General features: G+C 63.4%; 6 protein-coding genes and 1 long non-coding RNA gene across 14 annotated transcripts; 4 read left to right on the forward strand and 3 right to left on the reverse strand.

The window, feature by feature from the left end:
- Nucleotides 1-8,862: 8,862 nt before the first annotated feature.
- Nucleotides 8,863-10,367, forward strand: LOC121486446. The gene is made up of 3 exons (XR_005986632.1): nt 8,863-9,058; nt 9,625-9,778; nt 9,918-10,367. It is a non-coding gene; the product is annotated as an uncharacterized LOC121486446 (long non-coding RNA).
- A 19,317-nt stretch (nt 10,368-29,684) lies between these two features.
- TEKT4 (tektin 4) lies at nt 29,685-35,352 on the forward strand. Its single transcript, XM_041746878.1, has 6 exons — nt 29,685-30,218; nt 31,930-32,000; nt 32,377-32,520; nt 32,965-33,187; nt 34,176-34,330; nt 35,136-35,352. The coding sequence occupies exons 1-6, from the start codon at nt 29,685-29,687 to the stop codon at nt 35,350-35,352; spliced, it is 1,344 nt and encodes a 447-aa protein (XP_041602812.1).
- Nucleotides 35,353-46,653: 11,301 nt separating this feature from the next.
- SSTR5 (somatostatin receptor 5) lies at nt 46,654-53,429 on the reverse strand. 4 transcript variants are annotated; one of them, XM_041747255.1, is made up of 3 exons: nt 53,385-53,423; nt 51,226-51,594; nt 46,654-49,124 (listed from the first exon to the last, which is right to left on the reverse strand). In XM_041747255.1, exon 3 carries the CDS (start codon nt 49,072-49,074, stop codon nt 47,980-47,982), a length of 1,095 nt encoding a protein of 364 aa, XP_041603189.1. In that variant the 5' UTR covers nt 49,075-49,124; nt 51,226-51,594; nt 53,385-53,423; the 3' UTR covers nt 46,654-47,979. The 4 variants fall into 4 exon arrangements, with proteins under 4 accessions (XP_041603189.1, XP_041603192.1, XP_041603190.1 ...); XM_041747258.1 differs by lacking the exon at nt 53,385-53,423 and having other exon boundaries at nt 46,654-48,184; nt 48,340-49,124; nt 51,226-51,741; XM_041747256.1 differs by lacking the exon at nt 51,226-51,594 and having other exon boundaries at nt 53,385-53,429.
- A 33,735-nt stretch (nt 53,430-87,164) lies between these two features.
- LOC121487108 lies at nt 87,165-102,995 on the reverse strand. Its single transcript, XM_041748551.1, has 10 exons — nt 102,902-102,995; nt 98,223-98,346; nt 97,851-97,938; nt 97,316-97,519; nt 92,356-92,441; nt 90,076-90,300; nt 89,600-89,711; nt 89,143-89,384; nt 87,998-88,130; nt 87,165-87,842 (listed from the first exon to the last, which is right to left on the reverse strand). Exons 1-10 carry the CDS (start codon nt 102,993-102,995, stop codon nt 87,165-87,167), a joined length of 1,986 nt encoding a protein of 661 aa, XP_041604485.1.
- Nucleotides 102,996-106,738: 3,743 nt separating this feature from the next.
- On the reverse strand, nt 106,739-111,612 carry SOX8 (SRY-box transcription factor 8). Its single transcript, XM_041748555.1, has 3 exons — nt 111,545-111,612; nt 109,580-109,632; nt 106,739-108,821 (listed from the first exon to the last, which is right to left on the reverse strand). Exons 1-3 carry the CDS (start codon nt 111,610-111,612, stop codon nt 108,085-108,087), a joined length of 858 nt encoding a protein of 285 aa, XP_041604489.1. The 3' UTR covers nt 106,739-108,084.
- Nucleotides 111,611-114,699, forward strand: LOC121487113 (translation initiation factor IF-2-like). Its single transcript, XM_041748556.1, has 3 exons — nt 111,611-111,692; nt 111,751-113,833; nt 114,079-114,699. Exons 1-2 carry the CDS (start codon nt 111,611-111,613, stop codon nt 112,749-112,751), a joined length of 1,083 nt encoding a protein of 360 aa, XP_041604490.1. The 3' UTR covers nt 112,752-113,833; nt 114,079-114,699.
- A 6,493-nt stretch (nt 114,700-121,192) lies between these two features.
- On the forward strand, nt 121,193-201,799 carry LMF1 (lipase maturation factor 1). Of its 5 annotated transcripts, XM_041750537.1 has the most exons (12): nt 121,193-121,409; nt 135,966-136,275; nt 143,378-143,388; nt 167,794-167,942; nt 180,637-180,702; nt 187,163-187,330; nt 196,256-196,439; nt 196,643-196,796; nt 196,981-197,075; nt 197,992-198,104; nt 198,516-198,736; nt 199,885-201,799. In XM_041750537.1, the coding sequence occupies exons 1-12, from the start codon at nt 121,208-121,210 to the stop codon at nt 200,111-200,113; spliced, it is 1,902 nt and encodes a 633-aa protein (XP_041606471.1). In that variant the 5' UTR covers nt 121,193-121,207; the 3' UTR covers nt 200,114-201,799. The 5 variants fall into 5 exon arrangements, with proteins under 5 accessions (XP_041606471.1, XP_041606472.1, XP_041606474.1 ...); XM_041750538.1 differs by lacking the exon at nt 199,885-201,799 and having other exon boundaries at nt 196,981-197,164; nt 198,516-198,740; XM_041750541.1 differs by lacking the exons at nt 121,193-121,409; nt 135,966-136,275; nt 143,378-143,388 and adding exons at nt 145,146-145,513; nt 145,694-145,937.
- Nucleotides 201,800-204,821: the final 3,022 nt, after the last annotated feature.

The raw sequence follows: 204,821 nt of genomic DNA on the forward strand, positions 1-204,821 counted from the left end.
GGTGCCCGCGCCTCGGCCCCAGGGGAGGCTCCTAGTGTCCCCAGGACCACCAGGCACTGCGGGACAGCTGCTCTGTGCCACCTTCCCCACGCCCCTGGCGGCCCTGGAGGGGCAGCTCCCTGGCTCCCTCCAAGCCCATCCTCAGCGCAGACAGAGCCACCTGCTCCGGCGAAGGGCGGCAGCCGATTCTCACCTGCAGGTCCAGGAGCCGTGGTTGAGCCTAAGCAGCTGCGGGGTGGGCATGGAGTGAGGCCTCCCTGGACCCCCCCTGCACCTGGAGAGGCTCTGAGCTCCGGCACCTGCAGGGCGGCAGACTGTGGCCTGAAGCAGAAGGAGGTGCTGTGTGGGCAGGGGGAGGCCCCCGGAGGCAGCTGTGGCCTGGGGAGGGCGGCCACTCTGTGGGGTGGACCAAGGTGTGGCCACCGCGGCCTGGGTGCCGGTCCCAGGGCACCGGCTGCGTGCCACTCAGGAGCACCTCCTCTTGTATATGTGAACTTTTCAAGAAAATGAAAACATTTACGCTATTTAATGCTACTACTTAGCGTTGGAGGGCCGCGGCCAGTAATTAAGGTCCTGCTCAAGCGGCAATTAGGGCTCTGCCAACCGACCGAGGAGCGCGGGGGCCTGCCGCTCAGCCCTGCAGGGAGCCAGGTCCCCAGACTGGAGCCCCTGGCCTCCCTGATCTTCTACACACTGGTTAAAATTTGGGGTGAACTTGAAGATTTGGTTTTAGGTGGAGGCTCTTGGGGATTTGCTGGACAGAAATCGGTGGGAGGTCAACAGCATGCCAGGTCCTGGGCAGAACCCGGGATGCAGTGACAGGGACCAGCACAGGCCCTGTCCCTGTGCCCTGGAGCATCATTCCGGGAAGCCAGTAGTGCATCCCTGGGTGCGGCATGAAAACATTTACAAACAGTGCTAAGTGCCACGGAGAGCTGAGAAAGGGAGCCGCAGACCTACTGAGCACGAGAAAGCAGCCAGAAGATGAGCAGGGGGTTATGGCCAGCAGTGAAAGCAGCCTGTGCAAAGGCCCGGTGGCACCCGGGAGAGAGCCAAGGAACAGGAAGACCCAGAGAGAGCCTGGGGGCCCCTGTGTGGTGAGCCAACCGTGAGGTGGGGTGCCGGGGGAATGGGAAGGCAGGACAGGGTTTCTGCAGGATCTCATGGCCCCCGGAGCCATGTGTCATTGTAATTGAGACAGGCTGTCATCCCCTTGTGTCACGCTCCGTCTTCCTTGTCTTGTTTGCAGGACAGACAAGGCCATGGGCTTTTTTAAATAGACATTATTTTTTAAAGACTGTGAACGGCCTGACAAAGCCTCCGGCCTGCAGAAATCCCATGGCCCATTTACAGACAGGGGGGCAGGCGGAGGGGGCTGTGCAGACACCCAGGGGTCACCGCGCACCTCCTGCCATCTTCTGCTCCGTCTCCCCAGCCGAGGACCCGCCTGGCATGCCCCGGGGGCCCGTGTCCCCTGCACCAGTGCCCCTGATACAGCATCCACGGGGTCAGGTGGGAGTGACTCGACAATCCCCGGGCATGCACGGGGCCCCCCTCGGGCCCTCAGGGGCCCAGCCAGCCAGCAGCAGGAGGTGGGGAGTCTGCTGCACGTGCCGACAGCCTCGGCCCAGACGGAAAATGAAAAGCAGACTGTAAGTTGATACGAGAAAAAGACACGGAAAACAAGGAAACAGTAATACATCCACATGCTTGGAAGGAATGTTCGAGCGAGATGAGGCATAGGACAATTTGGAAATTGGCATTAAAATTGTTTAATTAAACTGTACAGAGTGTTCAGATGCATTGTCTTTTAAATCCTCCAGGCCTCTGGAAAATTTGGTTCTGCTTTTTGCTATTTACTCTTTTTTTTTTCTTTAAGGGCAAAGCTTTTCCTTGACAAAGATCTGGTGTGTGCATGGGGAGGGGGGGCAACTTCAGGCAGCAGAAGGTGGGAAGGAGACCCCGCCCCCCGGAGAAGGATCCAGGCCCTGGAGGTGCGCGGCAGTGGGGGCAGCGGGGACCACTCAGGCCCTTGGGGCCCCTCCACCTCAGCAGGCCCCACTGTGGGGGGACGGGGGGCAGCGTGGCCGCCTCCAGGACCCGTCCCCACCAGCCACGGCGCACTCGGTCCTGGGCACCCCGGCTCCGTGTGGGGCACCCTGTCCCCTGGGGGGCTGGCCAGAGCCCCCAAGGCCATTCACCCGCGTCGATCCCTCACCTGTCCTCTCCGGGCATCCTCTTGCCTCCACACATCCCTCTTCTCTCCGGGAGCCCTCACAGTCCCGGGCTCTGGATCGAGGCTCCTCAAGCCAGTAGGACCCCCTTCTGGGCACTGTCCCTTCAGACTGCAGACCCGCCAGCCCAGCAGCCCCTCCGGGCGGCCAGCCTCGGCCCTGCGGTGCCCGCCGCCAGGATGCCCCTGCTCGCCCTGTGTCGTGCCAGCCACGCCCAGCCTTGGATCTCGGAAGCCAGCCCTGCAGCCCTCGCCTTGCTGTCTGCTGGTCCCTGTCTGCTTTCTGGCCACACCGTGGTGTCCCGTGATGCTTGGCACATGCTTGTCCCCGGGGGAGATCATTAGAAGCAGTGACCTGAGCCACGGCCGGGGCAGGAGAGACCAGGGTCACCCGGCAGGTGAGCGTGCCAGGCCGTGGTCCTAACGGGGCAGCCACGCAGCACGTGGGGCAGGAGTGGACGTCGAGCGGCGCTGCGCCCTCGGGGTACTGAAGGGTCAGGCCTCCAGGCAGGGGCCTGGGTCGCAGGTGGTCAAACCGCCAGGGCTCCCCCCAGCCCCTTCAAGCCCACGTCGCCTCTGGACCAGGCCAGTGTCACCGAGAAGCTGGGCCCAGCCCCATGCTGCCTGTTCACCGTGGGTGGGGCAGGCAGCCTGGACCCCTGCCCGGCCGGGTTGCCCCCAACGACAGGTGCCTTCCAGTCACACATCTGCCTGGTGTCACCAGGGCCGCCCTACCCTAGAGTTCCCTGTGCCCGGCCTGGACAGCAGTGCCCGACAGGGGTGCCCCTTCTGTGCCATTCCACCCCAGGACAAAGCAGCAGCTAAAGGAGGGGCTTCTGCGAGCGCACGTTAAACTGGCCGTCCCGTCAGGACGGTGTTGGTGCTCGCGGCTCCCTCAGGGTGCCGGTGGCTCCGGTTGCCTTCTGTGCCCACCCCGCCCCCTCCCAGACAGGCCACTCTGCTCCACGGCCCCCACCCCAGGTTGGTCCCGACTTTGCCCACTGGGCCCCCCGAGGGCAGTGTGGGCTCAGGGACAAGCCGGGGACAGTCCCCTGGCTGTGGAACGGACCCTCCACCCTGCGCACGGAAGCCTCAGGCTGGGCCTCACGAAGCAGGTCAGAAGACAGGCTGCCCAGTTCACTTTGGGTTTGTTCTGAGAAAGAGTGAGGGGCAGGGGCAGGGGCGGGGGCCGGCACAGAGAGTCCCAAGCAGGCCCCACGCCCCGCACGGATCCCACGACCCCGATGAGCTTGTGACCTGAGCAGGAACCAAGAGTCTCGACGCTCCCCGATTGCACCCCCAGGCGCCCCTGCCGTTAACGCTAAGCTGCAAACGATGATTAATTGGGGGGCAAATAAATCTTACGTAGCATTTGGGACACGCTTTTACATCTGAGATCCTGATTTAACTGGACTCTCTCTGTTCCCCAGCGACCTTCCTCCTGGCAGCACGGGGAGATGCGTGGCAGGTCTGGGAGCGACGCGAGGGGAGCAGGGCCCAGGCCCCACCTGCGTGCCAGGTACCTTCTGCAGGGCCCTGCAGTGCTCACCCCGGCCTGGACTCAGCGGAAGCTGAAATAGCACCCCAGGGAGGGGCACCCTGAGCGCGTATCCTGAGCGCCTGCACCGGGCAGGCCGGCCCCTGCCCATCTGCTCACCCACAGCAGACTCAGAGCCCCCGGCCTGCCAGCGCAGGTCACCTGGGGTCACTGCGGGGGCAATGGAGGCCTTGGGGGTGGCTTCAGCACTGACCCTCTGAGCCCCCCGGGGTCCAAAAGCAGGTAGCTCTGAGGTGTGAGTGGAAGCCTCTAGACGTTTTTCTGCAGCTGCACAAGTCCACGGGGCTGGAGACCACAGGCCGGGGAGCAGGGGGCGGGGGCTCCACTGCAGGGTGCCTGGCGTGCAGCCAGAGCAAGGGGATGTGTGCTGTCTGCGTGGCCGGGGGCGGGGGGGGGGGCCCGGGGAGCCTGGAGGGGACCCGGGCCGGGGATCCCACCACCCGGGGCGGGCGTCCCGGCGGCTGGCTGACTGCCGAGCACCCCGCCCTGCACTTGCAGGGAGGCTCAGGGGGCCCTGGGGTTTCAGATGTTCTCTGGAGTCTCAACCCGGCAACAGGGATTTTTTAAAGTTTTGGTATTAGATGATCAATCGGGAACAGGGCTGAGTGCGGAACCGTTCTGTTTGACGACCGCTGGGTGGCAAGGCACAGGCTGTGGGCGCCCAGAGCTTCCTGCCATCACTGCACGTGGGGCTTGTCCTGTCCTGCCCGCGCCGCCGCACACGGAGCCTGGGAAGGGTGGAGAGATGGTGGGGAGCACGGCTCCGAGGCCGAGGACGTGGTACGGGAGGGGACGAGGCCGGGTGGGGTCAGCTCGTGGAGGGGGGGGCGGTCCCCTGGCCGCCTGTGCTGGAGGTGGGGGGGCAGTTCAGGCCTCAGGCCCCCCCGGGGAAACCACGTGGGGGGAAGGGCTGCGTGGGAGGGGGCCCCTGACTGTTCCTGGGTTCCCCACACTTGAAACAACCGGAGCGACCCGCGGGCACACGGCGACGCGGACGTGGGCCACCCCGCAATGGAGCGTTACTCAGCCGTGAACGGGAGCGGTCGCCGCGCTGCGGGGACGAGGCGGCGCGGGAACCTGAGGCTCCGAGGTGGGAGCGGATACAGGGGCCGCATGCAGGCGGTTCTGCCTCCGGAAGCATCTGGAACAGGCACGGCCACGAGTCAGGGGGGATGGATCGCTGGGGCCCGGGGAGGGGGCGGAGGTGAGCGTCCTCCCGGGTGACGGAAATGTTCTAAAAATGGGCAGAGGTGACGGTGGCGCGGCTCTGTGATGTGCTGGAAGCTGTACGTTCCCCGTGGTGTGAGGATCACGCTCAGTGACGCCGAGGGGCCCCGGAGGGGAGAGCTGTGCGGCCGCAGGGGTGCCCGCCGTGGGGCCGGCCCGGGTCGGGGAACGGAGCCCCTGGCCTCCCAGCGCCTGGCGTCCCTTGGGATCCTCACGGCTCTGGGGCCACATCTGGGCGAGCCGGGGCAGCAGTAGACTCATGGGAAGCTAGCATCTGGGCCGCCTCCTGGCTGGCGTGGGGGCCTCCTCTGAGGGGGTGCTCAGCCGGGGGTGCGGGGGAGCCGGGTACGGGGCCGGGGGTGCGGGGGAGCCGGGTACGGGGCCCCCCAGGATCACAGCCCGGGGGAGGGGCGAGGGCCGACCTGGGTGAGCAGATGGGGGTGAGCCCTGGCCGGGGTGCTTCCAGGACTTGGATGGGGCCGTGGGAAAGCGAGCGGCCGGAGGCAGATGTCAGGCCTCTCTCCTGCCCCAAGTCCTCCCGGGCCACCAGCTCCACCAGCCCCTCTGCCTGCAGGAAGGCCCGGCCCAGAGAGATCCCCAGGTTGCTGCCGGCCCCACGCCCCAGCCTCGGCAGCCTGACCCTCCCCAGGAACCCTGGGGCAACTCACACCCTCGGGGCACCGAGAACCCAGAGATGCGTCCCCGGATTCCTCGCTGCGCCCACCCCCAGGGGCCAAGTGCTGGAGCTCACAGCCCCGCCAGGAGGGGACCCTCAGACCCAGGGGACTCGGGGCCACCCCAGGACCTGGCGACACCTGCAGGACGAGCCGGGCAGCCCCGGACGTGCAGACAGGTGATGCGCTGAGCCCCCCCCCCCCCCCCCCCCCCCCCCCCCCGCGCTCTGTAGCCCTGTGGGCCGTGCACCTGCGCTCAGCCACGGGGTGGGTGGGGGCGGGACGCGGGGCTGCAGAGGTGGGGGGGCCCTGCCCGGAGGCCAGCAGCTGATTCCCGCTCCCCTTCCGCATGCGCCCCAGGGCACGTGTTCTATCTTTACGGATCAGGGGCCATTTGCACCGCCCCCAGCTGTGGCAGAGGTAGGGAGCCCGCCCGCCCCTGCACCCTCAGGAGGGGCCTGGGGCAGCGGGTGAGGTGCCCACACACCCCAGCCACCACCCGGCAGGCAGAGCCGGGACCCCAACAGTGTTTCCATGATTTACTGTGAGGCGGGCCCACTTGCTTACCATTCCCTTCGGTCCACCTAATGCCGGCTTCCCTGCCCTGCTGCTTGGCGGTTCCGGGGCGGGGGGCTGCCACACCAAGCCCACCAGCCCGCCCAGCCGGGGGATGCCTGCTGCCCTGGCAGGAATTTCCCGTGATCGCCGACTCGGCCTCGGAGGGCTAACCCTGGCAAGCGGGCGGCCCTTGAAGGAGATGCTGTGGGACGCGGGACCTGGCCCCGAGGAGAGCTGGGCCCTGGAAGCTGCGGCCCGTGCATGGGCAGCGGGGGGACTCCAGCCTAAAGTGGGGGCTTCCAGAACCCTCCTGCATCTTCAGTGGGCAAGCACCAGTCCTGGCTAAGTCCCGGGTGGAGTCTATGGGCTCCCATCCCCTCCACGCGCTGCCCCCGCCTGGGGACGGCCCCGTGGGACCAGCCAGGGGCGCGGAGTTGGGAGGTGGGATGGAGGCTGGCCAGGCGAGGCCTCATAGCAGGTGTGGTAGGGAGAGGGGGGTGTTGGACTAGCGCCCCCGGGGTTCCCGGCTGCTGGATTGACCCTGCGTTCAGTCAGTGGACCAGCTCCTCCGGGACCATCCCTCAAAAGCCGTACTGTGGCCACCGTGCAGCATGAAGGGGCAGCCCTGCTTCCCCAGCCTCAGGAAGGGAGCCCACGGGAGCCACAGCCAGGTCTTGAAAATGCAAGCGGCCCAGAGCCAAGGCCCCAGAGAGTGACCACTGGTCCACTCGGGCAGATTGGTGCCCAGGGAGCAGGGCCTGTCGGCAGAGCGCAGCCCGGGCCCACGGGAGGGACGGAAACGCCCCCAGCCCCGGGGAAGACCTGCCTTAGCTTAGAGGCAGAGTCAGCTACAGGGGCGCAGATCCCACGCCAGGCTGGACCCGGGGAACCGAGGACGTGGGGCATGGGCCAGGACACACGCTGCGTCCAACTAGGGGCGTGAGCAAGGTGCTCTGGATGTGGGGGTCCTAGGGGACCTCACGAAGTAATGTGGGGGCTCCCTGGCTCCCAGCGCAGTCCACAGCCTGGGCACCCACACACCTGGGCTCGTAGGCCGGCGCCACGTCCCCACTGAGTCAGGGGCTGGCGCCGGGAGCTCAGCCCCTCAGGGTCCCTCTTTGGTCCTGGGGGTCCCCGGGCAAGGCCTCCCCGCTGTGCAACCCCGACCAGGACAGGGCCCTGGACACACGCAGGCCCGCGGGTAGCCGAGGAGCAGGGGAGCACGTCCTCTCCGGGAGCCTCTCCCAGCTCCGGCCCCCTCCCCCAGCCGAGAGCAGCTGTAGGACGTGCTGATTCTGATCAGCAGATGCCCATGCTTTAATTTTCCTGGATTTATGGCCTTTTCTGTGGTTTCATTACTGAGATAAGGAGGGAGCCCGTCACTGTCAGGCGGCGCTGGGGACGTGCAGCTGATAAACACCGATGTGGCTCGGTCCCGTGGGGGGCAGAAGAGCAGGGAAGCCCCCCACCTCGCTCAAGGCGCCTATGAAAACCCCACAGTGAGCATCCCGCTCGATGGGAGAGACTGAAGCTTGGCCCCTAAGATCAGAAACAAGGCAAGGGGACGCCTGGGGGGCTCAGTGGTTGAACATCTGCCTTGGGCTCAGGTCGTGTCCCTGAGGTCCTGGAATCGAGTCCTGCGTCGGGCTCCTCGCTCAGTGGGATGTCTGCTTGGGATTCTCTCTCCACCCCCCCCCCAAATAAATAAAGTCTTAAGACATGTAAAAAATCAGGGATTCCTGGGTGGCGCAGCAGTTTGGCGCCTGCCTTTGGCCCAGGGCGCGATCCTGGAGACCCGGGATCGAATCCCACATCGGGCTCCCGGTGTATGGAGCCTGCTTCTCCCTCTGCCTGTGTCTCTGCCTCTCTCTCTCTCTCTCTGTGACTATCATAAGTAAATAAAAATTTTAAAAGAATTAAAAAAAAAAAGACATGTAAAAAATCAGGGGCACCCGAGGAACCCAGTCACTTGAGCACCTGCCTCTGGCTCAGGTCAAGGTCCTGGGGTCGAGCCCCGCATCAGGCTCCTTGCCCCATGGGGAGTCTGCTTCTCCCTCTCCCTCTGCCCCTCCCCCTGCTTGTGCGCGCGCTCTCTCTCTCTCCGTCTCTTTCTCTCAAATAAATAGAAAAGTCCTTTAAAAATATAAGACCACTTCTAAAAAAAAATAAAATATGTAAAAATCCATTTAACGAGAGACATGCAAGGCCTCAGGAATGAACCAAATCGCTGAAGCCCTGAGGGTAGTCGGAGCTCCGGGACCAAGTGCGCGGTGTCCGTTAGGTCGGCAGGTGCGGCAGTGAGGCCACTGCGGCCCCCCAGGTTGCTCCATGACCTCGTGAAATACCCCCCAGGGGCTGCTCATAGGATGGAAGCAGCCAAATGAAAGGGACACACAGATGTGCTGAGAGCCTGAGGGAGCCAGCCTCGCCTCGAGGGGGAGGCAGGGCCAGCACAGCTGCTCCACAGGGCCAGTGCCACAGGGTCAGCGCCACAGGGTCAGGCCCAGGGCCATCCGAGGGCCCTGCCCTGAAGGCTCAGCTGGGAAACTCCCGGCGGAAGGGGTGTGTCCTCAGCAAATGGGGTGGGAGGCGTGGCCCAGGCGGGTGGGCAGTGACCCTGCACCCCTACCTCACACCGCAGGCAAGGTCATCTGCAGAGAATCCGGGAGCTGAGGGGGTTATGAGAGGAGCCCCCCCCCCAAGACTTCGATGTGGACAGACATTTCCCAGGGAAAACGCAGAAAGCGGAAAGGAAACAGGTCCTCGGCCTTCATCAAAGTAGAACCTTCTGCACCAATAGACCCAAGAGTAAGTGGCGGGCTGGTCTGGGGGCGGAGGTGGGGTGGGGGCTGGTCTGGGGAGGGCGGTCTGGGTGCCCGGAGGGGGCGGGGCCGTTGTGGGCACAGAGGGGCCTTGGGTCCCGGAAGGTGAGGAGCAACCCCATTTCAGAAAGATCCAAACACTGGAAGCAACGTGTCCACTGAGATGTGCAGCCGGCAAGCCCAGGAGCCTTGTCGGGGAGGCCCCCTCCCTGTGCCCCCTCCCTCCGGGACCCTGGTGGCTGGAGAGCAGCGGCCATGGGGGACGGGGAGGGGGGGGAAGAATTAGGGCCTACACTTTGGGGGACCAAGAACTGCCTTTCTTGCTGGGGGGTCCCTCCCGGGTGGATGGAGGGACGGACAGAAGCGTGTGTCTGACAGAATGAAGGTCGGGGCCACGTCCCTGGGGAGAGTGCTCCCAGGTGCAGGCTGCTGCAAGAATCCTGGGTCCTGGGTACTTGTCACGGCCTATGACGCCTGACCACGGGGGGCAGAGTGGGCGGGCGGGGTCCCCAGGGAGGCCCACCCCATGGCCAGGGCTCCTCTGCCTCTCAGGGTCTGGGAAGGTGGAAGTGTGGTGCCTCCAGGAAGACCCGGCCCCGCCCCGCCCCGCCCCGCGGCCCCTCTGCCCCCCTGGCCCAGCAGAGCCCTGCGTGTCCTCCCAGCACGCTGACCGGCCTCCAGCAGCCACACGCTCTGGCCACCTAAAGTGAGATGAGCAGCACCCCCAGGGGCTGCGGGGACCTGGGAGGACCTGGGGGGACCTGGGGGCAGGGGGCACTGGCGGGGGCTGAGCCCTGCATGTGGAGGGAGCTGGGACAGCAGGCTCACGTCTCTGCTCCCGCCAGTCCCCAGGGCCGCAGGACCAGGGCAAGGCGTTGACCACTGGGAGCCCTGGTTGCCCCTCTGCACGAGGGGGTGCCAGCCCCTCCGTCCCTGCCGACCCCACGGCGCCACTCAGATGTTGCGAGATCTCCAGCCCGCCCCCTGGGCAGGTGACCCCAAGCAGCAGCGTTAGGTCTGCAGCGACCCCCTGGGGCCACCAGCCCGTCAGGACCCCGGAGCTGCGACCAACAGCAACACTCCTCCGGGGTGTGGAGGCTGAAGTGCGGAGGGGCCAGCAGGGCGGCGACCCCCTGCCGCCCCCGGGGCAGCCGCCTCCTGCTCCTGCTGTCTCCGTGGCCGCAGCACCGCACACGCCCTCCACCCGGTGTGTCCCCTTCTCTCCTGAGGACCCTGTGGTCGGGTCTCGGGACCACCTGGTTAGTCCAAGACGATTGCATCGCATGGTCATCCACTCGTTACGTCTGCAGCCCTGTTCCCCAACGAGGACCTGGTTGGGGGTCACAGACATTAGCACGAGGACATGTTTTTTGGGGGGCTTCCGTCTGACCCATCTCAGCCCCAGGACTCCTCCCGGGGTCCCAGCCTCCCGGCCCCTGCCCGTCCAGCCCCCCCGCCCCTGCACCCAGACCCCAGCCTGGGGACCCCATGGTGGAGCCGGGCGGGCGGCCTGGGAGAGGGCCGGGCAGCTGGGGGGCCCCGGCAGATGCCACCTGCTGCCGGGCGGATCTTTCAGCAGCCTTCTTGTGGCATATGGGGCAGCTGCCCGGCCAGGGATCCCCCTGCGTTGCCGGGGCTGGTGCCTCCTTGCTCACTTCTCAGTGGGAGCGTAGACGCTTTATGTTTGATGCACTCATCGGGTGGGAAACAAACGTGCCCTGGGTCCCCAGGGTCCCCATCTGCGGGGGCGTCCAGATGCGGCCGAGGGGCCCAGACCAGGGCGGGGGGGGGACACTTGGGGTGCACGTGGGACGACCTAGGGCAGTGGCCCCTGAAAATCCCAACCAGTGACATCCAGAAATGCCGGTGACCAGACATAAGGGCCAGCCCGCGGCGAACTCAGGGTGCGGACCCCCTTTCCCGCTCACACGACAGGCAAGTAGGCGGCCCCCAAGCCCAGGATATTTCTGATTGCGGTCCCGCGAGGAGCCTGGGAGGACAGCGCGTGGTTGCAACGGGCGGCAGTGGCTGCGCAGTTGGCGAAGCGCGGGGAGCCCAATGCTCAGGAGCGCAGTAAATCCCGAACACACGTTTTGTAAATCCCCCTGGGCTCGGCCTGGGGACCCCAAGCAACAAGAGGTTGCAGGGTGACAGATAGAGAGTCTGAGGGTTCTGAGGGCTGGCAGGTGCCAGGGCGCAGACTCAGCCCCGGGTGGGCAGATGCCGGGGAGACAGGAAGCCGCCCAGAGGAGCCCCTGGGGTAGGGGGGGACACGGGGATGGGACAAAAAAATAAAAATGTCGTTATTCAGGGCACAAAGGAAGATCTGAGGAGTTGGGAGCTCTGATCTGCGGGCGGAGGACTCAGAGGGCCATGAGGGAAACCCGCCGAGATGAACTGCAGGACCCCAACGCCGTTTCCATTGGGAGCCCCGCGGACCAGTGGGTCTTGACCAGTGGACCCCCAGGCTGGGTGCCCGGATGGGGGCCGGGAGTGGCCACACCCTGTGCAGAGGGGGCGACGGAGGACCCCTCACTTGGATGCGGGGCCTCCCCGCCGCCTGCTGTCCTTGGGGCACCTGTGGTGGGCAAGCGGGAGTGGGCACCATGCCCCGGGGGTCTGGCTGGAGCCGCCTCGTGCGGCCCCATGGACCAGGGTGACATGGGCTGGGGGTCAGGTCAGACCCGGCCCCGGTGGGAAATGAACCGGTGTGGACTCTGTCAAGGGCAAGCGCGTCGTCTGTGCTGATTGAACGGCGGCACCCCTGGGGGGTCCAGCTCGGCGGCCTCGGGTGGGCCCTGGTGCGTGAGCAGGGGCGCCCCGGGACCCGCCCGGCCATGCAGGAGGTACAGCGGGGTGTGTCGTGTGTTTTATCGCTCTTTGCAAACCGTGTGCTGCGTGTGTCTCCATTACATTGACGGTGAAGTGGCTGTGCGTCCGTACCCGCGGACCGTTGTGAGTTGCGGGGTGACCCTAGCACGGAGGGGGAAACGGGGACTTGCAGGGGATGCACGGTGCAGGCCGCGGACACACAGCGCCGACCGCCGGGCACTCACGGGGCTCCCAGCTCCCAGGAGGCCCCGGTGGCCGCAGCCACTCTCCGTGCCTCTCCAATGCCTGGAACGTCGTGTGATTTGAAAGTGGCGTCAGACCGAGGCGCCCCCTCCCCCGTGTGGCAGGACCTGCCTTCCCCCCCCTCCGTGGGAAGGCCCCAGGGCGGTGCCCAGATGCGTGCACTGTGTCCCCAGCCCGCAGCCCCTGCCAGCCTCCCACAGGGCCCTGAGCGCAGTGGGGGGGGGGGGGCAGGTCAGCACCCAGGGCAAGAGCAGCCTCCCCACCCCCTCCCCCATGCTCCAGCCCCGCCGCTAAAGCCACAGCCCAGAATCAATCCCATTGTAATTGGGACTTGGAAGAGGTTTAATATTTAACTGGATTAAATATTTAAACAGGACGAGATGACATGACTGGGTGCACAGCAGCCCTGGGAGACAGCAGCCGCCAGGTTCTACAGTTGAGGGGCAGCCCCCGGCCCCCCGCCCCGGGGAGGGCACACCTCCGACACCTGCCTTCCGGAGATCAGGGCGGGCCAGGGGTTTCCTGCTCTCCGCCGGCTGGGCGGACCGAGGGCCTCTCTGGTGCCCTATTTATTGAATGCCAACTGTATGCCCTGCAGGGCCGGGGGGGATGAGCCTGCCGTGCAAACACCCCCCAGGAGGCCTGGAGGGGCTGCCTCCTTCGGGAAGCCTGCCTGGACTGGGCCAGCTCCCCATTACGCGTGCCATCCCCCACAGCACGTCCCCTGCACCAGCGTCATTTGTAAGGATGTCCATTAGGCCCAGTTTGGCTCCAGAGGACAGGACGCCGTAGGGACAACTGTACGGCTGTCTTCATGGGGCATGCAGTCAGCTGGACACCTGACCTTGACCCTGGGGCTCCCAACGCAGCACAGGTGGCCTGGCTGGGGGCGCGAGGCTGCGGGGGAGGCCCTGCTCCCCACTCTCCAGGGGCAGTCAGGGCGCCGGGCCCTGGGAGGGCACAGGTCCGTGTCACCCCAGTCGGGAAGGCTGCCTGGGGGTCGCTCCCCATCCAGCTCCCCGTGGGGCTGTCCCTTGTCCTGAGGCCCCATCCCCTCGTCTGTGCCCCACAGTCATGGGGCTGCCTCCCCGCTGGTGCGAATCTAAATCCCCTCTTCCTATGAGGACACCGGCCAGGCCGTGGGTGACAGCCAACCCCAACGACCTCATCCTAACCCCACTGTCTACAAAGACCCTGCTTCCAAGTAAGGTCCCACTCGCAGGCACCGGGGAGTGAAGACGAGGACTATCTGTTGGGGGGACACATCCACATCCACCCCATTGCCAGGGGTCACCTCCGCGAGGATGGGGGGCTCGGACAGGTGGGCAGCAGGCAGCCCCAGCCCCTCAAGGGCCCCCACTCGCCAGTCCCTGACTCCAAGCAGACAGACGACGCCGAGGTGGGGGGCAGGGGGGACATGGGAGCGCACTGGGCAGCAGAGGCCCCCCAGGTGGTCAGAGACGGTGGCCTGGGCCCCACCTGTCCCCAGGAGCCAAGAACAGGGACGTCCTTGCTGACTCTCATCGTTCTTCCTTCCACACTTTGGAACATTTGCCCCGCTCCTGCCCCCGAAAGCACCGGCGAAGCGGGTGGAGCTGTTCTAGAACGCCCAGGTGCTGACACCACCCCGACTCAGGCTCCCTGCGCGGGCGTCCTGGGCTGGGCTCTGGGAGGGACAGGACAGCCAGGCAGGGTGCAGCCCCCGGCCCCCCGGCCACCCGCAGGGCTCATGGGGCCTCTGGTGGGGTCGGGAAAGCCAGCGCAGGGCCCGGGGACCTCAGGCTGTGTCCTGGCAGGCGGTGGGGCGCAGGGAGGCCGGGCCAGGCTATTTCCCACCCAGCACCCGCCCCCCCCCCCCCGGGGCCTCGCTGCACCCATCTGTGCAATGTCAGCTCCGTGCGGGAGGAAGTGAGCAGGGCGGCCAGGCCCTCGTGATGTCTTGCAGACCCCAGGAACCCAGAGAGACAGAGCCCAGGGTGACGACGGTGTTCCAGGTGGCCCCAGGCTTCCTGACAGAGCCTCATCCTCGCGGGGGCGCTCCGGAGCAGGCACGCGCTCCCACCCGAGCCTCAGTTTCCCAGACTGTGACGCCAGCCGGGGGGACGCCACCTGCTGCAGGTGTGGCCGCGGGGGGAGCAGAGGAGGTGAGCGCTGGCCGCGGGAGTCTCCACGGCCCCCCGCACCCGGCCCTGGATGCCCGGGAAACCGTGACCCCGATTGCCCGAAGCTGCTGGTGCCAGAGCAGGGCAGCAGTTTGCTCCCTTCTGCCCCGGGCGCCCGGCCACCCCGGGGTGCAAGCCTTTCCCGGATCCTCGATCCTCATTCTGGGCTCTGACCAGCTCTGCGGGCCACTGGCCCTGGGGTCGTGGGGGGCTCCGCGGAGGTGCAGGGGGGCGGGAGGCTGCTTGCCCCCCGCCCCCCGCCGCGAGCCCTGCCCCACCTGTCCTGGGGTGAGCACAGCCGCCACAACCTGGCCAGGCCTACGGATGGGTCCTCTCCCAGCAGGAGCCCACCGGCCAGCCACCAGGAAGGGGCAAGTCCAAGGCAGCCTTGGGGTTCCACAGGTAGCCAGGGACCCTCTGAGGGAAGCTGAGGCACAGTGCATAGAGCCAACCCGGAGGGCAGCGCGGGGGGATTGTGGCCCACACGGGGAGCAGGTGTTTGTGGGGCGGAATCCCAACCCTCTCCCCCCGGAGGACGTGGCCCGGCTCCCTGCTCTGGTCTGCTGGGCTCGAGGGGGCCCCCAGCCACTGCTGCACAGGTGACCAGATGGATGGACAGATCCTGGCTCACTCGGGAAACCCTAGAACCGGTGCGCTCATGTATAAGGTCCCGTGGGACCCTCTGGCTGGGTTAAAGCCCAAACCCGGGGGCTTCCCCGGGGACCCTGGTGGGCCTAGTGTCCCCTCAGGGGGCAGCTGCCTGCAGGGCCACGGGGGTCCCATGGGAGAGGCACGTGGGGGTGTTGTATGGGGGCCCCTGCTCTCCCGGGGGGGCTGGCCCCCTTCTTCTCCCTGGTGGACAGATGGAGGACACCAGGACAGCATCCGGAGCAAGCTGCTGGCTGGGCATCTGTCACCAGGGCGCAAGCTCCAGCTCGCCTATGTCAGAGTGTCCACCGGTCCCTGACCACCCAGCCCTGGTCTGGCTCTGTCCCCGGGGCCAGTGGACCACTGGCTGCACCCCGCCCTGAGCCATCAGACCTCAGGGCACCCAGTGGGGGTGGTCCCCGCTGGGGAGGGGCTGGGTCTGGGTCTAGAGCACAGGGCTCGGGATGGGCCCATCCTGGCCGGGCCCAGGCAAGAGCTGCAGGTCCCCAGGGAGCAGTCCCTCGAAGCAGGGCTCAAATCAATCCAAAACATGGCTCTGGTCGCCGTCCAGGGACTCGGCCTGCGTTCCAGGGAGTTGGATCGATGCTGAGGTCCCTGGAGCCGGGGAGGAGCGTGGCCAGGAGCGGCGGGTGGCGGGGGGCTCCCCTTGCCCTCACCACCATCTACCCACCCCACGGGGATGTTGCAGGTGCTCACGGCTAGAGAGGGGCCCGGCTGGGGCAGAGGTGTGTGGGGCGCAGGGCCCGTCTGGACCAGTTGACCCCTGTCCCCTCCTCCACAGGACGCTTGTCCTGAGCCCCTCTGCCCCCCAGGCCCCTCGCCCTCTCTGGGACCCCGGCCTGTCTCCTTGCTCACGCTGGGGGAGTCCCCTCCATGCCCCAGGGGCCTGGATCCCCGCAGAAGCACAGGCCCGGGCGCGACAGGGAACCCACCAGAGGTGCTGACCAGGTGGTGCGCTCACCAGCTCGGGAACATGCAGATGGCCCCGGGGGGGCCCCCGGCACGAGGGGGCGGTGGGGACGGCGGGCCCAGACACCAGCCCCTCGCTGGCGAGCCTTCTGCCTCTGGACGGTCCCACCTGGCCACCTGGATGTGGATGTGGACAGAGAGGCCCAGGGGGGACGCAGAGCTCCAGACTCTGCCCGGGACCCCAGGGGCAGCCCGCCAGCAGGGAAGCAGGACCCCTGTCAGCTCTCGTTCATGGGGACCACCGGGCATCGATAGCCCTCCAAAGATCAGAGGGCTGCCATGAAGCTCAGGGTGGGTGCCCTCTGGCTCGGTCCTCACCCACCTCCTCCCCCAGATGGGTCCTGGGCATCTGTGAGTCATGGCACACGTGGCCCGATTCCAAAATAAAATATTTGGATTCCAGGGCTGATGGCCTTGAAATGCAAATATTGCTTCTCTGTTTCCAACAGTTGCATTTGGGCCTCCTGGAGCCCGGACGGCTCCTGGCCGAGATGCCCAGTGCCCACGGCCCCTGAGAGGAGCCAGGCAGGGCGGCTCTTTGCACCCCTGGGTCCATCCAGGGAGTGGGTGCGGGAGACGGAGGCTGGTCAGGAGGCGCCCCGAAGTCTGTACCCTAGGCTCTCGGGGGATGCCCACCACGGCCGGGTCCACGGGCATACTGACCCACCTCTGCGAGGCCTGTTGGCCGGGCGGTCCTGCACCCCGAGGCCCTTCCCCACGGCTGTACAGGGGTGGTGGACGCAGTGGGCGGGCGGCGGGGACCCCAGGGCCTGGACTCGAGGGAGAGGTGGGAGGCAGGGACCCGAGGGCCCAGCAGCCCTCTTGAGGCTGCCAGGTGGTCTCCCGTTGCCGATTCTCTAAGGCCTTCCTGGGGAGATGTGTGTTCTGCGGCCCGGTCCCCCGACCCTGGGGAGCAGGGGCTCAGTCGGTGAGGGCAGCCGTTGTCACAGGAGGGCCGCCCAGAGCTGGGGTGCAACTGGGACAGCCCTGGGCTGCGGGCTGCAGGGCCCTGAGGACACCCGGGCATGTGTCCCTGACACGGAGGGTGGGGGGGCTCTCCAGGCCCACCTTCTCCCGAGGCGAGGGCGGGTGGGACGCTCGGGCTGGGGGGCACGCAGGGCTCTGTAGCCAGCGTGCTTCCAGACAGGACCCCTGCGAAGAGCCCCCAGGCCCCGCCAGAGTAGGGGGTGGCAGGGAGGGAGGGCCAGACCCCAGGCTGGAGGGGGCCGGAGGGGGCAAGGCGCCCGGGCTGGGGGCACAGTGCAGGGGTGAACCGGGGCACGGGCAGCCCCCGTGGGCAGGCTGAGCTCTGCTGGGGCAGGGAGGGGGCTCCGGAGCTGCGACTGCAGGGCCACCCTCGGCTCCGGCGGCTCCAACGCAGTCTCTCACGGGGACATGCACCCACCAGGTGAGCCCCAGGTCCCACGTCACACATGGGGGGCACACCACCTGCTGGCCTACACTTGGGTTTCCGACTCTCAGGGAGCAGATGCAGCCCCAGATCTGGGCCAGGCCGCTTGTGACCGTGGCCGCTCCGCCGTGGATTCCGGCCTGAGGACGCCGGCGCCTGAGCCCCAGGGCCGGGGGTCTGGGGGCGCGTTCCCCTCCTCCTTCCGGCCCAGACACGGAGGGTGAGCGGGCTGAGGCCTCCAGCGGCCCCCCACCTGGCCGGGGCATAGGACACGCGGCGGGTCCTCGGCCGGGTGGGGCCCCAGGTGCGGAGGGAGGTGGCCGGCCCGTGGGCGCGGGGCTCGGGCACAGGCACGGGGTTGCCAGGCAACTGCCAGTGAGGCTGAGTCCGGGCTCATGGTGCGAGGAGCTCAGCCTCCCTGCTCACCCCCGGCCACTTGCTAAGGTGTGGTCACTGGACGGAGCAGGGACGGTGTCCCTCGGGCTGAGGTGGCCGGGGCCCCGGGGGGAGGATGCTGGTCCTGTACCCCAAGTCCCGCCCTTGGACACGGGCTGGTGAAGCTTGGGGCCCTGCCCAGCACCACACCAGGCGAGCCGGATGCCCGCTCCTGCGCACTCAGGACCTGCTGGGTGCCCAGCCCTCGGCCTGAGTCTTGTAGGTTAGGGCCTCCCACGCCAGGCCTGGGCTGCAGCCGGGGGTCCCTGCGTCTCGGGACCCTCAGGTCTTGGCACTGGGGGGGCTCCCCAGTAGGGGTCAGGGCACTAGCTCACTCCGGGGTCCTGGAAGCACCGCCCCTGCCCCATAAGGAGCGTGGCGCCCAGACATCCAGGCCCTGACCCCCCTTGAGGCCGCACCGAGCCCCCCCTTGTAGAGCCGGGGGTTCCCAACACCCCCAAGCCGTGGGGTCGGAGCCCCGCAGGAGCAGATAGCCCTGGTGCTCCCCCTGATGGGAGGCAGAGCAGCCCAGGTGCGCCCGAAGCCCAGGGGCTTCCCCTGCATGGAGCTCAAGGCGCTGGTGGAGGAGGACGAGCTCCTGTCTGGTCCAGGCGTGTGGCTGACGGGACCCTTCCCACCTGGGGGTGTCTGTGCGCGGGAGGCCCCCCAGCCCGGATGCCCCCCTAGCCCCCCAAGCCGCCTGCGAGGAGCACTGTGCACTGACGGAGAGCCCTCCCCGCTGCCTCGGTGGGGAGGCTCCAGCCTCGGCACCAGCCTTCTGTGTCAACTGCGGGTTCCGTGGGGTTTACTCCCCCCATGACATTCTGTGGGCATGTCCCGGGGCACAGTCTGAGCGCCAGAGACCATGCTGAGGGGCCGGGCCTTGTCAGGGCCTGGAAAGAGCTGGTAAGGGCGCCCAGGGGCTGAGAGGTGGGGAGCCCGGGCTCCTTCAGATCCACCTGCTGGATGCTTGGCCCTTTGACCCGCAGCACCCCGGTGTCCTCCCGGGGGCGGCCTCGGGGGTCCGCAACCCCTTTCCCCTGGCCCTGGGGTCTCTGCTCACACTGGCCTCTCCGGAAGCCCCCGAAGAAACCCCCCTGCAGAGCCTCCTAGCACCCAACTGCGCCTGACGGCCGGGACAGGGCCACTGCCACCGAGGGCAGAGGATTCAGGGTCTGGGCCTGTGGGCTGAGGACCGGCCCTGCCCAGCCCGGGAATTGTGGGCATCGTGCTGCCCATAAGCCTGTGCTTCTGGACCCGAATGGAGGGATCGAGGAGCATCTCACCCTGGCTCTGGGGGTAAGCCAGGCAGTGCCAAACTCGGGGCCACCACCCCCCCAGCGGGAGCTGGCCTGTGGAAGCCCCAGGGCCCTGGCTGCACAGGTGCCTGCACGCTGCCCTCTATGCCTGGTACCGAGCCAGGGACCCCGGGACCCCTCCTCCCGGGCTCCCCAATTGCCGCAGGCCCCTTGTGGGGAGGGCAGCCTTTCATGGGGGCTCTGAGGCCTTTGGTGCCTCCAGGGGAATCGGAGCGGGTGTGCAGACAGCCGGGCAGAGGCCGCAGGCTGGTGACGTCCAGCTTCCCCATCCTTGTGGGGCTCTGTGGTGCAGCCGCGCCCCCCCCCCACCCCCAACTCTGTGCTTCCAGAAATGGTTTCCTGGGTCACTGGGTCTCCAGAACCTTCCAGAGCTAAACCTGACTCTCCCTATTGATCTGAGGACAATTACCCGACGGCAAACCCCATTAGGCCCTCACGCACCATTAAAGGGTTTAAAAATTACAATCGATCATCCATGCCACTGGAGGGCCAAAGTTCAGGGCGGGCGGCCTGTGCCTGGGCGCAGAAAGGCACCTGCCACCTTTGATGCGGGGCAGGCAGGGGTGCTGCAGAGCAGGCTCCCCAAGGTCGGGGAGGGGCAGACCCCGAAGCTGCGCCCAGGCCCATCCTGGCCCCACCGGGCGTCCAGCACGCCGGGAAGCGGGGCGGGCCCAGGGCTAAGCCCCTGCCTCTTGCTCGGAGGTGAGGGCCTGCGTGGCCTCCAGCCCCTCACCCCCCAGTCCCCAGGCCTGGTGAGCAATTCTCCAGCAAGACCCGGAGACCGGTCGTCATAGAAACAGACCGCATTCCCAGAGTAAACCAGGGCCATCTGTGTCCCTCTCTGGCCGGGGCTGGGAGTGGGAGGCCAGACGCGTGGCCTCCCCGCCCCAGATCTGCTGGCGGGACACGTAGGGTGAGGCCCCCGCTTGCACGGGCACCGGTGCATCCCCTCGAGCAGGAGTCACATCCCACAGGCCCCCTGCACCACCTGGACCCCAGACCTATTGTCCTCTGGCCCCCTAACGAAGCACCGGGGCCCCCACTCGCTGGCAGGGACTCCGGGCCGGGCCCACGCCAGCATCAGGACCAGTGCTAGCCACCAGCCGAGGGACAGCAGGAGCCACGGGGAGCTGGACCAGGCAGGAAGGATCCCTCCCCGGAGCCTCCAGGGGGACCACGGCCCCGTGACACCTTGATTTAGAGCTCGTAGCCTCCAGACTAGGAAAATATAAATTTCAGTGTGAAGCCATCCCGTGTCTGCTCCTTTGTTATGACAGCCCTGCAAGCTCGCGCATTTCCTTAAATAAAGGTTATCATGGCGATCCCAAACGCGGACGCTTAATGCTTTATGTGGCGGGAACAAGCGTGTCTCTAAGTCTTTTGCCGCTTTTATTAATCTGTGATACACAAAGGGGACTCTGTGAGCTCAGGACAGCCCCGCCCTCCGGCTGCCTGCTTCCGCCAGCAGGCCCTCCTGGCCGTCCCCCAGCCCCCAGCCTCAGTGCCAGCCCTCGGGGCGCCAGGCGACACTTGAGGGCCTGTGGCCGGGGCTCCCTCTGTGCCCGTGAGCGGGCAGGTCCGCCGGGCCTGGGGTGGCCGGGCTCTGCTAGCGCTGACGCGCCCACACCTGCTGGCACCCCGGCCACTCCCTGACGGCGCGCGGTGGCCCCTCTGGGGCTCTGGCAACCGTCACCGTGTGCACGAAGGACACTGGCTCAGTGCAGTGGGGGCCCAGCCCCCACCCCCGTGAGTCTTGTAGGGCTCCCTGCTGCTCCCTGGGGGCCTTCGTGCTCGCGGGGCCACTTGCTGTGGGGGACGGAGGTGCAGGCAGCCCTGGAGGCCCAGCTGGAGGGTGCAGGAGGATCTGAGGACAGCCCAGAGGGCTTCCTGGAGGAAGGGACCCCAGGGCTGAGCCCTGAGGATGGAGAGACACGGGAGGGAGAACATCCTGCGAAGTGGCCTGGGCTGTCGGGCGCCACGAGGCCAGCCTGCCCAGAGGAGGGTCCCAGGGGCTGTGGCAGGTGGCGAAGCAGGAGCCGGGGCGGAGCTCATTGGGCAGGAGCTTCCAGTAACTGTGGAGCACGTGACGTGTGTCGAGGATGTGGCGCCCGCTCCCTCAAGGAGGCAGGGTCCCCAGGGCGCCTCTCGCTCTCCTCCAGGAAAGCAGGACTCGCAGTAATGCACAGTGCATTAGCTGGGCGGAGGGCTGAGCCACCCCGGGGGCGGCCCTGACCGCCGGGGGCAGTGGGGGAGGCTGCGAGGGCGGAGCTGCCCCCGTGCCCCCCCCGGGCCCTGCCCGGGGCACAGACCCTTCCTCCTCGGCCAGACCACATCTGCATCTTGCCCCTACCCACAAAGACCCCGATCTTAGTGACCTGCCGGCCCTACAGGGTCCTGGGGGCAGATGTGAGCGGGTCCACGGCCCACCCGAGGAGCCCTGGCGGGCAGAAAGCAGAGCTGCAGTAGGCCTGGGGGGCCAGAGCCCGTCTCGGTCCCACCACCTGGACTCTGGGGCCCAGGGAAGGGCTGGGGACACACTGGGGGCTCCGTGTCCTTCTAGAAACCGGGCCTGATGGCCGTCGTTGGCGTGCGGGAGCTGCTCACCCGGTCATCGGTGGGGCAGGCATAGGACGGGGCCTCCCCCCTGCCCAGCGACACCCCCGGGCCCCCCCGGCCCCTCCTCGGCCTCAGGGACGGTCCTGGCATCCAGAGGGCAGCAACTGAGCCCCTGCCTCTTGGTCCTTGTCCCTCTGGGGACCACGCTCGTGGCCCCACAGCTCCACGTGCCCACGTGGCCAGGCAGACAGGGTGACCGCTGACCCCAAGACCCAACCATTGGGGGCCCGCCTCACTGGGGGCCACCTGCCTGCCAAGGGTGGGAGCGGCATCCACGCCCAGGAGCTAAGTTGGCACCCGAGGCCACTTCAAGCTGCGACAGGCAGTTGGGGGGAGGATGGGAACTCCTTGGGGGCTGCGTCCCCCCCACCTCTAGGCTCCGACCCCAGGAGGGCCCTTGGCTGCCCCCCCCCCGCTGCCCCCGCCCCTGCTGTGTCTCCTGCTGGAGGCACCAAGACTCCTGATACGGGTTCCATCTGCTAAGTGGCTCCGTCCTGCGCTCCCCGAGGACCGTGGAGCTCGGTTTCCCGGTCCCGCCGACCTCCTCGGCATCTGTTTCCAGGGCCTCCTGGGGCTAAGTGCTGGGCAGAGCTGGCCCTGCAGAGGGGCTGGAGCGCGGGTCTGTGGGCGTCCCCTCCCGGGCCGCCTATGCCCTTGGGATGCCCTTGGGCTGCAATTCTAGGGAGCTCTGGCTCCGCTTTGCTGCCGGCCCAGTGTTGTCTCAGAGGGAACGTCTGCAAACAGAACACCCCCGTCCCGGACCTCGGGCAGGACAGAGCGGGGCGCCCCTTCCCAGGAGGGGCTCCCCAGGGACTCTGGCTGGGTGACCCTTTGTAGTGGGGCATTGGGCGCTGCAGACGGCTGGCAGCACCCAGCTCCCCGCACCCCTATGCGCCCCTGCCCCTGCCCCTGCAGCCGTGACAACCGAAACGCAGCTAAACATCCCGGCGGGGGGGGTGGGGGGGAGTCCCCTCCAGTGGCGGCGGGCAGCCCTGCTGCAGGGGACAGTGAGGCCCCGAACCCAGCCCTGCCCAAGGACGACCCTGCCACTGCACCCCCACAGGCCCAACCCCCACAGGCTGCGGGAGGGACGTGGGACTCCTCCATCCGTCTCCGTCACGGGCCCCTGGGTACCCAGAACGGGCCATCAGTGGTGGGACGACAGGAAGCAGCAGGCCTGCTGTGGCCCTGCCGCTGCCAGGCTGAGTGGACACCCCTCCGTGGACACCTCATTAGGGGAGGGGACCGCGGCCCCCGATTTGTAGACAAGGCACAGAGAGGAGATTCCCAGAAGTCACATAGCACATGGGCGGGAGGTGGGGCCTCCGGGCAGCCTGGCCTCACGGCGGCAGCGACATGCCCTTGACTAGGCAGCTCCGCGGGGTAGGACAAGGGGGGGGGCGCTGGGCGCAGGGAGCGGGGACAGCCCACCCTCCGCTGTCCTCCGAGGCCGCCCTCCAAGTGACCCTCCAGCCTCTTATCTGGTGCTCACACGCCCCTAATCGGCTCGATTACCCACAAAAGCATCTGCAGATGATGTTTCTGGAGCCTCTTAGCATAGAAGCGGCTCAGAGCTCAGAGCGGGGCTGCTCCCTCCTGACGCCTGCGCGGGGCGTCCACATCCAGCAGGGGCGGGGTGCACAGCTCCCCTGCCGGCTCCCCACGTGGGTGTCTGAGGACACGGTCAGTGTCAACCCGGGAGGCTCGCCAAGCCCTGGGTCCCGGGGTCCACCTGCACCTCCCTGGCTGCCCTTACCTGCCTGCCCGCTCCTCGGGCCAGGTCCCTGGGGTCGGAGCGCGCTCGGCCCCCTCCCCTCCTGCGGTCTGAGGGCCAGGACCTGGGTGCCCTCGGCTGCAAACCATTTGGGTGCTGGGGGCCAAGTGAAATCCTGCACTGCATGTGACGGGGTCAGGTGTGCATGCACCCCAGCCAGGGCACGGGGGCCCCGGGGACACCGCCCCACCAGGCCCTGCCTACCTAGCATCCTCACTCAGGTCGCTGAGCCCCCGGAGACCCGGCAGCTAGGACTGGGTGCCCCCCTGCCTCCCTGCAGCCCTGGGCACCGGCCCCCCTACATCAACGAGCTCCTGGCCCCGCTTGGGCAGATGCAAAATCTCTCCTAAATCCTGTATTTAATTTTGTTCTCTGGGAAATTGTAGGAGATTTTGGAGATAAAGCTGAGCTGATAAATCAGGGATTTGGCTGTTCTTGCAGAAATGCTGGGACCCGGGGCAGGCAGCAGGGCCCCCTGTAGGTCCCCCTGCCAGCAGGCTAGGGCGGCGGGCTCCCCAGGGCGGCAGGCGTGGGGCACACCGGGTGGCCATGACACGCGCGGGCCAGGCCACCCGGACAGCCCTGGTGCTGCTGGAAGCCGGGTCCGTGCCCTGCAAGAGCCTGGGGGCTGTGGACGCTCTCGGCCACCCCAAACCCGCGGAGACCCTCCCCCAGGGGCGATCGGTGTCCGTCCCACCCTCCCTGACTGTCTGCCTTGGGCATACGCCCTGCTTAGCCAACACCCACCTTCTGGAACATTCTCCTTCAGTCTCCCAAGCACATTCTGGCCGGTGTGTGTGAGGTTATCACCTCCCTCCTCTGGGACACCGTCCCTCTTCTAATGGGACCCAGGTGGCGTCTGGTTGGTCAGCCCTGAAACCCACTGGCTGATATCTCCCGGGGCGGGGGGTGTCTGGTTCCCTCGTGACCGTTGGGCTTGTCATATTCATACGAGACGGTGACGACGATCACGGGCAGGTGCGCAAACCCGAGACTGCGCTGCATCTGAGCACCTGACCAGCACAGCTTGGGGCCAGCTCTCTGTCATCTGTTCACACTCTGCAGGCTGCCCTCTTTCCTTAGCTGCTCCAAGTTCCTTTTATTTGCGTCAAAGCCTTGTCACTGCCAGGACTTGCCGTAGCGCCAGGCCCCTGAAGCCAGAGGAGGAGCCAGCCCAGGGACTGTGAGAAGCAAACAGGGCAGACTGCCTGGAGGAGAGGTGTACTCGCAGGAGGTGGGGCCGCGGGCATTCCGGGAGGGGGCAGGGAGCGTGTGACTCTGAGGGGCAGGGGGTGAGGGAGCCGGGATGTCCTGGGTCCTGGTTGGGCCTCATCCATCGGGATGGGCCGGGCTTCCTCATGGTGATGGGGCTCTGGTCCTTGATGGCGTGTCCCATGGCAAAGGTTTCCTTCTTGTCTTTCTCCTTGTCTGCCCCGTGACACCCTGGTGCAGGGGGTGGAGGTCACAGGTTACTGGGCAGGGGCGGGGCAGATGGAGCAAGGACCTGAGTCACCCGTCCCATCCCTTTGACCCGAGCGGAAAAACAGCCTCACGCAGCTTCAGAGGGACAGAGGATGCGGAGCATCTTGGGGTCTGGCCCTCGGCTCCCTTCGCCCTCAGCTTGAGCAGCTGCAGCCCTGGAAAAGGTTCTGGAGTCTTCTAGTGCTCTGGTCCCTGCCGTGCAACACGGCAGTGACTGTTTCCTCATCTGTACTTGGGGACCCAGAAGCACCCCCAGAGCGAGCGTCCAACAGATGCCGGTAGGGGCCAGAGGAGCGGGGGCGGGGGTCAGTGGGCAAAGGCCGGTGGAGGCCACCGGCTCGACGACGAGCACCCCCCTCCACCGCCGCCAACACGCTGGGGCCCGAGGATGGGAGCCCTGGGTCCCGGGCCCCGTGTGCCCCGCAGAGGCCGTGGTGGAGTCGGGGACTCAGCCCGCCGCCCCGAGGCCCAGCACGGACCAGGCCGGGCCCAGAGCGCGGACAGCCCGCGGGCCCCGGGCCGCTCCCTTCTGCAACGCCCGCGCAGGTCTCTAAGCACAACAGGGCCGGTGTGCTACCCCGGGGGCTGGGCTCCTCCCACCAGCTGCAGGCACGAGCTTCACGGAATGGGGAACACGTGTGCGCAGGGCGGGTGCAAGGACCCAAGTCCTGGGGGCCTGGGCGGGGAGACACCTGGCAGGGAGGGCGGCTGCCCGGTGAGGCCCCCCTGACGGAGACGGGGACCTGAGACCTGAGACCCGAGCCCAGAGTGGGCCCTTCTTCCTCCGCCGGCCGTGCTGGGGATGGGGAGCTCGGAGCTCGAGTGCTGGGAACATCGCGGACGGATGGCCTGTCCTGCTCCAGGTGTCCACCGCGTCCTCACCAGTGGCTGCCTGGACCCCTCCGAGGACGAGGAGCTCAGTCCCTGCGGGAAGCAGAGTCTTGTACCTGCCACCTGTAGTTAGGGCGCCAGGCGCTCTGCACTCCGGGTCTTAGGGACGTGGTTTCCTGTTCCCAGTCTCAGGCGTCGTCCATCTGAGTCCAGTCCCCAGGTGCCCAGGGTCCGCGGAGCTGAGCCTTCCTGGCGGCTCCTCACCCAAACCATGGTTACGCGGCGTCTTATAAACCCCACTGCTGCGTAGCTTGGTCACTAACATTTCCGTCTCCTTTGAGAAATGCCCCGTATTCACCATCCTGTCATGGGGTGGGCGTGACGGGCCTGGGGTGGCCAGGCCGGGTGCAGGGCACCTTAGGTCTCTCACTGCCCCCCGACGAAACCGCTTCTAGGGAGCTCACCCGATGCGCCAGGCCTCAGGACACACACGTGTGACCTGTTCCGCAGCCCCGCCATCCTGGGCACGCGGTGCTGCTGTCCCCTGGTGGATGGGGCCAGGAGAGTCTCCAAGTGGTGTCTGGGCGGTGAAAACATGAATTGAAAACGATCCTTCAGATAAAAACGGAGTGGGCGCCCAGGACGAGGGGCCTGTTCCCCCCCAGATGACCACAGGCTGTGCCCGCGAATGACCTCTTGGGACCTGATGCTGAGAGCCTCCGGGTGGGAACGGGGTCAGAAGTCAGGCCGCCTCCTGCACGGGGGATGGCATGGGAACGGCCACCCCAGGACCTGCACGCACACCGTGTGGCTCCATCCTCAAACACCCACGAGGGAGGGACCACTCTAACCCCCAGCCCACAGATGGGGAAACTGAGGCACAGCTCATGCAGCCTCGGGGGCTGCGGTCTAGACCTGATGCCCACCCCGCAGACCTGAGAGCCTCATGTGGCAGAGTGGGGCCACAGTGGTGGGGACGTCCTGGGCGACGAGGCTGGGCTCTGCGGGGGGACACGGCTGCCCAGAGTGGGAGGCAAACGCAGGGTCCCCGATGGGTGTCCTCCCTGTGTGCAGGGTGGACAGGGATGCATCTGTGGCCCCAAATCCCCACCTTCTGCCCAGGGCCAGGTGGGAGGACAGGCCCGAGGGCTGAGCCGGGGTGGCCCCATCCTGCCAAGCACAGGTAGGTGGCACCGAGCCCCCAGACCACTGTGCTCCCTCTGGCACGTGTGCCCCCATGCACATCCTGTCCCTTCCTGCGGCAGCACCGGCCCCGGCGGCCTTGGAGGGGCCCCAGCAAGGCCTGGATGGTGCCCTCCAAGCCCCCAGGGGCGTCTCCCTCCCCTCTGAGCCCACGTCTGGTGCTGCTGGTGCGCTGGACAGGGAGCGGCCTGTCCTCTTCCTCCCTGTCCCCTGGTGGCACCCGCTGGCACTGGAGCCAGCCAGGCTCAGGGCTATCGGAGCAGCTTCAGCTCCTCCCCTCACTAAAATGTGGGCAGGCAGGGGGCACGAGGGGCGAGGGGGATGAAGACTTCTTGAGCTGGGACTGCGGGTGGAGAGCAGAGGGTGCACTGGGGCCTGAGGGTGGGCGGGCAGCTGAGTCTGGAACCCCCCATCCTCCCAGCTGTGTGACCCCAGCCCCTTGGGGTGGCCGCAGCCCATGAAGCTGCACACAGCAGCAGGCTCCTGTCTCCCCATCTGGCCACTTCTGCCGCCCAGAGCAGGTGGGGGACACGGGGCGGGAGGCGGGTGGGCTGGACCCAGCATCCAGGGTGCCCTTCCGCAGAGTGGGGCTCAGGGGCTCTGCAGCCACCACCAGGCTGGTGGGGGCGGGGGGGCCAGGTGCCTGCAGGAGCCTGCTGAGCTCTAGGTGAGGGGCCAGGGTGGTTTCTGGCATCCTCTGTCCCACCGGTGCCCCCTGCCCCGTGGGGGGCTTCCCAGAGATGCCAGGGCCCGCAGCCTTTCCGTGTCCATCCTCCTGCTGGGGTCCTGGTGCTGAGGCTGAGCCGGCCCGTGACGCAGTGTCAGCGGGGTACAGGCCGCAGGGAATCGTTACCGTTACCATGGCTCCTCCTGCCTCGGTTCCCTCCAGGCATCAGGGTCCCGGCTACAGGGGGCTACTCATGAGCGGGACCAACCCCAGAGGCAGGGGCATGACAGGCGGCGTCCTCCAGGGCCGCCCTGGGGGAGGAAGGAGCCCCGGCCCCGGGGTGTGCAAGCAGAGTCTGGAGGGGAGTGTCGGGGGGCCTCGGGGCCTCCCTGACCCCGGGGCAGGTCCCAAGCCACTGTCTGTCTGAACACGGCAGGGGGAGGGTGGCAGGCACGTACCTCGCCCCGGGAACCTCAGTGTGCCCGAGACTCAATTTTCTCGTCCCCAATGCAATTTGGACACAAATCCAATCAGCCTGCATAGGTCTCAGCCGCCGCTTCGAACCCCAACGCTGGCTCTCTGCCTGACTCAGGATTCAAGCCCAGCGACCCTGCTGGGGGGTTGGGGGGCTGGGGGGCTGGGGGGCCAGGGGGCGGGAGGGGGCCAGGTGGGGGTGCCAATCAGACTCCAGCCCAGCCATCTTCACCTGTGCCCTGGACAGGGGCGGGGAGCAGGGGGCCTGCCACCATGGGGTGGGGGCCTAGCCCCAACGGGCACCCAGTTGGGTCCTGTGCAGCAGCCTTGCCGCGGGGTCAGATCATCCGGGAGCGCCTGCCCTGGGGCCCACGTCCTATCACACCCCCAGAGGCTCCTGAGCTTGGCCCCAGCCCCATGTGCAGCAAGCCCCCCGGGTCAGTGGGTCCTTGGGAGGCACGCCCCAGACAGCTCCCCCGTGCTCTGGCCTTGGGGGAAGGATGCTAAGGGAAACTGGGGCCACTGGTCCCCACGTCGGTCCCATCCTGACTGGGCCCCATGTGTCCAACGCCGTTGGGAGAAGCAAACCACAGAGAGGCCCCCCTGCCCTCCTGCCCTCCAGGACGGGCTCGGGTTCAGTCTTGGTTGGGGGAAGTCTGGGGCAACTGTCCCCAGGGCCCACATTTATGAAGCACCTACTGTGTGCCGGTGGTGGAGATGCTGGGCCCTGCAGAGGGAGGCTGGTGCCACAGGTCAGGGCTGGGCCAGGCCAGGGCTGCCGTATCCGAGTTGTGAGGCTGGCGAGGGCCAGGCAGGGAGGGACGGGGAGGGAGTGGGGGGCCAGGGCCACGGATGCGTTGGGGAGGGGCGCGCATGTCCTGCAGGTGGGCTGTTGAGGGTTCCCACGGGGCTGGGGGGGCTCAGGGGGAAAGGCCAGGTGGCCGGCCACCCAGGGTCCAGGTCCTCCACCCACCCACCCACCGCTGCTGGCCACCACTCCAGGCGACATTTCGCGGCCAATGGTGCCCTCTGCTGGGCACACTGGACAGGGCCCCGGCTCACCAGGATGGAGCAGGGCTGAGGCGGGCCTGGGGACCAGGTGGCCTCAGCCATGAGCCTGGCCCGGGGTGGCCTGGGGGACACCTGTGTGGGGAAGACTTGCGTGTCCAGCTCCCAGGTTTCCACGGGAGGCTGAAATCGACTCCATATCAAAGACAAATCCCTGCCCCCCACCCCATGTCCAGGGGTCTCCCCACTGGGACAAGTGAGACAAGCAGGGGACAACTGGGCCTGGCTGCAGCCCAGTCGCAAGTGCAGTGCTGGGCAGTTGTGGGGCCTGGGCCAGGATGGGTGGGGCTGGGCCTGCCCGGCCCTTTAAGAGAGCCGCGAGGGGATGGGACCTGTTGCCCAGCAACAGGAGGGCTTGTGTGTACCTGTCGCTGGGAGACCAGAAGTGTCCTGCTGGGGACCGAGTGGCCCCAGCTGCCCTCACACAGGAGACGGGGGGTGGGGTGGGGGGGGCACCATGGCACAGACGGACGTGCTCCTGACCAAGGAGCCCACGCCCCAGGCGGTACCGGCATGCGAGCTGCCCCGGAAAGTGTACGACGTGGCCCGGAACGCGGGCGCCTGCTTGTCCTCAGGCCTGGCCACCGCTGGCTTCCGCTCGGCCAAGTACCTGGCAGACGAGTGGTCCCAGAACTGCTATGCCCGCTACCAACAAGCCTTCGTGGACCGCGACCAGTCGGAGCGGTGGCGCCATGAGAGCCAGCAGCTGGTGGCCAAGACCCAGGCGCTGGCCCGGCGCTCGCAGGACGACGCCACCCGGAAGGCGGGCGCGCGGCTGCAGGACACGCACGGCTGGAAGTCGGAGCTGCAGCGCGAGGTCAGAGAACTGGGCGCGGAGAGCGACCTGCTGCTGGCCCAGAAGCAGCGGCTGGCGCGCGCCCTGGACGCCACCTCCGTGCCCTTCTCCATCGCCACCGACAACCTACAGTGCCGTGAGCGCCGCCAGCACCCCGACCTTGTGCGTGACTGCGTGGAGACGGAGCTGCTGAAGGTTCGCGGCCCCTTCCACTCCCAGACACGGCACGCCCGCCGCCCGCCCCCTTCTCCGGGGAGCGTGACCTGCACGGGGCCGGGGTGGGCGGGCTCCCGGGGGGCCTCAGTGCTCGTGCTCCAGGTGGATGCACGCAGGCACGTGGGCAGCACACCCAGGTCCACACGCGGGCACCAAGACGCTGTGTCTGTCTGTAGGCTGGGGACCTGGGGCAGGGGCAGGGCTCAGGCCATCCAGGAAGGAGGCACCATCCCCTACCCAAGAGGGTCCTGTCTCCCCTTCAGAGCCTGGGTCCCACAGTGGACACTGGGTGAGGCTTGGCATCTTGGAAGGTGGGCCCCAGCTTGAATGTGCCGGGCTCAGGGCCCTGTGGCCTGGGTCAGGTCCCAGTGTGGGGGTTTGAGCACATATGGTGGCTGGAGCTGCACCCTACGCTGGCCCACCCCAATCCTATGTCCAGGGTCCCTGCAATGTCCCCTCCATATTATGGCTCATACAAGGGTGAAGGCAATAGAATTCACACCTGGATGTGTGTTGGGGACATTTGCCTGAGGATGGGACATTCAGAGGCCACTGAGGCAGGGAGGGCTCTGGCCGGGTCCATCCACAAGCCTGGATGCCCCTCTGCACACACGCCAAGAATGGGCAGCTGCCTGAGGTCTGGGCTGCACGCAGGGCCAGCAAGTGAGGTCCTATTGGCACCTGCACCTGGGGGGGGGCATTGGTCACCCTTGAGTCCTGCACCCGCTGGTCAGACCCTCAGGTCACCCTGGGTCATATGAGTTAAGCCTGACTCTGAGCTCTGAAGGCCCGGTGCCCCATGGCTCCCCTACCCTGGTTCAGGTGTGGACGGGTGAGGGGGGTTGGAGGCCACCTTCATGCCCCAAGAGCCTTCCCTGCTTCACCCTCAGCGGGACCTGTCCTAGGGGCAGCCCCAAAGGATCAGGGAACTGCCCAGGCTGGTCCCCTGCTCCAGGCAGGGCAGCACTCCCACCTTGCAGAGCCTGGGGGCCTTCCTGGGGGATGGTGCAAGGCCAGCTGCTCAACAACCTCTCGGGGCTCTGGGTGCAGCCTCTGCCCTGAGCGCAGAAACCTCCCCCTGCTGCCATCCCCAGGCCTTGTCATCCCCCCACCCATATGAAAACAACAGCAGTGGTCCAGGGACAGGGAGACAGGCCCAGGGGACTGCCCCTCGACACGTGGGTTTAGATGGAGGTGAAAACTCAAATGGAGGGAACAGAGCCACGATAGCAGCAGAAAGACACTCTGGGTGGCCCTCCCCCCCCCCGCCCCCCGCCGTGAGCTCAGTGGAGGAGACAGGGCGGCTCTGAGCCCAGGCCCTGAGGGGCAGCCCAGGGAATGGGGGGCAGGAGGTTGTTGGCCTCTAGTGCCCCATGCAGGCTGCAGGGATGGCCTCTAGAGCCCAGAGGGTGCTGGGTGGATGCCAGGCGAGTGGCAGCAGCTGGTAGAGGCCCCCAGGGGGGAAACCCTGCACTCAGCTACACCAAACAGAACATTCAAGAGTCCAGGACAAAGCCAATGAGAAAGAGCTGGACTCACCCCTCGTTTTCCAGGAAAGAGTCTGGGGGTTAACAAGCTGGCCATCTGGCCCCATGTTACGCAGCCAGGCCATTTCAGGGGCTGACCAGGAGCCCACACCAGCCTGGCCATCCTCAGATCCTCACCAGGGAGCGGGGTCTTTCTCCCCCAGGAGGCGGAGCTCATCCGGAACATTCAGGAGCTCCTGAAAAGGACCATCATGGAGGCCGTGAACCAGATCCGGTGGGTGTCAGTGTTCCCTCACCCCTTAGGCTGGCTCTGGGCAGGAAGCTGGGGTGAGCAGGCCCCGAGTCTCAGAAGGTGGGGGCTCGTCCCAGGTCTCAGGCAGGGGGACAGGCCAGAGAGGGGCACCCGGCGCGGGTGGCAGGCTCCTGCATGGCCTGGGGCCTGGGCGTCCAGAGGCCAGGCTGGCTTTGCAGGGCAGAGAGCTGCTGCTCCTGGACATGTTGGCCGGGCAGAGCCTGGGTGGCCCGAGGACCCTGATACTGAGCAGATGAGGTAGCCTGGTTCTCGGTTGAGAACTGCAGGTGTGCTTGCTCCTGGGAGCAGCCCCCGGAGCCCCCACGTCGCACACAAACGCAGACCCTGCCCGCCCCAGGCTGAACCGGGAGCAGAAGGAAACATGCGAGATGGACTGGTCTGACAAGGTGGAGGCGTACAACATCGACCAGGCCTGCGCCCACTACCACAACCAGAGCACCGACGTGCAGTTCCACCCGCACTCCGCCAAGTTCGAGGAGAGGTGGGCCACCTCAGCCCCAGCCCTCCCCGGGACAGTCGTCTGAACACCTGCTCCCGTGGCTGGGGACCCTCACACCACCCCCGGACCCTGGGGCCCACACGGAGGGTCCTCTGTGCAGCTCTTCTGCACCCGGGGGGCATGGGCGCAGGACCCCTGCCCGAGGACCCAGCACCACACAGCCCATCAGGGGGTTGGGGGCTGCGGCGAGGGCAGGACCTGGGGGGCTCACCCGCAGCTCCGCGGGTGGCTGGCGGGGGGCGCGCAGCCACCACCCAATGCAGCGCCACCTGGGAGGCGTGGGGCCCGGGGCGCGGGGGGCGCGGGGGGCCTTAGGACACAGGGGGCCTGGGGACGCAGGGTCGGACGTGCAGGGCTCTCAGGGTGCGCGCCGGACCATTGGCAGGGGCCCCACTAACCGCGGCGTCGCCCGCTGCCCGCCTGCAGCGCCTCCACGCCGGAGACCTGGGCCCGGTTCACCCAGGAAAACCTGTGCCGCGCAGAGCGTGAGCGCCGGGCCTCCGCCAACCTGCGGGTGCTCATCGACTGCATCCTGCGGGACGTGGCCGAGGACCTGCGGCTGCAGTGCGACGCCGTGAATCTGGCCTTCGGGCGCCGCTGTGAGGAGCTGGAGGACACGCGCCACAAGCTGCAGAACCACCTGCACAAGGTGCGGCCCCGCCCCGCCCACCGCCGGGCCCTGCCCCCACACAGACCACGCCCCAGACCACGCCCGCTCGCGTCCTGACCACGCCCACACACAGGCCACGCCCAGACCCGCCCGCTCGCGTCCAGGCCCCGCCTACCGCACAGACCACGCCCCAGACCACGCCCCAGACCACGCCCGCTCGCGTCCTGGCCACGCCCCCGAACAGACCACGCCCCCAGACCGTGCCTGCTCGCGTCCGGGCCCCGCCCACCCTGTCCCGCCCGCCTCCCGTCTAGGCCCCGCCCCAGGCCCCCTCCCACTTGCGTCCAGACCCCGCCCCCGTCTGGCCCAGCTCCGCCCCAGCCCACACTGGCCCCGCCCTGCCCGGGACCCGCCCCCTTTAGACCACGCCCCCACCAGCTGGCTTCCAGGCCCCGCCCAGTCCCTGCCCAGGCCAGCCCCGAACCTGGGCACCTGTAACTACAGAGCGACAAGCTCCCTGTGGCCTGGCCCCGCCTCTGGCTTGGTCACAGCCTGGCCTGGCCCCTGCCCCTCCTCTGTCCTGTTCCTCCTGAGGGACCCCAAGCTCAGGGCACCCACTCCTCCCTGGGCCCTCACTAAGCCAATCAGAAACCAGGTGACACTGGGCATGGCTGTCAGGCATGAGCAGGAGGGACGGTGGCAGGAGGTGGCCAGGCCTAGTAGGGCTCTGACCCCAGGCTTCAGGGTGCCCTTTGCTGCCACCAAGTCTCTCCAGTTCTTCACCAGGGTTGGGGGCCTGGTGACCACCAGGGCGGGGGGTGCTCAGGGCACGGCTGCTGGATGACAGGCTTTGGGGTCCTGCCCCAGCCCTCTGGGTGCCCTTGGCAGAGCCGAGGAGGCCACACACGTCTTCCTGCCTGCATCGGTCCCCCAGAGCCAGTGGGCGGGGCTGCTCTGTGGAGCCAGCCACAGGGCTGGGGAGGAGGCTGGGGTGGCTGGGTCACGCTGGCACCCATCCTGTGTGCAGACGCTGCGGGAGATCACTGAGCAGGAGCACAACGTTGCGGCGCTGAGGCAGGCCATCAAAGACAAGGAGGCGCCTCTGAAGGTGGCTCAGACCCGTCTGTACCAGCGCTCACACAGGCCCAACGTGGAGCTGTGCCGGGACGCCGCCCAGTTCAGGTGCCCGCCTCGGCTGTGCCCCAGGCAGCCCCGAGCGGGCCCGCTCACCACCCGCCATCCATGCCCGTCCCCTCCGGCTGGGCCTCCCCTGGCCTCTGGGCCCCCCACAGCCTGCAGGCCTGCAGTGGAGACACAGGCTCGCCCGCACAGGTGTCCCCGTGCCCCACCCCCACCCAGCGTGGCTAGACATGGGGGTGCCTTTCGGGGCACTAGGTGTCGGGGCTCCTTACCCCGTGGTGCACAGTCTTCCTGGCAAGGAGTGTCGGGGTCTGAGGTGCTGAGCCTCAGGACAGACACCGTCCATACCCCCGAAGGAATGTGCAGCCCCCAGCCCTGGCTCCAAGCCGAGGTGGAATCGTGTGTCTTGCGTTCACTTCTCGGGTATCAGTTGCTTTAGTCAGCAGAACATCCCTGCCCCACACTCCTGCTTCCCTGCCCTGCACACACCCAGGTCATGCGGCCTTGCCAGCGCCAGGGGCCCATGCGGCCTGCCCCCAGGCCCCAGGAATAAGGGGGTCGGGAGCCTCAGGGCACCCCTGCCACATGCACAGTCACTGAACACAGCCCTGCCCGCCTGGGCTTTCCTCTCCAGACGGCGGCGGGGGCCGGGACGGCTGGGAGGAGTCCCAGCTCAGGCCCACGTGGTGGCCTTGGGGGGCTGCGGTCTGAGGGCTGCATGTTTCCCTGTGGGATTTCTGGGTCACTGCGTGGACCAGCAGCATGGTCTGGACCCCACGCCAGCGCTCCTGGCCTTGCCCAGCCCGGCCTGGAGGCCCCACTCACACCTCCCTCCCCGGGCCCGCAGGCTGATGAGCGAAGTGGAGGAGCTGAACATGTCCCTCAAGGCCCTGAAGGAGAAGCTTCTAGAAGCAGAGCAATCGCTGCGCAAACTGGAGGACACGCGCATGGATCTGGAGAAGGACCTGGCCGTCAAGGCCAACAGCCTCTTCATTGACCGCCAGAAGTGCATGACCCACCGCGCCCGCTACCCCACCATCCTCCAGCTGGCCGGCTACCAGTGACCGGGGCTGGCACCACGGCGGGTGCCTCTGTGGCCTGGCCGGACATGCGGCGGGGACTGTCCCCCGGCCCTTCGGATAAAGAGCATGTTAGCTTTTGACGTGTCACTTGTCCATGTGGTTCAGGACAGCGTCCAGACAGGGGCCCTCTGCCCACCTGCACCGCCTGCAGGTCCTGAGGAGGCAGCGTCGCCTCCTGCCGCCATGGAAGCCACAACACTCACTGTCACCCCAGTGATGACCAAAGCCCCACGCTTTTCCCTCCGTGTGTCCTGGACGCTGTCCCCGTGAGGCTGGCAGGCTGGCTCTGCCCTGAGAGACTGGGCCCAGGGTGGCAAGCATCCCCGCAGTCCCAAAGCTCCTGCAGGGGGGCAGGCAGGGCCTGGGACAGGGCTGTCTCCCTGCCACCTCCACCTGGCACCGGGTGGGCACCCAGGGGCACAGATGCCTGGGGACCCTGAGCTGGGGGCCGGCCCTCCCAGCCACCTCGGTCACCTTGAGTAGTCAGTTTCCTGGCCCGGCCTCTCCTCAACCAGGGAGTGAGGCGGGCTGGGCTTTGGTGGGTAGTGGGCTCCCACCGCCCCCTGGCCACGTGCCATCCCTCATCCTGTGTTGGGGCTCCGTGTCAGGGCTTCGTACCAGGAGGCCCCTCTCCCCATGCCCACCCCGCTCCGGTGACCATCCAGCTGCTGGGAGGTGTCAAGTCCCTGTGTGCCACGGGCCACTCAGCCCCATCATCGCCAGCACGGGAGACGGTGTCCCCTGTGCCCAGCGCCTCTCGTCCACCCCCCCGGGCCCTGTGGCGGAGTGCGGAGGAGGGCGCTGCGCATGGCTCACTCTCTGTCCGTGGGCCAGTGGCCCCAGGCTGGGGGGCATGGCTACGTCCTCCGGGGCTGCGGTGGGGCACTCGCTGTCGGACTGCGAGCTGGAAATTTTGTGCAGACAGACGCCCAGGCCCTGGAGTGAGGGACAGCTCCCCAGAGGCTCGACCCCCACCCCTGAGGCCTGACCCCCACCGCCTGGCTGGGCTCGTGGGAAAGGTGAGGCCCCGAGGCAGCTCACCCACTCTGGGCACGTCCACCTGTGTCCGGCTGGGGAGGGGATGCCAGGGAGCCCTGCGGCTCTCAGCCTGAGGGGGTGCTGGGGCGGGGCCGGCGTAGCAGGGGGATCACCCTGCCTGCAGGGTCACCCCGCGCCGCAACCCGGCCAGCCCCCTGAGGCCACAGGGCTGCCCCGGTGCAGCTGGCTTGGCCCTGGCTTCCTCCCAGATGCCTTGGGTGTCCCTGCCTGGGGAGCCTTCCAGCCTCCTGGGGGAGCGACCCCAGCGTGCCCGGTTCGGGACCCCCTGCGTGGCCCCCTGCGTGTGAAGTCTGCGGTGACGGGCACTCGGCCTGCCCCCTGGACCCCCTCACTAGGGCCTGCTGCTGCGCCGGGGGCCATGGGGCCGTCTGGTCCAGGCTCCGAGGTGGCCTTCCTGGCTGCAGCGGGGGGAGGTGGGGAGGGAGCCCAGCCCCCTCCGTGGGCCGCTGACCCATGGGCCGTGACGCTCAGACCCGCTCCCGTCGTCACGGAGATGTCAGGCGGCGTGTCTAAGGGAGGCTATTTCTGTCCAGGTCCTCCCGCCACCTGCTGAGTCACCCTCCGCCCTCGGGTGGGTGCACTGCACTCAATCCGACGCTCTGCAGCTGGGGGCCCACCCAGACCCCAGGGACCCCCGGGTCCCATCCCTGCCCCCTTGGGGAGGTGCCCCCCATGTACACTCGCTATGCCCCTCGCTCGGAAGTGCGTGACTGTCCACCTCTGGGTAGGGGGAAGCTGGTGTCAGGGGCGGTGCGGGGAGGGACCCTGGGGCCCTGCAGCGTCGCCAGAGCCTGACCCCCAGTGCCTGTGGGGGTCCTACGTCCACCGCAGGGGACGCCCCAGCCCCTTTTCGGCCCACGGATGTCCACGATACAGGTGGACACTGAGGCCCAGATGCAGGGAGCCGCAGAGCCCGGGGTTGGCCCAGGGGCCAGGCTGGTTCTGCCAGGGGGTGCCCCGAGGCACCCTGGCCTGCCGGCTCCTGCCAAGCTGCCCGGCGTCAGAGCCCAGCCCGCACGCAGCACGCGCTGAGTCAGGGCGCCTGTGTGGGCCACCTGCACACTGTCCGTCCCCAAGGAGGCCGCCGTGCCCGCTCGGGGTGAGCCGTGGGCTCCAGTGGGTGCGGCCCCGCCCACGGCCCTCAGGCCTCAGGGCCTCTGCCTGGCAGAAACCCCCATGGGCGGGCCGCTCCTGCCTCCGCCTCCCCCTCCTTGACCCTCCCTGGTCCTCCGTCGCCCTGCCCCCCCCCCCCCCCCCCCCCCCGACCAGGGAAGCACTTGTCCCTGCTCCGGAGGCCAAGGCTCCGGCCCCGCCACTGGGCCCAGGGTCCATCTGTCCAGACCCAGAGTGGGGGAGCGGCCAGGTCCCAGTGCGGGCCCAGGCTCCAGCCTGCGGCGGGCGCAGCCCCTTCCTGCATGGCCTGGAGGCCTCACAGGGTCCCTCTTCTGAAAGGCTGGGCGAGGGCCAAGAAACCCCCCCGGAGTCACAGCACATCTGCTCTGCTGGACTCCGTAACCGGGGACGGCACAGCGAGAGGTGGGCAGACACCGGGCACCTGGCCAGAGACAGGAGCGTGTCCCCGTCACGGGTGGGTCTGGCGCAGGCACGGTGGCCCCAGTCTGTGCCCCCCGCACCCCCAGCTTGGCCTCCGGCCCCTCACAGGCTCCACCCAGTCTCAGCTCTGCCTGTGTCCCCACACCCCCCCCGCCGCGTCTCTGCACCCCAGAGGGGGACGACAGCCAGCCCACGGAGCCGTCCCCCAACCCAGTGGTCCCAGGCCCCCTGACCCAGGCCGTGGATGGGGCGGCAGGAGGACCCGGGAGCCCACCCTGCAGACCCGAGGCCGGTGGTGGGTGGCGAGGCTGTGCACGGTGCCGCCCAGGAGCTCTGCGGTTGGCCCGAGGCATGTGGGTCTTGGATGGTGCAGGGGAAGCCTGGGCGCGGCGGGGGGGGGGGCATGAAGGGCTCCTCCATGGTGACGCCAGAGGCAGCGCACCCGACTGCGGGATGGCCACGGGGAGCAGGGGGCAGGGGGTCCTCACAGATACCAGGTTGCTACCCTCCAGGCCCCAGACTGTCTGTTGGTGAGGCCCGGGGGCGCCACGGTGCCTGAGACCCCAGGCCCGGGCCTGCCTGTGGAGGGGGATCCCCGGAGGGGCCTGTCGCGAGGAACCAGGGTCAGGGCGGCGAGGAGGGCGGGTCAGGCTCTGCGGCTGAGTGGCCCTCAGTCCGGGCACAGGTCACAGGCCCGCTGTGCGACAGCAACACACTGGTTCTGGGCTGCAGGCCCCAGGGGCTTCCTGGAGGAAGGTCCGGGTCCTCTCTCCACAGGGCTGCACTTCAGGGGAGACTGAGGACCTGACCACACACGCCTGCCCTCCCCTCTGCCCTGGCTGAGCCTCCCAGGTGCCTGGTGCATGGACGGCCTGGGGTCAGCCAGGTCTCCTGGGACAGGGGACAGGGGAGGCCAAGGCAGGAGGCCCAGGCGGGGGGGCCTTGGCGACCATGGTCTCCACCCTCGGCCCGCAGCTCCCGCCTGGGCTTTCCCCGAAGCAGCACAGCTGCCGCTCCCCAGCGGCTGGCGGGGGGGGGGGGGGGGGCGCTGAGAGCTGAAGCGGAGCCCGCCCCCCGAGCTGCAGGGTCCCCAGGGTCAGGGGACCTGCTACGGCCCAGGGAGCCCCTGAAAGGTGGGGCTCCACGGGGGCCTGTGCCGGCTGACCCTGCATCTGCGTTGGGAGGATTCAGAGTCGCATCCGGGTCAGGTGGACGTGCGCAGGGGGCTGAGCATCCAGGAGGCCACCCCGCCCCCCGTCGGTGCCTACCGAGGCCCTGGAGGTCCCCCGACTAACCCTCCCACACAGGCAGGGCCCTGGCCTTACCTGCCACCTCCCCCGGGCACAGGGGCACAGCCCTGCCAGTGGTGGGGCTCAGGGTACAGTAGGGGCCCCCCCATCGCAGACACTGGCACCTCCTGCCCCCACCAGCCTCTGGCACGGATAGCAGCCTCCGGCCCCCTGCTCCCCCTGGGGCCACCTGTGGGGCCTGATCTGGCCTGGGGCCGCCAGACGGCCAGGCGTGCGGTGCTGTCTACCCCCTTACCCCCTGGCCCCCCCTTGGCCCTCAGCGCCTATGCACAGGAGCAGTGGGGAGCAGTGGGCGCCCCTGCCCTGAATGCGGCCCCCCATTGACATCTCAATCCTCAAAGGTGTCTGTGGAGAGGCGGCCCCCCTGCTCCCACAATGACACCCTGCACGGAGGGGGCAGGGACAGGGCAGGAGAGCCCTGACACAGGCCCGGGGGGCACAGCACCTGCCTCTGGCTCCTGACAGCAGCGTAAAGGGGAAGCAAGGTGTCCTGGGGAGGGGGCTGCGGCGGAGGAGGGCCCAGGCCCCTCGATCCTGCCCACCCGCCCCCAGCGGCCCCTGGGCCCAACCTCTGGGGGGGCAGGACGGAGGAGCTGGGTCCCTGGGTCCCCGAGCAGCGTGGCCCCTGGAAGGCCAGCTGCAGGAGTACTGGCCTAGGGGCCAGGCAGTGTCCACACTTAGTCAGACCCACCTACCCAGCCCCACCCTGTCTCTGCAAGCCCCTCCAGCAGCGCCCCCACCCCCGCGGGCCAGGCTGCTGGGCCCCGGAACACACACCATGGAGTGCAGTGTCTAGCCCCTGTGACCCCAAGCCTTGACGGGTGGCTTCCGCTTGCCCCCCTGCAGGCGAGAAGGGCAAAACGGGGGTCAGAGGACCCCAGGGCAGGAGCGGGAATGAGGGCCCGCCGGGCTCTGGGTGCGGGCGCATCTATACACGGTGCCCACGGTCTCCAGGCCTCACCCTTTGGCACGGAACTGAACGGCTCGGGGCCCTCCACCTGGCCTCCAGCCGCTTCCCGTGTGCAGTGCCTGGCGTCTAGGCCCTGAGCCTCAGCGTGCACACCTGGAGTTACCAGCCCAGCGAGCGCAGTGTCGTGCAGTCCCAAGGCCTGTGGCTGCCGCCGGTGACGCCGTCTGGGTGCACGTTGCAGTGTGACCGGGACACCACCGTCTACGCGAGCATGGCGACCTCTCCATTGCCTGCAGAGGCCAGCTGGTCTAAGGGCTCAGGCAGGGTCCCCCACAAAGCCCAGCCTTCGATGGTGCTCCTGGCCGGCACAGCCTCACCTTGCAAGCTGACGAGCCACACCAGCAGCGTTTGAGCACCGACTGTGTGCAGCAAGCGACCACATCGGGTGCCGAGTGGAGCGCCAAGGACAGGGCTAGGGCAAGACAGACCCGGGCCTCCCCTGGAGGGGATGGACACACACCAGACGTCCACACCGAGAAGTTCGGGGGGAGGCCTGTGGCATCGGCACGCGGAGGGCGGGTGGGGCGGGGGTGGCCATCGAGGTGGAGTGACCCTTGTGGTATAAACAACTGGGCTGGGTGCAGCGCCAAGGGGACATTTGCGAAGCACCTGCTGGCCGGACGCTGGGGGTCAGGGCCGGGGTGCATGTGGTGCCCGGGCATAGGCGATTCCAGCCCGAGGCGTGCTGGACCCCAGGGGGGCAGGAGGGCGGCCACGGTCCCGAGACAACGTGGCACCGGACGCAGGGAGATAGTCTCGTCCTTGCGGTGAACACGGGCTGTGGAGCCTCCCAGCGTCCCCTCGTCTGTCTGGCTGGCAGGGGAGACAGCACCTCGATGGGCCCCTGTGCCTGGGGAGCCCACACGTCCCAGGGTCGCCACATACTTAGATGTGGCTGAAGTTGGGGCTGGCGGGGAGGGACAGCTGCACAGGTCGGGGTGCATGGGGCCAGGGTGGCCTCCCCGCGGGGCTCCCTCCACCTCACACCTGGAGCCACCAGGCTGCCCCCCTTCCCCGGGGCCACTCCGGGGCTGCTCCTTCTTCTGTGCAGCTCCTTGTTGGGCCCCATCCTGGCCGCCCCCTCCCCGGGCCTCCCCACATCTCCCCTGCAGCGGCTCCCTCCTGAGCGACGGAGCCGTGAGGCCCGGGCCGTGTTCAGAGCCGTGTGCAGTGTCAGCAGGGCTCGGGAGCTGGCTGAGGCCCAGAGACGGGCAGGAGAGGTGGGGCCCTGGCCAGGGCACGGCAGGTGCACAGGTGGGGGCTGTGAGGCCAGGTGCGGGGTGTGAGGCCAGGTGCAGGGTGTGAGGCCAGGTGCAGGGTGTGAGGCCAAGTGGGGGGTTCCCTCAGTCCTCATTCACCCTGGGACCCCAACAGAGCACCCAACGTGGCAGGAGATAAATTCCCCATCCCCACCAGGTCCTCGCAAACCCCCGAGAAGGTGGTGCTGTGGCTGCGGAAGGAGGGGTGAGGAATCAGCAGGGACCATTGTCCCAGACACACAGACAGGGGCTGTCCCTGGATTGAGGGCCATGCCTTTGACAGGTGGAGAAACTGAGGCCCAGCAAAGGGGATAGTAGCCCCAGGTGTGCAAGGCGCAGGGAGCTGGCTGCCCCCAGCAGGTAGGGCCCGCACAGAGGAGGGGAGCCTCCCTGGGAGGGGTGCTGGGACCCCCTTCGGTGTCCACACGGGGCCTGTCCGGAGGCAGAGAGGCTCCCCGCCAGCAGCCTGCCCTGTGGCCACGTCCTGAAGCCTCTACAGCAGCAGGGGACCCCGTGGTGTCCCACAGTCCACGTGCAGGTCCTACAGCCTGTCACGGCCAGTGGGCTGCCCCGTGAGGAAGCTGAGACCCACAGGTGAGGGTGAGGGCTCCTGTCACTGCAAAGGCCAGCCCGGGCCCAGGCCAGGTCTCGGGTTCAAACCACGCAGGGCCCTGACCTGGAGGTCCGTAGACCAGGAGGCCGGCACCGGCAGGGACCTGTACACTGAGACACATCTGGGAGTCGGGGGGGGGGTCCGGCCCCCCCAGGCCCTGCCGGCATACCCACGAGGTGGCAGCAAGACTCGAGGGGCTCGTGACAGCCTCGGACACGGGGAGGGGGCCAGATGGGAGTCCCAGGCTGCTGAAGCCGTGGCCCCTCTCAGGCCGGGAGGGGGCCGGGAGGGCTGTGGGAAGCCAGAGGCCCTATGCCCTGAGGCCCCGACACCACCCTGGGGACCCTTGGGCTGCGTCCTGGGTGACAGCGGCAACAGCTGGACACGCCCAGTGTGGCGGGAACGGGCGGGCGCAGCTGGGGCAGCCTCGGAGCGCAGGGGGTAGGGGTGGGGGGCGCCGGGAGCCCAGGGCCATGGAGCCTGTGTGGGGAGGCCTGGGGCGGGGCGCCAGGGCCGGGGGGGGGGGGGGGGGGGGGGTGGCGGGGGCATGCCTAAGGGCCCTCGGGGACAGCAGCCAGAGGGCGCTGCCGGTGGATCCAGGCAAGAGGGCAGGGCCGGCACCCCCCCAACACACCCTCCAGGTCCACTTATTAAAAAAAAAAAAAAACACAGAACAACTCAGAGCCATGGAACAGTCGCCGTGTCCACAGTGACAAAGTGAGAGGTGCAGCCGAGGGCTGGGCAGAGCCACAGGGCGCCCCAGTGGGGGGACACTCGGGAAGTCGACAGGACATGAGCCCAGGGGGAACAGCAAGCATGAGGCACTGGCCACGGCGTGTGCACGCGGTGTGCCCGGGAGTGTTCGCAACATGAGGTATATCTGTTGGTTTCATGGATTCCCATAAAAATAACCCTTTAAACAATTTAGGTAAAATGCATATAACATGAAATTCATCATTTTAAAGTGAATAACTCAGTGGCATTTTGCACATTCACAGTGCAGGGCAACCACCCCCTCTATCTCGTTCCAGAACCTTCTCGTCCCCCCCAGAGAGACCCCGACCCTGCCCTGGCCCCGGTGACCCCAGGTCTGCCCTCTGAGCCTGGGTCTGCCTCGGCTGGGCGTTTCATAGAAACAGAATCACACGGTGTCGTGTAGCTCCTGTCTCCCAGCGGCACATGCCCTGGGCAGGTCCACGCGGTGGGGCATGTCTGGGCGTCACTCCCGTCATGTGGCAGGACCTCAGCGTGTCCGTGCAAGGGTCTGTAGGCTGTCACGGATAGTGCTGCTGTTTGTGCGCCAAAACCACTGTTTCAGTTTGTAGAAGAAAAGTGTGAATGAACAGGGTTCTAGAGCATTCTGACCCCGCCTGTGAGACATCACAGCAGAGCCTACAGACACGGTGGTGAGCCCGGGGTGCCCGGGTGGGGGGAGGGGGGACACGACACCCACGTGCCAGCGAGACGGGAGGCTGCAACGCCTCCACGGTCCACGCACCCCCAGCTACGCACACTTCAGGAGGAAGAGAGCCGCAGCCGCACGGCCATCAAACATCCGTGGGATGCGCCCCGACGTGGCGGCCAAGACGGGGAAGCCGCTGAGGTCATCCGTCCATGACGGAGCGATGAACAAAACGTGGTCCATCCACATGATGCAGGGTCATCGAGACCCTCCAGCGTGGGCTCCTGCAGGTGGAGCGTGAGAGAGGATGTCGCGTTCAGGGAGATGAGACGTCACAGGAAGACAACTGCGGCAGGTCTCCTTCTCCAGGCCCCCAGAGCTCTCAGGTCCCTGGAGACAGGAGGGCCTCGAAGGGGCCGGGGGATGGGGCGGGGTGCAGAGCTCCAGGTCGGGATGGTGGGGGAGCCCTGTAGACCACGGCAGTCCCACTCCCACCCCAGTGGGATGGCGCTGATGCCCCTGAGCTGCACACCCACACACGGGAAGGGGCAGACGTCCCCCTACGTGCCTTTCAGCACAATTAAAATACGTCGGGACACCCGGGGAGGCTTCATGGGCTCAGGGCGTGATCCCAGGGTTCCGGGATCCAGTCCCACATTAGGCTCCTTGCGTGGAGCCTGCCTCTCTCTCTCTCCCTCATGAATAAATAAATAAAATCTTTAAAAGCCTATGTAAAAATATTTAGTGAACCTGTGGCTGGGGACCCCAGGGTGGAAGCATGTCCCAAGCAGCCGGGGGACAGGCTGGCCCTGGGAAAACAGCGGCGAAGCCCAGACGCGAGACAGAAGGACACGTGGTCGGCTGGCTGACTCCTTGGAGCCGGCAGGTGTGAGCAGGGCCTGAGCCGGGGCTGCCTCCCACCGCAGCATCTGCGCCCCAGGGGATCCAGGCGGCCCCAGAGGACACGGCGACAGGCCCTGTGTGCAGTGGCTGCAGAGGCCCCAGGGGTCAGTAGGCTGTCCCGTGACCCTGCCCCGGCCTCCTGCACCTCCAGTCCCCGGACCACCCGGCCTGGCTGCAGGGACCCCGGGGACGCCTGCTGGGCGCTGAGTGGGCACGGAGGGAGACCTCACAGCACCGAGGGTGCCCAGGGACGGGGCTCCGGAGGCTAACAGGCCCCTCCCCGCGGCACCCCCAACCCAGGCCAGTAGGTCCTGTCGTGCACGTGGGCAGGGGCTGGGCGTCTCCCCCTGCCCCGCACCCCGCATCCAGGCCCAGCTTCACCCTGACCCCTGCCCGGCCGGGGGAGCCCAGCGGCGTACAGGAAGCCCCGGAGGGAGGCTCAGCTCGGCTCTCCTGGCCGTTGGCCCCAGCTGGAGCCCATGGCCCCTGTGTCAGGTGGTAACGCCCCTCCAGCACTCTCACCTCCCGCCACCGGCCACTTCCGGTCACTGAGCCTTCTCGACAACCCAGTGTGGGGGGCACCTGTTGCTCATGGACAGGGTAGACCTTCCCGGGGACGTGGGGGCACAGTGGGGTGTCGAGCAGGGACCTCGTGCCCGTTCCCCCTGCTCCATCAGTTTCCTCTAACCTGAGGAGCAGCCTGTGGAGCCCTGGCCAGGAAGACCCGGGGCCCCAGGCCGGCCAGCGGGCACAGCACAGGTATGGGTGTGGGGGAGACGGGCCGACAGGGCCACGACCTGCACCCCGTGCTGGGACTGAGCGGGGCCCACGATGCCCAGGGACCACGCACAGTGGTCAGGGCCACGGGGGGCACAGGGTGCGCCGGGGGAGCCAGGGCCCCAGGAGGGAGGGGCACAAGCATCGCCCCGCTGCCCACCCGGCTGGGGGGGGGGCAGCCTGGTTTCCCTGGAGGGCTGCCTCTCCCGGCTGCCCCGCCCTGCCAGGCAAACAGAGCCGGTGCCTCCCCCTCCCCGGAGGCAGCCTCACCCTGCCCCTGCAGGCCGGATTTCCTGAGCAAGGTCACTCTGGGAGCCATTGGAGCCCGGCAGCCAATAAAAGGCATCGATGCGGACAGAGAGCCCATAAAGCAGGTCACTCCGCCACAGCGTGTTTGCTCTGTGCCACCCCACCCCCACCCAGGCCCGGAGACACGGCCTGCAAGCCTCGTGGTGCCCGCAGCCGTCCCCCGCCTGTGCTGCCCAAGGGAGGCCAGTGGCTCATCCAGGCTGTGCCCCCAGGCACCCCCCCAGGCTGTGGGAGCCCACCCACAGCTCCTGTTCCCCCCCCCGACAGGCGTTCGGGGGTGTCTGGGTCCTCCTGCCTCCTGCTCAGGGCCCCACCCACACCCAAGGTGTCAGGGACTGTCCACACTGGCCAAGCCCAGTTCCCAGCGAGTGGCCAGACCCGGGGTCCGCAGGGACCCCCCATCAGGCCCCAGAAACACACACAAGACGCTCACCCCCGTGCTCGCCCACAGCCCACGGCAGCTGGCGCTCAGGGCGCTGCTGGCGCCTGTAGCACACGCGTGGGTGACGCGCTCGCACACACACGCGCCCGGCACTCTTGGCCGGCACGGCCCTGGGGAGGAGCTCACGGTGTCAAATCAATTGGGAGAAATTGATTGGGGCCGAGATTTCCGAGCCATCTGCTCGCTCCCCAAAGTCACTCTGAGTGGATGCAGTTCGCATCCCAATCTCGGGGGAGGTGTACCCGGTAGCAGGTGAAGGAGCCTCAGTTTCCCCCTCCCCGGGCACCCTCCCTCACTGGGAGGGGGGCAGGAGGGCTTGATCACCAGCTCCAGCCGCCCTGCCCCAGGAACTGAGCCAGGGGCAGTAGGGATAGCCCGTCCCCACGCCAGAGCCAGGGGCCCCAGCGGGCCTCCCCCCCCCCCCCCCCATGACCCTGGAAGGACCAGACGCCCCCCTGCAGCCTTCGAGGCCACATGTGACACCAACTCCCAGAAAGCCCACCGGGTGGCCCACACCGGCCCCCCAGGCAATGCCTGGCTGCCCCTCAGACCCCCGCTGTCGCCTACGTGCCCTGGTTCCCAGGGTGGGCGGCTTGGCCATCCCAGCCCAGCCTCACCTGACTCACCAGCTCTGATCTGCAGCAGCTTCAATCGGCTCCAGGGACAATATTTGCTTTGGGAAAGAGTCAAACATTTATTCTCTAATTTATTCAGGAGATCGGGTTGTCAAACACAAGCGCCCTTGTTACACCATCGTGTTTCCAGGCCTTGGCCTCTGTCCAGGGCCGTGCGATGCCTGGGCCATGCTGACCGTGGAGGCCCCTGGCGCCCCCTGCCCCCTCTGGCCTCCTGCGGGCCGGAGGTCCTGCTCTGGGCAGATGCGGGGGCGTGAGCTGGGGTGACAGCAGGCACGCCGTCCAAACCGGCAGTGGGGTGGGTGCACGTGGGCCGAGCGAGCCCCCACATCCGGGTCCTCCTCCTTCCAGACCTGGAGAGAGCCCAAGGCACAGGGGACCCCAGCAGGTGGGGCGGTGGGAGGCGCTGGCGCTCCCGGGGCGGGAGGCCGGGCCTGGCATTCGCTGGCGTTGGGTGCCCTGGACGGCGCTGCCTTCCCAGGACTGTTACTGTGTTGGGAGCCGTTCCCTCTGTTCTGTCTCCCGCCCTCGCCAGGCCAGAGCCCCCAGCAGAAGCAGAAGAGGGGGCTGTAGGGGCCCGGCCCTCCCCAGGGTGGCCTCTCCGAGGCCCTAGGACCCCCTGCCAGGGCCCCCTGGACACCTGTGTCCCCCGGACCCCAAGGCCTGGGGAGCTGACTCTCCACCCCTGATTCAGCCACTTTGCCGGTGGCCCCCCCCAACCCACGCTCACCAGGGAGCCCTCGGCGTCCAGCCCACCCCTCGTTGCCCCCTCAGCCCTGACTGTGGCAGCGGTGGGGGTGAGCAGCGGGCGGCCAGGGGTCTCCATGGTAACGGAGCTCTGCAGCCCCAGACGTCCGCCCTGGGATCCCTGCCCGCCCACAGCCTTGCCCTTTCACACCGGCCAGCTCCCGCCATCGGCTCCAGGTCCCAGGAGCACTGGGGGCAAGGCCGGAGCCCCCTGCAGTCAGCTGTCATCACGGACTCACACTGGACTGGGCCACGCAGGGAGGATGTGAGGAGGCACTGGGACCGGAGGGCAGAGTCAGGGCAGGCGGCACTAGCTCACACCAGTGGTCACTCCCCGGCCTGGCCAGCTGGCACAGGCTGGGGGCAGGGCAGCAGGCTGCCAATGCCCTGAGCCCCGCCCGGGACACCCATCCTCTCCCTCCCACTCCCTCCATCCCTGAAGCCGGCCTCCGCAGCGAGAACAGGCAGGTGGCAGAGACAGCCTGTCACTGCAGGGCCACCCACAGCCTCGGCCCAGACAACTGGTCCTCACACCCCACGGAGTAGCCAGGCCGCGGCAGGGGGGCACCTCGGTGGTCGATCCGGACCGAGCCGGGCAGGGGCCACCCGGGGCCAGGCGCCCGCGGCCCTCACAGCCGGCTAGTCTGCATGAGCCCGTTGGCCTCAGAGCCGTGTGTGGGCAGCATGGCCTCCTGCAGCCGGCTGCTCTTGTCGGGCTGCGGCTCTGTGGCCTCTGCATCCTCGGCACCATAGCCCTTGCGGAGGCACAGAACCTTCCGGAAGCTCTGGCGGAAGTTGTCGGAGAGGAAGCCATAGAGCACAGGGTTGGCGCAGCTGTTGGCGTAGGACAGGATGACCACGAAGAAGTAGGCGCCGGCAGAGGCGGGCTCCTCGGGCAGGACGAAGGCCAGGTTGACAATGTTGACGATGAAGAAGGGCAGCCAGCAGCCCACAAACACCACCACCACCACCACCACCATGCGGGTCACCTTGCGCTCCGAGCGCCGCCGCGTGGCACCCACACGCACGCCAGACGCCTTCACCTTGACCACGATGAGCAGGTAACAGAGGCAGATGACCAGCAGTGGCCCGAAGAAGCCCAGCACGGACGTGTAGATGATGAACACGGCGCCCCACAGGCCCACGGGCTCAGGCCAGCTGAGGTTGCAGGTGTTCCAGCCCTCCTGGATGTCCGCAAAGACCACCAGTGGCAGGGACATGAGCAGCGAGAAGGCCCAGACGGCGGCGCTGGCCAGCTTGGCCACCCTGGGGCGGCGCCAGCGGGTGGAGCGGATGGGGTGGACCACGGCCAGGTAGCGGTCCACGCTCATGACCGTCAGGCAGAAGATGCTGGTGAACTGGTTGATGCCGTCCAGCGTCATGACCAGGCGGCACAGGACGGGGCCGAAGGGCCAGTAGGAGACAGCGTTCTGTGTGGCCAGGAAGGGCAGCCCCAGCATGAGCAGCACGTCGGCCACGGCCAAGTTGAGGATGTAGATGTTGGTGACCGTCTTCATCTTGGCGTGCCGCAGCACCACATAGATGACCAGCGCGTTGCCGCCCAGCCCCGCCGCACACACCAGCAGGTACAGCACGGGCACCACCACCGCTCGGGCCCCTGGCGAGGGCGCCAGCCCCTCCTGTGTCCCGTTGTCGCCACCGCCGGGGGCCGCCGAGGAGGCGTTCCAGCCGGCCAGCGTGGGCGCCGGGAACAGGGGCTCCATCACGGCCGCTGCGGGCCTGGCAGGGCAGGCGCAGGCGCGGCGCGTCCTCTCTGCAGAGAAAAGGGAGGACGGGAGCGGTTAACGGGCCAGGGTGCTTCCTCCCCGCGGCCCCGCCCGCCCCAAGAAGGCACGGGATCGCCCCACAGCGGGTAAACACGATTACTCATGTCCAGCTCGGCCGGGAGTCACATTAAGCAAATTGTTTGGAAAACAAGTGCAGAGAGGAAGGAGCGGAGGGACAGCGCCGTATCCTCCGTGGGTCCCCCGACAGCGTCCCTACGGCCCCGGCTGCTCCAGCACAGCCCCCGCCCGGCCTCCACCTGCCTCGGCCACCAGGGCCTCCTCTGGGGGCTCGGGGTGTCATCACCAGGACGGGTGGGGAAGGAGGGGGTGGTGATAGGAAGTCAGGACGGCGGCCCACCCGCCAAGCCCCCCCCACCCCCCGGACGCGCAGGTACACCTGCCAAGCCCCACTGTCCCGGGGGCCTCCTGGAGCCCAGGTAGCGCGCCAGGCCTTCGGCACGGCTGAGGAGCCACACTCAGGCTGCCCGGGCCCTGCCAGCGTCCACCAGGCTCTCAGGAGCGCCGTCCCCCGAGAGCCCCGCAGAGCCCGCAGATGCCCGGGGGACTTGCTTCCTGGCCCCCAGAGCAGCTGCTACAGGCGACATCTCTGGCCCAGGACACAACGTGGGAAACAGCTCGGGTCCCACCACCACACCCGCAAGGGCCTGCTCCCGGCGAGCGCTGGGGGGCCACCCGTCACCTCTGTAAGCCAGCATCGGACACACAGGACACACGGAATGACGCCCGGGCCGCCGGCCGGGAGGAAACGCGCGTGGGGACGGGGGGCTGGCTACCGGGGAGGGGCGTGTGCGGGTTTTCGTGGAGAAAGAGCAGAGAACGTTAACCTCCTCAGGTCAAGGTCATGGGCACACGTGTCCCCTTATGCAGCATCAGTACTTCTCCACGTGTCTGAGAAGGTTCACTCAAGTGATGATGCTCAGGAGAATACAAGCATCTCGGAAGCTGAGAGGGAGAGGACGGGGCTGGAGCCTCGGTGGGCATGCGGCACAGGGGACCCCTGAACCCCTCCTGGCTGGCCCCCCGGGCACGTCGGAGCGGAGCACACCCCCAGTGGCTACCGGTCAGGACCCAGGAGATGAGCGGGGGGCGGGGGGGGGGGGAGGGGACCTAGAATAAGGGATGGTGAGAAGGTCAGAGCCCTCGGCTCCCCTGGGCAGACGCTCTCCGACTGCTCAGGCCACTCGGTGATGGGACACTAGAAGATGCGACCCAGGGCACCAGCGATGGGAGGTGGGTCAGTGGCTACAGCTCATTCCTACTTGTAATAGGAATCGACAAGTATGTTTAAGATCTATTTAAATAGGGATCCCTGGGTGGCGCAGCGGTTTGGCGCCTGCCTTTGGCCCAGGGCACGATCCTGGAGACCCGGGATCGAATCCCACGTCGGGCTCCCGCTGCATGGAGCCTGCTTCTTCCTCTGCCTGTGTCTCTGCCTCTCTCTCTCTCTCTCTGTGACTATCATAAATAAATAAAAAAATTAAAAAAAAGATCTATTTAAATAAATATGTTTAAAAATAAGCAAATATGTTTAGGATCCTCAATAAGGCACGGATAAAAATATTGTGATATAAATTTGGCTGCCTAAGGAGTAAAATGAACAAGTGTGTATTTTTGAAAGTTACAACTCTTGGGTGTGAAAAATCCTTTGGACTTAAAAAAAAAATCCAAAAAAATCAGAATCGACTTGGGTCTGGATACAGCTTAAGAGAGAATCGGGGAATGGGAGCGGGGCTGAGGCGCCCCCGGAGCGTGGCCCACTGAGGACAGGGCACAGGCATGGGGGGCGCTGGGCTGGCAGCTGCCGAGCAGCTCCGGGGGCGAGTCCACGTGACCGCGTCAGGGTCCCCATTGAGAACATCTAGGGCGAGGAGAAAACCCTCCAGGATGGCAGCAGGGGACAAGACGAAACCCAGGCTGACCCTGGACAAGGACGGCAGGAGCCCATGTGTCTGGACGCCAGGCAGTGGGGACAAAGGCCGGCAGGCTGGGGCCGCAGGTGGGGGGATGAGGGAGACACCCCACAGTGCAGGACATTTGCTGCCCCCATGCCCAGCGCCCCCGTGTTACCTGGTGACCCGAGGCCAGGTAAGTGCTGGGGATCCAGCAGGGCACGGCATGACCTCTGGGGACCACGGCATTTGCAGACAAACCAAGGGTTGGAATCCTCGTGGGCTGGGGTCCACCGGCCGGGGGGGGCCTTCTGGGGCCGCAGGCTCGCTCCACAGGCGGGGATCCGCGTGCTCGGCTCTGTGCCCAGGCCCCTGCTCACGCGTGCAGAGAAAGCACGCACGAAGGGGCTCTCAGCTCCCTCTGCTGGGACCCCAGGGTGCTGGGTGGGGAAGAGGCAGCAGCAGCAGCAGCCCCCCGAGGCGGGAGTGCACCAGGGAGGACGGACCGTCAGCTCAGACACATCCCCTGGGTCCCTGGCATGGGCAGCTGAAAGGGAGTTTGACCCTAAGAAGGCTGCTCCGGGCTCCTGAGTCCAGCTCCCAGGCACCCTGCAACCTCCCAAACACCCCAATTCCTCCGACTGCACAGCAGTAAAGAAAATTAGGCCGCTCTGGTTCCGCCTGCCTCCGGGAACATAATTCTACAGGAGCCATTATTCAGAAGCGGCAATCTTCTTAGTCACAGAAATTACACTCGTGGAAAATTGTCCCTGGGGCCCTTTCTCCCGCGGTGGGGGGTTTAGCGGGTGGTGGTGGGGCTGTGGAACGGGTCGCTGGCCACCCAGAGCTCCCCACCGGGCAGGGCCGCCCGCCCACTGACACCACGCAGGGAGCAACCCCCGCCCGCCCCAGCCCCTGGCCCTCGTCTGAGCCCCCGCAAATGCTAAGTCGATGATAACGCGAAATAAGCTCAGGTACACGCCTCCGAGGCACTGGGGCCTGCCAGACGCTGGCTCCAAACAGCCAGATCTCCTCCCTGGTGTCAGAAAGGGTGCCTGCCCTGGGCCCCAAGGGGGAGGGGGCCAGAGGCTTCCCAGGGGCTTGGGGTCGGGGAGGGCCTCAGCGCCCAGTGCTGCCCAGCCTCTCCCAGATTGTCCCCTCTGGAGGGCCTGCGTCCTCCATGGGGCAGCGGTGGCTCCGAGTGGCTCGGTGCTCCCCAGGTCCACACCTCACCTGGGACTCCCTTCCACCTGTATGGGGCAGGGGCAAATGCCTGCGGTCAGGCCCCAGGGCTCCAACGCCCTCAGATCCAGGCCTGCCTCCCCCTCCCCCAGGAGAGTGCCTGGCTCCCCAGCCAATGGCAACCTCTCACCCCTCCCCCAAACATGCCCCAGGGCCCTACTGCTACGGTCAGGGAGGTGTCCCTCCTCCACCAGGGGAGGGGGTACGGGTGGCCCACAGGAGGCTGGGACAGGAGCCCCCTCCTCAGGGTCCTGGCAGGGGCTCCACGCCCTGCAAGACGTTTCCAAGGCCATGTCTCGCCACCAGCAGAACTTTCTGGGAAATCTGGGTCATTTTACTAGGAACCCACCCGCGGGAGGTCACTGTCATTGATGTTATCAACCACCTTCCCCTTGAGGCTCCCCAGTCCTCCCTCCAAGGGGCGACCGCCCCCAGGAACCTGTTCTCTTCAGAAGAGGGTCAGCAGCAGCCAGAACTGCCTCAAACTTTGGCGTGCTGGGGTTCCCGGTGCCCTCGGTCAGGACCCCAGGTCAGCCTGCAGGCCTGGGACACGGTGCCAGGGCAGGTGGGCAGCTGAGGGAGCCACCGGCGCAGCAGGTGAACTCTGCGGCCGGCCTCCCTTCTGGGGAGCGACCTCGGGGTCTCCCTGCGCGGCTGGCTGGCCTGCAGACGGGGGGCTCCGTTCCCAGGACCCCAGGGACTTCCACCCGGCCACAGCAGTCGCCCCCAGCCTGGGCAGCCCCTGCCTCGCCTGCTCCCGCCCGCCCACGCTCCCCCTGGCCACGGTCTCCGCAAACCCACCCTGGGCGCCCGCACCCTGCGCCAGCCTCAGGGGGGCCTGGGCGCCCAGCGCGGGGAGGTCGGGCGGGGAGCGCGGGGCGCAGCTTCGGCGGACCCTGGTGCCCCGGGCCCTGCAGGGGTGGGGGAAGCTGGGGCGCGGAAGGATGGGCGCCCAGGGCGGCGGCAAGGAGCCCTCCGGGAGCCGCGGACCCTTGGCGCAGGGTGGGGAAGCCCCCCCGGACCCCGCCCGCGCCCGCGGAGACCCGGGATCGCGTCCTCCAGCGCAGGGCAGGGGCGGGCGGGCGCGGCACTCACCGGGACGCCGGCGGGGAGCGGAGCCCGCGCTGTGCTGCTCCGGGCTCCGGGCTCCGCGCTCGGGGCTCGGGGCGCCGGGGAGGCGGGGCGAGCGCGGGGGCGGGGCGGGGCGGGCGCTCGGGCTGTTCCGGGCCTTCCGGGCCCCCATCCTGGCCAGGCTGTGAGCTCGGTCGGGGCCCAGCAGGGGCAGAGCGGGGAGCGCCTTCCTGGAAGCCTCCCTGGGGCGGGAGCGCGGGGCTGCGGTGCAGGTGCGCTGGCCCAGGGCTCTGGGCATCCCCGGTGCGGCCTGCACCTGCACGCGGACCCCTTAGCAGGGATCAGAACAGGTGCCAGGAGGTCCCGCTCCACTCGCAGGGTCCTGGCCTGGGGGGCTGCGGGCCTGAGATCTGCAGGCCCCGCACGGTCGGGGTACCTGCTGCTGCTGCTGGTCTGCTTGGCCTCACCGAGCTACTGACTAACTGGAAGTGTGGGCACCTGCGCCCTGCGAGGGGGGTCCCAACACTCCCCACGCCGGGAAGCGGCCCCAGTGCCCCGAACCTGACCCCATCTCGGGGAGGTGGATCCCGCAAGACGCCAGGGCCCCTGCAGCCCGGCTCCCCACCTAGGACCCCTGCCGGCCTCCCACGGCAGCTCTGCCCAGGGGAGGCTGCTCTGTCTTGTGTGCTGCAGGGAACCACAGCCGCAGGAGGCCGGGGGTCCTGGCCACCCAGACCTGCTCAACGCCTGCCCGAAGTGGAGGCCCCGGGGTTTGCCTGGGCCGGTTCGGGGGCCCCGTGGGGGGGACGTGGTGGCGAGCTAGGGCCGGGTTGCATGCCCTCCTGGGCTTGCCAGCCGAGGAGGCGGACCATGGAACACAGGCATGTGGCCCGTTGCAAATGCACAGCTTCACGAAAACCCTCTGAGTTGCTTAGGTCCCACCCCCCCAAGCCATTCCCACCCCCCCACCCCGCCACCCCCGGGCTGCCCAGCCTGCGGAGGACGCCGATGGCACTGCCAGCCAAACGCCAGGGCCTGGCCCGTGAGCTCCGACAGGGGCAGAGAGGTGGTCGTGAGAGTGCTCTTAAATCACAGTACCGTGTGGAAAGAAGCAGGGTGTGAGGAGGAGACAGTAGTGGGGACAGGAAGGCTGGGGACAGCCTCTGTGAGGAGTGGCCCGACTCGGGGGAGGAACAGCCTCAGATGCAGGGAACGGCAGATGCAGAGGCCCCGTGGCAGGAGCCAATGTGGCACACTCGTGTGGCCGGACAGGTGAGCAATGGGGCCGTGGTGGGGAAGAGGCCAAAGTGTCAGGGCCAGGCCACAGCAAGGGGTGTGATCCGATGCCGAGAGGGACAGGAAGGGCCTTGGGTATCTGAGCGTGGTGGGTTTGTGCCCAGAGGACATGCGCAGGGGTGCTGCAGCCTGGATGGCCAGCTCCGTCCTCCACGTGCACAGAGCTCAGGGCATGTCTGGGTCACGGCCCACGGAGGGCAGTGGCAGTGCCCCAGGTAAGGTTGGGGTCTCCTTGTGGTCACCTGTGAGCCATGTCCTGTGAGTTCCGGCTCCTCGAGCTCACGCCATCTTGCCACAGCAGGTCCTATTCCCTGCACCTTCCCTGGGCTCTGCTCTGCATGCCCCCCTGCTCCTGCTCTGTGCACCCCCCACTCCTGCCCAGACCCAGGCCAGGCCCAGGCGCCCGGTGGGTGCAGGCGTTGGAGGCCGGGTCCCAGGGCCCCTCCCAGAAACTGCCTTCCCACCTTCTCTGGAGATACCTGGGCTCACCTGCCCAGCCTGCCACCGCCACTTCTCCAGGCAGGTCCCCTGAGAACCCCTCCCGCCCGCCCCCACCTGCCTGCCTCCCTTCACCCCTTCCCACTCTCCTCACGGTTCTCATCTCAGCCGAGGGCTGTTGCCAGCTCCTGCCACAGCCAGACCCTAAGCTCAAGGGGCCCCCAAAAGTTCTGGGGCTCCCCAGGCAGCTTCCTGGATCTCAGGGGGTGCAGAGTCCCGTGCGGGAGTCCAGGCCTGGTGCATGACGGGGACCTGCCCTGTGGGTGAATGGGTGGGTGCTTGGTCCATTTTGGCCAGAATGGGGCTGGGACGCCTTGGACAGCTGGCACCCAGGTGGGCTCACCTGCGAGCTGCTGGGGGAGGAATGAAGGTGTCCAGACTGGGGACCGTCCACCCTCCCACTCCTGTTGCCCCGTCTCCTGGCACAAGGCCCCGGGAGGAGCAGGTGAGGGGACATCTGGGTACACTGTGCAGAGGTCATGCCAGCACTGGGAGAAGGCCGAGGATTAGTGGCAGCTCAGAGCCATGGCAACAGGACAGCGGCCCCAAGGTCTCCCCAGGGACCGTCCCCAACCCCTCCAGGGGGACCCCCGTCCTAGCTGGAGCTCCACTGTGGCCCATGACCCCCGCATCCCTGTCCAGAGGCCAAGGCCTGTAGCCACGGGACACTAAGTCCACGTCCCCTCCCCTGGCGGCCACGCTGGCCCCTGCCTGTGCCATGGGTGCAGAGGCTCCGTGTGATTATTCACCAGCCCCGGAGACTGGCTGGTTCACCTGGAGACACCCTGGAGGCCTCTGTGTGTGTCCCCAGGAGAGTCCCCGGGCTGGGGCGGGCCCTGGGGAGGCGGGCGGCGGGCGTCTCTGTCCTCTGGCCACACGGGCCCTCCCTCGGCTACTTGGAGGCCTCTGTCCCCCGTCTCCCTGCTCAGCCCCAGCTAATTAACCCTTCTGCTCAGATGCCCCTTCCTCCAGGCAGCTCCCCTGGCTGCTCCACACGGGCTCTTGGTCGCTCTGCCGCCCGCTGCTCCCAGACCTCTTCCCCCTCGGGGTGTCTGTCCTCAATACAGACATTGTGGGTGCGGGAGGGAGCGAGTCTGCCTGCCACTGCCCCGGAGAAGCCTCTCATCAGGATGACTCAGCAGCCCCACTCTTGCCAAAGACTCCCCATAAGGAGGGGCTGCCTCCCCCGCTCCGGCGCCGCAGTGGCCGAGTAGCCGCGGGTCCCTGGGATGTGGGCTCAGCATGGGCAGGGGGAGCAACTAAGGCCGCCCCGCAGTGATGTGGCCATTCCCGGGCTGCCCTGCCCGCCTGCCCGACTGCAGGTCCCGGGTGGGGGCGCTGGCATGGGGGGCAGCGGGCAGGGTCAGCTCTGGCTGCGCGCGGGGCGTGAAGGCGGGTGGCAAGAGGGAAGACAAGTCTGTGAGCTGTCCACATGAGCCAGGGTGGGAAGTGGGGAGAGTCACCCCCCGGCTCACCCAAGGCACCGCTGACCTGCCCTGAGCCCGGAGCTGCTCCGGGGGCTGGACTCTGGAGGGAGCAGAGACGGTGGCGCCTTCCTGGAGCGCATCAGCCCTGCCCGATGCCAGCACCATAGCCTTCCTCGCTGCCGGCCAGGGCGGTGCAGGGACGTGGGGGTGACCTGAGGCTTGGAGCCCCGGTGACAAGGACAAGGATAAACCACACACCCCGACTGGGGAAGAGGCCAAGAGGCTGCATGGGTCCAGAACATCCCATGTGGCCAAGCACAACTGTGGGTCTCTGCATAGAGCAGTGGAGTCGGGTGGACCTTGGAGCCCCAAGTGGGTTGGTGGGTCTGGATGGGCGTCCACCAGGGGTCAGGGACAGGAAACACCGAAGGAGATGGGCAGGGGGAGCAGCTGGCCGGTGGGACCCTGCTTCCGCGGGCCTGGGGGTGACCTGCTGGGGATGAGAGTGGACACCGGATGCTCACTCACACAGCTCTGACCCGCAGCGTGCCCAAGGCAGCCCAAGCACGCCCCTGCGCAGGCTGGTGCGGTCGGCCACTGCGGCTACCTGGCGCCGTCCCTCTTCTGCCAACCCTGTGCTCCCCAGCCCCGTGACCTGGGGTCAGCACCCCAGCCTTCACCACAACTCACCTGCACAGGGTGAGCCCAGGGTGTTGGGAGTAGAAGGTTGTAGCAGAGACAGGTGGCTTGTCGCACGCCGCATGCGGCCCCCTAATCCCCCAGGACCCTGTGCTTGGGCGGATCCACATCTGCTTCATCATTTATCTTCAAACCGGCGTTTTCTGAGTGACCTCAGGGAGCAGTGCCCGGGGGCTGGGGGGATGCAGGCGGCAGGTGTGTCCACCTGGCCCCATGTGTGTGTCGCCTCCATGATGCCCCTGAGCGTACAGGGTGGACCCGGCCAGCAGGAGCTCGAGAGACCCAGAGCTGGCATAGGGCCTCCCCCCCGCCGTCACCAGGGGCCCCCGACGGGAGGCTTTGCACAAGCAAGGATGTGCCCTCTCGTGACCGGAGACCAAAAGAGTGAAATCCAGGGGTCAGCTTGTGCGGCTGGGGCGATCCTGGGCGTCCCCGTGTCTGTCTGCAACCCCTCCTCTTCGGGTCGCCAGCCTGGGTGCAGGCCCGCCTCAACCTGAGGTCATTTCACCCAAAGATCCCTAATTACATCTGCACAGGTCATGATGTGAGGTTCCAGGTGGACGTAAATGTGGGGGCTACTTCCCCCCCACGCAAGGTGAGCGTGTGAGGTGCACGAGTGGGTGAGCGCGGAGGGTGGCCGGCAGCCAGCTGGGGCCAGAGGCGTGCAGGACGTGGGGAGAGGGCAGCGGTGCTCAGAGGCACACGCGTGGCCGGGACTCCATGGTGCCCCTTCTTCCTCAGGTGACTTCGTGCGAGCCAGCCGCAGGGACGTGGTGACGCAGTGGAGGGACACAGAGCGCCTACAGTCTCCCCACCCGACCGCAGATTGGAGCAGGTGCGTGGGCCTCGGGGTCAGCACAGAACACAGGGGTGCACGGGGCGAGCCAGGTGATGTCGCCGAGCAGGGGGAGGCTCTCGCAGCTGTGCTGGCAGGTGACCCCACGCGATAGACACGTGAACACCGAAATTCATGCCAACAATTTATGTCTTTAATTTCTCCTTAGTTAGATCAACATCAAGTGACCAGATGGAAACACGAGGCAGGACAGCAGCTCTCTGTGCACATCCCTACTTGCCCTTGAGGACACTGCGGAGCCGCCTGGGGGCGCTTCTGAGCTGGTGGTGGCCTCTGTGGCCTGAGGCGGTCAGGAGGCAGCCCTGGTGACCGGTGACGCGGTGGCACTTGGCGGGTGGCGATGAGGTGTCCATTATGGGTCTAGGGCTGGGGTGACAGGTGTCCTTGGCCCCGGGGGAGGCAGGGCCTGCAGGGGACGGGTGCTGGGGCAGGGCCCCCACAGACACCTGCGTGGCCAGCCGCGGTGGTTGGGGTCACGGGAACAGGGCAGACGGCGCCGTGGGCCCCTACGCCTCCCCCGCATGCACACACGTGCTCTTCGCGCGGACGTCTCGCCTTCTCATGCTAACGTCCGCCGTCCCTGACTCACGATGGCGGGTGACACGTCATGTTATTATTCACGAAAGCCCGGAGTCTCCACCGGGGCACATGCCTGGTGCCGGGCGCGCTGCAGCCTGGATGGTTGTGCGATGACACGTATCCGCCACCATCACGTCGGCTGAGTAGGGTCACCGTCCTGCACACCCTGTACTTGGCCTGCTCACCCCCCCACCCCACCCCAGGCAACTGCATTTGTTCCCCACCCCACCCCCCTGGTCGCTTTTGCCTTTTCCGGAATGTTCTGTGGTTGGAATCACACAGCGTGTGCCTTTTCTCAGTAGCTTCCTTCACGTGGTAGCAGAAGGTCCCTCCATGTCTCCGCGCAGCTTCTGGGTGGTTCGTGAGCGCAGGTGGAGCTCTGTGGTGCTGTGGACTCCGTTCCTTCGTGTGCTCGCCTGTCCCGACCACGTGTAAAGGCGGGTGACGTGCACACACGTGGTCTCCCTGCGGCCCAGGGCCGCCCCGCCCACACAAGTCTCGGGCCACCCCTCCGAGCAAGGATGTCTCAGGGCCTGGCCCCTCTCATCCAGGCCTGGCGGGGGGCGGGCACACGCCACGGTCGCATCTAGTGTCAGGCAGTCAGAGGGGCCTCGCCCGACGGATGCCGGTCCCTGAACCCAAAGGACAAATACGTCAAGGCTCTGGGCCGTAGGGCCCTGCCGCCTCCTCCAGGAAGCCCCCCGCCTCAGAGTTCTGCGGCCATTAGGGGCTCGCCAGGGCCTGGCGAAGTTGTCCCGCCCTGGAATTCATGTTCACGTAGACCCACAGAGGGTGCCCTGTTTGTGAATGGGGCCTCTGTGTTTGCAGCTGGTGAAGCAGCAAGTGTGCCGCCAGAGGGGAGGCCACACTGGCTGATAACTGCACCAAATGCAATGACAAGCATCCTTAGCAGAGACCCAGACACACGAGGGGAGGCTGGTGGGGACAGAGGCGGAGACCCCAGGGACAAAGGGCCAGAAGCCCGGGTCGTCTGGAGCCACCAGGGCGGGCGGAGGCAGGAGGGGGTGTCCTCAGGTCGCCAGAGCCCGGATTTCTGCTGCTGGAGCCGCTGGTTTGTGACAATGTGATACGGTGGCCCCAGGGCAAGACCACAGGCTTCGTCCCTGCCCTGGGCCCTGGGGCCCCTCACCCCTCGCTGACCCCATGCGCCTGCCCTGGGCCCTGGCCTCCCCTCTGAGACCTCACGGGTGGTGACCCACAGCCGAGGCCTGCCTGCCACCCCCCTCCAGCGCCAGCTCCTGGCGTGGACAGTGGACGGTGGATGGGAGGGCCGCCCCCGCCCCTGCCCCCAGGCAGGGAGAGGCGCCCCCCCATACCAGGCTCATCGCCCCTTTCCGTGGTACCGGGTCTTGACGTGGACACGCGCGAAGCCCCTTTGACTCGCTTGGTGTGCCACTCAGAGGCAAGCCTTCGATTTATTCACATCAGTCAACTCTGACATTGATGATAAAAGTTCATTTTGTGCATCGGACACCAACGGGAACACCGTGTTTTCTAACGTGTTAGAACTCAGTGACTCACAGACCTGCTCCACCGCATTTACATCTGAAAGCCCAACAGCACTTGGAGCAGTCCTCACAGAGGAGTCGCTAATCTGTCAGCAGGAAGCAGGGCTGGGCTGGGGGGGTTGGCTGAGGGCTGGGCCGCAGGGCCTGACCCGCTGTGGGCGCTCCTGTGGGTGGCTGAGGCTTCCTGAAGGAATTCCCATCTCAAGGCAGCCCTGCATCCAAGGCCAGCCACGTGGATGCGGCTGTGGGGACGCAGGCTCGCGTCAGAGCCTCGGGACCCCTGGGAGGCCAGGAGCCTGTCCTCTCAGCTCCCACCTCCAGGCCCCGCGAGGGATGCCCGGAGTCTGGAGCCCGGAGGGGGCGCTGGGGAGTCCGCAGGGAGCCTGCAGCCCCTCACAGGCCAGACGCGGGAGGCCCCAGGGCGACGGGGGCCACAGGTGGGAACGGGGCCAGCAGCTCCTCCGAGAGACACCGCGGTCGGGAGTCTCAGCCAAGGGGGGCTACAGGGGCTCGGCTGTGCTCCGCTCCTGTGGCTGCTTGTATCGCAGGACGACAGACCCCGGAAATGTGTTGTCTTGGTTCTGGGGAGCTAAAGTCGAAATCAAGGTGTGGGCCGGCTGTCCTCCTCCGGAGGCCCCTCCCCTGCTCCTGGCTCCCCATGATTTCTGTCTCTGTCACTACAGTGCCTTCTCCCTGCAAGTCTGCCCGGGGGTCCCTCTTCCCACAAGAGCATCAGTCCCTGGGCCAGGGCCCTGATCCAGGGAGACCCACTTACCTGATAGCACCTGCAAAGGCCTTGCATGCCCTCCAGCTCAAGGGAGGGGACCACACGCATCTTTTAGGGCACACACTTCAACCCCCCTAACCAGCTTCTGAGCACCTGAGCCTCCGGCTGCAGTGACTGCCCGGCTGGGCGGCTCATTGGCAGGCTCCTCCCTGGGGCTCAGGGCTGCTCCCGGGGCCCCTCTCTGTTAAGGGATTGCCTGGAACCCGGGGTTGGGTGGGGGGCCATCCATCTCCCATTGGACACAAGGCTCCAGGGGAGGGGCTACGCCCATTCACCCCCACCTGCCAGGCTGCTGGGCTCCCTGGGGAACTGCTTGGAGGGTGTCCCCAAGAGCAGGGGGCACCCCTGAGATGTCCCCCCTCCAAGTGCCAAGCCAGCATTGTTACCCACTCTGCAAGAGCCAAGCACCCGGCTGTCAGCCGAGAGTGACCGGGTGCGGCTCCAGGCCTCGGCGGGGCACTGGGAAGGCTCCTCGGGGAGGCTGGGCGGCGCCCCCAGAGGCTGATGGACAGTGTGTTTGCACATTAGCTCCGTGGGCCTCCCAGTGGCTTCCTGCAGGCACATAGGGACGCAGTCTCTAACTTCATTAGGAACGTAGACCAGAGGTGGCCTGAGCTCTGAGTCTGGCTGCCCGCTGGCCTCCGCGCTGTGCCCACCCCACCGCCACCTGCCCTGGCCTGGGACCTCTCCCATTTTGGACACTCAGGCTGCAGAGGGGGTCTCGTCCATTGAGGAGTGGTCACCAGTGTCTGCAGGCAAGGGTCACCCCACAGTGCTGGGCATGCTTGTCTGAGGCCTGTCTCCCTCAGCTCTGCCCTGGGGTCTCACCTGCAAGGTATGGGGGCAGGAGAGGCTGCTGGAACCAATGACCAGCTGCAAGAAGACCCAGGGCGTCCTGGGGTCCGGGGTCCAGGGCTCTACACCGAGCCTTTTATGTCCATATCCTGTTTGTTCCTTTCGCCGCCCACGACAGAGGGGCTGGGCGGACAGGAGGAGACAGGGGCTTAGAGGTGTGCAGGCACTGTCCACTGGCCCGCAGGTAAGGCACAGGGCTGCAGTCCCACTGGGACCCTGGGGTCGCTGCCTTGGGGCAACCCTGCGAGTCAGCACGGTGGGGGGGACAGGGCACATAGGGTCTGTTCCAGGACACGGAGACAACCCAGGTGCCAGCAAAGGCAGATGTGTCGCCCCTTCCCCCAGAAGAAATCATCCCTGGCAAAGGTGGGCTCACACCTGGGGGCACCTTAAGAGACAAAAATAATAACAGCAGAACAATCAGAAGAGATGGTAGAAGCAGCATCATAAGATGATCGATGAGGTCAACGCAGAAATCAAATCCAATGTCATAGCAAGAAAAAAGACCCAGCGGACGCGAGAAACAACTGCTCGGAAGCTTCAGGGTGGGAAGGGTGGTCTTGGTTTACACGGCGGCTTAGATGTGGGAGTAAGGGGATCCTTGGGTGGCTCAGCGGCTTGGCACATGCCTTCGGCCCAGGGCATGATCCTGGAGTCCTGGGATCGGGTCCCACATTGGGCTCCCTGCATGGAGCCTGCTTCTCCTTCTCCCTCTGCCTGTGTCCCTGCCTCTCTCTCTCTCTCTCTGTCTCTGTGTCTCTCATGAATAAATGAATAAACTCTTAAAAAAAAAAATATATATATATATATATATGGGAGTAAACTGGGGAAGGCGGCTGGGAGACAGGCCCAAGGAAGTCACCCAGACAACACCTACCCCCACCCCACTCCCCAAAAAGCAGGTGAGAGGCAGAGGATGAGGTGCAGATGGAGAGTTTTTGTGCCAGAGATACAGAATAAGCCCCAGCAGAGTGGAGCAGCGATGAACTGAGACTTACACCCAAACAGGAGAGTGAGGGGTACCAGGAAGCACGTGTGGAGGGCTCCTGAAGCCCCCAGACTGAGTGCCCACTTCTGTGACCCCTGGGAGAGCCGCAGACAGAAGGCCGCCAGCCCAGCGTGGTCCCTCCCCGGGGCACCCTGACGGATGTGGGTGGGCAAGCAGGTCTGTGACCTGGCCTCCGGGATCTGCTGGACAGGGCAGGCGGAAGGGGGCATCCAGGGTCCTTGACCCCTTCACACCAGGCTCTGGCGGGGAGGCTGTGGGCCGGAGGCAGGGGGGCTTGTGCAAGTGTCCTAGGAAACGTTCAGAGCCTGAAAACCTCCCCCGCCCACCTGCGGAGCATCAGTTAAGCCAATGTGATATTTGACCGAGGGGCAAACTGAGGCACCAGCCAAGGACAAATCAGAAGCTCTGGACATGGCTGGGGGCAGCAGAGGGGAGGGGAGGGGATGGGAGGGGAGGGGAGGGGGCATGCCAGTTTCAGTAGGTTGGGGGGACGTTCACAGACCTTTGCCCCCCCCACCCCGTTCCCCTGTGAGGGTCCTCCCTCCGGGTCCTCTGCTGCACACCCGCCATCTGTCCTGGACCCCAGGGGGTGGGTGACACTCCAGCTCTCCCCTTCCTCCCAACACTTCCCTCCCTGCCAGGGCCCCGGCTGGGCAGCAAAGGAGACACGGAGACACGGGGACCCATCTCCCCTCTCCTGGGGCCTCTGGGAGGCAGCGGACCCCCTCTACCCTCCCGGAGAGGACTGACTACCCTGAGGGCAGCCTGGGGGTGCCAGAGCCAGGGTCTGATGCCCGCACCTGTGGGTCCCAGCCAGGGGCTGCCCCCTAACTGCCCCCTAGCTCCTCTGCCCTTGGCCGCATCCCCCTACCTGACCCTGGGGGACACCTGGGGGGCTGGCACTCTTGGCAGCGCCCCCAGCCCCCCTCCCTCTTGGCGGCAGACAAGGCCCAGGCATCGGCCGGCCTCTGGCACCATCTGCTGGTCACTGCGGGAGGCGGGCCTGCGGGCAGCGGAGGAACCAGGCCGCCCCCAGCCGCAGCGGCCCCCAAGGCGGGCGGGGCGGGACCTGCTGAGCGCCAGAGTTACGGTCCCATGGCCCCGCCCACCGTCTCCATCCCGCCCGCAGCCCCGCCCGTGGCCACACCCACTACATCCGGCCACGCCCTCTCCCCGCCCACGGGCGGGCAGTACCCTGGCGGCTCCGTGTGGCCTCCGGGGAGCTCGCCGTCTCTGGGCTTCAGGGCTCTCGGCCACGTCGGGTCCCAATCACGGCTCTTCGTGTCCACTCCGCCCTGAGTTTCCGGGACAGCCCTGCCCCGACTCTGCCCTTGGCCCGAATCTGTCCCTCCCCAGACATCCAGGGGCGGGGCGCAGTGTCCAGGGGCCACGCCCCTCCCGGATCAGCGCCCGGGGCATGGGTGGGGGCTGTGCGCCTCTGCCCAGGCCCCAGGACCCGCCTGGCTCTCCGTGCACCGGTCGCAGCCGCAGCCGGGACGCCCTGCGCGGGGAACGCTGCGGCCCTGCCCGGGGCTGCCGGCCCACCTGGCCGCCGGGGGGCTGCTGAGGCCTCGCCCCGCCCGGGCTTGCTCCCTGGCCCTGACCCCCTTCCCTGCGGACAGGTCTGGGGACCCAACGGGAGGCAGCCCCCCCCACCGCCGACCTGCCCGCACCAGGCCCCGCTGTGCCTGGGACTCGGTAACGACCCTAAGTGCCCCGGCGGGCACCGCGTGCCCCGTGGTTCTGTGCTCCGAGGTCCCCATCCGCGGAACCGCCCCGGGCAGAGCCAGCACTTGCCACCGGGGGGCGCGAGCAGTTCACAGACGCTCCTATCCTGGCCTCCAAGACCTGAAGATTGGGGAGGGGACGTCCCTCCCGCTCTCTGGTCAGGAGTTCCCAGGTCGTCCACATCAAGAACCTGGGGTTTCAGGCCCACCAGCCCCCCAGCCCAGAGGAGCTGGGTGGCTGTCCTGCTCCGGTGGAGAGTGACGGTGAACCTCAGATGTGAAGCCCTCCTGCGCCCCCATGCCCCGCGCACCCTCTGCTGGCTGAGCTTCCTGGGCCAGTGGCCAGCCTGGCCGCCCCGCACCCTCCAGCAGCTGGCTGGCGACCCTCCCGGTGGCTGGTGGACTCTGCTCAGCCAGGCTGGCCACACCTGCCACAGCAGCTGGTTCAAAATCCCCAAATCCCAAAAACCGGCCGTTCAGTCCCAATTGGCCCGGCCAGGGAGTCCTTGGCCCTGACCGTCAGCCTGCCCCTCACTGAACTGGCCATTGGGCACTGTGGCCCAGTGGGCAGGGGGACAGCGCCCCAGAAGCCCAAGATGCCAGGGGCTGCTGGCAGGCCAAGGTTGGGCAGACCCCCGCTCTCAGGGGCACAAGCCCCCAGCGCTGGAGTGAATCTGGAGGGTCTGCAGACTCACTCTGCAGCAGAAACCAACAGAGATGTTCGTGCCAGAGTCTGACCCTCAACTGCTTCGGTGGGGGAGGGGAGTCTGCGCTACTCACCTTTTGTGGTGGTGGTGGGGTGCCCTGGGGCGGGAACCCCCCACGCTCAGACTGCAGGAAGCAAGACGGGAGTAAGATTTGAGGCTGCAGGGTGGGTGATGCTCGCCTCTGCTGTGAGCACCTGGTGGGGGTTCCTGCCTCCTCCTGGCCCCCCCACTGCCTAGGCCCTGGTAACAACTGTGAGACTCCCCCACTTTGCCTGGGCACCCCCTCCCTGCAGTGTCCCTCGCTGAGGCTGCTGGGTCTCTGCCCCCTGCCCAGGACACAGGTCAGCACGTGTCAGCCTTGGGAAGGGGAAGGGGGTCAGGGGCAGCTCAGGGGGTGACAGGCACAGCTGAGGGGAGGGGTTTGTCTGGCACCAGGAGTGGGGTCAGCAAGGGGCTCTGAGCAGAGGCTGGGGCCCAGGCAGGGGGTGGGAACTGTGCCTGTGGCTTCGCACCCAGGGGCATGCTGGTGTCAGCGTGGGGTACGGTGGGGCTCTGCCCCATGCCCTCCCCCTGCTGGCCCTCCCCCAGCTCCCTGTACACCCCCTCAGCCCTCGCCCCTGAGCATCTGCAGCCCCTGTAACTGATCTCCCAGGCAGGGCGGCCTGGCCCGGGGCTCTGGCCCAGCTGTTGCCGGGGAGGCCATGTCTGTCCTGGGAGCCAACAGCTGCAGCCCCGGAAGCCCCCACCGACCGACCCTGGAGCAGGTGTGCCCTCTGTGGCCCAGCCCCATCTGCTAAGGGCCTGTCCCGGGGGTCCAGGGGCCCCTTGCCCTTCTCTGCTAGGCCTTGGGGACCCTGGGCGGGGATGGCGTGCAGGGCCCTTGGGCCTGTGGGCAAGATGGGTCCAGCACTCACTGGACGGAGCCAGGAAGGGCCTCCCCCAACCCTTTAAGGGCAGAGTGCCTGGTTCAAGGTCCCCAGGGTGGCGGGCGCAGAGGGCAGCTTCCTCCAAGGGACACGGGACAAGTGGACAGCCACCTGGGGAGCTGCCCCCACCAGACGGCTGGGGCCCTACCCCACGCGGCTCCCCTCCCTGCAGGCCTGGTACCCAGGGTCCTCCCTGGCCAGGAGCCTATCTCACTGTCCACCCTGTTTTCCCCAAACCCTCGCAGGAGGGGGTCACTATGCTGGCCGGCCACCTGCGAGCACCTATCAAGGGTGTCCCCTCCTTGGGGTGCCTCTGACGGGTGCTGGACTGTCAGAGGATAAACTCATGTTGCTTTCAAGCCCCCCCCCTGCCGTGAGCACTGGTTGCACTGGCCCCAGGACCCTGGCATGTGCCCCGGCCGTCTCTGAGTGCAGCAGGAAACGGCTCCATGGCTTCCTGGCCCTCAGGGACCCGGTGCCCAGGAGGTGCCCAGCAGGCCAGCCTCTGAGCTCTCCACCGGTCCTCCTGTGCCCCCAATGTTGGCACGTGGTGACCTCAGCCTTGACCTCGCCCCCGCGCCTGCTGACCCAGCCCAGAGGACCTCCGTGGCCCTTGCTTGTGGGCAGCATCATCTGGCGGGGCTGGTGCTTCTCTCAGGGCTTGTGTGCCGGGTTCAAACTGACACTGTCGGCCTGGGAGCAGAGACCCCGGCTCGGGGCTGCCCCAGCACGGACGCCTGGGGCTCCCAGGGCAGATCCTCCCCACATCCATCTCCGTGGAGGACATGGGGGGGTCTCGGGACATGGGGCACAGGCCGCGAAACCGGGAGACAGCACGACGACAGGGTCACGGGCCATGAAGGCCATGGGTTCAGGGTGGGCTGAGCACCCGACAGAAGGCGCTCCAGGGACACGGGGCGGGGGCTGGGCTGCATGGGGTGAGCCCTGGTCGCCTTCGCTCATCCCACGGGCTGGTGGGCTTCCGGGAGCAGGGAGGGCAGCGGGGCCTGAGGTGGACACAGGGTCAGAGCGGGGCTTCTGGGGGCCGGCACAGGCAGGGGGGCAGCAGCTCAGGCCGCAGCACCCGCGTGCCCTCGGGCCGCCTGGACAGATGTGCTGCAAGAGTCCTGAGGCTGGCTCTGTGTGCAGGCTCGACTGGTGACATCTGCCCCATGCTGTGGGGTGCGTGTCCTGGGCGCTGTCGGCCATCTGAGAGGCAGTGGGGCGAACCTCTAAAGGTGACCCCAAACAGCGCCCGGCCTGGGGGTGCCCGGGCCTCACAGCAAGGCTCTGGCCGCTCCCGGGAGCACTTTCCTCCAGGTCAACTTCAGCCGTCCAGCCGGCACTGGGCCACCCGCAGCCGGGCTCTAGGCTCTCGGGTCCCCGGCAGAGTCCAGCTGCCCCAGCCCCGTCCCCCCGACCCCCACGACAGGAGGGCCTGGGCCAGAGGCCACGGAGAGACAGGGTCCTGCCCCTGGGCCTCTGGCACGTGTAGCTCAGCAGCCGCGGCAGCCGATCCATCACCGCCCGGCAGCCGGGGCCCAGTGGCAGGGGGCACCGGCCTCGAGCAGGTGATTGATCCGGGCCGTGTCCCCCCCCCGCCCCAGGCCACATCTTCAAACTCACATCGGAGGTTTTATTTGGACGGCGCGGCTTCAGCGGGTCTGGATTTCCCATCTCTGGGAGCCCTCGGCCCAAGAGCGGCGGGGCCGGTGCATGTTTATTTTATCACTTTTCCCCACTCAGGAGTTTAATAATTCAGCAGCAGGTCTGAGGCGGCCCCGCACGGACTCATCTGTTTCTCCGGATTTCTTCCTTTCCAGACCCCCGTGCGGACGCTCCGCCTGGCCGCGTATCATGTTTTCCCTCGAAAGACGTGGTTTTCCTATTAAGATCTTCATTTCGCCTAGATTGTTCCACCATCCCTCGTCTTGGGCGCAGCTGCCTGGGCCGGCGGCAGCTCCGTGCGGCCTGACCAGCGCCACCCCCCCCGCCCCCCAGGCGGGTTGGCCCCTACGGCCTGTCCCAGACGCAGCTCAGGGGCCCCGGCCAGACCCGTGGGCCGGGCACTGCGGGTGTGTCACCAGGTGGAGGGCAGGCCCTGGGAGCCATGGCTCCGGCCACCGCAGGGGCTCCAGACAGGATGCGTTGCCTGGCGCCAACCGACCCACCGGGTGCTGCTGGCTTCACGTCACCCCTGAAGCACGGCGCTCCCCTGGCGGAGGGGACACGGGGCTCTGAGAGGCAGGTGCTCGCTCTGCTCATGCCGCGTGCCACGTACGTGGGGCTGTGGTCCCAGGCCCGAGGCGGGGAGGGCCACCTCCTCTGTGGCCAGGCAGCCTGGGGACCTCGATGCAGGAGGAGGGGCTCAGAGCCTCAGCTGGGGGGTCAGCCCCCTGAGCGGCCAGGTCTGCCTTCCTGGGTGGGGACCCCCCTGTCGGGGCAGCAAGGGTTGCGGGACCGTACCCATCATGTGTGGGGCCTGCCTGCCGGCCCCCCCCATCTGTGACATCTTAGCCTAATCTCCACCGAAACTAGGTCAAGGCTCTGTGTGCCGGCCTTCTCCGGGAGGGCTCCTAAATCCAAGGGGTGACAGTGCCCCTGGCCTGGCCAGCACCCCCTGATAGACCCCAGCGGCCCCAGGCCTGGCCTCCCCACCCAGCGGGCTCACAGGGAGCACAGCCAGCCGAGGTGGGTGGGCACGGGCCTGCCTCTCAGGCTGTTAGGTCTTCCGGAGGCAGGAGCACGGCTGCAGGGTTATTGGGGTGACGGGCTGGGGCCCCACTGACAGCAGTGGCTGCAGCCCATCTCCAGCACCCCTGACGGCACCAGGCACCATGCCACCCAGACCCTGGGGGGCTGCGACCACCCCAGGACTTGGTGCTGTGGGGGGGGGGTACTTCCTGGCCCCGTGACCCCCACTGCCAGGACAGCCGGTGCAGAAGGACACGTTCCCACATGACGAGGGACCCCGCGCCCCCGGTCCCAGAGCCCGGGCTCTGTGTAGGAGGAGGCCGCGCATCCCCAGGCCCAGGACACCCTGGCCTCGGCCCCCCGTAGCCGGCCAGGGGGAGGGGCTCCAGCACGCGGCCCCCACACGTGTGAGCACAGCTGTGCACTCTGGGCTGGAGGAAATCCTCTGCTTCGCAGAGGCCCCAGGGGCAGCACCGCCTGGAACAGCTGGGAAAAGGCTGGCCGGTGGGGGGCTGGCTGCTCTCCGCTCCCAAGGACCCGCACCAGGGACCCCGTCCACCCAGGAGAGCAGGGGATGAGCCCCGGCCACCCCAACAACCCCCACCCCGGCCCCCAGACCAGGCCCCAGGCCCCTAATCTCCCCTTGCCAGGAGTCACCCTATGAACACGTGTCACCAAGTTCCCTTGGCAACGGGTAGGGGCGGAGGGAAGAGGCTGGGGCAGGAGGGGGCACCACAGGCCTGAGCCGCTTCTCCCAGCTGCCCCTGGGGCTGCCCTGGGGGCCACGAGGCTGTGCCCAGGTGTGACCAGGGGATGCTGCCCAGCTCTCCCCGCAGGGGGGCAGCCCCGGGGGCCAGATGGGGGTTAGTGACCATGTCCAGGCTGACGGAAGAGCGAGGAGCGTGCCGCTGCCCAGAGCCCCCTCCCGGCAGGCTGGCTACCTGCAGCCCTCAGAGCCCTCCCAGCCCCCATCTGCCGGGCTCCCTGGGAAGTGGGGGCCCACAACAGGCGGGGGGGAGTACAGCCCACTACGCCTGCGGGGCCAGGGTAGGGTGGTGACACTTCTCAGGGCCGCACGTGGACAGGGCCACAGGCTGCCGAAGCTTGGTGCTCCCGGAGGAGGGACGGGCACGGGGCTCCCCCGTCACGGGCCCTGAGCTCGTCCCCATGCTCTGCCCCACTCCAAGGATCTGCTCCACTTCCCGACGTCCTACAAGGCCAATGACAGACACGTCTGTCTTGCTGAATTCAGTGACAAGCGTGTGTTTTGGATCACGACGTTGGGGAATGACTACAGGCATGGCTGCATCCAGGCCCTCGGCTTTCCCACCCGTGGCACTGGTCAGCTCAGCGTGCAGGGAGATGGCATCCTGCATGCACTGAGCTCCGGACACAAGGTTCCCGCCTCTCCTTCGTTCCAGGTTGGCTCCATGGCCACATGGCTGGGAAGAGGCCCCGGAACAAGCCCCCATGCCTGCCCACAGGGCCCAGGGGTCAGGGGTTAGGTGGCCCTCATTCCCTCTGAGGACCTGAGTGTCTGGAAGCTCGTTGCCAAGGGAGCTGTCTGGTCTGTGGGATGGTCAGCGGGGTCCCCGGGTGGAGCAACCCGCCCTGCCCTCTAGCCCACGTGCCCAGGCCCCCCGGGGTCACAGCCAGCCCCCCACAGCTTGCTAGCCATCCCAGAGCTGCCTCGCGGGAGACCCCCTCCCACCAGCACGAGGCAGGGACGTGTCCCGGAAGCAGCAGCTCAGCCCCTGGACCCTGCGGTCTGGGGACAGAGGGACACATCAGGGGCAGGGGCAGGGCCCGGGCTACCCGAGACCCCCCAGGAAGGGGCCCTCCCTCTGCCCGGGGGGCTGTGGGCCCAGGAGCCCCCGGGGCTGTGCGGTGGCCCAGGACGGGTGGGGCCCGCCTGTCTGGCTCCGCGCCGCCGGCCTGGGCAGCCGCCCCACACAACGGGGCTCTGAGCCCGGGGTGGGCCGGGACGCGCTGCCCGCTGCCCGCTGGCCGCCTGCTCACAAGGGCCCCATTGTGTGGCCGCGGCTGTGGGCAGCAGGTGGCTGCCTGGTCCCGCACGGGGAGGCCCTGCCGCCAGCCGCGCGAGCGGAGGAGGGCACGGCGGGTACTGGCGGGCGGGGGCGCGGGTGGGCGGCCTGGGCCAGGGCGCGGCGCACGCATGGCAGGGATGGCAGCATGAAGGCACCTATTCTCCCGGTGGTGGCCCCGCCCGCGTGGCCTGGGCAGCATGTGGGAGGCGGCCCTCGCCCCACCATGGGCCCCAGGCCGGTGCCTAGCCACACCCGGGGCTTGGACGTGGACATCGTGGGCTGGGCAGCGGCTGCGGCTGGGAAGTGGGGGGGGCCGACTCCAAGCAGAGCAGTCCTGGCGGCTTCCTGGAGGTGGCAAGAGGCAGAAGGGGCAGGAAACGGGCCCAGCATGACAGGGAGGCCCCCGGAGCCCAGCAAGGCCGAGGGCAGCCCCTGGGCAAGAGCTGGGGGGCATCAGTGGGGGCGGCCTGCCCCGTCCTCGGGCCCCACCGTGGGCCCCTCAACGGGGCGGTGAGCTGGTGCTGGGCCCCGGGCTGGCTGCTGCAGTGAAGGCGTGAGGCTGGGGCTTGGCTCCCCACACTCGGCCCGGAGCACCTGTGGGGACAGCTGCCAGCCTCCCTGCCCGCGGGGCCCCAGGTGAGGCCCGTCGGGAGCCGGGCGTGGGGCCAGCTCCCCGGCCACACCAGGACTTGGGGTCACGGTGCCCTCCAGACCCGCCGGCCCCGCCCAGCCGGCAGGCGCCTGCCCTCAGTGCCTCTGGGCCTCAGACCCTTCCTGCAAATGAGGGGTTCAGGGAATGGTGTTTACTACACAGGACAGGACAGAGGTGACAGGCGGGACCATCGCCCAACTGCCCAGTCGAGTCACAGTAAAACCTCCCCTGGGGTGGACTCCCTGGGACTGCGGGGGCGGGGACGTTACGGTCCTGCGTGGACACAGATCACCTGCCCGCCTGAGCCTGGTGGAGCTGCCCAGACCCGCTGGCCCCATCTCCCGGACAAGAAGGCCGAGGCTTGGACGGGCCCCTGCCTCGGAGCTTGGGCGCAACTGAACCCCACTTGGACCTGCGTCCTAGGAGGACACGGTGGGGACAGCTGCCTGAGGGGGCGGCGCCGAGCAGATCCCCCTTGCCTGGCAGCCCAGAAAGGCAGGCAAAGCACCTGGCTCTGAGGCCAAAGGCCTCCTGGTGCCTTCCTGCCCCGACAGCCTCCCCGGCATCCTCCCTGAATCCTCCCCGAGTCCTCCCCGGCATTCCCCCCACCTGCCCCTGGGCCGGAGGAGGAGGCCCCCAGGGCTGGCAGCCAGAAGGGTCTCCACACAGAAGGCCTCCCGTCGGGCGGACTGGGGGCAGCCCAGGGGCAGGGAGCGATGTTCCGAGTGACGAGCGCTGCACTGGGCGTGGGACAGCGTGGATGCCACGGGGCCGTGGGGACAGCACATCTGTTCTCCGAGGCCGGAGCCAGGGTCCCACCCAGGGCACAGCCCAGCGGCCTGCAGGCCTCACCCCCAGCCCCGTGTCCTTCCTCCCTCCTCACCCTGCTCACCGAGCCCTGCCCTGCTGGGTAAGCCCCTGGCCGTGAGGACCCCAGCTCAGGGCTGCCTCCTCTAGAAAGCCTGCCCTAGCCCATGCTCTGCTCCCTGCAGCAGCTCGTAGCAGGCGGTACAGCCCAGTAAAGGTGACGCCCATCTGTCCCCCTCGGCCGCCAGGCCCTAGGACACGGGATCCCGACCACGCTTCGCAGCACGTGAGTCCCCATCCTCAGGGTGCTGGGGCCAGGGCGTGCACGGTGCCTCCCCGCTGGGTGGCCACGGAGCCCCGCGTGACAAGGGTCGCCTCCCAGGAGACTGCTGGGCTCCCGCTTCTGAGGGGCAACCGGGACCCCGGCCTCCCTCTCGCGGGCCGGGCCCCACCGTGGTCGGCACCAGCAGGCTGGCCAGGGGCGCATGGGGAGGGCGGGGAAGCCGAGGGGGGGGGGCGGGGGGGGCGGGGGGCTCCTGCCCACGGGTGCCTGGATGTGGCACAAATCAGTTCTCCCCCAGTTGCTTCCCGGGCCAATCTGGAGACACATCAGACAGGGAATTCCACGGCCAGCGGAGCAGAGCCAGGCCTAATGCCACGCAAGCCTGCCCCCCCGCCCCCCAGAGCCCAATTACCCGCCCCCGTCACGCCCTGCGGCTCCGCCAGGACGGGGACAGCCTGACGCGCCCGAGGCCGGGGGCCCACCCCTGCTCCGACCACAGCGCGGGGCGGCAGCCCGGTACCCGGCAGGCCAGGCGGGGTGCCGGGCGGGGCTCACGGTCCCAGGACTGGCCGGGCCCTCCCTCCCGGGCTCTGTGGATGGCCGTGGCCCAGGCACCTCCCGTCCAGGTGGACCATGTGCTCCGTCCGCACAACCACAGTTCCCAAAATCTAAAAAATACTCTGCTGGGTGTGGGGTGACACCCAGGGTTTGGCTCCTGAGTGAGGGGTGTGGGCTGCTGTGCCCGGGGCCAGACGGCAGCATCAGAAGGGCGCTCGTCGTGTGGGGGCACACATGCAGGACAGGCCGTGGGTCAGTGGGATTGGGCGCAGGACATCCTCCTTTCTGCACCTGGGTTTCCCGCCATGCTCTGGGGCTGATGCGGCCGTACCCAGGATGTCACCCGGTGAACGGAATGGCTCGGCAACCTTACCGCCGTCCCAGGTCTTGTGCTCTGCGGAGTCGATGCTTCTCGGGTCCCCAAACACCCACCCTGTTTTCCCTTTGTCCAGCCCCGGCCACCACGGCCACTGGAAGCCCATGCGTGCCACAGGCCCTTGGCGCTGGCTCTTCCTAGAATTCCTTCCCCCATCCTTGCCCGTGAGCTCTGTGTTATCCGTCCAACGCAGCCGCGAAGGCCACCCCGTCTGCCGGAGCCTGTCTGGGCAGTGTGACGTTCGATGGCGCACACTCCCTGTGCGGTTCTGGAGGCTGCAGGCCCAGGGGCAAGGCGCTGCGGGAGAGAAGCTGCTTCATGGCCCGTGGACGGCAGACACCTGGCTGCGTCCTCTTGGAGGAGTGCGTCCCCGGTGGGGTGGCCCTCATCCCGTTCATGAGGCTTGTGACCCGGTCACCTCCCCAAGTGCCCACCTCCTGGCGCCACCACCCCGGGGAGTTAGGATTTCCCGTTAGAGCGTGGGGAGTGTGTAGCATCCGAGGAGCCTCCGTGACCCGCACGTGTGCCCCCACCGCGCTCTGTGTGTCCAGCAGCGGCCCCCGGGGACCCGGCCCGGGCATCTGCCCGCCTGGCTATCTCCACGGCCCAGCCCGGCACTGACCCTCGGGGCCGAGTCAGTGGGTAAACAAGTGGCCGTGGGCATCGCCGGCTGAAGCTGGAAACAGAGAAGCGGCCGTTTGGTTACATGATCCCCCAGCATCTGGCCTGCGATTCTTTTCACCGAATTACCCAGCTGTTTGGGAGTCGTGCATAACCAGGCTGATTAAATCCACTCCTGAGGGTGGCTCTGAGCTGACGGAACAAAGGTGGTGGGCCTCGCCAGGCTGCAGGGGACGCAGCGGGCTGGATGCTGGCAAGAGGTGTGGGGGTCCCACAGCTGCCGCGGGTGGGCCGGGCCCCCAGAAGCCTGCATGCGGTCAGATCCCTACCTCACACGGTGCAGAGCAGCTCCACGGCAGGGCAGCCGGGACACGGTCACGGCCCCTAAATGCTCCAAGGAAACGAGAGCTCACCTGTGGTAGTCGTGCCAAGAACATCGGGTCAGCCTGACGCACAGCCAGGAGTCACCCATGCACCCCGCTGGCCCAGGCGGGGACACCCATGGGCGCCGCGTGCAGCCCGCCCCGGACACGGCCGGGACCTCGCAGCCGATGGCAGAGGAGCTGACCTGCCCGGGCCTCAGGGAGTCACGGGAAAGGAAGGACAGGGTGTCTGCCCAGAAGGCACGGGGGCAGGGGTCTGGGCAGGTTGGCCGTAGGTCGAAACACAAAACAATGGGTCTGTTAACAGTCACAGTTTTCTGGGCGCTTGGGCCAGGAGGGCACAGCGGGGGGCCCAGACGCCCTTCCTGCAGTGTGTGGCTCGCAGGGCGGGTGTGACCCCTGGGGAGCCAGCAGCGCATGTCGGGGAGCATCCGCTGCAGGTCCATGCGGCTCTCAGGCCTGGGTGGGGGCCCCGCTTTCCCGTCACCACCCGGCCCCGTGCCCCAGGTGCCCGAGATCTTCAGGCTGAGGCACATGGTGACACGGCGGGGTGGGGGGATCGGGAGGAGGAGAATTGGGAGGATTGTAGCCACACGGCGAAGCAAAGCGAGCGGGTCCGGAAGCTCACCCCCAGGTGAGCCAGGCTTAAGGGGGAGGGGCTGGGGTGCTCAGGGGGAGGGGCTGAGGATCCTTGGGGGAGGCACTGTGGGGGCTGAGGGTTTGGGGTGCTCAGGAGGGTGGGGCTGGAGGGTCCTCAGGGGGGCGGGGCTGGGGGCTCAGGGGGAGGGGCTGGGAGCCACCAGGGCAGGAGGGGAGGCTCTCGGGGTGGACCCCCACTAGGGCAGGACTGGCTGCTGGTGGCCGCCCAAGCTTCCAGGCCTCAGAGCACGGTGCCCACACACTCCCCCTGCAGCCCGGGTGCTGGGGCACGGCCTCCGGGTTGGCAGAGTGGCTGGGTGATGTCGTCTTCAGCTTGCCCCCTGGCTGGCAGCCCACTTCCGTAATTGCACGTCGGGGCTTCGGGCACCCGCTGGGCTGCGGTCTCTGAAGGTTCTAGCCTCGGGGCAGTGGGGTGCTGTGCGGGACGGTGGGCACCCCGCGGGCTCCCAGGGTCAGGCCGCTCCTCTCACGGGGCTCCTAGGCCCAAAGGTGGAGCGTCTCCTCCTTCATGGACGCGGTCTCATTGGACTCGGATCTGAGGTCCGGCTTCACTGGCGGCCGTGTGGCTTTGGCCCAGTGACCTCACCTCTCTGAGCCCTGCTTCCCTGTGTGGCAGCCGCGGCCCGAGGCACGTCCTGCCCGGGCTGGTGAGGGGGCCGGGCCCCCCGTGGGACAGGGCCAGGCCTTCCCCTTGACCCCTTCAGACTCTGTGGGATGCGGCAGAGGAAGTCGCGGCAGGTGGGCTGCCCCATGCGGTGACCCGGTTCCGTGGAGGCAGAGCAGGTGGGGCCCAGAGGCCCGGAACGCCTTCATGGTGGCTCCAGCCTGCTCCAGCAGTGACCCATTCACCCCGCAGGGCGGGCCCGGGAAGTCCGGCGGGAAGGCCCGGAGGCCCCAGACTAGCCGGCAGCCCGGCTTGGATCCCGGCTCCACTGCCTTCTAGTTCTGATTCAGGGCACGTCACTGGGCCCTGCCTCAGTTTCTCCATCTGAGGATTGTAGCCACAATCCTCTGCAGTGTGTGTGTGTGTGTGTGTGTGCCTCTGCAGGCCACCGTGAGAGGGCCTGGACGGGGCGGTGGGTGGGGGGGGCCTTCCCAGGGAGCTTTGGGCTCCAGGCAGCAGGGAGGGTCCCTCCAGGGTCAGGGACCCAGCGCAGCCCCCGCCACAGGTGGGAGGGGCGGCGGTGACGGGGCTGCGATGACGGCAGGGCGCGGAGGAAGGAATGAACCAGCGCGTGTGAGTGACCAAGGAGTGCTGTGTGCTGGGAACGCCTGGGGCCACTTGCTCCCTCAGGGCGGCCACCACCCTCAGGAAGCTCCCTGGTGGCCAGTGTTTCCGTGGGAGCCATGAGTTGGGCCAGGGCTGGGGGAGGGGGATCCCAACGGACCATGCTGGGGGTCCCACGTGGCCGAGCGTCGGTGTGATGGATCGGCCTGGGGGCCAGGCGCCCAGGCAGACACAGGCCAGAGCGAGGGTGGACGAGTGCTGTGTGGCCTGTTACCCGCGGGGTAACCTGCCGTGGGGTGACCTGTGTCTTCCCAGATCCCCGTGTCAGAGCCCTGGCCCCCAGGACCTCGGAACGTGTTTGGTGATTTCAGCGCAGTGAGGTCAGTAGGGGGGCCCCACCCCATCTGAGTGGCATCCTTGCTGGAAGAGGAGCTCAGGACACACACCGGGACTCCCCGATGCCGTGGGGAGGGGCACGGCCCCCTGCAGGCCCAGGACAGAGCCCCGGGGGGAGCCAGCCCGTCTGCGCAGGGCCCTCAGCCCTCGGCCCTCGGCCCCCAGCACGGGAGGGACAGTCTCTGCGGTGCAAGCGGCGCGCGCCGTGTGGGGCTTCGGGGCGGCGGCCTCAGCAGAACCCCAGAGCTGCGCAAAACGGCCCAAGGACCGGGCTGCTCAGTCCTCGCCACCCCTCACCGCACCCCCCCGGCCCCCACCACCCCTGCCAGCCCCCACCACCCCCGCCGGCCTCCACCACCCTCCACCAGCTCCCCCCACACCCCCTGCCGGTCCCCTGTGCTAAAGCTCCCACCACAAAAGGCCACGGCTGGTCAGGGCTCGCTGCTTTCCCTTTACTGCCCAAGGCAGCAGCGCGTGCTTCTTCCCTTGGGTCTCTGTCACCGGGATCAGTCCACACACAGAGCACGGCCTGAGCCCTGCTCCCGGGGCAAGTCACGGGGGCCACGCTTGGGGCCCCGGGCGACCAGGGCTGATTAGCCTTCCGCCCTAGCTGGACGGGTGCTTCGTCCCACAGACCACGCCATTGGGCCACTGTGGGCCGGGGTGGGCCAGCGGAGGCCTCCCCTGGGGACAGACCTGGGGGCACAAGTGGTGGGGACCTGGACGGCACCCCCAGAACACGGGCTGACCAAGGGCGGGCATGTCCCTATGGCCTTGGACCAGGTCCCAGTTTGTCCCCCTCGGACCCCAGCCGGCAGCCGTGTGTCCCTAGCAGCCCTGAACCTCTGCCGGCCCGAGGCCCAGCACGCTGGGCGGGACACATGAGCCAGGGGGAAAGGGGCTTGGGGAGGTGATCTGGCTGATGGGGGCAGGAGAGGGGGTGCCCGGGCTGAGCGTGCCGCCCACCAGGGTCCCCCCCCCTAGCCGCCCCCCTGCTCCTGCAAGGCTCTGCTTTCCGCGTCCCCACCTGGCTTTCCCCACAGGAAGCAGTGCGGTTCCCACACACAGTCGGGGCTTCCTTGGGAAGCAGCTGGGGGGGCCCAGGTTGGTGCAGGTCAGGGGAGCCCCGTAAGAACAAGTGTGCAGGGCTCACAAGGCCGTCAGCAAGGGGCCCCCTCCCCGGCTCCAGGAGGCCAGCAACCCGAAATGAGTGAGGACACCGGGGGCTTCCCTCCTCACTTCTCACCCCGGGTCCCCTCCCCGGCGTCCACCTCCCCCCAGGCAGCTGCTGGACACACCGTCCTGCCCGAGCATCTTCCCCACCCTGCCCCCAGCTTTGGGGCTTTGAAGCTCACGGGGGCGGGGAGAGACAGGGCCCAGGGCCCAGCCCCCTTTGACCACCACACGGCCTTCCTGGGCCCTCCCAACTCCAAGAGCCCCCGAGGAGCGGCCACCGGGGAGAGCGGGGCTGCCCCCGGCCACAGACAAGGTGGGAGCATCCAGAGCTTGTTTGCAGGGCAGGGGGAGGAGCCTATTGGGGTGAAGCCAGGGTGCCCATGTGCCTTTGCGGGGGACCTTCCGGCAGCAGGAGAGCGGAGGGGACATGCCGAGGTGGCTGTGTCCTCGGGGTCCCCCATGCAGGACAGAGCTGGGCTTCCGGGTTAGCGGGGAGCCCAGGAGACTGGATGGGTGCAGACCCCCTCCTGGAGGGCAGGGCCCCATGAACAGAGAGACCTGCCCCCACACAAGGCCCAGGCCCAGGGCAAGCCTGCACCCCGTAGGGAAGCTGAGGCCCACCCCCGCCCGCTGCAAACACCCAGGAGCCCCCTCGGCTGGGCTGCCCTGCCCTGCCCCCCGCCAGGCCTTACAGGGTTAATGACGGGTGTGCAGGCGAGCCCTGCCCCCAACCCTGGCCCCTCCTGACCCCCGGAGCTTCCCCCCAGCGCCCACTCATCCAGCTCTGAACAGAGCCCCGTTGTGCACTGCAGCCCACGCCAGAGGGTGGGGGATGCCGGGCCACTGCCCCAAGCTCACGAGGGCTTGGCGGGACCTTGGGAGGGACCGGGGACGGCTCGCTCCCGGGACAGTGGCCACTGAGGGTCTCCAGGGCAGGGCTCTGGCTCGGCTCACTGCCCCGCCTCCTCCCTGGCCTCTGTCCACAGCAGCAGCACAGGCGGGCTGAGATCACGGGCCCACCACCTCCCATCTGCCTGGCACCAAGCCTCGGTTTACCCCTGTGCACTTCCCACGGAGGCAGTGAGGTCACCTGGGGCCAGCCCTCATCAAGCGTCCCCTCCCTCCCCCTGCACCTCCACAAAGCAGGGCCCCATCTAAAGCCACGGCCCCTGGCTGCTTGCAGCTCCCTGTGGCCAAGCCTCTGCCCACAACACACGGGCTCCCCACAGCACCCCAAGGTCACCTCCATGTGAGAAGCCTTAGACCATCCGCAGTGACCTCAGGAACCTGGGGGACACGAGGTCAAGCTGGAGTCCGAGGGGAGTGAGCTCTCTTTCCTGGCAGGCCCTTGCCTGGGGCCATCCCATCCCTGGGCCATGGCCCGCGGCTCGTGACCCTGCTCTCCAACCGGCTCAGCAGCCCCTCGGCCCCTCGCCTCCCCCTCCTCTGCCGCGGCCAGTGCTCAGGTGTCCAGGCCGTGGGAGCAGAGCCCACGGCCACCTCCTCCACACAGACCTCCGTCAACATGGCCCAGGAGACAGGGAGCCGAACAGAGCTTCCGTGGAGGGATCTTTAACGGGGCTGGGGAGGTGGGCGACCCCTGCATCACAAAATCCCGGGGACCCTGGGCACAGGGCTTGGGAGCAGGCCCCAACCCGGCCCCCAGCGTGGGAACCCGCCATCCCCCACGATGCCCTCTGGGCCCCCCAGGCCTCCCCAGCCTCCCCGCCCCTCTGAGGTCATTTTCCACCCGGCCCACGCCCGCTGGAAAAACAGCCCGGGACACCTCGCTGCCAAGCCAGGGGGGCCACGGGAACCCAACCAGGCGGCGCGGCTCAGCGGCTGCCCCAGGAGTGGGCTATCAGGGCCAAGCTGGGCGCCCTTCAGGGAGGGGCCTCGTCCAGGCCGAGGGGCCCTGCAACCGTATGGGGAGCCAAGGGCCTGGAGCCACCTGGCAGCCGGCCGGCCGGCAGGGGTGTGGGGACGCCCAGGTCCTCACATGCCTCCCAGCGCATCCCAGGGCTCAGCGCGGCGAGCACGGCCCAGGTCCGGGCAGGCTGGGCGGCCTCTTGTCCCGCGGCCCAAACTGCACCCCTGGGTCTGGAGGCCAGAAGTCACATCTACGGTGGCAGGTCGTGGTGCTGCCCCAGGCCCCCGGGGGTCTCCCCACCTCGCTCTGCTGCTTGCCGTGTGGCCAGCGTCCCTTGGCTGGCAGCCTCATCCCTAGGGCGCTGCCTCCGTCATCACGCGTCTGTCCTCCCTTCCGTGTGTCTGTCATCCATCTCTCTTGAGGACCCCAATCACTGGATTTGGGGCCAGCGCTGCTGCAGCCTGATGTCCACACGGAGACATCTGCAGAGACCCTATTTCCAAATAAGGTCACTTTCTGAGGTTCCGGGTAGATGTAGAGGTTGAGGAGACCTGTCCCGGGAGGTGGGCCGAGGCCTGGCAGGGGTGATGCCTGACGGGCAGGAAGGTGGTGCCAGGGTCCTGCAGCGGGTGCGCAGGTGGGCAGACCTGGCTTCGGGGAGGCAACCCTGGCGGGGCCCTCGAGCGTACTGGCACACAGCGGGGTCGGGGTCAGCAGGTGTCCTGGGGTGACCAGAAGAGAGGGACCACGGGGGAGGGGATGGCGGACGCAGACAGGTCAGGGGCTCACGAGCCAGCCTGCAGGGGAGGGCCTGGGGGAGGCACAACCGTCCTCGGGGCCGGGCGTCTGTCGGGGGGCGCCTGGTGGCCTTCCCCGATGACAGCGTCCACGGTGCTGAGCGGCCAGGTTCCCTGAGCAGGGGGATGAGCGGCCTCCTGCCCTCCCAGGGCAGCCACAGAGTGGGGGTCACTGAGGCTGTGCCGAGAAGGCGGCTGTCCCTGGGGGGGCCATGGCTGCGCATCTGGGGGGCAGGTGGGGGCCAGGGGGCCGCCTGTGCTTCCTTCCCGGGCTGACACGCTGACGGGGAGCGGTTGTGTGCATTGGAATGCAGAGCGGGGGTCCCGGCCTCCCAGGACCAGCGCCGCGCCCCCCAGGCCCCAGGTCCACGGGTCTGGAGGAAGAAGGGCCATCTGTTTTCTTTCGGACGGACGGTCTGGGCTGCCCCTCTGGCGCCGGGGCCCCGCACTCCAGGTGGGGTCTGCAAGCCAGCCAGCCGCCCCGACATGCAGAGATGGGCAGACGACCACAGCACTGCAGCCGGCCAGCACGGCTCTCCCTGCTGTCCTCACCACACCCCGTGGGGCCGGGCAACCAAGTCTTCCAGAAGGTTCCAGGTCTGCCCCAGGTGGGAGCAGGACGGCAGCCAGCCGGCTCACCCTGCACGCGTGTTGGATGGGCCTGGGGTCTCTCACAGGGGCCCTGTTCTTTCTGCCTCACGTTGCTGGGAAAGGAGCCTCCCGCAGGCGTCCTGAGAGCCAGGGCCTCCGTCCAGGCCAGATGGGAGCTGCCGGCCTCATGCAGCACCCCGCTGGGTGTGCCGCCCCCCGAGTCCCTGGAAGGGGACAGACGGCTGGGGGGCCCGCGGGCGGGGCCTGGCTTGGGGAAGTGCAGAGGCCGCTGACCACGCGGGAACTCCCCACGGGGAGGGAGGAGGGGTTTCCTGCTTCAGACACTGGCGCCGCGCAGGCGTCGCTGTGCTGGGACCTGGGTTCTTCTCTCCCCAAACTCAGGCTCCACAGCCAGCGCTCCCGCTGCACGGTCACCACAGCAGGTATGTGCAGAAGGACCCCGACGGGAGGCTGCACATCGCCCACGGTCTCGGCCGCCTGAACGGCTTCCGGCCCATCCGCAGAATTTAGAGGATTCTCACGCCGCAAAGAGAGACAGACATGTGACCGTCTCTTCCCGCCTCCCCTCCCTGCATGTGGTGGCCCGTGGCACCTGGTCCCTCCGACACCCGTGCACTCCGCGTCGGGCAGGATGGTTCTCACCAACTCGACAGACACGCAGACTCCTGCTAAGCCTCTGAGATCCGCAGCACATGGCCCTGACGGCTTGACACGACCCGCTCAGCCGTGCTCGCCGTGTCAGGCTCCCCCATCTCAGGCCTCCCGGCCCCCCCCACCTTGAGGCCCTGGGAACCACGCGGTCCCACCCAGGGGGGGCCGCCCGGGGCAGGGCTCTCTAGGCCAAGGTCCCCCCATCTATGGGCTCCACCCCTTTACAGAGGGGACACTGAGGCACACAACGGGCCACCCGTCATGGTGCTGGGGTTTCCCAGCTCCTCCTAACCAACGTGTGATGACAGCACCTGGCTCTGCTGCGCCTGTGAACCCACATCCCACACGCACATCCTGGCACAGCCAGCTTCCAGAAAACCAGATTCCTGCCCTACGTCTGCCGCCGGCGCACGGGCAGAGCCGCCTTACCGCCCTGGATGCGCTTCAGGGACGTGTGGGCTTCCGCACGAGCCCTCCCCGGACGCCGTCTCCGTCCACGGCCTGCGCAGCTGATGCCGGAATGTGAGCCACGGATACGCATGCTGGGGAGGACTCAGGCAAAGAAAGCGCTGGGTGCCTCCCGGCCCAAGAGCACACGCCCAAACGTCACCCAGCCTGTGCAGGGACCCCAGGGTCACAGGTCCCCGGAGGCAGCACCCAGACCCGAGTCCTGCCGGAAGCTTGGGTGTCTCACTGCAACCCTGGGGAGGGCGCACAGGCCCTTCCACCCACCCTGGCCCCTGCCCGCCAGCCGCGGTCCGTCACGTCTGACCCCACGTGGGCTGTGGGGCAGCGGGGGGACACTACCCCATTGTACAGAGGCCCGGGTGCCCAGCCACGGGTCCAGGGCCCAGGGAGGGACGTGTCCTCAGATGCCCGCCTGCTGCAGACGCCCCTCGGGGACGGGCTCCAGGGCGCCCCAGGAAGCAGGCGCTGCATCTCGGGCCCAGCAGGTCAGCTGCTGGGCGCCCGCTCTGAGTCCTCGCCCTGAGCCCGGGCAGAGGGGAAGCCGGGCAGCTGAGTCACCCCAGGGAATCCCACCTGTGTGTCCAGCAGGGTGGGGGCTCTGGGAAGCAGAAGGAATGTCCTGCAAAGGTACTGTGGCCACCTGCCAAGTGGATTCCAAGGGTGTTTTCCAGGCAAATCAGGAACTGGTCTCTGGTCCTCGTCCAGCCTCCAGGGAGGGGCCCCCTGTCCCCGAGGGCTCCTAGGGAGGGACCACAGACCCTTCCCACTCAGCTCCTCGGAAGGAGAAACCAGGTTGTGCTTCCCTGACTCTAAGCCCCGGGACCCAGTCCTCATTGCCATCCCAGGCCAGGTGCCCGGGACCTGCCCGGTCTCTCATCGGGCCACACTAGCTCCCAGAGGGGAAGGCCTGAGAGCCCGAGTGCAGGCCCCACCCTCACAGGGGGACCACCAGAGCAGGCAGGTTGGATTGTGTGTCAGACCCCGGGGGGAGAATCAGAGACCCCGATTCTGGGAGCAGGATGGGCGACAAGCTCCCGCTGTGATGAGAGACCCCAGTGGGGGGCAGCCCGGCTGGCTCAGCGGTGGAGCATCAGCCTTCGGCCCAGGGTGTGATCCTGGAGTCCCGGGATCGAGTCCTGCAGGGAGCCTGCTTCTCCCTCTGCCTGTGTCTCTGCCTCTCATGAATAAATAAATTTTAAAAATCTTAAAAAAAAAAAAGAGAGAGACCCCAGTGGGGTCACAAGACCCACTGCCTGCCCCCGGCCAGCTGCTTGAGGCCCCCCCTTGGCACAGCGTGTGCTCACCAGCACCCCTGCCTGAACCCTGCATTCCAGCCAGGAAAACCCCACTTCCCTCATTTTGCTGGGGAATTCACGAGAAGCAGAAGTTTGCTCAGTTCACCTGAAAACCCCGGGAAGGGTCACGGCCAGGTGAGGGACACACCGTCCTGGGGGCCAAGGCAGCAGTGGAGATTGGGGAGGCCCCAGGCCCTGGCTTGGAAACAAGTCCCGGGGGTCTCACCACACAGCTCAGTTTGCTTTTCTGGGCTCAGGGGGCACCAGGTCACATACAGCAGCTTTGCCTCGTGAGCGAGGCCGGAGGCGGCCTGGGCCACAGCTTCCTGTCCCGCCCCAGCTCACCAGGCCCTCCCCGGGCTCTGCTGGGGGCGTGGGGAGAGCCCGTTCCTCTCCGACGCACCAGGCAGCAGAGGGTCAGGAAGGCAGGGCCCAGCCGCCCGCAGGACAAGGCCGACCCCAGGCGGTGGCCGTGGGGCCACGGTGCAAGCTCGTTAGCACCGGGCGGCAGCACCAGGGTGTCCTTGGGCCCTGACCGCTCCGCGTCCTCGTTCTGCGACCCTGCTCCGGTCGCCGTACTGCCTGTAGGCTGGCTCCCCCCACCCCGTGAGCAGTGTCCCCCCGCCCACCCCCGGCTCCATGTGGCTGCCGAGACCCTGGCCCTAAGGTGGGACCAGCCATTTCCTGGCTTCCTGGTCCCCTTCAGGGGGAGGTGGGGACAGGCCAAGGAATGGAATGGGGCATCCGGGACATCTGGGACCCCCAGCCCTCCGCCCCCACCCATGTCGCCCACAAAGCATCACCCTGAGTGGTGATGCTCTCAGGCCCCTGTGGCGGCAGAGAGACGTGTGCCCGGAGCCCGGCCACCCAGCACCCACACACACACACGCACACGCCTGCTCCGTGTGCTCCCACGGTGTCCGCCTACTTCCCGCCGGCGCCTGCACGAGCTGGTCACGGGGACCCCAGGACTCCCTGAGTCGTGCGGAGGCCTGGCCTCCCTGCCTTTCTAGGGGTGGGTCTGTGGTCCGGGGCAGGGAGTAGGGAGGGTGCTTGCTCCTCACGGAGAGTCCGAGCCCCTGGTGATAGCTGCGACCCCAGGCCCCAGGGCACGTGGCACAGCGGCCTCCACATCCCTTCAACCCCGTGGATGCGGGGGGGCCCTCACTGGGACCCGGAAGCTCCCGTAGCTCAACCCCACGGCAGCCCCCTGGGTCCTCACACACCTGGACCACAGGTGAGCCCGAGGAGCCGCCCCTTCACCATAGGCAGCCTCTGCTGCCCGCTCCAGCCGCGGGTGTCCCCGTGGCCCAACGGTGATGGCGCCTCCAGAAACCCCAAACCAGCCATTACACACACGGGGCCAGGCCTGAGCCCGGTTGCCGACAGCAGAGCGCAGTAGCAAGCGTGGGGGGCCGAGCGGTGCGGCCCGCAGTGACCCCGACACCTCCTGCCGTGGGCTCCCGTGGGGGGCCGGGTGGGTGTGGGGCCGGAGCCACGGGCGGAGACGCCACCCCGGGGGCGCCCCTGCGCACTGGTCTGTGGCCGACTTAATCCACACTAATTGGTTTCTGTCCGGGCGCTGAGAGCGCTCTGCGCCTGCCGCCTGCACTGCTTCTGCACAGAATTTTAATTGTTTCCAAATTAATCCTCCGACGGACCGAGTGAGCTCAGCGCAGATAAACCGGGCGCGGGGAGGGAGCAGCCATCCTCCCATCTCCCCGGGCCGGAGCCGGCCGCCAGCCGGGCATGGGGAGGCTGAGCTGGGCTCGGACAGGACCATGACGTGATTGCCAAGCAATGTCCAGTGCCTTCCCGGCCCCCCAGCGTGGCCCGGCGCTCCCCGGGTGCTCTTGGCTGAGCTGCTCCTCTAATCCCATTCTCGCCCGTTTCTATCCGATTTAGCACCGCTCCTAAGTCAGAGCTTGTCACCCCCTGGGTTGGGTTCTGCCCCCGGCCCCTCGCTGTCCTGCGTCTGGGCTCAGAGGGGAGAGGCAGGCGGGCGGGCCAGCGAGGAGGGCAAGAGCGGCCCACGGCCAGGGGCTTCCAGGTCTCACCTCGCCCTGCGGAGCTTCCCGGACGTCGGGTCTGTGCCCGGGCTGAGTGCCCGCCGCCCACCACCTGCTTGTGAGCAAGGACTCCGGTCCCCTGCGACCGTGCCCGTCGCAGCCAGAAAGAAATGAGTACAGATTCCAAAGGCAATAAAAGAAAAAAAAAAGAAATAGATGAATTCGCCTCCACCAGAGCTAAGACTTTCCCTGCTCCAGAGGCCGCTGTCGGCAGAGAGACGGGCGCGGAGTGGGGATGGCGTCCGCGCATCTCGTATCCGGGAAAAGACTCACATCCGGAGCACACGAAGGGCTCTACGACTCCCGGCGAGAAGACAGGGCTCCGGGAAACCACGGGTGGAGCATCCCCCCTATCCAAAGGGGACAGGCCGCGGCCAGGCAGGGAGACCTCGACGTGGCCCACCAGTCCAGGAACCGGCGGCCGTGGGGCACATCGGAGTCTGCCTGCAAGGCTATACCCCAAGCTAGCAGGTGAGCTGTCTCTTCCACTGCGGGGTGAACTCCCAGGACACCGAAAACACTTGTCCAGGCAGAAGCCTGCAGGCCGGCATCCACGGAGTCCCCGCAGGAGCCCAAGGTGGAGACAACGTCCCTCGGCGGGGGAAAGACTGGCCGCACTTGGTCCGTCCACACAGCAGGACGGTGTCTGGCCACAGAGAAGGGAGGAACTCAGATGCTCGTGACCCCGGTAGACTGATCCGCACTCGACACTTGGGGGAAATAAGCCAATGTGAGGGACACGCGCTGTGTCCGGGGCAGGCCAGTCCCGAGGGGCAACGGCGGGGGCTGGGGAGAGGGCGTGGGCCCCCGGCGCCCCTGGAGGGAAGGTGGGAGGCCCTCACGCTGACCGCGGTGACGGGACCACGTGGGCCACCTACCTCGTGCCGTGGCATTGCACAGTTGGAAGCAGGTAACCTTGTGGCACGTAGATTATATACGAGGAAAGGGAAATAAAAGTGATTCTTTTTTTTTTTTTAATTGGAGTTCAATTTGTCAACAGACAGCATACCACCCAGTGCTCATCCCATCAAAAAGTGATTCTTTAAGAAAACAAATAGTGCATGAAGAGGGAAGAAGAAATGCTGAAGAAACGGGCGCTTTTTATTTTATTTTTTTTAAGATTTTATTTATTTATTCAGAGAGACACAGAGAGAGAGAGAGAGGCAGAGACACAGGCAGAGGGAGAAGCAGGCTCCTCGCAGGGAGCCCGACATGGGACTTGATCCCGGGACCCCAGGGTCACAACCTAGGCTGAAGGCAGATGCTCAACCCCTGAGCCACCCAGGGCCCTGAAATGAGAGCTTCTGCAAGGGAGGTGGAGGCACGTCCGTCCCCCTGCTCGGAGCTTCCTGGCGGGCAGGGTGGGTCTTAGGAGGCTCACAGAGGGCGGGGTGGGGGCAGCCTCCGCAGACGGCTTGGGGCTCGTCACCCCGGGACCCTGGCCCCTCCCTGACTACGGTTTGTGCAATGGGCTTAGAGCTTGTTGGTGCCTGGATGGGGAGACCCTGGAACCCCCGGTCTGCAGGTGGCCAGCCAGGTCCACAGAAGTGCCCGGCCCTCAGGTTCGAGCCCCGTGTCCACAGTCCCGAGGCCAGCGCCCCTTGGAAGCCTCCTAAGATGTGCCAGCGTGGGGCACAGACCCGGCCCCCTGGGTGTGGATGGAGCTCCCCGGCAGCCTGCGTCTTGCTTGATTTTTTTTCCGGAAACTCCTGCCCTGGGTTCTGCTGGGTCGCCCACGTGAGCCCCGTGTCATCCCGGGTCCTCAGGGCAGAGGGGTGGCCGGGGAGAGGAGAAGGAGGAGGGGCCGTCACCGAGGATGCAGGGTCTCCAGAAGCCAGGAAAGGCAGGAAGCAGGGTCCCCCCGGGGCCTCCAGAAGGAGCCAGCACGGCCCACACCTTGACCTTGGACCCAGGAGGCCTGCGTCGCACCTCTGACCTGCGGACTGCCCCAGAGGAACATGTCGCTGTCTCAGGACACCAGGCTTTGGAAACGAATGTGCCCTCGTCCCCCACGCCCCACGGGGACGGGTCCAAGCCGGCCGGGTGCCACAGGGGACGGGCGGGAACATGCATGGCCCCACCCCAGTGCTGCACAAACCCACTGTGGTGGGAGGCCGTGCCCTGTAGGCTCCCCTGGATGGACAGCTGGCTCGGACGGGGCCTGTTCAGTGTGGCCCGAGGCCGGGGGGCCGCCTTGGGGGTCCTGGGGTCCTGCCGTCACCAACACCATCCTGAGACCCATAGACAGGGGCTGTAGCCGCCTGAGCCTCGTCACACGCAGACCCCACCTTGCAGGGACAGCTTGCCCACTCGGGTTTTGTGGACAAAACCCAGGAGGGGGCCCAGGCTGCTGCTGCAGTGAGACCAGAGCCGGGAATAGGAGCTGAGGGGCCCACGCAGGTGAGGTCCCAGGGCGCTAGGACCACAACCACACCCGTGTCAGCAAGGGTCTGGCTTGCGGGCATCTAGACCCCTGGCTGGGGTCCTGCCCCCCACCCTGCCACCTGCAGGAAGCCCAGCGGGGAGCTCTCCTGGGGGTGGGGGTCCCCGAGTGTCCAGGGCCAGCCCCATCCCTCTCTGTCACCCCGGAGCTCTCCAGGGTCCCAGGGCGGAGAGGGCATTGAAGCTGCCCGGAGCTGGAGCGGGCCCAGGGCTCACACGTGTGAGCCACCCCAAGCCACGTGCACGCACACCCACATGCATGCCCGGCAGCGGACGCCCCTGCGTTGTGACCACGGTGAGGGCGTGTGGCCGGACAGGAAGCCACGTTGGTGGGCGCCCGAGGCCATGGGGCCGTGGACAGAACTCGGGGCTGTGGACGGGACTCAGAGCCGAAGCCCTCGCTCCCCACCCTGCACAGACACCGGCTGCCTTCTGGGGCTGCTGAGTCCCCAGCAGCTGCTCAGCTATCAGATCGCTGTGGGCAGTAGACGGATGCTGCTCGGGGACATGGCGGCTGCCGAGAGCCTGGACAGCCATCCCCCCTCCTCCCCGTTCCTCTGGACGTGGCCCCCCCAGATGTGCCCCGGACGACCCCCCACCTGCCTGTGACGGGCTCCTGGGTGTGCATTAGATGGGGGGACGTGCGTGCGGCCCCGAAGCAGACCCATGGAGGTCCTTGGGTGGCTGCAGGACCTCAGAGGGGGGCCCTCCCTCCTGACAGGCCGGAGCCCCCACCCTGGTGCAATGGGGGACAGCCCTCCAACATCGAAAGCCTGCAGCCAGAAATCTTTCAAAGCAGACCTGAAGCTCAAAATCGGGTGCATTTTGAAGAAAGCTCGGTGTCCAGTAGCACAGGTCTCGAAGCGCAGCAAGCGCTGACCCCGTGGTGTGGGCTCTGAGGCTCCTTGGGCACCTGCTGCACCCCCAGCGCTATGCGGTCGGCTCAGCGGCTTCAGCGGAGGGATGGCGCATCCCTGCTGCCCCGGAGCTGCGATCCCACGGGAGGACGTGGGCTGGCGGGATCGGAGACACCCCTGGCCATCCTACCTGAGGCTGGAGGACGGAGTCAGGCCCTGGCCACACGGACACGAGGCCCAGTCACAGCCTCCGGCTCCTTCCCCGAGTCCCCCTCCGGCGCCCACATCCCCACGTGCAGCTCTCACCAGCTTCTCTGTCCACCCAGGACAGCCACACGAGGGACAGGACATGCTGGGATGAGGGGTGGAGGCAGCCAGGGAGCCCCCAGTGGAGGTCCGACTGGAGGCTTGTGGCCACCGGCCCAGAGCGGCAAGGATGGCCGGCGAGAACGGCAGCCGTGGAGACGGATGCGGGTCAGGGTCCGAACTGCAGCAGCTTGTGCTCCCCGAGCTCTGGAGGCCAGAAGGTCTAAACCCAGGGCCAGCGGGGCTCCGGTGTCCTGAGCAGATGGCCGCCACTTGGCCTCTGTCCTCCGTCCCCTCGGGCCATGCCCCCTGTGCTCAGGACGGAGCCTGCTCACTGCCCCAGTGCCCCTGGGACCCTCGTCTCCAGAACCAGGCTGGGGGTGCTGGGCTGGTGCCGTCTCCCTCAATGCCCGGGGACCAGTGAGGCCGTGAGCCCTCCCCCGCAGAGGATGGGGGTCTGCTGCCCTCGGAGGGGGCTCCAGGGAACCACAGGCCTTGCAGAGCCCTTGGAACTGCCCGCAGCCTGCACGCCCATCCCCACCGCGTGCGGTGCCTGCCTGGCCCCCCGCACCTCGCGTTCACGGGCCTCTCTGCCCCATGGACACCCCTGCACACTGGGTTGCCTGGAGAAGGGGAGCGGACGTGTTCCTTCAACACCGCGCGGCCGCACACCTGTCGGCCTCCCAGTGCCGCGGCCCGGCCCTCGCCGGCTCTGACCAGCCGCTGCCCCTCGGCCCCAGGGCTGCCCACCGCCCACAGGCCCCGAAGACCCGGCTGTGCCCCCGAGCCCACCGCTCTGGGTGTCCACACCTGGGCACTGCGCTGGTGCCCCACATGCACGCCCCCCGTTACCTCATGTGGAAATAGTCCCCACGGAGGTCACGAGGTCATCCCGGGTCAGGATTGTGTCCTTACAGGAAGGCGCCCTCTGTAATGGGGGAAGGCTCCTGGCCACTGTCCTCAGCCACCTGGTTTGTGTGCGATGACTACGGAGGTCCCGGGATGCTGACATGACCCCTGCGTTAACGCCCCGTGCCCCGGGTGAGGTGGCTGCCCTGGGTGACAGGAAGTGGGGGCCGGGCTGCAGTCCCTGCTGAGAGTCTACCGGCTCAGGGGGAGGTGTTGGACGGAGACCCTGCGGAAGCACTGTCCCCCGCCCCCCGGGGCCACGGGGAAGGATGCAGGCTTCCGTCAGGCCCAGGGTGGGGGGTGCGGAGCCTCTGAGAGGGGTTTGCCCCCCGGCTTTGTGCTCGGGCCAGAGGGGTGTCCCCGGGCCAGGCTCTGGTTACTGGCCTGGCAGCGCTGCCCGCAGTGTCTGTCCTGCCGGCGTCCACACCGTCCTCCCCCTGCTGGGCGCCCCGAGGGTTATTTCAGGCGCCTGGTAGAGACTCAACCATCTGGCCAGACGGGGCATGGCCCCTGTCCCCCGGGCCTCCTGCCCACCCCGTGGCCCTGCCAGCCTCGATGACTCACGCCGTGTGGGGCCGCTGGCCGCGGGCAGGGCAGCCCCCAAGGGCTCTGCTCCCCCAGCCCCTGCCGGGGGCCCTTGAGCCAGCTGCCCTACAGAGAGCAGGACAGGCCTGGCCTGGGGGAGCCACTGCAGCACCACAGCAGCACCCCCAACCCCCACTGAGCGTCTTGGCAGGTCTGCTCCCCGCTGGGCGCTGGGTGTGAGGCCCCCTGGAGGCCGGGGTCCATGCAGCGGCTCGGCCACCCCGCCTGCTGGCTCCCCAAGCCCAGGCTTCTGCCCCAGGTGCCATGCACATCCCCCGCTGGGAGGAGGAGCACACGGCATGGCCGCCCGCAGGCCTCCAGGGCTCCCAACTCCCAAGGTCCGTGCCACCTGCCCTGGGCTAGGCTCTCAAAGCCCCCTTATGACTGGTGACTGAGCAGAGGCCCGGGGAGCATGGGGAGCCCACCACCCTCCAGGACAGCCCCAGGTGGCAGCTCCTGTGTGGACAGGGACAGGGGCGGCCAGTCGCATCCCGCCCGGGGAGGTGGCCTCTCCTGCCACAGGGTCCTGTGTCCCTCAGGTGGGGGCGGATTCACATCGGGGGTCCCAGAACCAGGCCCGGCAGGTAGGCCAGGTGCCCCCCTACAGCCCTAGCCCCTCCCACCGCATGCATCTGACGACCCTCAGGGTGACCCGAGACCAAGTAGGGCCCCACCCTTCATGCTGAGCACCAGTGCCCCCAGCCCCGTCCCCGATGAGGGGCGGAGGCAGGTCAGCGGGGCCCATTGGGCAGAGGGTAGAGCACGGACCCCCCAGGCTCACCTGCCCTCCCTCCCCCACATCGTCTTCCAAAAATTCAAACCAGCACAGAATCAAGAGAATAAAGGCATCCATGCGCATTTCAACGGGCGAGGCCTGTCCGAGCCTCTGATTCACCAGTTACTGGAAAGTGAGTTTTACAAACAGTTTCTGTGAAGGGCCTGTTGGCGGGAGTCTGTCCACAAGCAACTGGGGGCTCCTATGAGCTGGGCCCCCCGCCTGGGGGCTCCTGCAAGGGTGCTCTGGGTCGCGGGCCGCCCCAGGCAGGAGCCGCAGTAAACCCCGGGGAGGGATCTGCTTAACCTCTGCCCCCGAGGCAGTAAGTGAGCCGGCCTGGTGCTCTGAGCTGTTTTTATGACACTTGGCAGGGCCGCCGAGGGGACAGGATCAGGGTGGGCTCTCGGCCCCTCTCGGAGAGACTCTGGGGCCTCCCGGGTCAGCAGCAAACCTATGCATTCATTCATTCATTCACTCATTCGTTCAGTCACCGCTGACTTCCCTTTCTAGGCAGGGGTGTTTGCTGCTGGACTGGACCAGGAAAGATTCGGTCCCCGGCCCCCGGCCCCCAGCCCTGCCCACCCTGACACCGTCGTCCGCAGGGAGATGATGGTGACTGGGGAGCCTAGTAACACGCCCAGCTCCAGGCCCTCCGAAATCAGGAGTGGCTGAAGGAAGATGGCAGGAACAGAGAAAAGTTGCCTCACTTCAAGCCATCCCACCAAGCATGGGCCACAACCAGAGAGTGAGCCCTCCGTCTCCAGAGGTAAGCAAGGACAAGCTGTTGGATTCAGGATGCCCAGGGAGCCGCATGAGCCGGGCCAACCCGGGGCATCTCCAGCGATGCCCCCACCCACTGCTCTGAGGTCGCATGTTCCCCGGGCCTGGGTCTGCGGCCTCTGGCCAGAGCCTGCTTCCTCCTCCCGGCAAAGGTTGGGAAGGAGGTGGGGGGCTGGGAGCCTGGACCGACAGGCATCCACACTGAGGGCCCAGTGCCCCCGTCCCCCTGGGGCTGTAACACTGACTCCTCAGCTGCAGACACGATGGGGCCTGGACACCCCCTCCCAGAGAGGGCCGGTCCAGCTCGCGCCCTGCAAAGGGTAGGGGACCCAAAGGGCCGAGCCTCAGGGAAATTCTCCCCCTTGCAGGGGTGGCAGGGGTGCAAGGGTACGCGCAGGTCGGCCGCCTGAGTGTGTGCCCAGCCCAGGGCCCGGAGCCCCAGGTCGCCAGCACGTGCCCTCCGCCGAGGGGGCTCCGGCGCCACCTTTGCTCTGCATCAATATTGACCAATTCCCACGTGGGCAGGGGGCCCGGCGGCCACAGGGGCATCCAGGGCGGCTCACATAGGCCCCCCGCGCCCCCGCCCCTGCTAGGGTTGTGGCCATGAGCCACCCGGAGCCCGCCAGGGGTGCTTCCCTATGCTAGGGAGAAATAACTCGGCCCCTTTTTCCATGAAATGTCCATTCACAGCCTCTGGATGGGACAGGAGCCCGGGCTGTGAGGCTCAGTGCTGCGGCCTGGCGGGCAGGCAGCCCCAGGCGGAGGAGCAGGCCCGGCGCCCTGGCCCCAGCGCTCGCCTCGCAGGGGGCACACTGCATGGTCTCCGGCAGAGGCGTGGTCCAGGGGAGGGTGGGTGGTGAGCCCCCCGCTGTGTGCGTGCATGCTGTGCTCGGGGCAGGGGGTGGCCTGAGCCCCGATGGGCAGGTCCCTGGGGAGGGGCTGCTGGGGACCCGTTGAGGAGCCAGAAGTTTCTGGAACCCCTCCCGGAGCATGGCCATGGGATGCCTTAAGGCGTGCTGCCCTGGACCTGCAAGTGTCTTAATCAAGTACTTGGTGGCTTCCGTCTGCTCAGACGGGGGGGGGGGGGGGGGGGGGGGGGGGGGGGGGGGGTGTTGTCGTGACGACCGTGCAGGCTGGAAGCCAGCGTGCGAGGTGCGGGGTGCAGGTGGGCAGGGCCGGCTCCACATGTCCCCACGGGCACCTCCGCGACCTCCTAGAGATGCAGTCCCAGGGTGGCGGCCACCCTAATGACCTCACTGTACCTCCATCACCCCTCGAAGGCCCATTCTGAGGAGCTGGGGGTTAGGACTTCAACGTGGGGACTTGGGGGACACGCCCAGCCCATACGAGCGTCTGCATCCCACGGCCACCCCTGTGATGTGGGGCAATAATCACGCCCGGGGGCTCAGAGTTGGCAGTTGGCCACACCCCCAGGTCCACTACCCCTTGACCCCGGCCCCCAGGCCCACGACAGGGTGTGTAGCGGGGGGCACCATGCTCTGACCACCAGGAGGCACCAAGAGGCTCACTTGCTGTCTGGGACATGACCTCCTGCCCGCGGGGACCCCAGGGGACAGGTGGGACGCAGGGTCCTGGTGACGATGGGATGCGAGATCATTTGCAACAGACTCTCCACCCCACAGGGGTCCTGGTGTCGAGCTGCTCTGCGCCTCTGCTTCCCCACCTGCGGGGGGCTCAGCTGAGTGCCCACCTGGAGGCCGCAGCGCCAGGGCCACTGCCTGAGCACGGAGTCCTTTCTGTGCCGGCTGTCATCCCTGACAGCAGGGTCACGGACCCGGAGATCACACCAGGGAGCAACGGCGCACAGAGGGCGAGTAGCCCCCCCCCAGAGGCGGCCCTCGAGGGCCCAGGGCCTGAGCCCTCCTCCGCAAGGGGCTGCCCAGTGCCTGCCCGGCCCCCGGCCCCACATGCTCACCCGGGCAACGCTGGGGCGGCCCAGGGCTCTGGGGAGGCCTCCCCACGCCCCCTGCGCGTCCACCAGCCTTGGGGACATGACTGGGTGGTGGCTGCCGGATACTGAGGCCTGAGGGCTGAGGAATGATGAGAAGGGGGATTGACTACGTGGGTGGACTGTGGGGGGGCGGCGTTGGTTCGCATAGCATGCAGGTGCCGCTGTCTGGGGTACGTGGGGCGCATGGGACTCTGGGCAACCCGCGGGCACTCAGCCCCTTCGGGGGCCACATCTGGGCTCCCAACTCTGCCACCGGCGGCACTTCCTGCAAAACCAGCAAAATTTTGTCAGGGCCTGTCCCTTCCTCGCACAGTGGTGTGTGACTGTGGGGGGAGGCGTGAGCCCCTGAGCCGGGGGGGTGAGGATGGGGGTGTCTGGGTGCTCACCAGGTCTGTGCTCGGCCCTGGAGGCTGGGGTGCGAGGGGAGTGGGAGCTCCAGATCCACTTCGGGGCCTCGCTCCAGTCGCAGTGCTCGCCCCGGGCAGGGTCCCCGGGGTGCTGGCCTGGCTGCCGCCCCTGCCCCCCCAGAGGCCACCTACCCTCCCGCCACCTGGTGCCGGCTCCTCTCCCTGCGCCCTGACACGCTTCAGCCCCCGGGCCCCACCTGCCAGGCTCTGACAAGGGCTTCCATTCGTCCAAACCCAAAGCTGCCCCCCCAGACCCAGGAGGGCCGAGCCTGCAGCCGCCGCTTGGCCGAGGGAAGCTCTGAGCTTCAGCCTGTCTCTGTTTTGGCCGAAGGCTGCTTCCCGCCCGCTGGGGCCCAAGGGACCCCGCGTTGGCCGCTGGCTTTCTGGGAAAGGTCAGATTTGTCTTTAAGTGGCCACAGTGCAAATGGCCTGGATGAGTCACCCCGAACCTGAGTCACCCTGGCTGCTGCGAATCTATTTTAATTCACTTTCTTGGGGATCCTTGGGTGGCGCTGCCTTCAGCCCAGGGCCTGACCCTGGAGTCCCGAGATCGAGTCTCACGTCGGGCTCCCTGCATGGGGCCTCCTTCTCCCTCTGCCTGTGTCTCTGCCTCTGTCTCTCTCTATGTCTCTCATGAATAAATAAAATCTTTAAAAAAATTCACTTTCTTCATTGAGGTGCGCTTGGCCGCCTTACAGTGGGTGACTCCGGGGCACTTAGGACTTGCACCATGTGTGTGACCCCGGGACTTTCTCATCCCCCACATGGATTGAGGCCCTGCCCCCTTCATCAGTCACCCTCCCTCACCACCACCACCCCCTCCCTGCAGTCGTGGATCTGCTTTCTGACTCTGGACTGGCCTGTTCCGGACATTTCCTGGAAGTGCAGTCACACGACGTGCAGCCTTGGTGGTGGCCTCTCTCCCCAGTGTTGAGTTTCCGAGGTCCCTCTGCACGCGGGGGCAGGTGTCACCGCCTCACCCTGTCCTGAGCAGGTGTGGCCAAGTCTGGGTTGCTGCTACGGTGATGGGCCGTCACCCTGCGCTCCCGCCACCCTGAGCGAGCCCTGCCCGGCCTCCGTGCTCACTGGGCCACCCTGGAGGCGTCACTGGGAAGACAAGGCGCAGGGCTATCAAGGTCGATTTGGTCTCACGGAGTGTAGACAGCCCGAGTGTGGATGCCGAGGTCCTGGGGGGCGGGGTCAGCTCTGGGGCTCACAGGGACCTCCTGTCCTCGGCTGTGGTCCTTCCCTCTGAGGACAGCACCTCACCCTGGGACAGCAGGCTGAGCCGGGGGTGGGGTCCCACCGCGGAATCCCTCGGGCCATCCCAGGTAAGCACGGAGGTGTGCGGGCCGGGTATGCCACTGTGTCCCCACCCGTCTCTGCTGTCCCTCCCCGCCCCCTCTCCTTCCACTTCCAGCTGATTTTCCCGCTGGCATTCCAGGGAAAATCAAATCCTCCCGGGGAGACACGGCATCTGTCCAAACGAGTTTTCTGAGTCTGGTTTAAAACACCCTGGGAAGCTCCAGGAGAGAAAATGTGGTTTTGATTTCACGGAGCGGGCGCGGACCCCTGAAGTCAGCCCGCGCCGGAGAGCCCGCTCCTCAGAGGCTCCCCCGGCGCAGCCCGCGCCGGAGAGCCCGCTCCTCAGAGGCTCCCCCGGCGCAGCGCGGCCCGGAGCTGGCAGACGCCTGGCCTCTCCTGCGCCCCGGGGCTCCCATCCGAGGGCACAGCTCTCTCTGAGGCCAGGGCCCGGGGGAGCTCAGAGCCAGCCATCAGGCACGGGTGGACACTTGAGGTCGAGCTGGGGTGCAGAAAGCATTGATCCACGGGCTGCCCTGGCCGTTCCAGCGCCCCGTGGCCTGGGTGGCGGTGTCGGGGTTCCCTGCTGCCTGGGACCGCCCGGAGCGGTGCGTGGGAGGGCTCCAGGGCAGGCCCTGGAGGGACGTGCGTCCTCATGTGCACCTGGCCTCGTCTCTTGCCTCGTCTGAGGTCACAGGTGTGGGTCATGTGCTGTGGTTGGGGATCCTAAACCCTCAGGGAGAACCATGGAGAGGCGTCCCCCGCAGTCCCAGGCCAGCCTCCCAGGTCTGGGGTCATGGGAAAGGGCCCCCCTGCTCCGAGGGGTCCCCGGAGGTCTCTATCCATTCCTCCCCCGCCTTGCGCACCCATCTGGCCTCCTGGGAACAGCAAATGCCCTGAGGCTCAAGCCTGCTGGCCTCCCTCTCCCCTGAGCCCTGAAGGGGCCGTCCTGGGCCCGGGCCCTCTCCCAGGCTCCCTGCCTGCCCCACTGCTCTGCCGTCACCCGCGGGCACCAGCACAGCCCTGGCGGGGGGCACTCGGACCTCTGATGTGCCAGGTGCGGCGCTCCCTGGACGCCCACCAAGAGCCAGCCCCTGCCGTGATGGGCCCCCGCGTGGCCCCGTCCGCCTGCTTCCAAGCTCCCAGGGCCCAAGGGCAGGGTCTCTGGCAACAGTGGGCCGGGTGGGTGGCGGGGCCGCTGGGCACAGGCGTCCTTCGCGTCATGGCCACCCCAGCCTCCGAGCCAGCACCAGCCCTCGTTGTCACTCTGCTTCTTTACCTCTGGCTGCAGGGGGGTGGGAGGGGACAGCATCTTAATCCCCTTCGCCAGGTGGAGCTGACCCCCAGGCCGCCCCACCCGGGACCTCCTTCCCTGCTGGCTCGCTCGCCCTCTGAGGGCCCCAGTCAGGCAGCGCACGGGTGCCTGTGTCTCAGGCGGGTAAACCGAGTCTGCAGCCAGCGGGGGCCGCAGAAGCTGCCTGGGACTGGGGTCCCTCCACTGTCCGACGCGGCGTTTGGGAGCCGAGGGGGCATCTTGCAGACCCGAGCTTAGAGCTTCGGGAACGCAAACGAGAGGATGATATGTGGTTGGGGACTCTCGGGGGCTTCATGCAAACGAGCCTCCGCTCGGGCTGTTTTGTAACGAAGCAGGGAGCAGCCTCGCCCACACTCCGGATCCGCCGCACCCGCCGCCGCCCACGGGCCCTGCGGAATTAGCTCGCAAATGGGAGGAACAGGTGACGGGCGCCCGCTCTGGGGACGCTCTGGGGACGTCAGCCCTCCGATCTCACTCCCGAGGTGTGCGAAGCAGGAGGCGGGGGCGAGGGCCCTGAGACCCCGTTGCAAATTAAGATGTACTCTGTCTCCCTTCCAAAGGCGCAGAGCTGGCTGCGTCCCTGCTCCGCGAGAAAATGACTTTCCTGCCAGATGGGAGCAGGACGCCCACCTCCCCACAGCCCCTGCGGCATGGCAGCACCGGCTGATCCCACCCTGCGCATTCCTGAGGTGGTGGCAGCCGGCCTGGGGGCGGGAGGGCGGGAGGGGCTGGGGGAGGAAACGCGCCAGCCAGCGCTTCCTGCGTGGTTGCCTGGTGGTCCTGCAGCTCCTGCCGGGCTGGCGGTCATGGTGGCAGGGGTGCAGCCAGCGTTGGTGTCCAGTGCTTCCCCACCCCCCGCCCGAACTGTGCCAGCTGGACCAGCTCCCAAGGGGGCCTGCGGGTCCTTCTGGGGCGTGGGGCTGGCCTGAGCATCCCAGGGTGCCCACTGCCCTCCCGGGGGTGCACCTGCAGTCAGGAGCTTCCCAGCAGCCTTAGGACCAGCCCAGAATGCTCCCCCTGCGGCATGGCCGGTGTGCTCCTGCAGGCTGGTGCGCCCGTGGGACCAGCGGGGACACAGACCAGCTGACGTGACAAGGGCCCTTCTACTTCCCAGAGACCCCAGTGCTGCTCAGAGGGCAGACGGGTACGGGGGTCCTTGCTCCTGGGCAGAGCCCAGCCCATCCCATGTCCTTCCCAGGGATGGGCCCGGGGTCCCAGCGGTGGGGTGACTGTGGGACAGACCTGTCAGGCCGTGTCCCCTCATGTGTGAAATAGAGGAAGACGGGCGCCAGCCCAGCATGCCTCTGTGCCTTGCTGAGAGCACACTGGCTGAGGAGCCGGAGGGGACGCCCTCCTCCCGGGCACAGCGTCCACCCCTCCTGCACACCCGTCTGCCCCCAGCCCTGCTGGGGTGCTCGGGGCCCTTGATGAGTAGACGGCCCCCTGGTCCCGAGGGAGCATCAGCCACCTGGCACTTAGATTTCCTCTTTTTAGCCACGCTCTGGGGGGACACTTCCTCTCCCCGGGGTTCGGGGCACCAGTGAGTGGGCTCCATCCTCCTGTCCCCTCCTCTCCCTCAGTGGAGGAGAAGGCTCCAGATGCCCAAGAATGAACACAGAGGAACATTCTGGAGCGTGGAGACCCCCAAGCCTGGGGAGACACATCTAGGATGTGCCTTTCCATGGGGCAGGTCAGTGTAACCCTGGATGGACTTGGGAAGAAGTCTCCCAGAAATGCTCTTCTCACTGCTCTGCCTTTAAAAAAAAATCAATACCAAACAAACCCCTGCTGCTACTTTGCATAGATGGAACCTTGCAGAACGTCCGTCCCCTGTCAGCGGCGGGAGCTCGGGCGGGCCTCCCCTCCTTCTCGCCATCCAGTTGGATCCCCCCAATGTGTGAGAGATCATAACTCATTTATTTACTTGAAGGGTGTGGGGAAGCTCCTGGTCGGCAGCCTACAAAGAACGTTCTAGTCTAACGGAGCACAGGAGTGTGCACTGTGGCCGGGCGTGCACACGCCTGGGAGGGGATTTGCCGCTCATCGGTTACTGGCCTGTGGGCTTTCCGTGGGACTGTGGTTTGAAATCGTCTGAAGGACGAGCCCTTGGCCCACGTCTTCTCGGCTCCTCGTGTGCTGCCCCCCACTCCCCCTGCTCTGGCGACCCCGCGGAGCCGCGTCTGGTGCGGGAGTGTTGGGCACACCTCAGGGTCTTGCTCACGCGGCAAACACTCCCTGAGCGTCCGGCTGTGTCCAGTATGACTTAGGTGCGGGGTGACACTCACGCAGTCATGGCGCAGTCACCCTGTTGAGCTCAGGAGGCTGCCCATGTTGGGATAGGCCTGCCCTCCACCCCCTGCTCCCCACCCACACTGCAGCCAGGCGTGAGCAGTGTGGAAGTTTCCACGCCTGTTTACTAGGGTGACCACCCTCTGGGACACATGACTTCCAGTGCTAAAATGGGAAATGCCCAGGAAAACTCGGGCGAGTTGGGCATCCTATGGCTCACCAAGCCCTGGGAGGGGCCAGGCTGGGTCCCCGTCCAGCAGCCCCACCTGCCTGGGGCATGGCTCCACCTCCACTTGGTGTGGCCACTCACTCCAGGCCAGAGAGGAGAGAGCTCCCCGGCACTGAGTGAAAGAGCAGAGGATGAAGCTGGTTACCGAGACCTGCTCTGGACCAGGGCTGAGCTCACAGGCCCCTGCGTGGGGATGAGACTGTAGAACACCTCAGGGGATGCAGCTCTCCCGGGAAGTCTCCCTCTCCGCCTGTGCAGCAGCCTGGGCCCCTGTGCAGGTGCCTGCAGTCCCCTGCATTTGTCCTAGAGGACCCTTTACTGCTGAGCCGAGGGGACGCAGAGCCAGATCAGTCTCCTTCTTTAAAGCCCAGTATCTGCTGCATGATGGTCACTGGATGAGTGGACAGATGGATAGATGGACAGATGGGTGGATGGATGGATGGATGGATGGATGGATGGACGGACAGATGGGTGGATGGACAGATAGATGGATGGGTGGATGGATGGATGGGTGGATGGATGGATGGATGGACGGATGGATGGATGGACAGATGGGTGGATGGATGGGTGGACAGATGGACAGATAGACCGATGGAAGATGGATGGGTAGATGGATGGACAGATGGATGGATGGATGAATGGGTGGATGGATGGATAGCAAGAAGGATGGATGGATGGATGGATGCACAGATGAATGGATGGATGATGATAGGTGATGGGTAGAAAGAAGAATGGATGGTAGGAAGGATGGATAGAAGAACAGATGAATGGGGCAGCCCGAGTGGTTCAGCGGTTTAGCGCCACCTTCATCCCAGGGTGTGATCCTGGAGACCCAGGATCAAGTCCCACATCGGGCTCCCTGCATGGAGCCTGCTCCTCCCTCTGCCTGTGTCTCTGCCTCTCTCTCTCTCTCTCTCTCTCTCTCTCTCTCTCTCACTCATGAATAAATAAAATCTTAAAAGAAAAAGAACAGATGAATAGAAAAAAGGATGGGCGGATGGATGATGGATGGATGGACAACAGGTTGCCTGGCTGGCAGGCCAGCCCCTTGCTGAGACGTGAGCCTCATCACTTTAGCTCAACAGCAATGTTGGGTGACGTGTGTTGAGTGGCTGCTTCTAACCAAATCCTATACTGAGCACAGGCTCACATGCATCCCCCGTGTTCCCAAGAACCGTCTCTGGGGAGGTGGCCATTGTCCTTGTCATTTTACAGATGGACTGCTGAGGCCAGAGAGGCCCGTCAGCTGTGCGAGGCCATGCACCCTGGGAAGCCCAAGCTGCAGATGCCAGGCACCATGCCTCAGGGTAAACTTGGACCCTGCCTCCATCCTCTCCCTATTTGGGAAAAGGCAGAATAGCTGTGTTCCTAGAGCCAGAGTCACCCAGGTCCTCGGCCACCTCATCCCTCCCACAAGAGCAACCAAGTTCCTAAGGGGACTTGAGTGGCCCCAGGAAGCGCGGAGAAGGGGAAGCTCCTCCCTCCCTGCAGGGGCGATGCCCAGGGTGCCATGGCCCGCCTTAGGCTCTCACACATTTGAGGGGGGCACACACTCAACCATCAGACAGTGAGTTGCAAAGACACCGACAGTGCTTCCCAGGGGTTCCTGGATGCCTGCCACCTGGGGGACACTTGTAACCTGCAAACAGGTGTGGCCTCTGCTCCATGCAGCGTGACTTGGGGTGGAGTCCCCCACACCCAGCAGCAGCCAGCACTCGCCCTCGGTCCGTGGGACAGGCCGTCCTCTGGTCTCAGCGGCCCCGGGAACAGCCCTGGGGTGCAGCCTCACGCCATCCCCATCTGCTCCCTGCAGAATGTCACAACGGCCAAAGGAGAGGGCACGGCCTGCAGAGATGTGCTAAGGCTCGGCAGCTGTCCAGCTGTACCTCTGTCCCCTGACGTCCAGCCAGGGAAGGGCTGTTGACTGTCTGACCAACATTGCTTTCTCCCCGATGTCTTCGTCACCCCTGGGGCAGGGGAGACCCCTACCACAGGCCACAGCCACAGGGGCATCGGACGTGCTGCAAAGCTGCAGGAAACCAGGGGGAAGATTCGGCCAGTTTTTGACCCCCCCCCCAGGGCTGCGGGTCACAGGGTCAGGAGCCGTGGGCAGTGGGACCCCCGATGAACTCCCACTTCACAGACTCTCCACTCTTGCCCTCCCAGCCCCCCAAGGAGCTCATTTTTTCTGGGTGGGAGAGCCAGATCTGTGGGTGGCACTTTTTCCCCGTGACGTCTGAATAACCATGACAGCAGCAAAGGGTGGCAGAGCCGGGCTCCGGGAAGAGCTTCTGGGTCTCCCCCTCTTTCCTCTCCGCCCCCCACCCCTGCCTTCGGTATGTCTCGTCTCACAGTGGGGGGAGCACTGCTGTGCCAGCCTCCATCCCCCGCACCCCACCCCGGGCCAGGAAGTAGCGTCCAGGGGCCAGAGCACCCATCCCAGAGTCCCTTCACATCCAAATATTTACTGCTGTGTCTGCACACGAAAATTAATACACCCGTTCTGTCTGCGGTTCCCACTGCCCGCTTTGCCACTGGGGATCCGGCCAGACCCGCCCGGCTGCGATGCCAGCGCCCACAAAGCCCGCACAGAGGCCGGCTGGCCGCGCATACAAAGCACCCGGCCCGGCCATTATCATTCCGGAGCCGAAATCCACTGCGGCGCGCATCTCATCGGTCATTCAGCAGCCCTTAATGACTTGTCAGTTCCTTGCCCTGCCATTTTCTGTCTAATTAATTCTTTTATTGTGCACCGGATAAAGAAAGACAAAGGCCTCCCCGGCAATAATGATTCATTAAAATGCAGCGCCTTCGCCGGGCTCTTGGCCCCGCACCAGCCCGGCTGCTCTGCCCGCTGCAGGCCCCACCGTCGCACTCCCACCGGGCCGTGCGCCCCTTAACCCTTTGCAGCCCCGCGGGCCGGCCCATGGCTGCACCCCTGCACCCGCCGACTCAGGCCTCAGGCCTCAGGCCTCAAGCCTCAGGCCTCAGGCTGGCGGGGAGGCTCCCGCTGCTCCAGGAAGAAGCCCCTCTGGACTCAGTCCCAAACCCGGGGGGTGGCCCGCACCTTCCCACGGGGGCCTCAGCACCCCGCCCCTGTCCCCACACCCCACACCCCAAGGCCGGGCTGTGGGGGCGGCAGGTAGGCTGGCCGCAGGTCACTGGGAGGGGGAGGAGCAGAGCTCCAGGGCCCTGGGGACAAGTCTGCCAGCGGGTACCTGTCACGTGCCCCGTCACGTGCGCTGAGCCAGGTGACTCCTCAGAGCACCTTGGTGAGGCCATCGCCGACCCAGGGTCATGGGAGGAAACTGAGGCACACAGGTCACCAGTGAGCAGCAGATCTTCCGGCCCCTGGCGGGGACGCCCGGTGCAGAGGCCGGGACAGGTGCCCCCGCCCCCCAGCTCCTAGTGAACCTTCTCTACCTGGTTCACGGTCTGTTTTCTTGCCGACAAACCCACCGTCCTGTGCTGACGAGCAAACCCAAGTGTCGTGTGATCAGAGGTAGCGACGCGCCAATCGTCGCCCTGAGGCATCCGTGTGGAGCCCCGGGCACAGCCAGGTCGGATCTCACTGCGCCCCCCTACTCTGGCACCACCCGGGGACTCATCCCCATCTTGCGGTGGGAGAGCCCAGGTGCCGACAGGGACAGCAGGAGAAGGGAAATCCCTGGCAGCCTGGCTCCCACTCAGCACCAGGACGGTCCCCACGGGAGGGCAGGCCCATGTCCCGGGTGTGACCCCCCTGTCAGCTACTTCCCTTCTCAGCTTTTCTCCTCGGGAGCCCCGGGCCTCCGCGGCCCCATCGGACAGGGGATGGTCTGCCCACCCGCTCCCTCCAGGACCCAGGAACCCCACGAGCAGGCAGGCTTGGGCCAGAGCAACACCCAGAAGCAGGAGGCACCTGATTCATGTTTCGGAGACACAGACAGAACCGTGATCCTCCACTTCCTCCCCGACCTCCTCTTCTTAGGGAGGCAGTGAGGGGGCTGGGGTGGGTCCCTGCAGGCCCCCAGCACGCCCTGCCAGGAGGCCATACCTCCTCGCATGCAGGGGCTGGCTCAGCCCCCAAAGTGTCTTTGGGGCGGGGCTGGGGCCACAGAGCCAGCTTTGGGGGGCAGGGGCCTGAGAGGCAGCAGGGCGAGGCCGGCAGGGAGAGCAGAGGCCCCGACCAGGGAGCAGCATTTGGGGCAGTTGCAGGTGCAGGTCTCCTTCCCTTGGGAACGATTCTGCGCCATGTGCCCCATGGCCCATCTCCCTTGTCTTGGGAGCGGGGGCCCCTCACCCACTGCAGGGGTGGGATCCCGCACCCCTGGCTCCCTGGCTCTGAGACGGGGCTCCAGTCAGCACAGGTTTTCCTTGAAGCCTGGTGAACAATGTCGTAGGCAGGCCGTCCACCCAGGGTGGGGAGCACACATCTAGCATCCGGTGGCAGTCAGTCACCACCCACAGACACGTTACCAGCCCCAAGGTCCAGCCCTCCACCCTGGTCAGCCGGAGCTGAGCCCGTGAAGGTCTTCTGTCCAGGGCCGGCCTGGAGGCCCAGGGCCAGACAGTGGGGAGGAAACACTGGAGTCCGTGCAGCAGGCCACATCCCTGAGTCTGCAACACCTGCGCCGGGTGCCGTCCCCCACAGCTGGCTGTGTGGCCGTGGAGCCTGCCTCCGGGACAGGCCGCTGAGCGGGCCGGGGCCCCTCCCAGGCAGCTGCTCAGAGCATGCGGGCCCTCCCCGAGCTCACAGCCGCCCCAGCCGGGGACCCACACCCCAGCACAGGATCCACTCCTGAAAGCTGATATCGTCCCAGGAAGGGTGGTTGTGTGCAGAGCCAGAGGGGCTTTCCCAATCTACCCCGGCAGGTCCGGGCTATAAACACTGTTTCCCCTTTGTCTCTGAATAGGGCGCTCTGTTCAGCTGAGATCACAGGCAGTGCGCCGTGCTCTGGGGAAGGAAATGAAAAATGAGGAACTCTTCCTAGCAGCGCGTCCCCAGGATGGGCCCGTGGAATGCTCTCGGCGAGAACGGAGCTCTGGATGCGCTTGGGCAGCCGCCCCCTTGGACTTGGGCAAGGTGGGGCGAGGCCAGCCCTGTGAAGAGTGTTGTCTGCTGGGAGCTCACTGGAAAAACCCTCACAAGCCTGAGGACCAGGGCCGGCCAGCCCAGGGACCCCTCCCAGCTGCCCTGCCCCCCTGGGGGGTGCACCCTGGACCCTCCTCACGGCGTCACTAGGGAACTGGGCCTTGGGGAGCGGAGGCCCAGGACTCGCAGGGCCCGTGGCCGTGGGCTCAGCCTCCAGTGCCTGGGAATGTTCTGACTGGGAGGCCAGCAGCCCGGCCCCAGAGAGCAGGGTGAGGGCACTGCGGCTCCGCGGCCTTGGCCCGGGTAGGGGCACCGCCTCGCCAGAAAGGGCAGCCGTCCTCGCTCTCCTGGAAGGCCCGTGAGCTCCGGTGGAGGAGACCCACACGCAGCGTGGCCGGGCCGGGGCCAGCCAGGTCGGCAGGAGGGGTGGTCAGGCCCCCGGGAGTTAACACGCAGAAGCCCCTCCAAGTGCAAACAAAACTGGCAGAGCCTGCAGCCCTGGGGAGCCTGGCAGGGCCTGGCCGGCACTGGGGCCGCACAGGGGCAGCCCGCTCCCCTCGTCAGGGAGCCGGGTGCAGGGGGTTTCCTGGGGTTGGGGTGTCAGCGTGAGAGCCTGGAGGGCCATATGGAGCTGGACAGATCTTGGCTGGATGCGGGGTGCGCTGGACGGGCTCCACGCAGGCATCCGTGGGCCTGGCTGGCAGCCCCCTCCCAGACCCCGCCTCGCCCGGGAGGCTTGGCACGCCCTGGACCTCACGAACCCTCGTAAATCCGGGCAGCTCTTCCCAAACACTGCTCTTGGCAGGCCCTGGATGTGGCTCTCCAGCGCGGGGTGAGGTACGCGCCCTGGATCACAGCCACACAGGCGGCTGGCAGACAAGGGGACGGGGCGGGCGCCCCCCTGCCCGGGCCACCCCATTAGAATCGCAGAGGCAGTTGCTTTGAGGATCTGGGTTCTCGTGAGAAGCGTAGTGCTCCTCCTCCCCTCCTCCCAGCCGCAGACGCAGAGGCCCTAGATGCATCCCCAGGCCCCGGTGGGTGCACCCAGACCGGAGAGGCCCCCGAACCAGCTGCGTGTGCCAGGGAGGCCCGCCGGGGGGTTATGCCGGTGCCTGCCGCAGCTCCCACAGCCTCTTCCCCCTAGAAACAGTCCGCCAACCAGACAACCCCGCCTGGTGCCTGCAGGGCGGCTTTCACCCAGCTCCCAGCCTGGCTCCATGCCAGCGCCCGAAAAATGCCGTCAGCCACCCAGAAACCGGCTCCGGGATTCGCCTGGGAGGAAACCACGGCCCCGGGATCTGGACCCGTTTTGCCTACTGAATAGGCCCCCGGGGGAAGGAAGACTCTGGCGGCTGGGCCGGCGTCCTGGGGCCTCTGAGATTTGTTCAAATCCAGACACGGCCCCTGGGGGGTGGGGGGGGCATTGGCGGTGCCCCAGGGCTGGGGCACCACGTCTGCCCTCTCAGGGGCTCTGAGATGGGCCCAGGGTGAGCCCCACGCCTGCCGCGGCCGAGGTCCTTCCGAGCCAAAGCCCAGGCGTGTACGGAAAGCAACACGTGAAACACAGCCCACGTAGATAAAAAGCTTTTTTTTTTTCTTTTAATTTTATCAAATTGGTCTGTACAAAAGTTAGCGTTGCTTGGTCAGAAAGTCACGGAACAGAGCGGGTAAGTGACAGCAGAAGCCCAAACTCCACGCAGGCGTGGGACAACAGATTTTGCATAAAAATGAGTTTGCTGAAGTTCCCTGCCCCCACCCCCAGAAAGAGATACGCCAAAAAAAAAAAAAATTCCTTTTTTTTTTTCTAGAAAAAGGTAGGAAAAAGTAGAAAAGGTAAAAAGAAGCAACTTCTCAGGTGTCTTTAAATGTACAAAGTGTAAAGGCACAAGTTTCCATGAAGTAGGGGTTATCAGTGCTCAGCACACAGCAGAAGCAAACGTGTCAATCAGGGGTTATTCGCCTAAAACTAAGACTCTAAACGCTTTAGTGGAGGTTTTACTTTCACAGCTTGGAGGTGGCATCTGGTTCCTAAGGGCCAAGAGTCACGTGCTTCTCCAGCCACCCCGTCCACTACTGGGCACGGCAGTGGGCATGGAGCGACCTCGGCGATGCCCCAGCCTGCTAAACCTGCTGTGACGCGGTGGCAGGGCCAGAGACAGAGACAGAGGACACAGCAGCCGGCCTGGCCTCCCTCCCTCCCTCCCTCCCTCGGGGTCCTGGCCTCCGTTCCGTCTTAAAGTCTACTCTCTGCACAAATCATTAATTAAAGATAAAATAATACAGAACATAAATACATTTCAACAGCTTCCAGAACGAATCGAACGTGTTTTAAGCTTCAAAAAATAAAAATTAAAAAAATAAAATAAGAAGAGAGAAGTGTTAGTTGCAGCCAAACCTCGCTCAGGAAGAGCCTAACTGCAGGGGGCACCTGAGATCTGCTGGGCTGGACCCAAGCGCTCCCGCCAGGCTGTGGCTGCCCTGCACTGCCCACCGGTCCCCGTGTCCTGGGAGCTCCCCTGGAGGCTGGCAGGGACCTTGGAACACAGGCGGCCGAGACCCCACACCTCTTCCCTCCTTTCTGTTTTATGCTGTGGCTGCTTTGTGTCTACTGATATGCAAAACCGAGGTGTTGGTGTCCATGGGGAAGAGGACTCCACGCGACACTGCAGCTGCTGTCCCCGGTTCCAGAGTCGCCAGTCACCGCAAAGAGAGTGTGGGAGGAGAGCTTTGTCGCCAAAGATCTGGAACCCACGTGGCCTCAGTCACAAAGTGTGGCTCCCTCCGCACACGTGACCAGGCACCTGCCAGAGCCACCACCTCCTCTCCCGTTGTGAGCGAGCACACACACCCCTTCTGGAAGACCCAAGGCTCTGTCTTTGCTGAGATAAAGGTTCTCCGTCCCCAAGTCCGCGACGCTAGTCTCCTCCCCGGACCGCAGTGCCCTCAGGGCCTGGTCAGCGTCGTGTACACGGGCTGGTCCCAGTTGCTGGGCGGGCTGTGGGCGGGCGGCACGGAGAGGCCGCCGAGCAGGGGTGAGGCGTAGGGCCGCCGCGAAGGGTGAAAGTAGGGGCACTGGTAGAGGCTGGATGGGCAGCCGGGGTACGGGCTGTAGTAGCTGGGGGCCTGCAGGTCGGTGTAGTCACACTGCGAGCTGGTGAAGGAGCTGGCAGCCGCAGCAGGGGTGGCCGTGGTGACGCTGGCCTGGCCACTGTAGGAGCTGTAGTCGGCCCGGCCCGGGGAATTGTGTGACTGGTCGCCGTAGTGGCTGGGGCTCAGCTGCTCCGTCTTGATGTGCGGCCGTGGGGGCCCCGCCTCGGTGGGCGACGCCGAGGCCGAGGGGGCTCCCTTGTGAGCCCACACAGGGGACGCCCCGATGCCGGCCGCCGCCGAGTGCGAGTAGGAGGCAGCCCCGTAGGAGCCGGCAGCGGGCTGGCCCGGCTCTGTGGGCAGGGCCGAGTGGCCGTTGAGGGGCAGGTACTGGTCGAACTCGTGCACGTCGAAGGTGTCCATGTTGCCGATGACCTCGCTGCTCAGCTCCGAGATGTCCACGTTGCTGAAGTCGATGTTCTGGCGCCCACTGTCCGCCAGGCGGCGGCCTTCGAGCTTCAGCTCCGGCTTGCCCCCGTGGTGTAGGTCTGTCTTGGGGGTGGTGGGCGGGGTGGGTGGCCCGTGGGTCTGCCCTAGGGACAGAGCACATCTCAGGGATGAATGCCCCTTCTGTGGGGGGCCAGCCTGGCTGGCGGCGCGCACCCAGGAGGGAAACCAGCCCGCTAACTGCCGCAGGTACCAATCAACGGCTTTTTGTTTCTGTACGTTTCCCAGAAATTCCAGCAGAGCCAGACCCAGACCTCACTCCTTGGCCGAGAAAATTCCGTTAAGCGCTGTTGTACAGGAAGAGCTGGGGCCGTGGAGGCCCCACCGTGAACACCCAGGTGGGGGGAAGGAGAGGAAGTGCCCAGCACCCCCGCACATGGCCACAACGAGATCCTCACAAAACGGATCCCCCCCACCCCGCCCCCAGGCTCACAGCTTTCGCCAGCGTGACCGAGACTGCTGGGCTGGCCCGGGCTCTCCCCCAACCGACCCTCTGATCCTAAGGCTGGGCTGCTAACCACCCCGCCAGGGGTGGGAGTGCTGCCTCGGCACCCACAGAAACGCCTTCAGGCAGCAGCACACGCCCACGGTGCACGGCGGCACCGATCAGGGCAGAGCTGGGACACCCCCGGTGCTCAGGGGGCTCTGAGCACACCCCCACCCCTGACCCCACCCTGCCGTGTGCATTGGGGACTTGGGGGCGCATGAGAACATCTGGTTGTCTCCAAGCTGGCTGCCCTGGGAGTGAGCCCCTGCTCCCCACCCCCACCCTCCATCTCGTCGGACGCCGGAACCCCCCTTCCCCTGCTGGGGCACCGAAGGCTGTGGTGCCCCAGGAGCCCACCTGCGTGGTCGCCGTGGTGGTGTGGCTCCCCGAGGCCTGCGTCGGCCCCGCCGCTCCGGCCCCGCCGCTCCGGCCCCGCCGCTCCGGCCCCGCCGCTCCGGCCCCGCCGCTCCGGCCCCGCCGCTCCGGCCCCGCCGCTCCGGCCCCGCCGCTCCGGCCCCGCCGCTCCGGCCCCGCCGCTCCGGCCCCGCCGCTCCGGCCCCGCCGCTCCGGCCCCGCCGCTCCGGCCCCGCCGCTCCGGCCCCGCCGCTCCGGCCCCGCCGCTCCGGCCCCGCCGCTCCGGCCCCGCCGCTCCGGCCCCGCCGCTCCGGCCCCGCCGCTCCGGCCCCGCCGCTCCGGCCCCGCCGCTCCGGCCCCGCCGCTCCGGCCCCGCCGCTCCGGCCCCGCCGCTCCGGCCCCGCCGCTCCGGCCCCGCCGCTCCGGCCCCGCCGCTCCGGCCCCGCCGCTCCGGCCCCGCCGCTCCGGCCCCGCCGCTCCGGCCCCGCCGCTCCGGCCCCGCCGCTCCGGCCCCGCCGCTCCGGCCCCGCCGCTCCGGCCCCGCCGCTCCGGCCCCGCCGCTCCGGCCCCGCCGCTCCGGCCCCGCCGCTCCGGCCCCGCCGCTCCGGCCCCGCCGCTCCGGCCCCGCCGCTCCGGCCCCGCCGCTCCGGCCCCGCCGCTCCGGCCCCGCCGCTCCGGCCCCGCCGCTCCGGCCCCGCCGCTCCGGCCCCGCCGCTCCGGCCCCGCCGCTCCGGCCCCGCCGCTCCGGCCCCGCCGCTCCGGCCCCGCCGCTCCGGCCCCGCCGCTCCGGCCCCGCCGCTCCGGCCCCGCCGCTCCGGCCCCGCCGCTCCGGCCCCGCCGCTCCGGCCCCGCCGCTCCGGCCCCGCCGCTCCGGCCCCGCCGCTCCGGCCCCGCCGCTCCGGCCCCGCCGCTCCGGCCCCGCCGCTCCGGCCCCGCCGCTCCGGCCCCGCCGCTCCGGCCCCGCCGCTCCGGCCCCGCCGCTCCGGCCCCGCCGCTCCGGCCCCGCCGCTCCGGCCCCGCCGCTCCGGCCCCGCCGCTCCGGCCCCGCCGTCACCGGGCACGAGTGTGCACAAAGTGTGCCTGTGCTGGCCCCATCCCGCATCCCTCGGCTGTCCTTGCAGAGGGGTGCAGAGGCACGGGGTGGGGGAGCGAGGCAGCTGAACGGACATGCACCTCCTCCATTGTGTTGACTTCCCCCACAGTTTGGTCAGGGAGTGGAGGGGAGCCCTTTCCAGACAGGCGCCTCCAGACAGCACCACCTAGTACGGGGTCCTGCTTCCAGGCAGAAGCCGGCTTTCCTGGGGGAGGGACAGGCCCCGGGGCGCTCACAGGGGGGGTCCCCAGCCTCAGCGGGCGCGCGGGCGCCCTGGGGGTTGCGCGCTGGCCCTGCAGCCCCGGAACGCCCAGGCGCAGTGGGTGTCCAGGGTCGGGGCCGGGGGCCGGGGTTTGCCCAGGGCCGAGGCCGGCGCGCCCCCCCCCCCCACGGGACCGCCGCTCCGGCCCCGCCGCTCCGGCCCCGCCGCTCCGGCCCCGCCGCTCCGGCCCCGCCGCTCCGGCCCCGCCGCTCCGGCCCCGCCGCTCCGGCCCCGCCGCTCCGGCCCCGCCGCTCCGGCCCCGCCGCTCCGGCCCCGCCGCTCCGGCCCCGCCGCTCCGGCCCCGCCGCTCCGGCCCCGCCGCTCCGGCCCCGCCGCTCCGGCCCCGCCGCTCCGGCCCCGCCGCTCCGGCCCCGCCGCTCCGGCCCCGCCGCTCCGGCCCCGCCGCTCCGGCCCCGCCGCTCCGGCCCCGCCGCTCCGGCCCCGCCGCTCCGGCCCCGCCGCTCCGGCCCCGCCGCTCCGGCCCCGCCGCTCCGGCCCCGCCGCTCCGGCCCCGCCGCTCCGGCCCCGCCGCTCCGGCCCCGCCGCTCCGGCCCCGCCGCTCCGGCCCCGCCGCTCCGGCCCCGCCGCTCCGGCCCCGCCGCTCCGGCCCCGCCGCTCCGGCCCCGCCGCTCCGGCGGTGCCCGACGGGCTGCAGGGCGGCTGCGCGCGGGCCTCGCTCATGTCCAGCATCGGGGCCGCGCGGACGGGCGCGCTCCGGGACCCGCTGCTCCGCGGCCGCTCCGCACCCAGGCCACGCCGACGCCCGGCCCCGCCGCTCCCGCCCCGCCGCTCCGGCCCCGCCGCTCCGGCCCCGCTCAGCGCCCGCAACAAGTTTCTTTAAGCGGCGGCTCCCGGGCTCCGCCCCCAGCGAGGCTCCCCATTGGCCCGCGCGCGCCCCGCGGCACCCGGGGGTGGAGCCCGGCCGCGCGCCCCGCCCCGCGCCGCCCCACGCGGGGCCGCCGCTCGCCCAGGGCCCGGAGGGGGGTCGCGGCGCTTGGCCCGGGGGCCCGGCCCCACCGGCCCCACCGGCCCACGCCGCGCACAGCCGCGTCCCCCGGAGCCGCCCCGCCGCGCGCCCCCAGCCCGCCTGCTGCCGCGGGACCCTCCGGGGCGCCCCGAGCCCGCGCGCCGCGCTCGTCCAGGTAAAGCGCGGCCGCGGCCTCCAGCCCGGGGCGGCTCCGAGTCGGGAAGGCGCGGGCGGGGCGGCGGCCGCCGGAGCCGCGGAGGGGGCGGGAGCGCGGGGCAGCACCGGGCTGAGCCTCGCTGCGAGTCCCTGGGGCCGCCCGGCGGATGGCGCGGCCGGACGCGGGGGCCCGGGGCCTTCCGGGCCTGACCCCGGAGAGGGGGCGCTGAGGCCGCGCGGCGGGGCGGCCCCAGGTGGTCCGGCGGGGGAGCTGGCGGCGCGAGGAGGGCGCGGGGGGGGGCGGGGAGGAGGAGCGCGCGGGGAGGCGGGGCGTCCCGGGCGCTTCCCTGGAGGAGGGGGCGCGGCGTGGGGGGGGCTGTGCGTCCCGGGCGCCTCCCTGGAGGAGGGGGCGCGGCTTTGGGGGCGCTGTGCGGCCTGGCGCGGAGCAGATCGGCGGGGTCGGAGAGGGGACGTTCCCCCGGAGGTCAGCGCCGGCCGCCGCTCCGAGTCCCCGCCCGAAGCCGCCCCCACGACTTGGCCTGCGTCCCCGCGGTCCCCGAGGGCGGCTCGGATTCTTGGGCCAAACCCGCCTGGAGGCGACGGACCAGCCGCCCAGAGCTTCGCCACAGGCCCTGGGGTGGCCGAGTGGGAACTCCTGCGGCTGCGAGCTGTGGCCCCCGCGCCCGGGTCACCCTAGGCAGCGGCACCCAGTTCCCTACCGAGCCCTCCTCAGGCAGAGGCGCCTGGGCCAGGGGCCGCAGAGGCGCCTGGGCCAGGGACCGCAGAGGCGCAGGGGTGCAGGCGCAGAGGTGCGGCAGGAGGGCTGGTCAGCTACCAGGAGACCAGATTGAAAGTCGATGCGCCGGGCTCAAGCGTCTCCCTGCTGCTCGTTTACCAACCCAGAGGCCACCACGGACGCTGGGACTGCCCAGGACTGGCCTCCTGCCCCCCCCAGGCCCCCTCCGCCCCCCTCACGTGCCCCTGCCCCTGCACTTTCACCCTCACGCACCCCTGTCCCCCCACCAGTGCCTGGGTTGTGGGTTCAGTTTGCATTTGGGCCTCGGTGGCCTGTCGGTCCCACTGCGGTTCTAGGGCAGGAGCCTGCCCCTGGGGCTCAGGGGCTGCCCAGGGATCCTGCAGCCTTGCCTTTGAAACATGTGTGCACCCCTGTGGGGGCATCTCAGGGCCTAAGAGGGGGTTAACCCACACTACCTGTCACCTGCAGGTGACTCCGAGGCCCTGCCCCACATCACAGAACCTGATATTCTGCTTACAGGAAAGTGGCACTGGGGGTGTCGTTGTCTAAGGTAAACAGCCCAGGGTTGGCGTGTGTGTGTGTGTGTGTGTGTGTGTGTGTGTGTGTGTGCACCTGATGGCAGAGGTGCGTCCTCCAGGAGTGGCCTCTGTTCTGGCGTCCTGTCCTGTGGTTGGCCTCCCTTTGCTCTGTCACCTGCCAGGGAACGCCCTCAGCTGCTGGTCTGTGGTGGCTGCCCCTCGGAGGTCCTGCCCTCCACTGGGGGTCCCCGCTGTGCAGTTGGGGACTCCGAGGGAGGGCCCAAGTGGGGGTTGCCTGAGGGCACCCATCGATCTTACTGGCCCATGGGGACCCGTGCAAGTGCAAGCAGGGGGAGGGTTGAGGTTGGCAGACCTGGCCCAAACTGTCCTCCCCCACCCACCAGAAAATAGGTCCCACCCCTCCCTGCACCCCGCAGGCTGTCGTATGCCAGGTCTGGGTTTTCACGAGGAGCTCTGCTTTGCGAAGCTGCACTGGGACGTCAGGTAAGGCACCCTCTCTGTGCTCCCCACCGGCCCGCAGAGGGTCAGGGATAGATGACTACCGGGACCCTTGGAGGGAAATTGGCCGGCTCTGGTCCAAGGCCCCCCCTGGGGAGGAGGACGGGTGCTGGTGGGCAGTGCACACATGTGTGTGCAGCTTGTAACTCCCACGGAAGAGGTGGGGAGGGCAGATCCTGCCAGGCCTCGGCCCAGGCTGGCTGAGGGCATATGTATGCGCTTCCCCACAGGGCAGCATCCGGGCACAGCTCACTAGCCCAGGGCAGGCAGCGGACACGTGGGGTGGCACCCATAAGTGCCCCAAAGCCTCCTGGGCTTCTAAAAGCCCTGTGTCCTGGCCCGTGTGCCATTCAGCCTCATCCTCCACTAGTGGCGAGCCCAGTTCACGTCCTCAGCTGCCGGGCAGGCCCTGAGTGAGTACCGGGGTGTAGCCTTCAGAGGAAGGGGTGGCTGCGGTTGGTTCCTGTGTCCACCAGTATTGGCAAAGCATCTGTGCCGAGGGCTTCAGTGGGCAAACACCAAGGAGCTGAGGCACCATGGCGGGAGGGTGGGGGTGGGGGTGGTGTCCAGGAAGGGGGTTCTGAGGAGGTGAAATTAAGCTGAGACCTGAAGCTTCCAGCTGCTTGAAGAAAGAGGAAAGGCCATTCCCTCAACTGAGGGGGTAGGGAGGTGCTCAACCTGTGCAAAGGCCCTGAGGCAGCAGCGTGCACAGGTTATCTGAGAGTGACACTACTGTGATTTAAAACTTGAGGGACAAAAAAAACTAAAAAAATAATAAATAAATAAAACTTGATGGACAGCTGTTTGAACCTCCTTTTGGTCCACCTCTTGGCATCCATCCCCCCTTTAGCTCTTCCTTCCGGCCCCCAGCAGCTCCAGTCCACATGACCTTACCTTCACCTAGTGGCCTTTGCAGTCTCAGGGAGGTGACCTCGTGGGCCGTGGGTGGACCGTATTCCTGCCCCTGGGGTGTAATGAGGATTCTAGACCTACATCCCCAGCCAAGGCTGCAAGGGCGCCTGTCAAGACAGAAATACAGCCTGGCAACGCCCGTGCCTACAAGCCCTGGCCAGTGCAGGCCCGAGGGCTCCAGGGGAACGTTTGCCAGGAGACCTCCAAGGCTCCCAGCACGTGGCTTCCAGGGAAGCTCAGGAAGCCCGTGTGCATGTGTGTGTCGGGCACGGGAGCAGCTGAGGGGGGAGGAAGGGCTGCGAAAGCCACCACGGACGAAGGCACCCTGCGGTCACCCCTGTGTCACCCTGCCCGTGTCTCCGCCCACCCTCCGCCCAGCCCTCAGCCCGGGCAGCCCGGGAGGCCACAGTCCGTGCAGTCTCTCAGAGGAAGGCCTGCGGCGGCCTGTCCCCTGTGTGTCTGCAGCCGTTACCTGGGCCTCAGCGAGCCAGCCAGGGCTGTTGGCATCACGTCCTGGGAAGCCCCGCTCAGTCTCAGAGATTAATTGGCGCTTTCAATTACTGGTTGGTCCGCAGAAACCAAATGTCCAGGCCAGAAATGAGCAATCAGCTCTGAGCAGAGGCTCGGTCAGGACCGCCCCAGCCTGCCCCGCTGGGTCTCCCGAGAGAGAGGCGAGGGGCTCGCAGGGGCGCCAGGAGTCCAGTGTCCCTTGGTGACAGACTATCAGGGCCCGGGGCCAAGTTTTTTGTGGAAACACCCCTCCCCGACTTAGTTTGCCAGCTGGCGTGGAAGTTCTGGTTTGGGTCAAAGCCCTCTGCCCGGCTGGGCTGATGTCCGCCAGGGAGCCGGCCGTCTGTGCGTGCGGGGGAGCCCGGGAGGAGGATCGCACCCAGCCTCCCCCGTCCGCCCCTGGCCAACCCATCGGGGTGCTGGTCCTGAGCACCTTGCTCCAGCACGGCGTTCACTGCCGCTTCGGGGCGCCTCCCAAGCTCCAGGCAGGGGTGAAGGTGCCCCAGGCTCTTCCTCTGCCCCTTCTTGTCGGCTCCCGATGTGAAAACCCACACGGCCCCGGGGTGACCGCTGGTAGCCCAGGGGGACCCCCTGCCCCAGTGGCCACTATTTGAAAAAAATTGGGGGAGAGGGCAATGCTTCATGGAGGGCTGAGCCCCAGTGAAGGTTGTCTGCCCAGTAACATGTGCTACGCAGATGTGTGAGGAACAGCTGTGGGCCTGCTCTGGCCTCCGCTCACCTCCTGACGGTAGAGATCCCCCCGGCCTCCGGCTGTGCCCATCCATCTGTCCTCTCCCCGGCCTGGGCCGGGGGGGCTGGCTCCACCCGCGACATTCGGGTTTTGGTGTGGGTCTTCAACGGCAGGCAGAGGCTGCTTCTGTAGCCCATGACCATCCTCAGGCGGGGTCCCAGGGGCTCCAAATGCGGTCTTCCTTGAGCAGAGGTGAGCACTAGGCGCCAGCAGCATCATCCACGGGGGAAACTGAGTCTGCCGAGGTGTTAGAGACGTGCCATCTGCCCGTGCCTTTCTCTGGACGCTTGCACCCCCTAAGCCAGCACATTCCATTCCTTGCCCACACAGATGGGCATTCTGTGGTACCGGGCCCCTGGGTCCCTGGGCCCCAGACCCCACCCTCATTCTGCACTCTGGGCTCCTGCCCCCTGGCCCCCAGTCCCCAGGGCCCCTGCCCTTCACCGTCACCTTGGTCCCCCCCCCCGCCCCACCCCCCGTGCACAGGCCCTGTGCAGAAGGGGAGCCAGGACGCTGGAGGATGACTGTCACTCTAGAAAACCAGCCTTCGAGCCCAAGTAGGCTGTGCTTGTCCTTCCAAACTTAACTTTCAGATTTAATGAGGCTTCCTGTTCAAGACGTCCAAGTGGGAACCCCTTGGAAGCAGAGCCCCACATCAGTTATGACGGAGAAAGGCAAATGCTAGCCTGAAATAAAAATATCAGACAAAAAAAAAAAAATCCTCTTTCGGAGTGAGGGGCCCTGGCTGGCTCTGCCACCAGGGAAGGTTCCAGAGACTTGCCCGTGCCAAAGGCAAATTAAAACACACCCTGTCAAAAGATTTCTGCTGTCTCCCAAGTATTTATTTTTCGGAACTTGGTGAAGGAGGGTTTAATTAAGACACCCTGAGGCAGGAGCCTTGTGCTGAGTGGAAAGAAGCCAGTGGTTCCTGGGAGTCCGTGGGGCTGGCTCGGAGCAGGCGTGGCGGAGCTTCGCCCCTCCCCGACCGGGCTGGGGTCAGGGGCTCCCCCGGCTGCACACCTTCAAGGGGCTGAGCCTTCTAGTGAAGCCTGAAAAGAGGGGCCTTGGGCTGGTTTCCCCAGGGTGTGGAAAGGGGTTGGAGGGACCCCCGAGAAGGTGCGGAGTTCCGGGAGGGAGGGTGTTCGAGGTCACGGGACTTGATGCCGATGGCCCCCTGTGGCCCTTTGACTTCGGGTGAGTTGTGGAGGGGTCCGCGGTGCATGTCTGAGCTGTGGGCTCAGCGCGGGGCCCGTGGGGGCCGATGGGCTGTTTGGGCTCCTCCTCAGTCCACGCCAGCAACTTCCAGAAGCACCTCTGCCCACTGCCGGAGCCTAGCTCCCTCCTCAGGGACGTCATCTAACACGAGTGCCACCCGTTCTTTTCAGAAGTGAATTATCTGCTTTAATCACTGGGCGGGAGTCACAAGAAGGTGAGACACAGTGATGGATGGTGTTGGTCGCAAGCTCCCGGGCCTGTGAGATAAGCAGTTTGGGCCAAATCAGGGATGTTGGACACGGGTGCCTTCTGGGGCCTGGTCAGGAGGGGAGCGTGGAAGCTCCCGTGGGCGAGGCTGGAAGGAGTGCTGGCCAGAGATGCACTCCCGAGCCCCGCTCTGTGGGTGCCAGTGTGCGCCAACCCGGACTTTCGGTTTCAAGGCTGTTTGTTACACAGCATCATCGAGGTGACTGGTAGACACAGCCTGCGGGCCTCTGTGTGCGGCCCCTGGCCTGGGCAGTTTCCAGGACAGAATCTGACTCCCAGATAAAAGAAAACAAAGTCCCTGAACATTGTCTCCCCGCATCGGGCCCGACAGCCATGGAATGTACCAGCACCATGACTGTCTGCTTTCCTCTGCCCTGCAAGGGCGGCTCACTAGCTCGCAGGGCCACACAGAGCCACGTCTCCCTCTGGGGTGCGGGCGTGGAAGTGCTCGTGGCCCGGAGCCGAGGGTGCCAAGAGAGGAGACGGGTGAGCCAAGCAGAACAGCCGTCCGTGAGTCACAGTTCCCAAAAACCAGCAAATGGCCCAGCACCTGCTCGACCACCCCCACCTGCTCCTGCCAGCCCTACCCAGGTCTTGGCCACTGGACAGTCACGGTGGGACCAGCCCAAAGTGACCACCCTCCCCCGCCCCAGAAGAAAGTGACAGATGTTAGCGCCCGTGGGTTCTGCCCCCCCCCCCATCAACAGATGTCAAGACATGAAAAATTGGGGTAAATGAAGGGTGGGCGATTAGGTCGGGCCCAAGCTGGGTTCTCGTGGGTGCCAGAGACAGCTGCAAATGCCCGTCAGGGACACTTGCCCTGATGCAGCGAGGCTGCAAGCCAGGGTGCCTGGGGACAGCTGGACGAGGTGCCGACACGGGGCTCATTCCTCCATGAAGCCGTCCCGCAGCTGCTGGGAGTCCTGCCAGCCCCCGGGCCTGTGTGTGCCTCCGCCCGGGCTGTGTCGGAGGAGCTGTACATGGGACCCCCGGGCCGGACTCCCTGCTTGGGGCTCTGGCTTGTCCACAGGTCTGTGGGACACCAGCCCCAGGCTTGAGCTGACGGGTCCTCTGGGGGAGCCTCTCTCTCTCTCTAGTCAAATTCTGGGCTCGTCCTCCTGGCTCTGTCCAGGCCGGGGCTGGGCACCAACCCCTCCGTAAACAGCTTGACTTTTTCTCAGAGTTTGGCTTGAAAATGTGGGCTCAGGAGCCCCGCCACCCACCCAGGCTCCCAGTGTGTGTGGGGGGGTAAAGGCCCCCCCGACCCCTGTGTACCTGCGGTTTGCAGCCACTGAGCCCACGGGTTGAGGAAGCCAGCGAGCTGCCTCCCCAGCACCAGCCTCCACCCCTGCAGTTGCCTCAAGGTTTACAAAAAAGGTTTTGTTTTTAAGTGCAGTGCTTTCTTGGAGCATAAGATGTCCCCGAATCTAAATATTAGTCAAAGCTCTTAGATGTTCCCTCATCTGGATGAAGAGGTAGGTTTGGTGTAAATGACATGACCTATTCCAACAGGGAAAAACAGTGCCTTCTAGGACGTTCTGGAACAACGTGGGGTATTTTTAAGATTTTTCTTCTTTTTTTTTTGGAACGGAATTCGCATGGCATAACATTCAAGCGTTTTGAAGTGTACAGTTCTGTAGCATTTAGTGCATTGCTGGTGTGCAGCCGTCCCCTCTGCCTGGCTCCGGAATCTTCCCGTCACTCCCTGCCCCCAGCCCTAGACAACCACCTATCTCCTTTCTGTCTCCGAGGATTTGCTGATCCGGAACGTGTCATGTACATGGAATCCAACGTGTGGCCCGTGCGTCTGGTTCTCCCACTTTGCATGATGTTTGTGAGGTTCCTCTATCTTGTAGCAGGTGTCAACACCTCCTCCTCCCTACTGCTGAGTTACAGACCCGTGTGCTTCTGGTTCAATTCGGGTGCACATAGGCAAGCGCCGAGCCGCCCACCAGGCTTTCCGCGGCCCAAGCCCCGCTCGGAGAGGTCCACTCCCGCGTGGGTGGGTTCTGGACCCTAGGACTCACCGGACCTCTGCAGTCTACTCCCAGGAAGGTGGGTCCCGGAGGAAGTGTAAGAACCCGAGCTCCCAGCGGACCTCTCTGATGGCCTCGCCCACCCTGGGTAAACCCGGAGAGGGAGCCTGGAGTCCAGCAAGCTGGATGCTGGACAAGGAAGCCTTTCTGCTCTGCACAATGCCCCATTGTGCCCTCCTCTGGGGAGAACAATGCAACCCGGGCCAGGGGAAGCTGAGGACAAAGGGCTCTTTGTCAGGACCGTCCCCACCTGAAAAGCAGCGCCCTGGGTCACACCTGATGGCGGAGCTGTCCTGTGCCCTGAGCACCTCCTGCATCCAGGGGACGCACGGAAGCTCGGGTGGGTACTGGATCCTCCGCTTGGACCAGACAGCCGTGCTGGCTCATCCCTAATGCAGCCCCCCGGGCCCTGGAGACGAGGTGCAGAATGTAGGTTTGCTGGAAGGACCTGGAAGCATGGCCAGGACGGACTGTCCCCTGACCGCCCCCCCAGGCGGGGAGGCCTCGGGCACAGGCTTCCCTGCTGGGGGCTCACCAGGGTGCAATGTCTGTGCCCCCCCAATGCCGATCTTTTACATGTCCCGCTTTACAGCTGGGCTCTGAAAGGAGAGTTTTCACAAGAAAAAAAAAGGGGCACTTTTAAAAAACTCACAGTATAGGATGCACATTTGCTATCACCCAACAGCTGGAGACTGAAGAAATGTTCCAGCAGTTGCTGGCCTGGCCTAGATGGGGGGGGGGGGGCACGTCCAGAGCCAGTCCCTGCCTTTATAGAGCTCACGCTGCAGGTGGTAAAGATATGATTAAACAAGACTGATCATTTGACCCACAAGTATCAATAATTTAGATGTCAGAACACTCTACACAAGACGTCAAAAACAAACAAAAAACCCGGGACAAACATTTGCAATACGTACACAAGGATAGGATCTGTAATATGTAAAGAGCTGTGAAGAATAAAAAAGAAAACCCACACCCACCTCAATGATTTGCTTCCAAGGACCAGTTTGCCCACTAACCGCCTTCCTTTAAGGAGTGCCCATGACCCCACCCACTGGGCGCCACCTGTCCTGAGCGGTGCCTGGGTGGAGTTGCTGATGTTGTCACCAGGTTCAGCGGGGCCACAGGTGGGTAAGTTCTTTCCTGGGGACCCTCAATGCACCACCCTCCCCCAGGGCTGGAGGTGCGGTCTGGAGAGGGGTGGTAGTCCTGCCCAAGCCGACGAACCTGGCTGATTTCAGGCCCCTGGCTAGCCGTGTGGCTGTCACCCTGACACCTTCCCCGGACAGGAGGTGAGGGCGTGGGAAGGGGACACCCGGGACCCCGGCCGCGCCCTGAGACGGCTCTGCTCCAGCCCTGCCTCTGCTGGAGCGCGGCTCCCGGCTGCGCACACGGACGCTGAGCGGGTCCACCGCGGTCCCGGCCCACCCGAGGGAGGGCGCAGGCGGACAGCCGCCCAGGTGCTTCCGCGGCCCCGGTGACGGAAGAGCCGAGGCCCGCGCGGGGCAGCGGGAGCCCGGAGAAGACCACCCGTCGCCCTCCCGGCGGCAGCACCACGCGCGGCCTGCGGGGGACGCGCGCGCTCCCCGCCCGGGGCGTGGCCAGTCGGGGGGCGTGGCCAGGCTCCCGCTCGGGGCGGGGCGTCCGGGCACGGGGCGCCCCTGGCGCATGCGCACTGATGGCCCCGCAATGGCGGCGCCCGAGGAGTCGCTGAGGAAGCGGAAGGCCGGGAAGGCCGGAAAGGCGGGCGGCGGGCCTGGGTCTCCGCCGGGGCCGGGGCTCGACCCCACGGGCTGCTCGGCCGGCCTTCGGGCGGGCACTTTCTGGCTGACCAGGATCGTGCTCTTGAGGGCCCTCGCTTTCATTTACTGTGAGTCCGGGGTCCCGGGGCTCCGTCGCTGCTGCCCTCGCCTCCGGGTCTCCCCGCGGGACGCGCCCCCGGGACTCCCGGCCTCGCCCCGCCTCCCGTCCGCACCCACCCTGCACCACGGCGCCCCGCGGCCCCACGTGCCCCTGGCCGGGACGCTGCCCCCCGGGACGCGCCTTGCCCTGGGACGCGCCTTGCCCTGGGGGCGTCCCTCCCCCGGGACGCTCCCTCCCCCCGGGACGCGCCTTCCCATGGGGGCACCCCGCCCCTCCGGCGCTCACCCCCAACCCCCTGAGACGCTCACCCCCTCCCCCGGGACTCTCCCCCACCCCGACGCTCCCCCCAACCCCCTGAGACGCTCACCCCCTCCCCCGGGACTCTGCCCCCCCCCCGACGCTCCCCCTAACCCCCCTCGACGCTCCCCCCCCCCCCCGGGACGCTCCCCCCCCTCGACGTTCCCCCTAACCCCCTGAGATGCTCACCCCCTCCCCCGGGACTCTCCCCCCCCCCCTCGACGCTCCCCCTAACCCCCTGAGACGCTCACCCCCTCCCCCGGGATGCTCCACCCTGTCCCCCCCCCCCCCCCCCGCGCTCCCCCTGCCCCCTGGGATGCCGCCCCCGCGCCCCCCCCCACGCTCCCCTCCCCCCCACGCTCCCCGCATGCTTGCCCCTCCACGTTTCTCCCCTCCCCCAGACGCTCCCCCAACCCCCTGAGATGCTGATGCTCCCCCCCACGCTCCCCCTCCCCCGAGACGCTTCCCCCTGACGCTCCCCATCCCCCCTCCCTCGGGACGCTCTCCCCCCACGCTCCCCTTCCCCCCCACACTCCCCCCTCCCCTGGTACGCTCCCCCAGATGCTCCCCTCTCCCCGCCATGCCCTGCTCTCCCCTCCCCCCACGCTCCCTCCCCCCACCCCCCAGGGACAGGCCTTCCCCTGGGGGCGCCCCTCCCCCTGAGACTCCCCCCCCCCCCCCCCCCCGCGCTCCCCTGGGATGTTCCCCCGCTGCCCCCCCCAGGACGCGCCTTCCCCTGGGGGCGCTCCTTCCCCCGAGACGCTCCCCCCACACACACACTCCCCCACGCTCCTCTCTGGGACTCCCCCCCCCCCCCCACCTCGCCCCCCTGGGACGCTCACCCCTGCCCCCCTGGGACTCTTCCCCGCTATGCCCTCCTGGGACGCCCCCCCCAAGGAGTCCCTTGTCCTGGGGATGGCCGGCCTCAGAGGACGCATCCCCCTAGACCCCCCCCCTTGGTACTCTATCCCCCCATCGTCCCTCCCCCGGGACCCTCACCCCGAAACCCCTTCTTCCGGGACACTTGCCCTGCCCAATGCTCCTGCCCTCACCAGCTCTGGGTGTCCCCCTGCGCTTGCCCCCCAGAGCCCCTCGCAGGGCCCCTTCCTTTCAGGAGGATACCCAGTGGAATGTGTCTCCCTCCTTCCCGCTGGGTGGGCTGAGGTCTGGAGCATCGGGGGTGGGGGATGAGGGTGCTGGCAGGTCCCTTCCCCACCCAGTGCTGGTGGGCCTCCACGGGCCTGGGCGCTGGGCATCTCAGCTGTGCCTCAAGCTCTCCCCTCCCTGAGGAAGAGGCAGTGTCCTTGAGCTGAGGACCAAGCTGGCTTTTGTGTGTCCTGCCTCAGGGGGCGACCCAGGGCCCTGGGGTCTCCTGTGTGGGCTCTCCTGGTATCTCCCCGCCCTCTGTCCCTGTAAAGATAGTTCCTGGCTGCATGGCAGGAGCGTCCACAGTTTTAAATAGCCATCCTGAGTGGTTGAGCGAGCTGTCACTTGGCAGAAGGCAGCGGAGACAGGGTTGCCCCGCAGGTCTGCGTGGACTGTTGAGGGGGCAGCAGCCAGCCGCCTCCCTGGCAAGCACGGCTAACAGCAGCCTCAGGCTCTGGGGGAGCGGGGATCCCCCGTTCAAGTTGGGATGGTTCTGGCTGCTGGGTCAGGCACCCGTCTTAGGGCGCTGAGTGCAGAGCCACCTGCCTTGAGACGTGCGTTTTCTCCCTGGCTTCTCTCTGTTTGGGGTAGACACTGTGTTTTCGGCTGTGTGAAGGCCTAGTTTCCCATCGTCCCGGGAGGACGTTCTCTGGCTGAGATGGCCCTGGGCAAGTGGGCACACATCCTGGCATGGTCTCTGCCTAGAGAGTCCAGATAGTTCTGGTAACAGGAGCTACATCAGAGTTTCTGAAGTCCCAGGGTTTTTCATGATGCCAACGGGGGCTGCCCACGTGTCACTTGATGCTGAATTTTAGAGTTGCCTTTGCGGACTCCCAACCCTACCACAGGCTGCACGGGGAGCCCCTGCCCTGGGCTTCATCCTCTGCATGGTTAAGAGAGTTCCTACAACAGACGTTGCTGTCCGTGTACCTGTTGGGACACCTGCGAGTGTGCAGCCGGCTCAGGGTTCTGTGCGTGCTGCTACCCTCCGCCTAGGGGCAGAAAACTTCCCGGACTTCTTGCTGATAGTCTTCATTGTCGCTCTTTGTCCCCATGGGATGCTCTTCCACTGTGTCTCCCTTCCATCCCCCCGTGCCCCACTCCCAGCCCCTTGGTGTGGACGCTCAGCCCACGCAAGAGGACCCTGATCCTCTCGGGCTGTATTCACAGTTCCTCAGGTCTCACGTCGCTGTCTGGTGTTCCTTTGTTCTTTCTTTGCTGGGATTTATCCCCAGACAACTTTCAAGAAAGAATTTGGAGGTGAACTTCCTGTGTTTTTCTTGCACCTGTGGGAATTACTGATTTTCTTGGGTCTTTTTTTTTTTTTTTAAAGATTTTATTTATTTATGAGAGACACAGAAAGAAAGAGAGAGAGAGGCAGAGACAGGCAGAGGGAGAAGCAGGCTCCATGCAGGGAGCCTGACATGGGACTGGATCCTGGTCACACCCTGGGCGGAAGGCAGCGCTAAACCGCTGAGCCACCCGGGCTGCCCTGATTTGGTTGGGTCTTAGTCTCAGTCAAAGCAGGTTTTCTCAGAACTTTTTGGGTTGATGATGAGAAGTCGTCACAGAGCTTGACCCCTGCTGCTCCCCAGATGCCTAAACAGAAACACATCCGTTTGTCTCCGTGTACACTCTGGCATCAAATGTGTGTGGCGGGGTTTTCGCCAGAAGCAGTCCTGACACTGTGTGCCCGGCTCGAGGGCAGGCCCCCGGGCTGAGGGCCCGTCCCACGAGCCCGCCTCCACCTCAGAGGCCATCCACAGGTCCAGGCTGTCAGCCGTGCTGCTGGCCCCCCAGCTGTAGTCGGGGTTCTCACGACCCCTTCCTGGACCCGTAATTTGCTGGGACGACTCACTTAGGTTTCGGGGGAACACCTCACTTAGGTTTTCTGGTTCATCATCAAGGGGGTCGACTTGGGAACAGCAGATGAAAGACACCCATGGGGGGGTGGGGAAGGGGCGCCGAGCTTCCATGCCCTGCCCCTCCCGGCACCTCCACGTGTTCCCGCCCGAGGCTCCCGAACCCCTGCACCTCGGGCTTCTGTGCAGGCCCCGTGGTTGACCAGGCCTCTGGTGGTGGGCGGGGTGTGCAGCCTTCTGATCCCACGTCGGGGTCGGGTCCCTGGCCACCAGCCCACAAGCTCTGAGAGTCACATGGTTGGTGTGAACCCAGGTAAGGGGGCAAGGGGCTTGTTCCGCTCCCTGGCAGCCCTGACCCTCAGGAACTTCCCAGGAGGCTGGATGGGGAGCAGAGAAACACTTCTCCTGGGGCGGCAGCCCCGTGACCTGAGTTTTCCTCTGGAAGCTTTCAGAGTCCCTGCTGCCTTCTCATCTTATTCTGGATCCTTGCTATTTGCTAATGTGTCTGTGTGGGGGTCCCTTCCTCATTCTTTCCCGGGGACTCAGTGGGCTCGTTCATTCTCAGGACTCCTGCGCTCCTGGGCAGCTTCTGCCTCGAGGCCCTGTGTGTCTGAACACCCCGAACGTGCCCCGTTCAGGACCCCTGCCCCATCAAGCCTCCCAGCTTGGCTGGAGCCTGCCTGAGAAGCCACTTCACGAGGCTAAGCAAGGGTCTTTTGGAGCAGATGGGTCCCTCCCAGGCCCTGTGGCCTTTGTCAGTGTGGCCACCCTGGTCAGCTGAGTGTCCATGAGGAGTGACAGAGGGGTCTCCCAGGGGCTCTGAGCACTGTGGGAACACGGGACGTGGACACCTAAACAGATTGCCTGTCTCAGCTCTGCACTGGCCACAGAGTCCCTGGGATAACATCTCTTTGAAAATCCTCCTCCTGGGCACCTGGTGGCTCAGTGGTTAATTGTCTTCCTTTGGCTCAGGGCGTGACCCCAGGGTCCTGGGTTCAAGTCCCGCATCAGGCTCCCGGCAGGAAGCCTGCTTCTCCCTCTGCCTGTCTCTCTTTCTCTCTCTCTCTCTCTCTCATCAATAAATAAATAAAATCTTAAAAAAAAAAAAAGAAAGAAAATCCTGTGAAGGGTCTCCAGGCTAGTTCAACTCTGATTCCTGCTTTTGCTTCACACGCAGGTTTTGTGCACTTGCCCTGTTTCTTTCCTTACTTCTGTTACACGTGGTAGTTTTATGCCTCCTTGCCCCCGACCAGCAGCCGCTAGAGGTGAGTGTACCCTGCACTTTCCAGAAACAGCAGCTTGTTGCCCTCCCCGTCAGGGTGTGTGACGTATCCCCAGGCTCTCGCAGCTCAGACACCGTCCGCGTGCAGGGTGGAGCAACACTGTGGGCATCGTACTTGCACAACTCTTAGCTGTTCTTTGGACATTTTGAGGAAAAATGGAACTGAAAGAAATCCTGCTTCATTGTATATAGTTGGTTCTGAGAGTTCGTGGAGATGAGCTTTTGTTCTGTGCTCTAGGCCACTAGGGTTCTAATGAAATGCTCTGCTTGGTTTTGTAAGGTTCTTTGAAAAACGCTTCCAGGTTGTTGAAAAAATGAGTAACACTGCCTACTTCTGAGCTCTCTACAGCACGTGCCTCTAAAGAAAAAGCCCTGGACACTGCTGTGCCAAGGGCCAGAATTTCACCACACTCAGTAAGAAGCAGCCCGCAGACATTGGCATTTGGGGATGATTCGGTTTTAATTTTATAGCAATTCATCTGGATGGGAGAGAAACGTAAATATTTGTATGTTTTCTTTTCTTTTTTTTTAAATTTTATTTATTCCTGAGAGACACAGAGAGGGAGGCAGGGTCCATGCAGGGAGCCCAATGTGGGACTCCATCCCAGGACCCCGGAGTCACACCCTGAGCCGAGCCTAAGGCAGTCACTCAACCACCCAGCCACCCAGGCGTCTGTTTGTTTTCTAAAGAAAATAATTGCAGACATTTTTTTTTCCCCAAAATATTGTAATTTTATTTTCTCACTAGCAATATATGAGAGTGCTGGTGGCCCCCATTCTCAACAACACTAATTATGGACAGTCTTTTAAATTATTTTCCAGTCTGATGTCTGAGAAATTGCATCTCAGTGGGCTGTTTGCTTTAGTTTCAACTGTGAAAACATTTATCATTTTCTTTTATCTTACTTTTATTTTATTAGCAGTTCATATGACATCTAGCCTCTTAATAGTGTTCCATTATACATATATACTATGTCTCCCTCAACCATTTGTCTGCAATGGACATTTGGGTTTCCATATGTGGGCTATTGGGAATAGTGCTGTAATGAGCACAGGTGTGCTAATATCTCCTCCAGATCTTGCTTTCACTTCTTTTAGAATTATCTAGAAGTGGTATTGCTGGATCATATTGTAGTTCTATGTTTAATATCTTGAGGAACCTCCATACTGTTTTCCAGAGTGGCTATATCAGCCAATTGCAGACATTCTTGATAATGCATATTTCGGTAATTGGTCACCTCTCCTAGAGGAGTCTCTGGGTCCCCCCCCCCCCCTGCAGTGAATGGCTGAGCACCTCCAGGATTCTGCCTGGCCTCCTGCCTTCCTAGGTGGGGGTGGGGGTGGGGGCTGACTAAGCCTTTGTAGGTTCAGTTGATTGGTTTAGCTTTTGAGATGCTGGGATATTTTGACTTTTTCACTTATTTCTACTCAGTTTCTATAACAGAAGTGGAAGTTGAAATAGGCTTTCTTTTCTGAAATTTTAATCCAAGCTAATGTTCATTGTTTCCTGGTAAGTAAGGTAGGAAGTTTTCTATGCTTGCCTTAGAATTGCTTTTTAAAACTAATTGGTGAGGGCTGCTTGGGTGCTCAGTAGGTTGAGTGTGTGCCTTGGGTCCTCGTCTCGAGGGAGGGGGTCCTGGGATAGAGAGCGCTGCTCAGCGGGGAGTCTGCTGCTCCCTCTCACTGTGCCCCGCCCCCCGTGCACACTCTGTCTCTCAAATAAATAAAATCTTCAGGAGAAAAACAATTGGTGAGACTGACAGGCCTGATGGCTCTGTCGGTAGTGCGTCCGACTCATGATCTTGGGGTTGTGAGCTTGAGCCGCACGTTGAGCATAAACATTACTTAAAAAAACGAGAGGCCCTGGGCAGCCCAGGGGGCTCAGCGGTTTAGCATCACCTTCAGCCCAGGGTGTGATCCTGGGATCCCGGGATCGAGTCCCACGTCGATCCCTGCATGGAGCTTGCTTCTCTCTCTGCCTGTGTCTCTGCCTCTCTCTGTCTCTGTGTCTCTCATGAATAAATGAATACAATCTTTAAAAAAAAAAAAAAAAAAGAGAGAGAAGCCCTAGAACTAATTGGCCCGACCAAGCGTTTTCCCTCCACGGCGATAGAGTGTGAGTTGCGGTTTGCAGGAGGAAGCACATGCCTCTGTTAAGCCGTTGCTAATTAGGTCCCTATGTGGGAGAGCCCCAGGGTTCTGGAATGGACCGCGGCCACCTAAGTCAGGGAAGAGACAGGCTGGGCTCCACCTGGGGGAGCACCCTCTGGAGGTCCGCTTCTGCCCAAGGTGGGGGCAGGCGAGGGAGAAGAGCACCAGTGTGAGCTCCGCTGCCCTCCCACTGACCCTCTGTGGTTGGGTGGTGGGCTTTCGTCTTCAGGTGACTCCCACCTGGTGGCCCTTCTGCCACCAGAGCCCGCCCCTTGGCCTCCCGTGGTCATGTGAAGGGCAGGCCTCACTTCTCTTTCTCGCTGCTGTGAGCTGCATATAGTGGGCTTTCAAGAAACTTAACAAACAACTATCAAGCAAACTCCGGACTTCACTGGGATTCCCACCAGGGCCCTTTCCCGTCCCAGGCCCCCGGGCCACACTGTCCTCAGCCGCCTCGCCTCCTGCGTCCCCCTGGTCTGCAGGACTCCCCTGGCTTCTCAGGACCCTGACAGTTTGATCAGTTCTGGTCCTGTATTTGGTATGACGCCCCTCACCCCGGGCGTGTCTGGTGTGTCTCCTGACAAGATGGTCACCAGATTGGGCGCCTGGATCCACACGGCTCCACGGGTGATGCCGACCCGGGTCACCCGGTGAGGTGCGTCTGCAGGTGTCTCCTCCCATTGGGTCACTGGGCCCAGCATGCGCCCGGGTCATCATCTGGGATTCCTCTGTAGGGAGGGCTTGTGCGCTCCCTCCGCTTCTTCCTCGGTCCTCACCTTTCCTTACACGTCGGGTTACAGTCCCACGCGGCTCCTTACCGTGGCTTCAGATTGCCCAGCCCTGCTCAGCGCTGGTGCTTTCTGCTTGGTCCCTTCCTGCCGCGGCCACATGCTTCCATTCCTTCTGTTTCGGCTGTGCCTCGCGCCAGTGCCGTCGAATGCCTCGGGCCCCTCGTGTCTCCTGGCCCTAAGGCTTGCCATTTCTCCAGTTGTAGTTCCTTTGACTGAAGAGTGGTGTTAGAGACCCAGATCTGTGTGCCAGGAGTGCCCGTCGTTGTGCGTGGGGTCATCCGCATCTCCACATCTCCGCATCCGCATCCCTGCATCTCCACCCCAGTGTCTGCTGAGGGTACCCTGAGTTCACACTGGCATCTCCCATCCAAATCCAGCACCCAGGGTAGGTGCACTCCTTCCTTCCTTGAGCATCTGGAACTTCCTGGGCCCCTGGTGAGAATCTGGCCCCACCGTCTAATTGCTCCACCCACTGCACCTGCAGAGCAGTTCCAGAATTGTCCGCCTGCCTCGTGAGAAAAACCAGCCAGGCTCCAGTGTTTATAAACCATTCCTTTGGTCTCTGTCCTCACAGTTTTCACTCCAAGCATTTTTCAAAGTTACTTAGGGCGGCTCTCCCCCCATCAGCTCAGTGTGGTCGCGTTAGACATTGGCCATCACCTTCCATTCCTTTGTCACACTCTGCATTCCATCCCAGTGTCCCCTGACCCCCAGATTGGCTTGTTTTCATCGTTTGTAAACATTAAGGTTCACTTTTTGTGACATGTGCTTCTATGGGTTTTGACAAACCCGTGCTCACCCGTCACCCTGGAACCATACCAGTAGTTCCGTGCCCCCGACACCCCTGTGCACAACTACTGCCCCCCCACCGCACGCCCTGCGGTTGTCCACATTCTGCCCCTGTGGCTTTGCCTTTTCTAGTGTAAATGGAATCCTGTAGTATGGAGCCTTTGAGTGTGGATTCTGTTAGTTCGCGAAGGGCATTTAGGACCCTTCATGCTGCGGCATGAACCAGCGGCTGGCTTGCGCATTTTGTCTTGATGGTTATCCCAGTGTGCACATGGGCCACCTGTATTTCTGTTTGCTCCCACGTGAGGGACTCTGCTGTCCCCGTGTTAGCAGCAGTAAACCATGTGTGTGCAGGCCCTCGTGTCGTGTAAGTGTTCACTTCACGCTTAGGCAGATCCCTAAGCATCTGGTTTCTGGGTCATAGATGATAAATCTTTTTTTTTTTAAGATTTTATTTATTCATGAGATACACTGAGACAGAAGCAGAGACACAGGCAGAGGGAGAAGCAGGCTCCCTGCGGGGAGCCCGACATGGGACTTGATCCCCGAACTGGGATCATGCCTGGACTGAAGGCAGGCGCTCAACTGCTGAGCCACCCAGGGGCCCCTCGCGCTGGGGCTTTACTTGGCGTATCCTCAATAAGTGATAGTGAGCATCTTTCTTGCGTGTATTTACCATCTGTGTATCTTATTTGTGTGAAACCGATGACTCAGTATCCAGATATTTTGCCCCATTTAAACATTGGGTTGAGGATCCCTGGGTGGCGCAGCGGTTTGGCGCCTGCCTTTGGTCCAGGGTGCGATCCTGGAGATTCAGGATCGAGTCCCATGTCGGGCTTCTGGTGCATGGAGCCTGCTTCTCCCTCTGCCTGTGTCTCTGCCACTCTCTCTCTCTCTCTCTCTGTGTGACTATCATAAATAAATAAAAATTAAAAAACAAAATAAAACATTGGGTTGTCTGTTTCCTTACTCTTGAGTTTTAGTGGTACTTTAAATAGTCTGGATACGAGTCCTTTGTCAGGGCCTTTATGTGGTTTGTAGATGTTTTCTCCACATCTGTGGCTTGTCTTCTCATTCTCTTACAAGTATCATTCACAGAACAGCAGTTTCTCATGTGACGAAGTACAGTTGATCAGTTTTTTTCTTTCTTGGGTCACACTTCTGGTGCTGTGTCTGAAGACTCACTGCCACACCCAAGCCATAGATTTTCCTTTAGAAGTTCCCTAATTTTACATTCTGCGTTGAGGTCTGTAGTCCTTTTTGAGTAAATTTCTGTGGAAGGTGTGACATCTGTGTCCGGGCTTGTGTGTCTGCATCTTCGTGATGGATCAGCTGGCTGTACTGGTGTGGGTCCATCCCTGGGCTCTGTGTCCTGTTCCCTGGCGTCCGTGACCCTCCTTTGCCAGTACCACGCTGTCTTGATTGCTGTAGCTTTGTAGTAACTCTTGAAATTGGGTAATATGAGTTCTTCAACTTTGTTCTTTCTCAGAATTATTTTGACCATTTTAGTTCCTTTGCTTTTCCACATCCATTTTATTTTTTATTTTTTATTTTTTTAATTCTTATTTTTTTTATTTATGATAGTCACACACACACACAGAGAGAGAGAGAGAGAGAGAGGCAGAGACATAGGCAGAGGGAGAAGCAGGCTCCATGCACCGGGAGCCCGATGTGGGATTCGATCCCGGGTCTCCAGGATCGCGCCCTGGGCCAAAGGCAGGCGCCAAACTGCTGCGCCACCCAGGGATCCCCTATTTATTGTAATTTAAAAATTCAGATTACAGTTCATTCCTGATATATATGAAGACAATTGACTTTTATGTATTGCTCTCGTATTTTGTGACCTTGATAAACTTATTTTTTTAAGATTTTATTTATTTATTCATGAGAGATACAGAGAGAGAGAGAGGCAGAGACACAGGCAGAGGGAGAAGTAGGCTCCATGCGGGGAGCCCGACGTGGGACTCGATCTCAGGACCCCAGGATCAAACCCTGGGCTGAAGGCGGCGCTAAACCACTGAGCCACCTGGGCTGCCCAGATAAACTTATTTATTAGGTCCAAGAGGGTTTTTTTTGGTATTTTTCTGAGATTTTCTACGCAAAGCATTGTATCATCTGTTAACGAAGACAGCTTTTTTGCTTTCTTTCCAGTCTATATGCTTTTTACTTCTTTTGGTGACCTCACCATATGAGCTGGGAGTTCCCATACAGTGTTCAGCAGGGTGGTGTGATGTCCTCGTTTTGATCAGATCTCAGGGGAAAGGACTGAGGTGCTGGCCTGAAGTCTGGTGCTGGCTGTTGGTTTTTCATAGCCGCCCTTGTGGGCTGATGCAGTTCCCTTCTGTTCACAATGTGCTCAAAGTTTTTATGAGCGGCTGCTGAATTTTGTCAATGTTTTCATGTGTCCGTTGATACTCTTACTTCATCTGTTATTTCGGTGAATCACATGACTTTGTGAGTGTCAAACTAGCCTTGTGTTTCTGGCATGCAGTTATTTGTGATTTATTACCTGTATTTCTTCTTTTGAGAGTCTGGGTAGTTTGTGTCTTTCGAATAATTGGTCTGTTTCAACGGAGTTGCTGAGCTTATGATCTTGGAGAGATTTGTGGTATTCCTTTATGATCTTTCTAATGTCTCTGGAGCCAGTAGCAGGGTTCCCTTCTCTGTTCTTTTTTTTTTTTTTTTTTAAATTTTTTTTTTAAAATTTATTTATTTGTCACAGAGAGAGAGAGAGAGAGAGGCAGAGACACAGGCAGAGGGAGAAGCAGGCTCCATGCACCGGGAGCCCAACGTGGGATTCGATCCCGGGTCTCCAGGATCGCGCCCTGGGCCAAAGGCAGGTGCCAAACCGCTGCGCCACCCAGGGATCCCCCCCTTCTCTGTTCTTGATACTGCTTCTCTCTTTCTTGATTAGCCTGGCTAGAGGTCTATCAATCAGGTTCATCTTTTTTAAGAACCAACTTTGGGTTTTCTTGATTTTCTCTATATTTTTCTGCTTTTCAATTTCATTCACCTCTACTGTTAAGTTTTTATTTTTACTTTTATTTTTATTTTTTTTATTATTTTTTACTCTTAAGTTTTTAAAGGTTTCTTTCCTCCTGCTTGTTTTGTGTATCACTGCTATTTTTTTCTGATTTCTTAAAGTAGAAGTTTAGACTTAAGTCCTTTCTGTTTTTCTAACACGAGCACTTTACTGTAAATTTCCATTTAAGTGCCACTTCAACAGCGTCCTGCAATTTTTGATATGTTGTGTTTTCAATTTTCATCCAGTTATAAAAAAATCTTATAATTTTGCTTCTGCTTATGGGATCCCTGGGTGGCGCAGCGGTTTGGCGCCTGCTTTTGGCCCAGGGCACGATCCTGGAGACCCGGGATCGAATCCCACATCGGGCTCCTGGTGCATGGAGCCTGCTTCTCCCTCTGCCTGTGTCTCTGCCTCTCTCTCTCTCTCTCTCTCTCTGTGACTATCACAAATAAAAAATTAAAAAAAAAAATCTGGGAATCCCTAGGTGGCTCAGCAGTTCAGCGCCTGCCTTCGGCCCAGGGCATGATCCTGGAGTCCTGGGATCGAGTCCTGAGTCAGGCTCCCTGCATGGAGCTTCTCCCTCTGCCTGTGTCTCTGCCCCTCTCTCTCTCTCTTTCTCTCTCTGTCTTTCATGAATAGGTGATAAAATCTTTTAAAAAATAAAAAATAGGGCAGCCCCGGTGGCGCAGCGGTTTAGCGCTGCCTGCAGCCCAGGGCGTGATCCTGGAGACTCTGGATCGAGACCCACGTCAGGCTCTCTGTATGATGCCTGCTTCTTCCTCTGCCTGTGTCTCTGCCTCTCTCTCTCGCCTCTCTCCCTCTCTCTCTCTGTCTCTATGAATAAATAAATAAAATCTTTAAAAAATAAAAAAATAATAAATAAATCTATGGCTTATTTAGAAGTGTGTGGTGTAGTCTTGAAAGATTTGGGTATGTTTCCAGTAACATCCTGTGGCTGATTGGTTTGGGGCACACATTATTTAGATTCCAGTTCTTTTTTGTATGTTGATCTTTACTGTATGGCTCACAGCGTGAAGCATCCTGGCGAATATTCCACATATAGTTGAAAATCGTATATTATTTTGCTGTTGGGTAGAGTGTTCTAAGGATGTCACATTATTATGTCTTACTTTTTCATACTATATGGCAATCTATAAGTGTCAGGTCGAGTCAATAATATATACATAGGATACAGACATATATGTATTATGTGAGGCTTATTTTTTATTACTTTAGGTGAGGTTTAAATATATGTAAGTTTTGTTGGTAGATTCATGCACATTAAATATTACTATGTCCATTTGTTGATTCGCTGTAATTGTGCAGTGTCCTTTTTCATCCCTCATATTATTCCTTGCTTTTATGTTTCTTTTATCTGATATTAACATAACCATCAGCTTTCTTTTTTTTTTATTAAAGATTTTATTTATTTATTCATGAGAGGCACAGAGAGAGAGAGAGAGAGAGAGAGAGAGAGAGAGGCAGAGACACAGAGGGAGAAGCAGGCTCCATGCTTTAAAAAAAAAAAATTCTCATTTAAAGCAACAGATTAAAATCTGTACTGCTAGTTGTTTTCTATTTGTTCCTTCCATTCTTTTTTTTCCCCTCTTTTCCTGCCTTCTCTTTGGTTAGTTTAGCATTTTCTATATGATTCCATTTTTGTATCTGTATTAATTTATTATTTAGAATTGCTTAAATTTTTATTTGCTGTCCCATAGAACTTGCAGTGAACATTTTACTTTTTTTCTTTTAAGATTTTACTTATTTATTCACGAGAGACACATACACAGAGAGGCAGAGACACGGGCAGAGGGAGAAGCAGGCTCCATGCAGGGAGCCCGACGTGGGACTCAATCCCGGGACCCCAGGATCACGCCCTGGGTTGAAGGCAGGTGCTAAACTGCTGAGCCACCCAGGGATCCTCCTGAACATTTTATTTATTTATTTTTTATTTATTTATTTTTTTAAAATTTTATTTATTTATTCATAGAGACACAGAGAGAGAGAGAGAGAGGCAGAGACACAGGCAGAGGGAGAAGCAGGCTCCATGCAGAGAGCCTGACGTGGGACTCGATCCAGGGTCTCCAGGATCACGCCCTGGGCTGCAGGCGGCATTAAACCGCTGCGCCACCAGGGCTGCCCCCTCCTGAACATTTTAAATTAACCTGAGCCTCCCTCCATGTGATAGTCACACCAGTTCTGTGTGGTACATGGTCCTTTTAGGAGTGTGTTCCAGTGTCTCTCTCCTGTGTCTGTGCTGTTTTCTCGTATGTTTTCCTTCATAGGCTTTATTCATTTTTTTCCTTTTTGTTTTTTCTTTCCTTCATAGGCTTTAGCTCATTGTTGCTGGCTTTGCCTTAGACGAGGGGTCGCACACATTTCTATAGCCTAAACCAGTGTTGTGTGGAACTGGAACCCAATCACCGCCATGCTCCATTCTCTACCTCCATCCCATCCCTGCCTCGGGATGCCGTTTTACTCACCCTGCAGGCGTCATCAGCAGCACCTGGCCGTGTGTGTGTGTGTGTGTGTGTGTGTGTGTGTGTGTGTGTGTGTGTTTAACCGCCCTGAGACGGCCTGTTACCTGGCTCTTTCCCCTTGGTGGGCGTCGAGTTTCCCTGCTCTTCACGTTCACGGCTGGAAATGCTGTGCTCTCTCTCCTCCCCTGTCACATCCCTTTGCAAACACATCCGTGCAAACACTCAAGTCTAGAGAATGCGAATGTGCTCTTGTAGGAGTGGGACTTGAAGGAAACCAGTGATCTGAGTGCAGGTGATCATGACTTCCACGTGAGCTGTGGCATGAGCTCTGGGCCCTGTAGCCCGTCTGGAAGGGGAACCACTGACCAGGCCTACAGGCAGTGGAGACGTGTGTGATGATGACAAATGCTAAGTGTGGTCTGGGGTCATTAACTGGCTGTTCACTGGTAACTAGATACATGTGTTCCATCAGCATCCATCTGGTGTGCACATCCACGACACGCGTCGGTAGACACAACCCATGTAGGTCTGTATATATGTACACATAAAGCCTCGCTTCTCCAGATTGGGTCTTCCAGTATTTCTGCCAAGATTTTGAGAATTAGACCTCTTGTGTCCCGCCTTGACTCCAAACCGTTGCTCAGACTCCACCTTGTCTACTCGCCCAACGAGGCCCCCTCCTGCGGGTGTCCACGGATGGCTGGGCTCCTGCTCATGGTCCTTTGGTCTTTTTCTTCCAGTTGTGGCCTTCCTGGTGGCTTTCCATCAGAACAAGCAGCTGATTGGAGACCGGGGCCTGCTGCCCTGCCGAGCGTACCTGAAGAGCATACAGCAGTATTTCCAGGGCCGCGTGGGCTGGGACGCCGTGAGCTATGCACCGACTGTGCTCTGGCTGCTGGACTGGTCACACATGGACTCCAACCTGGACGCCCTGGCGCTTCTCGGGTTGGGCGTCTCATCTTTTGTCCTGGTCACCGGCTGTGCCAATATGGTGCTCATGGCCACTCTGTGGGTTCTCTACATGTCCCTGGTCAACGTGGGACAGATCTGGTAAGTAGGAAGAGCCGGGGTCCTGTAGAGCAGGCATGCGGTACCTCAGCGTCCTGGGCATGTCACAGGCCGCAGAACAAGCCATAGCCTCAGGGCAGTGGGGGACACGAGCAAGCTTTCTTCTTACGTTAGTTCAGAAGAGTATTGCCATCTTAACTCGGTGGTAGTACAGTCTGCTGGTTGCCAGTCGACCAAAATCCAAGGGACTTTCTTTATTGAGAATAATCACGACTCTGTAGGGCATGGCATGACTACCCCCAGAGACCCGTAGTCAGCATCCTGGGGCTGGGGAAGCTCTGAGGTGGATGCAGGATTGCGCGTGGGCTTCTGGGAGGGCTCTGGTTGGAAGGGGGGGCTTGTTTTTTCTGTTCTCCCCCCTGTGGCTCCTTCCTTGTTCAGGAGGAACCAGTGCCAGCTCATGCCAGGAGTCACAGGCCAGGCTGGCCCTGCTGGGGTTGGAGGCAGTGAGCTCCCATGCCAAGCAGTCGGAGGTGGCATTGGAGGCCCCACTGGTGTGGAGGCTGGAGAAGTCCTGCGGGAAGTGAGAAGGGGTGTGCAGGGAGGCACACCGTCCTGGGAGGCCCAGGAAAAGTCTAGTGGCCATGGGACTCTGTGCTGTGTTTGAGCAGGTCACAGGGATGCCTGTCTGCTTTCCAATTGTGGGCTCCAGAGGGAGAGAAGAATCACCCACCAGAGGAAGCACCGGGGACTTGAAGAAAAGGCAGTTTTGAGAGAAGCTCTGGGGAGGGGTTGGTGTCTGTGCAGATGCATAGGGAGTAGACGTGTGCGTCTGCATCTGTGCAGATGTGGAGGAGGGCGGGGTGACTTGCAGTGTTCTGACCAAGGGGCCGTCGGTCCTCTGGGCGATAAATGTAGATCCGGGGTCCCACCAGTCTGTCCATCGCAGGCCCAGGGTGGAGAGGCTCGGTGGTCCTCCCAGAGCGTGGGCTGCAGCCCAGACAGTCCCCACCTGGGCACGTGGGATGGTCTGTCAGTGTGGCCGTGGGCTGGGGGCTGTCCGGTGGGCCGCATCAGCTACCCCAACTGCAGTTGCACCAGGCATGCACCACTTGGAGAGGAATCGGGCTGGACCCTTGCCTGGCCCTCTTCCTGGCTGTGTGAAGTGCCAGTTAGTGCCGCCCTGGGGAGGACTGGTGGGCATGTGGGTCGCCCTGAAAACCCCTCTGCAGCGCCCACTCCCGGGCCCTCCTGTCATAGTGTTACTGTTGACCGTGGGGGTGGGTATGGGGCCGCAGCGCATTGGGTGGGGTCCGGGTGACTGTCCCACATGCCTCCTGCTCATCAAGCAGCTACAGAGCAGTGGTGAGCGTGATGCGTCCTTCACTGCCACCTGCTCCTTCCCTGTGGAGTTCCCGGAGCTCACGCCAGAGGTGCAGTCCTCTCTGCCTCCATTCCCTGGGTCAGGAGCTGGTGTTTACCCACACACAGGGACTCTGGCTGGCTTTTCTGTGACCTCTTAAGAAGCTACCGGTTTTTGAGATGTGTGATTTTATTTTATTTATTTATTTTTTTTATGATTTTATTTTTTAATTGTATTTATTTATTCATGAGATGCACAGAGAGAGGCAGAGACGCAGGCAGAGGGAGAAGCAGGCTCCCTGTGGGGAGCCTGATGTGGGACTCGATCCTAGGACCCCAGGATCACGCCCTAGGCTGAAGGCAGACGCTCAACTGCTGAGCCACCCAGGCGTCCTGAGACGTGTGATTTTAATCCACGCCGGAGGAGAGAGAGTTCTTGGCACCTTTGTCCCTTCCTAGTGGTTGCAGGTCCACAGCAGCGAGCGCACCGACTCCAGAGACGGGAGGCTTGGGTCAGGCCTACTGTGCATAGCACCGGAGAAATTGTCCTCACTTTAAGTTTACCGTAAAAAGTATTTCCTAGACATGTGAAGAGTACGGTCGGGAAAGATTAACCCCAGGTTTAAATTTTTGAAAACCGGGATCCCTCGGTGGCGCAGCGGTTTGGCGCTTGCCTTTGGCCCAGGGCGCGATCCTGGAGACCCGGGATCGAATCCCACGTCGGGCTCCCAGTGCATGGAGCCTGCTTCTCCCTATGCCTGTGTCTCTGCCTCTCTCTCTCTCTCTCTCTCTCTCTCTCTCTCTGTGTGTGTGTGTGACTATCATAAATAAAAAAATAAAAAATAAAAACATTTTAAATAAATAAATAAATAAATAAATAAATATTTGAAAACCAGTTTGGGTCCACGTGACCAAAAATAGTCCTATACTGTTTTCCCTGAAAAAGATACTCTGCTCCCCTTCCTTGGATATGTAAAAAAGAAAAATGTGATTCAAAAGTAACTTAAGTTCATTGAAGCAAAATAAAATAAAACTGTAAATAAAATAAAATAAAATCTTCTCAGAGATGCGGCAGGAGATGTTTTAGGTGAGAGCTCTGTCAGTGGAGACCCATGGTCTCTGCCGTGCTGGTGAGCCAGAGCTGCACACTGCTTGCTTGGCACAGATGGGAGGCCATGGGGGGTTCCCGGGCACCCGCACCCAGGTGAGGTGGCCCCTGCACCCTCTGCCTCCACAGTGTTTCCAGCCCCGTCCTTGACTCAGTTTCCCTGATGGATGAGAGTTTCGGTTCAGAGGCACATGAAAAACTTACCAAGTGAGGACCCCTCATGTAGACTGTTTTTTTCCTGGCACCCCAAAATGACAGTGACACAGACTATTCCTTGTATGTCCCATTTATTTAACGTTGAGAGAAAACTGTATTTATTTGGGGCGAGATGCTCAGATAACAGACACTGTCAACAGGATGTCTGGCAGGTGTTGTCCAGCTGCTGTTCCGTGGCAGGGCCAGGAAGTGCTTCTCCGAGGGCACCGCTGCCCTGCTTTGGGGCCCCTGGGTGTCGGACCTGCGTCTGGCCGCTTTGCCGCAGGGGCACAGTGGCTGTGGCTGTCTCTCTCCCTTCCCTGCGCTGGGCATCCTGCCTCGGTCCTGACACTGCATGGCAGGCGGGGGCTCACGAATCCACTCCATCTTACCCTCGGGAAAGTGGCCTCCTTCCAGGCAGCGGGGGCTCCACAGGGTGATCCCGTGCCCTCGGATTCGGCCAGTGGAGCACTGATTTCATGGAGTCTTTGTCGTGGCTGCAGGCGGCACAGCAGGAGGGAGCCTGGGGACCAGCAGGGCGGGCTGGGGGTGAGCCAGGGCTGAGCCAATCAGCAGCACCGCGGCGGGTCCTGGCCTAGAGCTGCAAGGCCTGAGCGCTGTGGCCTGTGGTGGGGGTGGGACGGCCGTGGGCTGGACGCTCAGCCACCCTGAGGCCACCCCCTCGGCCCCACCAACACCTGGGCCCGTGGCTCTGGCCGCACCCTGTGTAGAGTCCCACAGTCATCAGGTGAGAAGCGGGGGGACCTGGGACCGACTCCCCACTTGTCTGTGTTTCATCAGATGCCACATCCTCCTGATTTTACCTATAGAGTCTTTCCAGAACCTTTCTTTGCTGTCAGCACTCAGTGTGGCCCCATGTTCACCACAGCGTTCAGCCCTGCTTCCCACACAGCTTCCCACACAGCTGGCACATGCCAGCTTCACTTGAGGTTTATAACATTCCAGTTACGGACAATTAAGACACACTGTTTTCATATGTTGGGCAAGTACAAGGTGATGAATTGTGATTTTTCCATGGACCTCACCAGCCGCCCTCCCCACTGCCTCGTGTCGAAGACCAGGGCAGGCACAGTGTTGGTTTCTTAGGCCCTGGGAACCCCACGCCCCAGGAGAGCAGGTCTGCGTGCTAGGAAGTAGCTAGGGGCAGGGGCGCAAATCCCTGGGACTTCCTTGGGGGCTTTGCTGGTGGGCAGGAGGGCGAGGTGCGGGCAGGGTCATTTCCTTTGTGGCTCAGTCTTTTCTCTGCGTTGGCTAAACAGACGGAGGGATGCAGCCGATGCCAGGAGGGCGTTTCTCATGCACAGAAGTGAGTGGACAGGAAATACGAAGGAAGCTCAGTAGCAGGTGCTCCAGGTCCCTGCAGGCCTTCTCCCTGGATCCCACTGCAAGCCCACAGTTAGGGCAGGGACTCGGGGTCTCTAGGGACATGGGTGCAGGGGTGCTGGGTGGCTTCGGGGGTCCTCACTTCGCAGTTGCCTCCTTTCCATCACAGCTATGGAGTGTGGCTGGAACAGGTTTTCATTTCTTGGTGCTCGGGACAGGAGCCTGTGCGGTTAGGGGCAGAGAGATGACCACGCTGGTTCCCCTCCCGTAACAAGGGAAGGCTTGTGGGAAGGGGCACAGCATTGTCTGCTGGGTGGAGATGAGGACGTGGCGCCTGACTGGATCGACAGGAAGGGGCCTCAGGCTGGGTGGCCGGGGCACACGGCAACCCCCACTCCCGCGCTGACGTGTCCTCATCCTCAGTGCACACTGCTCCTGCAGTTCTGGTGAGAACTTGAGTTTGTCTGCCTTTTTTTTTTTTTTTTAAGATTTTGTTTATTTGAGAGAGAGAGCGTGTGAGCCTGAGTATCAGGGAGGGGCAGAGGCAGAGGGAGAAGTAGGCCCCCTGTGGGGATCCCGATGCAGGACTCGATCCCAGGACCTGAGGATCACGCTCTGAGCCAAAGGCAGATGCTCGACCGCTGAGCCCCCCGGGTGCCCCAACTTTGTCTGCCTCGAATTCACCCAGAGCCACAGAGGTTTCACCCGGTGGCAGGAAGCTGTGCTGTGCAGGCCAGCAAGTCCCTGCAGAGGCCCGGCCTGCATGGGCGCCACACGGAAGCTGGTTCACCTTTTCCTTTTAATTTAAAAAACACCATTTTAAATAAATAAATAAATAAATAAATAAATAAATAAATAAATAAATAAATATTAAAAATATAAAAACCACCATTTTTGGAATAGTTCTAGGTTTACAGAATCACTGCAGCGACAGTACAGAGGATTCCCGTGTGCCCACACCCAGCTTCGTGCTGGGCAGTCACTTCCTTGTCAGAGTCCCGGCCTGCATGGGCGCCACACGGAAGCTGGTTCACCTTTTCCTTTTAATTTAAAAAACACCATTTTAAATAAATAAATAAATAAATAAATAAATAAATAAATATTAAAAATATAAAAACCACCATTTTTGGAATAGTTCTAGGTTTACAGAATCACTGCAGCGACAGTACAGAGGATTCCCGTGTGCCCGCACCCAGCTTCGTGCTGGGCAGTCACTTCCTTGTCAGAGTTGCTGAGCTAGCGCTGACCTCTGCTGTCTCAGGATCCCCTCCGGGAGCCACAGGTCATTGGGGCGTCACGTCCCCTTCGGTCTCTCTGGGCGGGGAGAGCGTCTCTGACCCTCTGGCGTTGAGGACTGCGCAGGGCTGCGGCGGGACGTCCCTCTGCTGAGACTTGGCTCATGCTTTTCTCACCACCGGACTGGGCTGTGGGTTCGAGGACAAGGCCACAGAGGTCACGCGCCCTTCTCGTCACGGCTCGTCAGGGTCGTGTCGTTGCTGTGACGCGTCTGTGCAGCTGCTGCTCCCCCCAGCTGAGGTCCCGGCTTGCCAGGCCCTCCAGTGTCCCTGTCCCGTCTGCGTGCATGAGGACGCGCAGCCCGCGTGCCAGGCGGGGCTCTTGTGTAGGGGACCTGGGCCTCCTGGCTCCGTGCGTTCACCTGTTCAGCCATGACCACATCAGCGGGCACTTTGCTTAGGGGCTTCAGCGCTCTGGGGAGTGGCCACGTTGGAAGGGAGCGCCAGAGTTCCGGAGCTGGGTCGTGGGAGGTTCAGGTGATCATAGAGCAGAGCCTCGCTGCCCGAGCAGCTGCCTGGCCCAGACAAGGATGAGCATCGCTCCAGCTGCCCCATTTATCATCAGTTTTCCAAAATATTGGCTTTCTGATCCTTTTATCTGTGCTTTACTTTGGCAGCGCTCCTAGAGGGCCCCTTTATTGCTAGTGAGCGTGGCTGCGTGGCCGCGTTTTCTCTTCCCCACCTTCCTGGCCCCCAAAAGAAGAAAGGATTATCTGCAGAAACTTGGACCGAGGTTGGGGAGGCTCAGGGGGTCCCTTCCTGTGGAGGAAGCCGCCTTCGCCGCGTCCCTCTGAGAGAGAGGACAGAGCCTGCACTTCAAAGAGCGCCAAGAGCAGATGCCAGCGGGCTGTGGGGGCACGGGGGGCGTGGGGCCCGGTCCGTGCAGCGGGGCACGCCACATGGCTGCTCCCTCCTGACGGTGACGGGGACGACCTCGTTCTGTCTCTACAAGGTCCCGCAGCCCCGCCACCCACCGCTCTGCCTCCACGGGGCCCAGAGCCCAAACGTTGTGGCCACTGAGTCACTGAAGACGGAGCTGACGCACAGCCACGACTCCTGCTTCGCTTCCATGAGGTTCAGGGAGCAGGTGCGGCCCTTTCTGTTCTGTGGGAGCAGTGGCCTCGCGCACCAGCACCTGTGTGCTGCTGAGGACCCCGTGCTCACGTCGTGCTCCCCCCGTAGGGACAGCCCTTCCGCAGACCCTGGCATGGACACCAGATGCCTTTCATTTAGAGTCCCTGTTGTGGGAATCTGTGCCCGGCGTACTGGGCACCCTTGAAACTCATATTCTAGAGCATGACATTTTCATGGTGTTTATTTACAGAATTTATTTACTGCCAGATATCCATGGTTACATTTGTTTTTTCCTAAAAGATTTATTGATTGGCCTGTTGTGGGCATGGCCCTAGAGCCCCGTGTGGGACGCAGCCTGGCAGCAAAGTCTCCTGGGCCCCGGGCAGCTGGTGGGCCCCACGCAGAGCTCCTGACCGCAGATCTCCCCACCCCTACCTTCTCCCGCACATGTAACGTCCTGGGTTCACTGAGGGGGTCTTTACGTAGTTGGTAGCATGATGCTTTAATCTTGTTTTTTTGACAAAGTAAGGGAAAAAAATTTTTTTAAGGTTTTGAGAGAAAGGGAGAGTGTGTGCTAGCAAGCAGGGGGAGGGGCAGAGGCAGGTGGAGCAGCAGGCTCCCCGCTGAGCCAGGAGCCCGATGTGGGGCCCGATCCCAGGACCCCGGGATGATGACCTGAGCTTAAGGCAGACGCTGCACCGATGGAGCCCCCCAGGCGCCCCTGCACGGCAAAACCTTAATTCATTTTTCTCCTTTTGTTTTTTAGGTATTCATTTGGTAAGTGAAAATCAGAACCTACTCCGAGTTTAGCGTTACACGTGGGTACGTATTTGTGCGGTTTCTCTGCTTGTCTCCCTGCGCTTGTCTCCCTGCCTGAGCGGCCGTCAGCTTGGCAGGTGTCGCCGTGTTGCCCCATGTCTGTTGTTTACCCTGGGACCCTGGCCCATGCCTGCTTCCTTGCCCGGAGCGACGCGCCGATGCAGATGGGACTGGTGATGTGCAGGTGCTGTGTCGGCCGTCTCCACACGGTGGGACGGATAGTCCCATGGCAGTGCCCGCAGTGTTGTTGCGGACCAACCCCGTTCCTTGCAGGCCAGCCCTTCCCCACTCTAGGCCGTGCCGAGATCACAGGGGACCCGTGCCTGGGGACGCCCCAGGGCAGAGGAGGAGTCCCCCTAGAGCTAACGCTGGCGGGATGCCCCAGAGATAGGTTTCTGCTTGGTTGGTCAGGGGAGGACTTGAAGTTCCCCCAGCCCATGCTCTTGGGGAATGGTGCGCCCGGAGAGAGCATGGGGAGTAGCGTCTGTCCAGGGACGAGTGGGCAGGAGGCACCAGGCTGCTCGCGAGGCTGAGCAGACGACGGGCTAGCTGCCCTACGTGCCGCTACCACAGAGACATCTGCTCGCTCCTGGGGGACCTAACGACCCACGTGCCCACTTCAACACCCTTGATGCCCAGGCACAGTCCCCAACCACAGGAGGAGGATGGACCCGGATGGTAGGCCCGTCCCAGAGGGAAATGATGGTTGACAGAGGCCAGCCTCAGGGTTAGTGCAGCTGTCGTGAGGCACCGAGGCCCCCGATGAATGACAACAAGAGCTCTCAGGACAAAATGACTTGATGAGAAAAGAACCAAGTGGAGAATACAATATTTGAAATGAAAGACTCTCGGACAGGCTGGCTGGCAGGGTGGGGGTGACAGCAGCGGGTGGAGGGGGTCCTCGAGGCCACACAGACTTCCGGTGCCCAGAGGAGAGCTCAGGGGTTGGTGGCATGTGTTTGGAGCCGGGTGTGGAGGGCACAGGTGGCTGAAGTTTCCAGATTTGGCACAAGACACGGACATCAGACCCAAGGAGGCCGGGGAACCCCATGTAGCATGGCCGGGAAGACGCTGCGCCCCTCAGGTCCTCCACGTGCTGCTGGGGGCCCAGGGGTAGGGAGCAGCTGGACGTTCTAGGTGCTCGGGCCAGCGGGAGCGCGGCTGTGTGCCGAGATGGGAGCTGGGGACTGGGACCCGTGTTGGGACAGAGGCTTCAGACCTAGGGCCGCGAGAGAGCCTGGTGTCCACTGCGGGGCTCTAGGCCGCTGGGGGGGACGGGAGGGACGGAGGGAAGGCCCTAGAGAGCAGGCGTCTGCAGGCCACCGTGGAAGCCTGCCCTCCTCCTCTCACTCCTCTACAGCACAGTGGACTATTTAAAGCAAAATAAGTCATTTGCCGTCTGAGATTCACGGATGCACGTGCCAGAGCTCGGTGGGTGGACCCACGTGGTCATGGGTTCCATGCGTTACGTGATGCTGCATAACTTTTTAAAATATATTTTTTATTTGTATGAGAGTGAGTGAGCTAGCACACGTGTACAAGAGAGGGAGAGAGAATCCTGAGGCCGACTCCATCTGAGCACAGAGCCTGACACAGGGCTCGACCCCAGGACCCTGACACAAAAACCTAAGCCTAAATCAAGAGTTGGATGCTCAACCGACTGTGCCACCCAAACGCTCCTCTGCTTTATTTATTTATTTTTTTTCGTTTGAGAGATGGAGAGAGAGAAAGTACATGTGTGCACAAGGCGGGGAGGAGCAGAGGGAGAGAGAAACTTAGCAGACTCCGCGCTGAGCAGAGCCGGACGGGGACTCGAGGTCATGGCCCTGACGTCATGGCCTGAGCTAAAACCGGGAGTCTGATGCTTCACTGCTGTGTGGTCCCCCTTACCCCCCGCAAAGCTGCACAGCGTGAAGGAGAGCTAAGGGAGGGTGTGCACCACAATCCTTGAGCAGCCACTAGAAGCCTGTGGAGGTGCCGCCAAGCACGGCAAAGTGCCGTCCTGAAAACATGCATCTGCAGGGGAGAGCGGGGCCCGGAGCCAAGCTGAGGGGTCACGGGAAGCCGTGAACTGAAATACTAGGTGAGTGGGGATGGCAGCCTAAGGGACCGAACACCGATTTGGGGACAGACGGGTGGGACCCCAGGAGAGAACGCTGGATCAGCCGTCCTTGTGCGGATGCACGGCCCAGGGCTGGAAGGGGGATGGAGACGTCCCTGCGGCAGCCACAGTCAGGGCCGGCAGCTGTGTTTACACCGGCAGACAGATGCGTGTCCTCGTATCCGGAGGCCTGCATCGGGAGGATGCTCAGACCCAGGACACGTGGCAGAGAGGACGCAGGAGGGCACAGCAGCAGGACAGAGAAGGGACCGCCCACTGTTGAGGGCATGTGGGACACCCGGCGGCGCCCCAGCTACGCCCCAGCCACCAGCCAGCGTGGCACATCGTCGTGTGGGGCCTCCACTCCCTGAGAGCCGTGTGTTCTGGCCAACGGAGCAAATGCAGGGTAACGTGAGGACGGCCGGCGAGCAGGGTGTGGCTCGGGAGGGGCCATGACTGTCCAGGGTGGGCACTGGGGCAAGGAAAGCCCCCCACCGCCCGGGTCAGCAGCTCCGTAGCTCGGGGCTCCTGTCCGCTGGTCTCCCTGGGCCGAGCGAGGCCTGGGGCGGGGCGGGAGGCCTCGGAGGTCTCCCCAGTGGCCCCTGTGGGGGCGGGATGCCCACAGACCCTGTCCCCTGGGCCCAGAGCTGCTCAGGAAGGGACGTCAACCCTGCGGGCCCCAAGGCCCTGGGGACAGGTCGTGGCTGAGGCCGTGTCCTGGACGTGGTCCCAGTTGTGCTTCCACACAGCTTGGGGTGTCGCTGAGTGGGGCAGGGGCTTGACGGGAGGGCTAGGAACCCCCCTCTCCCAGCTGCAGGTGAAGCTGGGTCCCGTGCGGCCCCGGAGGCCTGCGAGCAGGCAGGGTGTGCGGGGAGGGCGGCTGCGGTCAGAGGGCACCGCGGTCACAGACCCTGCTCTGGTTGCGCAGCCCCAGTGCCAGCCTCCCCTGAAACGCTCAGTTCTGTTTCGTCACATTCCCTTTAGAGGCTGCTGTTTCCCTACACATTTGATGTAAACACTTCTGGATAAGCACAGGTGTGCCCGCCGATGGTGGGTTTTGTTTTTTTTTTTTGTTTTTTTTTTTTTGCTGATGGTGGGTTTTGAAGCGGATCCGCGGTCAGCAGGGGTGCCCCTGGTGTTGGAGCGGCAGTGACGGCCCTAAGGGCCGGGCCTGTGGGCACAGGTGGGCCATGCTGGGCTGCAGCAGTCCCCACGTGCCACGGGCTGGGGGACGGAGCGCAGAGCGCCCGAGGCTGGAGGAGACGGACGGGCGGCAGGAGAACGTGTGAAGGAATAAAAGCTGTGAACTTTCCAAGTTGAATGAACGGCACGTGTCGCAGATGGAGGAGTTCAGAGGCCGCCCCATGCCCTCCTGCACACACGTCCACCGGGTGAAAACCGGCGGGAAGAGAAAGTTCCCCACAGGTGCAGGCGCCGGTGGGAAGGACACCGGTGGGCTCTGCCCTCGGCGTCAGAGCGGAGGGAGGGCTGCTGGGTTGCCGGGCAGAGAAGGGTTGATGTCCCACACGGTGTTTGGATGTGGCAGGCAGTTCAGCACCCGTCCTCCCTGGTTGGACAAGGAGCCTGGGTGCCCCTGCCTGCTCCCTGGGGTGTGACAGTGTGAGGGAAGGACTCCGGGGGGCTGCACGCCTGGGGACATTCCATTGTAGGAAAGGAGCACTCTGTTTTCTCTGCGGGCCCGTCGGCTGAGAGCTGGATGCTTTAGGGGCCGTTGGCTTCAGTAAGCAGCTCAGCGGACTACGGATTTATCCTGACGTGCTCACCACTGAGTGTCAACTGTCCTCGGGCCGGCAGGTGTCAGGCCCAGCTGCAAATTGCTGAATCAGGGAGCAGGACCCTGGAGGAGACTGGGGCGACCTCGGTCTCAGGGAGGATCCAAAGGGGGGAATGCAGCAGGTCTGTGTGTGAGCTGTGGGGACGGGTGGCAGGTGCTGGTCCCACGCAATGGTGTCTGGGGGCAGTGGAGGTGCAGGTGGGGCTCATCTGAGCAGGTGTGTCTGTGCTGGGAGAAGCAGCCCTTTGGCCTTTCGGCACCCTCCTCCTGTCCGGCGGGATGCTTTTCCTGGTGCCTTATTAAGTTGATTTCCAGGCAGGTCCAGTGCTGGCATCCATGCTAATGTGGCCTGGACTCTTGAACCCCCGCGTCCGTCCCAGCAGCACCTCCTGCCAGCCGTTGTGAATTAAGTGCTGCCCGTGACCCCTTACCCCTGCTGCTCTTAAATTCATGCTTTAAAAACAGCTTAATGAGGGGTTTACTGGTCCAATTGGAAGTTTTTATTAAAACCTATTAGTGCTGGAGCGGAGCCTACCTACAGGAAGCGATTAGACAGCTAGAGTTCCAGGCAGACTCGGCTGCAGCAGGTCCCCCCAAACCGTTTCCAGACCCTTGTGGCCGCAGCGCTGCGCTTTGCCTGGTTCTCATATCCTCTACTTTAATTTATGGTTCGTCTCATTCCCTTCCATCCCCCATGTCCAAGAAGGCAGTTTCTTTTAATCAAATTATTCCCATAATCAGAGGCAGCCTCGCCTGCCCTGTCCTGTGAGCTTGCCCGGCTCCTCACCCTTTCAAGGGAGTCTTTCCTGCTGTTGTTTCCTGGGTGCTTGGGCTTTCGGCAGCCACTCTCCTAGCATGGGCCCCTGCAGGTGTCAGCCGGCACCCTTCCTCCCTGCTGCCTGGGAATGACCGTGGCCACTTGGCACTGTTAGGTGTGGTCCCTTATCTGCTCGTGTCCTTAGGAAGGACAGAGACGCCTGCATCCAGTGATTTCTAGAGCTGCCATGTGACGTGCATGGGCTGTGAACCGTCTCCACTAGCAGAGATGCTCATTTCCAAAGTGAAAAAAACCATCTCGAAAGGCTTCTGTCCCAGGTTCACTGGGAGGAGCCGTCATTGGCCGTGACGGCCTGACAGGGGCCCAGAGCCCGACTGCCGTCAGCCTCTGGCCTGTTGTCTTTGCCCTGTCCTGGGCTCTCCAGAATTTCTGTTGCTTTCTCAGCCGGGGTCTTGGGGCTGGTCCTGATCCGTGGGCAAAAAAAAATTTTTTTAAGATTTTATGTTTGACAGCATGAACAGGGGGAAGCAGCAGACAGAGGGAGAGGGAGAAGCAGACTCCTCGCTGAGCAGGGAGCCTGAGGCGGGACTCAGTCCCAGGACCCCGGGATTGTGACCTGAGCAGAAGGCAGATGCTTCACCGACTGAGCATCTGCAGGTGTCCCTGGGGGGGCTATCCTTGCCTCGTTTCCCCCCTGCTGTCCTGTCTTTGCCTCGCCTTCTCTGTCTGCACACCATAGTTCCCTTCCGTGCTCACTGGGAACACCAGCACAGGAGCCATCAGTGGGAGGCTGGGGCCCCGGGGGCCACCAAAGGCACCCTCCCCACAAGCAGCAGCCGGCAGGTCCTGGTCAGGACCACATGGCACAGTTGTCCCCAGGGGACGAGCACGTGGAAGGGGAAAAGTCAGGTCTGGGGTGCTGGGGACCCTTCGGGGGAGTCCCTCACGGTGCTGGGTTCTCCTTCCTCGTGTGTGTGCACACGGTACATGCTGCTTGTTTTTCAGTCTTTTTCATCTAACAGTTGCTTCTCCCTCCCATATTAACCCCTAGCTTATACCCTCTCTCACCCTCATGCCTCCTCAGATCTGTGTGCAACACACACACACACACACACACACACACTCAGGTTAAGATCACCATACACCAAAATGGGGCCGCGCTATATGCATATCTACCATTCTGTTTTCACTCAGGACTATCGGGTGAAAATTCCTTGGTTGGACTTACAAGAAAATCTTTTTGGGGGGCATCTGGGTGGCTCAGGGGTTGAGCATCTGCCTTTGGTTCAGGGCATGATCCTGAGGTCCCGGGATCAAGTTCCGCATCTGGCTCCCCGCAAGGAGCCTGCCTCTCCCTCTGCCTGTGTCTCTGCCCCTCTCTATGTCTCTCTCATGAATAAATAAGTAAAATCTTAAAAAAATAAAGATCTTTTTTCTTACAATCATTAACATTTTGTTTATTCTCAATTTCTCCCATCACATTAGGTAACCATTTCTATTTCTAAAACTTATCTCTTTAATATGCAGAATTCTAGGATAGTGAAGAAGCATTTTGTTGCTTTAATTCATATTTCTAGTTCTGAATCCCTTTGGGTACTTTTGTCTGAAATGCTTCTAAGTTACCTTTTTAAAATTGTATAGATATAGATGTTTGACTAACATTTGCTCCTTTTGGCTTTTGGATTTATTTCCATTAATTTGAAACATAAATGTGAAAAATGATTTGTATCCCAACCTAATACGACTTTAGAATAGGAAAGTCATGACAGATTAAATGTGGCAAAGAATGTGCTTGGGAATTAACATAGATAGCATTTCTTATCAGTCCACGTTAGTCACAGCAACATCATGGTTGATGAACTGTTGTCTGACTACCAGTGGCCTAGGGGTTGGAAAACATGGTTTTGTTACCACGCTGTCTTCTGGAGACTTGTACCAAGTCCCCGTGGCCAGGGTCTGTCTGACTGCCACCCGCTCTCCCTTCCACCCTCCTGCTGTTGCCATCATGGCTGCATGCTCTTAGGAGTGGCCTTTCCACTCCCACTGCCAGCTGTAGTTCTAGCTTAACTCATGGGCAATGCTGAATGCTCATGTGTTCCCTCCTGTGTTCTTGTGGTCAAAACCATCATTTTTTTTCCCCAAATAACTGGTTTTATCTGATTTAAAAAAAAAAATGTGTTCTGGCTCATTAATTTGTACTTTTTATATGTTGTTTCCTCTTTCTGGGAGGAAGGGGTTTATTATTTTCTAAGATTATGAGTTGATTGTTTAACTCATTAGTTTTCCATCTTTTCTTAGCTGCTAATGAAAGAAAGCATGGAGGCAGGTCACCACTCCCCTCTGTGTCCCTGGTCCACCCACCATGTCATCTGAGATTCCAGGATCTTCCTGACAATGGCATATATATAGTTTTATAATCATCAGTGCTGATGCCTCTTTGGTCCAAGTGCTATTCCGAGAAAAACTTCAGAAATCCCAAGCCCGGGCAGCCCGGGTGGCTCAGCGGTTTAGCATCACCTTCGGCTCAAGGCGTGATCCTGGAGACCCGGGATCGAGTCCCATGTCGGGCTCCCTGCATGGAGCCTGCTTCTCCCTCTGCCTGTGTTTCTGCCTCTGTGTGTGTGTGTGTGTGTGTGTGTCTCTAATGAATATATAAATAAAATCTTAAAAAAAAAAACAAGCCCTCAGGGCTTTATAGGTGAACTTTTGTTGATCAATTTCTGAGTTTAGTACACTGTAAGCAGATCATCAGGCCTGGAGGTGGTTCTTTTATTCAAAAAAAATTAGACATGTATGGATTATGGATTAGAAAGAAATTGTATTACACAGCTTCTGACAAAAACAGTATCTTCTTTTACATCTGCTCACTCCATCCTGCTTTCCAGAGCAACTCCTTTATTCCTTCTCCCACTGCTAGTATTTACCTCCATATTTTCTGAATACATTTATGTAGATTATTCTACATAATATTGCTTTTAGACTTTATATCCTTCCTATTATGAATGATAAGGATTACTCTCCCATATCTCTAATTCTCTTTCCCTCACTGTCTCAGTATGGCTATGTCACAAATATAATTTATGAAACTCATGTTCAGTCTTTACGTTGTGTAAATGTTAGCTGGTGAGGCAACAGTGAGTTGTGCTCACTAGTTTCTAATAACTCTTTGTTTTTCCTGGAGTTAATAGTTGCCTCTTCTTTTTTGGTTTGCTTTGTTTTTCATCTCTGATCATGTATCACCATTCCATTTCAAATTCACCAACAAAACACAACTGCTTGACTTCTCCCAATACTGTTTTTACTGAATCAAACACATTAGATGATCTATCAGTCCCCTGTCCCATCTCCCCTGTGGGAGAGATCTATCAGTCCCCTGTCCCATCTCCCCCCCCTCCTCCAGCCCAGAGATTTCTGTTCAGGAACTGTCATCAGCTGGAGTGGGTGCTTTATAGGCTTCTGGATTTGGAGAGTGTGGGGCAGGTTAATTCTTTGCCAGATTGGGTACCACTGACTTATTTGTCCTTGTTCCCATCCTAGAGGTCCTTAGGGTTCATAGAGGCAGTCCCAGTTGTGCCAGAAGTTAAGGTTCTGAGACACAGCCACTTCTCTACTGTCTTCTCCCCCATGTATATTCTAGAGCATTATTCTTAAGAGGATAATTTTTAAGCCGTTGTCTTGATCACATTTATATAAAGACAGCGAAAAGCAGCTGGTGAGATGAATCCTTCCCTTTACTTCTCCAGCATTAGCAGTCGCCTGAGGCAAGATGAACCATTGCCCTCACGCTGTTTCCCTGCCAGGTAAACACTGATGTGTACTGAATCACAGTGAACAGCTGAGAGGCCAGAGAAGGGCTCTGGTCTCCTCAGACACCATTGCAGCCACTGGCTGGCCTGGAACCTCCAGAATCTGGTGTGTGTCCCTGGAGCTTCCTGGCTCCAATGCCCCATTGTTGGATGCAAGAGGAACACAGCGTCGGCGAGCCTGACCTTTGCCAATGCCAATAACAGGGAGAGGCATTGTTAGGTTAGCCCTGGAGTAGCAGCTGTGTGCCAGTTTCTTTTGTAAATGCTTTGATATTTTAAAACAGAAATTTTAAGCAAGGAAGCCATGCTTTGTTGCTGTTACAATAGCAGCTCTTGTCTGTGTGGAGTCATTGAATGGAGACACTGATACCGGTGCAGTTTCAGTACCGTTAATCGTTCCTAAGTGCATAGAACACATCTCTTCTTAATGGTTTGTGTCCTTTTCTTACAGTTTTATGGCTCTTTTAAAGTAGGATCCCTGAGGCACCTGGGTGGCTCAGAGGTTGAGTGCCTGCCTTCTGTGCAGGGCGTGATCCCGGGGTCCTGGGATCGAGTCCCACGTCGGGCTGCCTGCATGGAGCCTGCTTCTCCTCAGGACCCTGACGGTTTGAAGCCTGTGTCTCTGCCTCTCTCTCTCTCTGTGTCTCATGAATGAATATATAAAATATTTTAAAAATTAAAGTAGGATCCCTGTACTTCTTATGGGCAGGTTGGTGGGTCTCAGATGTAAATACCTTTGACAAGATAGAACATTGTTGGTTTTCCATTTGGCTTTAGCCTCAGTGAATGCCTTTTGAGCATTTAGGAGATTTACATTCAGACAGGATCGTGATAAATTTTTGTGCCATGTTCATCCACACTGACTGGGCTCCATGCTGGCTTCTCCCACCGTGGGACACAGCCCCCAGGACTGTGCACCTATCCGCAGACTACCTCTCGTAACTGCGTAACAGGTGCTCCCAGTCCTGGGCCCAGCTTTGTTTTTCTCCAACTCCCCACCCTCCGACATGGGTCTTTATGTGTATGTTGGTTTATCATCTGTCCACCTGCTGTCCTCCCACAAGACAGTCCATGAGGGCCAGGCTTCGCACGTTCACCCCCATCACCACAGCACGTAGGACGGAGGGCACTCGATCACAGCATGCCGAGTCCACAGTAAGCCTGCACGTGGGTCCATACTCAGGTCACCACACATTCCTATATTGTCACTCTTCTCAAGACCCCCAGCCGCCCAGGAGCCTGTGCTTGGTGTAGTGTGTGACGTGTTATACAGAGAAAACTGATCAGTTTTTGTTTTTTTTTTCCAATGACCTGTCTCCTGAACTCTGACCACTAGCACAATGGCAGCATGCATTCTGGTGCTTGAGAGATGGTTGTGTTGATGCCCATGCAGCCCTTCCCAGGGATGTCACTGGCTTCAGTAGCCTCGGGTGTGGAAACAACACCTTTCCCTCCTTGGCACTGTAAGCTGGACACAGGAGAAGTGCTAATAAGCAAAATGTCCACAGTCCATTGACTGAACCCAGCCAAAGGCTCAGCAGAAAATGGAAAACCAACCCCAGAGCAAGAGGCAACATCTGAGGTCCCATCTGAGCTCAGTGCTCCTCAGTCTCACCCAGAGCGGATCCAGGATGAACAGCAGCACGGCCACACTTTGTTCCCAGGTTGCCAGTGAGAGGCGGCTCCTGTCTAAGGCAGAGGCCCCAAGACCCTGTCCTTTCTTTCCTCGATGGTCAGGTGTATGCCCATCCCGGGCCAACCCCAGGTGCTGACCCCCAGGTGCTGACCAGGGGTTCTAGCTTGTACCTGGTGAAATGGTGTCAACAGGACTTTTATTTTATTTTATTTTTTTAAAATTTTATTTATTTATTCATGAGAGACAGAGAGAGGCAGAGACACAGGCAGGGGGAGGTGATTGTTAAAAAGATGATCTTGACGTAGTTTCTCAGAGAAACGCTGCAGAGTCCTTATCAGCCTTCACCTTGCATCCTGGCAGGTGGCCCGTAACCGTGGTCAGAACCAAGACGGCAGCCCTGGCGGGACTGGTGACTGAGCCACACCGTGCTTGGGTTTCTCCAGCTTTCCCACCAGGGCCCCCCGGGCCACACTGCCCTCAGCCAGCCGCCTTATCTCCTGCGTCCCCCTGGTCCCTGGCGGTCTGCAGGACTTCTGTGGCTTCTCAGGACCCTGATGGTTTGAAGCAGTTCTGGTCCCATATTTGGTATGACGCCCCTCACCCCGGGCGTGTCTGGTGTGTCTCGTGACGAGACGGTCACAGAGGGGAGGTGCCCTTGTCACCAGATCGGGCGCCTGGGTCCACACGACTCCACGGGTGATGCCGACCCGGGTCACCTGGTGAGGTGCGTCTGCAGGTGTCTCCTCCCATCGGGTCACTGGGCCCGGCGTGTGCCCGGGTCATCATCTGGGATTCCTCTGTAGCTTGTGCACTCCCTCCGCTTCTTCCTTGGTCCTCACCTTTACTTACACATCAGGTTATGTTCCCACACTGTTCCCAAGGGTGGGTATCAAACAATTTGTAGATCTACATTAAAGCCACATAGTCCTTATTCAAAATTGAGGGAGGGACCCCTGGGTGGCTTAGTCAGTTATGCATCTGCTTCAACCGAGGTCCTAATCCCAGGGCCCCGGGGTCAAGCCCCATGTTGGGTGCTCTGCTCAGCGGGGAGTCGGCTGCTCCAGCTCCCTCTGCTGCTCCCCCTGCTTGTGTGCATGTGAGCTTTTGCTCTCATTCAAATAATTAAAATCTTTTTTAAAAAATTGAAGGAGATTTTTTGATGTTACATAGTTATCCTGTTTTTTCCTTCAAGATTGCGCACTGTGGGACTCCTGGGTGGCTCAGCAGTTGAATGTCTGCCTTCAGCTCAGGGTGTGACCCTGGGGTCTTGGGATCGAGTTCCACGTTGGACTCCCAGCAGGGAGCCTGCTTCTCCTTCTGCCTGTGTCTGTGCCTCTTTTTGTATCTCTCATGAATAAATAAATACAATCTTTAAAAAAAAAAGAAGATTTGGGGCAGCCCCAGTGGCTCAGCGGTATAGTGCCGCCTGCAGCCTGGGCCTGATCCTGGGGTCCTGGGATCGAGTCCCACGTCGGGCTCCCTGCATGGAGCCTGCTTCTCCCTCTTTCTCTCTCTCTCTCTCTGTCTCCCATAAATAAATAAATAAAATCTTTTAAAAAAAAAGATTTGAACACTGATTTGAGGCTTCTCTTCAGCCATCATTACTGCAATGTTCTGGTGGTGATTTCTGTTTCCCTCATTCCTTCTGGCATTATGAGTTGGAATTCCCCAAATGGGAAGAGCTGTCCTTTGTCCCCTATTTATTTATCAAATACTTGTTTACATTGCTGTGGCTCCTCACACAGTTCTCCTAGAGCAGGCTCTGGCACAGTGAGGGCTGGCCTTGCGCGTTGCCCAGCCGTGGCTGGGGGCCCCCTGAGGCTGGCTGCTGCACCTGTGTTGTGCCCCCCTGACTTCCGAGCCCTCTGGGAGCTGCAGGCCCATCTTGTGGTTTCCCCTCTGCAGCCTGCATCCAGCTCTTCCCCCAGGGGCCTGGTGCCTTCTCACAGAGAACAGGGTCAGACACCGTGGACTGGGTGCTGGGTGTGCTCGTCGCTGACAGGGTGGCGCTGCTTCTCTGCCCCGCCATGCACAGAGCCAGGCAACGTGTGAATGCTCACAACATACCACTGGGAAGCAGTGAGCGGCTAACAGGACCTGGTGAACCTGGGAGGCCTCACGCTCTCAGGTGCTGGCGGGGGCGGGGAGAGGCTGCCCGCATGCTCCCTGTGACGGGCGCGTCTCTCATCGACAGCCGTGTCCGCGTCGTGGCACCTGGAGTGAGCAGCCTTGGGACCCTGCGCTGCTTGTCAGTGTGCTGTGAACCTATGACTGCTCTAAAAGGTAAAAAAAAAAAAACACAAAAAAACAAAAAACTTAAAAGTCTACAGCACAAAGTAAATGTTCACCTATGCAAATCTTTAAAGAGCCAAACAGGATGTGTGGGGAAGGCAAGTATGAACATTAACAGATGAATCTGTTGATAAACATGCATTTACACACTCATGTCTGTATGGTACGCATTCTACGTAACTTGTCCCGGATCTGTGCCGTTTTCCGTTCCGTGGATGACGTACCTGCATACGGATCTACTGGATAACCACGTGGACAGATTCCCTGTGTGCCCTAGGTCTGATCACACAAACGCAGGAGACAACCTAGATGGTAGAAGGCTGTTAGCATCGGTAGAGGCATTTTAAAAATAAACTACAAAGCCGCTGTCAACGGTGAGCAGTCTGGGGTAGCTAGTAAGCGCGTGGCAACTCGGCCAGCGCCCCTGGGGACCCGTGGTCACACCAACAGCGAACTGTCGCGCCCCGCCTGGGGGACTTGGGAGGGCGGCCAGCCGGGCCCCACCAGCAGCTCAGGACGCTGCGCAGCCTCCCGGAGGACAGCGTAGCCGCATGGTTGCGGCATCTCTGAAGCGTGTGCTCCTGTTGGTCGCCAGCCCCACTTTATGGTTTTGTACAGCAGGACGAGGAGTGTGCAAATACACGGGTGTTTATGGCAGGAGAAAATGGAAATATACTTAAAGGTTCAGCCATGGAGAATTACTTCAAGTTACATCTCTGTGGATTACTAAACAGTATGATTTAATGATGCAAAAATACACTGAAGATGTATTAAATTGTGCTTTAAACTGTGTGTGCTTTATTTTTTTTTTATTTTTATTTATTTATGATAGTCACAGAGAGAGAGAGAGACAGAGGCAGAGACACAGGCAGAGGGAGAAGCAGGCTCCATGCACCGGGAGCCCGACGTGGGATTCGATCCCGGGGCTCCAGGATCGTGCCCTGGGCCAAAGGCAGGCGCTAAACCACTGCGCCACCCAGGGATCCCCCTGTGTGTGCTTTAAACTTAAGTTTTGCTTCTGAAGAAAATCTTTCAAAATTATTTTGAAGTATGTGATCAAGGAGTCAGATTTAGCTCTGAGGATCAGATCACTTTTTTTCCTTAGTTCCAGTTTATTTTCATTGAGCATTTTTGCTCTCAAGAATGAATGAATTTGTTTTAGTAACAGTAGTTGTAATAAATTGGGTCTAGTAACTTGAAATCAGTGTTAGATCAAAGGTGAACAAATGTGAGCCGGGCACAGGGCAGGAGGAGACAGACCATGGTCCCACCAGGCTTCGAGGTGTCCGGGTGGAGACAGGGCAGGAGGGAGGGGGAGGCTGAGGGGTGTCATGGGGCCCGCTCCCAGCCTGGTGCCCTTGGCCTGCTGGAAAGTCTCCTGGGCCTGGGCTTCAAGGTGTTTATGGCTGCAGGTGGGATCTGAGTGGCTGTGGTGGCTGCTGGGGCTTGGGGAAGAGTGAGGGGCCTGGAGGAGGGCAGGGTGTCGAGACCCGGAATGGACTTAGATCTGTCTCTTGTCTGGGCAGGTCCGAGGTTGACCTATGCTCAGCGTTGCTGCTGGCAGGACTGGGCACCGTCTGCCTTGGCCCCCCACCCCGGGCAGTGTGTGGAGAGCCCCCCACCCCGGGCGGCTGAGGGTCCAGAGAACAGGAGTCTAGGGCCCGGCGCCCCATTACAGAGAGGGCCTGCTAAGCGGGGGGATGGTCCCTGGAGCCACCGCTGGAGCCCAGCTGGGCCACGGGCCCCAGGAGAGCAGGGCCCACTGAGAACTGTGTCATCAGTGTGACTTAGTGCCGTGGGCGCCTCTGCGCGGGCTCCAGAAGCCATCCACAGGAGGGGGGCGCCCCCAGGGCCAGGCACAGGGTGGCACTTGGCGCTTGCCCAGGGCCTGGTGAGTCCCCCGCCCGCCCTCAGGCTGTGCTGTGTCCCTGACTCCGTGTTTCCTGACCCAGAGACCTCCTTCCATCTGAGTGGGTGTTGCGTGATCTGCCTCAGGAAAGGCCCAGGGTTCGGGGATGAAAGCGGGCATTCAGGAAACAGGAAGCCGTGAGTCTCCCCAAGCCAAGTGGCTCTCTAGGCCTCAGAGGCTTCTGGGCCCCCCACAGCTTGGCCCCTTCCTAAATTCCGAGCATGTATGTGGTTGTGCTGACTCACGTGCAGGCCCCACCTCGGCGCAGCGCCCGTTCCTGCGGGGCGGCCTCTCACAACACACCCCACCATGCAGCTCTCACGGGGGAGCCTTGCCCCCACCATTTGGTCACCTGGCTTCGAGGCCTGGATCCAAGTCTCTGGGCCCAGCATCCATAAGTGACAATTCTCTTCCTTTTCCCCCCGATGGTGCCAAAGTCAGCAACTACGGTCAACCCCCACTGACGACGGCGAGGGGGGCTCTGCTGCGCCCACGTGGGCCCTGTGGTCTAGGAGCAGGACAGAACCCGCGGTCCTGGAGACTGTGGCTGCCATGCTCCAGGACCCCACGCGCCCACCCCCCCTTGCCCCCTCAGGCCCTCCGTGCGGCCTGGCGTGTGCAGGATGAGCAGGCCTCCGTGGGTTTGCATGGCTCCTCAGCTCCGCTTCGTCCAGTTCTCAGCCTCCTCGGGGAAGCTAATCACTCAGAGAGTGGATCTCCTACTTTGGGGGGGGGACCTTCTTTAGAGTCACACCTGGATAGTTTGGCTACACACACCGTCTTCGCAGAGATCGTGGCTTTCTGAGCTCCAGGTGGTTCTTCTGGAAAATGCATGTTCATTCTGCTGGCTTTTTAAAAACTTTTGTGCATCCCTCTATAAAGTGTAACGGGTTTCTTTACAAAGCTTTTAAATACCTTTCTAAAAGACTCCTTCCCATACTCACTGTAAGATTGGTTTCTAGAACAAATGGCAATTTAAGACAGTGCGTTTCACAGTTTGTTGGGATCTGTGAACATGCTGCCAGTGAGTTCCAGATGTCCCTGCAGATGGGAGAGTCCCTCGCTTATTTTTCTTTCACTTCTGATTATGAACACTTTCGGGCACTCACGGCCTCAGAGCGCCCCCCTTAACGGGCACTGCCTCCCCTGCTGCAGTGCTGGGCCAGGTGCCCCCAGGCCCGGCTGCTCCAGCTCGGGCCCGAAGACGGGGCTTTCTCAGCAGCGCCACCGCCGTACGGCCGGCCCGGCCGAGCCGTCGGCGGGATACCGTCAGCTGCTTAGCCTGCGTTCCCATGGTGCCGGCCGCCTCAGAAGTCTGCGCGTGTCTACAGCTACTGTGTCCCCACGGGGACCCCGGACACGCTTGATGGATGCAGTCCTGTAGCCTCTTAAGGACCCCCGCCATGTCCCCAGACGGGGTTTTGTGGCAGGGCAGGGAGCATGGCTGCCCTGCACGGAGCTCGCGGCCTGCTGCCCGCTGCCCCCTGCCCGCCGCTGGCAGGGACGCGTCACGGGAGCTGGGGCCTCTTGCTGCGGCTCAAAAGCACAGGCTGCCTTTCCTCTCTTCCTGCGGCAGCGGATTGCTGAGCCCTTACCAGCCCAGGCGGACCACCCGTTAGCCAACGGGCCCGCGGTGGCCAGTCGCCGTGGCAAGTGCCTGGACCTCCCTACCCCGGGCCTGCCTGCTATCATGCTATCGCTCTCTTGGCATTTATCTGGGATTTTTTTTTAAATCAAAGCAACTTCCATCAACTATTTGGTTGCTCGAAATCCAGCTTCTCTGGAAAACTCAGGATAGAACACTTTATCCTTTCCCTTGTCAACTTTCAGAAGAATCACCTGGTCCCCACGTACCCTATAGGGTTCCTTTTAATGTCATTTGCAGTTGCTGCCAGTGCCACTCGATAGTTAAGCTCATTTTCTGTAGATTTTTTTTTAACTTTCTGTGTAGGCAATCATATTTTTTTCTATGTCAAGTCTTAGAATTTTTCTTATTTTTACAGTGGCTAAGAATAAGTGTTACATAGGACGTTTTAAATCATGTCATCGTGAAAAATTTCAAGCATACCAAAAAAACTTAAAGGATTGTATAGTAAAAACCCATATATGGACCATGTAGCTTCTACAGTTTTTATTTTACTAGATCTTTTCCTTTATATAGTTAATCTCTTCATCTCTCTATGCGTCTATTGATCCATCATATATTTTGGCGCATTTTGAAGTTAATGTCACATATCCGTGAACTTCAGTATGCAGGTCATTAACTAGAGCTCAGTGCGTGCTCAGGTTTTTCTCCCTCGACAAGGAATCCACACACAATGAGATGCTCCGGTCTTAAGTATAGAGTTTTAGAGTTTGACAAATGCATGCACCCGTGCAATCCAAATCCCCATCATTCCCATTTACGCAAAGGTAGGACTCTCATCTGCTCCGAGACTGAGCCTGGGTAGGAATTTACGGGACTTTGTGGCTCCACCAGGAGGGAAGTCCTGCTCAGTTGGCAGCTCTCTGCAGACAGCTGTGTCCTGTTTGTCCCATACTCGGGATCCTTGATTCCAGTGGCCCGTGCTGAAGGGCCATCGTGAATGGTGAACGACAGCTGGAGGACTCGGCAGGTCTGAAAAATGAAATCAAAATAAGTCAAATGAAAGCAGGTCTTGGGTGGTAACTACTGGGGAGACTTCTGCGCGCTGAGGCTGCAGCGTCTTCTGTAACGACGTGATGGGTCTTTCCACCTCTCTGTTGTTAGTAACGTAAGGCACAGACGTCACGTTCTTACCACTTTATGTCCAAAAGAAAATGGCTTGTGTTCCCGGCTCCTTTGCAGCACAGTCTGTGCTGGTGAGCCACCTTCCGCCCTTGTGCTGCTCCTGCTGGCGGGGGTCAGTGCTTCTTCCTTTCACACCTGTGCTGGGACTGCCGGTGCTTGATCTCCTCAGATCTTTGTGTCAACATCCTCTCTGAAAGCTTACGGACTCTTGGTTCTGATCTCAGAACAGATCGTTGCATGAGGTGGAAGACTCTGCGTTGGGTTCTCTGCTTCCCACCTTCGTCGTTTCTGACAAGAAGTCAGCTCTCATTCGTCCTCTCGTTTTTCCAAATGTCAGGCTGCCTTTTTCTCTGACTGCTTGGGAGGTTTTGTCCTTGGGTTATCACAGTTTGTATTGGGCTTCTTTGTGGCCTTTTTTGGATACTATCTTATGATTCTCTAAGGTTCTTGAACTTGTAACATGTCTTTTACCAAGTTTGATCATTTTTGCCAATATATTTTAGGGTTTTTTTTTTTCTGCCCATTTCTCTCCTCCTAAGATTCCAGTTACATGTATGTAGGACCTTTTGATGATGCCCCACCAGTTCCTGAGAGTCTGTTCTTTTGTTATTCAGTCTTTTAAAAAAAAAAATTAGGGGCACCTGGGTTTCTAGGGATGCCTGGGGGGCTCAGTCAGTTAAGTGTCCCACTGTTGCTTCCTGCTCAGGTCGTGATCTCAGGGCCTGGGATCTAGCATCAGGCTGTGTGCTCAGCGTGGAGTCAGCTTGCGATTTTCTCTGCCCCCTCGCCCCCACCCACTCATATGTGCTCTCTTCCTACAATAAATAAATCTTTTTTAAAAATCTGTTATTAAAAAAAAATCTGTTATTCATATTGAATAACTTCAGTTGAGCTATTTTCAGGTTCACCACCTTTTTGTTCTCTGTCCTCCCAACTGCTATTACATTAATCTAGTAAAATTTTAATTTCAGGTATTTTCCTTTCCAATTCTAGAATTTGCTTGGTTCTTTTTTTATGCTTCTGTTTCTCTGCCTAGTTTCCCTGTCTCTTTATGCCTTATGGGCATGTTTTCCTTTGTATCCTTGAACACACTTACATGGAGCCTCACTGTATGCTCGCGGAGCTTGCATTCTGGGTGCGGCGTGAACAGAGAAGGAGAACAGAGAAGGGGAAGAAGCGAGATATGTGTGGCGAGTGTGCTGTTCGGTACGTCAGGCTGGGATGGGCTCGGGCCCACCTGTAAATGTTACGTCCTGGGAGGGCCTCGCTGAGAAGGTGGTGTGTGAGCACTGGGTACAGAGACCCAAGGCAGGAGGCCCGGGGTGCGGTGGAGGCGGAGGTAAGGCAGCCAGCAGACGCCTGGTAGCTCGGCCCTCCCTGCAGGCCTCTGTGGGCCTCTCGGGTGTTTTCCTGTGATGACACACATCGGAAACCGATGTGAGCTGAAACCCTCCCTCCACTGCACACTGATCCTTCCAAACAACAAAGCATTTCTGGAAACATGCCCTGCGGGCATCGAGGCGTGTGCTGCCTGGGGCTGGCCCTCCCATCAGCAAAGCACCGCCCTAGGCTTCTTCAGGCACCACTGCTGAGTGGTGCCGGCTGCCACCGTGCCCACTGACCTATTCTGGGACCGACGCCTGTCCCCATGCAGAAAACATGCTGCCCAGAGTCAGGTCTCTGTGGTGGGGGGGCTGTGCCTCAGTGGCCATCCTGGCTTCTAGACTCAGGAGTGCCCGTCACCCCACCAGAGGGCCAGAAACCATTCCCTTTCCAAGGGGTGTGAAGCTGGTCCTGACGTGTGTGGGAAACGCAGGAGGAAGCCTGGCGTGCCCCCCGCAGCGACCCCCCAGTGGAGACCATGTCTATGTGGGGTGAGGCTGCAGGGCCACCCTGACCTCTGACCTGGACGCGTGCCCTCCTACTTTTCAGATGAGCCGACCCTCCCCATTGTTTCTGATGAGCGTGTGTGTCAAACTGGATGTGCGAGCCTTGTGCATCAGCCATGGCCTGTGCTCCTTCAGGTGACAAGGCCGTGCCCGTCAACAGCATCAGGGAGGCCCAGAAACCGTGTTCACTGAGCACGTGGAAGACCCAGGACAGTAGAAAGTGACCCAGGTCGTTCTCCAGAACCGGTGGGAGGAGGGGGCCCCGCTGCGTGTGCACGCAGGCAGGAGCTCAGCTGCGGTGCTGGCGGGAGGCCCTCCACACAGAGCCCAGGCCCACATGGGTGCTCTGAGCAGATGTGCTGCCCGGGGTTGACGGGAGCTACCCCACGCGCCTGAGCCGGCACTCCCGGCTCCCCGCGGCCAGGGGGCCCTCCAGGACACCCCTGTTGTCAGCCGCAGAGCAGCACTGACCGGCACATCTTCAGGATTCCAGCAAGTTACTGCGAGACAAGCTTCGGTTAATTTTCATGCACAGGAAACAAAAGCCAAAGAAATGGTAATTATCGTGCCCTTCAGCCTGATATATGTTAAATACTTGGAATATATTAATCCTAAGAAATCTCTGTTGCTAGATCTAATTTCCGTCGACAGGAAGCATTTTCCTCTTTATCCAGAACCAGTAAAGCCTAGCTGAGGTCATTACCGTGAGTTTTGGTTTTGGGGCTAGCTGGTGACACCTGCATAGATCTGAGCAGCAGGGGACACCTGGGGCTAGGAAGTCTGGTTGCCGTGGTAACTGAGTGTTAGCCAGCACCGTGACAAGTGCAGTGGACGGAGGGTCGCTGTGTGGGTGTGCGGGTTACACAGGTCACTTCCTGCTCCCTGCAGCACCCAAGGACATCCTGACAGCACAGAGTAGCATTCCTCTAAACGATTCATAATTGGGAGCATGCAGTTTAAAATGATTTAAGGCGTGAAGCTTTTAACCAACTCTTTCAAAAGTATCTATTTGCCAGAAAGTTCACTGCTGTTCACGCAGTGATCAGATTTAAGTCCTACATGTGAAAGGTGGCGTCCCCGGTTTGCCGCTCCTTTGTCTCGTGGATGAGAGCGCCGCAGGTGCATGTCCTCCTGCCCAGTCCAGGTTAGCTGCGGAGGGTTCTTGGGCGGGTCCAGCTCCACGCAGGCCCTAGGGGCCAGGGCTGGGAGGGCAGGAGTGTGGCCCCATCTCTGGGGAGAGGCTGGCATCAGTACCGCCTGCTCCCGAGGAGAAAGGACTGTCTCCATCTGTCCCGAGGGCAAGGTCAGCTCTGCCAGCCCCTGAGACAGCCAGAGGGCTTGCGTGGGCCGGGCCCCCCAAACAGACCCACTGTACCTGTTGGCATTTTGGGCGGCACGGGGGGGCACGGGGGGGTGAAAGGCATTGGCACCTGTGAGGGGCACAGTCACCCCAGAACCGTGTCTGGTGTGCTCATCCTCATGGCACGAAAAGGGCCCCTGGTGCCATGTCAGCAACTGTGCAAAACAAACTGCCAGGCTGCATCGTGGCTTCCCATCTGGCACAGGACCCGGGAGGATGAAGAAAGCGACTTCGAAGAGCTCCACGTGCTCTCCAGTTGCCACTGGGAGCCCCGGGTGGCCGCGGGTGGGGCCGCCCCACGCAGGAGTGACAGCCCGTCAGAGGGAAGGCATCTTTCTCCTTTTTCCCGGTTTCTAACCTGAAGTTAATGGGTTTCCTGCTCCTCATGTGGATGGTGGCTGTCACTCTTGAAGGATCCATAGGTGCCACGCTTCATCATTCTAAGTAGCGGTAATGATGTGCAGGAAGGTGACGAGCCCTCGGTTGGCACGGTCTCTCCAGAGCGGCCGTCTGCGCGGCTTCCACTTCCGAAGCGTTGTCTTAGGTGACATTTTTCTCCTGGGTCAGAAGCGGCCTCCTTTGTGCCATGTGGACCGTGATTCCAGGAGCCTCTGCAGAGGCCTGGCGTAGGCCTCCCATCTAAGCCGCCCTGTCCCAGGAAGACAGACCACAGAGGGGCAGCCAGGGCCCCCACCCCATGCTCCTCTCAAGGCGCCATGACCTTGGGCCACGTGCCCCAGGCCCAGCTCAGGCCTCTTGGTGCATTTTCTGGATGTTTAACAGACGAGAGTCTACACTGTCCGTGTGTCTCTAAGTAGAATAAAAACATAAGCACCACTTCTATGTTCGCTTTATTTAGGGAGCAGGTGCCCCGAGCTAAGCCAGGCGCCAAGTGGGGCTGGGAGACTGAGGTCCATGCTCAGCATGTTTATGGGGTTTCCTCAGACTCGCCCGCGGCCATCCTGGCAGACATGGCCGTGCAGCTTCCAAGGCTGGCTCAGGAGGGCACGGCCAGAGAGCACCCCCTCCACCTCAGGAGCCGTCCCCAGATGGTGGGGCTCTGGGCTGTGGCCACTCACGGACACAGAGGGTGTGGGCAGCAGCGGCCGGCCCTGGGCTCTGGTCAGCACGGTGTCAGGTTCACGGTCCTGTGGGCGGGGGTGGGTGGCCTAGGGGGGACACCCTGCACGCAGTGACCAGGCCGCTCCTCGAAGGGCAGGCGTAGCTCAGGCGCTGCCCCGCTGCTGCCTGATGGGCACTCCGGCTGTCACGGTCCAAGCGTGTCCCCAACGTGGCCTGTTCAGCACTTGTCCACATTATTGGAAATCAGCCGTAGCCACAGAAGTGACCGTTCCAGAAACAGGCATGGCCTCGGGCGTGGTGGCTTCCTAGTGGGCGTTCGCTAACCATCACCCCAAGGACAACGGCAGGATGGGGTGGAGCCTTCTGGGGCCACCATGGAAATGACATTTTTTTTAAAAAGATTTTTATTTATTTGAGAGAGAAAGAGAGTGAGGGGAAGAGCCAAGTGAGAATCTCAGACGCCGTACTGAGCGTGGAGCCTGACACGGTGAGATCACGACCTGAGCCAAAGCCAAGAGCCGGACTGCACTGGCGGAGCCACTGGCGCCCCCGAAGCTGTAAGCTGGGTCTGCACAGCCGTGAAGGAGCCAGCCTGCTGCCTCCCCTCCGGAATAGGACCTGAGAACGGGCTGACGGGCACAGGCACCTCATGGCGGGACTCAGGACATGGGGCCCAGTGGGACGTGGCGACTGCTTTGGGGTCAGACTTGCAGCTGGAGCCCGTCCTGGGAGCCCCACGCCCACCGTGTGCTGCGGGCAGCAGGCAGGTGGCACGCTGGGCATCTGCCTTCCGGGGTCACGGCCGTCAGACTCGACACCATGCAGGCGGGGCACGCCGCGGCAGCGGGTTGTGCAGGTGGCCCTTTCCCCTCCACGGTCGCGGCCGGCGAGGAGGTGGCTCCTGCCACGTGCGGGGGGGGGGGGGGGGAGGTGACCGTGTGCCGGCACACATAAGTCCCCAAGGTGGCAGTGTGTCCCCTGCCCACCCCATCACCTGCTCGCTGGCACTTCGGTGGTCTCTGGGCTCTGCCATTCGCACATCACTTTGATTGGTGTCACTCAAACAGCATTATTAAAATTCTGCTCGTCACATCTGTGCAAAGTGATGTAGCAATTAGAGAAGGCGGGCCTGCGCTCTGGGGAACGCTCTGCACCCACGTGAGCGTCTCAGAGTCCACGAGGGGTTTCCAGGAAGCGCGGGCAGGGCCAGCCTGCTCTGGGGGACTCAGGGTACCCGCAGTCTTCCCATCGACCGCCCCCCTGGCCGCGCCCGGAGGCTGGCTTGTGCTGGGCTCCATTTCCTCCCCACACGGGAGGGCCCTGGGCAGACAGTGAGGATGGGGACGCCCTCCCACCGCCCAAGCAGCCACCCCTGGGCGTCCCGCCCTTGGCACTGCCTTCGGATCCCTGCGTCCTGAGGTCACGTGTATTTTAAACCGACCCCAAGTGAAAGGACAGTTACCCTCAAGATAAAAGTAGAGAAAGTGTTCTGTAAGAACAAAGCCTGTTTTCCCCGGGTTGAGCCCAGAGGGGAGTGTGCAGCTGTGAAGCGAAGGCCGCCGTCAGCGTGGGCGCTAGGACAGCCTCCACCCAAGGTCCGCAGCCGGTCTGCATCTGGAACCTCGTGAAACAGACTCACGGCTAATGCTTCCTGCATTTTTCCTTCTTGGGGTTCTGACCAAAGCCAGGGTTCCCAGCTCTGGGTCAGGCAGGTAGTCCAGGGGGCCGGGCTGCGCCCACGTGGGCGTCCCACACACCACGTCCCCACAGAGGGTGGCACCGGGGTCCCGGGCCCGGCCTTGCCCGAGCAGTCTGCCCCACGGCGCTCCCCTCCCCAGTGCTGTCCAAGCTAGTTTCTGCAGCTGGACTCCTCTGGGCAGAGGCAGGCTGCATGCCAGTGGCCCCGGCGTCCCCAGCACAGGTGCACGTGGCTGCAGCGAGCCCACAGAGATGCCTCACTGCAAGCCGACCCCTCCCAGGGAGGGGCTGGAACCGGGACTTCAGAAATCCACAGAGCCCAGGAGTAAACGCGCTCCCCCCGTTTTCCTGATGAAAATGCCAGACTACAGGAAGTATCAAATAGGGGCACGGCAAGAACCCCTAAACCCACACCAAGGCCGCACAGGGCGTCCACTCCATGGGTTTGGCCGCATCCCTTGTCCTCACCTTTGCCACGTCTCAGAGCAAGTGCAGACCTCCAGAGCCGTCTGTCCGGCCCTAAAATCTTGGGTTCAGAACTCATTTAGGTTTATCTGTAAACCCCAAGCAGTGAAACGCACAGACCTTCCTTCAGGTGCCTGATGAGGTGTCACCCCGGCGTCCCTGGTGGCCAGGTTCCCCTTTCTTTCTCCTCTATCAGTTTTGCTCATTCTAGAACCTTCCGTGAATGGAACCATAGCACGTGGGCCCTTGTCTAAGCATCTTTCGTGTTGCATAGTTTCTGAGCAGAAGGAGATTAAAGGGAACGTGTGCAGCTCGCACAACGACTTGCAGCTTCCTCTGAAAGGCTGAGACCTGCTTCAGGTCCCAACGCAGGGAGTGTGAGAACGCGGAGCCCCCCGCCCACTCTGCGTGCCCCAACGCCCGCAGGCCCTGCCGTGGAGCCTGGGCCCCCCCCCCGCCCCGTGCCGGGCAGATGGGAGCAGAGTCGCTGTGTGTTCAGACCCTCGCATGAGGTCGTGGGGCCTGGTGAGCCCCTCGGGGAAGGACGCAGTGAGCGGGAAAGGCTTCCCAGGCCCGCGGGCTGCGGGTGCTGAGCCCGGGTCCTCTCCCACGGAGGGCCAGCTGCGGTGCCGCGCTCGTCCTGCCGTGCCCGCTGCCAGACGCCCTGGCTGGAGGCCAGGATGGCCTGGGGCCGGAGGATGCATCCCAGGTTAGGGGCCACGGAGGTAGACCACGTGTGGTGGTGCTGACCCGGCCTGTGCTCTCACTGTCGTCCCTGCAGGATGGGAGTCCCAGCTTCTGGAAACAGGATTCCTGGGGATCTTCCTCTGCCCTCTCTGGACTCTGTCTCGATTGCCCAGGGGGACCCCCCCGTCCCGGATCGTTCTGTGGGGCTTCCGGTGGCTGATTTTCAGAATCATGCTTGGAGCAGTAAGTAGAACTTTTATTTGCTGTGTTTCGGGGAAACGCTGCCCGGGTGGCGGGGCCCCTTCCGCTGTTCCTGTGTTCCCTGTGTTCAAGCACCTGAAACAGCATGGCCCCCCGCCCTTTCTGTGGGATGGGTCACAACTCACAGGAGGAGTCCCTGGGCAGCTGCGCCCTCCCCTGCCCTCCTGGAGTTTCTGGAGTGCCTGAAACGCTGGGCCCGTGGATTGGCCACTAAGATGTGCCAGTCGGGGCTTTGATCACGCCCCCACCTACCGATCGGGTTAGGCCCCTCGGTGGAGGCTAAGTGACAGCGACCGATGCTATGGGAGGCTGCTCGGCCCGGCCTGTCGCGGTCCCGTGTGCGCCGTGGGACAGGTGTCGGTGCGGTTCTGCGCTCGCCGCCTTGGCTCTCCCGCGTTAGGTGTGCAGCGGCTCCTGACGGAAGGGCGCACGGCCCCGGGCCCACCCCAGGGACGCCGCGGCCTCAGCGGGGTCTCCTGAATGCCAGCCTGCGGGCGGCCCCATCTCTCCCATGTGGCTGGTCCGTGGTGTACGCACTGCCCACCAGCTGTTCTCTCCCTTCGCGCCTGCCCTGGGCCCCGGACCCCGGCATCCCTGGGCCCTCGCAGGTGCACAGGTGCTTCCGCCTCCACCTCCACCTCTGGGCTTCATCAAGTTCTTCAGAAACTCTCTGAACCTTCAAATCCAGAGTGACCTGCTTCCTTCTGTCCCCCGACTAATGAGGCACGGGACTTGGCAAATGGCGTCACTTCCTCTTGCGTCCTTCCATGTTGTCCTGGACACCCTGTCACGTGGGTACCGAGGTACCCGTCTGCTGCAGCCCCCGGGCAGAGCCAGCACAGGTCACGAGAGCCAGCAGCTCCGTCCCCTCAGCACAGATGCCCGCAGCCCGCAGGAGGCCCCTGTCCCTGCCGGCAGCCCCATGTGGCCCTGTCGGACTCAGGCAGCCCGGCCAGCTCTCCGGGAGGCCACCTGCCCCCTCCCGTCGTGTAACTGGTGTTTCATGGTGGGTTCCCACAGACCCCTGGGGCTTCCCTGATGCCCCCACACCCCGTATCTGTGTGGCCAGCCTGCCATCGCCTTGTCACCCCCAAATCCTGAGGGTCCGTGAGAGACGGGCGTCCCGGGGGTGCGGACCGCTCCAGCTCCTTAGTCACAAGCCTGCACTTCACGCACCGCCCAGACGCTGCAGCAGCTTCATCCTACGCGGGGAGGCCGCGGGTGCCTGGGGCGGGGGTGCGGGGGACACGGGGGCCGGGCTGCAGGCGAGGGAGCCCAGGAGCACACGCTTGGCCCTGGCGTGGCGGGCACGGTGCCCGAGCAGGGACAGGTGTGTGTGGCCGCGGGGCTTGGACCCCCCCACGCGGCGCGGTCCCGGGCTCCCTGCCACGCAGGCACAGAGGCGGGAGTCCTGAGGCTCACAGCCCTTCCCCGGCCACGCTGACGTCACTGTGTGGTCGCGACACACGGTATTGGGCTGTGGCTCTGTGTCCACCCAGCGCTTCACTTTGGATTTTCTCTTGAGCTTCTTTTAAAAATCATAACGTGTGCAGCGTCTCCGCTCCCCCCGGGGACCAGCCTGGGATGGCAGGTTCGGGGTGCGAGTAGAAAGGCACGGCCCCGCTAAGCACGGCCGGGGGGGGGGGGCGCAGCCGTCGGGCTGCTGTGTCCCAGCCTGGTGACGCGGGGGGGAGCAGCGCCCACGGTGCCTGACAGCGCCCTGGAGCACCGTTCACGGCGTTTTGATTGACTGTTCGCAGCAGCTGGATGAAAATTGTCAGATGAGCTAAAAGGGGTAATTACTGGATCCCGTGTGCATGCCGGGTGTTGCTCATCCTCCTCCACGGGCAGGTGGAGACCCGGCGGGCCCGTGAGGCGGGGTGCCGGCGCCGGGCCTTGTGTGCCCAGAGGACCCCGGAGGCCTGTGGGGAGAGCTGCCCACCGTGCCTTTGTTGCCTGCAGCCAGCCACTGCACACACCCAGAGGCTGGGGGCTCCTTGAGCCCGGGCCCAGGGAGTCGCAGAGCTGTGCGTACCCGGCCTCTGGCCCTGGAGCACCCGGGGTGGGTGCGCGTGGCCTCCCGGGGCTGCCGGGGCCGGAGGGTAGCCGCCGCGGCTACCCGCTCTCAGTGCAGAGCTAGAGCTGGACCCCGGGCCTGTGCGGCTCGTCACACCCACCGCATGACAGCAGGGCCGGGGGGACACGGCAGGCGCCTGGCTGGCTGCTCTCTGCCTCGCAGCCTGCGGAATTGGAGGGCAAGGTGCGGAGGGGAGGGCGCTGGGCGCAGGAGTCCCCAGGACACGGCACTCCTGCAACTGCAGGCTTGCGCCCCCGTGGGTGCTGGCGTCATCGTGAGAAGCACACACACGCCAACCCTAGCCCGAGGACACTTCCTGTTGCTGAGCAACGTTCTCCAGGAGCAGAGCCGAGGTGGGCGGTTCAGGGCTGAGGACCGGCCAGCCTCGGAGATCTCGCCACCGAGAGGCGGTGCCCTGGGCGGTCCCGGCAGGGGAGCTGCTGATGTGCAGGCTTGGGGGCAGGGTCGCGGCAGGGACCCGAGGGGGCTCCGTGCTGCTGCTAGAGCTTTCCCGAGCGCTGAGATGTTTTCACAATACAAACCTGAACACCCTACGCACTGGACGCACGTAAGGTCGGCAGAGGAGATAGTGCGGGTCTCAGACGTGAATTACCGATACTCACAGAAGAAACAGGACATCGGAAACTCTCAGGGATGCAGCACCTTTCCTACTGCGAGAACCCGAGGCCCAGAAGTTCTCACTGAAGAGCTCGATGGACATTTACGGAAGGAACGGTGTGGAGCCTGCCCACGCGCATCCAGAAAGCAGAGGGGAGCCTTCCCAGCTCCCGTCCATCAGGCCAGTGAGGACAAGGACGTTTCAGAGCACAGTCCCGTATCCTGGGACGCACTGACCGAGCACCAGGTGTGCGGGAGACCTCAAGGGGGGTCGTCATCTCAACTAATGGGTGGAAGCACTGTTCACTGGTGCACAGCTGGCGGAACCTCTCCCGACACACGAGGAACGGGAGGTTTCTTCAGCCTGATGCCTGATGCCACGCGCACCCACGCCGGGTGCTCCACCCCAGGTGCTCCACCCCCATGCTGCTCTTGCCTGTGGGGCACTGCACGTCCCCAAGGTGGAGAGCACCCAGGCATCCCCCTCGTCACACCTGGCTGACACCGTTCTAAAGGTAGCGGCTTGTACAAAAGAGCAAGAAAAAATAACCAAATCCCTGTCGCTGCGAGTGACACAAGGAGGTTACGTGTGGAGGATGGCGAGGTCCCTGGAGCCACTGCGTGCAGTCAGCCAGGTCGGAGGCTGTTGGACAGTGAGATGTTAGGCGATCACAGTCCCGAGCTCTGTCTCCCCGTCCATACCGCCCAGACGGCCTCCCGCATCCGCGACCCAGTGGCCACCAGCGCCAGCCGGGATGCTGCCTGGGGCCCCCGTGGGCGAAAGGCTGCACCCGAGCCAATGACCTCGTGCTGCTGGGCGACAAAGCAGTTTCTGCATTCCCAGAATCAGACCTCGTCAGGTGGGTCGGGGGACGGTCACGGGACGGCTGCCGAAGTGTGTGAAGACCCAAGGCACAAGCCCTCCCCGCGCTCCCAGGGGCCCCTACGGCTCACCCACAGCAAAGCTCCTCGCGCCTGCCACCACCCCAGCGTGAACGCCCCACAGGACGGGGGGTGAGGGGCCCCCGGTGACATCAGGAGCTGGGAGAAACCAACACTGAGTGCCCTCTGGACGTGCCTGCTGCCGAGCTCTGGGTAAACCCACGGCCCCTCAGAGGAGCCTGCCAGAAGCCTCCTTGGGGCAGGTGTCCAGCCCAGAACCCGGACCGGGTCCCTACGTTGCCTTTGTATGTTCTCCTTCGGTGGCTGTCTTTTCCTTCATTTCTACCGAAGCCTCTCTGTCTTGATCTGTGGTGTCCTTGTTGTTTCATTTGTTTTTCTAACCAAGTCTCTGGTTGAGCCTTTGTGAATGTATCAAATAAATACATTGAGTCATTGGGGTTTTTTACAGAAAAATTTTAAGTACGTCATTAATAACATCCAAAAGCATAAAATACTTAGGAAGTTTTAACAGCCGCCCAATGCTCTGTACCCGACCAGCTACCAGACGTTGCTGAGAGAAATTAGAAAGCCATCAACAGACAGCTAGCACGTGAGTCCCAAGCCCCAGAGCTGCTCACTGCCCGCTGTCCCTGAACTGATCCATAGATTCCATGCTACCCAGACGTAATCCTGGAAAGATTCTCAACCTAGAAGCTGATGGACTGACTTAGACTCGTATGGAGATGCCACAGGTGTAGAACAGCCAAAAACTCTCTGGTACATTATAGGAGTCACTTGTTCCAGGATTTCCCAGAGGTCCCAGCTGGCGAGACTGGACAGTGAGGGCATAAGGACAGATGCCCGTATGGGCGGCACAGTCCACGGTCCAAAAATAGTCCCACACGGAAATCACTGTCACGTAATTTTTGACAACTGACCGAGTCCCTTCCCGTGAGAAAGCCCAGCACCTTGGCCGTGTGGTGCGGGGGCGTCTGCGGGGGTGGCCCCGGCCTGCACACCACGCCCACGTGGGAAGTTACCTGCGACGGTGCAAATGCAGAAGCTGCAGCCCCAGCACTTGAAGATCACCAGATATTTTTACAGTTTGGGATGGGCCACGATTTCTTAAAACACGGAAAACATTAACACAAAAGGCAAAGATGGATACGCTGGACACCATTAGAATGAGGATCCTCCGTTCCCTGCAGGGAACCGTGGGGACACAGAGCCTGTGTTGGGTCCGTAAAGAACACGTAAAACCCAGTAACAAAGATGATTCAGCATCAGAAGGGGGGATTTTTAGCAAATACTTCACACGGCAGGCCTGCACATGGCCGTTACAAGCCCCTGAAACACTGCTCGAAGCCCTGGCCATCAGGGAACCGGAGGCCGCGCGCCCACAGGAAGAGCTGAGCTCAGTGACGGCAAGCGTCCTAGCTCGAGCTGCACAAAAGACCGCAGAGTGGGTGGCTTGAACAGCTTTTACTGCCTCATGGTTCTGGAGGCTGGCAGCCTAAGACCAGTGTTCTGGTGCATTCTGTCCCTACGGGGACTCTTCCTGGCTTGTGGACGGCTGTCCTCATGCAGTGTCCTCAGCCGGTGGGGGCAGAAGCTCCGACATCTCTAACGCATGCACGAATCCTGTTGGGTCAGGACCCCATCCTTATGGCCTCGCTTACACTGATTTCCTCAACCTGTATACGCCACCCTGGGGGCTAGGGCTTCAGCCCACAGATCCCTGAGGACACAGAGGTCAGGCCCTTCACGGCAGGGCTGCATTGCTCTCCTGCAGGCTTGAGAAACGGTGCCGGTGTTGAGTGGTGGCAGCCGCTGAGGCAGTTCCACGGCCAGCCTGCTGCACGCTCTGCCCCTCGGGGCTAACTCACGGGGGATGGAGACGCGCTCTAGAAGCCTTCTCCCAGCCCCAGGAACTGGAAACCAAGCACGATCCGTCAGCAGCAGGATGGGCGACCCACGCTACATCCCCGGAATGGAAAGCACTCAGCAGAGTAGAGGAATGACGACCGACACTCAGAGGACCCAGCCATCTCGCAGGCGGATTCTGGGCACAGAAGCCAGGGGCTCCCTGTGGGTCCTTGTGCAGCAGCTTCCAGAACCAGCAGAGCTGGCTGTGGCCGCAGACACGGAGCAGCTCGCCTCTGAAGGATCTGGGGTGGGGACTGACCAGGGGGGTCATGCAGGAACTCTGGGGCCATGGAATCGTCTCCTGTGTGGACGGGGGGAGGGTCCACAGGCGCACGCGTGCACAAAAGCTTCTCAGCTGCGTGATTGGGGTGGGACATAAATTATTCTTTGAAGCCTAACAAGAGGTGAAGAGCCAGGGGAAGCCTGGGGGACAGGGCCGATCGGCCCCACCTAGAGCAGACATCTGACAAAGTGGCAGGTTTTCCTTGGCGTTCTTCCGTTGAACAGCAGAGGAAAGACCATCAGCCCGGCCAGCGGCTTCAGCTCGAGAGAGGCCCACAGGATACGGCTTCCTGGCCAACTCCCCGCACCCACCGCAGGCATGGGCGGCGCAGGGCGGGACGTGGTGCTTCTTCTCCTAGCTGTGGGCGCCCACTGACAGGTTACGTGACGGCCCCGGACCCTGTGGCCCCTTACTGTTGGCACGTTAGGTTCCAGGCCGTGTCAGGAGCACTTCCCCGCTACCCCGTGCGGCCTCAAGCCAGCCTGGGGTGCTTGAGGCTGCAGGTGGTTCTCCGGGGACCGGGGTCCCCTGCTTCAAGCTGCTGGGTTGGCGAGTGGCCCTGCGGTGCAGGTGACCCCACTGGACTTCCTTCCTCAGAACAGATGTTCACCTGTGCACTCCTGCTGGCACGGGGCAAACACGCATCAGATGCTTCTCTGGAAAAGCTTTGGAACATTTCTTGCATGTTTCAGCACAGTTTTCTTTTAAATGCATAGATTTCAACCATATTAAGGTGGAGAATCTTTTTCATTTGCAGAAAATGGCAAAGAGCGTGGGTGTCTGAGTCACTGTATTTAAGATAATAGTTTGCTCTTAATTATGCTCTAAAAAGGTTTTCACTTTGTTCTGAAATCTCCGCTTTTGTCAAGACAGAAATACGTACGTGTGTCTGCAACTCAGTTGGTACCGGCCGGCTTCATCCCAGAGCACGTGAGCGAGTGTCTCCGCTTCTGGTCACCGAAGCCCAAGCCCTTTGCGTCTGGCGCCTGCACTCCCCAGGGGGGACCAGACAGGGGGGCAGGGTTGTCCCTGAGGCTTCAAAGCCAAACTGTCCCGGGCTGGTCCTGTGCCGAGGGCTGAGGCCTCCGCTGCTGACTTTCTGGGGAGCAAGGCAGGTTCTTGTTGCCAGGAATTTTCAGAGCTGGACAGGGAGGCAGGATGTGGTTTCAGTCTGGACAACCGAGATGCACCTGCTCTGTGTGCCGCCCCCCTCAGCTCCCCTCTGGGGGTGCACGCAGCCCCAGTTTGCGGGCCACAGGCAGGCGGAGGCTCTTTGCTGCTCCTCCTCCCGTGAGAACTCCTGGCTTCGGCTTAGGTCATGATCTCAGGGGCATGAGATCATGCCCCACAGGGCGCTGCTCAAGATTCCCTCTCCCTCTCCTTCCCGCTCTGCCCCCCCCCCAAATTTAATGCCCTGAATTCTTATCAGATTGCAGCTGAAGTGAGCCGTTGTCATCATGAGCTGTGTATTTTGCTATGGCTGCAGCAGGCTGTTTGCAGGTACAGTGAGTGGAGGGTGCAGTAGGAAGGGGGGCATGCAGCACAGCCCCCGGGCGCCTCTCACAAGCTGGCAGGGCGTCTAGGTGACCCCCGGGTGACCGCAGTGAAGAGATGCCAGTGTCCTTTCCAGCAGCTTGGTCAGCAGGGGTGTGACTGTTGAGCTCTGGGCCGCTCACGCTCATGGTTGTCCTGCCATGGTGTCCTGTGGCACCCACGGTGGGGCCCTGCCAATGCTGCTTGCATGCAGACCGTCCTGTTAACACAGGAGCAAAAGCCGTACCTGAGATGAAAAAAAGCGAGGCCTGTGGACCGACATTATTTCCAGGTCCACGTCTGGCAGAGCCAGAGCACAGCCAGGCTGTGAGAAGAGACTTTCCTCAGACGCAGGCAGTCAGCCTGAGGCCTTTGGGTATGGGTCACCCATTTTAAACCAAGAGCTTAGATGACACGGACAGATTCCTTCACAAATGCAGCATCCCAAAACTGAGGAGGAAACAGGAAACCGACACAACTCCGTGTCTGTTAAATACATTGGACCTGTAATCAAAACCCTTCCAGACAGAAGTGTGGGCCCAGACGGCCTCCCAGCAGAATCTAGCAGACAGATGGCACCCCCCCGCCCAGACTGTTGGGGACCGGTGGAGGCGGGAACACTTCCCAGGGGGGTTTTGATGTAACTATGAAACCAGACCTGATGAGGTCATTACAGAAGGGGAAGAGAGACCAGCATCGCCCAGGAGCAAAGGCACAGACACTCTTCACAAAACATCAGCAAATCAAATCCAGCAACAAAAAAAGGCTCCGTCTATTTCAGGAATGCAAGGTTGGTTTAACATTTGAAAAAAGGAACGCAGCTCACAACAAGTGACAGGAAAGCAGCAGGTGCAGGGGCAGCACACCCAACAGTTTGACAACCGTGTGTGATGGCGGGGGGACTCCCTCGTGACAGCCAGCCTGGCCTCACTGCTGGGGACGGGAGCGTCGTGTTGGAAGCCTCGCTGCAGAAGGCTGGAGAAAGAAAGCAGCAGCACAAAGCTTGGAAGGGTAACGAGGACACTGTTGTTCACACAGGCGATTAGAGACGCAGAAAACCTGGCGGAACGTGAAAAGCAACAAGTGAAATGAGCACACGAGCTTCATGAGGCTGCAGGACGCGAGAGCGGGGTGAAGCCGGTTGTACCTCGTATGCTCTGAAGAGATCATCAGAACACAAGGCCTTGATAGTACTGCCCTCCGCTGCCGGGAGAGCCTTCCATGCCTGCAGGAGCCTGGCTGCGGACGTCGACTGCCCGCACGCAGCAAGTGCAGGCATGGCGGCCCGAGCCCGACCTGCCCCGCGCACCACACCTGTTTCACCCAAGCTTAGTGCAGAGTCAGGGCAGTTCCCGTCAAAGTCCCAGTGGGCTACTGGGAGAAGTTAACATGCTCACTGTAACGCGCACGAGGGAAAACAGAGAATCTTAAAAAAGAACAAAGTTGGGACACAAACTGCCTGATTTTACAGCTTAATTTAAAATGAAGCGTGGCGTTGACCTGTGCTAGAAAAACGGACCCGGAGCCGAGCGCCCAGAAATGGGCCACAGCTCCCCTGTCGGCTGGCACTCGACCAGGGGCCCCCTCTTAACCAGAGATGCTGAAGCGTGGGGAATGAGAGCAAACTCTGCCACCAGGTGGACCATGGGCCAAAGCATGGAGGGACACCCGGCGATACCTCACGGAAGCCCAGCCACAGGGGTACGGTCGACTCTCCAGCCCAGGCACGAGGTCCCTGGGGCTCACAAACGTAAAAGCCAAGAACATAAAGGTTCCTGCAGACAACACGGTTACCGTGCGGTGGGCACACATTTCTTTGGCTATAGCATTAAAAGTAATTTTTGCTAAACATACTTCATTTGATGCTAAAATTTGCATTATGAAAACCCAGCACTGAGAACAAGTGGGGAAGCCAGTGCCGGGAGAAACCCCCACAGTACCCGGGCCCAACCCCACGTCCTGGACAGACCGCTGCAGCGGGAAGGCGGACACACGGCTGAGCACACGCGGAGGAGACCCGACGAGCCCAGAGGGGCGGGGGCAGGGGTGCAGGCCCCCACCAGGCAGGGCACATGCCTGCCGTGTGAGCCGGCCTCCCCCACCCCGTGGGCCTGCGTGGAAGGAGACCCTGGCCCACGCAGAACAGCTCCACGTCCATCCACGGGGTGTAACGGAGGCACGTCCAAACCCCGAACGCGTGGAGTGCAGCCCGCCCGGCCCGGAACAGAGAGCAACGTCCAGCAGGCAGGGCCTCCTGTGAGCGGGGCATGGAATAGTCTGGAAGGCTTCCGAAGGACGTTCTGTGGGGGGCACACCTGCATCCCATTCCGGGCGACAGGAACCTGCTCGTGTGCGGCCGTCAGCGCACTTAGGCGGTGTGTGTGTTTAGTGTAAGCCAGCCCAGCTTTGGGGAGCACGGCTCGCAGGGTGACTTCTGACACGCCCCCTTGCCGTGGGACGCAGCCCCGAGATGGCGCCCACCTGGGGGGCACCAGCGGGTCATCGGCACCCCGGGCCCGGGCAGCGTGGGCAGAAGCGTGTTCCTCACGACCTGACCCGTGCGCGTTGGGGTGCTGTCCCGCGAGGCTCTGACGCTTGCTGGTGGGGCCGGGCCACACCTCCTCTCCACGGGGAGACTCCCCCTCCCGCGAGGAAGGTTCCAGCAGAGGTGGGGCCGCAGCGGGGAGCGCATTGGGCTGCGTGCGGGTCCCCTCTTCCCCTCCGAGGCCTAGCGGCCGCCTTGACAAAAAAGCCAGACTCATCTCCAGGGCCGCCTCCGTGTTCGCACTCCACTCCAGAGCGTGGGTCCCACGGGGGCTCCGGCCCTGTGGAGGTTGGACCGTGGCGGACACCACGGGGGGCAGGAGGAGGCCTGGGGTCTACAGGGCAACGGGCCCCGAGCAGAGTCCTTGAAGTCAGGGCCCTTCCCCAGACCCAATGCCCCCAGTGGAACCGTGTCACCCGTCACGATGGCAACGTGGGAATGTGGTGCACCCCCGCGAGGGCCAAAGCCAAGTGGGTGCCACAGGGTCCCAGGGCCCCTCACATCCAGTCCACTCAATCGCAGTCACACGGATGGAGGAGCATCCGGCTTTCCCGCAGGCACGCCCAGGACGCCAGACCTGACTCCAGCTCCGAGGCATCACGGGGGCTTCTGGGAAGTACGGTCCGTGGTCCTCCGACCTCTGGCCTCTGACCTCCGGCCTGAGCTGCAGCCCCGCGCGGCCCCTCTCGGCCTCCATGTCCAGATGCTCCCCTCACAGTCTGGGCTTAAAGGGGCACTGAGTCCTCCTGCTGGCGAGGGCCTGTGCCCCCTCCTGCTCCCTGTGGCCCTGGCACAGCCGTGGACAGAGGCCTCCGGGACCCAGGGGGACAGTGACATGGGGACAGGGCAGTCCTGAGATGGGCCCCGTGTCAAGTAGGGGGCACGCGGGATGAACCTCAAATGCTCCCGACGTATAGCGATCCCCCGACTCCCCACTCAGGGACACCCGGGTCCTGCGGGCCCTGCCCAGCCCAAGAGGGACTGCAGGAGGCCCGAGTGGCACCCACACCGCAGGCCTGCCCACGGGGGGAGCAGCACACCCTCCACGCCCGGGACCTCGCGAGTGTGCCCCGCCTGGGGTCACGGAGGCCTCCCAGGCTGTTGGAGATGGAGCGGCGCTGTCTGCGGGCGCCAGGTTGCTCAGGAGGGGGTGCTCCATGGGTGGGTGCCCCCGCGAGGACTGCTGGGCACAAAGCAGCTGTGTGCGCCCCGGCCTGGCACCCCGAGTGCAGCGGTGGGTGGCTGCGGGTCCCGGGCCCTTCGGGTCTGAGCCGTTTTCTAAGAATTAATTGGGGGCTGAAGAGGCTGGCAGGAGTCTTTGTTCCTTTGACGCTCACTCAGGAAGGAGGAATCCGTGGAAGATGTGACATGTGCACTATGGGGACGAGTCGGGAGGGAGGAATATAATTACTCTCCACTCCCGGAAGAACCTCTCAGATCTTTCAGTGTCTCGTATCAGCTTAGAACTTGAATGACATTTTAATTATTTTGTTTTTTTTCTCTTCTGCCTGGTGAGCGTCTCTGAAGAGCCCCATCCGGATTCCGCGGGGTGTGGGGAACAGGCTGTGCTCATGGGGCTGTCGCGTGACGGGGCTGCGCTCCCAGCCGGCCTGCTCCCCGGCTCTGGGCCGCGGGTGCAGGGGGCCGCCAAGGTGCCTGGGGCTGGCACTGCTGCGACCGCAGCCACTTTCCAGAAAGATGGGCCTCCTCTCTTCAAGCTGTACCGCCCAGGTGCCTGGGGCATGGCTCTGTGTTGGGGTGCGCACGCCCCAAGACACCGGGTGCTGGGGTGGCTGGGGGGCACGGCGGGTGCACGACCCCAGAGCTGGCGCTGAAATGGCGACCCCATCAGAGGGTCGGGGCTCGGGGCAGCGGAGCCCTAGGAGCCCCCGGGACACGTCTGCACGGCGGGAGCATCGTCCCTCGGCCCGTGGGGGCCTCAGGCTGCCCGCGTCGCTGGGACTGTCGCTCCTCATCCGTGTCGTCTGAGGGCTGCTGTGTCCACGGGACCCACCGAGCCAGAAGTGCCCCTGCACCCAGTCGTGCACAACGCATTGGGCTCTGATTCCCACGCCCTGACTGCTGCGTGGACGGCCACGGAGGCCTGCGGACTGGGACCGTTCCGTCCCAGCACGGAGCCTCACCACCCAAGGTCCTGCCCCTCATGAAGGTTTTACGGTCAGCCGGCGGGGCCACGACCCTAGTCATGCAAGCACACACGCCACTCGACGCTGCTGCAAGGGCTCCACATTCTGATCAAAGCGCGTGGTCACGCGGAGCCGGCTCCCTGAAGCCCAGGGCAGCGCCGCCCCCGCCGGCCCGTCCCCACCCCTCGTGACTGGTGTCTAGAGTCTGGCTCTGGCGCGGGGCATCCGCAGTCCGCTCTTCCCCCAGTGGTGGCCTCTGCGCCCGGCCCCTTCCTCACGCCCGCCACCCTAACCAAGGTGGCGCCTCCCCTGCCGACTGGGACTGGGGGGCGCGGGGGGGGGGCGCGGGCCGGAGCTGCAGACCCCGCATCATGGAAGCCGACCGCGTCCCGCAGGGAGGACTCAGGGCGGAACCCCAGGGCCTGCGGGGGCGGCGCAGCCAGGCCGCTCAAGAAACCCGGGCTTCCCGGGCCTGTGGGTTCTGGCTCAGCTGTCGGGCCCTGAACGTGGCGCCATTACAGCTGCGCTGACACCTTAGTGCTGCCGTGGGTCAGACAGGAGACACCGTGGCCCCCGAGGCTTCCCCAGGTCCCCCTGGCTGGCACCCCCCGGGATGGCTGCTGCTCGGGTGGCTCACGGCCCGTCTGTGTATCTTGCCTCGGCAGGGCCTGATCAAGATCCGGGGAGACCGGTGCTGGCGGGACCTCACCTGCATGGACTTCCACTATGAGGTGAGCTGCATGGCGCCCAGGCCGAGCGGTGGGGCTGGGGCTGCGCGCAGGGCTCCTGGGCTCCTCAGGCCGAGCAGGGGCAGACGTGTCATCTGGGCGCTCACCCGGGGCGGGACGTCACACCTGAGATGTGGAGTCGCACCGACTGCCCTCCCTTCCTGCCCAAGGGCCCGGGAGTCCCTCCCTCGGGCCTGCAGCCAACTCCCTGGAAGGTGCCAGAGAGCGAAGGGACTGCGGGGCCCCAGGGCTCAGCCAAGTGGCCCTCCCGGGCCCCCCTGAGCTCCTTCCACTGGCCACGCAGCCACCCGCAGGCAGCAGCCCGGCCACCAGGGCTCGAGCAGGGGCGTCCTCGGGACCTCGGCCCGTGGGGGCACCAGGTGGGCCCACACAGTGCCAGGGGAGAGGGTTTGAGTTGGGCGCCGGTTTCCTGCGGTTTGGGTGGATGTGGACGTGTGACCGTGTCCTGGGAGTGGGGGGAGCAGACGCCTGTGAGGCTGGTGGGGGCGCCCCAGGCCGCTGGACTCGGTGTGGTCAGACTGCCAATGGCTCACTGACCACGTGGGATCCAGGGCGTGAGCACGGGGCTGCCATGGGGCCCCCATCAGGTCCTTGGAGGAACGGAACCATCCAGACCCTGGAAAGGAGAAGCGTCCCCTCAACGGACCTCACTCCCACCCGCCCCGTAAACCGGCTTGGGGTGAGGGCGCCCGGGGGCGGGGGCGGGGCTGGAAGCACGGATTGGGGCCACGCGGCCTGTGTCCCCCACGGTGGTGGCACCGCTGGCAGGAGCCTCAGAGGAGGGACCCGCCGGGGCAGTGGCAGAGCGTGAGCAGTGGGCGGGGGCCTCCAGCTGGGCCTCACACACTGCCCGACGGCTGTGACCCCGGCAGCAGGGCCTCCCGGGACACCGTCACCCCCGTTGCCCCGTCTGTGCCCCGGCTTCACCCAGATGCGGTTGTCGACAGACCCGGTGGGTCGGCGCAGAAGAGGGGCTGGGGCAACACCATCTGGGGACAAGGGAGGGGCCGGTGACCTCCATGGCACGTGCAGGCTGAGCCACGGTCCCCGCGGGTCTCAGGGTGGCCCTGAGCAGCCACGGCAGAGCCGGTCACCCCTCAGAAGGTGGTAGCGGGGGCACTCGTCCCCGAGCTCCTGCGCTCTGCATGTGACCCCAGGTCGACAGTGAAACCCCCACGAGGTGGCCTCAGGGTCGCCTCGCTGCCGGGCACTCAGCAGAGGCAGGTGAACGCGGCTGACGGGCCCGGTGGGCTCCGCACGCATCTGCAGGGCCAGGGGCGGCGTCCGCGCCAGGCTCATTCCCCACGCGAGCCACACGCTCGGCAGGATGCGCGCTTGTGCCCTTCACAGCCCCTGGGGACCAAACGTGTCGCTTCTGCTCCCGCGTGGCCGACACGCACGTGCTGCGAGGGGCACTGGCCGTCTGGCAGGTCCCACGTGCAGCCCCCGGGGCTCAGGGGTCCCGGCCCCATCCCCTGTGACGTCTGCGGCCCAGGGTGCCCCGGAGGGGACTGTGTCCTGCCCGGTGGGCGTCTGCAGGGTCTGCCTCAGAGCCCAGATGCCGCAGCAGACCTCCCGGGCCGGGGCCACGCGTGGGGCAAGAACCTCGTCACCGGTGTGCTCCTGTCTCCCCTCGGGCTGCCCGTGAGGCAGGGTCCCCAAGCACCTGGCCCTTGGCGCTCGCTTGCTGCTGCCCATTACCTGGGCCACCCAGCGCAAGGGCCGCTTCAGGAAGGCCCTGCCACCGTCCAGGACGGCAGTGACGTTCCCAGGTCGCTGCGCCACAGGGCGGGCCGTCGGCCCCTGTGAGGTCTCCCGTCCCCGGTCCTGGTCGCCCTGAGGTCTGCCCGTGTGACACCCACAGAGCCACTCCAGCGTCGTCGGGCACGTCTCCCGCCCTTCCCGGCCCCCGTGCACCCTCGCATGAGAGGCGTGTGTCACAGGCAGCGAGCACTCGGGTCTTGCTGCGCGATCCAGTCTAACAAATGCTGCCTCTTTTTTTAAACATTTTATTTATCAGTGAGTGCACACAGTGGGGGGGGGCAGAGGGCTACGGGGGCCTGCAGCGGAGTGGGGAGCCTGACACAGGGCTCTACCCCAGGACCCCGAGATCACCACCTGAGCCGGAGGCAGACGCTTCAGTGATGGAGCCCCCCGGGCGCCCCTAAGCCTGGCCCCGTGCTGGTGTGACGCGAGCACCTGCCGTGGGCACTCCAACGTGGTCCCAGACCCCGTTTGGCTGCCTGTCTCTCGTGCTCTTTGGCTTGGTCTTGTCTCCCTTGCCCCTCCCAGGCCCCTCCCCCCTCGTGGCCCCTGCCCCCCAGCCCCCTCCTGGGTCGCTGCCCCCTCCTGGGCTCCTTCATGTTACGACTCGTTACTTCTCCTGGCTTCTTAGCAGTTTCCTTTCGTGGAAATTCTAGGCCCGGGGGTGGGCACCCTTCGGGTGTCACGGCTCCCCTCCGAGTGAGGACCCTCGCAGGCGTGCCAGGCCCGCGCTGCCGCCCTCCCCCTGCCCCCCACCCCTGTCCTCCCAGCTCCAGGGCTGCCCCTCCTGCAGACCCGGCTCCACCCAGCGGCGTTCCGCACGTCTCTTGTGGGATTTGCCACCAGCGGGCTCTTGGTCCGCAGCCGAGCCAATGCGCGGTGCTAGCCCGGCCACCCCGGACGCACCCCTCCCCACAGCCAGGCACTGCCACCCTCACAGCCCCCCTTCTTTCTCCATCCCTGTCGTCTGGGTGGGAAGGGGGCAGGCAGCCGTCGGGGGGCCCGAGCCCCCAAGATGGGCACCACGGCCGCCGTGTGTGCCTGGCCTCCCCCGGGACGGAGCCTTCAGCCCTGACACCTGCCCAGGGCCCAGGGGAGACCAGCTGCCAGTTGCCCCACTTACCCCGAGCCCCTCACCCGACCGGTGTCCCCCCTTCCCGGCCATCAGGGGGCCGCCAGCAGGCAGATGCCTGCGTCCCAGGACGCCTGCCAACAGCCCCAGCGTGCAGGCAAAGAATCCCCTGACACCAGAGGGAGACGGCGTCCGGGGCACGTTCCCAGCGGCTTCTCTGGGGACCCATCCCCCGGGCTTCGAGGCAGGGAGGTGCTGGCCCTCCACGTGCAGCTAGACGGTGCTCAGGAACTTGTTCTTCAGACAAGAATTACGTGTGTTCCCTCTCGCTAAAACCTCCAACACTAATTTATAGTCGCTAAGGTGGGGAATGGCTGAAAAAGCCATTTCTGTCTCCTCAGACTTGTCCCCGAGGCCTGGAAGGCAGGGCATTGGAAGCACCACGAAGGGACGCTGCTGCCCCCAGTCCCGAGACTGGTTTTATCACCGTCCGGGTTTTCCTCATGTTTGTCTGTTCTCAAAGCGCCTCCTCTTGGGGGAACCAGCGTGGGAGGCTCGGGCCCACTCCCCGGGCAGCTGCAGCAACGGTGCGCGTGGCCGCGCATCCTGCCAGAGGCAGCACTGGGCGCTCCTTCCCTGCTTTACGGGGTGCGATGTTCCAGGCACCACTTCCATACAGCTGGGCTTTATGACCCGGTGTTTTTTTCCAGCTTCAGCACAAATAGAAATAAAACTCTGTCCCGGGCTCGGGACCGCCCCTGGCTGTGCGGAGGAGCGAATCCCTCGGCGAGTGGGGCCATCCTTCCAAAGCCTGCACGTCACGGGAGGCGGCGAGCGCCAGTCACCAGGCCTCTGCCCTCGCTTCTGGGCGCAGCGAGGCCATGTCTGCGCAGAGGGCACAGCCCGTCACCCCAGGACTCCGGCCAGGCCCCCCACGGTCACCCAGCTGCTCCCTGGCGGTCAGCTGGGGGCTTCCACTGAGGTCTCCGGCGTCTCGCACGTGAGCGAAGGCAGGCTGCAGCTGTCCCACAGATTACAAATTAGGGTTCTCTTCTTCTCCCCAAAACTCTGGTGTCCTCAGCCCCAGGCCATGGCCGTCACAGCTTTTCCGTCCAGGCTCCCGCGGCAAGACCTGGAGGCGGCATCAGCTGCGCTGCACGCCGGGTCCCTTCCATGCCCCCTCATCCCAGGGATGAGGCTCCCAGAGAAGAGGCCCCGGCTGGGGGGCAGGCCCTGCCCCAGGCGCCAGCTGGCGGAGGTTGCAGAGGTCGTGGACACGTGTGGCCCAGGGCCCACGCCTGCTCCCTGGGCAGGAAGCAGGAAGGACACAGCAGCTGGATCCAGGCAGGAGCTTGGCTTCCCTCCCGCGGCTCCAAGCGAGCACCACGAGTCGCTGTCCAGTAGCAGGACCTGCCCGTCCCGCGAAGTCCTGGACAGTGGATGGCCGTTGCTGGGACCCGCAGCCCCGGGGGAGCAAGTGACCCCCGCTGGGCACTGACGTCTGGAGGAGCAGCCGCGCCAAAGGCCAGAGAAACCCATCCTCTCGCCGTGTCCTTATCTGTGCCCTCGTGTCCGCTCCCACCACCCACGCGGCCGTGAGCGAGGCAGCCCTGACACACCCCCACGCCCAGCAGGAGCCTCATCCGCGCAGCTGGCACCAAGACCTCAGTGCGTGCCGGCCACTCAGGCCAGCCCACTCTCCAGGCTGTAGGACGGGGGCTGCTTTCTGGGGGACCCCGTGGGACAGTGGTGGGCCGCGCCATGGGGACCCGCACTGCACTCCGCCCACGTGTCTGCCGCCGCGCATCTGGTCCACCAAGTGGCAGCCACAGCTCCAACCCAGGGCACCCCGGCTGGGGGACTCAGTGTAGCAGACTGGGAGTGGCCAGCCACCTGCCACCCAGTGCTGCAGAAGCTGCTCAGAACCCAGGGGCACGCAGAGCTCCGTGAGCGAGGCTGGCGTGTGCACAGGGCGGCTGACCCGCAGTCACGCCATGTTCCGCCCCCGAGGGACCCTGAGACAGCGACCCTCGGGTCCAGGCTGGCTTCCTCCCACCGCAGGGACCAGAGCTCAGTGAAACGTGCACCCCGCGCCGCAGCGGGAAGAGGCTCACGTGACCCTGGAGCATCCTCGGTGTCAGGAGGTAGGGGAGCCCCTAGAAGTGCTATGGGGGGTGAAGACTCCAAGCCTTGTGCCCACGAGCAGACGCACGGGCTAGAGGACTTCGTGACCTTGTGGTAGCGCCAAGTGAACGCACAGTGACAAGGAAGGACAGCTTTGGGCGACATCCGTCAGCGGCCGCTGGAACGTAGGAGGCCGGTTAGGTCACAGGCTCAAGGCGCAGGGCAGGGCTGGCCGCCACCCCCCAGAATAGTCCCTATCACCTCTGCGGGCGTCCCGGTGGGGCCATGTGCCCCGGACCCCCAGGAGGGACACAGGACAGACGAGCGGCTGGAGATTGTGGGGGCTGCAAGCAACACGGCCCAGGGGCATCTTTCACAGAGCACACTGGGTCGGGCCACGGATCACCAGGGTCCCCACCCCCGGTGGTCACCACGCGCTGGTCTCTCCCGTTGGAGGAAGAGGAAGGACGGGCATGAAGCGCAGCATCCGGGGATGTTCTTTGCTAGTGTGACTTTACTGTGGGTCAGAAACCGTCCAGGTGAGATGTGGCCGTGACTCTCCTGCCCGGGACAGTGGCCCTTCCGCAGCAGCCGTCCCGCCCAGAGCCACCTCCAGTCCCGACGGGGCGGCGGGCGCACGGTCAGCCACGGGCTGTGCTGTGCGTGACTCCTGTGCCGTTACCCGCTCCCGCCACCCTGTGCGGCTGCAGCAGGCTCCGTGCGCTTGGACCAGCGGTCCCCACCCTGCCTCATGACAGCAGTGCAGGCGCCTCCTTGTCGGGGGGAGCACCCAGGCCATGCTGGGGAGCAGGGGACCGCACTGTGGTTGGAGTCCTCGGGAGGAGGCTTGTGTTCAGACCCCACAGCAGCAAGAAAAGCAGCGAGGCCGCTCCCTGGGCCGGGCTCCCCACTCAGGCTTGCCTTGCAGTGGGTGGGGGTGGGGCCATGCTGGGCACCCCCCGCAGCGGTGTAGAATCCGTGGAGCTGCAGCAGGGCTGGGGCGCTCCCCTCCAGGTGGGGGAGCCGGGGGGTTGGGGCCCCCATGGTCGGAGGCGCAGGGCCTGTCAGCTGGGCCCTAGGGCGGCCAACTCCACGGCTGAGTCAACACGCAGGCCTCCTGGGACGTGCCACCCCTGCCCCGTGCGGGGGCCACGCCCAGGAACACACACAGGCCCGGAACCCCAGCTCCCACCAGCCTCTCAGCGGAAACCTCCCAACGCGTGGCCATCCCCTTGCCCAGGACAGACCCGAGCTCATCGGCCCCCAGGACGTTCAGGGTGTCCCCAGGGGTCAGTGTGGGATCACAGGAGACCCGGCAGGGGCAGGAGCGTGCACCCCAGGAATCTGGGACCCTCAGTTGCACCACCCTCCCCACCCTGGGGCTGGCTTCCCCCAGCTGGGATGCTCCCCAACATCCCTTTCCCCAGAAACCCCCTGCTCTTGGGGGACGGCCAGGCTCACGGGCCTTCTCCTGTCCCCCAGACGCAGCCGGTGCCCAACCCCGCGGCCTACTTCCTGCACCAGTCCCCGTGGTGGGTCCATCGTGGGGAGACGCTCGGCAACCACTTCGTGGAGCTCGTGGTGCCCTTCTTCATCTTCCTGGGCCGGCGGATGTGTGTCCTGCACGGGGCCTTACAGATCCTGTTCCAGGTGAGCCCGCGCGGACTGAGGGTCGCCCCTGTACCTGCGTCCCCGAGATGAGAGTCTGCTGGGAGGACGGGGCGGCCCAGGGCACGCTCCTCCCTGCTTCCTCCAGGCAAGCCCCCGAGGTGGGTTCTAGGGCTTTCCTCAGGTGTCAGTTGTCCAGCTGCAGTGAGTCGGGTCCCTGAGGAAGGGGCTGGCGGGGGTGGTTCCGCATGGACAACTGCCCGAGGCTCAACTCAGGGTGCGCAGCCGCCATCGGCCCCCATCCTGCGCCAGAAGCGCTTTGGTCCCTGGAACCAGGCCTGCTCCCGGGGGCAGAGGCTCCCCCACCTGCTCCTCCAGGCCACTACCATCTCTGGCCTCTCCCTTCCTGAACTTCGGGGTCTACTTCTCGGGTCCCAAGAAACACTGTTGGGGTTTGAACTCCCCACATCGTCCGGGTGGTCCCGGGGGCGGCACGCTGGCGAGAGCTGCACCGCAAGCATGTGCTGAGCGTGAGCCCCACACCTTCAGGCCGAGGCGCCCGCGCACCTTGCAGCCAGTTCCCCGGCAGCCGGGCTGCTGTGCTGCCGCAGAGCCCATGTCCACGGAGCAGTCAGGGCGGGGTGGGGCCGCTCCGCTCGGGCCGCGCCCCTTCCGTGACCGTGTTCCACGCACACGCCCTACGGCTGGCTCCTCTCTCGCTCTATCAACAGGCATCCGGGGGCATTTCTAGGTTTGTGTCATTAGACATGAGCCCGCTGCGGGTACGTGTGCTGGGGACCCGTGTCCCAGGCGGGCATAGCCTATCCCTGCAGCCTGCGAGCCCCTCTTGCCTCGCCTCCTCGCCCACCGTGCTGTCGTGTTCATGGCCGTGGTGTCGGCTGCTGCGGGGGGTGACGGCCTGCCGGCGGGGGGCACAACATGGGATCCAATGGGAAGGGCCCCGCCTTCACGGACTGTCCCTAGGCCGAGACCACAGAGGTCACCCCTGCAGTGGCCGGGTGGTGCGCGCAGGAGGGGGTTTCACACACGGGCTGGATCCAGGCTGGGCACCATTTCTGTGGACGTTCACGGCCGCCAGTCTGCCCCAGGTGGTGCCCGGACTCCTGCAGCGTGCACATCCTGCGGCCCAGGTTGGTTTGTCGGTGGCCACCCCGTCAAGCCTGTTTGCCCCCAGCTGCTCTGGGTACGTTGAGTGTTGAGGGGTGAGTGACGCGGTTAAATGGCTTCCTGCGGCCTGCCCGAGAAAGCATGCGGGCTCCCGTAAGGCGCTGACCTGCTGAGCCACAGCCACACCCTCGGTCACGCGACTGCCTGCTGCACCGCGTCCTCCCTGTGGTCCCTGGGATGAACCTGCCAGCGTGGGTCGTGTCTGCGTGGCTGTCGGTGGGGGAGCTTCCACCCTGCCGGGCGTGGCAAGGGCAGGAGGCCCCAGGGGTGTCGGAGAAGCCAGATTCCTGCTGCTCCTGAGGCCGCCTTAGCAGCAAAGGTTTTCCCGGGCACAGGGCCACGTGTCACGGCGGCGGGACACACGGCTCAAGTGCCATTTTGGGCTTGCTTCCCTAGCTTTGCATTTTCTTTTGTTCCTTTTAGCTGTTTTCACCACCCCCTTTCCTCTCCTGCTTTATAGGTTGCACACAGGGTTTCTTGTGGGGGAACGCGTGCTCCTGCTCCTCTGATGCTTTAGCTGTTCTGTTTAATAATCTTTTTTAGGACAGTTTTAGATTTACAGGAAAACGGAGTACAGGGTGTAGAGAGTCCCCACGTGGTGAACTTTTGCATCCACGGGACGTATCGCTTACAACTAACGAGTCCAGGTGGACACTTCCTCATCAGGTGACGTACGGTTTCTTCACCATCACCCAACATTGTGTTCTCCGGGCTTGGGCAGAGGTACAATGACGTGTGTCCATGGAACTGTCAGAGTCCCCTTCGCTGCTCCGAACACCTTGAGGGGGTGGGCAGAGTGCTGGGCGCCATACCTGCCCAGCGTCAGCAGCGCGGGCACCACCTCAGGCTGGACCCTCCTCGACCATCCCGATTCCAAGGCACCTCCGAGGACCCTGCACAGCCGGGCCAGGAACGCGGGTCCACTCGGCTCATGGTCGCCACAGTGACCGAGCAGCGCGCTTGGGTGTGCGGGGTGTTAGCCCGTGCCCTGGCTGCCCCTCCGGCTGCGGCCCACCTGGGACCGTCTCCAGGCTGTACGTCTACCTGGCTCTGGGGATTGTTTCCCACCAAGGGCTTTTTCTCCCCAAAACCCAAAGCTCGGCTCCGACAAGTGCTAACTAGAAGCAAACTGTCCGGTCACCTGAATCAGTGAAGAAGTCTGTGCTGCTCGAGCAGACGTAACGAGCTCAGCTCCTGGAAAGGGGGACGAGAGGCACTGACCTGACCGCCGGGCCGGCTCTCGTGCACGTGCTCCTGCTCCAGGGCGCACCGGCTGACTGGACCGCTCGGCAGCAAGTCTGAGCCCCATCCGGGCACCAGTGTCCACTGCACGGGGAGGCTCCCACCACGTGGCCAGGTCCTGAGCCAGCCTGGGCCCTGCTGCCGGGGTGGGTGGCAGTGGGTGGTAGGGAACACGGCTGGGGACGGATGGCCACAGGGGGACCATGCCCACCCGCAGCCTTCTGGACGTTACTCCAGAAGCCCTGCCCACCCACTTGCCTTTCGTCCCCCCTTGCTTGCACATGCACTGTTCTCGCTCTCATAAATACAGATCTTTAAAAACAAATTATTCACGAACAGATGTGCATTCTGGACTGGGCACCTGGGAACAGAGGGCTCAGTGTTCCCACGGGGGCCACGCCGTGCCCAACACAGGGCAGGAGAGCCCCCTCCCAGGACGTGGAGGGTCTCGGGCGCGGGGGCTGCAGGGCAGTGTCGCGGCAGGAGCTTGGCTCCCCAGGGGCCAGCGGCTGTGTGGTGGGTGGGCCGCTCTGGGAGCGCTGCAGCGTGGGAACACCTGTGCACCCAGCACCCCAAGGGAAAGCTCTGGATCTGTTTGTTTCCGTCCATTCCTTCGGGAGAGGGTTGAGGAGTACACACGCTTGTGTCCTCCTATACTCCATTTACACAGCTGTCCTGAAGGTCCTGCGAGGCCACAGGTGTGCTGTGTACAGGAAGAGGCGCCCGTGAGAGCCTCTGGGGAGCGGCACTGCCAGGCCGGGGCCGCCCCCACCCTGAGGCCAAGCACAGAGCCTAGGGGACAGAGCTGGAGGGGCAGTGGCCGGACGGCCGTCCCAGGGTGAGGGCGGGTATCGCCAGGCGAGTGGTGTGGCATCGGTACAGACTGGTCCTAGGTCCCAGAGCCACTCCAACGTCGGCCGCTTAGCACCAGGTCACGGTGAGGGCCGCCACCACAGCGACCGACACAGCCGCCCCCCCAGCCCCTGAGCCACATGCCAGCGGGGGGCCCGGGATCACTGCCCAGGGTGAGTCGCCCACAGGCATGTGTGTTTGTGGCCTCAGGCACCGCGAGCCCAGCCAGCTCTGGAGTTCTGGAAGCCCGTCCCCTCCTCTGCGGGGTCCGTAGCATCACGCGGGCCCCAGGCACCACCCACACACCACTTCCCGCGTGTGGTCTCGGGCAGCCCATATGGTGCCCCGCAGGCCAGTCACGTTCCACGGCCGTGTAGACAGAGACCACGCGCTTGGCCCCCTTCAGGAGAGGCCGCAGCAGTGCAGTAACGACAAGAGAGACAGCATCCCCTCGGCGCGCTGGAGCCAGGCTCTCCGCACCAAATTCCCTTTATCTTAATAAATAACTACCATCCAGACGGATGGGGGAGGGGGCTGGTGGGACGCAGCCATGTGCGCCTGATGAGGGCTCCGAGTGTGCATCCCTGCATCCCCAGGCTCCAGCCCGAAACCCGTGCACCCTTGCTTGCACATGCACTGTTCTCGCTCTCATAAATACAGATCTTTAAAAACAAATTATTCACGAACAGATGTGCCTTCTGGACTGGGCACCTGGGAACAGACCTGTCCCCCCAGGGACCACTGTCCTTCCCTCGACCACCACCTTCAGGGACGTTTTCTCCAGCACGTGCTGAGGCCGGCGGTGTTCTCCTCTCAGCCAAGAGTGTGCTGGGCCCCTGCGGGAGGCCCTTCCAGGCTCCGCAGACCAGCTTCCCTGCCTTTTCCATCTTCCAGAGCCCCTTTTCCACCCCGGGGCTCATCCCTGCTCGCTCAGTGACTGTCCTCCACCTGCCTGTGGTTCTTCTTTCCCACCGGTTGTGCAGTCGGTTGGTGCGCTTGGTGGGGTTTTCGTAGGCTGCTGTGATCGGGGTGCGTGTCCTGTTTTGTCTGCCACCACCCCTCTTCTGGGACGCGCGCAGGCCCTCGGGCATCCCGCACCCCATCCTGCTTCAATCTGCACATCGGTTCAGAAAGCACTTAGGGCTCCACTCCCTCGCTTGTGTGGACTTTGCGGTTACAAAGTCGCGTCCAAAGTCAGTGCGGCAACTGCTCCATGTCGTACGTGACCTCTTCCAACTCTGCACGTGCATGTGGTTAGTTTCCTTATTTCTCTTGTTTACGATGACATCTTCTTGTAGATGCCGGATTTTATTCACAGCAGTTATCCTAATGTCCTTATCTAGTACCTTCAAGTTTTCTCCTATACCTGACTCTGTTTCTATGAGCCTTCTCCCTTCCAGCTGTGGCTTGCTTGTCTGCAAATCTTGACAGGACACCAGCCCCATGGGCTGCTGGGAGGGTCTGGAAGCTGTGTCCCTCACCCTGCCGAGCAGCTCAGCTACTCAAGGGTCCCTCGGGGCCTCCGCCTGGGTCTCCACCCGCACCCTGTGGGAGCTTCCAGGGCCCGTGACCCAGTGGCCAGCAGACTTAAGGGCACCCAGGCCATCCCCGCAGCTACGGCCTGCATGCTTCCTCCCCAGCACAGCACCAGCCAGCCTCCTCGACCTCCCCGGCGTCGAAGCGCTGCCCTCCCAGGGGTGCTTCCTGGGCTGAGGGCTGCTGAATACCTCCCGGGAGAGCAGGGGCTGGCCTGGGTCTGTCCCCCGTCCAGCTGCAGCACTGCTTCCTCCTGTCGGGCCCTTCAGCCTTGAGAAGCCGGCGCTCTGCGTGCACAGTGTCCCCAGGGTCACTGAGTGATCCTGCAGCACAGCCATGGCCTTTCCCAGCTTTGTGGGAATGAAGGAGCCCTGGTCTGCGGCGGAGTCTTGACAAACCCCCAAGTTCACCAGCCAGGCTCGACTCGGTGGAAGTGGAAGGAAGGTGCCGAGTGTGTGACCGGTGTATTCCAGGGAGGCAGATGGGACCCCCTGGACGGGGTATCTGGGGCCTGCCTCTGTCCCGGCCTCCCTGTGGGTGTTTGCAGATGGAACTCAGGAAGGCCTGGCGCGTGGGCTGACTCCGGGCCACTGGCTGCGCTCAGTTCCCAGGGCCGAGCCAGGCCCCTCCTCCCGCACAGAAACCATGTGACCGCCCTGCCCCCCACATCCGTGTCTTCCAGGCTCCGCAGACCAGCTTCCCTGCCTTTTCCATCTTCCAGTAGAAATGCTGAGGCCATCTCCCTTGATTCATCCCAGGATACGAGAGACCTCCGGAGCCCTGTGAGCCTCCCGCCCTACCAGGCCCCTTCCCCCGGGCAGTTCCCGTACCATCGCCTGGGAAGCCCTTGGCACTGCTGTCTGTCGCCCCTCCCTCAAGCCTGCCTTCCGAAGTACCAGTGTGTCGCTGCAATACCGAACCACCTTTGCCTGGCGTGCCTCTTACTGTGCTCCCTCCCCCCCCCACCCCGAGGAGGACGTAAAGAATGAACGTTCTCGGCCAGCAAGCGTCCTTCCAGAGGAGCGGATTCGGGCCTGGGTTTCCGCGGGGGTGTCAGTGAGGAGCCAGGGGCGACGCCGTGTCCCGGTACGTGCACAGGTCGGGCTCGTTACACCTGGAGAGGCTGGCCCCCGGCTGCGCCCCTGCTGGCTCTTCCAGCAGAACGACGGTCGGGGTGAGGATGGGCCCCGACACAGCCGTCGTGGGCCGACGCGGGTGCTGCAGCCGGCAGCCTGGGTGGGCCCAGCACTGAGAACAGACTTCAGGAAAGCACCCCACTGGGGGCTGTGGGGAACGGCGCAGAGTCCCTGGCTCGGCTGCAGTTGGGCTACAGCAGTGAGGGAGCTGCAGCAAGACCCCCGGCCCCTCGGCGCAGCAGCTTGTCCTGAAAGGGGTCCCGACGGAGCACCAGTCGGTGCCACACTGTCGTCAGGAGGTGCAGAGCCGCCCGACGGCCTGGACTCCTGGGAGGCGGCAACTGAGCCAAGCTTCTGGGACACTGTTCCCCCCCACCCCCGTCACTCGCTGATGCAGTGGGAGAGACGGGCCGAGCAGGGCCACTGGGAGACGGCGGCTGCCCCCGCCATCGGAGGAGGAGGGCCAGGGACGCAGCACGCAGCAGCCTCCAGGGCAGAGCCCGGCGTGCCCAGAGCAGCCTGCCAGCCGGGACCAACCACAGCCCGGGGCCCCTCAGGGAGGCTGGGGCGTTGCAGACACTGAAGAATGAGAAGTCACTACTGGGGGCTCAGGACCAAGCACACTAGTTTTCCACATTAATCCTGGGAGAGCCATGAATCAACGCATCTCACGTCACACCTCGTAAAATGCCATCGTAATCCATAAAACTGACACGAGCCATCGAAAGCACAGCTCCTCTTGCCAGACCCTCATTAGGTTGGTGTCTGCGACCTCACATTCCTCCCGATTCCCAGGATCAGGACCCGGCTGTAATGAAAATTCGGGAGTGAAGGGGCTGGGCCTCAGCTGTGTCACCTGCTCACAGAACTGAGGCCGACCGGCTCCCGGCGTCATCGGGCTATCCAGGGCCAAGGGGGAGCCGGGGCGCCAGGAGGTTAGAGTCTGACGCCCCGCGGGCAGGCCGCTGCCACACCTGCCTGTCGCCAAGCAGGAGGCCGCCTGCTCTGCTGGCTCCTGAGGGTCAGGCCTGTTGTGAGGTACGTCATTCGGTGACACGCGCACAGGCACTCCAGCTCCTCTCGCCTCTGGGGCGATTTTTTCAAACTTTTTCTCAAAGTTCCTCCTGCAGCTGCGGCCCAGCTCACCGGTCCCACTGCGGCCTCCGCTTCCCCTGCGGCCATGCGCAACAGCGGGTGAACGCTGGAACTGCTTCAACTCCCGCGCCATCGGGAGCCACCTCCCCGGGCCGCCCCTGGGGCTGCTCCTGGGCACAGGCAGGGCGGGCTTCTGCCCCACAGCAGAGGCCGCGTGAGGAAGGGCCCTCAGCGCCACTCTCACTCAGGCAGCGCCTCCACAGAACGTAACACCAGACTGACACTGACACTAACATCTCCGAACCCCGGGTGTGCAAACGTCTCAGGACACACAGCACCAGGGTGAAGCTCTTAAAAATTGGTAACTTGTAACTTCGTGAAAAGCGCGTTTCTCCCTCTACAGACACCGCAAGGAACCCGCTGGCGTGAAAGGGTGGCCGGGCCCGGCAGGCACCTGAGGACCCGCTGGCAGGGCTCCCTCGAGGCATACCGAGACCACTGCAGCGTCCTGCAGGCACATGCACGGGCAGATGATGTGCGGCCGTGGATGCCTGTGCGCTGGCTCGCGGGACCCCAGGCTGGAGACCCCAGGCGCCAGAGCTCCATGCCCACCACATTTGGGAACAGGCAGGGTGTCGGGCGGCAGAGGTCCGTCCACAGGTCACAGGCACCAAGGGGACTGTCTGGGGTGGAACTTTCTGGGCTTTATGGTGATTTGCACGAAGGTCAACATTTGTCAAAAGCCACTGAACTGTAAGCTGGGGGAGGGGGGCGGCATGTATCTTATTGTTTGTTTCAACAAAACCTGACGAGAAAGGCGGCAGATTTGCCAGGACTGCAGGCCGCCTGCCCGCTCCCGCAAGGCTCCGGAGTCCCTGCCGCCCCGTGGCACCCGATCCCCCGGGAGCTGCACCCCAGGGCGTCTCACCTCATGGGGGCCTCCGCCTCACACTCACTGGGCCGGCTGCATCGGAGCCGGTGCCTGCACAGGGCCTGGGTGCCGCGGCCTCCCCTCTGCTCCCCCTCTGGCGCCCAACGGCCGGGGCATAATCAGGCCAAAGACGTCAATTTTAAGTCACTGTAGTACCTTACAAGACGTGTAGCTGCCCGGACAAAGTTCCCCAAAGGCCTGGCTGGCGGCGGTTCCGGGACACAGCCCCTGACGAGGCGGGCAAATGGGTGGGGGGCGCAGGAGACCCCCAAGCTGTCGCTCTGAGGCTTTGTGACTCCAGTCTTACGACCAAGACGCTAAGTCGCTTTCAGGAGCGAGCCTTACGGGAGAACTGCCACCGTCCAGCTGGTGCCAAGTCCGTAGACAAGCCCAGCGGAACCGGGACACGGGCGGGCCCATCTGGACTCCCAGGCCCTGTGTCGCCCCAGACCCTGTGCAGCCCCACCTCCCGGTGCCCAGAGTGCGGGAGGCCGGCCTCCTGCGTGGTCACGGTAGACGCGTCTGGGGTGCGAGCTGTGGAAGACAGGCCAGCCAGACCCGGGCAGCAGAGCCTCATCCTCCTCCCGCCACCACCACCTCGAGCATGGGTCCCCAGGGCTGCCCACACCCGAACCCGGTGACGGTCAGCAGAGCACAGCGGCACAGCCCGCCAGCTCACGGCCCTGTGGGCAGGCAGGGGGCAGCCTCAGAGGCCAGAACCTGGGTGTCCACAGGTCCCACTCCAGGCTCGAGCAAGAACCCGCCTCAAGATCAGCTGAGGGGTGGACACCCTTGGGGCCCACCGGGGGGACATGGGCACGCAGCCTGCGGTGGACAGGGGCCTGGCCCTCGGTGCCAACAGTCGGCCGGGGCGCTGCACGTGCTGCTCTAAGGGCTCAACTCCAGGCTCCACAGTCTGCCGTGAGGGGGCGGGGGGGTGCCCAGGCTCCATCGGCCTGGGCTCAGGCCCTGCTCCATCCCCTGCAGGTGATCCTTATCATCAGCGGGAACCTGAGCTTCCTCAACTGGCTGACCATGGTGCCCAGCGTGGCCTGTTTTGATGATGCAACTCTGGGGTTCTTGTTTCCCTCTGGGCCTAGTGGCCTGAAGTACCGAGTCCTGAAGATGCAGGAGGAGGCTGCCCGAGGGGCCCCAGCCCCCCTGAGATATGGTGAGTGGACACCCCATGCGGGGACAGAAGTCTCTTCTCCCCAGGACCAGGACCGCCCACCCATTAGCGAGTTCTGTCCTGGAAACAAGGGGCTGTGGGCGGGGCCCCTCCCTGGGCTCCTGTGAACCCCAGGGGGTCCTCCCTGCCGAGGGTCCAGGCCTGAGCGCGCAGCTCACCCCACCGCCCCCCTCTGCCCCTGCCAGGCTGCGTGGTGCGGCAGGCAGTGCACCTGGCGCTGGCTGTCCTGGTGGCCTGGCTCAGTGTCCCCGTGGTCCTCAACCTGCTGAGTCCCACCCAGATCATGAACACCTCCTTCAATCCTCTGAGGATCGTCAACACGTACGGCGCCTTTGGAAGGTACAGGGGCAGCCTGCCCTCGCCCTGTCCGCTGTATGCACGTGGGACCCCGGGCACTGGGGGAGAGCCACCCCCGCCTCCGGGGCAGCCCCTTACCGTGATCCGCTCAGCAAGGAAGCCAGGGTGTGTACGCACAGCGGCCGCCTTCATGTGCCTGCAGCTCCCTGCCTCGGTCTCCCCACAGCATCACCAAGGAGCGCACGGAGGTCATCCTACAGGGCACGGCCGCCCCCAACGCCAGCTCGCCTGATGCCGTATGGGAGGACTACGAGTTCAAGTGTAAGCCGGGCGACCCAGGGCGGCGGCCGTGTCTCATCTCCCCCTACCACTACCGCCTGGACTGGCTCATGTGGTTCGCGGCCTTCCAGGTGGGGCCTCCCCTGCCCCGCCCCTCCCGCTGTGCTCCCGAGACCGCAGTGCCCTCGGCGGGGACACCCGCGGCCCAGCTAGTGGGCATGAGGTCACAGCCTCCCGTGCCCTCCCCGGGCCTGGCTGACCTGGGAGAGGAAGGTGGGGCCAGTGTCAGGGCACTGGCGAGGGATCTTCACCTCTGGCACCGCACCCCAGAGCGGCAGGCGGGGCGCAGCACACAGGATGGAACCCACCCCCTGGGCCGTGTCTCCCTCCTGGGTGTTTCCCTTTGTGTTCTCTACCTCTGCGTCTGGACGGCCGTGGGCCCACAGGTGGGGCCCCCACACTGCCGGACACCCTCGCAGCAGGGTCTGCAGCTCCCCGAGCCCTTCCAGCAGTGACAGGACCGGCGTGGCCAACAGCAGGACGGTGGACGTCCACAGGCGTGTGCTTGTGCCAGAGCAGGCCTGGGGGCCCCTCGTCATCCCGCTCACCTGCTCGGGCTGTCACTGCCCCACCTGCCTGGAGAGAGATAGCCTCAGGAAGACCATGCCTCCCACAAGCCCCTAGGGCTGGCAGGCAACAGCACCGAGAGGCCAGCACGTCCCCATGCGGGAACAGCACGGTGCCCTGGGAGCCCGGCCCCCAGATGAACTGTCTAGACAGCGGGCCGACGGGCAGAAGCAGGCAGGGAGTGTGGGCCCAGCGTCTGGGAGAGGCTGGCCCCGACCGCACCTGCATGACCAGGAGGGAGCCGGAGCTCCAGGGCCAGGCGGGGGCTCATCCTGGGGCCCCTGGCACTGGGCTGCACACCTAGAGCCTGCATCCCTCCTCTCACCCCCAGACCTACGAGCACAACGAGTGGATCATCCACCTGGCAGGCAAGCTCCTGGCCAACGATGCCTCAGCTCTGTCCCTACTGGCCGTCAACCCTTTCGAGGGCAGGGCGCCCCCCAGGTAGGATTTGCCTCTTGGACGGGACCCCTGCCTACTGCTGCCTCGAGGGCCTTTCAGGGCCTGGACAGATCGGGTACCTGCGCCAGGGGCCGGGGCACCCTGGGCCCTCCTCAGAGCCGCTGCAAACGTGCCCGGGGGTAAGGTCTCCAGGCTCTGGACCAGCCCCTCTCTTGCGCCCTGCTGGCCTGCGCCAAGGGGAGGGGCCTCCAGAAGGCCAAGCGTGCCCTTTGCTGCCTTCGGGCTGTAGAGCCGAGTCGCTGGCCCTTTCCCAGGTGTCCCCGGAGCCCCCACAGTCCCCGTGGCAGCCGTGGCAGCGATGGGGCCGGGGCTTCCCCAGGCAGCATCACCCTCCGAGGAGCGGCAGCTCGACAGGTGGAGGGCGGGCCGCCCAACGAGGGATCTCCCTTGCAGGTGGCTGCGGGGAGAGCACTACAGGTACAAATTCAGCCGCCCTGGAGGCCCACACGCCGCCGCAGGCAAGTGGTGGCTCCGGAAGAGGATCGGCCCCTACTTCCCCCCCGTCAGCCTCCGGGACCTGGAGGACTACTTCCGCTCCTGGGAGTGGCCGCACCCGGCCGTGGATGTGGACTAGAGCCGCCCAGGCACCGACGAATAAAGCCAGGCCTGGCCGCGTGAGTGGAGTCTCGTGCGCCGGGCAGCGCCGCCCACTGTCCTGGAAGCGCCCTGGGGGACGGCGGGTCCCTGGGAGCAACTCTCCTGGCCTCTCCAGGTGGCCCCGGGTACAGGGGCAGCTAAAGCCCCGTGTGCCTGGCACGGCTATGAGGAAGCTGCCAGTCCCTGCCGGTGCCCCCATGTCCGGTGGGCCCCGCCCTCCTCCCTGCCCGCAGCCGCCTCAGGACCTTCATGCCGCCCCGAGGGCCGGCGCCCAGATGCAGGCACAGAAGCCCTTTGTTTCTGCCTGGGCAGGGCTCCTCCCCTGCTCTGCGGCCCCGGCCCCCCCAGCCTCACACCCCGGGGCGCAGCCAGGGCCGGGGTGCCCACAGCGGCCATTCTGAGGCCCTGCGGGCACAAGTGAAGCTAATTACCCTCGCCTGGCGGCCTCTGCCCTGTGAGCTGGGGTGGCCCCAGGGCCCTACCACCTGACCTTTGTGGGGAGCAAACAACTCCCGCCCAGGGAGAGGTCTCCCTGCTGAAGCGACAGCCAAGCACCGGATGGCACGGCTCCCCCCCCAGCCCTGGACAGCCCCCCCTTCTCAGCCGGGCAACAGCAGGCGCCCCTCCAGAGGGCCGGGCTGCAGCAGGGAGTGTCCCGGCGGGAATGAGGTGGGCACAGTGCGGGTCTGTGTGGGGCCAGCGGTCCAGGTGCCAACAGAGGGGCCGTGTTCCTGCTCGCAGGCAAACAGGCTCCCTGTGTCTGTCAGCACAGACCCGGCCTCAGAGCAGAGCCTGGAGCCAGCAAGTCTGCCCGCGGCAGCCACATGGAGTTGACCACCGGCCCGCTGTGGCCTGGGCAGCCCTGCCCGGGGGGCTGTCCTAGCTAGGAGTCCTGCCAACGGGTAGGGGCCCCGAGTACCGAAGAAGCCGGTGCCTTGGCTTGGGTGCCACCCCCCAGGACCACAGCAGGGCCCTGCCACCCCTCCTGCTGTACCCAGAACCCCTGCCCGGTGGCTCCTCCCCGGTCCTCAGGCCAGCTGTGCCCCCTAGGCCCCCCACGACCCTTGAGAACCACACAATGCTCAGGCCTTGGGGCACATGGGGACACTTCAGGGGACCCCAGGTCCAGACACTGGGCCCTCTGACCAAAGACCCCCCCCCCCAGATCTCCTCCCACAGCCTCCACCCGCAAGTCCACAGACAGCTTCAGAGCCAACCCCGAGGCCCACGGCCTCCTGAGACTGCATCCCTCCTCCACCCAAAGCCCTCCGTGGCTCCCCTGCCTCACCGAGCACACGCCGGGGTCACCATGTCCCCCCTCTGGCACCTGCTGCGCCGACACCCACAAGCCCACACCCCCTCAGGGCCCGCAGCACCAACACAGGCCTGCGTGAAACGCCTCCTGAAGAAGGGCCCGAACTCCGCATCTGCCCTGCCTGCCACTGCCCTCTCTCGGCACCTGACGTTTCCTGCTTGACACGGGAGACACTTCAGGAGCTGGGGATGCAGGGACATAGGACGTCAGCCCCCCTCCCGCGGCCCTCTGGGGCTGGGGACGCTGCACAGCTGTGTCCAGGCGGCTGGGGCCATTCGCCCCTCCTCGCTCTGCCCCACCAAGTCCTCTCCCTGGGGAGCAGGGGCTGCTGGGTGAGGTCCTCCCAGGCGGCCAGAAACCTGCGGCAGAAGCCAGGCAAGTCAAGCTTAAGTCGACATGGTGGCAATGCTGCCCTCAGCTCCCGAACCCAACGGCGGGGGCACAGCCCACATGCGCCAGCCTTGGCCGGACCGTGGGGCATGGGCATCTTCTCGTTTGCTGAGAGGGTCCTCACACAGATCAGAGACCCGCAGGGCAGCTGCTGTGCCCCCCTCCCCCTGGGGCTCCCGGGACAGCCCTGTGCCCCGTAGTCCCAGGCTGCTGCGGGGTGAATTCAGGAATGTTATAGGTTGCTACAAGTGGCGCAGGTGGGACTACTCCTGCCCTCCACCGCATGTTCCTGTAACTTCCAGAACTCTCCCCATCTCTGGGGCGATGGCTCTTTCCATTCCTGATGCTTACTCTGGGCTTTTCTTTCTTCTCTCCTCGTCAATCTCAAAGCACCGACACTGGGTTTTCCAGGCAGCTTTCCTGTTCACAGCTCACAGATGCACATGCTTCCTTCCTCCACGGTCCAGGTGGAGCTCTTTACCATCTTGGCCTGAAAACTTCCATTTCTTTCTCTTCCTCCTCCTGATCTCTAAGGAATGCAGCTGAAGAGCTCCAGCTGCGCCTACACTCTGCCAGACGCTGTGATCCTTGCCTGTGAATTCTAGAAATGTTGATTTCCCCTTTAGCTCATCAAAACAGAGGTGGGGATTTTAATTTCCAGATGAACGGATTTGGGCCTACCTTTTGTTTATCTTCAGTTTCATTGCATGCATTTGCCACCCCCACGTGCCCTGAGGATTGACATCCCTTTTAGAAGCAAACAGTCTCCTGGGAAGGACAGCCTCTCCAGCCCTGAGGCAGCTGCTTGTCCCTCTCTGCTGAGAAGTTCCCTGGGTCCATTCCTCATGCTGACCTCTCTGCCCTGTATCCACACAGTATAAAGATGCTTTCACTCTCAGGGATGCAGTTTCAAAGCCACTGAGTAAAGTGGAGCTGACATATCAGCCAGTCAACCTTTAAACTCCTGATGTAATCGATGAAACTAACAAGCCTCTAGCTTGACTGACAGAGAAAGAAAATGCAAATAACTAAAGTCAAAATAAAGTGGAGGCATTACTTTTTATGGAAATAAAAAGGATTACAAGAGTACTATGAGCAATAGCATGCCAAAAAATTAGATCACATCAAAGAAACGGACAAAATCCTAGAAACATACAAACTACCAAAAGTGACACACAAAGAAATAGAAAATTGTAAAAGATCTGTAACAGGTAAAGAGACTGCATCAGTAATCAAAAACCTCCCAATTAAAAAAAAAAAAATACTGGACAAGATGGCTTCACTCGGTCAAGAGTTTAAAAGAGAATTAACACCAATCCTTCCCAAACTTTCAAAAAATTAGAGAACAATTCTAACTCATCTCACGAGGCCAGCTTTACACTAATAACAAAGTCAAAGACCCCAATATCCCTTATGAATTTTGCATCCATAAGCAAAAATCCTCAACAAAATACTAGCAAAATAACTGCATGATATGAGAATTATATGCCATGATTAAATGGAACTGCTTTAAAAAAATCAGTCATTGCAATATATCACATCAACAGAATGCTACAGGCAAGGGGAGGGTGGAGTGTCAGGGACAGCACACAGTCCTCTCAACTATACAGGAAAAGCATTTAACAAAGTCCAACAACCTTTCATGAGAAGAGCCATTCAGAAAACTTCCTTAACATAAAAAGGTAGTTAGCAAAAACCCACAGCCAATATCACACTTGACAGTGAAACAGTGAAAACCTTCCCCCGAAGATCTGAAATAAGTGGAGGATGCCCATTGTCATCAACACCACTTACTGAAGTTCCAGCCCAGAGGAATTAGTCAAAAAAATAAAAGGCTTTAAATTAGAAGACCTCTACTGAGAAGTGGTGTGATCCTATAGATAGACAATTCCAATGATCCAACAAAACAAAATGAAAAACACCCACTAGAGCTAATAAATGAACTCACCAAAGTTTCAGGGTACAGAATCAACACCAAAAAATCAGATATGCTTCTATACACCATCAATGAGCAATCTGAAAAAGAAACTAAGGAAACAATTTCATTTACAATGGCATCCAAAAAAAATATCTACTAAAATACTTAACCAAGGAGGTGAAAGACCTATACACTAAAAACTATGTAACACCACTGGGAAAATTCTAAAGGAGACCTCTATCAGTGGAAAGGCAGACATCCACATCTGTAAACTGGGTGACAATAGTCTTAAGATGACAGTACTACCCAAAGCAATCTACGGATCCAATGAAATCTCTATCAAAATTCCAATAGCCTTTGCCTGTAGAAATGGAAAAGCCAACACTCAAATTCACATGGAATTGCAAAGCACCCCAAACAATCTTATAAAAGAAAGAGGATAGGGGTGCCTGGATGACTTAGCCAGTTGAGCATCTGCCTTCAGCTCAGGTCATGATCCTGGGGTCCTGGGATCGAGCCCCACGTTGGGCTCCCTATTCAGTGGGGAGACTGCTGCTCTCTCTCCCTCTGCTTCTCCCCCTGGCTTGTACTCTCTCTCTCTCTCCATCAAATAAATAAAATCTTTTAAAAAAGAAAGAAAGAACAAAAGAGGATTCACATCTTCTGATTTGAAAACTTACTACAAAGCTATAGTCATCAAAACAGTGTGGTCCTGGCATAATAACATAACATGGACCAGAGGAATAGAATGGAAACCTAATAAACCCTCACAGATACGGTCAAAAGATTGACAAGGATGCCAAGACCATTCAGTGGCGAAATGGTGCTGGGAAAGCAGGATCTAAGCACTAAAGAATGGAGATGGCCCCTTGCCTCACACCATATTCAAAAATTAATTCAAAATGGATGAAAGAGCTGAAACTATTAAAAGTCCCAGAAACATGGATCTAACAAATGGATTCTTAGGACACCAGCAGCAGGAGCAACAAAAGGAAAACCAGATAAACTGGACACAACATGGGCAGCCCTGGTGGCGCAGCGGTTTGGTGCCGCCTGCAGCCCAGGGTGTGATCCTGGAGACCCGGGATCAAGTCCCACGTCAGGCTCCCTGCATGGAGCCTGCTTCTCCCTCCGCCTGTGTCTCTACCTCCCTCTCTCTCTCTCTCTCTGCCTGTGTCTCTGCCTCCCTCTCTATCTATCTCTCTCAATAAATAAAATCTTAAAATAAAAATAAATTGGACACAAAAGTTTTGTGCGTCTGAGGCCATTATCAGTAAAGTAAAAAGCCCACAGAGTGGGAGAAAATGTAAGTTATATAACTGGTAAGAGTCTAGTAACCAAGATATACAGGGAACTCTTACAGCTGAGGAGCAAAAAAGACCAACCCCAATTCAAAAGGGCTCATCAGCCATTTCTCCAAAGACAACATAGAAGTGGCCAAAAAGTACAAGAAAGGGGACTCAACATCCTTAGTCACTATAAAATGCATGTGAAAACCACAATGAGATACTACTTCACACAGGATGGCTGTGATTTTTAATAAACAACCAGCATTGGCAAGGATGTGGACAGACTGGAGCCTCTGTCCATTACAGATGGGAATGTAAATGGTACAGCTGCTGTGGAAACAGTCTGGCAGCTCCTCAGAAAGTTAAATGGAACAATAACCAAAGACCCAGCAACTCCTGGGTCGGGTATACATACGCAGCAGAAATGAAAATGGACTCAAACAGATACTTGTACATGAATGTTTGTGGCAGCACGATTTACAACAGCCAAAAGGTAAAAATGACTCAAATGCCCACCAACAGATGAGTACATAAACAAAATGTGGTGTCTCCATACAATGGAATAGTTTTCAACAGTAAAAAGAAAATACTGACACCTGCTACAACGTGGATAAACTTTCGAAGTATTACGCTCCGTGAAATAAACCAGACACAAAAGATCACCTATCATATGGTTCTATTTGTATGAAATATCTAGGGCAGCCCAGGTGGCTCAGTGGTTTAGCGCCACCTTCAGCCCAGGGCCTGATTCTGGAGACCCAGGATCGAGTCCCACATCAGGCTCCCTGCATGGAGCCTGCTTCTGTCTCTGCCTCTCTGTCTCTGTCTCTCTCATGAATAAATAAATAAAATATTTTAAAAATATACCTATAACAGGTAAGTCTGTAGAGACAGAACTGGGATTGATAGAGGCTGGGGTGAAGGAGAAGAGGGACAGAATCGTGGGTAGTGGGGTTCCTTTTGAGGGGATGAAACTAGAACTAGACAGAGATGGTGATTACACAACACTGATACACTAAATGCCACCAACTGTTCCCTTTACAACAGTTAGCTCTGTGGTAATGTCTTTTAAAATAAGACAAAAACCAGGGCCCCTGGGTGGCTCAGGGATTGAGCATCTGCCTTTGGCTCAGGGTGTGACCCCAGAGTCCTGGGATCGAGTCCCACATCGGGCTCCCTGCATGGAGCCT

Source organism: Vulpes lagopus, chromosome 3 (assembly GCF_018345385.1).
Source record: "Vulpes lagopus strain Blue_001 chromosome 3, ASM1834538v1, whole genome shotgun sequence".
In the NCBI taxonomy this organism is placed as follows: Eukaryota; Metazoa; Chordata; class Mammalia; order Carnivora; family Canidae; genus Vulpes; species Vulpes lagopus.

Bases quoted from the DNA above. Each gene is read 5' to 3' on its own strand.
- LOC121487108 (XM_041748551.1), bottom strand. From the start codon at position 102,995: ATGGGCCGGCCCGCGGGGCTGCAAAGGGTTAAGGGGCGCACGGCCCGG. The intron at 98,347-102,901 runs GTGCGGGGCCAA...CATGACCGCCAG, and splicing joins CGGGCAGAGCAGCCGGGCTG to CCCGGCAGGAGCTGCAGGAC. The intron at 90,301-92,355 runs GTGGGCAGGGCT...GTGGACACCCAG, and splicing joins CTGCGGACGACGGTGTCAGG to AGCGGTGGGCTCGGGGGCAC.
- LMF1 (XM_041750537.1), top strand. From the start codon at position 121,208: ATGCGCACTGATGGCCCCGCAATGGCGGCGCCCGAGGAGTCGCTGAGG. The intron at 121,410-135,965 runs GTGAGTCCGGGG...TTTTTCTTCCAG, and splicing joins GGCCCTCGCTTTCATTTACT to TTGTGGCCTTCCTGGTGGCT. The intron at 180,703-187,162 runs GTGAGCTGCATG...CCTGTCCCCCAG, and splicing joins GCATGGACTTCCACTATGAG to ACGCAGCCGGTGCCCAACCC.
- SSTR5 (XM_041747256.1), bottom strand. From the start codon at position 49,074: ATGGAGCCCCTGTTCCCGGCGCCCACGCTGGCCGGCTGGAACGCCTCC.
- TEKT4 (XM_041746878.1), top strand. From the start codon at position 29,685: ATGGCACAGACGGACGTGCTCCTGACCAAGGAGCCCACGCCCCAGGCG. The intron at 30,219-31,929 runs GTTCGCGGCCCC...TTTCTCCCCCAG, and splicing joins TGGAGACGGAGCTGCTGAAG to GAGGCGGAGCTCATCCGGAA. The intron at 32,001-32,376 runs GTGGGTGTCAGT...TGCCCGCCCCAG, and splicing joins GAGGCCGTGAACCAGATCCG to GCTGAACCGGGAGCAGAAGG.
- LOC121487113 (XM_041748556.1), top strand. From the start codon at position 111,611: ATGTCCAGCATCGGGGCCGCGCGGACGGGCGCGCTCCGGGACCCGCTG. The intron at 111,693-111,750 runs GCCCGGCCCCGC...GGCCCCGCTCAG, and splicing joins CGCACCCAGGCCACGCCGAC to CGCCCGCAACAAGTTTCTTT.
- SOX8 (XM_041748555.1), bottom strand. From the start codon at position 111,612: ATGAGCGAGGCCCGCGCGCAGCCGCCCTGCAGCCCGTCGGGCACCGCC. The intron at 109,633-111,544 runs GCGGGGCCGGAG...GCGGGGCCGGAG, and splicing joins GGAGCGGCGGGGCCGGAGCG to CGGCGGGGCCGACGCAGGCC. The intron at 108,822-109,579 runs GTGGGCTCCTGG...CTCTGTCCCTAG, and splicing joins CCACCACGGCGACCACGCAG to GGCAGACCCACGGGCCACCC.